Source organism: Candoia aspera, chromosome 1 (genome assembly GCF_035149785.1).
Source record: "Candoia aspera isolate rCanAsp1 chromosome 1, rCanAsp1.hap2, whole genome shotgun sequence".
NCBI lineage: Eukaryota > Metazoa > Chordata > Lepidosauria > Squamata > Boidae > Candoia > Candoia aspera.
This window is the reverse complement of record NC_086153.1, coordinates 277,854,005-278,116,319: the sequence shown is the minus strand read 5'-3', so window position 1 is coordinate 278,116,319 and position 262,315 is coordinate 277,854,005. Positions and strand designations below refer to the sequence as shown.

Genomic DNA, 262,315 nt, shown 5'->3' with positions numbered 1-262,315 from the left:
TGTAATCATACGTTAAAAACAATAAAATATTCATTTTTTCAGGATAGGAAATTACTATTTTTGCTGAAATTGATTAGGACAGTCAGAATGAACCAATCGGTGGGATATTATTTCTTTCCGTCTTACGTAAACTTAGTTGCAACAGCTGTTCATGCAATGAACTGTAGTTACTTATCCTGGTTTGGGGCTAGTAGGCTACAGTGCCGTTTCACCTTCTCCATTCCAACTTTGGTGGCGCTGTCATTACATGCAGGCCATTTACAATTGTGCAGTACTGAAAGTCCGCTCTGCCCCATGTGCTCTCCATGGCCTATTTCTGGATGCTGCCAGTCATACGAACTGGACTTCTTGGCCACTCGTTGTCAGTGCTGCCTTTTCTGCTTGTTTTCAGTCACTCCCATTTAAACCTGTGCCACCCTCCATGCCTTTATCTGTCAACTGGGTTATTTTTGGTGCTTTTTCAAAAGAGCTCTTGACCCATGTTCAGAAATACCCTGACTGGCAGGCTGAAAATACAAAGGAAGAGTCATGCTGAGTAGGAGCATTGGAAGAGCTCCCTCTGATGACTTATTTATTTATTTGTTTTTCAAATTTCTATCACCGCCCATCTCTCCCAAAAAGGGGACTTCTTCTACGCCTGTTACCTGTTAAGTCTGAGCTGGCTTGGAATTGATTAAATAGGCACACAAGAATCCAAGAACTTCTGATAATGAATTTTACTGCAGACAAGATAAGAAGCCAGGACAAAGGAATTCCACTGAGTGCTGTGTATCAAAAGTGACTCTATCTATATATAATAAAATCAATGTTAAGTTTTTTGTACTTTTTTCCCACCCACATTGTGTAATGGAGTGGACAGCCCACTCTTTTGGGTGGGAGGCCTGGTTCCCATCTGCCTCTTGTCTTGGTAATGGCTAGTTCTGATATTGGGTTATTTTTCTCTGGTAGTATGAAAGCTAACTCAGTCAGGCCAACTTTGAATACAGGTTTGGCTAGACCTGTGCTCAGAAATAGACCAAGTAATAGGTAATGGGTGCTGAGGAGAGGTTCTGAGGGGTAACAGGAGAGCTAACCACTGCTTCACCCTGCCCACCCCCCAAGTCCCCACCACCTGTTACTCAGACAATTGACAGGCGATTAAGCTTGTTGTTTGTAGCCTCCATCTAAATTCATCCACCCTGCCCACTGTGCATTAAGGGGAGAGACTGATGGCTGTTTTTTCTGACAGCAGGTAATACTTGGTGGGAGGTAGTGGCACCAACATTGTGGAAGTCCCTCCCTTTGGATGCTTGGCATCTGTCCTCTGGCTGCTTATAAAAGACATTTGAAAACTTGCTTTTGCCAACTAGCCTTTCTTTCTTGATTGGCACCTTATGTGGTTTTATTGTAATTTATTATTTTGCTTTGGGGGTATGTTGAGAAACGCTGCTCCGATGTTTAGATAACTTACACCTTTAAAGACAGAAAACCAGAGAAGGTATTATATCAGTGTTAATTATGATTTGAAATGTTGATGTTAATAAATATGTTTGTTTAGATTTTACATCCAAAGCTGAATATAACATTAATAAACAACTGCAAATTATATCAAAATATTTGCTGTACAATAAAGATTTCTGTCTTAAGCTGAATACTTATTACTAAGATCTCCACTGTATTGTTACTTATTATTGCTTGTGCATTTTGAGAAAAAGAGAAAATAGACAAAGCAAAATAGGCAACAACAACAAAAAAGAAAAAGAAAAAAAGTCTATTTGGTTTCTAATTTCCCTCTTTTTGTGCTTCTGCTAATTTGCGATGTTTATAAAGATTTAGGTCCCCTTAGAAGCCGAACTCTAAATGTTTATACTGTATTTGCCATGCTGCATGAATATTTAATACATAATATTTAATACATCTGCTTGATGTATGCAGCTTCAAATAGTATGGAAATACTACCTAAGTTGAATTCTGGAGGCTGTAATGGTGACTTCCATCCCCAAGAGATTTGCTTCAAGATCATTCTGTAGAGTACATGGAAGAAAGAGGTTCAAGACATTTGAAAACTATTTTAAATACAGAATGAAATTATGATTTGATGATTAATAATATTGACAATAGAAAAATGGATGTTATGTTGTAACCTCAGAGTAAGAGTTTAATGTAATTTTTACTTATATCTCTTGTAAAAAGAGTTGGGAGTTGTTCCTTTTTCTATTTCTGTTCTTTTTCCTTTTTACTGCACTTCTGTTCTCTTTCTCTTCCTTTATTAGTTTCTGTTAGATTTTATCTCTTTGTTTGAAAATTTAATAAAATTATTATAAAAAAGAAAACTGTTTTAAATACAGCTCACATTTGAAACACAGCAGTGACTGGAATGTTATCTAACAGCTTCATAGCTTTGCTATAATAGATCTGCTTAACTGAGACTTTATGTCCTCAGAAATATATTCTCCAGGGTTTTCCCTTGTCAGCCAAGAGAGGCCTGTCAGGTTTTTGCTTGCTTTAGCTCTTTTAAATCCAAGGATAGAGAAATTGCCTAATGAAAGATTTGATACCAAATGGCCATTGCTAGAGAGAACTACATTTAAAATCAACAAATCAAAATGGTCAGAATGCAAATGCATCATCTGTAACTAGGCAACCACTGTAAACAGCCAGAACCAAAGTCTTTTGAGAAGCTGAGATGCCCCGGCAAGCTGGATTTTTGAAATAATTAATTCGTAAGGTAAATACAAAGCTTTGCTTCCTTCATAACTACCTATAAAACATTTAACTGGAATTATCCAAATGATTATTTTAAAAGACTAGAAATTCTAAATTTGTTGAACTTGGAGTAGCTCCTAGAAAATGGAAGAGTCTATAACATTTCTTTTCCGATTTATCAAAATAGATGACTGGTCACAGTGGCCTATATAATTCAATGTAGGGACTTGCAAGTACTCATAGTGGAAATGAATATAGTATCCTATTAAAAAATATCATTGTGTAAATTCTTCTAAATAGGAAATGAGAGAGGGAAAAAGTATAAATGAAGAACATATTGTGTTGTTTGACTCTATGAAGATAATATTAAATGCAACTGAAGGATCCTAAGCAGCACTTTATCAGCACAAGCATGGTGCTCTTTCAAAACCAGTTTCAGGACTTGAAGTTGGCTCTTCCAGACTAAGCATTGTTGGAAAAATGTACTACAACCACTGAGCTTATCCTCAAGTCCTGCTTGCCACACCTTGAAAACACCTTACTAACCACTGGGGGGCCTCTTTTTCAAGGCCATGTTAATGTGTGGAGTATCCTGAGGATATGGTCAAAGAAGTCAAGAAAGTGACTGCAATGATGCCATCAAAGTGCCATACCCATAAAAAACAATCAGAGCTTTGATTGCCCCACGAAAGGTTTGATTGCATCATTGTGACTGTGCCAGCCCCACTACATAGACCAGACCAAGAAATCAACTGCACAGAAAGCTAAAACTATTTTTATTAAGATTGGCTATCATAACAGAATCTTGCAAGTCTGACTGTGCTTTACTTACCTGCTCCCCCCCCCCCACTACTCATGTGAATTAGGGAGGTGTCTGCCTGACTCTTTTCTACATACCCTTTTGTTTTGGACTTAAGCCATGTTTTCCCCCTTGTTGCTTTGGCCTATCTCTGCTAAGATCATCTTCCTTACTCTCTACAGACTGCCTTCTTGACTTTCTTGACCATACCTTGGAGACACACCAGTTAATGTGCTTGCCTTCTGAATTTAAATCAGCAGGAGAATATAGCTGCATGAACTATGCACCTCCCCACAGCCTACTTGTGCTGAGCCTCAGCAACGAGCCTGGGCAGTGTTGCTACTTTCACACAATTTAATACCTGGTAATTTCAGGGTAGCAACTGATGGGTTCCCTGCTGTCCTTTTCCCTCTCACCCAGCATTACCTACCAGCAGGAAATCCAGTTACCAACTACTTTCCTGAATCTGTGGCAGGGCAAGGCTGAAGGTTCAAGCCTTGATTCATACTATTTATTTATTTAACTCTATTAGTTATTACTTCATGCCTATTGTAGTTAATGCTGTTCTGTCATTGGTGGAGAAACATCTGGTCAGATGGGCATAAGTGGAATGAGAAAGCAATCTTTTTAACCTTGTCTCAGGCAGCAAACAATATTAATACATTTAGTTTATTGTATTGTATTAATACATTTAGTTTATTGTAAGCGATTTAGTCACTAACCTATTTAATTTTACTTGGGGAAAAAATCAACAGGACTTTCTTCTTGGTAAGCATGTGTCAGAAATTAGGATCACAAGCCAAAAAGGGCTCTCTGGCCAACACAAGGGCCGATCTACAATTCTGTAGGGTATCCTCTGCCAGTACCCTCTTCATCTTTTGGTTGAACTGCAAGGTCATTTGGCAGGACATGTCGCTAGACCTGCTGGAGAAACTGAAGGGATGAAATGAGCCTCCAGGTAGTACACTGAAATCCTCCACATGGGTTAGCAGGTTCATAGTAATTAACATGTAGTCAACGGTCTAATTCCTGCCTTAAATGTGAATTCACCTGGATAATCTCCTGTGAGAGAACCATTTAGTACAGTGATGGTGAACCTTTTGGGCTCAGTGTGTCAAAAATTCAGAAAACCTGACTCTGCTGGTGTGTCACCCCCCCAAACAAACAAGCTTTGCGCAAAGCCAAACAGATAACTATTATTATTATTATTATTATTATTATTATTATTATTATTATTATTCCTTCATGCAAAGCTGGCTTCTCCAGGAAGCTGCCCCAGTCCAGCCCAGCCCAGCCCCAGCCAAGTTGCCCTCGGCACCTCCAAGCCTCCAGCTGCCCTGCTCTCCGCCGCCCCAGCCTACCCGGCCATCTTCTTGCTCCCTCTTGGGCAAAGCCAGTTCCTGCAGAAGATGCTGGCAATTTGCAAGAGGGAGCAAGAAGATGGCTGGGTGAGCTGGGGCGGCGGAGGGCAGGGCAGCTGGGGGTTCGGAGCCAGCTTCTGCAGGAACCAGCTTTGTGTGAAGGGGCAATGACAATAATAACTGCGGCTGGGACGGCTTCCTGGAGAAGCCGGCTTTGTATGAAGGGGCAATAATAATAATTGTTGTTGTTGACATCCCTTCATGCAAAACCGGTTCCTGGAGAAGCCGCTTGCAACTTTGGAGAGACGCAAAAAGGGGGGTGCAAGCTGAGTTGAAGCCCTGAGTGGGTGGTTACTGGTGAAATTTAGTGCAGAGTGTATAATCATCAGGGCCCAACCTAGCATTAAAGTCACCCCCCAGTAGCACTGTAGCATTTGGGTGCTCCAAAAGAAAGTTGCCAACATACTGTTCTAGTCCATCCATGCAACACTGATTTCAGCTTTTCCTCCTAATGGTGAAAGGTAAAGGTTGATTATTAACAATGAGTCAGTACCCAAACTGAGAAGTAGAGCTGTGGCCATTTGTTTTAATGGAAGGACAGGTGTGGATGCTATTCTCAGAGAGGTGGAGGAGACCCAAACCTCTTTCAGCCACTCTGGCCCTCTGCCTGGGTTGCTTCCATTTTGTATGAGTGGTAACCACTGAGCAAGAGATCATCAACTGTGTATGTTTTTTGCACCAGAATTATATCCTTGCTATGCAGGAGGCTGGAGAAATTGGAGCCTCTGTTGCCATACCATGTTAGGATTTTTAAAATGTTTGCCATGTACTGGCCTGCATGCTATCGGTACCCATTTTATGGTCCTGATGAGCCCCACCAGCAGGCATAGCTTGTGGAGATTCAGACTCAAAGTTATCAGAAGTCTGCTCATAAAACTGAACAACTGTAGAAGTTCTGAATTTGGGGGATTCTGGTCATTTCAAAGGGCTGTTAGAACACAAATTAGAAATGGAGAAGTCCTCCACATCAAGCTCTGCACTGGAGTTTTGAGGGTCTGCATTCTTCATGGCAGCTGTGATGATGCAGGTAGGTTGTTCCTCCTCAGCAGCACAATCCAGTTGTTTCTTAAGGTAGTACTTTTTGTCCTTGGTGGTTAATAAAGCTAAATTTATTAGTGGCTTGGCTTTACAAGTTGTCAGTAAAGATTCTCTCAAGTCATCTAGCCTTTTAATGATGTCAGCCTGGTGCGAGTCCAGCAGAGCACCAAAAGAGTCAATCAAGCATCCTTCTAGAGCTTCATTAGAGGGCTGTATTGCTGTGGATTGTGCAAGTTGTTTGCTTAAATTTCTCCCTTGCACAGACTCTGTTGATAAGGTGTCCTTCAAGTAGTCTGAGTGGGGAATATTTCATTTGTATGTTAAAGTGCCAGGACCTTCTTGGCCAAACCGAGTTAGAAGTGGGCTGACTTCCTCAGAGTGGAAAACACAAATTGGGAAGATTGAAAAGGTGCTCAGGAAGGGTTTAATTTTAAAGAGCATGCTGGGGAGTATAGGTTGCCCAAATGCCAGCAGGATTTGACTGCAATTGCCTCTAGGTGGGAGCCATTCTACCCTTTGTAAGTCTATCAGTCGTCTTTCACAGCATAACAGCTGGCCTAAGGACTGGATTGTGGCTTTTTTAGATCTCCATCTGCCTCTGTTTACTCTGTTATTTAAGATTTGCAGAGGTAACTTATTGGTTTGCAGGAGACATTTGCCTTTTACAAGCTTTTCCCCCTTCTCGCCCTTCTCTGCAGTATTGCTTAACCTTCTCTTTTCTTCCCTGTCATTTCCCCTTATTAGGCTGAGTTCAGGGGTGAGGTCTTCCTTTCCTCTGCCAGCTATTTGTAGGGCCAATTTAGAGACAGATCGTTTGCTTTGGCAGGGTGTGCAGTTTTGTTTGATTGACTCTCAGTAAATTTTACAAAAGATTCTTTTAGAGAATTTACTTTGTTTTTAACTGTACTGAGCAAGTTGAAGACTGAAAGAACAGCCTGTGCTGTCAGGAGACTATGTCTAGTTATAAAATCTAATGTATTTACTCCTTTCAAGGATTTAAAGTTAGAGTCCTCTTCTCTATGTTACTTACAGTAGAACAGTGTTTCTCAACCTTAGCAACTTTAAGCTATGTGGACTTCAACTCCCAGAATTCCCCAGCCAGCACTGGCTGGGGAATTCTGGGAGTTGAAATCCACATAGCTTAAAGTTGCTAAGGTTGAGAAACACTGCAGTAGAGGCTTGCTTGTTTGTGACGTATCTGTCAACTTTCTGTTGTTTCAGAGGCTTAGATGATGTCTGTGTTGCAGAAGATGTCTGCTACCTCTTCTTCCTTTTCCCTATGACAGCGGTGCAAGTGTTCTTTCTATAAAAAGAACTGACCCAATAATAGCAATAATAAAAAGATAGTAAAATAGTAAAAGATGAGGTTAAGGGAGAATACAATGAACTGAAAATAAATAGTAAACTAAAATGCAGGTAGAATGAAAAGGCTTTTAGGAGGAGCTCATTATAAGGATTGTAACCACATTGCCATCTTTCTTCCTCTCTGCCCCCCGTAAGCATTTGGTAAAATTGCAGACTCACAAGAGTAATGGTTCTAACACAGGCTAAACAGCTTTCACAGTAGAGAAATATTGTTTAAGAAAGCAATGCTAATGCTTCTAGGATCTCAAGACCTGCCAAACTGAGTTTACTTTCAGCTGGAAAAGGGAGCACCCTTTCAGAGCAAGCATTACACTGACAAAGAAACAGGATGCCCTCATACATTATGGTTTCTCAATGCTGTTTTTCTTTAATGAAGATCCAGGGGCAAAATACAATAGTTAAGTGGTAGTAATATTTATTCGGTCAATGACCAGCAACATAACATTAATAAAAATAACAAATAAAATGAACTACATCAAATGAGTACAATTATATATAGGCAACTGTAAATTAAAACAATTATAATATAATCTATAGATGTGCTGGCTGGATTTAAGTCCTGAAGAAGATGGTTCTCGTAAAAACTATCCAGTCTCCCTGGAAATCTTTCTATTAGGGGGTAAATATATATTGATGTAATATCCCTGTAATATTTACAGTGTAATAAAACATGAGAGATGTTTTCAACCTCCTTAGTGCCACATGTACAAATTCTCTCTGCTAAGGGGGAAATACAATAGTTAAGCACCATCCATATATCTTGGCATTTTATTTGGCCTTGTAATATTTCATATATATTGACCATAGATGAATGGATCATCATGTGGATCTCAGGCTTTTACTATCAGATAATATAAATATTCTGTGGCAGTAGCAGCCAGTTTGGGGTGACCCCAAGATTTGTCTGGGTTTTGCTTACTTTGTTTAAACCTCAAATTTGTTGTCTTTAATGTTACATTTTTATCTTCCTTTTGTGGAACAGGAAAACCTGAGTGTCTCAGTAGAGGTGTGGAATAAGGCAATCTGATATTTTTTAATGTTTGATTTTTAAAAAAGCCCAATAACTAGCTGCTAGCCAGAAGTCTCATCATTCTTGAAAGGATGGAGGTTCCTCATTTTTTTAAGGCCAAAAATCCCTTTCCTTTTGAGTCCACTCTGAAAGTCAAAGTTGACAGAAAGAACTTGCCATCTCGCAAAGTTATATTGTCTGCAATGAGGGCAAAGATGCCTTTTATGTATCAGAGAGATGTTTGCCATGCTGAGTGGCATTACGCCCACTACCAGAAACAGTGTCTTAAGAATGTAACCAAGAGCATTCATTTTTCCAAAGAAACTATTCAGCACAGACAGCCATCAGCTTTGTCTTATACAGAATATGACCCTAGAGGTCTATATGATTTTTCCAATGTCATTTGTGAATATAAAGATAAACCCATTATTCCTAAGAAGCAAAGGCAACCAAACAAGCTGAAACCATTGAGAAGACTACCTCAGTCCAGGCAATCAGAGATTCCTCTTGTCCAAGAAACCACTGGGAATATCCCTCTGTTCTTAGAAGACTGTATTTGGAAAGCCAAAGTAGAGAGTACCAATGCAGAGCCCACATTGCTGGTACCTATTCCTCCTCCTCCTCCTCTTTCTCCTCCTTCTTCTGACCTTCCAAATGTTGAGGCATTCTTTAAGAAGTTAGAAGACCCAATTAGTGAAAAATGGTCCAAATCCACAATCTGGGATGAACCAGAGCAACAAAAACTGGGATGGGAAGAAAGGCTGTTGACAAAGATAAGCAAAGCAACAGCTCAATGGATTGTGAACAATCAACCCTCCTGGGGAGGCTGGGTCCAGGGTAAACTAAAGCAGTTCAAGAAGCAAAAGTACGACTGGAACAGCATCAGATATGTACTCCCTTGTGAAAATGATGTGAAATTGCTGGATGAAATTCTGGCAGAGGAAACAGTGGAGGGAAGTCCTATTCACAGAGATGAACAAAAGAAACTGGGGACGCCTCTCTCTGCTTACTATAGGTAAGATACAATGATTGTTATGACAATAGAAGAGAATATACGTAGCTCAGGATTGAACTGGGAAGTCCTTGGTGCTCTCTGAGTTTGGTTGTTCACTTGCAGATGTTTCATTACCCAACTAGGTAACAACATTATTGCTAGTGGGTGTGCGGTTTGCTCCCTGTTTATATACAGTAGTTTACCCTGCCAGTGTTGGTGAGGTGTGTGGTTTTCTCCTTGGTAGTTTCTTGATCAGCCATCAGTAGAAACATAGAGATAAACCACATTTACACACCATTTACATGCTGTTTTTCCTTCTCCAACTCTCTTCACTGCTGGTCCTCCCACCTCCTTTCCTGTTGTTATGACAGCATCTGCCAGAACATCTCTGCAGTGAACTGAGATTCTGGTCTAGGTTAGGTGGCTTTTTTTTTGAGTAGCATGCAAAGAGGTAATCTGGGTAGATGGCACCAACAAAACTGCTGGCTCTCTTCTCCAACTTTGCAAAGCTTTTGGAGTTCACTTTCAAACTGCTCCATATCTTCTTTCTCACCCTGAATCTTCAAGCTCTCAAAACATTCCTCCTTTTCTTCAATAGCCTGATGGCAAGCAAAGATACACTGATAGTCTTTTCTTGAACTGTATAAATCAACCGTAACAAACTGTTTGAGCAGAAGTTGGACAACCACCTATCATAGAGGCTTTAGTTTAAATTCCTGCACAGAGCAGGGAGTTGGACTCCGCGGTCTGTGGCTTCAGTCCTAGTTCTAACCTGAGCAATTCCCTAAGAGCTATTCATATATTATTATTTATTCCTTTATTTGATTGATAAGTCTGCTTAATCATGAGTGACTCAAGGCAGTGTACGAAGAGGATTAAAAAGACATAATAGAGTATTTCATGAGAACAAAACCCTACTAAATAAACTCCATTTGTGATTGATGGGTCCCATTTGTTTGGATAAATCACAACTTGCATAATTTTCTCCAACTTGCCAATCTCTGGATGTATATTATACACTATCATTTCTATCCAGTTAGACAACATGGCCAATTGGTTAACCTTATTGATTTATTTCCATAGAAATCATGTTAACTTTCCTTTCATACAAATCATGTTCACTGAAAACTTCCAGGCTGCCATCTTTTCATAAAAGAGTGCTGTGCACAGATGATCCAACCTTTCACAATCAAACAGCAGAAAAAATATCAAGGAAATGTCTCAGACCAGTGACTCCTGTTAAACGTCGTGAAGGACTGCACTCCAAGGTTGGGAAATATTCATATACCACTCAGAATGTCTTTGAACAAGAACTTTATTTTGGTAAGTTTAAGGGGAATGACTAAACAGCCTTCATTTTATATAGAGAAAGGCTGATTCAAAATTTGGTTCCATTATTAGCTTGCAGAAAACTCTTCTATGCCAAATCAAATCTTGTGTACTGAAAGACATGACAAATATTATAAGAACAGCAAACATTAAAACAATATCTTCATTTATTTCAAGAATTGCATGACAGTCTGTCCTATCTGGAACTCTTTAACATTGTAGATGGCAATGGTGAAAGAAGACTATTTTCCTTTCCATGTTTGTGAGCTTCCCAAATGCATCTGGTTGGCCACTGAATAACATAGAATGCTGGACCAGATGAACCTTTGGCCTCATTCATTTTGCAGATTGCCAGATTCTCCTCTTTCTCAAAGGACTCAGGAAATGTTATAGGCTGAGAGATGCTCAACCAGTAAACTTTCTGTCTAAACACTGATTTGCACATAGGATATCCTCTAAACATTATAAACGACTATATGCCATGCTTATGTGATATAGAAAAGTGTTCAGTATCTGGAAATAATCAGTGTTGCAAAGTTCCATGTGGTTTCTTTCCTCCTGTATACTTTTAGGGTCAGCCAAGATTATCCATCAAGAAACCAAGAAGGATCGTATCATTCTGGATAATCATGATGAGTATAACAAACATCTAGAACAGTGCTACCCAAGACCTCCAGAACTCTGGAGTTTCAGATCACCAAAAAGGAAAAGTAAGAGAGGACTGCTGTGCTAATTTTCCCTGTCTTGTTTTCTTCACCCTTCTCATTCTCATTTGAGAGAGAAAACACTGCTTTCAAAAATGTGTTCATAGACCAAAATAATTCAGTGAAAGTCTTTTTCGAAGAATTTTTAAAAATTGTGAAATTAGAGATTTTGGGATTTCACACCAACTAGTGTCTATGAAAGACCATTCTCATTTTCAACCTGATTTCTAACAGAAATGAAGAAAGTGAACAGAGGACTAGAAATTCAAAACAACAAATTCAATGTAGGTAAACACTGAATCCTTCAAATTCAGTACAAAAATAATAACAGAGGCAATTATTTATGCTCAGTTCTCCTTAGTCTTTAAATGGGAACCAAGCCAAAACTTAAAAAGATTTCAAAAATTTAATCCAGAAATAATGATAAGCACCAAGACAGTCTGCTTCTTCTTACTGTAGAAAGTCTCTCTTAAGGTACAAAAACTTTTTTTTAAAAAGTAAATTGGGTGCTTTAGAAATGGGGTGGCTGGACTTAATGTCCCTTTAAGGGCTGCAGAATGGCTCGGAAATGGTGACATCCCAGCCTCCCGGTGAAATCTTACCTGTCGATCTCGCATGCTGTCCACAATCTCCTGGCTGCAGTTCGCAAGCCAGAGGACAAATGGGTCAATTCCAAGTGTTTTTCTTAATCTGGAAAGACACTCTGGGCTACAGGAGAGACCACCCTGAGCCCAAAAAAACCCTGCCATGATGCCAGTTCTGCCCGCGGAACTCATGGGCACAGCTACTCAGTCGCCATATTCCCACCGGAAGTCCAAGATTTTGCCATAAATCATTCACTATATAAAGAAAGCTAAGAGAGGTCAGATTTGTTCTTTAGGTGTTAATCTCTGTTTTTGTTCATGACTTTTTCAAACAAGAACTAATATGGATGGGTTACTAACTAATTTTCATTAAATTTTTTCTGGATCAGCTAAAAAAGTACAGAAAGGAATGATCCACTGGAAAGCACTTCCCACTCTTATTGAAGACTTTTCCAAAATGGGTGAAGCACAATCATCTGTCCCAACTGGAAGAGAAAGAGATCTGTATGCTAAACATGAAGAAAACGCATCTGAGACTGTTCGTATCCGTAGGACAATGTTGGAACAGTGGAAAGCTGCCTGGAAATTTGGTAAGTACTCTTACTTTAGATCTGGCTTTAATTTGTCATAGTCCATTCAACGGCATTTTTTCTGCTTTTACTGCTGGTATTTATTTATGAAATTTATATGGCCTCCCAACTCACTCACGGTGACTCCAAGCAGCTTACAGAAATAAAACCCCAAATACAAAACCCACTACACCCCCACCCCCTGGCGACAACAATACATTCAAACAAACCACTTGATGGACTCCATAAGAACCTGGGATCCTCAGGCCCGCTGGCAAAATCATGTCTTCAGGGCCTTTCAAAAGAGTATTAAAGTAGGGGCCAGTCTTACCTCTATGGGGATGATATTTCACAGGGAGGGAGACATTACAAAGAAGGCCCTTCTTCTTGGTCCCACTAGATAGACCTCCTTAACTGGGGGGACCCATAACACACCCCGCCTCCCTGATCTGGTGGGTCGGACAGATGTAACTGAGAAAAGGCAGTCCTTCAAAGAACCTGTCCCCAAGCCATGTAGGGCTTTAAAGGTGATAACCAGCACCTTGAATTTATTTTATTTATTTGTCAAATTTTATCACCATCTATCTCCCCCCTAAGGAGGGACTCTGGGTGGTTGAATTGGATCTGGAAGCAAATCAGCAACCTGTGCAGCTCCTGCAAGAGAGGTGACACACATGCAAATCTAGACTTGCACAAAACCATGCAGGCAGCCACATTTTGAACTAGCTGAAGCTTCTGGATGTTTTTCAAGGGCAGCCCCATGTAGAGTGCATTTATTATGAACTTATGAACTATTATTAATTGCTGAATCCCCTCTAACTTGTTTTGAATGGGTCACTTGAAAAGAGTTAGCTGTCTCATATCCTTGCTATAAATAATATTCTCCCCAACATTCTTCTTGTGGTACATTTGTACTTTCAGATCCTCGGTGGCAGTCAGCAACTATAGAAGGAATACTTAAAGACCTTACAGATCTGCATGTTCAGAATCGGATCAATGCTCTACTTGTCTGTGCATCTGCTGTGCTTGACCGCCCCCGTAAAGTCCAAAGTGCAAGTCAGGAGTCAGGTAGATGCCTTGGGTGGAAATTCCTATCATTTCACTTATATTTCTTGAGTATTACTAGCAACTACTGCTGCTGGTATGTAAACAGTACGTAATTCAACAGTAATCAATTCAGTTCAAGTACTGTGATTTCTTCTTAGAACAGTTAAGGTGCAATTCCATTTTTACATAAGAGAAGGCTTAACTGAACCCATTGGGTGATACTACTGACTTGTAATTCAAGCAGTCATATAGAATACATATGGAAACAATTAGGCCTCTGTGTGCATTTGATATTACTTTTATATCAGGACAATGAAAGGAAATGCCTTTTATTGACCTAGTTGATACATAATGTTAACCCAGAGAATCAGTGAAGTAACCTATGATTCGACCCAAATTAAATCAAAATTAATTTGTTAAAAAATGGCTGAAATCTTACAAAACTACCAAACTTTGCAAAATTTCAGCAAGTTCATGTGAGATTTCCCAAATGATATTATGAGATTCTGCATAAGAATGGCAACATTTTACAAGACGTCATGCAAGAATGCTGAAACATTTGGCAAGTTCTTATAAAAAATTATTTTCTTGCATTAGATTTCATGAGATGTTAGGATGAGATTTCCAGAATCTTGCAAAATTTAGTAATCTCATAGAATTTTAGGAGTCCAGAGCTTTAAAAAATGCTGAATCTTGTATTAAACTATAATGTGCTTAATTTGTTTTTGGCATACTGTGAATGTGAACCAGCCTATTATACCTTGCTCAGCAAGGTACAGTTTAACAATCTTGGCTTATTGTTATACACAAGTGTAGTCATTAAGTCATATCAATGGGCTGTCTGGCTCCAGAAGTTCTGGGTAATATATAAAATTTAGGATTTAAAACAAATATGCTGGTAACTGACTGTGGGATTTCTGACATGTTAAACGTATATTTTATTACTGAACTCAGTATGCTATCCTGTTGCCCCAATGGAAGAATGCTGTATTTGGGATACACATTCCAAAACTTAGCTACAAAATAAATTAATTGTCCTCCATGCACAGTGACTTCATTCATTTTATTTTGTAGTTCTCTCCATTATCTCTGAAGAAATACTGTACATATGAGTCAAGGCTAAAGTGTATGCTGGACAATATGGACATTTGTATTTCTGTTTGTATCATAATGGCTTATTTTCTTCCATTAGCAGTGAAAAGCTCGACCTTGCTCCTGCTGCATCCTTTGCAAGGCACATTTCAAAACCTTTCTGAAACCATTAGGAGACAAAATCTTTAACATGCTATAAACCTTTCACAGTAATTTATTTTTAAAACTAATTATTAATTTTTAACATAAGCACATTTTTAGAATCTGGCATTGTTTCATCATGAACATGTGCTGATTTCCTCAGGAATAGGACTAGATGCTGGTATGAGGGGTACAGAAATTGAGGATATACCGAAACCAGTACAGCCTTTGTTGGAAAAAACTCTGTTTGACATGGATGCACATGTACGAATGGCAGCTGCAGTATGCTTTTATGCCATGTGGAAACCAAATCAAGAGGCACGATCTATCATGAAGAATGCTCTGATAAACGGTTAGTATACATCTTTTTCTTTTTGGTGAATATCACTAGTCCACAAAGCCACGATAATGCTTTTGTTTTCTCTAGCAAACAGTATTTGGATATATGCTAGGCTACGCAGAGTGTCAAGAAGATGACCCTGACAGAGACATGCAGGAAACGTTACACACTTTTTAAGTCCAGAACAAAGATATCATTCAGAAGCGGTTCAGGCATACACCTCACTGAACTGTAAGAAAGAGGAGGAGGTACAGCTCAGTCAGACTGGCAAGACTGATGTCAGCCCCGCTAGGCAGACAAGACCAGGAAATCAACCCCACAGGAAGGCTAATGCTAGGTTTATTGAGATTGGCTATAATAACTGAATCTTGCAAGTCTGAATGTGCTGTACCTCCTCCTCCCCTTTCTTATACTCCAGTAAATCAGGGAGGGTCTGCCTGAGCCACTTCTGAATGTTGTCTCATTGTTCTGGACTTAAAAAATGCTTCAGCTCCTTTTGCCTAGGTAATGGTTCCTGCATATCTCCGTCAAGGTTATCTACCTTACTCCCTATAGGCTAGGACCCCAATCCAGCTAAAGGGGGAATGGGAACATGAATCACCTGCAAACACCCTGTGCCTTTTCATTATTAATCATCATTAAGCCCCATTGAAAGCAACACGATTAATTACATTGCCACCTGGATTGAGGAGGAGATCAAATGATGATGACATTTTTATCCAAAAATTGTATTTTTATGCTGTCCCTGAATAATCATTTTAGCAGTCCTCTGGGGACTCTAAACCCTGACATACATTTAGTCTCATTTTCTTGTTAGGTAATTCTGCAGACAGCTGGGCAGCAGCCCAGGCTCTAGCACTGGAAGGTATTACCAGTCTCCAGGTAGTGAAAAGGATTCTGTCTCAGATTTTTGATCAAAAGGATGATGCCACAGAAGACCAGGCATGTCTTCTGTTAGGTCTGCTCAGCAAACACACAGTAAGTATCAAAGCTCAGGAAGAAGAACATGGTGGAAGCACATAATAGGTATGGCTGCTGAGGATTTCTGAAGCAGGTTTGCCCATCAATACTGGATACAGACATTGTGTAATAGTGTCTCAGCAGTGGCAGCAGCTCACCTTCCCTGTCTGGGCTCACAGGCAAAGTAGAGTTGGCTTGCTTAACATTTGGATGGGGTCCACCAGGGAATATCAGGTTTCAAGGAGATCTTACAATCTTTTAGGCTTTTGTCACATGCATGTTGCAGAAAAGAGTACGATGGCCAGTTGCTTCAAAAGATGAAAAAGAAATAAATTGGTTGCTATTTAAACGGGAAGCATTCCTTTGGGACCTCACTAATCAGTTAGCTCCAAAAACTAGTGGGATGGCATCGTACTGTTGTTGTGTTATATTTCCTTTTTATGATATGGGGACTGGCATGCTCTTTTTAAAACACCACCCTTTGCTTCCAATTCTGAGCCAGGCAGACAGCAATACTGCAATTCCTATTTTCATTTATCAGTGGGTCTTACGTGCCTTCCTTTTGCTTTCTTCTTCTGTTTCTGGGGACAACAAGCCTACTAACGAAGATGGTTTTTTTCCTACTGGCTGTGTTCATCGTTTTTCTTTTCCTCCCATCAGCTTTGTAACTCACATCCTGCCCTAATTCATAATGATCCAATTTTGCTGGAATAAACCACTGGAATAAATGTTAATTTCAGTGTTATCAGTGCTAGAACGCAAAAGGTTTGCTTTTTATCTTCTATTAAGTTACCTTAGTTCAGCCATTTAATTAATAGGAAGGGATCAGAGTCTAACACATAACATCCCACCTTTCTTACTTTCCAGGGTTTCCTCTCTCTTTGTGTATGTGCATTTGTGTATGTGTGTGTGTATGCATATAATGGATTGGCAAAATTACGACTTCTGTACTTTGATTTTTCATTTATGACTCTTGAATAATGCTAATCAATTTCACATACACTGGATGTGAATTAAAAACTAACCGTAAAACTCCTTTCAAATTCTTCTCAGTTAACAGATTACAATCTGTTGAAATCCTTATTATCTTACAATAATCCTATCATTTTGGGAAAGCATAAATCTTAAGTATAACAAAAAAGTAATGTTTTTGTTATTATATTATGTGTATGTGTGTGTGTGTATATTCAATTTACTAAATGCTTTACTTTTTTATTTTGCCTGATTTTCCCACCAATGTGAAGAGTCTGCAAAAATAATTCTGTTGCATTATATACATTATAGGCAAGTTAAATCTTCTACATTAAAACTCAACCTGCACACATGCATATAATAAATATGCTGTTTGATACCAATATAAAAATCATGAAAGTAATTATTTATTAAAGGCGTTTTAATAAACATGAGAAATGAAAAGTACCCAGTACCCTTTTGAGTAATGTCTCCTCAGCTCCAAATATTTATAAATCCTGTTTTCTTCCTGTCTATATATAGAATTTCCTATGGTCATCACAGAGTGATTTTTAGGTTCCTTCTTATTAATTTAATGCTTTCAGGGTTTGGTTCATTGTTTACTGGCATCGGAACTGAACAGCTATCAATGGATACATCGGGTTTTGGCATGTAAAACATTGTCTCGTATTCCAGGGAGCGTCACCCAGGTACGTTTTGTCTCATGAACTGGGAATGCTAAATACTGGTAGTGCTATCTTTCTGATGTGATTGAAGCTTACTGGAGATTCCATTTTATATGAATGAGAGAAAAAATCTAAAAAAGAAATTAATTTACACAATGCTTTAAAACTATTATTGTTGGTAGATATCGGCAAGAGACTTATCAAAAATATTCCTTCCATCATCCCTTACATGAGGACCGAATGAGCGGTCTCTTTGGCCTTTCTTACATTGTTTTGTTTATGGGAGGCACTCAGCTTTTCTATATGGTTATGTCTGAGAGCTTTTCCCATAGTGATACTGGAATCAAAAACAACTCATTATTCTAAAAAAAAAAGTGGGTCTGAAAATCAAGGCTGTTATTTTATATGTGTTATCTGAAGTCACATTATGACTTATATAAGACCTTCTAAATAGGATCTCAAGAACAAAATTGTCCAATTGATGTGGACAGATTGGAAAACTGAGGTACGCCAGGCAGCTGCCAAGGCTTTGGGACATTTGAAACTTGGAAAAGAAGTCCATGACCAGCTCAGGTGAGGATTAAACATCACCACATTTACCTGCATTTCTACCTAGAAAGATAGATGAGATATTCTATCTGCGCTGGACACAGACTGCCTCAGTAATATCTTAACACAAGAAATAATGCAACACATTGATATCTTTATATGCAAGCAGCTATCATGATACAGCCTGTTCATTGTGATGATAAAAGAAGGAGAAAGATAATAGCTGTAATGATTTTTCATGCACAGAGAAGTTAATTTCTGTTACTTGCCAGGAAAGACAGCTTTCTTGCATTCCTTTTCCCTTGTAGCTCAGGAAAATATTTTCCCCAAATAGATGGCAGAGAGGAATTGTGGCACCAAAAAAGAATTGTCATGTTTGTCAGGTGGCTCCTACTCCTGTGCTTGTACAGATGTCTTCTACAGTTCTTTAAAAGGGTCCCTAAAACATTTTGTTGATGTGTAACTAGACGTACTGTATAATTATTTATGCTAAACATACCAACTAATAGCACGGGGACAAATACATTTGCTGATTCAACTGCACTGAACCAGTTATGATTTATTACTTGGCTTTGCCCTCAAAGCCAAGTAATACATTTTATTTATTTATTTATTTGTGATCAAGCTCACTTATCATTTATTAATGGCATACTTATCCTCTCAGAGAGAAGCTAAAAAGAGGAGATTGCCGGAGGAAAGTGGAAGCTCTTTCATTGATTGGTTGGCTGAAATTCATGACAGCCAGGCTGCTCCCTGGCTTTCTTCAGTGTTTCTCTGATGACTTTGTAGCTGTCCGAAAAGAAGCCTGCTGGGCAGCTGGAGCACTTCAGATTAAAGAAGAGACAGTGAGTGTTCACTAAAATGATTGATAAAGGGTTTGAATACAAAGGTATGGATAAATTCCATTCTTGAATGGAAGATTCTCAGAGCTACACTGTTGTAGTCCAGAGTTTCTCAACCTTAGCAACTCTTAAAGTTGCTAAGGTTAAGAAACACTGCTCTATTGAAGACTGGAACAATCCAACTTGCTCATGAATCAAGAAACATCCTAATTTAGTAAGGAAGATCTGTATGCAGAACCAGCCTTCTGCATACATAACTGGTTGGGATACAAAATTCAGGCATATAACAGGATATGCAACTCTATATCTATACTGGAAGTTCATTTAGACTGAATGTGCCTTTTGATGTATCCCCATCTGGTCAGCATTAATTATGTACATCATGAGCTGTATCAGTGCCAAGATCTGAATCAAGTTGGAATCACCTAGCAGATGGGTCTTCATTTATACTTAAGAGAAGGGCCAATTGCTAAGTGAGGGCACTTTATCTTTTAAACTATATTATTTATTCGCTGAAGGCCTAAATGCATTACCTAACATCTTCTGTCAGGTGGAGGGAAAATCATGACTCCAATCAACTTAGAGCTAGGGTGAGCAACCTGTGATCTGCCAGATGTTCCTAAAGTATAACTCTCAACATCCCTCAATATTGTGTCTACACCAAGTTTCATAGTTCAGCAATGCCTGGATGCCACAGATTGCTCACTCCAGTTAGATGCAATGCCTGGATAAACAGTGATTTCATGCTATTCCCAAGCATCCCACTATGTTCATAAGGGTGTCAGAAAATAGAAGGCAGGAAGGGAGCAGCAGAGAAAGAAAGATGTGTCTTGAAAACCTCCCTTGAGACAAATTGGTAATTATTCCTACCTTTTGAAGATACAAATGACAAAATAGCAAGCAAAATTGTAACTAAAGGATTCCCCCCAAAGGCGCATAATTAGGGAGAAAATGGTAGAGCCAACAGGATGAAGTGCTTTGAGAACTGAATCTGGTTTGTGGACTGCCAATAGCTACCCCTTAAAGCCTGTTCCTTGTGTAGAAGCAGATTTTTTTTTCTGCAAGAAGGATGAGGCAGGGCGTTAAGCAGTATCTGGCAAGTCACAATACGTGATTATTTATCTGTGTTTACCTTCATACATCTTTTATTGTATGGATATGCCTGTAGCTTGCATATTGTGGTCTTGGTTCTCTAGTTGCTATTTTTAATTTGGGATAAATTATGTATGTTATTTAATATAAATAACCCTATTTAAAAGGATGTATGAATAAGGTGCTGTATCCATCAACAGATTTTTTGTTGTTGCTGAACAGGTACTTAAATGCCTTTTTAAGATCATGCAGACTGATCCCTTGTGGAAAATCAAAGCTCTTGCCATCAGAGGTATTGTACAATTCAAAACTTGAGAGTTCTTACTAGGGTTTAAACCCTATCTATAAGTAGTTTTTGTAACTGTAATTTTGGATGTTCTCTTATTTGTGGAGATTTTTTATCTAGTCTGCTGTCACTAAAAGAACAGGAAGCTGGACTTCTTTCACCCTGAATAGGGCTTCCCCTTTAAGAAGTATGTATTGCATTGCATCCATGGATTTTTTTTGGCGGGGGTTAGATGGACCCAGGTTAATCATGCTCAGCCTAGGCTCATTGAAATCAGTTGGATTTAAATGTGTTGTGACTATCAAGTCCCACTGATTTCAATGGCTGTATTCCAATGGCTCCCAACTCATGATTCACAGAAATACAGCAAGTGATCCATACAGGGCAGTGAATTTAATTCTCATGAGATAATTAAAATGGGTCACCTGCATGTAGATATGAACTGTACCATGTACAGTTTATTTGAAATGGCTGGCTTGGAAGGTAATTTACAAAAGCTTTTGATGACAATGGAGTAGTCCACAAAGAACAAAAGATCTGCACTAAATATAACAAAGTTTGGATCCAACCCTATATTTTAACACCCCTGTCAATAATCCTCTCCAAATTCTGGTAACTTGCTGGAGCTGGAGGGAAGAAGAGCTTTGTAAGTTTAAGAAATTTTTTTGTGCGTACCTTCAAGTCACTGCTGAGCTTGCTGATCGGAAGGTCAGCAGTTCAAATCTGCATGACAGGGTGAGCTCCCGTTGCTAGTCCCAGCTCCTGCCAACCTAGCAGTTCGAAAACATGCAAATGTGAGTAGATTAATAGGTACCGCTTCGGCAGGCAGGTAACGGCGTTCTGTGTAGTCATGCCAGCCTCATGACCACGGAAGTGTCTACGGACAAACGCCGGCTCTTCAGCCTTGAAACGGAGATGAGCACCGCCCCCTAGAGTCGGACATGACTGGACTTAATGTCAAGGGAAATCTTTACCTTTACCTACCTTCAAGTCACTCTTGACTTCTGGCAACTGCATGATTAGTTGTTGCAGTTTTCTTGGCAAGTTTCTTCCAAGTTTTTTTGGAAGTGGTTTGCCCTTGCCTGCTTCCTAGGGCTGAAAGAGAGTGTCTGGCTCAAGGTTATCCAGCTGGCTTTGTGCCCAAGGTGGGACTAGAACTCCCAGTCTCCCGGTTTCTAGCCTGGTGCCTTGACCGCTACAGAATAATTTGGATGTAGGTATGTATGTGCTTGGGAATTTCTTTACATGAGAGTAGTTTGTATGTGGTAGAGAATGGCTGGTAAATGTAGAGAGAGATCAATTAATTTAGCAAATGGGGATACTTTGTTTTACAGGGAATTAAGTCAAATTAGTTTTGAATCCAAATGTTGTTTTGTCCTAGCCCTTCCCTCTGTTTGGACTGTGGCTTCTGGCAGGTATGTGTATGTGTATACACACATGTGTATTACATAAGATTGTTACATAAACATTTCTGAGAGGATTTCTGGGATTTAATTCTGATGGAGTTGGCAATTCTAGATCAACTACAGAGGGAAGCTGGGCATTGCACAGATAGTTGTCTTTTATACTTTTTTTCCCTTTCTACTCTTTGTTTTAGAGAGTATCATCCAAAGGTGTCACCTTCCTTTCAGATAAATCGAGTATTTAGCCCTTCATAAATAGATATATTGCCTCAGAGAGATTCAGAACAATCCTATGATGGAGACGTATAGATGTTCCTCATCTAGCAGGTGGCTGCCTAATGCCTGAAGTTTTTATTTTTTTTATTGATCATATTTGTATAGCCACCCATCTCACAAGAAAGTGACTCTGGGTAGTGTACAACACTCAACCCCCCCCCAATAAATACATATAAAACAATTATTAAAACTATAAAAACCACACAAAACAGGAGAGGATAATGTTAGCCGTAGTAAGGGAGCCATCACAAAATCTTCCCCATCCCCTGGGAGCCCCAGGCCCGATCACATAGCCAGGTCTTGAGGGACTTGCGGAATATTAAAAGTTAAATACATACAGACAGTCCTCAGTCAACAGTGGCAATTGGGACCAGAATTGCCGTTGCTAAGCAACGAGGTTGTAAAGCAGAACATCACATTGCTATTGTTAAGCAAATCACCATGGGTCGTTAAGCAAGGATGTCATATGGTCACCATTTGAGACCTCCTGCTGGCTTCTCCAATGACTTTGTTTGTGGGAAGCCAGCAAAGGAGGTTGCAAATGGCAACGATGGGACACTGCGACAACCGGAACTCCGAGGACCAGTCATAAGTATCACTCGTTCAGTGCTGTTGCAAGTTTGAATGGTTGCTGAATGAGTGGTTGTTAATTGAGGACCACCTGTACTTGCAATTAATATGCAAGCTTTTAAGAATGTACTGTAAACCAGTGTTTCCCAACCTTGGCAACTTTAAGATGTGTGGAGTTTAATTCCCAGAATTGTCCAGCATGCTTACATGCTCACAGTGTTTACATTGTATCCTGCCCATCTCCAAAAACTATGAGTGGATATAACAAACCCCAATAATAAGAATAATGTAAATGAAATATACAAGGCAAAAATAACTCTTTAAGATTGTGCACATAGAATTTAGAAATTAATATTGATATCAAATCTAATTTGGCCATTAGTTGTTAATCCTGCACCATTCTGCTAACAGCACACTTACCTCTTTTAAATGCTTTACTTGTAGCTCCTTTCTGTGAAATGCCATATGAAATGTATGTTTTGGATTCTGGCATTCTGTTAAAGTAAACCTGCTTTTTAATGCATTACTACATCAGTTATTAAATTCAGGAGTACGGTATTATCCCATAGCTGCATAAAAGAATCAATTATGACTTATTTGCAAAAAGACTAATACTATTAAAATGAACAATACGATATAGGTGCAGTCACTTCTGTGCTTCAAGAGAGAAGGGACTGACAATTACTCTTCCTTCAGTAGGTATGTTTGCTTCTGTTAAGGGTAGTATTTCATTTCCGAACATAAGATATATGATGGTCTGTTCAGATACCTGGTGAATACTGGATCACAGCATCCAAAAAGCTCATCTTCCTGACATAAAATGTCAAAGCAAACACCATTTTCTTTTCTGACAGCTTTGGGTCAGATTGGTGAGGCAAGTCCCTGCCTAAAAGACCTTCTTCTCTGGGCCCTTCATTATGAAGAAGATCCTGGTGTACGGAGGGAAGCCTGCCGGAGTATCATCACTCTCAAAATGCAGGATGAAACTGTTCGGGCTACTTTATTGGAAAGAATGATACTGGAACCAAATGAGACAGTAAGAGAGTAAGTTGCTGTTTTCATAAAAGAAAACTCACGTGTTTAGAAAGAAAGTTCCTTCTCTGGGGCATCCTATAGGATGCTTACCCTAAATGTCTGCTTAGCACATTTACATCTTTGAAAAAAATATTCCTCTAGCATAAACACTGCTGGCCACTGCACTGATTCACTCCTACAGTAGTGTGATGTGAGGATGTGACAATGACTTGTATTGCTAATTGAGATTTTTAAACCATGGTTTATGGCTTATGAATCCTACTAATTATAGTTAATGAAGCAAGCCAAGGCTTGATGCAGTCTTGGAAGCCTGTCCATAACATTTTATTAATGATTTGAGAGCAGTCTTATCAGTTATAGGCTCCTTTCCAACAGTAACAGATCATCAACCACAAGCACTAATTCAGGTTATGTGAAGATTCCAGATGTATGCCCTTGCAAGTAGCAAGATAATTTCATCTAGGTTTACACAGATATCTAAAAAAGAAAATAATTGGAATTTTTTAATGTTTGAAGTTTTTCAGTGACCACAGACTGTACTAGCTGGGAACGATGGAAACTTGGCCAACACATTTGAAAGAGGTCAAGTTGGAATAGTTTTCTTTGGGATGAAGCTTTTTCTAATTGGGAAAGAATTAAACTCTTAACTGAAAATGGTATAAGGCAATTTTTGTAATATTGTGTTAGCCTTGGATTTACAGAAAAAGTGTATCAGATGCCATGTATTCAGCAAAGATAAAAATAAATGCTCTTAAGGGAGGGGGTGGTGTATAAATAATCTAAATCAATAAAATGAAAATGTAGATTTGACTTTTGAGATCTCTGCAAATGCCTTTTTCTTTGAATAGAGAAGTGAGTCGTGCTGTGACATATTTCAGTTTTGAACAAGAGGAAGATCAAGAAATGATCCAAAAAATCAAGGATGAGGTAAAAATATTACAATCTAAAATGTTCTGGTGCCTTACTTTTTATAGAAGCCAAACATACATATATCTTTCCAGACTTCAAGAGCACTTCTCCGTTCCCTACTCACATTTTTGAAGTGTAGTAACTTCTGAAAATTTGAAGCAATAAGAAATTGTAATGCCTAAAAATGTGCTAATTACTACATAGTGGACCTCAGGATTATATAGGAGTAATCAGATAGTCAGCATGAGTTTTATATGACCATGTTCCAATGTGTCAGAGCAACTGTTGGCTTATATGCAGAGAGAGACTGTAGGAGATTACAAGACTGGGTAGGTACGGATGAGCAAGAGAGATTTCTGTACAACTTGTTGCATTCTTACAGAAGTTCAAGCTTCATTCAGACTCTCCAAAGGGATACTGCACCACAAGGGGGAAAATCCCTGTTGCATGCATCACCTCATTAATATCCCCTGGATGTAGAAAGCTAATCAGGGAAATTACTATCATCATTTCAAACAAGGTGTTTCAAGTACATTTTGTGTTCATAAAGCTTTTACTATAAGAGATGCATGTGCATTCTGAAAGTGACAAGGTCTATGAGATATACTGTAGACTGCAGATCATCCAACATTGAGATCTGTAGCTAGTGGAATAAGAACTACTAGTTGCTACTATTCTGTATGTCACTCTGTCCTTGGAGGACTAACTTGCTAGTTTCTCCTCTAGTTTCCCACCTCTATAACACAGAAAACAGAAATCTTAGTGAAGAACTAGGATCTGGTTTGCTGTCTGCAGAGCTCTATAGTGGTTAAAAACCATGATGGAATTGTCCATGCTATTTGAACTCATATAGCCCCCGATTTTTCACCTTATCATTGTCTTCTGGCAAACCTTCATTATAGATGTCATGTTTTTAACGAGTATCTGAAAAGGTTAGAAGCATTATGTTACACTTACTTTCTCATATAAATTAAAAGCTATTAATTGTTTAGTTTAGCAGCTAACTCGTCGAATATATTTCCTCCATTCCACTTCCATGTTCACAGAAACAGGGCAACCTCTTTTTAGTGTGATGACACAAAAACTGCTAATGGGGTATAGTTCTATTGATAAATGGTGTCATAAAATGCACAATTTCTGTTGCAGATTTCCACATTAAGCCAAACACCCATAGTGATTAAGAAAGTACTAAAACTTCAGGAAGTAACAGACAAGATGTGGCATGAAGCCCACCGTATCTATCGGGAAAAGGGAGACATCTTTGCATATAAAGATATTCGTGACATCTTCCTTGATGTTGTTAAAACTGCTTTCACTGGTAATGTGGGATGGAATGAAAAATGGTTTGATGGAATGCTAGTTAATTTTTCCCATTTTTCCTTTTTCTCTCTCTCCATAGCATCCTTTCTAGGTAGCTTGAAAGCTATTACTCTGTTTTATATAATACAGAGAATAGTTACAGAAAGAGAGCTTCTGAAATAAAACATATATTTAAAATATGAGCTTTAAAAATTGTGAGCAGAAATGAATTCTGTCAAATATATTTTGCTCAGCTTATAAAGCCTGTAGGATCTGTAGGATCAATATCAAGAGTTGCACAAGGCATTAGTAGATCCACTGCATACCTGAACTAGTGTCTGATCACCTTTCTCTGCTCTATGCTAACCAACTATATTAGATGTAGATCTGGTGTTTTAATTTTGTTTTAATTTTTAATCAAACAATCCAGTGGGCTTAAACAATTCTTACATTTTTTTCCAAGTAAAAAGGCTTTAAGTCTACCATTTATGTTTGTTGCAAGCTTTCCTGGAATGAATTTTTTCAATACTTTAATCCTGCTCACAATTTAAAAGACAAAAACTGATTTTCAAAGTAAGAGTAAATACTATATTATAAACATCTTAAAATGCAGATCAAGTTACATTACTTATTCCTTTTATAGCTTATCTAAAATATATCTGTTTATCTGTGCAGATCAAACACAAACTCCAAGCAGGAAGTTCTCAAACCTTTGGATGGCTATCTTAAATTTACTAGTAAGTACAAGAAAAGTGTCTTCTTACATTCATTTGTATGTTACACAGATAAAAGAGGATTGTTAGTAATCACTAACCCCTTCTCAAATAAGAAAGTTGCCAAAGCAATCTTATCATTCAAAGAACCACAAGGAAGTGCATCCACACTGATGTATTTTGGGTAAGAGGAGAGCAAAAATTCAATTCCATCTATGTATTCAGGCTCTATTTCACAATATTTAGGCTCCTCCTTGTGGTACACTCTTGAGTTTTCTGTGGTATAATACAGCAACATAGCATCTCCTTCACTGCACAACCTGACAATTCCATATCGAAGTAGTCGTACTTGTGTAGTTTTCTTGAGCTGGACATCAACATTTTGTACACTTCCATTCTCCCACCGTGCTGGATGTCTGAAAACACTCAATGCCTTTTCAGACTCAGTCAGCACTGGAGGAAGACAGTCGTGAAGAAAAGACTTGGCTTTCTGATCAACTGCAGCATCAACTGGTGCATAATCCATTAGTTTAGTGACTAAAGTCCTGATCTTTTCCAAAAAAAGAGTTCGGCGTGGATCAACAGCATCAGTGTTTATGACACCCATGTATTCCAGGTAGTCTACAGGGAGGCCTTGGCGATATTCAATATCCTCTTCAATGGCCATCTGCAATGCTACAGGGAGAAGCTTTTCCAACAGGTCTCCCCAGGAGTTTCGCTGATAGGAGGAAACTGTTATGTGGAGTGAATGTGCCTCTGGGAGGCAATCCCCTTGATGTATAAACCCACGGGGGAAGTACAGCAGGTCCCCAGCTTCCAAGACGGTCTCCAGGATTGGATTGCCAATCTCCATCTGGCTAAAATTGCTGCTTGAAAACCGAGGCAACATCTCACCCTGCTTCCTGGGGCTGTAAACGCGCCAGTGCTTCTTTCCTTCCAGCTGGACCACGAAAGCTTCAATATCATCATAATGAGGGGCAAAGCCCTGAGTACCAGCGGGCGTCAGATAAGTGTTGGCACCAACCATACTGCTGAACTGCTCCTGTAGGACGGACAGGAAATGCCAGAGGGTAACTGAAAAGGTCTGAGGGTTCAGCATCCTGAGGGAACAGCCCTTCTTGTAGAAATCCCAGACCACAGCTGGCACTGCCCTGCCCACAGGATTATGGGTCTCCCTCTTCCCATCTTCATAACTGGTCACATCCAAGTTGACACCAAACTGGACATCGTGGCTGCGTAGGATGTTATCAAACTCAGCGGTAGAGAAGAGGTCCTGATAATAACTTGGGCTGCGCCTGTGGATCAGAAGCGGCCTCTTCTCCCAGTACTGATCGAAGAATTCCTGCGAGGAAACAGGAGCTATGAGCCACTGGAACAGTTTGGCAGCTCGCTCCCGGCTATGCTGGACGTTTTCCAGCTCTTGGAGGAGGCACCGGAGAGAACAGCCCGAAGAAAATTCCCGAGAGTAGAAGGGTTCCTCTTCTCCATGGGGCGGAGCAGGAGCTGGCGCCGGTTCTGGGGCTTTCTGGTATGCCCGTCCGCGCTCCGGCTTCCTCCGCGATGCTTCCTGCCGGCTCTGCAAGGGAGCCACGTATCTGCAATTCAAGCTATTCCTCGGTTTCGCTCTTCGTTTCGCCTTCGCACCCGAAAGCAGAAACGCGTCTCTAGGCTGCTTCCCGTCCGCCGCCTCGAATGCCACAGAGGAATCCCTGGCCGCTTTCCCCTTCAGCTGCCGCTTCTTGACTCCCCGGCGCCTCAGGGAAAGCGAGAGACCGCGAGGGGGGCTGGGGGGTGGTTTCGGCTGCGCCCGCTCGCCAAGCGATAAGAAAGAACTATACGCCGAACGAGCAGATACACGTGGGCTCAGCAACTCCATGCCGGCGCTCGGAACGAGGACAGCCCGCCTCCCGGGCGTAACGCGACGAAGGGCTTCCGGGCACGGCGCGCTCTTTCCTTTCTGGTCTTCCTGTGCATGTCTTAGCTCTGCCCTTCCGTTCTGGCGTCAAAGAGAAAGCGGGCGAGTGGCGCGTGTGGAATGCTGCGAAGGTAAACTCTCTTCATTCTCACCGGCGTCCTTAGTTTAATACAAAGTTCCGTCCCTGCCCTCCCCACGTAACTGTGGGATAGAACTGTGCCACGGTGCCGCTGAGTTTGCAGTCATACGAGATTGTGGTTTGCGGCTCTCTCGTAGCCTACATAATTTACCACAGTAGAATGGCCACTTTATTCCCTGAGGTTTATTTCCAGCGAAGTGAGTGCCACATTGGTTTCTGTACTTCCAACTCCAGCGATTTATGGAGTCTCTGCCTGGCTCCACAGGACACTCTTTAATTATAGATTATGCGGTTAACACATTTTGGGGGTGGGGTATGGCGGGTAAGATCCTGAAAATTAAATTGGACAGGCTGTCCATGCAGTCACTAGGAGACGACTCTTATTAGATGGCACCGAAATTATCTAATCCAATTCCGTTTAATGCAACAATCCTAATTAAAGGATCCCGGACAGATGCCTGTCCAACATTTACTTGAACCCATGGAGTGAAAGCGAAACCACATCTCTGGATAATCAGCACTACTGTCAACTGTTCTTGCGGTTATGAAGTTTTTCCTAGTAATCAGAATTTTCCTTCCAATAATTCTGGGAGGATAGAAAACAGGACATTACCGTCTGTGTGATGCCTTTTTAAAAAAAAAAAGTTTTTATTAAAAGATTTTACATATATAATAAATACATTCAAAGAAAAAATAGTAAATGTGAAAAAGAGAAAAAGGAAAAGAAAGGAAGAGACAAAGAAAAAAGGAGATAGAAAAAATAAAAAATAGAAGAACAGAAAACATGAAAAAAAATAAATGGCTTCCGATCTTCCTCTCGGCAGTTATACGTACAATTCTAATCAAACCTCTCTCTTTAAGATTACATCATAATTCCCTTCTTTCTATAACCTATTGTTTCTAATCATCAAAAACCATAAGTCTTCAGGTAATTGAGTTTAATTTAGGTTATTATGCAATTTAGACCAGATCAACTTAAAGATAATAGTAATAATTGCATTAATTCCTCTGTCAACAATACTGAACAAGTCAGGCCATGGTCATCAAACATCAAAAACATCTGCCAGGGTATTCCACCTCCTTTACATGGACGATCTGAAGTTGTATGGAAAAACATCTGAATTAGAATTGCTGCTAAACACTGTCCAAATATACAACCAAGGGATTGCAATGGATTTGGACTGGACAAATGTGCTACCCTTACTATCAACAGGGGAAAAATAGTGAAAACCGAAGGAATCAAGATGCCCTATGGAAATAACATCAGGAGTCTGGATGAAGAAGATCACTACAAATACCTGGGCATTCTTCAGGCTGACAACATTAAGACACTGAATCAAGAAGGTTAGTAGCGCATACGTCAGAAGAGTGAAGATGATCTTAAAGTCCAAACTCGGTGGCGGAAATACCATCAAGGTGAGTAACACCTGGGCATTTCCAGTCATTAGATATACAGCTGGAATAGTGGACTGGATTCAAGCTGAACTAGAAGCCCTGAATAGGAAGACTAGAAAATAATGACGATGAATCATGCCCTTCATCCATGCAGCAATGTTGACAGACTCTATTTACCAAGGAGCATAGGTGGGTGTGGAATGTTGTAAGTACATCAGACAGTTGAAGAAAAAAGGGCATTGGAAGAATATCTGAAGGACAGTGAAGAAGATGCACTGAAGCTAGTACACCATGAAGGCTTACTGAACACCAAAGAGACCAAACTGGCCAATAAGAAAGACCAAATGAAAAATAGGCATGGCAAGGCAAAGTATTACATGGCCAGTACATAAAAAACTAGCAGGCAGAGCAGATAACAAGAAGACCTGGCAACGGCTAAGAGCAGGAAAGTTGAAGAAAGAGACAGAGCAGCTGATTCTGGCTGCACAAGACCAAGCCTTAAGAACAAAGGCATATAAAGCCAGAGTTGAGAAGGCAGCAACAGGCAGCAAATGCTGTCTCTGCAAAGGAGCTGAAGAAACAGTCAACCACCTAGTTAGCTGCTGCAGGAAGATCACACGGACTGATTACTAACAATGGCATGACAAAGTAGCAACAAGGGTGCACTGGAATATCTGCAAGAGATACTATTTGCCTGCAACAAGAACTGGTGGGATCACAAAATAGACAATAACAGAAAATGAAGAAGCTAAAGTGCTCTGGCATTTTAGAATTCCAACAGACAAGCATCTGCCACACAACATTCCAGACTTAACAACTGTTGATAAGAAAGACAAAAAAGTCTGGATAGTGGACATTGCAATACCTGGAGACAGCAGAATAGAAGAGAAAACTGGAGAAGATCACAAAACATAAAGACCTGCAATTGGAAGTAAAACGACTGTGGCAAAAGAAAGCAACGATAGTACCAATCGTAATAGGCGCCTTGGGTGCAATTCCAAAACATCTGGAGCACCACTTGAACACCATCGGCATTGACAGAATCACCATCACTCAATTGCAAAAGGCAGGTTCACTTGGGACACCTTACATGATACCTTTAATATTATTAAACAACAACATCTGCCTTTCCCAGTTCCCAAGGACTCAATAGGTGGACAAAAATGCCAAATGAAATCTAAACATCTGGCTGACTGTGCAACAACAACAACAGTAATAATAATAGATCAAAATGAAAACATAATATAACTGAAATAATATACCAAAGCACATATAAAATTAAATTAACACAAGACAATGCTCAGACTGACCCTACATGAAGCAATGGTTTACATTTTATCATAGCCAGTATACAGAGCCTAGCTACACTACCTGATATTTCCAACTTCTGAATCAGGTAATAGTAGATTAATAGTATATTAAAGTAGTCATCCTCAGTCCTATCTAGATATTGTATTATAAATGAAGAAATGTCTATAGCCTGAAAATCTCTATAAAAGAGGCAGCACAACACACTGAACTTTAATTTTTCCTGTAGTTAATTTTTAGGATAGTGACCACTCCTAGCTTGTTACTAAAGCAGAGTAGAAACCAGCTATGTAGAGAAAGCAGATTATGTTGTGCTGCTTCAAGGACCAGGGGAAAGCCCAACAAACTAGCTGTCTGGATATGCCCTCAGCTGGTGTTTCCATGACACACTGAATAACAAATGAACCAATCACATAGTAATCTACTGTAGCTTGTTAGGCTACATATTTGTATTTTACAAGCAGATTTTCCCAAATCTTCTGGACCAGTGTTTCTCAGCCTTGACAACTTTTAAGACTGGCTGGGGAATTCTGGGAGTTGAAATCCACACATCTTCAAGTTGCCAAGATTGAGAAACACTGCTTTGGACTATTGCACCTGTAACTGTTAGCCAGGCAACATGCTTTTTGAAAATGATGCCAGTTGTACTCCAATCCACCTGAAAGGTTCCACGCAGGAGAGGTTGCTGTAGGCAAGGCTTCCAATATGATTTCAGTTGGATGATCACTATCAAGTCTGATGCAGCTTGATTATAATAATTGGACAATAGTGAATAGCCACAGTTCACAAAAGGATGCCAGCTTAAATCATTTGTAGGTTGCAGTGTTCATGTGAAGCCAATACATATATATGTTGCTAATAATGGCCAGCACTCAAATGTTATTCATACAGTCAATACAGTAACTGACAGCAAATACTAAAAAAAACTATATTTGCAAAAAGAAAAGGATGGGTCTGTGTGTTTTCATTTCTGTCTGCTGATATTGTGCTTTATTACTTGTGTTTCAGCCTTGGTTAGGAATCCCTCCAAATCCATGGACACGAAGAGCCTTTTATGAGGCACTGGCAACACACAAGGTGGAAATGGAGGAACGTATCAAAAAACCAAAAACATCCACAGAAAAGCATAAAGAATTCCGGGATATCAAAAAGGGCAAAGAAGCCATGCCTAGTGTCCATTTTGAGTCATAACTGGTCACTTGGGTGACCCTTTCACAGTGGTACAAATGAAGGTACAAATCTTCTGGCCAGGCTTCTGTGGTTGTATACACAGAATATAGATTATAGCTTCTCAGATTGTACAGATTATAGCTTCTCAGAGGTTTGGAGAAAGGATGGTAGCTAAATGCAGTTGCCCATTGCACTTATGCTAATTTTTAGATGCTCCATTATGTTGTGCAGGAATATGACTTGCTGAGCTTCAAAATCCTGGGAGCATTGGAACTATATCTAATATCTTGCACACTATATGCAAAGTATTACAGCACAACAGTTATTGCAACATTGCTAGGGAAATTTTGCCATCTTTATCCATACTATATTATTGGATAGGGTGTAGGCAGAGTAATGTATATTTCATTTTGTCAGAAGTAATTCATGATTCCATACAAGCAAAGTTTCCTACTGAATCAAAGTTACTGAGCCTGTGACTAGGTTCATATGTCATGCTTAGTCATAATTTTTTAACAATGGGTTGTTGAATAAGCCCCAGTTAAACCATAGATAGGTTTACATACCATAGTGACTGGATTTATAGAACGTTCTAAGCGAACACCAACCAAACCACATTCTGGTTTAATACAGTGTATGAATCCAGGCTTTAATTGTAAATACTAGGAAAGAAATTTCATTGAACCTACTCAGGCTTCCATTGTAAACATGCTTAGGATTATGTTATGCTGTAAGTTATTTTCTGTAGTTCATAAAATGTTATCTGTGTATAAAGTTCCATAGCAATTATTTAACAGCATTTGTCAACCTTGGCAACTTTAAGCTGTGTGGACTTGCTGGCTGGGGAATTCTGGGAGTTGAAGTCCATACAGCTTAAAGTTGCCAAGGTTGACAAATGCTGTCTTAAAATATACTTTCAGTTTGATGTTTTAAAACTAGTATGGACCAAGGTCACCCATACATGGAAGAGTTCATAGGGTTCACAATATGCTAAATGAATATTTTGTCTGTATAGCCAGTGATTCATTGTGGCATGACCTGGAGATAACAACCTGGTTCACAAATGATACTACTCCATACTGTGTTTTCTTTGTTTGGGTTTACTTGATACAGAAAACTATCCCTTCTTACTTAGGTTATATATAAATTGGGTCAGTAAGTATTGCATATTTTCTGTTTGTATTGATTGTGTTGCTACCCTCAGAGGAGTCCTACATGAACATACTTAGTTTCTTTTTCTCCTCCATTCACATACATGCGCAGTTGCTATTAACAATACTTCCCAACTGCTGTATAGTTACAAACATGCTATCAGTTTTAATTTAAAAGATTCGACTTTTTTGTAGTGAGATCCTTATATATGTTATGGGTAAAAAAATATGTTTATTTCTGTATGGCTGTCCACTAATACAATCTTCCTATTAGTCTTCCTGGAGTCACAGTTTCACAAACTTACAGTGATGCCATTAGAATCACATTTTCTTAAGTAGGTATGTGTCACTGCTGTCACCTGGTAGTTCAATAGTCAGTTGTGCAAGCTTGTTTTTCTAAATTATTTTAGCTTGAAAATATGTAAGATTTTGAATAATTAGACATGCAGTCAGAATAATATTTTATGGGTATCCTCTCATTTCTAAAACAGACATCTCTTGAGGGAGCTTATAGGCCAGGCCTGTGTAGAATTAATTTGTTCCAGATCTATTGATTTAATAGGCTTTAGGCATGCCTAATTTAATTCTATTTTTAATTTTCCTGTTTGAACCCTCTTGTCACAGTGCAATTTTTGTCTATCCAGTCTTTCCATCTGGACCCTTCTCAGATTAGTTATGGGGTAACACCTGCTCCCCTCCCTCTTTTTGTCGTCCCATAGAAAAATTAGATGGTAAGTAGAATTTGGGCTAACAGGGTAGCCAAAATGCTATCAACACTACTGAGGAAGAAAGATGAATTCTGAAGAGAAGGAAAGCCTTGTGGTGAAGCTGGTTTATTTTTTTTATTACTTGCCTTTTATGGTTTCATCCCTCTAGACCAACAGTACATAACCATGAATATCGTTTAGAAAGATGGCACAGAAATCTGAAAAGCTAATGTGGCTAGATCCATGTAACTATTTTTCCTTGCAATGAACTGTTTTTGGTTTGGTTATTTTTTGCTTGCTTTGCAATGATTGCCCAATGAAATAAACATGGGAATTAACTAGCATAAAAACCTTTAGCATGGATCCAGTATTGATATCATCAGACACATTTCTAAATAATAGTAAACTGAAGATAAGGGAGCATCAGGAATGATCTGCCATTGGCATTGCTTAAGAGGTGCAGCTGTTACTGCTGACTTAGACTAAGAGCCTGTGATGTCCATTGACTGTTGGTTTGCATTTATTTAGTGCCATCAATTATCTTTGGCCCAAGTATTGTAAGTCTCCTGAAAATGTCTACAACTTTGTTATGGCATTCTAAAATTGTCACTGTTTTTATTTTGTCTGCAGATGCAGCAGAATACAGTGGTATAACTCTGCTAAGCTGAAAAACTCAATCTGATTGATTGCTACAAGTTCAGTTTGTTAACTTGTACTTGTAAACGCAAATTTCCTCTTAATTTTGTATTTGTACTCATTCACTAGCATTACTTTCCTATATTTGTACAAAATTAGTTTTCAGTAAAATTAAGAGGAAAATATTGAAACCAAAGCAAAGAAACTTGTATTACTGTCATGATGTGTCTTGGTAACTCCTTCACTTCCTTTTAAAATATTTAATGAGTGTGTTTTTCAATGGTTTGGATAGAACCTTAGGTGTACAGAGCAGTCCAGTTTAGCGATTTTTTAAAATCAACATTTTATATGAAAAATATAATTCATTATTATATGTAAATATGCTGCACACATTAATCAGAAGGTTCAGAAATAATTCCATAGGAATCTAGAGTCTGTAGAATATAGTAATTTGACTAAAGAGAATAATGTGAAATGTTTAATCCCAAACAGATAGAAGCAAAACTATAATACGTTTTGCCAAACTGTAATTTCTTCATGTCAAGAAGCTTCCATACTATAATTTCTCTTCACAAATTATAGAGGGAAAGAAGTTCGGATTTAAATCAATTCGAGACACACAATTCAATCTCATGCAGAATTAGAAGTGCCTGAACCCCTTTATTTTGATCAGCTTCCGTTCATCTAACTCTTACAGGCTGTAAAATAATGGTATGATCTCCTTGTAGTTGAAATCAGCTTTTGGTTATTTCACTGAAATATCATGTAGTTTTCTTAACAATAATATAGAAGTGCTTCTACTTTTTAAACTTTCTCATCTAGCCTACAGCCCTGGAATTTCCTGGTGGCTTATATGTGTATTTATATTGATCTTTATTTAGATACTCCAGCTTACATTACTTTCCTGGAATCATTATTATTGTCAAACTACTAGCTGGAGTTAACTAAAATAATCCAGGAATTCTATGCACAGCGTGAGGTATAAGAGAGTTGTAAAACATAAGCAGTGGGGGACTAAGGCTTTTCATTGCCCAATATAACACTACAAAAGATGTCACTCTGTAGAAACAGCTCTCCACTAGGTGGTAGTATGATACACAAAAATGTTACGTTGCTTTAATTTCTCAGATGCAATAATTATATGGAGAGTTAAATATTTTGCCTGCACCATGAAATGGAAAACATTGGGTTATGAAAAAATACAATTCATCTGATAAATACAAGCACTCTTATCAGCAGAAGCATGGTGGTTTAAAAAAGCTGATGAATCCCATACATGTCTTACAGAGGCAAATAGCTTGGGACACATTGGAAAGTTACTGCAAATGTTTATTAAGAAACATATTTTTAAAAATGCATCCACACAATATATGATTCAGCTTCTGAAGTACGTGTGTCACTCCCAGCTAGAGGAAGAATTTTCAGTAAGTTAATGTAAGTTTGATAGCCAAGTAGGAAAAAAGCAAAACCACAGAAAAATACAGAGAAGATGTAAGTTCTATGAAATCATCAATGCATTGGGAATTCAAAATTATCTTATTAACAAAAAAGGAATTAGACATTCTGTAGCACCATACTTTTTCTTTTATATGACACAAAAGTATGCCAGTCTCCTAATGCCAGCAATAGTTTGGACGTAGATCCTATTTTTGATTGTTCTCTGCAAGATAGCCTCTCAAAGTAGTTTTCCCCATTGAAAGCACATGCATTTACCCATCTGCCTTGTAACTTTCAGCTGTTCTGTGCTGGAGACCACTGCAGTAACAGTAGTCTCCAGCACTAAATTATAATTTATATACCTAAATTATGGTGGAGAGCTCTAAATTTGGAGGAGTGAGGGGTTTTGAGTCAGTCTTGACTCCTGATGACTATGTGGACAGTAACTTTTATACACTGTGAAACTTTTCATACTGTTTTAAGTGTACAATAATATGGTTCACATATTACACTGTCATCATGTAATTTGTTAATACCCATAAACTATTTTCACATAATAATCTTCTGCGTTAGGATAGAGCAAATAAGTTCTTTGAAAACTCACGTTTAAATGGGTGCAGAAGACTTGGATCTAGATTCTACTTCTCTTTTTGTATAATGGTGTCAGTGACTAACTACAAAACCAGCTGCATTCTTCAGCACTGATTATGGCTTCTATGTATACCTGCTTCTTTATTTCAGTGCAGGGACCAGTTATTCATTTGGGTGCAGCTTTTGGGATTAGTCCTGTTATTCTTGCCCCATCTGTCTTTGGCAGCATACTTATGTACTCTGGCAGCCATTCTCAGCATTGCAGGGGTAAATCTCTGTAGGCAGAATTATTGTTTTTTACTTCCTTGTAGAGCTCTCCTTGTCAAACAGCCTCTCAGTTTGATGTGAGAAGAGCATCATTACTCTTACAAACTTCAACCAGACACGGAGAGAATTAAACTCAGCAGGACTGTGTTTCAGGGCTGAAAAAAATTGTCCTGCACTGGGTTTATGACATACCCAGCAGTAAGAGACAGGAGGAGTTTTCTGTTTCTGGGGATATTATCTTTAGCTTGTTAATAGGACAAGAAAATATAAAGGAGCTTTTCATCTAGTTTCAGTACACTGTGGTAGCTTGGTGCTATTCCAAATGACTTCCTTGTCCAGGGGAAGGGTTTTTTCCCCACTGCTGAGTTGAAGTGGTTTCCACCCATCCTTGAGTCAGCAGGAAACTACATCAGCATGAACTTTGCCATCTCTGTTATAAAACTATTGGTTTTCTCTGTGCTTTTTTTTTTAATCACTGCCAGTCACCTGACTCCCCCCCCCCCCCAAGGCAATGGGTTCAATGGCTTGAGACTGCCTTTGGACAGTGTCGGGAGGGGAAACACTACTTTAATACCAGCTGCTCATGGCTTAAAGCTGACTCACTCATGGGGATGAGGTGAAGGTAACTTCATGAGGACTTGAAAAGATGTTGCCAGGTCATATTTACTTCAAATGGGCAGTGGCCCAAAGACTCTTCATCTGAAGAATAAAGGCTCCTGCTTCTTTGTTTGCCATCAAGGTGTTCATGTTTGTGGAAGTAACTGTCATAAAGTTAGAGAGTCTTCTCTTTTTATTTTTCAAGGAATCCAGCTATCAGAAAAGACAAGTGAGGATTTCTGCAGCCTGGGGGGTCTCTGACCTTGGCCTAGCTAAGAGATCTCCAGGAGAACAAATACCAGTGCTCAAAATATGATAGGAGCAGCAATGTAAGTCTTTAGTAAAATCCACAAGCACTCTTTGCTGCCTGATCCATCCCATAAGATGTTTTAAGGCACCCCTAGCTCTTTTCAAACATTTATTCAAACTGTCCAAATTATTCATAGGGACTACATTCTGTGGTGGAATAGTTAACAGTAAAGAAATCAATGTTATTTTTACAAGGCAATATTTTAAATAAATCTACATTTCCATCACTGACATGTAATCATATTAATAAAAATACTGAGTTTATGTTTTCCTGAGCATTATCTCCTGACGCCTGTTACAGAACAAACAAGAACCCACAAACAAAATTAAAAGTTGTAATAATAGTCCTCCTTCGTCTCAACAATGCTTGTTGAGGTTGAGTTCCAGAAACACTCAGTTTGGGCTAACACCCGGATGAAAAGTGTCAGTTAAGATACAGATGGTGTCCAAATTGTGGTTTGTTGTCGCTTAGAATGCTATGTGCCTCCAGCCTGGGGTGATATGAAAATCATGGTTTATGCATTAGTATAAACCCAAATACTGTGGTTTATTTAGTAAATCAAGATTAAATAAACATTGCTTGGAGTGTTTTGTGCATACAGCCATAGATTAGATGGCCAAGAGAAACAGAAGACATAATTTCAACGAACAGGATTAGCACAACACATTTGCTAAATCAGGTGAAGCTGGAAATTATTGTGGCATATAAAGCGGAAAGTCCACAAGCATCTTGCTGAAGCCATTAGTGGACAGCTAGGACCACTGAATGGAGCAGAGCTTAACACAGTGAAAGTTGTGCACAGAAAAAGAATAATATCTAAAATAGCATTAATGAGCATGTTAGAGAAACATATGTTATTGATCTTACACACTTAGCCCACCCAAGCATAAAGAATTACACTCTTAGACAAAAGGTTCAAAAGTAAGCAAAAAGAATATTTTACTTATTTGGTCCAGTTACATCATTCAGGAAACAATTCTTGTTCTTCTGTCCCTAAACTGAATTAACCCTTAGCCCTCATTGCTGCTAAAGGCTGCATGGAGAAAGGGGGAACCTCCTCAATTCTAGGCCCACTGCGTGGCCCAAGATGGAAAGAGCTGCAGCCACATGCTCCCTTCCAGGATGGTGAAGCAGGAGGAAGGGAGGAATGTGGGAGGGGCAACAAACAGCTTTCTCCAGAAGCACATAGAGAATTTGCATCCTAGAGCAAACTCATCCACACGCTAATGAGGCATACTGATTTGCTGGGACCTCCAACACTTGCCCTATTCTTGGCAATAAAAATATAACAAAAAGTTAAATATTTGCTGCCCTCTTATTATGTCAGCAGTTCTACTGTTTTGTGCTCAACCTATAACTATTCAAATTAAGTTTGAGGAAATCTGTGAAGAAGCTAAGCCTTGTTACAGAATCTGCAAGAATTAAAATACCTTACTGGGTTTTTTTAAAAAATCCCACTAGGTACTCAAGAAGAGACTCTGCTTAGAAATCCAAATACTTACACAGAACTTTGGTGGAAGGATGGGAGATTGCTGTGTAAATACTGAAAGGAAGGCTCAGTTATTCAACTAGAAACTTACTAGATATTTTTATTAATCCATCAGTTCATAAATAAAGTAAGCTAATAAGCAGGAAAAGAGATTTTCAACTGTTTTATTTATAAAAGAACAATGAGTTTCTGCAATTTTATGACACTACCCTGATAGCCGAAAATGCAAAGGATCTGCACACTCTACTAATAAAAGTAAAGGAGCACATTGAAAAAATGGGACTAAAATTAAATATAAAGAAGACCAAACTAATGCCAACAGGTACAACCAGCCTTAGAATTGACAATGAAAATATTAAAGTAGTGGATAGCTTCTGCCTTTTAGGATCAACCATCAACACTAAAGGAACAAGCAGTCAAGAAATTTGTCACAGACTAGCACTTTGTAGAGCAGCCATGAAGGCCTTAGGAAAGATACTCAAATGCCATGATGTGTCTGTACCTACAAAGATCAGTACTGTGCAAGCCATGGTATTCCCTGTAATACTCTATGGAAGTGGAAGATGGACTTTGAAAAAGCAGGATAGGAATTGTATTGATTCCTTTGCATTTGGTATTGGAGAAGACTCCTCAGAATACCATGGGCAGCCAAGAAAACACACAGATGGATCACTGAAAAAATCAACCCAGAGTTCTCACTCAAAGCACAAACAACCAGGCTCAAACTATCCTACTTTGGACACATTATGTGAACACCTAGCTCTCTGGATAAGGTTCTAATGCTGGGAAAGGTGGAAGGAAAGAGAACAAGAGGATGACCAGCAGTAAGGTGGATGGACTCTGTTACAGTGGCTATGACTGCACCATTGGAAGATCTGAAAGACCAGGTTGGGGATAGATCATCATGGAGAAAATCTATTTAAGTGGTCACCAAGAATTGACAACGACCGATGGCACATAATCTATCAATCAAATATTTAATTAAAGTTGAAGACAATGTTATTTGGGTCTTACCAGCCTGTAAGACACATTTTGGGAAAGAAGGAAATAATTTGTCAAACGTGGTAGATGTCCTGGCTTAAGCAAAGACCATGCCGAGATGAGGAGAAAGTCTCTAGTGTTTTATTTAACTGCTATTGTAGACAGAAAATCCTACCAAACTGAAGGAGCGTGGGAAAGCCCAGACAGATTAACCCCAAAACTCAAGGCGAGTCTGTTCTGGGTTTCTTTGAATGACAGCTTAAAGCCTCTAAACTACGCATGTGTTTCCCCCCATGGATAGGGGCCTCCTCCTGTTCACCATCCGTACTCATGACAGTAGAAGGAAAACAATATGTATTACTTGGACTAGAAACCATCTTATTTCAAAACTGGTGTATCTTCCACCAGGGCCACAACTGGGGGGGGGGCAAGTGGGGCATGTGCCCTGGGTGCCACGCTGGAGGGGGTACCAAAATGAGTTCTGGGGGGGCACCAAAATGGGCATGGAATCCATGTTTGCCCCGGGTGACACAGACCCTAGTTGCAGCCCTGTCTTCCACCATCTCTCAGAGTAAGTTTGGGACCTATATTTTACATCTGGTAAAACAGGCCCCCCTAACAAGCTAGAAACTAAGAGGAAAATTATAATGGCTTCCATACATACCTTACTGCACTCTATCGCTTATTGCAGAACAAAGTGTGAGCTGTTCTTAAGAAGAAACAGCTCACAGTGTAAGATACATCACATTTGTACAATGCAAATATAATCATAAAATCAGTCAAAAACAAAACAAAACCCTCCCACAGAGGAGAAAACAGGTAATCAGTAATGATGAAAATCCAAGATTAAACTGGCAGCAGAAACAGTCTCAAAGATAAAAAAGCAGAACACAACCCAAGTGTACACAAGATCCTATCTGAAACACAAAGTCTGAGCATTTAAAAGGATTTAGCATTGGAGCTTAGTGAACTTCCCCATGATATTTTTGAGAGCTAGTTCCATAACAGAAAAGCTGTTGTTATTAATGTGGTCATATCTTACTATACTGAAGAATGCCCTCTGTTTGAAAGGTTGTGAGAGAATATTCCTTTGTTTGAAGAGCTGTCCAGCCAAAGTCCATCTTAAAGATAAAAGTCAAAAGTAGGAGGAAGAACAGAGGCCATGAAATTGTTCATCTACAGCATCTGGTCAAAACAATGAACAGGCAAAAAGTTCACATGATCACAATCTTCTTAACAGTGGGGTGAGGTATTATATTTCTACTTGAAGTGTGTCAATTATTCCTATAATTATAATAATTATAATTATCCTTAATTTTGGTTCATTTTCCTTCCTTGGGGTGATTCTTAAGTGGCCACTGACTGCCATACTTCAGATAACAAAGGATTCTGGAAGACCTTCAAATACTGAAGAGGAAGATAATTTTTCAGGTGAGTGTAGTTTTAGTGATTTAGAGCTCTAAAAGCAAGAACCAATTCAAAATGGGAACCAGCGTGTTTGTGAAGGGAGGAAGTCTTCTTAATGTAGATTTCTCTATCAGCTAGAAATTGCTTGTATGTGGATTTTTTGTCAGCAAAATATGGCTTTTGCTTTTGAAATCTTTCAGGTACTCTCAAAACCTGTCTCAGAAAGTTAGACTTTCCAGACTAGTACGGGAGAGAAGTTGAATGGAAAGTCCCTTTGCAATGTTCCTATAGATCTTTTAATATCACAATGAATAAAGCATCCATTGATATATCTGCTTCTTGCCCTTTATTTTGATACGTGTTATGAACAACTACATTTATGTACATACTGTATGGGACAAACACTCCAGCTTGTTTAGAGCTGATGCGATCTAATCCTGATTTATTACTTCTATTAAGCTTTCCCCCCCCCCCCCCACTTTATTAGCAGCTTGGGTCCTGTCTTGTCACTTTTGCTGAGCTGCCAAAAGCAACAGCCTATTATGGGAGGAGAACATTTCCAAGCATGTTCTTGTACATTTCCAAAAAAAGAAGGCTTTGACAAACCCCTCCATTCAGCCCAGTGGCATCCAGTAGATCAACACAATAAAGACACTGGACAGAATTGTAAAATCTGTGCTCCATTGTGATGACTGTGACATCCATGGCTAGATAGCAAGACTAAGTGCTTGTTCAAAAGACTGTTTCTCAAGAGCATGTTGCTACCCTTCACCCTCCCTTCCTCTTAACACTCTGAATGCACTAGTTCACTTAATGAAGCATCTCTTATCTAAGACTTTGGCTTACCTCCAATGGCAGCTCATGCTCCCTCTCACTCCAGGATTCTCCCATTCTGTTTCTTTGTGATCCTTAATCCTAATTATCTTGCACACAGAGTTCCACTGAGAAAATGAGCTTCATCTAAATTTGGCTAGTCCAACTTCATAACAAAAGTACATTAAAAAAAAAACCCGAGTCACTATGAGATACATTTAAATGGAAAGATAAAGATGTGTGGAAAAGTCTCTCTTGTTTTCTTGCTAAGATACATACAGCTATGATAACATCCAAATTATATTTAAATGGATAATACATATATACGTACACACCCATGTGCAAAGAGTGCATAAACTCTCTAACCGTGACCCATTTTATTTACAGTGAACCTCGTGTCTTTTTCTTCTTCCTCCTCCTCCTTTGGAAGACTTAGATTTATTAAGGCTCACTTGATATTCACAAAACATGACATCTAAGGATTGCTCACTTGGTGATAATGAAAAGATCCTGTCTGTGGTTTCTCAACAACCAATGACTAAACACAAAGCGTTAGACTTCAGGACTCCAAGCTTCTTACTTTTAAAGGGAGAGGAGGGGAGAGCCAGTGATGTGAAGGGAAGTAACAGAATGAACAAGGAGAGAAACTGAAACATCACTGTGCCAAGAAATGCTATGTGCAAGCAGAACAGAGACAGTGTGCACAATTAACCTGCTTGCTTGCACTCATCCTATATTGAGGGCAAAGGTCATGATGACAGAATGTACCAAGGAATTTTACTGGCAAGAGGAAATGGGATGTTCCTGTGTCTCTAATAACTTCATTATACCAAAAGAATGTTGGCAGATATATCTCTACTCCTTATATAACCTCTCCTTCCAATATGCTTTGATCCTAAAGAATACAGGCTACTTGCGATCTGTCCATATTGAGATTCCTAATAAGGAATCGGAGCAGTAGCCCAGCTTGTTCAGTACTGGGTTCTTATAGCAGCTCCCAAGGCAGAATGCCTTTTCAAACTTAGTAACTTTAACTGGACATACCAAGAATGTCACCCAAACAGATTTTAGGAGTATATACTCATTCAAAGCTATCAACAATACCTAGTGGAAAATATTTCTGAGTAGACAGCTATTGGGTTTCATATTAACACAAACCAGCTCAACCAGTGTTTCTCAACCTTGGGAGCTTTAAGAAGTGTGGACTTCGACTCCGAGAATTCCCCAGCGAGCACAGCTGGCTGGGGAATTCTGGGAGTCGAAGTCCACACATCTTAAAGCTCCCAAGGTTGAGAAACACTAGGCTAGATTATTACAATATTTTTAAAAAGTATTTTAAAAAGCATACTGGGAGAAATAAACATCAAATGACATTACATCAATGTAAATAGGAAAAATGAAAATGTGTTCGTTTGAAGTGACAGCTAGATAGGAACAGGCCAGTAGGGATCTTATGCAAGGCAAGTGAAGCTGAGTGAAGATCTTTGTTTACAGAAAAGCACAGATGGAAACAAGTGGCAATCTTTCAGAAATACTAGCCTTAAGAGTTTTAAAGATGAAAACTACTGCTTTAAACTGAAATAATTTGAAATCCAATAATTTTGGAAAAAGGGATGTGACCAAATTTTGCTCAGTTCCAGTTAACAGTGTCACAGGTCTATTTACAGATTTCAAATATTTTCAGAGGCAAACCCTAATTTTCATAGTTTGATATACAGTAGTAATCACAGGAATATGACCACTGAAGCCAGACAATTTCTGCTTTTCTCAACATAGTGCCTTTCAGATAACATTTTGCTCCTAACTCCCAGGATTCCTAGGCAGTATGTCTATGCTGATTGGGAAATCTGGGAATTACAGCTTGGGAAGGGATGAGTTAGACCCTCAGCAAACCCTTCTAAGTCAGTAGAAGACTTCCATACTGCAGAGTTAAACTGATACGTTCTTGAAGACTAGAAGTGCAGGAAAACCAGTAACCTGTACCAACGAACCATCCTTTAACATACTAGTCATAGAGGCATTATTTCCTTGCTACCCTCAATATAATCAAGTAGCTTCAAAACTGAATGCTCACTTGGACTGCCTAATTCAAATTAGGACAAATGAGAGGGCAGGACACACAGGACAGCCCACACTACAAGAGACAGGTGATTGCTTAGATAGCTAGGTCCTATGCCATGTAGGTTTTATAACCAGCATATTAAATTGTACTTGGCAGCTAACTGATAATCAGGCACTCACATGGCAGGAGTACTATATTGGCATAGCAGGGCTTGCCTATCACTGCTTGTGCTGCTGTATTCTGGGCCAGATGTAGCTTCTGAGTGATCTTCAAGGGTAGCCCCATGTACAGCATATTGCAATACCCCATCCATGAGGAGATCAAGGCATGAACAACCATGAGAGGGCCTCCTGCTCCAGGAATGGGTGCACCTGGTACACAAGCTACATATGTGCAAAGGTCTTCCTGGCCACAGCTGCCAGCTGCTCTTTGAATAAGAGATGAAAGTCCAGGAAGACCCCCAGATTATGCACTGGTACTGACTGGGAAATTGCCACCCTGTTCAGGGTCAAAAATGGAGGGTTCTCAGCACCACAGGGACCAAGTACCCAAAGCCACTCAGTCTTGCAAGGGCTGACCCTAAGCTATTCCTCCCCTTCCAGCCCCCATTTGCTTCCAGGTACTGGGTAGTTCTTGATAGCATTGCTTGGTTGGCCAAGGGTCAAGGTGTACAATTGAGTCTCATAATGGTAAGTGGGAATGACCTTGGGGAACAGGTGGAAGAGCCACAGGCTAGACAACAGTCAGACAAGTGGCAGCTGAGCCCACAGAAGGAATGTGGGCATGGTAAATGTCTCAGAAGGGACTCTCCCTAGTTTCTTGAACTGTAAAGGTGAGTTGGGGGGGTAGGTTTTCTGGTCCTTCTCTTTGTTCACCTTGATAACTGCTCTTTCTACATTTCCTTTCCCCATTTTTTCACAGTTAGAACAATATTGTTTTCAACACTATTTTTTTAACCCTATAATATGTCTCTGTCACTATGGAAAGCAAGGGTTAACATTATATTCAGACACTGCAACATGTGCACAAAACCTTTAGATGAAAAGCTCAAAACATAAATAGCTAAAAATTAAACACTGTGCAGCAGAATCATTTTGAAGATTTGAGGCTTATCTATATTAAACATTCCACCAAGAGGTTTTCAACAAGTAATGCTGAAACTGGTTACAATTAGCTACAATGTCAGAAGTGATTGTTACCTTTAAGCCACTGTAAATCTAATGAAAGTGTAATCTTTTAACCCCATTCTTCAGCAAGTCTTTCAGAGTGATTTCCAATGTAAGTGGGAAATAACTAACTAACTAAGGGATACTATTACCATTATGTGAACGAACAAAGACGTTGCACATGAAGTATAACCAAATCCCCTTCTAAAATGCTCTGGAATACTTGTATTTTAAGCCACAATTTTAGATACACTTATTCGATGTAGACATACTGTATATAGTAGAAAATTGCACATAATTTTTAGCACTAAAGCTTATGGGTCCATAGAAGCATTGTAGTTTGCTTCTAAATAAACAGAATTAGGGGGATATTGATAAAATAATTGATTATGTTAAATAAACATTATTTTCATATTTTACTGAAGAAGTAGAACCTTTTTCTACTTCTTCAAACAAGTTCACATTACCAAATTGTCAAAATCTTTCCAGTCATGGAGGGGAAAAAAAAAAAGCAAAATCACTAATACAGCAAAAGCTTAATTCCATCATCCCTGTTTTGTGAATTTTAATAAATTAATTCTGCTTTAATGGCCTGATCCTTTAAACACATTGTAGTTTCCACGAATTGAAAGTACCTGTGAGTAAAATGTAAGAATGACAGCATAAAATTATTTTGTGTCTTTTTGCTCTCAGTTCAACCATCTGAGAAAAATGTGTAAGATGGTGACTCAGGTAGGTTTATGTGAATGGAGAAGCAGGATGGAGGAAGACAAATTTTTGATAGGTTCGAACCACTTTTAAGGAAAATAAGAGGGGTCTACAGCAACTAACAACAACAGGGGAAGAAGTGGGTATGATTTTGGCTAGGAAGGCAGTTCTTTCTGCCTACCAATGCCAAAGCGTCAACTGGCTATTGGAAATGCTTTGGACGCATTGTTTTCTTCTCCAATACGTGGTTGATGCTTATAGATAATTGGGAATTTCTCCTAGATCTGATTCCATGAATACACCCACACTGCAGCAGCAGTTTATCAAAGGACAATAAGGACCACTAGGTGAAAGAAATAACGGCATCGTTTCCTCCCTTGGGTACGGTGGTGGGGTACGCTTAAGAGCAGGTACGCGAGGCACACTACACTGACCACTTCCCTCCATACTGTGCAACCAAACAACCAGAGCGAGGCACTTATAGCGGTTCCGGAATCGGGAGGCGGAGATATCCCCAATGATGGCACCTTCTCTGACCTATTGTAGCCGCCACTTCCAGCAGTATGAACCAATAAAACAAAGGTAGGCGAAGAAGGGGGGCAGCAAAACCATAGTGGAAACCAAAATGCTTAGGGAACGAAAAGGTGGAGCGAGATTTTGACAGGCGTAAATGTTCACCAATTATTTTCAGCAGTTCCTGCCGAAGTCAGCGAACGCGTCGGGAAGCTCGAACTGGGGAAGAAGAGAGTAGTTCAGGAGGTGGGAGCTGTTGTTAGGGAGAGGGAGACAGCGCGGCTTGGCGGCTTAGCAGAAGCTGAAGGGAGGCGGCGGCGGCGGCGGCGGCGGCGGCGGCGGGTAGCAGGTGAGACTGAGCGGCCGGCCCGGGAAACTGGCTGGGTGGGGCTCGGCGGAGGGAAGGGGCTCCCGAAGACCGGGTGCGAGGTTCGTCCTCGGCGGAGAGAGCGGGCGACTTGCGCCGAAAGGCCCGGGGTGTGGAGCGGAGCAGAGGGGCGGGCTGGGGCTTGGGCTTTTCGCCCCCGAACCGCCGCGGTGAGTCTCCGGAGGGAAGGAGCGGCCGGGGAGAGCGAGAGCCGGGCGGGCAGGGAAGGAGGAAGGGGCGAGCGAGCCTGCCCATCGCGAGCAAGGAACGTCTTGCCGGGAGGCGGCGGGCGGCTAGGGCCCCCTTGAGCCGGGCTGGAGCTCCGGAGGGACCGGGGCGCGGGCGCAGAGGCTTCCGGGCCCCGTTCCCCCGCCGTGGGAGGAGCGCGGGGGCGACGGGGTTAAACGGCGGGCTGGACGCTGGGCGCGGCGGCGGGCGAGCAGTCCGGGAAAGCGGGCGGTGAGGCGTCCCGGGGAAGGCAGGGGCGCGCGAAGCCGGAGAGGGAGAGGGGTCGCGCCGAGGGGAGAGCACCGCAGCATCCCGCGGAGCCGGGCGGCGAGGCCGACCTCGGGGGCAGGAGTTGCCACCCCGCGGCGGTTCTGGGAGCGCCCGTGACTGTCCTGCCTTCCCGGCTTAGGCCTCGGCTCGGGCTGGTCGGGTTTCCGACGGAATGCTGCCAGTTGGCTTCCTTTCCTCGGAGCTGCGCTGCCTTTCTTGTTTGTGGGGATCCTTTTGCTGAACCCTCGCTTGGCAGTCCAAAGGAGGGTTGGGGTTAGAGTGCAGGCAGGAAAGCGCTGATAGGCTAATTGTCCCTTATTTCTTGTTCTTATTCCTGGGCTTCCTAAGAAACAGATTTGATATGCTGTGGGGTGAAATCAGTGAGGTTAAAGTTTAAAACATCTGTGAAACAGGTGTTGATTTCAGTCATGGGGTCAGTTTGGCCTTTAAGGAAAAAATGGCACATTTTCTAGATAAAAGACTAAAGTTTTTTTTTTAAAACTATAAAAATAATGCAAACTCACAAATAGCTATGGGATTTTATATGTGATGTTGCCCATTTTCTCACATAGCATCAACAAGGAATCCATGTCTCTTTGGTTAGCTACAAGAATAAAGTGGATGTTAATTTTTTTTCTCAAATGGGTTGAATGAATTTACATCTTAAAATTTCTGAGAGTGCTCACTTTGTGAAAAGCCATTATTTCCTTCTCTTACAGCAGCTCTCATCCAGACCTCCTTAATCCACAAGATTTATGTAACCTATACATTAATGTGTTATAAATCTGTATAAAAGCTTCTGGTAGAGTATGTTATGTTTAGTGTGTGGGTTGTCATGCCTTCCGAGCCTCTCTTCCTTGCCCCTCCATTCAGTCTTTCAGTGTAATGCATTTACAGTGATTTGCTGCCTGGTTTCAGTGTGTTGGAAAATGTTTGTCTTAAACATTTTGAAGTTCCCACAATGTGTATATGTAGTCTTCAGCACAGGAGACTGTTAGGAAGCAGACTGTTGTACAGCAGTGGCATTTGTTTCTAGTTACTATTTGCCACAAAAGAGAATAAGGAAGCATAATTTTGGCTTCCCTAATCCTGTCAAAAGCCTTACAAAATCTATCATATCTATTTTATGCCTGACACAAAACAACAGCAATGATCATTACCATTTTTCCACTGGATTGTTGAACTGTTACTCGGTTCTTTCACTTGGCCAGTCCTTATGGAAACACTGAATGACATCATAATCAACAAAATGCAAATATAAAATTGTTCATTCTTTCAGTTTGTAATCTTTGTTTCTTACTAAACTTTCTTAATCTTCAACTGTATACATTTAGGGGGAGAGTTAAACCACTGCTCAGTATACAGAAAATTATTCTACAGTGTAGTTTTAACATTTTACACCAAAAGAGCTGTCTTGGATCAAATATTTATTATACTCTTTGGTGGAAAATATACAATAAGGAAAATAAATCCTATTGTGATGATTTGCATCTTCCTACATGTTTATTTACTGAATTAACTCACCCTGATTAGATGATGTATGTTATGCTCATACACTGTTGTCTGGAACATTACTGCCCAAATCCAGATACACCATTAAATAAGGTAACATTTTAAATGAATTTTGAAACATTACAAAGCAACATTCTCTCCTAGCTTGTGGAGATTAAGCCATCACAGATTATCAGACAAGTGATTAGCCTAGATAGATGAATTATGGTACACCACTTAATACATCTAAGTACTTGAGAGGTGTTGGATGGTATGACTTACTTCACAGTCCTGTGTTCCATTTAAAGAAATATGGTTGAAGAAGCTAAACATTTTGCCAGATTGCTAGTAGGTATAGCAGTCAGTCAAAAGTGTTATGTCTAAAGTTTTACATGGAATTGCTCAACTTTGTACTTATGAGCTCTAAGATTGGAAGTACTGAAAATATTTTAATTGAATCCAGAGCTACTTGGAAAATGTTCTTGGCTCTAGATTAGTTTAGAATAGGCAGTTGTCAATTCCAGACTTGTAAAACTATTTCTGAGCAATCCAAATGTTTATTGGTAAAAATAATATTGGTTAAGAGATTAAATTCATCTGCTCCTTTCTACACATTCCTCTGGGTGCTGTATCCTGTATAGAAGGCTGTATTTGCCTCCATTATTACCTTTGCTTGCCTTTGCTTTAAAATCTTTTATTTTTTCTTGACTGCTATAAAGAAAAGCACTGAATAAGTGACTATAATGAACACTGGTCTCTTTCTCATCCTCAGCACCTCTGGATGCAATCCCCAGTATGTAGATTAGAAATGGGGGTCAAAAGTACTGGAAATAAGGAAAAGAATGGTGGCAAGAACCACTGTATGTTCCTCACTCAGCTCTGTTTCCTTCTCCTTTAAACACTTTTCTTTAACTGCTTACAGTAAAACTGTAGTATATAGCTATACTGCTAATGTCTTTTTTTCTCATTTCCAATGGTTTGGGCTTGTATGCCAAGGAAACTGGTTATCTGAAATGCCGATGGCAGCAAGAGCAGGTCATCATACTGCCTCTGTCGTGATGAGAAAAGATTTTTGTTATCTTATTTCAGGTGAGAGGAAAAAGTGCAAAGAACACTGGCAGATGGGAGAATGGGTCCATTTGTAACCTTGCATACCACATGCAGGGGTAGGCAGGTTGATTGATTATGTGCCACCAAGTTGTTGTTGACTCTTAGCTGTTGTTGACCACGTAGATAGATTTTCTCCATGATGATCTGTCCCTAACTTGGTCCTTCATGTCTTACAACATGCACCCGTTGCCTCTGTAACTGAGTCCATCCATCTTGCTGCTGTTCATCCTCTTTCCTTCCACTTTCCCCAGCATTATGTATTTTTCAAGAGAGCTAAATCTTCACATAATGTGTCCAAAATATTATAATCTGAGCCTGGTTGTTTGTGCCTCAAATAAGAACTGTGGATTGATTCGTTCTATGATTCATTTAATTTATTGGCTGTCCATGGTATTCTCAAGAGCCTTTTCAAACACCGAAGTTCGAAAGTGTCAATGCTCTTCCCATCCTGCTTCTTCAGAGTCCAACTTTCACTTCCATCACAGGGAAAATAATTACTTGCGCGATTCTGAACTTTGTAGATATAGACACATCACACAGCATCCAAATAACTTTTCCAATCATTTCATGGCTGCTCTACTAAGTGCTAGTCTGTGGCATATTTCTTGACTGCTTATTTCTGTACTGTTGATGGTTGATCCTAAAAAGGGAGAAGCTATCTACCACTTCAATATCTTCATTATCAAGTGGCAGGCAGATGTAAAGTAATGTAGTGCATCTTCCTGGGTTGTTATAGAAAGAGTCTTCAGAGATGTCCAGTAAATCCTCTCCTCCACCACTCTTTATTGAGGGCCTTCCCAGATTGGCTATGGACACAGGACAGTAGTCTCTGCTCAGCTGAGAAGCATGTTTTGGGAGCAGCAAACTGTAAGGGCTAGAGTGGGAGAGATTTAAATTGAACTGATGGCCAAGCAGGATAGAAGTAAAAGAAGAGGAGGGTACACTGACTGATGCAGTGTGAAGAAAATATATATAGTAGTTGTTTTTCTCATGAGAACTATAAATATTTGTCAAAATCACGGATCTGGTCTGTTTGAAAATGCGATAGCATAAAAACATGGATCTGAGGGAATGACTCTCAGCCCCCATCACTGTCAAATCACAGATCATTTGTATTTCTATAGACTAAACCAAAAAAACTAACCATTTTAAATGCTGTCACTGTGCAGAAGTATGGATCTGAGGCATACATCTGATATTCCCTCTTTAACACAGAATATTACAACAATATATTATGCAGTGAAAAAAACGCATATCCAAAAAACAGCAAATAGAATACAATAGAGAACTATTAGTACAATGGTTAATGTATTGGACTGGAATTGGAGTAGCTCAGGTTCAAGTCTCTACTTGACCATGGGCCTAATGGATGGCTTGGACAAGTCATTATATCTCAGTTCAACTTACTTTAGAGAGAGGTTATGGGATAAAATAAAGGAAGGCTGTGTGAGCTGCCTTGAGGCAATAGGAAAAGGTGAGATATAAATTTGGTTATAATACAGTATGATATAGTCCTGGCAACATCAAACTCTTAAATATTTTGTTAAACAAGAATCTGAGTTGTTTAGAAATAGTGTTATATGCATTGGCCATAGTCAGGACACTATTAGAAAGACTGTTGCTTTGTGGACACTAATATGTTGAAAAATTTCTCAATGCTAAACTATTCCATCTTGTTTCATTTCCCCCAACTAAGAAGAGATGACATAAAGCCTGAGAGAGGCCAAAGTGTTGCAAGGGTAAGTGTCAGAGGTGGTTGTAATTTTGATGTAATTGTGAAACCAGGTGGCTACAATAACTCAGTAACAGTATTGAATGAAGTGTGTGGTGCTGGAGTAGAGTTTTATTCAAGGCTACTTAGATAACATATCAGTAGTATTAAAGCAGAAAAAGTTTTAGTGAGAGCTGACCTTTTGCCTGTAAACTTTCTCTTTAAGGAGTCCATTTAGCAATTGAGAGAATCACTGAAATAATACTGCTTTGTGGCCTTTTGTCAAAAAGCAAGGTATGAATTGTGTGAATAATAGTCTCAGAGATACGATGCTAGTATCCAGGCATGTGTTTGTGTTTAGCTGTAATCCAAGGAAGAGAAAATGGAGTGGAAAGCTGGGCTTTTCCCAAATATGTTTGTATTCTGCTTCCTATTGGTTTCAGTCACCATGGCCAGCAGACCAACATCATCTGAGGAGTTCGAGTTTTGCTTTCAGTAGTGTTGTTGCCTGTGGATATTTTATGATGGAGATTTTGGTCTTGTGATTCATTTCTTATGGAGGGTAAAATGAAAGGCAGTGTTAGTGGTCATGCACCTTAAAAGCATAAAGAAACTCCATTTATAATTGCCATCAGAAAGATCAGAAGCTGCTTCTTTATTTTTTTTTTCTTTTTCTTTTCTACTTCTTTCTTGCTTATTCACTATTCTGTCTTAGTTTCTTTTCTGTTATTTATATTGTTTTTATCTTGTTAAAAATTTCTTCAATAAAATTAAAAAACATAAATTCATTTCAGAATAAAGATTCTTGGTGTGAAAAGTGCTGGCATGTGTACTGCAGCACTTTTAGGCACCACTGTACTCATGAGGTCACGTTCGATCATTTATACAACTGCTATTGCTTTTTTTTTTTGCTTTAAAAATTAGTGGAAAGCAGTTTTGTTTGGCTCCTGTGGGAGAGCACACCATTTAAAGGAAATTGTCTCTTGGACATGGGCTTCCCCTAATCTTTTTTTTGGGGGGGCAATGTAGCTTTTTTTGTCTGCAGGATGCAAGTCAGTGGAGACATTACTTGCATACACTTCTTGCTGGGTGTGCATGTATTAGTAAAAGCACAAAAGATACTACTTGGAATGGGAACAGAAGACACTCCCAAAATTTTGTGCAAACCACAAAACATTAACAATCATTTCATAGTTACACCCGTGACACTTTAAAGTTTGGGGATGCTCAAAGACCTTGCTGAATCTGGACTTGCTGAATGACAAAGCCAGAAAGCATGCCTAAAATATAAAATGTTGCTGCTGTTCCAGGCAGGGCTGGAGCTAGGGTCTGTGTCACCCGGGGCAAACATGGATTCTGTGCCCATTTTGGCACCCCCCCAGCACTCATTTTGGCGCCCCCCCCAGCGCGGCACCTGAGGCACATGCCCACTCCCCCCCCCCCAGTTGCGGCCCTGGTTCCAGGAACATAAATCCTATTTCAGCTCAAGGACTGAATTGACTTTAGGCAAATACATATCCAGGTGAGGTGAGGAATACAGAGAGCTTGGCCAGATCCCAGACTTGATGGGGACATGATAGTGGACATGCATCTTATAACACACGTTTCTCTTTTTCGTCTCTGTGCACTTACTTCCCATTTGGTGTCACCCCACATACAAACATATTCTGTCTCTCTACAGGAAGACGTTTTTTCTCCTCAGTAATGCTGCCTTCCCCCTCCTAGTGAAAAAGTCTTACTGTACAGCAGTGTGTCTCTAAAATAGTTGGTGGAAGTGATTTTAAATCCTTGAGTATGGGAATATCTTTTTATTAGCTGCTGACTGGAGAGAAGAGCTGCTCACTTTTCTTAGAAATTATGGTGAGCCTGTGGGGACTCAGTCAAAGCTAGGAAAGGGGAGAAGGACTGGATCTTGGGGGAAGAAGATCTTGCTAACTGGATGACTAGTCCCTGTGGGCCATATTCAGCAGAAAGAAAAAGCATCTTTTAAGTTTCTAGTAATGTCCTTTTAATTCCCATTTAGGTAAGACTGCAGATAAGTGAAATTGGTACTCTAACAAAAAGTCCTGGACAGGGTCTCTGCTTTCCTTCTGGGACACAGATTTTTATTGCTTGGGGCATATCAAACTTTTTCTGTTCATAGTTGTAGAGGAATAAATAGATCTTTATACTTCTAAATATATCTTAAGTTATGGCTTCAGCAAATATATTTAAATGTTGAACCTTTTCCTGAAATACTTTGCATCTCAGGAAAGAGTAATATAATGGGAATTTTAATATGCATTGGCTCTTAAGTTGGCAAGGTCATATAATTCATGGTTCTACATAGTGCTAAACTATAATTATGTATGAAGGATAAAGAGGGGTCATCATTTTTTTTTTTTTTGCATAACAAAACTTCACCTAATTTTTTTCCCAAGCCCGGTACCTTGCCAGCCAGTTACTTATTGAGACATCCCTGTAGTTCTTCTTGTGTGTGTTTTGTTGGAAAAAGCTGAACAAAGTTCTGTGGAAAATCATTTGGTCATTTTCTTTCTGCAAACATGTTTGGTATGCTTTGGACTTGTACTGTCTTTCTGGTAATTCTGTCTTTGCAGACTGCCACATTCCCAGAAACAATTAGTTCTGTCCCCTATCTTCCAATAGTTTAGCCTTAATTTGTTGGACTGAGCCTTTAGTTTTGTGAATTCTGTGTGGAGAGCTTTTCCTGATGGGACAATTACATGTTTACTATTTTGTATCTTTGATAGGACATTTGCCGGACAGTATGTTTCTAGATGCTTCATACTGCCAACTGATGCATGTGCCTTTTGAAGAGCAGATAGGCTCATAAACTGATCCTGTGCATATTTGTTCAGACGTAAGTTCTTCTGAGTTTAGTAAGGCTTAACTACCAAAGAAGTGTGTGTAGGAATGCAGCCTTAGTTTATGTAGTGTTAAAGAGCTGCTTAATGAAAGACAATAAAATAATTTCTCATGTGTATGTAACTTTGATATTTAATCTGTCTAGCTGTATTTTTTTGTTTTGTCCCTGAAAAAATAAAATGCTTGATGGGATAGGAAGGAACAATAGTGTGGGTTTTTTTCTGCCTTACTTTTTTATTTGGTATGCATTAACATAATATAGTTCATGTTTTTTAGTTTTGTGTGTTGTATAAATATTCACAAATTTCTGAGAACCAAAAGAAGCTGAGATGAATATTTAGGAAGAATCAGTCATGTGGAATTAATGTATCTTATTTGTTACATTCATATATATTAAAATTTCTACTTGGAAATTATTGTGGTAACTTGGTAACTCAATAGCATGCACTTCCATTGCACTATTAGAAATTTAGGAAAAAAATTTGGCACTGAAAATTTTAATAAGCTAATAAATCAATTCTGTTATATCTTAAGAAGTAATATACATATATAAATACATTCATGCATATGCCCCCATCATGCTATTTCTTTCAGGGTAAACAGCATTATCAAAAGTATAGAAAGGGAGTAAGAAACAGCAAGCCAAAGAAATTAAGACATAAAATAAAAGGAAATACTGCTGAATCTGGTTTATAGCAACACCTGTATCTGAAAACTTTTCTATCCTCCTTGCTTCCACCATGTCTATAAACAGCTTCATGTGTTACCTCTCTGTTTTTTAGGATTCATTGACTCCATCCAATCACAACTTTGTCTTCCCCGTCCTCTTGATCCACTGACTCTTCCTTCATATATTTGTTATGAGATCCAGTCCTTATTCCTTCTGTGAGAAGCCACATCAGTATTCTTTTGTGCTGCTCACACACGTCCATATTCAATCCATATGCATTCATTACCCATTCACTTTTACCTATATTTTATGCTTTGCCACACATTTAAGTGCCCCATTCCTAATGCATTCAACTTTTATGTTTTTCCTTATGCACACAGTTCACAGTTCCCTATTAGAAAGTGACAAAAGCATGCTGTTGTTTACAGCCTTTTGCATTTTGTTTGACAAACATTAATTTCTTGCAACATGCTGTGTGTGTGTGTGTGTGTGTGCTATAGCTTTGTGCCTTCAAGTCAGTCTTGACTCCTGGTGACTGCCTGGACAAGTCCCTGCAGTTTTCTTGGCAATATTTTCAGAAGTGGTTTGCCCTTGCCTGTTTCCTAAGGCTGTGAGAGAATGACTTGCCCAAGGTCACCCAGCTGGCTTTGTGCCTAAGATGGGACTAGAACTCAGAGTCTCCTGGTTTCTATACTGGTGCCCTAATCACTGTACCAAACTGGCTCTCCATACTGTATATTACCTATTACCTTTCTACCAGCATTAGCACTTCTTAAGATTTCATCATCCCTCATCCATTTTACTAAACATTTTACTGAGGTGCACTAATTCATCTACTTGCTCTAAATTTTTGTCATTTATTTATAACTTCAAATTATTTGCTACATCTTCTCTGTCAAACAACTCTCTTGGTCTTTAATACATTAATTTTCAGAGCCATACTTTTTGTATCTTACAATTTATCATTCATTGCAAATCATTTGGATTTTCACAGAAGTGTCTGCATATAAAAGTACATACACATTTACAGCCTCAGTCAATATATTTGTGATGTCATCATAAGCATTCCTTATACATGTATCCGTAAATACATCAAACAACCAAAGGGACATCATTCATCCTTGTCTTGCTTTCTTCTCAGTGTTGAATCACTGGTAACTATTCCATTTATTCTCATGCGTGCTTTACACCACGCATATACTCACCACGCATATACTTCTCACATTTAGCAACCAGCCCTCAACTCCATATCTGTGTAGAACATTTCATAATTTAAGTCCATTGACTCTATCATACATTTTCTAAGAATCAGTGTTTTTCAACCTTAGCAACTTTATGATGTCTGGACCTCAACTCCCAGAATTCCCCAGCCATGCTTAAAGTTGCCAAGGTTGAGAAACACTGCTCTAAATCAACAAACATACCAGTGATCCCCTGAACAGCAAAACTCCGGTATGCATACCCTTTATCGGGCATAAAGCCACACTTCATTCCCAAACTTTGCTCATTGTTACCTCTCGTATCCTGTCAGTCAAAATTCTGCCAAACACTTTCTCAGGTATGCTTAGCAGATGAATTCCACAATGGGTTTTGTTTATAGTCTTGCTACCTTTCCCTTTGTTTAAGGGAATAGTAATGGCATTGTTCCAGTCAGCAGGCGCAAATGCATTTTTCACATGTACACTGAAGAAGTTACACAGCTACTCCATAAGCTAACTGCATCCAAATTTTAACATTTCTCCAATGATACCATCTATTCCTGTAGCCTTTCCATTTTTCAGTATTCTTACATGTATGATTTTTTTTCATTTGTTTTAATCGAACACTAACATTTAGAGCATGTTTTAACTTGATTGTTTGACATATTTTCATTCCTATACAATCTCTAAAATAATCCAAACATTCTTTCATTTCAGTTTTATCTCAAAGCATTTCATTACTTTTATTTTTAATTCCATTTCTCTGTTGGAGACTACTTGTTTAGCCCTTTTCACCCATTTCCAAACTAGCTTTTATTCTATCAAAATCACTTTGGATTTGCTGTGCCATTTTTAATTCTTCCATGCTCCATGTTCCATCAATTAGGGATTGTCATCAAGTGGGACCCAAGAAGTGTGCCTTTTCCATAGCTGTTCCTATCCTCTAAAATACCATACCACTCAAGGTTAGGTTGGCTTCAACTCTGCTCACCTTGTTGAAAGCCTTGAAGACTTGGTTGTTTTCCTGGATGTAGGATTGGGAGAGCAATTGAGCCCAAATTGCTGGTGTATGGTGTCTTCAACAGCCATTTTGTGTTTTAGTTGGTCTTGATATATATTTTTTATATTGTACTTACATTGTATCTTAAATTTTTTGTTAGCTACTCAGAGTCGCATTAGTGACATGGATGGCCATATAAATCAATTTAACTAAATAAATTCCTATTAGTGTAACCACACATTTCTATGGCACACTCTCTCTTTCTCTCTCTGTACACGCATGTAAGTGCACATTCTGCACTTATCTTGTTCTCTCTTTTTATGTCACTTAACAGAATATTTTTCCCCAGGTCACAGTCATTTAGAGTGTTGTACAATTTCTCTTAACACTCATATCTGGTTCTTCCATGTACCATTTACTGAAGTATAACATACAACCTTCACCAACTGATGGATTCCTGCTCTCATATATACTCACAGCAATCTAGGCGGTATCAGTTATACTTTGATATACATTTTAGCCTTTTCATTCATAATGAATCTCCATTTTCACTTCCCTGCATGTATTTATGAAATTCAGGCCATAGGTTCAGGCTGCCTTCATTCAGATCCAGTACATCCTTTCCATTTCTCTTAGTTTCAGAGCATATAGCATATCTATTTATTTCATTTCATTTATAAATCATCCTGTTTATCATTTACTTCTCTCATTCCAAGTCTTCCATATGTTATTGTCATCACCAGGAAGGCCCAAAATGTTGACCTCTATCATCCATCATGGCTTTGAGCAACTTTCTTATAATGCTTTTAATAAGTTAGAGAAAATTTATTGTAGCCATATGCAGCATCCTCTACCAAAGATAAGGACAATGCCAATCAGTTTGGGCACATTTTGGCCAGTATGCCACAAGTACAACCAAAGCCCAGCTTTATCCAAGCTTGTTTACAGGATTTTATGCAAGCTAGGATCTCTCTTCCCTTGCAAGCCAACACACCGTTTGAAATACCTTTACACCTTAGCAAAAGACATAACTTACCTGTCATGTCAAATAGTCCAAGAATAGTATACTGTAAGTAAATGTAGACTTCATATTCTTATGATAGAATATACAAAACTCATACATGAATGCTTCCTAGAACTATTCCATTTTTAAAAAAATGTCCATTAGCTGTTAGTGATTATAATTCTAGTAAAACAAAATGTCTTATTGGGAAACATATAATAGAAAATTCTTTTTAAAAGACCTACTTATGAAGCACACCACCTTCAAACTCTCAAAATGGAAAGTTACATGGCTGCTGCACTATTTATGAGGGAAAACTTGGTGCTAGTGCAAAACTCAGTGAAAAACACAAATTTGGGTTCTGTTTGTAAAAGAAACAAACAAAACCCCCAGGGGAATTCAGTGTTGGAATCCCATAAGAAAAAAGTTGGCAATAAAGTTATGCTATTAAGTCTTAGCTCTGTAATTCCTGCCTATTGGATTCCTTTCCTTCCTTCCTGTATTTTTCCTTCCCTCCATTCTTTTTTCGAGTAGCCTAGTGAACTGTTTGTTATCCATTGCCAGGTTTCCTGACTCCTTTTTAAAATTTATTTAAACATATTTACATCCCACTGTGAAAAATTAAGTAAAACATCTATAGTACATTAAACATAAAACATCTTATACATACTTTTTTATGCTTTCTGTTGAAGTAAACCTTCCCTTGAGCCTTGTAACTGTTCTAGCCCATCGCCCCGTGTCCCTCCTTCCTTTTTTCCTAAGTTGTTATCTCTCAACTAGTGACCTGTCTTGCTCGTCATGACCTCTGTGATCTCTATCAATTAGGATTTTCATCTGTTGTTCCACTGAGACAGCATAACATTCTAGTGGCCAAGGCACAGCACGTGTTATTTGTGCTGGTGCTCTTAGACTTATCACCCAGGTTGATACTCTTAACCATCAGATATTTTTGTCCTAGTTGTAGTCTATGAGTGTCACTGGTGCAGCTTTCTCCTTGTTTGGGTCACTTTTGTCTTGTTGTTTTTCTGTTGCTTTTAACAACTCTACTTCATGCAGGTTCCCTTTCACTGTTGGTATTCCCCAAGGTTCAATCCTGGGCCCTGTTTTCTTTATACTCCTTTGAATGACTTGATCACTAGCCTCAATTTTCTGAGCCAGTGCCAATGATACCCTAGTGTATTGATCTTTTTCCAAGCTTATGTGAGACATGGGATTTCACAGTGGGCTTTTTACAAGAAATTTCATAATGATTACTCTCCATTATCTTAAACTCAACGTGGACAAAACAAATTTTAGTGTTTCACTCTGATCACCATTCCCCCACTTTCTGATTTTTCTTTCTGTCTCAAGGGTTATGAGATTGCCCCCATGCCAGTTGCCAGGAATTTGGGTGTGTAGATAGACAATAGGTTGACCCTGCAACTAATATGAGGGCCTGCCATTTTCATCCATGTAACATTCAGTTCTTGATGCCCGATACCACAAAACTTCTTATTCATGCTGTGGTTGTATCACATCTACATTACTGCAACAGCCTACTGACAGGACTCCCCTCTCCTACTTTTGCTCACGTTCCCTGGCTTTTATGTTGTGTATCTGATTATTTGATTTAATTAGTTAAATATTGTTAGTACATTTTATATGGCCTAGTTTATCTCCTTTTTAAATTATAAATACCTTTTTGGTATCCTAGTATTTTTTAGAATTAGAATTGCCTATGTTTGTACTATGTCCACGTAATTTTTTTATTTTAATTAATTAACTGATAGTCCTTTATTTCTGCTCTGCAATTAGTTTTTAAGTATGATATAAATAAATCCCATTACACTATTATAATGGATTGTTTGTTTTTATTGTTAACTGTCCAGAGTCACTTGACTCCAGTGATAAGTAAATGCTTATATGCTTCTATATATTATAAACTGTGCTAAATGCTTCTTTATATTATAAACCATGTTAATTTATAACCATAAATGGGAGAACAGCTTGCTACACTATTTCTTAATTAAGCCTCTTTCATCTGTCTGCTGCATTGTATATGCTCTACGTGCTTTCCTATGTCTGTACAAAGAATGTTCACTGCAGGATATAATAATAGACGTAGGATTTAGCATCATGAAACTTTAGGCTTGAAAAGATGTGATTAGAACCTGGTGAAACCTTAGAGGCTTTTGGGTGAGATGCATATATTAGGAGAAATTTTATTTGTATTCTATCATTTGTCAAATCCAACCTTTTTGGCCCAGATGTTTTGCAATAAGAATGAACACATCTGTGAGACTTGCCTAAGTATGCATTCAGCTCATATTTTATTGGGAAGTCTGATGCTACTATTGATAAAATGAAAAGATGATCTCTCTAAGGAGAAAACTGTTTTGTAGAAAGTTATCTAAATTTATTTAACTTCTGTCAGTGATAATTTTGGTCTTCACTTTGTTTTTCATTTTGCAACTTTTGTAATTCTTTACCTTAGTTATCATGTAGATTCTCCTATTTTTGTTTGTCTGGAAAGTAGAATTTTTTTAAAGAGTTGGAAAAATAATTTCATTTTCCCTCATCAATATAAAGAATAAAATACTGTCCAAAATCTAATCTCTTTAAAGAAAATGTGCTTTTATCTCTAATCTCTATCACTGTATGAAGGAGTGGAAGGACATGTGTGGAAAATAACAGGCCATCTTCCTTGCCAGTTTGTACAATATTTGTAAATTATGGATCCCCAAATTATTACAATAGTATGGTATTTGAACTAATGTAGGAGTTAGTTTTTTCCTGGTAGAGATTAGTCGTAGAATTGTGTTGATAGCACTTCACTAGAAAATCTGGGACTTTGTCCTTCGGACCTTTTATCTTTTACATAGTTAATTCTTGTTTGGCTTATTCTTAGCTTCCAAAGTTCATTTAACCTGAAAGGTTTGCGTGGTGGAAGAGAAGAATGATATATCACATTCAAATTTATGTAATAGCAAATTACTAAAACATGCTTCTAATAGGGAATGAGTGCAACATATCTCAAACCAAATGTTTTCCAAAAAAAACCAAAAACATTTTAATTAGAAGCAAACACCCTTGTGAATTTGTTACCTCAGATTCACTTCTTGGTGCAATACAAAGCAATATTGCAGTCTGTTGAAACTCCTTGTCAAAAGGTTACTTTTTTAGCTTCCTATTCCCTAACTCAAGAACAATTTTCTGGTTCATCCAAATAATATGCTGTACATATTTTCCTTTCCCCACAATAGTATAGGCATATTTCCCATGTCTGAATAAGAATCATATACAACTTGATGGTGTGTGCAGAACTAGAAATATTTTTGAATTGGCATTGACTGATAATACAAGGGTTAGCATTTTGAGTCCGCAATGGATTATTCAGTGGGTACTCAGAAATATAAGTGTAGGAAAAAATACAATTAGTTGAAGAAAAAGAGAGGCATGACCTTCAGATAAAAGCAAAATAATAATCAGTTTCCCCATGTTTATGGTTCCTCATGACTATACAAGGTATAAGACCTTATTCTTTATTTTTTATTAGTAAAAAATGGGGATAGGATAGAATAAAGGCTGGATACAGACAGGATTCTTCTTAAGGGCGGAGGTTGTCATTAAACCCTTCTAATATCTTCTCTGAATTTCAGAAAGGACCTGCTTAATGACAGTGACTTAAAAGAAGAAAAAAAAAGAGTCAACCTCGTAATAAGGGGGGCAGCCTGGCTCTTTAGATCAGCCAGAAGAACAGCTGCAAGGAACTTTCTTTGTCCTTTTCTGCCTGATACGGCACTCAGCTCCTGATAATTTCTATGAGATGGGAGAGTTTAAGGGTGGAATATTCTGACCTCTTCCATCAGCAGTGGATTGAAAATTTTGCTATCTAAGGTTTTACTTCTACTGACTAATGCTGCTCTTAAAACCAAAATTTCTGGAATAAAAGAACAGAAAAGCTTGTTTGGGAAAATACAGCCTTTAAATATCATTAAGGATATATTTACTGTAGAAATCTATCCAAATTCTAGCAAGTAAATTTAATAATTCAATACCAAGAAAGTACCAAGTTTACAGGCTAACCGGGAGTTCAAAAGAACTCTGGAAGAAAGCAGTGACAAACTGCTTGCGTATTGCTGCCAAGAAAGTTACATGTGTCCATGAAAAGGCACTAGGAGTGGAGCTGAACTTGAGGGAAACTATCGTTTTTTTTTTTTTTGGCTGAATATAATTTGGGCCAAAATGTAGCTGCATGAACACATTAAAATATACCACCTTTTAAAAGATATCAACATATCAGAATTAGAATAAGTATTTTTTTCATGTATGAACGTTATTTCTGTTTTAGAGCAAACTACACAATTGATAATGGGTCTTCAACCAATATCTAATAATTTAATATATGGACATCATGATATTTAGAGCCAGTTTGGTGTAGTGGTTAAGGCATCAGGCTAGAAACCAGGAGATGGTGAGTTCTAGTCCCGCCTTAGGCACAAAGCCACCTTTGAAAAACCTTGCTAAGAAAAACTGCAGGGGACTTGTCCAGGCAGTCTCCGAAAATTGGACATGATTGAATGGATTTTAAAAAATCATGATATTAATGTATCCTATAAGTCAGAGATGATTGACGTATGGGTCACCAGATGTTGAGTGATGGCAGCCCTATCCGGCACGACCAGGGGTGAGGGCTGCTGAGAATTGCACTTCAGTAATATCTGGAAGTTCATCCCTGGTACATACAAAGTCACTCTTCAGAATAAGAATTTATAGTAATCTTGCAAATAATAAAGTAGAACTTTTGCTTTCTGAGTTCCACTGAACAGCAATTTTGTGCTGCTCCTCTTTCAAAAGGCAGCTTAGAAGAGGGAAGGTGGGTTTTTTTTAGAGATTCTTCAGGAGAGCTCTGTTTCTTGTCCATGCTTACAGCTACATTCTTTGGGACTGCAATGAAGCAATGCATTATGGTAGCCTGAGGCAAGGCATTATTCAAATACAGGCTTGTCTATAGTTACTGACAGCAACCCCTCTTATCTTCTACAAATGTGGATGTAATAGGAACGGCAGAAGAGGTTAGGTCCATAAACTGGGTGATTTGTATAGGAGATTGTGTGCTACTCAGTTTTATTTGCAAGGATGAGTTATACTCATGAAGGAATACATTGACGTAGTCATTATGGAGAGTGTCATAAAGAATGCAGATCTCATAATTTCTGGTACAATATTAAAAGGTATTTCTTGAGGGGAGCATATGTTAGATTTTGATGACTCCCATTTTGAAGTCTAGGAGTAAGTACTGAGTTACTCTTTACTGCTAAATATGTTAGTGTGTGCTTGTGTGTGTTTGTGCGTGAAATATATAGAATGTGGAAATGAAATGCTTCATGTCCAGAAAGCTTTTAGCTCATTCATGAATCCAAATTATTTAGAAAGAATATCGGCATCTAACTATATATTCTCAAGGTACAACTTGCTAGATGCTACTAAGTATTATAGATACCTTTGTCCTGTTTTTTCTTGACTTCCTTGTTATATATCACCAATTACTAATTTGTGCAAAGACCCCACCCCATCATATTGTCCCATGGCAATAAAATATGTATATAATACTAGTGCATTCTGAATTTTTAAAAAATAGTCAAGGAGGAAATTGGTGCTAGATTTTTTTTTAAAGTAGGACTGAAGTACTCTCTTTTTGGGCCATGAAAGGGTTTCATTATGTTCTGTGATGGTAATTACCATCCTAGGTCTACTTAAGTTGCATATATTATATCAGTCATTTATTTATTTATTTATCAAATTTTATCACCGCCCATCTCCTCCCAAAGGAGGGACTCTGGGCAGTTTACAGTAAAGCTAAAAAGATTAAAATACAATAAAGACAAGATATCTTAAATAAAAATATAATTATAGTACACTTATGAATTTAAATCAGAACTTTTAATATTGCCTTATTATTTTTATAACATAAAAAGTTACTTATGACCTGTCCTTGAAGTTACAACCGTCGCACCATCTCCGTGGTCATGTGATTGCAATTTGGGCGCTTGGCAACCGGCTTGCATTTACGACCATTTGCAGTGTCCCGTGGTCACGATTTGCGACCTTCCCAAAAAATCAATTGGAAACAATTCATTCGGTTTACGACTGTTATGATACACTTTACAACTACCACAAAAATGGTAATAAAATCAGATCTGGTCATGTGCCTCGCTTAATGACTGCATCACTTACTACTGAAATTCCAGTCCCTATTGTGGCTGTTAAGCGAGGACTGTCTATAAGGCAATTTGAACATGGAATGAGTTAAGCTGTTAGTAGTTTATATTTTTATTTTTTTAGTTCTAGGGCAGCAATCTAAAATAATCTAAAATAAGGAATATTGTCCCTTTCAGATCAATGCATGTTAAAGATTTCAATACTGATCAGGACATAATTATACACATTGTTGGGTGTTTTCAATATAGACTTGGAAAATCAAGTGCCTTTCTGAATAGAACAGTGACTGATGCCATGACAAATACAATGCCATTGGTATTGCTTTAATATTGCTATCATTAAGTATGGCATTGCTAACAAAAACATCTCTGGAAATCCTAGTGTAGATACAACCTTCTCAATTATTTATATCCTTTTACCCTTTACCTGCTTGTTAATCAACCCTCTTATATTGTGCTTCAAATGCCCTGCCCTGCCTTTGATATAACTTGTAATAAATTTGGGTGGGGGTGGGCCTTTGCACCAAGATACATATTTTTGGTAGTAAGTTACTATTCATAGTAAATCAATTTTGGAATGTTTTTAAAGATCCATCTTGTTTGGCTTTAAGAACCAGAAATATATATGTAAATCATTCATTATATTTAAATAGCAGAAAGTTTTGTATACATATCTAGTAAGAGATGTTGGATTGGTTTTGACATAACAAAGAATCTCAAACTTTTGTACGTTGTGCTTTCTTCTTCCTTCTGTGTACCCTATATAACATCAGATTTTGTGGCAAATTTAATATTTCATCCAGTAAGGGCTGCTTGCAAGCTAGAATTGAAGACTCTGTACTATAATTCACTTAAAGTGCAGTTTGTCCATTTCAGTTTGCCCATTTCAAAAGAAAATAGTAGTGGTCATGAAATTAAATGTTTGAGACAGAAATGAACATATTGTGAGAAAAAGAGGCTACTTAACCCCAAGGTGGTTTGTTTTGTTCAGTTTTTGGATTTTTAAATTACCCAACACTAGAGTTATCTGGGTGGTATATAGAGAAATTAAAAACATAACAAACATAATGATATCCAGTAATGAAGTTGCCCAATACAATCAGTTATTTCTTAATGATTGAAATTCAGGCTCCACCAGAGTCATAAAAAAGGTTAATAATCGTCCAGCTTTAGATGTCAAAAGAATGAGCTTAAAAAGATGTAACATGTGTGAAGACTTTGGTGTTTAGTTATTATGTATAAATCATTTAAGCATAATTTTCTGTATTCAGTTTAGGTCCATTCTCCGCATTACTATTATTTGCTGTTAGAGAGCCTGACACTAAAGGCAGTGTTGGGTGGAGAACAGAAATGGTCCTGCTCCTAGCACACCTGAAAGAAAAACAGTCCTTATGGATTCTCCTTTTCCGTACTCACATGGACCCCTCCACAAATCCTTTCCTTTTAATTCTCCCACACAAAGATCCTTGCCTCATGTAGATATTTTTTTTCATTTTTCCAGTAGTAAAACTTTATTGGGGAATAGGCAGAATAAAATGTTGCTGGTAATAGTCATGGGGTTTGGAACATAAAAGAGAGCACTATTATAGAAGCAGAGTTTAGCAAGAAATGTGTAGGAGATGTTTGTAGGAGACTTTTAGGTCACAGTGCATCTGTTGGATTGTTGGTATTGCTTGCTGAAATAAAAGGTGTGCTTTTAATGAGTCACTGGTTTGATATGGGTGTAGATGCCTGTAGTCCATTTAATTTTTCTACTCTTCCAAAGTTGCTGAAGGGCTAAAAAGTTGATCTGAAGAAAGAATGCTTGTCAGTGAGACATCAGACTAGGAAAGTAGCCCTCAGTTGATCTAAAGCAGTGTGCTTGATGGGTTATTTTAACACTGATGTTTGTATATCCAAGCTCAATGATGGGTTACTATTACATCTCAATTAAGTTTAAGAAGTCATCTTAGAAGAATTTTTGGAGGTGACCTTGAGACAATAGTAGATAAATGGATAGTCAATAATTCAGAAAAAGTTGAATTTGCCTGTTACGTGAAAAAATTATTTAAATTCTCTGAGCAGTAGGAATGTACCTATGGGAGAAAATTATCCAGATTACACTGTAGAAATTAATACAACTCTAGGTAAGGTGTGGGTTACTCTGATTAGAATAGTAACTTGCTTTATCTTACATAAGTAAACAGATTTTAAAACAGAGATCATATTGATAATAATAATAATAAACCCTTTTATTTCATTCACTGTATATGGTGTTCATTGTTATTTTGTCTTAATTGTAGAAAATAAGTGATCATGGCAGTCAGGAAGAGTACTGTTTTACAAACAGATTGTTTTAATAAAGTCAGGACTATTAAAATACTAAAAGATACATTTGAACTCTTCATCATGATTCATATAGGCAAATTGTGTAAGTGAGCAGATTTTTTTTCAAAGTTGAGGCCTTAAATTATTTTGAATTACTGTTCCCATCATATTTAGTTAGCAAGACCAATGATCAGAAATTATTGATAAAACCATTTGGAGGAATCAAATTGGAGAAAGTTGACTAGCTTAATAATCATACACCTGCTGATTAGAAATTGATGCTATAATTTATATTCACATTAAATTGGCAGCTAGTTTGGCTTTGTAAGATATTAACATATTTAGGGTTTGTTGAAAGGCTGAAAATCAGTCCAGAAATAATTTTATAAGTGATTAACTTAAGCTGGAATAAAATGCAGTGATGAGAATGCTGTGGAAATTTGCAGCAGGATGCATGTAAATTTATTGTTTAAATTTGTGTTTTGGGGACAAACTTTCAGATATATGGCTAAAGCTGGCTGGCTTAGAAGTAAAGCAAAATTCCTGCCAGTACTGTATTGTACTATCCTCAATGACACATTGTTACAACTTATTTCATCATCATGTAGCCTACAAATTCTAGCATTTAACACTAAAATTGACAAAATATACATTTAGAGCCAATTGGAAGGCAGTATCTTTTACTTTTACTTTTACTTTGGCCACATAATGAGAAGACAGGACACCCTGGAGAAGATGCTGATGCTAGGGAGAGTGGAGGGCAAAAGGAAGAGGGGCCAACCAAGGGCAAGATGGATAGATGATATTCTAGAGGTGACGGACTCGTCCCTGGAGGAGCTGGGGGTGTTGACGACCGACAGGAAGCTCTGGCGTGGGCTGGTCCATGAAGTCACGAAGAGTCGGAAGCGACTGAACGAATAAACAACAACAAAATCTTTTACTAGATTCAGCAAACCATTTTTAAGGATTAGAGATGGGAGCGTACAAAATGTTTCAGTGCCAAGTACCTCCTGTTCAGGATACCAATCAGCCATTTCTCTCCCAAATTATAAGTTCTCTTTTTCTTTTCTCCTCCATTTTCCTCTTTCTTCAGTAGTTGGCATTCTGTGGCAACTGAACATACCTGGCCCTCATTGGACTATAGTGTTATTGGAACCATTTAGAGCAGCATTTCTCAACCTCAGCAACTTTAAGAAGTGTAGACTTCAACTCCCAGAATTCCCCAGTCAGCATGCTGGCTGGAGAATTCTGGGAAGTAAAAGTCCAAGCGTCTTAAAGTGGCTGATGTTGAGAAATACTGATTTAGAGGGATATTATGGGAAGTGATCAAAGTATTGGTGTGAAGCTGCTGCCCAGTGATAGGTTCATTGAAAGTAGAGGGGCCTTGAAGTATGTTAGACAATGCGTAGAGGACCCTGAAGTGGTGCCTCAATGCTTCAAGTAATGAAGTGCCTCTCTAAATGATTCGTATAGCCCCACTGGATTTGTAAGATAGGCACTTAGAAATAATAAGTCTACTATTAATATTAGAGTAAGTATTGTAATAAGATTGTGCCTTTTTATTAGCACAATAAAATGTTTAGAATAATACCTAAATACCAGTGTACTTTAGTTGAAAAAAAATCACACGTTTGTAGAACTGACAACAGTAGAAAATATTAATTTATTATTCTACAACATTTATATACTCCCCCTATCATAGATTTTTAAAGCAGTATATGTTCTGGCAAAAAGTTACTGATGTTGTAAACCACAGGAGAAAAAGCCCTTTGCCTGCTGCTGACAAAACATGGTTCCTGATAAAGGTTGAGGTATGAGTCAGTTCTGGTCTTACAACCTCTCTTGAAATGGCTGCTGCAAGCAAATAGGCCTCTGGCAGCTACATATTTTTATTACATGGCAACACATTGCACAGCTTTTCTGCATTTTATTTGCTATGCTTGATTATTAAACACAAATCATACTTGCCTTGTTCGTCAATCTTTTTCCATATTAAAATGTTGAATCATAAGAATGTAATGAATCTTAAACTATTTGTTGTGAGCCATGAAACCCCACAAAATAATCAAGGTTTTGAAATATTTACCTTCTGGACGGTCATCAGTGAACACTGAAATAAAATTAGTCTTCATTTCATCATCTTGTGCATTCAGTATAGCTGTAGAGTGCAGTAGGAGAAACTGCTAGATAATGAGTAAACATTGGTATTTATATTCTTACCTTATGGTAATTCTGAATTAAAGCTGTACCACTGAACTCCTGGAAGATACCATGTGCTGTGTGAAAGGTCCCCTGTGCAATGTCTGACCCTTTGGGGGGACACTGCTTTCGCATCGTTTTCTTGGCAGACTATAGAGCGGGGTGGTTTGCTATTGCCTTCCCCAGTCATCACCTTCCCCAGCAAGCTGGGTCCTCATTTTACCGACCTCGGAAGGATGGAAGGCTGAGTCGACCTGAGCTGGCTACCTGAGAATCCAACTTCTGCTGGGATCGAATTTGGGTTGTGGGGAGAGTTTCAGTTGCAATGCGGCTGCCTACCACTCTGCACCACACGAGGCTCTCTAAGTCCCTGCAGTTTTCTGGACAAGGTTTTTCGGAAGTGGTTTGCCATTGCCTCCTTCCTAGCTCTGAGAGAAAGTGACTGACCCAAGGTTTGTGCCTTGGCAGGACTTGTGCTTTGTGCCTAAGGCAGGACTAGAACTCACAGTCTCCTGGTTTCTAGCCTGATGCCTTAACCACTGCACCAAACTGGCTCTCACCATGTGCTACACCTGCACTATTTCTTTTGAGCACACTACACAGATACATACATGTCTGTATTGCATTGTGAATACTGATGTTTGAATGCTGCGAAGTTTGAAAGGGTGGATACATATACATCTTCAAGAAGCAGTAATTTGCTTTGGCTCCTGGATGCATGCCCATTACCTACATGAGAATCCTGTCTTCAGATAAAACTGTTGGGACACACTAAAAGTTGGCTGTGTTGTATTTTGGGAAGTAGCTCTGTTATAGTTCAGCATAGGGGTGGTACAAGGCAAAAGTTTGCTGTGTGCATTTGAAATGTTTCATTTCTTTTAGTATTAAATTCCTTCCAACTTCATGTGGAATGATGTTATGCTCCTTTTAGGAAAGTCTTCACTATATAATTCTGTTGCTCTTTCTGTCAGATTGCTGTTTTATCATCTTAAATACTTTGTATTGCTGCTGTAGTGGTTCTATATTATTTGGTTGGTTTATATTCCCATCTTTTAATTGATGATGTGGGTTGCCTACAATTAAATGGAGGATGGTGTGAGATATACGATATAAATAAATAAATAAATAATTGCATGTCTTAGGTAACAACTCACTGAAAACTTCTTTAAGCATATTTGCATAATTTTTCTCCCTCTCTCTACCCTATCTCTGTGGTAACCTCTAATTGTGGTGAATTTCTGGGTGGTTATATTGAAGCCTAAATAACTTTGCTGAGTAGCCTGATTCTCTGAAGTAATTAGTAGTCTGTTACTATATAAAGGAGAGTAGCATAATTTTGAATGCTAAACTACTGTTTGCTGGGAAATTTGGTTTGGACTGCCATGATGAAATTAAAAGGCTTACACCACTGTGCTGTAATTTGTTAATTGCTTGACTAGTTCTTCCTGTGGGTGGAAAAGGCTTTGTTTCTTGAAATGTGAAAGATTAGGAATGGTAATTGTGCTGAATCTGAGAAATATGTTGGCAGTGTGCTTTTCAGAACCACAGCTCAGCATTCTTATGAGTTTATATTAGACTGATATGGGGAAGTTTTTATCAGGACTTTGGGTTCTCTTTCCAGTTATGCCTTGATTATGTCTCCCTTAATTCTAAATATCTAGAGGAGAACCTCCAGTGGTGCCTTTAGAGTTTGAACAGAGAGAATTGGACAAAGATGGTCACGATAAAGCCACCTATGCCTTTTTATCAAGATTTTCCTAATTGCAAGGATAACTGAAAGTGTTCAGCCTATTCCTGTTTTTTGCATTTTAGTGGTTTACATTTTATGAATTAGTCATTCTCTAGTGGAAATTTAATTGCATCTTGAGGTATTATAATAATTAAAATAGTCCTCAAACTGCATAAAGAGGGAGGAATGTGTAGGATTGTTTTTGAAGACAGGCAAGCTCAAAGTTTGATTTATAAATGTGTTTCCTAGAATTAGCTGATAAATGTCACATCTGAAAATAACTGATTTGACTTTGGAAACTTGCTCCATCTAATTTTCAGATGGAGGTATAGCTATGAAGCATTCTAAAACTAGCATTCTGGTAAGAATGCCCCTGTGGCATTTATTATTGGATCGATTGTAACGTAGAACTATCCCAATAGAAGAGGAAGAGAAAGAGACTGTTGCTATTTATCTGCATCTAACCTAGGGTTCGTTCTCTTGAACCTCTAATCATGGCACAAAGTTGCTTCGCTAACTATTTTTAAGGGATATCTCATGACATCACCTCCGTCTCATCCCCAGCCTAATGTAGAGGCCGTCCAAAGTCATATTCTGTTATTCTCCTGTTCAAGTGGTGTTTTCCCCCTTCCCCTGACACAGTCTTACCATATGAACAATCTAGATGTCTTGATGATGATGAGGCTAGTGATTATACTGTCAGGGGAGGGATCTGCCCAAGTTCTATGGGTGCTTAAGTTTCTGAGGACATGGCCCTTCCCTGTCCGGCCATAAGACACTGCCCTTTATAACTATTTTGCCTTGGGCTATGTTAGAAATCAAACACCTGGATTGCATAGCCTTTTTGGAGAAGGGTTTGATTTTTTTTGTATATGGGAACACCAATCTCCTAGAAGTCTATTTGATTTTTTTTTTTAAATAGGAATATCAATTTCCTGTCCTCTTGCCAAGTACTGCCCCCCCCCTTTTTTTTTTGCTGTAGGGCTCTTGGTCTCCCAGGAGATCAATAAATCTATAGCAAATACATATATACATAGATAATTCCTGGCTGACTTGATGGTGGGATGAAGCAGGTGAGTCCCTCAACTCTACCGAGGCATACGTTATGAGGAATGATTGGTGGTGATTTTCATTCCAGTGGCTGATGTTGGATGGGAGGGGAAAGGAAGCTGAGGAACCTACCAGTTATTGTCCTGAAATTCTCCTGTATTAAATCTCAAAGGATAGCACCACTCCCTGACTTTATTGCTGAAGCACAGTAAAGCTCAGTTGTGTGGATAGCACAGATTATGTTGATATACATTTCTGCCTATTCAAGGATGAAAGGATGCACATTAGCCCAGCTACAAGGAAGTAGGGGTAGAGGTGATTACTCTCACTTCAGGGAATTCAGGCAATATGGAGAAAAATCTCCAGTTATTGTAGTCCCCTCTGTAGCTTGCTCAACTTCAGGAGGATGATCATGGCAAATGAAGTTTTCAGAAATGTTTTTTTTTTACGTATATCTTTGCTGTAGAAAGTCGGAAGTCACTCTTTATGTATTCTTTTCTATTTATTTCTACACCTTTTTAGTTTTTCTTTCTTTTAGCTTTCTTTTTCAGTCTTTTTATCTTTTATCTATATTTTGAAAATATAATTAAGTTTTTTTTAAAAAAAAGAAACACTGGCCTAGAGCTATGGAGCTGTCGTAGTATAGAAACACTGGAAATACAGTAAGTAATGTACATGTGGTGTCATCCTCTTCAAAATCATAATGATAATGTCATATTTATTTTATAAAAAATCATTTCCAGTGAAATGAAAGCAAGTGTTATTTTACAGGGGCAAATGAAAATAGTGAAGGCGATTCCTTGATTTTTGTCTGTCAAATATATTACAGTGAAGACCTTTGTGTCAATTCCTTGACAATTTAATTGCAAACTTTCCTTTGGCAATTTAAGGGAAAACAGAAGTGAATCTTCAGAGATCTAAAATTAAAAATTGGGCAAATGGCATAGGTAGGAAGAGACAAGGAGGGTTTTGGGTTGACAGTGATCCAGAACAATAGAAACTAGAAAGATAGAAAGTGAAATAGAAAGCCAAAGATAGGGCAACAAATTGCTGATACTGCTAGGCACTACAGAGCTTCAGTAGAGAAGAAACCTGAGTGGGTCAGGCTGAGAGGTGACTGCCTTGAGGTGCTGTCACAGCAAAGGCTGTGGCCTGTTGAGACAGGGCTGGTAGTCAGGAGCAGTGGCAGCAGGCCCCTGCTGTAGCTGCAGTGGGACTCCAAAGGCTAGGCCCCTTGGCCTGCCCTCCCTGAGGGTCTCAGGGAGGAGAGTCTCAGTGTAGGAGGGAATCTGTGGCACGTGGCTGTGATTGCTAAGTTGTTGCCCTTCTTCCAGTGTTGCTTTCCTTCTTTGTGTGAGTGATGCAGAGGCACATAAACTGCATGGAGCAACAAGTTTGAAATCCCTACCCTACTTTATATTAATTTCCTTGAAATTTAGTAGGAGGAAAGTGAACTAAATATGCAATGTGGAATTTCAGGTTACCATAGTTCAGTGATGGCCACCTGTGGGCCTTTATGAATTGAGAGTAGCTCCCATTATTTTTCACTTTTGGCAATCTGAATTCAACAGTATCTGCTGAGTTTTATTTTTGTTTTACTCCTGTTATAACTGAGTTTTCACGAATTCCCAAGATTGATCAGACAATATACAGCATATAAGCCCTTTCTTGTAAGCCTTTCAGGGTTTTTTTCCTTTATTCTTAGCATAACAAGGGTAAAAGGATACCATTTTCTCTGAATGGTTTTTTTTCCAGTCAGTTAACTAAGCAAGCATGATTTAGTTAATGCTTACAAACAGACTTCCTGTTTAGTCCCTCTTATATATGTCTTTAAAGGTTAGAAAGGAGTAAATTACTTATCTAACTGGTCCACAGTTAAGAGATTAACTATCTCTCTGCTGCCGAAGTACTGCTTCTGCTAAAACAATGGTATGCCATTTCTAGAATGTGACTGCTAATAAATTTCCCCGAAGAAGTAATCAAGGACTTCAGTTAAAATTCAGGTGGCAACCTCTCATGGCTAACAAAACTTGGGCCTTCTTTGTTATGTCTTCCTTCTTCCTCTGGACATCTGGGCTGGACAGATAGATGCCACACTAGATCTTCCTTCTTCAGTAATGACCCCTATGTTGATTATTCTTCAGTGGTCTTGAATACCCCAGAATTTGCATCTCTTCAGCCACCTGATTTTTGCTGGTAATCATTTTTTCTTCTCTCTCTCTAACATTCATTCAACCCCCCCTTGCCAATTTTGTAACTCCCCGCACTTATTTCAGGGAGAGGCGTTCTCTGTGTGAAACTCCCTATCTGTTATCTTTGCAACTTCGAAGATTCAGGTTATCAGTCACAAGTCCATTTTGCAAGTCTGGGTGATTACATGACAGGATGGTAGATGGTGTTTAACTTTTCCGTTCTGTCACACAACATACAATGATAAAATGGCAATATGCAACTTATTTCCTTTAAAACTAAACATTTCTCTAGAGTGGGGGTCTTAAAAAAAGGTATTACAAGGTCTGCTTCCATAAATTTAGACTTCATACAACTTTTATCTACTCCTTGTTTCGAATATTGTATAGCTTCTATTCCAATTATTTACAAAGACCTTTAGGCCACTTCATTCGCATCAGCACTAGGCAGAATACAGTCAGTAATATACTCAATAAAAATAAAATAATATAACCATAAATATAACTTATTATAATTGATAAAATAGTGTATCACCCTAAGCCTTCACATATGAAAAATAACCACAGCTTCAATGCAATAATTTTAATTAAAGGATAACTGGGGAATATCAGTGCTCATCTCAAGTTTGCTAAAAAGCAACCTACAGATTTCTGGAAGAATGTTTTATGGACAGATGAGTCAAAAGTACTTTTGGGGCTACTTGGGTGTCACTACGTCTCATAGAAACCAAGCATTGCATTCCACAATCAATCTCATGCCATCTGTCAAGCAAAAATCGATAGTGTCGTGGTATGGGGATATTGTGCTGCCTTAGGATTGGGAAGATTTTCCATAATCGAAGGAAGCATGCATTCTGCTTTGTATCAGAGAATTCTGTAGGAGGACATCAAGCCATTTGTCTGTCAGCTGAAGCTCAAGTGGATTATGTAGTCAATCAGTAATCCCCAATATTATTGAGTATATTGAGTATATTACTGACTGTATTCTGCTTATGAGACAATAGATGAAGAAGAACAAATTAAGTGTTTTAGAATGGTCAAATCAAAATTTAGACCATAGGAATGTTGTGGCAGGATATGAAATGAGCAATTTATGCTGAAAACTCTAAAATGTTACTGAGTTGAATGTGCCAAAATTCCTACATGGTTATGTGAGAGATTGATTACCAATTACAAAAAGTATTTGGCTGCAGTTATTACAACTAAAGGTGGTGCAAACTGTTACTGAATCTAAGGGTACAATTACCTTTTCACACTGGCATAATAATAATACTTTATTAAATTTAAATGCCACCTGACTCCCAGCAACTCTGGGCAGTTATCTAGGCATATCACATGTTGGATGACTTGATTATGAAATAAATGAAACAAGCATCAAACACTGGTATTATTTGTCCACACAGACTTTTTTTTTTAATTTTATAAGCAGAACCCATGCGTAGTTCTGATAATGTTTACTGACAAAGATCTGCAAACATTTTAAAAATCTGAAAAATTGGCAAATACTGTTTTCAGAGAACTGTAATAGATGCATAATAAGGGATGGAATAACTTCCTCCACAACTACCACCAATGTGACTCAGAATAAAATTGTACTGTCATACTATTTTTTACAAACAGTTCTTTAATCAATTCAGAAACAACTTCAGTTCCTGTTGTGTCTTCAATGATTATACTATGGGACAGTGACTGAATGCAGTTGCATTCAGTGTGAATGCAACTGCATTCAGTCACTGTCCCATAGTATAATCTTCTGCAAAAGCAAGAAGTGCTAAGAATGGAAACTGAGATTTTGAGAAGCATGGCAGCCATTTGAGAGGAAAAATAAGGGGGGATTGTGCTCTTTTGCTATATAAGCAGAATGAAAATGTAGGCGTGGGGGTTGGAAAATGGATAAGTGAAAAACCCTAGATTCCTCTCGACTTTGGATTTTAATTCCAAGAATTCTAGAACTGTGTATTTATATCACATTAAGGCGAACTAAATTGAACCTTCTTGGATTCGTATTTCAAGCTGTGTTTGCAGGAGTACTAGTCTCATCCTTAAAAATTGCTTTGGGTTGAGATTAATGCCAATTAATCCTGCCTGAAGAAAACCAAGGATAAATTAACTTTGTAGTCACAGTAAAGCAGCTTTTTGTAATCAGAATTAATTCCTTCTTTTCATATTTTTCTTTAACCTTCTGCTTTGTTAGATCTGTTACCCTTCCAAGAATGAAGCATTTTTGTTTTGAAAAGCATTTAGATTACATGTTTATTTAATTTGCTTATCTAAATAGTCATTTGACTTTTGGGGACACACCCTATTCAGAATAAATCTTCTCCCAAATGTTTCTTTTTGTCTCTGAAGCAAAAATTTAAGAACCTTCCATTGCATTATTTAAGTATATTAGAAAGAGTATGCTTTAATGGTTTGTGGGCAGTTTATGGCTGCTAATAAATCTTTCTCTAGAAAGTGTATTAAATGCTTCTTTGGACCTCATATGTTGCAGTTCAATGAACCTTTTAGAAGCGCAAGATTTCAAGGAGTAGAAGAACATACTGTATTTGCACAATTATTAGGCAAGTTGTATTTTTGAGGATGAATTTAATTATTGAACAACTACAGTGCTCTCGGTCAATCCAAAATGCTCATAAATCTCAAACCTGAATATTTAAGAAGGTAAAAGTGAGGTTTTGGCTTTCTTAGGAGCATATCTATGTGTGCACAATTACTGGGCAACTATTAGTGTGCAGAATTATTATGCAACTAAATGAAAAATGAAAATTCCCCCATCTCACTCATTTATTTTTATCTGTTAAAGTGAGAATAACTCAAAATTTACAAATAAACATTTCTGACATTTCAAACAAAAAATCAGTGACCAATATAGCCACCGTTCTTTGCAATAACAATCATAAGCCTTCCATTCATGGAGTCTGTCAGTTTCTTGATCTGTTGATGATTAACTTTTTGTGCAGCAGCAACCATAGCCTCCCAGACACTGTTCAGAGAGGTGTACTGTTTTCCTTCACTGTAAATCTCCGGTTTGAGAAGGGCCCACAAGTTCTCAATAGGGTTTAGGTCAGGTGAGGAAGGGGGCCATGTCATTGTTCTTTCATCTTTGAGACATTTACTGGCTAGCCACGCAGTGGAGTACTTTGATGCATGCGATGGAGCATTGTCCTGCATAAACCTCACGGTCTTCTTGAAAGATGCAGACTTTTTCCTGTACCGCTGCTTGAAGAAAGTGTCTTCTAAAAACTGGCAGTAGGTTTGGGAGTTGATTTTGAGTCCCATCTTCAACCCGAAAAGGTCCAACTAGCTCATCTTTAATCATACCAGCCCATACCAGTACCCCACCTCCACCTTGCTGGTGTCTGAGTCGAAGTGGAGCTCTGTGCCTGTTACTGATCCAGCCATGGGCCCATCCATCTGGTCCATCAAGAGTCACTCTCATCGCATCAGTCCTACAACCTTTGAAAAATCTGTCTTCAGATATTTCTTGGCCCAGTCTTGGCCCTTCCTTACCTTGGCCATATCTCTGAGCACTGAACACCTTGTACTTCTGGGCATTCCAGGTAGGTTGCAGTACTGGAATATGACAGCACTGGAGGATAATGGGTTCCTGGTAGCTTCACATTTGATTCTTCTCAAATCTTTGGCAGTTAATTTGCGTCTTTTTTTCTCAACACGTTTCTTGCAACCCTGTTGACTATTTGCAACAAAACGTTTGATGGTTCTGTGGTCACGCCCCAATATCTTAGCAATTGCAAGAGTGCTGCATCCTTCTGAAAGACTTTGTACAATTTTTGACTTTTCAGAGTCAGTTAAATCTCTTTTTTGGCCCATTTTGCCTGAGGAAAAGAAGCTGCCTAATAATTATGCACACCTTGATATAGGGTGTTGATCTCCTTAGGCCACACCCTCCCTCATTACACAAATACACATCACCTGATATGCTTATATCCAATAAACATTCAGGTTTATACAGCTTGGAGGTGGAAAATATGCATAAAAATGATGATACGGTCAAAATACTCACTTGCCTAATAATTGTGCACACAGTGTAGTTGAAAGAAAAACTAGTCTCCTCCCAACAATTTATCTTTAAAATGAGAGGTCATCATAGGTTTGCTGAAAATGTAGGAGGGAAGAAATATTTTCCCATCTAATCTTGTCATTTCAGGTGAATATGATAAACAAAATAGTGTATTCTGAAGTGAAAGTGGTTTTAAAAGTCAAAGCCAAAGTCAGTATTTGGAATGATATGAAATAAAATGGGCAATAGTATAATCACCATAATATTCTTAGGTGGTCTTGCTGTCCATATCAGGCATTTTATGATAGCCAAGAGTTCAAAATCCATAATTCTTGCTGAAATATAAGAATGTTTCTTATCTAGATTTAATTTTAATTGGCCACAACTATCAGTAATAGCTTATAAGCTGAAATCACTGTTACCAAATCTAATTTTTTAAAAATAGAATTATCTCTGAGGCACTGCACCCAATAACAGAACTATGCCCAATTCATCTAGCAGGGCCTGTATACATTTAATGAAATGCTCCCTCAATAGTTTTATGGAGCAGCTTAATAATCTGCTCCAGGGTGGTTGATGTCTTTGTCAATTTCCATTTCAGAAATGTCCAATCAAACAAATATCAGAAATTTAAGCTGAGGAACCAGTTGTACCTACTAATCCTTGTATATGTTTCAGCAATATTTGAATATTCATAGTATCTAAGACAGTTGCAGAGAGGTCTAAAATCAGCAGAATATTCTTATAATCTTTATATATAAATTTGTCAAGTTGGTGCAAATCAATATATGACCTTTTGTGTGAAACATGAAGATAGCTGAAGGCTTGCCTAATGTAAGCAGACTGTGAAGAACAAAGCCACGTCCCAGGAATAACACACTGATAAGTATATTGATATATGCATTGAATCTCTCAAATTCAATCTGGCTGACTTAAATATCAGGTCAAAGATCACTTATTTATTTGATTTTTATCCCTCCTTTATTATTTTTATAAATAACTCAAGGCGTGGAACATGCCTAATACTCCTTCCTCCTCCTGTTTTCCCTACAACAACAATCCTGTGAGGTGAGTTGGGCTGAGAGAGAGGGACTGGCCCAAGGTCACCCAGCCGGCTTTCATGCCTAAGGCGGGACTAGAACTCACAGTCTCCTGGTTTCTAGTCCAGCACCTTAACCACTAGACCAAACTGGCTCGTATCAGTCAAATCAACAAATCTGTTTGGCACTGAGTGAAGTAGCAGAAACAAACCTGTGATTCCTAACATCAAATAGGTAAATGCTCATTGCATTCTGCAATGCCTGTCTTACTCTTCCTCACACTTAGAACTATTCTGTTGCTACATGATGTGTGTGGCTGGAACCATCTAAGGAGCACTGCTTTGCTGCTCTGAGGTACTGGAGACTTATTAAGTGGTGCCCCTCCACCAGCACCAGGCCATAAAATACTGCTAGTTTGTTAACTCTAGATTCAGCATGAACAAATAAAAAATCTTGGTTCTAGACTCCTGATAGACAAATACTTTGAGAAGTTCTTAACTTACTTGGATCTGTCCTGTACCAAAAGAAATCAAACAACACAGTGGTGCTCCCAATTCATCTGGTACTTCAGCAGAGGTAAGACAATTTAAGACCTGAATTTCAAAACCACAATGCAGCAAGTCAGTTCAGGTATCCAGTAAGAATCTGTCTTCACCTGCAATCTGCTGGAAGAGAGAGAAGAGGGTTCACAAAGAGAAAAAATGATAGAATTGGAGAGAGAATGATGGTTCCCCTCATGCAGTTTCAAACATTGCACTAGAGGGAATAGGGCCTTTGACAGGGAAAAAAAAAACTCTACCACACCATCCAAAGACATGCTTCTACCTATACCAAAACTAGGGACTCAGAATGGGTATGTTCTTTTAGCTGAACTATTAGCTTTGGCAGTCAAAGTATTTAGATAAAGGTAAGTTTTTATAACTGTGAATGGGGAACTTACCTGGATTTAGATCTGTACATCTAAACATGGAGTTTAGAATTTTCTGTTACTTCGGGAGAAAATAGCAATGATTCCAGGCATACATTATATATATATGTGAAAAATAAGTATTTGTGGATTCATGGGTTGGTTGACTGCCAACTTTTAATAGCCCAGAAAAGAATTTTGTACTTTTCTGCCAATTTACCTGCTCCTATCAGGTGATAACATGAATTAAAAGAGCAGATCAAACTTCTTACCAACCACAGTGCTCTAATCTCTTTTTTCCAGAACAAGCATGATCATTCCTTATACTTTGAATATATCAAGATAAAACCTCCATGAAGATGTTTGCTTGATAATTACATAAAATATCTGATCTTATAATTTCTATTGAAGTAAGACAAATGGAATTTTTTATGTTCCAATTTTCCTTTTGGATTTTTTTTCTTTGAAGACTCAGTAATCAAACTTTGAGGATCCTTAGTTCTCAAACTTTGCTAAATAATACTCTTGCTTCCAATGGAAGTTATGCTCATTTGTGAAATCCTGAAACATTTGTGACAGTGAGATGACTGCAGGGTCTCTCTTGTAAATAAAGCTATGATTTAAGCTGAGGAGACTACCTTTTTGTAGCTACACTTCTTTCTGCTTTCCTGGCCAGGGTCAGACTTCTGGTCAGGTTCAGCAATAAACTTTGACTTGCCAAATACTTAACCCGGTTTTCAGGAACTTCCTTAATGCAAAAGACACAGATATGATGTAACTAGATTAGTTCCTTTATTGCAGACAAGAATGAAGCATGCGTGCGGTCTCTCTCCTGTATACTGTATACACCCATTGATGCATACAGAAGATCTGCCTACTGCAGAAATCCATACTGCTCCAGAATTTAAATTCTAGATTTTTTTTCCTCCTGTCTTTTTGAGTTAGTGGAAATTTGGTTGTTCTCTTCACAGTCTTGAAATTAGAAGACATTTGCTCATTGTTTATGTAACAGTTCTGGAAGCTGCCAGTTCCAGTATCATCAGCTTCATAGTCAGGCCCTCAGACTGTCTGGCCCAGTTACTTCCAGACAGTTTTGGGTGGGAAAAGGTCAGGAATTTTTGGGCCTAATAAAGATGTAGTAAGTGTGTTTTGGAATATATTCAGTCCTGCTTATGGTACTTGTATGTTACTATGAATTACTGACTTCCTGCCAAGACAAAGCTTTTGAGAAACTAGGTGTCTAAACCTCAGTAGATATTGAGCTGAAGCATATTAAGTTCATACTTAGCATCATAGAATCATAGGGTTGAAAGGTCTTGGAGGTCTTCTGCTCTTCAGAAGTTTCAAGATTAAAGGTTGAGTCTGATCACAGTGAAATTTATGTAACAGAGCTATCTTTAATTCCATAAAAAATGTTGGAGAATAATTATTTCTACTTGGCACTTTTCCATTTAGCTATCTTGATGGTTTGATGAGATTTCTATAGGAAGAATTGGAGTGTAGCAGATAGAAAATGGTTTTGTTTATAGAATGGAATAATATTCCTTGAATATTATTTGAATTACACTCTTTATTAGGAAATAATTCAGAATAAGTGCATTACGGCTGTTTATCCTTGGTAAGTACTTAAATTCAGGATGTGATTCTAAAACAGTTGTAAGTTCTAACACCACTATACTCTTCCTTTAGAAATCTACTTAAATTTGAATATGGACTTAAACTGGTAAAACTATTGCCTTTTGATTTAATTTAGTATATTTTGATAGGATGGGGAAAACGTTTGGAAGGGAAACAGTACAGAGTGAAAATGTTGCTAGAAATGTAGAAATTGATCCATTTGATTTGGGAGATCAGTAGCTCATCTTGTATTAAGGTCAAAATCAATTTAAATACAACTTTTAAAAAGTTTTAAAAATATAAAACCTTGACTTTGTGGCAAGCCTATTGCTCTATAACTGCTTAAATTATTTTAATCATTTAAAATCTGAACATCATCAAAATTAATCAGAAGTTTCAATACTTGTTTCTGAAACTGGGGAGGAAGATGCAGCCCTGGCCAGCTTTAGTTGCCGTCTTTCCTTTTAACATGCTGAAAGCTATTGCTTTAGGTTAAAAGGCACTGAATCCACATTGGCTACTCTTATGTATGACCTCTGACAGGACCAGGGTAGGGGAAGTTCAACCCTTCTGGTCCTGTTTGATCTTTCAGCAGCGTATGATACCATCAACCTTGGTATCTTACCAGACTGCAAGGGTTAAGGGTTGGATGCACTGTTCTTAAGTGGTTTTCTTCCTGAACGGGCAGTTTCAGTTTGGGTGGGGAGAGAGGATGAATCCTAGAGTTCTCCACTGTGGAGTTTGTCATTGTTCAGTGCTCTCCTTTTTAGTAACTACATCAAGCTGCCGGGTGAGGTCATTCATCACCATTGAAGGAGGTATCATCAGTGTGTTGATACTCAGCTCTATATCTTGACTAGGGGATGTACAGGAGATGCAATAAAGGCCCTGTCCTGGTGCCTGGAGGCTATTGGGGTGTGGATGGAAATGAACAGGCTTAGGCCCAATGTTAGCAAGACAGAATGGTTGAGAGAGCAGAAGACTTCTCTTTCCAAAGAAATGCCATATTTAATTTTGGGTGTGGTCATGTTTCCTTGGGCAGAATCAGTTTGTAATCTGGGGCTTCTCCTAATCTGAGAGCTCATCATAGATCATGCCTTGGTCATCTATTGTGTGGATTACTGCTGTGTGCTTTACATGGGTTTGCCCTTGAAGGCCACTCAGATGTTATGGGTGTTACTGATTTGCCCATGTAAACACCACAACTGAGAGCTGGACTGGTGATCATCTGCTTCTGGGTGCAATTCAGGGTGCTGGTTGTCACCTTTAAAGGTCTCCATGGATCTGAGTATCTTTAAAGTGTCTTTCTCCAAGTGGGTTCTGGCTATCAGGAAGAGATGGCTCTAGTTAGGTTCCTTCTCTTAGGGAGTGTTATCTGCAGTGTCCAGGAAGTAGAGCCTTCTCAGTTGTTTCCCCCCATCTCTGGAACAACATTCCCTCAGAGACTATGTTAGCTCCTACATGAGCTTTCAAAAAGCTATACAAGAGATCTGGCTCTTTCGGTGTGCCTTTGGGACTTGATATGTTATCTTGTTCTGTGTAGAAGAAAGTCTGTATGTGAAATGTGGCTAAAAGTGCCTGGATAATTTGGATCATATCTTTGTTTTTAATCTGATTGCTGTATTGGATATGTATACTGGTTAGACTCTACTATGACTGGGGTGATCTAGAAGCCCAACAAATAAGAATAAATAAGAATATAAATAAAATTTTAAAATGGCTCTTGTTGTTTCATCATGTTTTATGATTATTTGCCACATCACACCAAATTATTTAGTGAAAAAAGGACAAAATTAATATTGGTTTGAAATCTTTGTGAAGCTGGTTTGCTTAGAAGAACAGTATATTATGAAAAGATGAAAAGTTGGCTGAAATCCACAGTATTTGGTTTCTGTTGCAATGCATAGTTCTGCTGTTTAGGAAGTAGTTTTAACATAATTTGTTTTCCTTTTTAATTAATTTATTTATCAAATTTGTCACCGCCCATCTCCTCTCACTATATTTACTTAAAGCATTGAATAATAAAATAAATGACTGCATAAAGGAAAAAATAAAATGAGAAAAAATCTAATGTCTGGAAAATAAAATATCAGTGAATAATTAGAATTTACAATTTTCATAAAACTTAGAATACATTATTTCATTGATTAGATAATTGAATATATAAAACTAAAACTAAAATAATTGTATCATCTTGAGAAATGTTTGTGATTCGTTACAAAACTCTGTAATATTTATATTGATGTCATCACTGTTTATCATTATCTAAAATAAATGCATATGATCTTATTAATTTTTTTTAAAAAATTACTAAAAAATGTCAGTAAAAGCATTATTAAGTTCTAAATTCCCTCCTATTGTACCTGACTAGTAAATGAATCAAATAATTATAAACATTGAAATTGCTTCTGGGTACTATCTTTACATCAAATAATTTATCTTGTAGCACAGTGCATATTATTGATGTTTCTTCCTCCAATTTTAAAACCACACACATCATCTTCTAATCCAGCTTCCCTCAATATATATTCTGCATATAATGGAGAGTATACAGCCTTGGCGCTGCAGGTTAAACCGCTGAGCTGCCGATCGGAAGGTCGGCGGTTTGAAACCGCGCGGCGGGGTGAGCTCCCGTTGCTCGTCCCAGCTCCTGCTCACCTAGCAGTTCGAAAACATGCAAATGTGAGTAGATTAATTGGTACCGCTTCGGCGGGAAGGTAACGGCGTTCCGAGTCGTCATGCTGGCCACATGACCCGGAAGTGTCTATGACAACGCCGGCTCCAAGGCTTAGAAATGGAGATGAGCACCGCCCCCTAGAGTTGGACACGACTGGACTTTACGTCAAGGGAAACCTTTACCTTTACCTATACAGCCTTTAAGTTTTTAAAATGTATTTCATGTAAAAATGTTATGGAAAAATGGCTGGGGAATCAGTGCTCTTGAACTTGAGGTATTGGGAGACCTGTAGCCATATGTTCCTATATTATTCTAAGATTCTGATTCTTAGAAGGTCCTGTGCACATTGGTCCTCTCCATGGTGTTTAGACTACCTTATTATGCCCCAAATATACGTTAAGGGGCTTCTTTCACCTTGAAATAAATATGTAGGTGGACCACCAAAGCAAAGGTGAGTAATTCAGAAGCAACACACTGCCTGTACATGGTCTCCTCTGCCTTTTAGTGTCTCCCATTTCTTCCTGGATTCCAGCAAGGAAGAGGTTGAACATAGACATTTATACTTCTGCATCTGTCATTCTTTAATAAAGAAACTATAGGTCATCCCAGAATATGACTTCCCTATGCAAGATTCTTAAACAAAGAATAAAGTAATTTGGATGAGGAAAAACCACTCTCTCTCTTTTTTGGCTTTATCCAAGGAAGACAGCAGAAGATTACTATAACCTCCTTTACTTGGGTATGACAGAAGAGCCCTCTCCCTATGCCACCTGATCAGGAAGATGGAAGTATTCTGACAGCAAAGGGTTTTAAATGTGCCATTTAAAACTGGGATATTGTAGGACACAGTGGGGAATCATATACACCTGCACATTATGCATAATTCTACACATCAAGTTGGAGAAAGCTTGGTTGTCCAGATGTTGGCAATTCACAACTCCCAGAAGCCCCAGATATCATGGAAAATAGCAAGAGAAGTTGAGAGTTGTAGATCAGCAGCATCTTGAGGGCCAGTGGTTGCCAGTCTTTGGTGTGAAGAAACTGTAATAGATATCAGCTAACCAGGTAGTGTTTGCATTCCCTCTTTCCCTCATTATATATTACCAGTTCATCCTCTGAAAGCTAAATGTTAAAATGTTTAACAGATCAAGTAATAGTTTTCAGTGAAGCAGTTTGGTCTCTGAGCAGCAGTGTTTGACAGCTTTCATCCTATATGGTGTGATAAATCTGTTCACTCTGAACATATACCTGATTGCAACAGATGAATTGTTTATTTGTTTCAACATGTTAAACATCTGCAAAAATGTGAGATTTGGGGAGAGTTTCTCTTTATGTTATGATTATATTATCACTTTTCGGGTATAGGCAGCTTCCAATGTGAGGATTGTGATACAAATATTTACCAATATTGCATCCTTCCTGTGGCATAAACTTCCTGTTACCAGTTCATGTAAGATTTTCCAGATGAGAATTATTTACAAATGAGTTGAAATGTCTGCTTTAGCAAGCGATGTTGATACTAATGGTATACTGTATTGCAGAATGTTGTTAGTTTATTTTGAACACTTGAGATTGTTTGGATGCTGAAGAATAACTTACTGATTTGCTAGAAAATATGTCTTCAACTCATGTTGGTCCTTTTCAGTAACATGTAAGTAATTGTTTTCTCAGTTGTAATCATATTTTTCTGTTCTTCTAAAGAGGTGACGTAGTGCATTGACTATCTTGTTTGATATTAGGGTACATTTATAGTTAAAACATCAGATTAGATGAAATAAAACAAGTTGCCTAACATGAATGGCATTGGTGGCTGTAGTTGCCTGAGAGTAGCATTACCTTGTCAAAATGTATTAATTGAACTGTACAGGGGTGTGAAAATTGTGGTCCTCCTGATGTTGCTGTACAACTCCCAGGACCCTACTGCATGTCCATGTGCCGTGAGAATGGTCATATGGAATTACTGTAGATTTGATTTTGACTAATAAACTTTGGTATAATGGTGCTTGGAATCTGAAGTTTAAATATCAATGAGCTATATTCCAGTACATACAGAGCAGAACTTAATAAACAGAAGTATATAGAATGAGGATTGTTGTTTGTCAAGTTCACATGTTACAATGAATTCTTGATTTATGCTAGAATGTTTATTTTAGAAAAGAAGTAGAGCTATGTATACTTCATTTCAATATAAACAACTAGATTTCTGTCCGATATTTTTTCAAAAGGTAGTTTGGAAAGATGACACAGACTAGATTCAGCATATTAATCTATGAATAATTTAATTATGGTTTATTAAACCACTGTTGGTTGAGTTTGCTTTACAAAATGATCTAGTGCTTAAGAGTTGTTAGATTGGGGACTGTATAGAAATGTTGTTAATAAGTAAATTAAAAAGGCAGAAGATGTGGTTTAGGAACTACATTAACTGGCTTCACACAAAATGCTAAACAAAATAAACCATATTGTGGCTTACTACAGTGTGTAAGAAACTGAGAATAGACAATTCCTTATTTTTATATTCTGGTTTGGCAAAGTAAGTAGTAGTAATATATCTTTGAAGATGGGCCTTGTTTCCATTTCTAGCTAGTGATGAAATTTTTTTTGGTTGCTTCCTGGTGCCTTATTATGAGAAGAATTCTGGGCTTCTGAAGGGGACACCATAGACCAACTTAGATCATGAAGTTACAGGTAGTCCTTGCTTAACAACCACAATTGGGCCTGAAATTTTGGTTGCTAAGCAAAGCAGTCATTAAGCAAATCTGATCTGATTTTACAACCTTTTTTATGGCAGTTGTTAAGCGAATCACTGCAGGAGTTAAACAAACTATGTTGTCATTAAGCGAATCAGGTGGTTTCCCCATTGATTTTGCTTGCCAGAAGCTGGCCAGGAAGGTTGAAAATGGCGATCACGTGACCACAGGATGCTGTGATGGTCATAAATGTGAACTGGTTACCAAGCGCCTAAATTGTAATCACGTGACCAAGGAACGCCATGATGGTTGTAAGTGTGGGGACCAGCTGTAAGTTGGTTTTTTCAGCACCATCGTAACTCCAAACCATCACTATATGAATGGTTGTTAAGAGAGTACTAGCTGTATATGGCTCCCTGCCTGCCCCCCCAAACTTAGATCTTCAGTAGTCACACTGTGAGAAACGCTTCAGGTAAAACAAGCGAAATTGCCGATAATGTTTTGCTGATAATGTTTTCCAGAACAGTTGGCAAACACTGCACTTTTAGCATGACCTGTACAGTTAGCATGAAAATGATCAGGACTGTTGCAGTCTTGATAGGGATTACATTCTCTGAAGTGCTGTGCTGACTGGTTTCACAAAAGTAGATCACTTTAAAACTTGTTCTGTAAGCTGAATTGTATTTTATTTTAATTTGGAGAATAAAAAGTTGCTAGATTGAACAGATGTATCTGGACACCTTTTAAACTACTATCCAAGTATTAGTATAGTGTCTCATGCTAGATATAAATGCTGTAAATTGCAAGTAGATATAAATATTTTATTTGCTTTTCCTGTTGGCACTTCCTGTTAAATGAGGTATTCGTATGCCCCATATTTACCACTAAACAGCAGATGTGGAAATGAACTGTAGAGAAGTAATGAAATGTCTGATCGTCCTTAGTAGTAGTAGTTTGATTTCATCACAGATTTTAAATTGAATATTTTCTTGGCAAAGTCTAAGAAAAGTAAAATAATTCCATGCACACTTATTGTGTAGGCCCTTTTTAGTTTAACAGATAAGCATGTGAAAAGATGGCAGGGTTTGGCTCTTAGTCATGCCAAGCAAGCAAACTATACAGATGCAGAACTATTTGTAATAAATGTTACTGAGTATTTGAATAGTACAAAAATTAAAATTCTGGAATCAAGGTGAGCCAATCTTCTAAAATTATTTTAAAAATTGTTTCCATTTGACTGGTCACGTTTTGTTCATAATTCAAGTTATACACTTTTTGAATATATCTGTCAAAATATGTATAGATCTTGGGTTGTAACTGATGAAGGCTCTTTGGTATATGGAAGTGGATAACTTTAAATCATGTGTCAAGCTGTTGAACCATTTTAGCTATATCCCTAAATTGATGACAATCTAAGCAAAGGTAGAAGAGAGTTTTCATGATGAAACCAACGTATTATTATACTTCTAAACCTAGACTCCTGACCTTTTGGGGACTGAAGGCACATTAGGAATGTCAAGAGCATGTTACAGCACTCCTATAAAAACGTCTACCATGGTGTGTCCCACCACCCACTCCAGCTTCCTAGGATACTTTCTGTACAACTTCTGCTTAACTTTATCTTTTTAAATTATATTTCTAAAAAAAGCAGTGGAGTGTAGCTACTCCGTGTGTGTGTGTGTGCACTCCAGCCACTTTAGTACTGATCTTCTGAACCTGTTGTCAAGTTTTTCCTCTTCCTCTGAAGAACAGATAGGAGCCCAGCAGGCTTGGATTGAGTACTGTAGAGAGCTCACAATCTCCAGCAGCTGCCCCAAGTGGCTTACCTCCTCCCTCTTACTTAAAGCGGGTTTATTAATTCTATAAATCAGCAAACCCAGAGGCTTGTAGTTACATGGATGAGTTCAACAAACTTATTTTTTAAAATCTTTGTCTAACAGATCTATCAGGTTCACACGTTTGCAAATAAACCCTAGCAAGAAGACTTATCAGTAAAAATATGAATGTGTGAAACAGTTGGATGCCTATAAAAGCTCCAGTTACTTGAATAAAAAGGGATTTGATCTTTCACATAAATTCCTGAAATAATGCAGCATTTTCCTCTTTTTCTTTTGTTGTTATTTAGTTGCTTGATTGCTTCCAACTTTTTATGGACAACTTTTACCAAGTCTGTCTTCTCAATTCTTCTAATTGCTTTTTTGAGGTCTTATAAGCTTGTACTTGTGCTACCAGTGATAATATCTGACCATGTCTTCTGTTGTCTGCTTTTTGGTTGCTTTTAATTTTTGTAAGCATCATGATCTTCTTCATTGACTCTTGCCTTCATATTTGTCCAAAATATGTAAGCCTGTTACTTCATCTCATATGGAGTGATGTGTTCTTGTAGTCTAAGGTATATCAACCATTTTCTCCAGCACCACAGCTGAAAGACATCCATTTTTCTTCATCCAGAGTTCCTTATGATACAGCTTTTACAGCCAGATATAACAACTGGGAAAACAGTGGCCTTGACAATATGTCCCTTTGCTGTCAGTGTGATATCTCTGCACTTTAATATTTGTTTTAGATTTGTTATAGTCTTTCGAGCGGCCATCTCTAGTTCATGGCTATAGTTACCATCCCTGCAAATGTTTGAGCTTAGAAGGTGAAATCTGCCGTTACTTCAACTTCCCTGCCTACGTGCATTGGGTTGGCATTACCTTTTGACACCTTAGGTTTTTTTTAAAAAAAAATATTGAGCAGCAGACTGGCTTTTGCATTCTCTTCTTTCACCTTCAACAAGGGATTACTTAAGTCTTCCTCACTTCCATCCTTCCAAGTGGTATCTGCATATCTGCAGCAGTTGATTTTTCTCCTAGCAATTTTAATTCCAAATTTTGTTTCTCCTAGGCCAGCATTTCTCATGATATATGATTTATTTAGCATATAGGCTAAATAAATAAGGTGACAGTTTACAATCTGGGCACACTCCTTTCCCAGTTTTGAACCACTTCATTGCTCTATATTTCATTCTGTTGATTCTTGGCCATCAAAAATTATTTCAGCAGGCAGATCAAGTGGCTTGGTACATATGTTTTTAAATGTCTGTCCATTTGCCTTCTTTGCAGCCATACCATGTTGCTGGGTCATATCAGTTTGCAGTAGTCTAAGATTCTAAGATCTTTCTCACAAGTACTAGTACCAAGCCCCTTGTCCCTCATCTGGTACTTGTGCATTTAATTTTTATTTCCAAAGTGAAGAACTCTGCAGTGGTTGCTGTAAAATTTTTGTTCTGTTACTTTCAACTCATTTCTTCAATCTCCAGCCAAGTTCATTCGTTTTGATTTCTGAGCTGGAGTATGTATTTTTAATATATAGTGCAATTTTGTGTTCTTTCCTATTGCTTCTGTCCTTTGGGACAGATGTTATCCTTTAATTGCTGTATTCCTTTCATGGGAGTCATCCCACCAGGTTTCCGTTATACAGGTTAAAACATATTTGCCCTTCTGTACTAAGAGGTGAAGCTCAGCTTGTCTTCATGTTTCCCATATTTTGAGCATTACTGTTTGGACGGAGAAGCTTATATATTTTATTAGCCAGTGTTCTTTCTGATTTTTCTTGAGTGGCTCTATGTAGCAATATTTCCATTTTCTACAGTGCATAACTCTGAGGTCCTTAATTCAGAGTTTGTGTTCTACCACAACAGGATTCAGTTTAAATCCCTCCTCATTAATTTTGCTTTGTCTAAATACAGTTTTGCTAATCCATGTGAGGCGTAACCTATCATATAGGAGCAGCCTACCATTTTGGTTCCTCGGGTGATGGTTCTAGAAATCTTTCCAGCTGCCTCATTTTGCATAGTCAGTCATTAATTTGCATTATTACTCTTTTTCTTTCTAGTTTTCTTCCATGGACTGGGAGAATGGATGATAATACCATCTAAGCCCCCAGAGTTTGAGCTTCCTTCCAAGATTTTACAAATCTGTGGTAATATGGTTATAGTTGTTCTTTACAATATTATTTGTCCCAAAGTGTATCAATAGGAAGGAATAATTTAGTGAATTTGATAAGTCTTCAAAATTCCATCTCAGTCTTGATCCCGACACTACAATTTACTTAAGGAGGCAATGGGTCCTGTCACTATATGTTTGTTTCAGATCCTTATAATGGTGCATCAGACTCTTCTCTTCGTGTAATTATAGGACACAGTTGTGGTCTTTCTGTCCTTTATGGATTCATTATCGTGTCTCCCATTCCATGGTGTCTCTTTTTCTTCCTCTGAATATGCAGAGCCTGTTTCATCTGTATGGCTCTGAAAACTTCTTGAATTCTTGTTGTACAGAATATCTTCTATGTTTCTAGCTTTTAGTCCTTACTCTTACCCATCACATTTGCTCCTCTGTGTCTTCCTTGTAGACAATTGCTTTCACTGTCCATTTCTCTCGTTGGGCCTTTTTTCTTTGAATTGACAAATCCTTTCCTTTCTCATCAACTGTGGTTGCTCTCTGCTCCAGTGCTTTGACTTTTTCTTCAAAGACAGTTAAAAGCTCACGTTTGCTGAAAGTATATCTGTGGTTGTTTTTAGGAAGGAAGAAAAACATGCCACAAGCACTGCAGGTCATAACTGTGTGCTGTGTTAATTGATTCTCATTTTATCTTTTTAGAGTACTACCAATAGAAAGGTTTTTATTTCTTCTTTTTGTTAATTTCTCAGGCTCTTACATTAGCCAGCTACACTCTTGACTTAGAAGGAAAAATTGTTAGGGACTCCTAATTCCTGTCAGGTTTCCCTCTTCTCTTGTGTGGTAAGCTTATTCATTGGACCAGTTTGTCTAAGATTTTTATTTGAAAATTGTGATATCTTGATTAATTTTTTGTTTAAAATAATCGAGGAACACACTATGTGCTTAAGCATTATTCTTTTTTTCTTGTAGGGCACAAAAATTGAGCAATGAATAAATTACGGCAGAGCTTCAGGAGAAAGAAAGATGTCTACGTGCCTGAAGCCAGTAGACCGCATCAATGGCAGACAGATGAAGAAGGGGTTCGAACTGGGAAATGCAGCTTCCCAGTTAAGGTAAATCAGGGTCCTCCATTCTTTTTAGGCTAGTAAGCACATTTGGATTTTTGAGAAAATGTCCACATAGAAATACATAAAAGCATTCTGTTTTGCCTACACAATCCCAAAACTCCCTCCCACTTACTTGCTTTCCTCTTTGCTCTTCCATCTTCAGTTTTATCTCTGCTGCCTCTCCCAGTTTCCTAGAGCAGTTGTTGCTTTTTCTTCTTCTTTTCCTTGAACTGAAAAACAGCAGAGAGTAAACTTAAGGGGGGAAGAGCAAAGAGAAGAGGCAAGTGAGGAACAAATTTGTGAAGGAGTCTGTGTTTATGCATGCATGTGTGCATGCAAGAATAACTGTGAATATATAAGAATAAGTGGGTGGGTGTGAGAGAACAATAGAGTGATCTAGAAGGAGAATTTTGTGTTTGTGTTTGTGTGGGTGTGTGTAAATATGTATCTCTGTCTTATTCTTTCATTTCTAAAAACATTTTGGATTCATGTTTAGCTCTAGAGGCTGTGCTGCTTTCCAAAATTTGTTAATGTTGTTATTTTTTTAAAAATAAAGAATGGAAGGACTGGGGACTTGGCAGGCACTAGGAGTTTTCTGGCTCTGAGTACTGCATTGCTGATCTCAAGGTGAATACACACACACACACACACAGTATATATATACACACACACAAGGTTTACACATGGTGTTAAGCCCCAATTTAATTAACCATAGTTTATTGGGTATAAAGCACAGCTGGCTAGGCTTGCACAACACTATGCTATAAACCATGATTTAGAAATCATGATGGCTGTTCGCACAACGTGGTCAAGCAAAATGTAATAAGTCAAATTATGGCTTAAAGCAGGAGTTCTTAGACTATAGGTCATGACCCTCCTCCCCAGCAAATATAGAGGAGATCACAAATTCCTGGGTACCTAGAAAGGTTGAAAGGTGGATGGAGAGGGGGTGCAGCACCTGCAGACCTGTGACTCCTGGTCATGGCAGGAAGAAAAGAGCCCATGCCTCATGTGGTATGTAGCTGAGGAAGAGGAGAGGCACAGTCTGGTTGCCATTTGCCCTGGAGGATGGGAAATAAACAGTGCAGTTGGAATCATCCAACGTGCTAGGTCCAAAGGAAACCATCTGGATGAGGGTTGGCATGTTTTTGTGAATGCAGCCAAGGTGCAAAATTGGTGGCTCCAGCTTTCAGTAGCCAGAAAGGTTGAAAAACAGGCAGGGAGGCAGGGAGGCAGGGAGCACAACATCTGGAGGAAAATAGGAGTTTGTGTCAGCAGCCAATGGCAAGGACCGGCTTAGGCCAGGGATCATCTTCAGTGCTGGGAAGAAAGTGGAGCACTGTGAGCTGCTGGTAAAAACAGAGCACCCAGGTTGCTGCTTCTGCCATTGCTGGGCAGTGCAATGCTAGTGCAAGAGGTCAGAAATCTGGCTGCCTGCCTACCCACCCCTTGCAAGCGTTTGCTCACAGTGTTGTGTGGGCAGGTAAAGCAGTCCATTTCGTGGGAGCAGCCGCTTTGTCCCACTTTAGGAAGCAGGGAAGTGATGGGAGTTGGGGTGATAGGATTGGCTCTTGATCTTATTATGCAATTCAAACAGCCCCATAACAGAGGGAAGAAGCTTAATTCTTTCAGTAGCTATTGGTATCCGTGTAAATATATGTTGTTATTGTTGTTATTATACATGGGGTGTCACACAAATTCATTTATTTAGGGGGATCATGGCACCACAAAGTTTGAAAACTGACTTAGAGTGATGGGTGAATTGTCATTTTCTTTTTCAGTGAACTTCTAAATGCCATATATTGGCTTGGTTCATGTCAGCACTTTACCAAATAACTTCTGATAATCTATTTCTATACAAAATAAGAATTACTCTCTAAACTATACCTAAGGTTCACAAATATTTTAAGGCTATGGGCTGTACGTAGCTTTTGTGTAGGATGGCACAGGGAAAATACTAGGGTAGGTGGCACCAGGGAAAAAACACTAAATTTCAGTAATTTAAAAGTGCATAATATAGTTTGATTATTGCTCTTCTCATTAGAAATACTACTATTTCTTTCTGTTCTTTCCAAATTGGAGGCAACTTTTGGAGTAGTTCTGGGAAGTCTGACCATAAAATTTTCAGATGCTGTATGCAACTCCAGCCCTCAGGTTTTGGAATTCCTGATCTTCCAGTTTTAATTGACGGATTAAATCTGCATGTGCTTGTGGTATTACATGGGTACACCAAGGTGAGTCCACTGGTACTTGGGCTGCTGCATTCTGGACCAGCTTCAGCTTCTAAATGTGCTTCAAGGGCAGCTCCATGTAGAACACATTGCAGTAGTCCGATTGGAAGGTGACTAAGGCAGGAGTGACCACAAGCAATGTACCCCAATACAGGAAAGGGCTCAGCTGGTGCACAAGATGAATTTGTGCAAAAGCTTTCCTGGCCACAGTTGCTACCTGCTCTTCAAGCTGAGCCATGAATCCAGGAGGACCTCCATATTGTGTACCAGCTCTGACTCGGGGAATGTTACCCCAGCCAGAGTTAAAGATGGCAAATCACTAGATATGGAGGACCCTAAAACCCACAGCCACTCAGGTTTGAGCTGAAGCCAATTTACCTTATCCAGGCCCATACAGCCTTCAGACACCGGGAAAGAATCTCAGTGACATCACTTGGGTACCCTAGGGCAGAGATGTACAGCTGAGTATCAACAGTATACAGATGGTGCTTTGTCCTGTGCCAATGGATGATCTTATCCAGCAGTTTCATGTAGATACTAAGTAGGAATGGGGAGAGAGTTGAGCCCTGCAGCAGCCCACAAAGCAGGGGCCTAGGGCTAGATCTCTACCCTCCCTCCCAACACCGACTGGAACTGGCCTTGGAGGAAGGAGGAGAACCACTGAAGAACTGCCTCCCATTCCCAACCTCCTCAGCTGACTCAGAAGGATATCATGTTCAATGGTATTGAAAGCTGCTGAGAGATCAAGTAGGGCCAGGATAGAGATACATGACCTCCATCCTGTGTCTGCAAGAAATTGTCCACAAGCATGATCAATGCCATCTTGGTACTGTGTCCTGGTTGGAAACCTGACTAATGGGTCCAGATTATCTGCTTGAAGCTGTAGGCTTACCAGCTTCATAACAACCTTCTGCAAGGAGAGAAGGGGGACACTGGATGAAAATTGTCCAGCACTGCTGGGTCCAGTGATGATCTCTTGAGAAGGGGACAGACCACTGCCTCCCTCAAAGCAGGTGGAACTGTTTCCTCCCGCAAAGAAGCATTCTGGATCCAGAATGAATTACCATACTGGAAAGCTTATTTAAACATTGCATTGGTAGAATGTTGCAAGCCTATTAATTGAAATACTGTTAACCTTTTGCTCTGTTCAGAGGGTGTTTTAATCAAAATGTCCCTATCTATTATATAAATGTTCTCCAGATTGCTAGGATTATAAAAGCTTCTGCATGTCTTTCATGTTAGTCAGAGATACATAGTTTTATATAAAAAGTTAATTATAGAAAATTGCTAGCAAAGGCAAGAAGTGTGATTCACACTAAAAAGTGGTAAAAATATATATCCTTGTTCTATTTCCCACAGAGTCCATCTTCTCTGTGGGTAAATTCTTCATATGCTTAGTGTCTTGAAATCATTTCTGATGAACAGAAATATGTTTTTAAATGATGTTCCTAACCCTGTTTTTTTTTTTTGTCTTTTGATTGGTTGAGCTAAAGGAAGCAGTTTTAAATGGATGTAAAGGGAGAGTACAGTTCATAACAACCTAAGACTAACTGGAGTATAACAATCAGCAGATTTCTTTAACACCAAGGTTTTACAGTGGTGCTATACGATATCTTAGTAACACTCTGGTCCTAAACTAAGCAAAAACTCTGCATTTTAAAAAATATTTCATATCCTTTTCTGGATTTAGGAAATGTGCATACTTTGTATTTGCACATAATGCCAAAGCAGGATTTGTTGTAACTGGTTTCTTGAAAAGGCAAGAGTCAGTCTTGCAGACAAAACAGACATGGCTTGTTTCCCAATTCCTGGTCATTCCCCACTTTGTTGCTTCTACTGTAATCCAGGTATTACCCTTGTTGTGCGAGCTGCACTGCTCCCAGTTTCCTTCTGAGTGCAATTCAAGATGCTGGTTATTACCTTTAAAGCCCTACATGTCGTGGGACCAGGTTATTTGTGGCATCGCCTCTCCCTAAGGACATCTGCCTGTCCTACCAGATTGGATAGGGTGGGCACGCTCCTGGTCCCCTCTCTTAAATGTTGCCATCTTATGGGACCCAGGAAGTGGGCCTTTTCCATGGCAGCCCCCACTCCAGCCCCATGGAACACACATCCAGCACTCAAGACCTGGTTTTTCCCCCAAGCCCTGGGTTAGGGTGAGCTTTGTGAGATGAACCTGTTGTGGGCTGCATGGGAAAGTTGAGCTATGATGACTTTTGGTTTTAATATTTTTATTGTACATAGATGTGGTTTTATTTCTTGGTTGGGAGCCGCCTGGAGTTTGGTACAAGATGGTGGTCCTGTTTGTTTGGAGATGACCTCCTAGTATTTGTGTTTCTGGGTTTCTTTTAATGGCAGATACATACTTTACCTATATGCTTGTGCATGTTCTTTTGTAAGCTTATTTAGGGCTTTTTATGCATCTTGTATTTATCTGTATTTTCCTAAATAACTTCCTTTTCATTTCTGTAAAATGGATAAGGCCAAATATGGACTTCAACATTTGGAGATCAGAAAGTGCAGCTTAAGAAGATTTTCCTTTTGGCTGCTATTGGATTACATGGCTATGGCCAGGCAAACATGGAGACAATCATAGTTCAGGATCCTACATTTAAACATAGCCATGCATGGTTAAAACTAGGATGTATAAGCTGTGGTTTAAAATTGGGGTTTGTTTCCCAAAGAAACTATGATGGTTTATCTGAGACAGATCACATTAAACACAATAAATTACTGGCTTAGTATTTTATAGTAATCAGGTCATACTGTGCTTGCAGCTTAAGGTATAAACTAAATGTTGTAAACAAACATGTATATTCTCCCAATTTTCAGAATTGCTTCTTTTGTGAAAGGAATTTTATGAAGGCTGGTTTGGATTATTTGTAGGATTTGATGAGGCACGGGGAAAGAAGAGCTGTTGTAAAGGAGAGACATAGCTGAACAAAGTACTGTGATTATGTTCCTTTGCAAGAAGAAATGCTTTCACTTTTGAATCTATAGATCAGTGTTTCTCAACCTTGGCCATTTTAAGATGTGTGGACTTCAACTCCCAGAATTCCCTAGCCAGCATGGCTGGGTGGGGAATTCTGGGAGTTGAAGTCCACACATCTTAAAATGGCTAAGGTTGAGAAACACTGATCTATAGATTTTGCGCTGCTGCATTTATATTTCTGTGTACAACAGTGTTAGAAAATAGCTTTGAGGTTCAAAATTCTAAAATGTCTAATTGTAATTTTAATCCACATAGACAAGTATATCTGGAGATTAATTCTGTAGGCCTAATTGGGATGCTTCTGTTAATCACCTGCTTATTCATTGCTTGGCTTCACACTAGGGATATATAGCACTTCAGATATGATGCCAAATGGGTGCTTTGGGGTCAGCATAGAGGCTTATGCCCCACATGTCAGTGCTTCTTTAAAGAAGTGGTGTCTTTTCCCAGCCTTCCAAAGTGACAGTATGATGCAATGAAAATACACGTTTGAGTTAAGGAGATGCTGACAGCATGCCCTTGCCCATTTCTATGTTGGCTCCTTCAAACGCATATTTTCCTGGGATTGTGTTGCTACTGTGGGAACCAGAAAAAGATGCAGTTTCTTTAAGGAGGGATCAAGAGATGCACAATCAAGTCCACTCAAAAGCACCTCTTCTGTTTTGAATGTAAAGTGCAGCAGATCCTTAGTTCATACGTTGTATTAAAACCATAATATAAGTCATTGGTTTTGGCCTGTCACTGTGGTTTGTAAATCATGGTTTATGGCATAGCATCAGATAGATACCTGCATGTTACATTGATTCAGCAAGAATACCTAAAACAAATTTGAATTAATGAATATGTGAACCCAAATGTCTTGAATGCATAAGAAATGAATATTCAATTTAAAAAGCTAGTTTTGTCAGCTTTCTGAATAATCACTAGTACTCCTTATTTTCCCCAAGTGATGTTTATCTTCACTTTCCTTGTAATAGCTTTATTTCATGCAACCCTCGTTATTTCACTGAAGGGGCACTTAATCTATTGAATAGAAGCTCCTTTGTTTCTCTCTACTTAGAGTATTCACTTTGTTTCTTTATGTTTTATACCTGACTTCACATAACTTAAGAGTTTGATTTTTGTAGCACTGTTAGGAGAATGTGATAAAAAGATTAAGACCTGATACATGATCCTGGGCTTTTCATTTGTGGCAGACTTGTCACTTGTCATTTTTTTCTTTTTTCTCTTCTACACTACTATTCTACCATTGTGTTTGATTGTCCAGAAGCCTCATTAAATCATAAAAAAGATAGATTTGTATAAACTCCACAAGGAGTGTTAACAATGAACTCTGTAATAGGGACTTTAAAATGTATCAGTAATTTAGAATCACATACACAGATGCCCTCAAATAAAAGTGTAAAAGTTTGCAGTGTTTAAATAGCAGGAAAATGTCTTTAAAATAAACAAAGGAGTCTTGCTAAATTGAAGAAAATAGAAACTAGCACAAATCACAAGGCTGGCCAAGAAGGATTTTAAGAAAGATATTAAAATGGAAAGACGAATAATAATATTGCTTTTAAAACATATCAAAACAGAACATTAGTTTAAGGCAGCAGTTCTATTAGTAAGATGCAAATGGAGCATTTGAATTTCTGGAAAGAAAAATGTTTAATTTCCTTTCTGTGAAATTGTGGAGGAGAATATTGTCTGCTACAAAATTCAGTATTCAGCTCAATTCAGCTGATTTTTCAGGGCACCTTTTTAAAGTGAGTGATAGATAGATCCAGCCACTAAAGTTGTGTGTTTCTTCTTGTATTCCTAGACTGGCTTGCTGACCTTTAGTTCTGAAGTATTATGCCTGCCAATTGCCATTCAGGCAGACTGGTGAAATTTAAACACTGTTTGTGATTGACTGGATTGGGAAATACTCATCTCCCTGAATTGATTGGGTTAGGAGTTAAAATTATTTACAAGACCTGTATGTCCAACTTCCTTTTCCATTTTTCTTGGGTCAAGAGTGTGCAGAAGGAGTACTGTTTGCTCAAGTTTAAAAAGTATATGCCTCTGTGAGATCCTATAATGTTCTGACATTGCTTTCAATGTCTTGCAGTGCTGTAATCCCTTGGTAATAACCTTTATTCTGAAGTCTCTATTTGGTTCTTCTTGTAACTACTGAATATTGACTACTAAACCAAGTAAAGAGAACCCTGACTTAGCATTTCTCTGCCTCTTGGTAGAAACTCCTAGTATTTGTGTACTACCTTTCTTTTTCTCAGTTGAGAATTGTCTGTTCAAGATTTCATCAAAACAAAAACAGGCAAGGAGTATTTGCAGCGAGACTGAGAAACAGCCTGTCAGAAGGTGGTAGCCAAGAAAGATCAAAAGTCAGAGAAGATCTTGAAAAGTTCTTAAACCTTGCATTCTGTTTGACTTCCCTTTCTTAGTAAATACTGATTGCTAGTCAGGAAGCTGTTCAAAAATGTTAAATGCTCACTGTACACAGAGACCTCTTAATTTTGCAACTATTTCTGGATGAGTAGCATTTTTCTGGAAGGACTGAATATGCATAAAGGTTATTTTAGCTCTTGTTAAAGTGCAACAATCTTTTAGCTGCCTTTGATCTAAACGAAATAGCTGGAGTTTTATCTCTGTTTAAAGTAATGGTTTTCTATAATCATTCTGATCATCATGGGGTTCTCTAGCATCACTATCCACTGCAGGAAGGCTTGACGCATTAGATTAGTCTGCCCCCAGCAATTGGTGGACCAGGATAGGTTTCAGATGGAGCTGGGGGCTATTCCTTCTGGTTTGCTGCATGGTCCCTCTGAGGCTTTGGTTGCTGCTTGGAATAAGGGGTTGGCTGAAGCTTTGGATCGTATCATGGCCATGCAGCCTTTCCACTCTCGTGGATCCTGTCACTCCCATTGGTTCATGGAGGAGTTGAGGGAGATGAAACAAGGGAGACGTCTAGATATCTGGCGAGGGTGGGATGGAGGGAGTGCATCCATCCTTGCCCTGCTTGACCTCTCAGTGGCTTTCAGTACCATTGACCATGGTATCCTTCTGGATTGGCTCAGAGGATTGGGGATGGGTGGCACTGTGTTGTGCTGGTTCGCCTCCTTTCTCTGGGGTCGATTCCAGTCGGTGATGATTGGGGAGAAATCCCGCCTTTGGCCCCTACTGTGTGGGATGCTGCAGGGTTTGGTGCTCTCTCCGCTCCTATTCAACATCTATGTAAGGCCGCTGAGCGGGCTCATCCATCACCATGGGGTAAGGAGTCATCAGTATGCTGATTATATCCAACTATATTATCTCTGCCCTGGTGAATTAAGCAATGCCATGAATGTCTTATCTCGGTGCCTGGAGGCTGTGAGGGTCTGGATGGGGAAGCTTCAGCTGAACCCTGGCAAGACTGAGTGGCTTTGGGTTTTGCGGCCTGCCAGTTCTAGGATTATGCTATCTTTGGTGATGGATGGGGTTGCACTGCCCCCAACAGACCCAGTGCACAATCTGGGGGCCTCCTAGACTAACAATTCCTGCTTGAGAACCAGGTGGCAGTCGTGGCTAGGAGGGCCTTTGCGTAACTTTGTGTTGTGCGCCAGTTGTGCGCCAGTTCCTAAATCAGGGGGTTCCGCTCACAGTCACTCATACCCTAGTCACCTACTGATTGGATTACTGTAATGTGCTCTACATGGGGCTGCCCTTGGAAGAGTATCTGGAAGCTTCAGCAGGTGCAAAATGCAGGAGCCCGGGCAGTTATGTGTGCTTCTAGAACAGCACATGTTATACTTCTGCTCCGCAAGCTGCACTGGTTGCTAGTCTGCTTCTGGGTCCAATTTGAGGTGCTGATTTTGACCTTTAAAGCCCTTCATGGTATGGGGCTGGGTTATCTGGGGGACCACCTCTCCCTGATTACATCTGTCCATCCCATCAGATTCAGCAGAAGAGGCATGCTGCGGGTCTTGTCTGCTAGGGAACTACACTTGGCAGGTCCCAGGAGGCGGGCCCTCTCTGCCATAGTGCCCACCTTATGGAACATTCTGCCCCCCAAAGTGAGGTTAGCACCATCCCTACTTATTTTCTGGAAGTCGCTCAAGACCTGGCTATGTCATCAGGCTGGGGGGGTCCCAGGGGACCAGGCAGATCTCCTTTATTGCTGTTAACATCTACTCTCCTGTATGCCTTGTGACTTTTATACTTCTTAATAATGACTGTTTTTTATTTTTTTATGTATTGTTTTATATCTTGCTGTAAGATGCCCAGAGTAACTTTTTGTGGGATGGGAAGCCATATACATTTGATATATAAATAAATAAAATAAAAATAAATAAGAGCACTGCAGGTTCAACCAAGTGACACAGCTGTAGCCAATGACAAAATGATGTCAGTTCATGGTGCATAGTGATTTTGGTGTGCTGGGCAATGATAGTTGTCACATTGACAACTTTAAAATATTTATGTACTGTGACTGATTGATTGATTATGTGCCATAAAATCAGTGTTGATTCTTAGTGACTCCATAAATTAAACTCTCCAGGATGATGTGTCCTGGGCCTTCAGAATGTCCAACAGTGAACTACTCTGAGGATTGCTTTATTTCAGTCATATAATAGGGCACAATTTTGTAAGTCTGCATTGGTATTGGATAACATGTCAGACAATAAGCATGTCTGAGGCTATGGTACTAAGTTGCATTGAAAGTAACTTTTCCAACTGAAGTGCATATTAAGAATGTGCAATTGAAATTGGAAAGGCTTGCATAGACTATTGACTCCAACCTCTTGTTCTCTGCAGGAATTTAAATGAAAGCATCTCTGAGAGATAGCTGACTGAACACATCCAGTGAAGATGATTCTGTTGCCAATCTGCTATTATGGCTAGAATATTTTTCTTCTAACATTCACTCAAAATCTGTCTTTAAGTTATATCTATCTTACATTTCAATCTTGAAAGATGGAAAACATGTTGATTATTTGTTTGGCATTCTTTCAACTATTTGAAGTGTGCTATCAATATCTTCTCTCTGTCTTCTCTTCTGAAAACTGAAGATCCCCAGTTCCTTCAGTATAATTTAGTAGAGTCATCTGATCATCCTCAAAGCCCTTCTTGGAACCTGTTTCACTTCTCTGAATGCTTCTTAAAGCAGTGTTTCTCAACCTTGGCCACTTGAAGATGTGTGGACACCCATTCTGGCTGGGGAATTCTGGGAGTTGAAGTCCACACATCTTCAAGTGGCCAAGGTTGAGAAACACTGTCTTAAAGTGTCATTTATTTATTTTTACTTACTTATATTTCAAATTTAGTCACTGCCCATCTCACTGAAAGAGCGACTGGGCAGTTTACAATAAAATGAGAATAAATACTAATTAAAATACAATAAAACAATGTTCTTAAATAAGTAATATATTCCAAGACATAGATGATAAATAAGTTCTTGATCTATGGGAGCATCTTCAGGGTGCTAGCCACCCCCAGGGTTGGTTACCCCTCCCTCATGTCCCACCCAAGTTGGCAGAGCCAGGTCTTCACCCCTTTCTGGAAGGCCAGGAGAGTGGGGTCCCCGCCTCATCTATGGGGAAAGAGTGTTCCATAGGGTGGTGGTCATGCCCCAGAATAGGCAGTGTTCAAGGTGGAGTCTGACCAGCACACAATAAAATGAAATATTTACAAAACCCTTTTGAATTTTCAATACTTCTGCATAAATATGATCTAAAATATGATCTGTTCTCCACATAAGCCCTAAAACTAGATAAAAAGAACCCAGTTAAACGAATGAGTCAAAAACATACTTTTTCACTGATATATTGAAGAAAATGATCCAAAAGTACATATTGGTATGTTGGTAAAGGGATGTGAACCTCTAGGATTATCAGTTCCTTTGAAAGGGAAATTAGAGTCAGGTGTTTCAATCAATCGGATGATAATCAGGTGTGAGTGTGGGAGGTCCTGCCTTATTTAAAGAATAGACTTCTGGGTCTGATCTTCACAACACGGGTATGTGGATGTATGTCATGGCTCAAACAAAGGAGATTTCTGAGGACCTCTGAATAATCATTGTTGATCCTCACCTGGCTGGAAAAAGGTTCTAAAACCATTTCCAAAGAGTTTGGACTCCACCAGTCCACTCTCAGGCAGGTTGTGTACAAATGGAGGCAATTCAGCATCATTGTTACCCTCCCCAGGAGTGGTTGACCAACCAAGATCACACCAAGAGCAAGGTGTGTAATACTCCGGGAGGTCTCAAAGAACCCGAGGGTAACATCTAAGGAACTAAAGGCCTCGCTTGCATTGGTGAATGTAAGTGTTCATGAGATCACCATCAGGAGAACACTGAACAACAATGGTGTGTATGGCAGGGTTGCAAGGAGAAAGCCACCACTCTCCAGAAAGAACATTGCTGCACGTCTACAGTTTTCAGAAGACCACATGGATAAGCCAGAAGGCTATTGGAAGAATATTCTGTGGATGGATGAGACCAAAATAAAACTTTTTGGCTTGAGTGAAAAGCGTTCTGTCCGGCAAGAAGCAAACGCTGTATTCTAGCATAAGACCCTTATCCCATCTGTGAAACATGGTGGTAGTATCGTGGTTTGTGCCTGCTTTGCTGCCTCTGGACCAGGATGGCTTGCTATCATTGATGGAACTATGAATTCTGAGTTGTACCAGCAAATTCTACAGGAAAATGCAGGGTATCTGTCCATGAACTGAAGCTCAGAAGAAACTGGGTCATGCAGCATGACAATGACCCAAAGCACGCAAGTTGTATGACCAAAGAATGGTTAAAGCAGAAGAAAGTTAATGTTTTGGAATGGCCAGGTCAAAATCCTGACCTTAATCCTATAGAAATGTTGTGGAAGAACCTGAAGTGGACACTTCATGTGAGGAAGTCCACCAACATCCCTGAGTTCAAGCTGCTCTGTAAGGAGGAATGGGCTAAAATTCCTCCAGGCCGATGTGCAGGAATGATCAACAGTTTTCAGAAAGGTTTAGTTGCAGTTATTGCTGCTCAAAGGGGGCACACTAGTTACTTGAAAGCAAAGGTTCACAAAGTTTTGCCACCCACAAATATGTAGCTTTGGATCATTTTATTTATTTATTTATTGCATTTCTTCACTGCCCATCTTGACAATGACTTTGGGCGGTTTACAAGTGAATTTAAAACAGTAAAAATTAAATATTGATTAAAAGAGATACATTATAAAATATACATATAGAAATATACTAAAAACTCTAAAATATGAGATCTAAAACCCAAGATGGTGAGATCACAGTCTTGATAAAATTCCCCAGGCTGCATCAAGGTGCCAGCCATCCCCATGACAAACTATCCCCCCTTCCAGCCCAAGTGAGGTGGCACAGCCACATCTTGAGCCCCTTTCGAAAGGCCAGGAGAGTGGGGGCTTGCCTCACCTCTGGGGGTGGCTTATTCCAGAGGGTGGGGGCTATGGCAGAGAAGGCCCTCTTCCTGACCCTGCCAGTCAACAATCTCTCATGGACAGGGTTTGTAACATGCTCTCTCTGCCTGACTGCGTGGGATGGGTCGACATGATAGGGGTGAGGCGGTCTCTCAGGTATTTATTTTCATCAATCAATAAATGAACAAGTATAATGTTTTTGACTCATTTTCTCTTTATCTAGTTTTAGGACTTGCTTGGAAAACAAATCACATTTTAGGTGATATTTATGCAGAAATATTGAAAATTCAAAAGGGCTCACAAACTTTTAAGCACCACTGTATTTCTGTGATTTGAGAACTATTCCTCTGTTGATGAATAAAAAGTTAGTTTTTATAAACAAATAGTTCATTTGCCTTTTTTTGCAGATACATCACACTGCTAACTCATGTTCAGTTTGCAGTCAACTGTCATTCCAAGATCTTTTTCACAAGTTCCTGTGTACATCCTAACTTTGTATTTAGTCTCTGTTAAATTTTGCTAACAGTAGTTTCTCTAATAGAGAAGCTTGTTGATGTTACTCTTTTAGATTACTTGGCCCAGTAAAGGACTGTCTCAACTTTAATGGATTCTTTTCTGTGATCTTTTTGATGAGTTCTGTTGGATCATACCAAGTTTTGAATTGTCTGATTTTGGTCACAGGCCTCACTGTTGCGTGATGTTTTGCAGTCATTATGTGAGACTACTTGGAAATTTTGAATTGTTGAATCGGGCTGACTAAATACTGTACATGTGGGGATTCAGAAGAATTGATCTAAATAAGTTCTTTTAATATGACCTTTTTTCCTTCTCTTTCCTTCTCAGTATCTGGGACATGTGGAAGTAGATGAATCCAGAGGAATGCATATATGTGAAGATGCTGTGAAAAGACTAAAAGCTGTATGTATTAATATGTATTAATTTAAATTAATGTTTCCAGCTTCAGATTATACGTGTCTTTTCCCAAAGCAGTGCATTATTTAAAAGTATAGCATATTATTACTGAGGAATGGCAGTATAGCTTAGAAAAATTGTTGAAACAGTGGCTCCTGTTTGTGGTAGCTATCTCATACCTTAAATAATACTGAGAAACTTTATCAATGTTACGTTTGAAAAGTCTCTGAAGTATGAATTATCTTTATCCTTGAGCTTATTACCTTTTTATTAAGCATCCTAGCTGTTTGGGATAATTATCCTTATTCTAAGCAATATAGACCAAAATAACTATGTTTTCTCTCTCTACTGTATATGTCTGTTCAGAAGTTTTCAGTTAAACAGCTGACATTTGGTTCATAGAGCAGTTTTCATTCTCAACATCTGTTTTCACTTGTGAATGAAGAAAATGAGGGGGAAAGAATGGGATGAAGACTGAAGTCCAGATTCCTCACTAATAAAAACAGCACATGCCATAATGATCTTCTAACTGGTGCTGTTGACTTTTGAGACTTGCTGTTTACTATTACATTCTTCAGGAACAGCAGCCTAGACTCTAAAACTAAACAGCACAGAAAAATTGTTTATGGAAACTACATGCAGGACAATTTAAAATAAAATAATTAAAAAAAACACACATTTGTTGTGTGGCTTCTAATTCAGACTCTTTTGGAATAAATCCCAGTAATAGGATTTAATGTCATCTCAATTTCTTCCTGGTTTGGCTTGTAAGTTAGTCAAGATGCCATTACTACTCTTACTTGTTTTTACCTAATGTTTGTAATATCTCAGAGTAGAAAGAAATTTGAAAAGAGCTCCCAAATATTTTCTAAGTACTTATACAATGTTGAGCCCATTCAACTTTTTAAAAATATTGATCTGTAATGCTAATTTTAAAGATTTTTTTTTTCCTTGCTGAAGTTCTCTTTTTTCAAACCATATTTATCGAAAGAGACTTCTAATGTCACTGGAGCATCCAGTAGTAAATTGCTTTTGTCATATAGATTCTTTGTTAATAAAATATCTGAAATGCAGTTTTTTATAGAGTGAACTCCCATTTTCCCAAGAGGTATGTCCTCATGCATTCCAAAGCTCTGAAATGTTCCATGTTGGGGAAGGCTGCAGTAGAACGTGTTTTTCTCAAAACAGTCCTTAAGTGATTTAGAGGTGGTTGGGTCTAGATTTTCTTTTCAAATGTAACAGTATTATGTTGACACAACAGACTGACTTGTGAATGGCTGCACCCGTTTTTCTGTACTAGTCTAGACATTTTAATACCTGTTTCTTGCTTCAGTAAGTGTGGTCACTGGATTTGGATAACTACTGTATACCAAAAAAATATTATGTGAAACATTTCCCCTACTCAGAAAGATATAAAAGTATTCTTTCTCCCTTGTTTTTCATTTTCTTTTCCCAGGACTACTATGCCTTTTCCTTTTAGATAGGGAACAAAACATATCCAAGCTCGGTGGAGCAAGGGTAGATGGGAACCTTTTGTTATTACTTATTCCCTTATGGGGCACTTCATTGATTTTATTTCCAATTGTATTTTGAATTGCATGCATTGATGCAGCATTACAAAGTTCTAATTAAATGGAATGCTTGCTTGGAAATACAATTAAATCAACCTTAACACTCTGTATTGTGCTAACTATTTAAACTTTGGTCTATATTGGATTCTGTTGGAATGAAAAACATGTCAGAAGTTTTGTCGGAACAGCGGATCAATTCTGGAAGAACATGATGGCATGGTCTTACAAACAATATCCATTGTTAATAAAGAATCTGATGTATAGGAAAGAGACCATTTGTGGAATTGTTGATTCTGAAATTCTGACAGCAGGACAGAGCTGTGATATTGGAGCTGTAGAGCTGTTGAGTGGGAATCCTTCCTAACTTGGCCTCTCCAGATCTGTTGGGACTGCAGCTCCCAGAATTCCCAACAAATCTTTATATTACCCTCATACTCTCTAATTTAGTTAAAAGTTGTCTTTGGTGTTGATGTTCTAACATGTCAGACTTTTGTTTGCAAGTATGATACATTTGTTAATATATGTTCTTGTTTTAGCAGGTACAAGAAACATAGTTTTATTATATTTAAAATATTAGTGGTGTTTCTGAATATTAACTTCCATAGCTATTCTAAATCCATTTTGCATGCTCCCTGCCAATAATACTTTCTCTGGATCATCTCAATTTTTCCATGTTAACATTTTCTAAAAATGAAACTAATTATAGTCTCCCAAACAAGATAGCTTCTGGCGTATTCTCTGAAAGATGATTATATTGATATTTAACGCTTAACTTGGCAGTGTGACATTTTTTTTTAAATATGTAGCCTTATGTTCTTCGGCAATTATTTGGGAATTCTGTAAGATTGTACTGTAATAAGTTATTTGGAGGACAAGTTTGATCACCAGAAGCATAGTATCTGTTACATATTTTTCATTATATATATATATATATAGAGAGAGAGAGAGAGAGAATGTGTCAGCAAGAAAGTAACTATGATTTTTGAAAGATATCCATTGTTGTTTGTACAAGGGCCAAAACTATAAACATCAGAGAAATCCATAGGCATGTGACAGATATGGGAAAATATATAGGAAAAAGCAACAACTTGGAGACTTCTGTAAGTACTGCCTCTAAGTGGGGAAATATTCACTTGCAGTAGCACACCATATTGATGGAGTGGTTTTCTCCAAACCATAACGAACCTTTGATTTTGGAAGGCAATGATGGTGTGAATAAAAATACTTCATATGCCAAACCAATGATTATTACATGAGCAAACTACTCTTGTTTCTTCCATACCTTAGTATTAAGTAGTTTAGAGAAAAATACACTGAGGCTTTATTTGTGTTTGAAACAGGTAAATAGCTCTAAAATAAGCTTCATGTAAAATGTATACTAATTCTGCTACATTTAACTGCATATCAAATTGTAACACCTCATTTGTTTAACTGGGCATGTTAAATATACATTATACGTTACCTCTGCAAACTGGAATTTAGATAATATTGGATAATAAATATTTTGTAGTAGAAGAGAGGAGATGAATTGTGCTGTCTAGAGATGTTGGATTCCAGCTTCCTAGCCAGTACTGGCAAAAAGTTATGAAAGTTGTCATCTGGAACATCGGGATCAGTGTTTTTCAACCTTTGCAAGCTGTGTGGACTTCAACTCCCAGAATTCCCCACCTAGCAATTCTGGATGGAGAATTCTGGGAGTTCAAATTCACACAACTTAGTTGCCAAGGTTGCCTGTTCCAGTTTTAAGTGGTTTACTCATTTTCCTTGATAGTTTCTGAAAGCTTTTTACAGGGACTGTAAAAAGGAATATATAGAAAGAATAACCTTTGTGATGTTAACAAGAATTTAGTATGAAGCCTTTTAGTCAAAAAACCTAGATTCTACTGAACAAGCCTTGGCATAACCTACATTTTTGCCAGCTCAGCTTTAGAAATACAATTTGACACTTCTTAAAGGCAATTCCCCCCTGATATTCATGCTATTTGAGCTCTGTTAATTATATTTCCAGTTTTCAAAATGCCATAAATTAATGTGTGAGTTCCAAGTCATCATCACCCAGTTTGGAATGAGTCTGTCTGCTGCCAAGTTTGGCTTGTAACCCTACTAAAAGCTAAGGGAACAAACAAAATGAAGCAAACATTTTGCATGAAATTGGGTCTGATTATTCTTTTTTTCTCTTTCTACTGATTTCAGAGCTATAGCCTGTCCTAATAAAAGTCCATGTAAAGCCTTTTATTTGCATTTTCATGGGACTTTTCACATCTGCCTGTCACATCCTCTATGGATAACTCTAAGCATTCCCTATTTTCCTTCAATCCCCATTTTTATATGTATATGTTGGTTTGAAACCTTGGGACACTTTAGCTACCTACAGTAATAGCATTCGACTTGTCCCCCCTGTTCCTCCAGGAAAGGAAGTTCTTCAAAGGCTTCTTTGGAAAAGTAAGTTTAATGCTTCATTGTGTTTGTGCTGTAAGGAGTTACATCCCTAGTATAGCACTGTGATACGTCAGAAAGTTATACAAAACTGACAACAAAACCTGTCTCTGGGAGCTTGTGAAAAGGTTCTCACCTCACCCCTCCCTCAAGGGTTTCATGTTATCATAGATTCTGGTCGAGCTGTGATTAAGGGGCTACGTAATTTAGTACATTCAGTAAAAATTAATCACAGAATTAATGAATGAGCCACTTACTGTTCAAGAGTGCTGATGTTTCCAGCTCTTCAAAGTATATGCATTTAAAATTTCTATCCTGTCTTTTCATAAGGTGACCATCAGTGTGATTTACATGCATGTGTTCATTTAGAAAAAATAAATCTTGAAACAAAGCAAACAAAAAAAAGTAAAAGGCACAGTGCAGCAAAATTAACAGTAACTAAGAATGGTGGTATTAGTTCCACATTATATCCCATTTAGGCTGCAGGGATATAATGTCACAAATGTCATAATGAGATATAAAGTCACAAAATTGCTTGATTCAGTGGCTGAAACGCACAAAACCATAGAAAGACTTTAAAGATGAACTCTTTGATGCTCAATCAGTAAGCAGATAGATTCAGAAAATAAGGCTGAAACCAGTAGATTTAAATTACAAGGACAAAGAATTCAGCCAAACATTAGAAAGAATTTTGCACTGATGTGAGTTGTTTTAACAGAAGAGCAAACTCTTTGCTTTTGAAAAGAATAAGGAATCCAAGTAACTTGTCTGATAGTTCAGCTTTGCTTTTGCCTACATAAATTCAAGTAGATGTTCTCTCTGAAATAAAACTGAGTGATGCCCTTCTGTGGCTAAAAGCAGCTCCTTCATTTCATTGTATCTTATCTGTGGTTAAATACCTTTTCTCATCTATTGTGACTACCATACTCTAATTATAAAGTTGTAATCCTTTCTTGGAACAGAATATTTTACCTTAGCAATAATACAAGACTTTCAGATATTCAACTCACTTCACACAATCATTTTGTAATTCTTAATAACCCTCCCTACACAAAAGTCCAATTTTATCATCATTTTGCAAGTAGGAGCTGTGAGACAATTGCTTGCCTAATGCTACTTTAATTAATTCATGGCAGAGGTGAAGTTACAAGGGAAGATAGCATGATTCCTAGTTTAGCGTTTTCATAACTACAACAAAAATCAAAGCCATTGAATATTTGAAGCTTACGCTTTGGCATGATTCATGATGAAGGCGTCAATAGACAATTACTACAGTTAGATGAAAGATCATAGTACAATTATGGCCAAAAAGGCAGAATATAAATGGTAAAGCTAAGTCTTTTTGATAAATCTGTATGTTATACTGCAGATATATATATTTTTATAGTACATAGTTAGTCTTAAGCTGCATTATTTAAACTGTAAAGAGCTTCACAGTGAGCTGTAACGATGTACAGTAGGTGAAAAAGCAATCTAAATAACTATTGAATATTCCTCTTTTCTACCAACATTCTGAAGTACTAAATTAACAGTACTTTAGTCACAGACCTGCCAAGTTATATAAGCTAAGAACTTAGCAAAGCATACCATATAAAAACACAGCTGAAATAACCTTAGCAGTATTTAATATAACATTATGGAAGCAAATTAGACTATACTGTACAGGATAGAGGGTGAATGCAGACAATCAAACTGCCTTTCTTTTGTGCTTCCCACTATCATTTATGGTATGTTCCTTATAATAATTTGGGGAAATAGATGGGAAGTATTTGTACTGGATGGATAGATTTATGTATTTCAGTTTCGATAGCTGCCCATCTCACGTATATGTCTCTGGGCAGCTTGCAACAATGAAGACAATAGAAGGCAGCAAAAACAATACACCGATATGCTATATTACTCACAGTAAGCTTCCAGTCAGTAACTCACATCTCCTCTGCAGAGTTATGACGTGGAGGCACTACATGTACTTCCTTGTGCACTTTAAGGAAAGGCAGGATAAAAATGTCCTAAACCTGGAAAGACCATTGGTATTACTTGAAAGGCCATTTAGATAGTGTTTCTCAACCTCGGCAACTTTAAGATGTGTGGACTTCAACTCCCAGAATTCCCCAGCCAGCAAGGTTTAGCTGTTTTGAGGAAGTAAGTTCAGAAATGTTGGGGTGGGAAAGGCAGCGTTTTAGGGGTTTCTTGTTTGTTTTCTTTGCATGGCAATTGTGAAGGTGATCTGTCAGTTTCCATATTTATAGAAATATCCATATATCTGCAAGGATACTTTCTTACCAGTTAGGTTAAATTAAAAATAAGACAGTAGAAGTGCTTATACCTAACACGAGCTCTTGGGGAAGGAGTAGGCCAAATTATTAAATCGTTGAACGTAATGGCGGTGTTACGATTCTTCTGAGAGGTACTAGGGTGGAATTTTGGGATAATGGAAAAACAAGGACGTTGGCTGCTAAATGTTGGAAGGGGGAAAGCTACTTGTGATGTAACTCCTTAAGCATCAGAGTTAACTGATGGTTTATTTGGTTTTAAATAGGTAAAGAATTTAAGTTTGAATTCTTTGCCTTGATATGAATTTTTTTAACCCACTTGACTCATCCTGTTCTTTCCCCTTCCTTTTGCATTGTGTTTTTAAAACTGGCTTCAGCTTGATTCTCTAGAGCTCATGCTGTTTGATCTGAATATCTGGCTTTGGGCACTCCTGCTGGAGTGGATATCATCTCTTTACGACTTTTGTTCTTCTTGGAAAGAGGAAGTCAGCATTCAGCTTGTTTAACAGCCTAGCAATAATCTTTTTTTTCTCTTTTTTTCCTTCCCTGCAAGAGTGGAAAGAAGGCAGTTAAAGCAGTCCTGTGGGTTTCAGCAGATGGACTCAGAGTTGTGGATGAGAAAACAAAGGTTAGCTGCTGCTGGGTTTTGAGTCAACACTGATGAAAAAAAATGTGGTCTGATCCTTTCATATAAGTCAGCTCAAAATTTTATTTTGTCTTTTGATGCCTTCAGTGACCAAGTGTATGCCTGAACTCCTGTTTGCCTCACTAATAAAAGCAATAAGAAAAACAAAATCCTGGTATTAAAGAGTGATAAGCATTCATATCAACTTTTCTTCAGATTATTAGTAGGAAAGTTGAAGAGTAGAGGGTCTAAGAGCTTGAGGTACATCACTTGATACTTGGTTTACTGGATATGATAGGAAAAAAATTCCTTTGGATATCACTATTTAACAGATAAATGTTTATCCATGGAATCAAGATTTTACTGCAAATATATCACTTGCCTCAGTTATGTTAACTATTCAAGTGACAGAAATTTGGATTTAACACATATTTGGATTTAATAGATGCTCCCTCCTGCCAAATGGTCCATTACAATGATATTTTTGGTATTTCATGTAGAATTTTTGTTATTGATCTAAAATTCTGTTCACTGCATCTTTCTAGGATGCCATAAAAGTGATTACAATCTAATGGAGTTAAGATTGTAACAGTGCTGAACATGAATATAACATAAAAATGAACATTTCCACCTTAGTTAGAAATATTAACATAGGTTTACTGAAGTCAAACATGATAATTTGATACCTTCATGACCCGGAAGTGTCCTATGGACAACGCCGGCTCCAAGGCTTTGAAACGGAGATGAGCACCGCCCCCTAGAGTCGGACACGACTGGACTTTACGTCAAGGGAAACCTTTACCTTTTTATATATTCATTATTATTCCAATGGTATTAAAGTAGCATAAGTCCTTTTAGTTTAAACTTATTTTTGAAGCTATGATTTTAACCCTATTTTTAAATTAAAAGAGTGACATCTACTTTTTAATATGTGGCTTTTTAGGACAAAAACTTGTTTTTGCTTTGGGTATTGCTTGATATCAAAACCAAGGAGGTTCTGTACTGTGTTGCTCCCTGTAATGAAGAATGTTGTTTATATTATACGACAAGTATATGGAGCTTTACAGATAACAAACTTTGTTCTGTTAATGCTGCATGGCAATTTGACAAGACAACTTGCCACTTGCCAAAGATTATCTTATAATATGCATAGCTAATGTCTATTGCAAAGCTTCAGACAAAAGTACGATTTAAGAAAGAACAAAAGTAATCTGAAAAGTTCCACATTGAAATGTTGACTATCAGCTTGCTAATCAAACAGACAACCTACACTTTTACTACTTTATGGCCTGGTTTCATCCTTTACACTAAACTATGTTTTGTTGAGGTACGATTTATTGAGCAAGCCAGAATTGGCTGAATTAACAATGTACTAACACATAAACCATGATGCAGAAACTACAGTGGCTGGGCTGGGTTTGTGTAGCATTCAAAGCCAAAACCAAACATTTTGTATTATATTAGGACTTAGCACAATATTTGAACATAACCCATGCTAGCTATCTCTTCCATTTGTGTTGTTTGCAAATTTGATAAGCATTCCTTTCATCTTCTCTTTAAATTATTAGTAAGAAAGTTGAAGTGTAGAAGGTCTAAGATCTTGATACTTCACTCTAGTTTCTGGAAGACTTGTTGATGAGCACACTTTGTATACAATATTCAAACTAAATATATATCCAGTTAATTGTGTCACCATCTAGCCCATACTTCATTAGCTTGTTAATCAGAGTGTCATGAGACACTCTGCTAAAAGCAAGATACTTATATCTCTAGTATCCTCTTAAGATACCCAGTCAAGAAATCAGAAGGTGAGATTAGTAAGACTTACTCGTGACAAATCTGTGCTGACTTTCAGTAATTCTTACATTGTTTTCAGGCTGCTTACATACTGATCTCCCTATAATCTGCTCTAGAATCTTCCTGAGTGTTGATGTTAAAATGGCTAATCTGTTATTTCCTAGGTTTTCCTTTTTTTTTTTTTTATTTGAAGATAGGGACATTTGCCCCCTCTAGTCATCTAGCTCTTCTCTTCCATAATTTCTCAAACACAATACAGAAAGGTTTGGCCAGATCATAAACAAATTACTTCAGGATGTTTGGAGGCAATGGAGATTTAAACATTCAAAGTAAATAGGTATTCCCTGACCATTTTGTATCAGTCCCAAGATGAAATGATTCTTTTCACAATTGTCTGGTAGAACACATACTTTCCTGTTGGAGAAGACTGAGACAGAATAGGATTTGAGTAGTTCTGCCTTTTCTTTATTACCTTATTCACATTTTGCTGTCTTCAGTGAGCAGATGGTAGGCCGATCTTTTTCTTTTGAATATCTGAAGAATCTCTTTTTGTTTTTCTTGGCATCACCAATCTCAGCTGATAACTGTGTCCCCCATTATTACTATTTCATGCCTCTACATACTGCTTCCCAGTAGTAGACATCAACAACACTGTAACTTTTATTTGTTCCTCCATTTATTTTAAACTAATTCATGTTTACACTGTTGCCAACTTCATTCATATACAGTAGATTTCTTAGCAAGTGTGATACTTCTAACACACAGTACAACTCCTTTCTTTCTAGTAGTGCTTCTGCTCATTTTGAACCAATTGCATCCTTCAGTTGCTGTATTCCAATAATTGAAGTCATCCCTCCTCGTCCCCATGATTTCTATGAAAATGTATTTTTCTTCCTGTACTGGAAGATAAATTTGACCTCAATTATTTCTTCTATGCTGAGCATTAGTACAGAGCCAATGAAGGTTGTAAGCCAATGTTCTTTCTGATTGTTCATTAAGTTGCTTAATAGGCTACTTTCAAGCAACACAGTTAGCTTCTTCTACAACACATCTGTAGATCTGTAGAACTACAACACATCTGAAGATCTTATTACCTCCAACTCCCACAGGATTCATTTCAAAACCATCCTGATCAAGTCTGCAATATTTCAGCTAAATAAAATGTTACTGGTCCTTGAGAGATGCAATGTGTTCTATGTCAGAAATCTGTATTGATAAAAACCTGTGGTAACAGAAACCAAATCCCTCCAGTCAACGCCATCTGTATAGTCATTCATTCATCTGCAGTATTCTTTCCCTTTCTGATCCTTTTTCACTGACTGGAAGAGAATACTACCTTAACTGTTAGGGTTTTGAATATCTTTGTTAGATCTTTAAAGTCCATGGTGATATGGTAGTTGCTATTCTTTGCATTTGTCTCTGTGTGCCCCAGTAGAAAGAGACGGTGGTCACTGAACTTGATAAGTCTTGCAAGCTTTTCTGTCACATCTTTGCTCTTTGCTTCTGGTAGTATACTTTACAAGCTGGTGGATCTGGTCAGTACATTTTTATTTCAGTTTCTCATAGTAGTAAATCACCACCTAGCATGACTTTAATACCAGTGTCTTCATAGTGTATTGACTCTGTAAGTTGTCTCATTTAACTGCATACATTTTTTTAAAATATCCCCTCTGATATAAGAAATCAATTGCAATATTTCCCTTGGTGGTTAGTACTATAGTGGTATAGTAAGATTTCAAATACTGGATGCTAGCTGTTTTTGGGGATACATTCTAAACTTTCTTGGAAAAACATTTTTTATTTTGAAAGATAAAATATAAAAACTTAAATAGATTAAATAAGTGTGCAGTTTTAAAAATGAGATCTAGGTATTCAATTCCACCTGGAGGAAAGAGTGGTCAAGATAATAATCCTTTTACTCTCCCACATGGATATCCACTGTTCCAAGTGGATAATGAATTTGTGTGGAGAGAAAAGACATAATTTCTATATTAACTTGATAAAAAAGGCAAGGGAAGTTGAAATATTTATTGCTATGATATTCCAAATTCCTGGAATGACTTGAAATCTCTCTCTTTTTTAAAGGATCTTATAGTTGATCAGACAATAGAGAAGGTCTCCTTCTGTGCTCCAGATAGGAATTTTGACCGAGCATTTTCTTACATCTGTCGAGATGGTACTACAAGACGTTGGATATGCCATTGCTTTATGGCTGTAAAGGACACGGTATGTCCCATTTTGGTTCATAAAAAGTAGTATATTACGTACAAATCAATACTGGATGGGGGAGTGCTTCCTGGATTTCAGTTCAACTTTAATATTGAAATTATATGAACTGAAAAATGTATAACTTTTGTTTGTTGGAAGATTGTATTATGTCTTTAATTGTGTATACCAACTGCATTCGCCACCCAAAGTCCTAGTTGATTGTTAAAATGTATAACTTAACAGATTTTTATAACAATATTTTAGTAGGAGGTCTTTGGCCAACATACTTTAATATCATAAATAGATAAAAAGACTCAGTCTCCTTGACTCCAAATGGTTAAAATTGAGTGATTTAAGACTGGTTGCATTTGTTGCTCTGAACCTTCTTGGTCAGATTTTACATAGAAAGGTTGTTTATATGGAGTGCCAACTATCATTTGGCAGTAGCTGGATGGTTTCTGGTTTCGTTTCTGATTAATGTGAGATCTTTTTCAGGGAGAGAGGTTGAGTCATGCAGTTGGCTGTGCATTTGCAGCATGTTTGGAGCGAAAGCAAAAGAGAGAGAAGGAGTGTGGGGTGACAGCTACCTTTGATGCCAGTAGAACGACTTTCACAAGAGAGGGATCTTTCAGGGTTACTACAGCAACTGAACAAGCAGAAAGAGAGGAAGTCATGAGACAAATACAAGACATCAAAGGTAACAGAATACAAATCTGACTACTTGAAGTACAGGTTGTATTGCTGAATTATTCTTCCAAATGCTGTTGTAGATATTTACAGGCCACATAAATATCAGTGAGATGGTCAACTGTAGTGCCAGATACCCGTATAAGGAGCTAGCTGATTCCTCTTTCATGGTATGTGATATTTCCACTGCATGCTCATGCAGGAAAGGCAGAGTTAGTGTTGGCATCATGATGTAAGTCCCTTGTATTCAAGAAGTATTTTTTCACGTCCTTGAAGCTGTAGAAAACTTCATTGTTTTTATATTGTTAAAACAATGGTTGATGTTCTCTTCACTTCTGCTCTTTATCTTTCTAGAAACTCATGTCTTTCACCCAGATCTGGAGATAGATCTATATCTGGTCACACATGGGTGTTACATTTGCCAAAATGGAAATCAGCTATTATTATTTTACTCAAGAACCCTAGATGATGATCTGATATCTACAGCATCTAACAGTGTCTAATTCAGTCAGTCTTTAATCTCCATATGAAAATAAGACCCAGGATAGATTTTCAATCTCATTCGTCATAAATCACTTTTTATTATACCATGTAGTCTGATAAAGGATTCTGTAGAACTCAAAAGCTTGCCTATGCAGGAAAGGCAGAGTTAGTGTTGGCATCATGGTGTCAACATTCCTCTTTCATAGTACGTGATATTTCCACTGCATGCCCATCAGGAAAGGCAGAGTTAGTGTTGGCATTTGATCTTGGTTATTTCCAATCCTCACTTAACATTCTGATATCTACCTCTAACTGGAAGCTTTATAGATTAAGTTGAAGAACAAGACAGGTCACAGATGTTATATAACTTTTGAGGATCTCCACCATATACTATAGTACATATACTATATGATGCTATTTTAGAATATTTAATTAATATATATGGTTGCAAAGCAGTATGAAAAATATAGCTTCATTGAGGGGAAGAAAACAGACATTGTTTCCCCCTGAAAATACTTAAGGCTGAGGGCAGCATTTTCATACTTCCTGTTCACATGCAAACATCTCAGTGACTCCTGAATGTGATGCATGGCTCATCATGGCTCATAATATAATAACTGTATGAAGTGTCTAAATAGAGGTCTAATTCTAGAGGGCCAGATGTAGCATGCATCTCAAGATGAAGGAATTTGCTGCTTTCTGATCTTGAAATGAGTACCAGCAGCAGATTAAAAGAGAAATTTTATTTTATTTTTATTTTATTTATTTTCTATCCTGTCTTTATTATTTTTATAAATAACTCAAGGTGGTGAACATACCAAATATTCCTTATTCCTCCTATTTTCCCCACAGCAACAACCCTGTGAGGTGAGTTGGGCTGAGAGAGAGTGACTGGCCCAAGGTCACCCAGTTGGCTCTTATGCCTAAGGTGTGACTAGAACTCTCAGTCTCCTGGTTTCTAGCCCATTGCCTTAATATATTTCAGTTGCCTTAATATATTACAGGCCTGAAGTTATAGATGAAAACACAATTAACAGGCTTCAGTGTAGTAGCTCAGGCATTAGCCTATCAGATGGGAAAGGTCTGTTTGAAACCCAATTCTCTAAATGTTTAGGCCTGGAAATCATTGTTGTTGATTGTGATGAACTCTTCAAACTGAGGTTTAATGAGAAAGGTCTGGTCATCAGTTTCTAGAACTGATAGGTACCCAAATCGGATTTTTAACTCAGTTTTGCAAATGAAAGACTGACTCATTTTAATTTGGGGGCTGCAAACTTAAACATTTAGTAACACATGATAACTCTTCAGTAAATAAATCCTATTTAAGCTTTCCCCCCTTGAGATAAGTATTAATGTTTAATTGATAGTTGAAATGTTAATTAGGTAACAAATTAAATCATTGAACAGTATATGTATTATGTTAGAGATGTAAGGACTAAATAAACCAGATGCTGTATTTTGCATTAAGAATGTATATTTCCATAAACGAAAATAAAAGTTTAAATTAAAAAAAAAAAAGACCCTCAAGTATTCTTGCTCTCCATTTTTAAAAATCTTTTTTTACAGTTGAAACAGATGTGAAAACAGTTGCTTCAAGTGTTGTACCTGGCAATACAGCTCCATCTCCAGGTTCGCCAACTTCTCCTACTGCTGAGGTTGCAACTTCTGCTGAAAAAGAATCCAGCAATCCTCACGCCATCCCCCGACGGCACGCTCCTATTGAGCAACTTGCCAGGCAAGGGTCTTTCCGAGGTTTCCCTGCTCTTAGCCAGAAGATGTCTCCATTTAAACGCCAGCTTTCTCTACGAATCAATGAGTTGCCCTCAACAGTGCAAAGAAAGACTGACTTCCCTATAAAAAACTCAGGTAGGACAAAATTTCTCCCCAATTCTGTTTTGAGTTTGTCTGCATTTGAGGGAGAACTAATGTTGGTATGATTCTCTTCAGATCTTCCGTGTTTCTCTTTTGATATATCACTACAAGGCTCCATTATGTGGCTGGCTTTATAACCTCATAGTTGTAATCTTAAATTCTATCCATTTTCCTCTGTATGATGTTTCTAAGTATGATCAGAGTTTCTAGATAAGGTCGCATGTTACCAGGTATGGATTTTATATCTGTATTACAAGTTTATTGACTGCTGTTAACTACCTTTGAACTGTAAGGAGTCCATTCAATGATAAGGAAGATGTGATCTGAACACCTAGCCACAAGCATTTTAGCTTCGGTCAGCATATCTTGAGTTATATGTATGTGGTGATTAATGAGTCAAGCGCTTAGTTTTTGCATGTGAAAGTTGTACAGCTTTGATAATTATTCTTACATTAATATGGATGTAAGTGCTTTGAGGAACTGACATAAAACCAAAGTGATTGTAGCCTTCATTCTCATTCCCTAGATTTTTCTTAGCCTTAACTTTTCCTCTTAGGCTTTTTTAAGGGCGTATGTAGTTTTTCCTAGTCATGGGAGAAAAAAAATCAAAGGACACTGTGAAAAAGCAGGAAGGTGCCTTTGTATTATGCTGGGTCATATCTGTGCAAACTGTGTTTTTTCTTTCAGTTCCTGAGTCTGAAGGAGAAGTCGATAGCATTAGTTCATTGTGCTCCCAGATTACAAATGCCTTTAGCATGCCAGCTGAGGATCCTTTCTCCTCTGCCCCAATGACGAAGCCAGTAACGGTGGTTGCACCACAGTCACCAGCTTTTCAGGGTGTGTGGCCTCTAAACTTGGATGTGATGCATGTGATGCTTTTTATATGTGCAAATACTGTTTTGTGTGCTGGCAATTTAAAGTTTTGAATCATCTTGCAGCTGTTTTGTTTGCATCTGGAATCATTCTGTTTTAACTAAGTTATATGTTTGTAAGCTATTTCTGTGTGAACTTCCTAGAAAGTCAAGGACATATTGAGAACGCTCAGTTATATGCTAATAACAGAAAAGGTTTTAAAACAGAAGGCCACATCTTTCAGATGTTAACAGATAAAATGTTACTATGTAAGAAGTTATGCAATTAGCCATTTCCAGTCTCCCAGGTCTTAAAAAAAACCCCAACTGGATAAATATGTAGTAAATATAAAGCCAGTTGCTTATTTTAAAGAATATGGTGGCTCTAAAATTGAAGAGATGTTCCCAGTCTTGATTGTAGGTAACAATCATTATATGTTGCTTTGATACCTTATAAATGAGATGCAACTTGCAGCCTTGCAACATCTGACAGTTGAAATAATTTTCTTTAGCCAGAATACTGATAGGGCAGGATATCTAACCCATGACTGTTTCATCCTTCTAAACCTGCGCTGAGAGCACAGAATAAAGTCAGAACTTAGAAAAGTCCACAAGAAACCTTCCTTTAAAATACTAGCAAATGCCCCAGTAATCTTCCAAGTGAATTAACAAAATGAAACGTATTGAATAAAAAATGCCTGTAGAATAATAGTTGAGAAGACAGGACACCCTGGAGAAGGTGCTGATGCTAGGGAGAGTGGAGGGCAAAAGGAAGAGGGGCCGACCAAGGACAAGGTGGATGGATGATATTCTAGAGGTGACGGACTCGTCCCTGGGGGAGCTGGGGGTGTTGACGACCGACAGGAAGCTCTGGCGTGGGCTGGTCCATGAAGTCACGAAGAGTCAGAAGTGACTAAACGAATAAACAAGAACAAGAATAATAGTGGACGCGCATGACTAAGTGCTCGATGTATGTTGCATGCTGGCAGAAACGTGTTATTTTCTACATTCGAGTCACCTGCATGCCCTGCATGAATTAACAGCATTGATGTTGTCTGCTCCCATTTTAGTTAATGGCATTGCCTCTGCCTTCCATGTGTTTGCTGATAAGCCAGCTCAAAGCACTATAGCACCCACAGCAATACCGCTTCGTGAGACCAATCCTTGGGCTCAGGCCCCCGCTGCTCCGGCTGTTGCTAAAACTGGGGCTGTAGCTTCTCCGTCTGGTAAGACTGGGCACTGATCTTGGCATATTGCTTTTAGAAGCTTAAAGTACGTGATGCTGGATTTGGAAGACCTTGATCTGCTCTAACAAAATGGTTCTTAAGGATTTTTGTTAATATCCAGAAGCACAGTTACGGGAAAGCAGAAGAATTAGTTGGACATTTAGAGGCAGTATTTTCTTTATTTCAATGTGGAAGTTAAATAAGTAGGCAGGTAAGTAAGCAAGCAAGCAAGCAAGCAATCAAATAAATAACATATGCTTACTAGAAGAAAAGGCTGTTTCAATAACCAGTAACTTTAATGTTAAAAAATTAAATATGACATATTTAATTATTTACAAAGTAATTGACATTCTAATATAAATCTGATTTATAACATTTCTAGTGATTTAGAAAATTATTGCGGATCCAGCTGTAAGCCGTAGTAGTTTTGTTACATGTTTTTGTAGTTTTAAAACCAAGGCGATGCATGTTTCTAAAAGCCATACGTTTTTCTGCCATGGAAGACTACTATTTTTCCTGTTCATTTAATTTAAGTAAAGGGTGCAAGGGCTGTTTCACATGCCATACAACCAAGCTGATTCTAGATATTTATCAACATTTCCAAGAATTTAATTAACCATCCAGTTCCTGCTTATTGGTCTCATACCCCTTTTATAATTTGATGTGGTTTTTTGTTTTAATTAGTCCTTGAATCCAAACTGGAATGCACACATTTCTCAGTGCCTGAAATTTCTGGCCTAGAGATTAAGAGTGTAGTTTATTCATTATTGTAAATCAGTTGACTTGGCTGACATTCACCTTTTTGGGCGTTAGAACGAGGAGCTATTGCTTGAGAAGCTGGACAGAAATAGAAGAGATGGAAACAAACTCCTAAGTAACTTGTTTATTTCAGTGCCCAGTTACAGTCTCACTTTTAATATCTTTGTCAACATAACTGGAACTTCATATATACACTAATTCAAGTGTATTCATCATTGTTATGGATTGTTTACTGCTGACTGGTAATAGCAAACTAGCTGACCTGGTTATGGTTAAAAGCTAAAGCTATTTCACAGTAGCCCTTCAGGTCCTTATCAACCTGTTCTAAAAAAGGGAAGACAAGATCTTGCTGAGGTTATATCCTGTTCTTAATTCCTTTTTGCAGGGGCTGAATGGAGTGCTAACTCGGGAGCTGCCTCACCGAACCTGTTTCAGGCAAGCCATAAGCGCACTCCTTCAGAGGCAGACCGTTGGCTGGAAGAAGTGTCGAAAACCGTCCGGTCCCAGCAGCCTCAGGGGCAGCCCCAGCCTCCCACCCCCCAGCCCCTCCTCCAGCCTCCTCCAGCGGTTTCTCAGGCAGCACCGGCTTTTCCAGGCGGCACCTTCATTGCCCCTCCACCAGTGCCTATTGGGGTGGTGCAGCCCATGCAGCCTACGTTTATCCAGGCTCAGCCATATGCTGTAGCAAATGGAATGCCCTACTCAGCTCCCAGTGTAACCATGCTTGGAATCACCCCTTCCCAGATGGTAGCCAATGTCTTTGGCACTGCAGGTCATAGTCAAGTGTCCCACACTCATCAGTCGCCCAGTCTTATAAAGCAGCAGACATTTCCTCAATATGAAACTAACAGTGCTACGACCAGCCCTTTCTTTAAACCCCCTGCCCAGCAACTCAATGGCTCTGCTGCTTTCAATGGAGCGGACCCTGCCAAGTGGCCCACCGAGGACAAGCATGTGCTTCCACCTGTAGCTGTCCAGCAAGTGGATCCGTTTGAAGCACAGTGGGCAGCCCTGGAAAGTAAATCGAAACAACGTACTAATCCGTCTCCAACTAATCCTTTCTCCAGTGAATTACAGAAGACATTTGAGATAGAACTTTAAGCAATCCAGTGGCTCGTGCTTCATCTCTGTGTATGTGTGTGTTGGCATTGGATGTAAGAGTGTACAGGGGGCAGCATTCTTTAATTGCTCATGTCCCTCTTTTTGGAATTAGGTTGGGGATATAGAGAGGGGACAGTCATGGGAAGAGGCTCCTAAACCCAGCCTTTTGGGGTATAATCCAGGAAACATACCCTTGCCACCTTTTGGGAACTTGAATGGCAAAAGGAATCTGAAAAGGGCTGAAGAAGGGAGCTGAACCTGAAGCCCTTTTCCACAAAAAACTTCAGGAAACCTCATAAGCTGAAAAGCAAATGACTCACCACTATCTTAAGAATGTGTCTACCTTCCCGTGAATGGCCCATTCCCTTGTGAAGAAAACGGGGGTTAGGGGATGGAGGCAGAGTAATGAATGGGCTGGTGGAGAAAACAGGAGAGCTGCTCAGAATATGTATCAGTGGAAAAGGATGAGCTTCCATTTCAAGTAATTATATATAGAATAAAGCCAAAATCTTTATTTTTATGCATTTTAGATTATTTTAAATAGTTCTAGTTATTAAAAACTGAATGAGTTGTAAGTAATCTTGCCAAAGTTATAAAAGGGGGTGGGTGTAAAATTGTACATAAGATTGATTTATCACTGATTCTTACAGTCAGTAATATGGGAATAGGGTAGGGAGCAGAGTTCCTAGCTTGTCCCTGTCTGTATCGTTGTAAGTAGCATATTGCAACTACAATCATGAATCATGACCAATTTTAAAAAATCATTGTAGAGTAGTGTAAGAACAGTATTGTCTTGGTTTGAAAACAGTTGGTAAATTTTACCTTTTTTAAAGCAGTCAGACTAGATATTAAATTCCTATAGGTTCTTTCATGTACTGCTGCAGTTTATTTGTCTTACATCTCTTTTAACACTACTGTGACAACTGTAATTATATCTACAATCAGGTCTACTTATGAACCCATTTTAGGTGCATTAAATAGATGTTAGATTTTTTAAAATGCTTTTCCCATTGTTTTATGTGAAAGCTTGTAGCTAGACTGCAGCTATTCCATGTCTTTCCTCTGGCAAATCATGAAGTCCATCTCATTTTTAATTTTACACTTAAAACTTGGCCTTACAAGCAAATGTAAGTTATATATTTGTACTGATGATTTATAATCTGCTTTAACAGAAATAAATGTTGGTAGTAGATTATGTGTCCTTCTCAGCAGGTTTCCTTGTTGTTTTCCTGCAGCCAGCTTGATCTCCAATTCATTTGGTATATGTTTCATCTACTAATAACAGGGCAAGATATATACTCCTATTTGTATTGATTGCTTAAAGCAGGAATCACAACTTCTGGAATTTCAGTTTGCTCTGAAATTTTGAATCTTGTGAGTACTATGTTTTTTAGTGTCCCCAGAGGAATATGGTTCCTACATGTTGCTCACATTTCCCATCAAGTGATTATCACCATATTATTCAGAAATGGCCCTAAAGAACTTCCTGTGTTTGTTCTAGAGCATTATTTATGTTTATTGTCTAGAGACATACCTGATTTTGCTCAGTTTTAGAGTGTCTTAGTACATAATGGAACTTAATGGTATTGCTGTTTAAAATTACAGTACTTAAGTGATTTGTTTCAGTAAGAAGCATGCTTACCCTAAAACGTAGCTACCTCAAATGTAAGTGCATGTATGGTGAGGTATGAATTTGGACTATGCCATACTGCACTTGAGTAAAAATCCCTCTCTCTCTTTTTGTCCTTGGTCTATTCATGCCTTTTGATAATGTAAATGCATGCAATTCTCATAAAGCTGCCACATAGACAATAATTGAATATTGTCAATGAAACGTTTGTGTAGAGCCTAAATAAATTCCTATTGGGATCAGAGGCAAGAATTTCCATAATCCAGTAATTTTGTACAGTGAATGGACAGTTACTAATTTACTGCATACAGTACAAGTCCCAATACTTTAAGGCCTTTCTTCTGTTGTAGAAATACATTTATAAAACCAGACTTGCTTTGTTTTGGATCTAGGGGAAATGTGCCTCTTCTCTCAGAACATGTATTCTTATGGGGATTGTTATGTGGAATGAATGAATAAGTCACGATCAATGGTTGATTATTTGTTATGTTATTAATGAAGGCACAATTCTATCTATACCCTTTTATCAACACAAATTATTAAAAGTGCTTCTCTCATATAGGCATTCAACATTAATCTAGAAACAATAACAACAAATATAGCAAAAGCTGCTTTGCTATCTATTTACCACTTCTCTTTAGCATTATTAAATATTATTTCCCAGTCATGGGAACAGATGCCAGTGTGACCCAGATTTTGAAAAAGAGGTTGGGAGGTGATAAGCTAACTGGTCTATAATTTCCTTTAACATCTGCTCCAAGAATAATAATTGAAAATACCATTTAAACACATCGAAGAATGAGCCTTGCTGAAAACTAATCAGTGTGGCTTCTGCAAAAGTAATCTTGTCTCACCGAAAGTTTTGATGAAGTCACCCACCCAGCTGCCATGGAGTAAGAGGAACAGGTGTTTTAGTTGGATTTGCAACTGGTGAAAGAATGAAGGAGAAATAAGCCAGCAATTCTCACATTGTTGAGGTGTGTATAGTGGGGCCTTAGGAATCATGTTGGGACTGATGCCTTTTAACTGATACATAAACTATATGGAGTTAGGTCTGAACAGTGAGGTGGCTATGTTAGCTGGCAGTACTGTTCAAGGTGGTGAAAGCAATGGTGAAGAGCTCTGAAGGGATCTCTCCAAACTGGGTAAATGGCAGTACAGTTCAGTACAAGCAAGTATATATTGGAAAGGGAAAGTGTGTATTAGGGCGTTAGAAAGAGAACTACTGGTTTAACAATGTGTCTACATGTATTTGTTGTGTACTGTTCTGGTTGCTATGCTTGAAGTATGATAATATAGAATTTTAAAAGGTACAACAAAGCACAACCAAAATGATCCAGGGGATGGTGCAGCTCTGCTTCAAAGAAAGACTACAATACTTGGGGCTCTTTTGCTTGGAATGAAGGAGAGATTTAATAAAGATATATAAAGTAATCCACGTCATGGATAATATGGAGAAATATTTTTCTCCCATGCTTCAGGTCATCCATTGATATAAAATGTAGGGAGATTCAGGACTGACATCAAACTCTTTTACACAGCACATAGTTAAACTGGAATTTATTGTCAGCAGCTGGGGTAAAAGTAGCCAGTTAGAATGGTTTTAAAAGGGGGTTGGCAGGTTCATGGAAGATCAGACTTTTATCTGATATCTGATTAACTGATATCTGTTGACTACCTGAATCAGAGATAGTATGCCTTAAAGCCTGATTTCTCAGAAGCAACAGCGGAATAAGACTGTTGTACTCCAGTTCAGATTTTATATCCCACCTTTCTTTCAAGAGCTCAATGCATCTTAAAAGGGAAAATCTCTTCATTTTATTCTCCCCACTCTGGCATGGTAGAGGCTGGATTGAGAAAAAGTAACTGGCCCAATTTATCCGGTGAATTTCCAAGGCTAAGGGTGAACTTGGACCCATATCTTCTTGGTTTTAGTCAAACACCCTAACCACACCACCACACTGGCTAAGTTCTACCATTAAAACTTCTAAGATACCATCATTTAAAAAGCATTAAAACGTACTGCTTTGACTGTCAACTTTTCTATTCTGAAAAATTGACCTTCAGGGTGGTCAAGTGCCTTTTTAAAATGGTTGTGTGCCTGTTGCAGGGTTACCTTCTCAATCAATTAAAGGGGAAATAGAGTTAATGGATTAATGTTTTTGATGAATGGCACTCCCTAAGGAAAACTTGTGCTTTTGATTTTAAATGATAGTTGTGGGAATGATTTGCATGTGTAAAAGAATATCACATGCCTTAGCTCTGGTTTTTATAAGATAATCTTTGTACCTTCCGGGGAAAATCAATTCTGAATGCAAGAAAATACAAACATGTTTTGTTCTCTTAGTTTGTCTATATGTTTATGCTACAGTTAAATTATACTAACACTGAATTAATTTGCACCTTTATTGAACAAGCTGAAAAACTTGTTACCTAGTTCATCTGGCACCCAACAGTTCTAAGTTGCAGGTAATATGCAGAAGATTGCATTGTTCCTGTTACTAAACATTCTGCATAATGTGCTGTAAATACTGGTTTGTTCATTTTTTACAGGAGCAATTGATAAATGTTTCACATTTTCAGTAAAGATAGTCCCATTGTATAGTCAAGTGATTAAAAAAACCATAGATATGTTCTTGGAATTTTCTTTTTCATTATTTGGTGATATATATTCATGTGTCTGCAACTTGTAATGGAGGAACCCAACTGTCAGAATATTTGCCCCCAGATGTCTGAAAATTCATGTAGTATGATTGTCTTATTAGTATAAACCTGGCAGATTCTCATATCTGTTTTTCCTGGAAGCAAATCCAAAAGTAGCATTGTATTATAGATCTACTTCGTTTCTGAAGGAAATTAGATTTTGAGCTACCTAAAATCTGGGAAGTTTCATGTTAATTGAGTCCATAATAGTGGGCTGAAAGCTATAGCAGGAATCTTGTGTGAGGAAAAAAAGCTGTAGATTTTCCAATAAAGTTGGCATTTCCTGTCTTTTGCATTTAAAGGAAATTATACTAGCTTATCCACAACCTTTGAGACACAATAAATTTTCTTCTAGTCCTTAAAGGTTGCGGATAAGCTAGTATAATTGACAAAATTGTAGTTAACACGTACAGGTTTCCCTTATGAATTTGGTTTGGAATGTTTCCTGTCTTGCTCCACAGAATGTGTTTATAGTCAACCATTGAGACTGCAGAGATATTGCAGTTTGAACTCCAACTTGAACTTCCATAGTGCCAAGGGCCATCCTTATATTAAACAATCTGGCACATGGGATGGGATAATCAAAAAGGCAAGACACGGCCTTCCAGGATTCTGAGGCATCAACAACGAATTAGCTCTCTCTTGTGATGCCTTGTACTCTGGTGGGGCTGAACAGTGCTTTGGAACATGCAAGAGTGCAAATTCAGTACTTGTCCGTGACTCATTAAAGCAGTGACATCTCTTTTGGGGATTGCGTGGCTGCAGTAGTTGTGAGATTCTGGAAACACCACTGCTCTCACATTGCACAGTCCTCTGGTGTTTACGTTTATGTAGAAGAGGTACAACAGACTCTGTTTTCTTCTTCAAAGGCCTTAATGCAATTGTACACATGTTTAATTGGAAGAAAGGATCACTGTTTAATGGACTTACTCCAAGAAATACAGCCTTGCTGTTTTAAGAGTATCTGAAGTACAAAACCCTGCCATGTTTCTTTGCATTTTCCTCTTCGGTTACTTCTGAGTTCTATATAGTTCCAACAGATATTAAATGTTATTTGCTGCTGCTAGTAACTCAGGATTAATAGTTTCCTGTATCTGCTGAAAAAACAATCATTGTCTGCTTATAGCTGTTTAAAGCTAAACTGTAGGGACATTTGAAATAACTGCAGGAAACAAGTTTCTAGGTCAGTATGCTAAATTTCCACAAAAAATGTGGTCAGCAGATTTTCTTCTGAGTGGTTTCTGGCATTAATTTAGCTTTTATGTTTGATTTAAAATGCATCTGCTATCCTTGATTTATCTTGAAGCAACTTTCCTACTTACTTTTGATTCTTGTCTGTATTGTTTAAGCTTTGCTAGTGAAACAATTCCTTGTTTCCTTAAATGAAAAGGTCAGCCAGCTGTTAGAGAATTTGGTGCTTCTCTTGCAAAACAACATACAGCTTAGGAAGGTGGAGATACCATTTCTGCCAACAGCTCTATCTGTTCTCACATTAGCCATATCGACTACCCGTGTATATGCTTGATAAACAAATTGGAAATGGCTGCTTTTCTTCTGGAGCAGGATTGCAAGGGGGAGGGGGCGAGCCTGTGGCTCAGCCATAGCGGCGAGAACAGCTGGCACAGCAGAAGCTGGAATAATATTCATTGTTGCAGAGCTGAGCCTGTAGAATCAGATCACAGTTAGCAAGGTGTGGCTGATCAACACATTCCCTGCTTATGTCCACAGGGAGGGATGCTGGCACTAGAAGAGTGAGGAAGAAGAGGAAGTCAGATAGTAGAACCAAATTTGCAAACAAAATCTTTTTCATAATCGGAAGTGATTACAGGAGTTCACTTTTTGAAATTTATATCATGACTGATTAAGAAGTGCATGCAATGGAAAATATTCTATCTGCTGCAGCTCAAACAAAAATATTGTGAATGGAATCTACATCTTGGCAAACACTCAGAAGTAGCAATAGCAAATGGCAACATCAGCATTAACTTATTTTGAGATAAAATTGATTGGTTTCTGCTGAGAGATCCTCTAAATGGCAAACAGCTGTTTCAGGCTGAAAATAAATGCTCTCTGCTGTAACAGCAATTACAGCTTAGTAATTCCTGAAGTCAAACTGGCATAGTTTAAAAGCCTTGGCCTTAAAATTGTCTTTCAAGTAATATTAGTGAAACCTTACTGAACTTAATAGAATTTATTTGTAAATAACACAGTTTGGATTGTACTATTAATGATCTCTTATTTCTGATTGTATACAAAAATATTACTTTATAGAAAAGCATGCAGAACCTGGCTGCTGGAATTCTTTCCAGCCCCTTTACCAGCAGTGACCTTAGGAGTGTCAAATTCTAGGCACCAATTAATAATTATAATGATTTATTAAATTTATATGCTGCCCAACTCCCAGCAACTCTCAGTTCTCCCACAGCATCCCTTGGCTGTGTTTGCTATATATAACTCAATCCCCAAATTGATGGATAGTCTGAGAGATTTCATACAGATAACATGGGAAGAGGACCAAACCCTGCAACACCACCATATTGGGGCAATTACAGGTCCAACTGCTTTCCCCCATAATTACTAGCTGGTACTAATGACTCAGGTAGAAATGGGGCCACTGCAGAACTATGCCCACAACCCTTGCAGGCAATCCCAAAGAATGCCATGATCGATGGTATTGATGCCACCAAGAAATCTAATAGCACCTGGAAGCATTCAAGTCATGCAAAGGACACCCACCACAGCAACCAGTGCTTTTTCGTTCACATGACCAGGCCTGGATTATGACTGGAAGAGATCTAGAAAATCTGTTTCTTTGGGTCTGTAGCTGATTCCCCATCAGCTACAGACATTAACCACTTCTAGATTCCAGATGCAAACACCTCTCTTTCAACTCTGCCTTCCATACACATAAGCTTTCAGTAAATAGTAGCAGATAAAATACAAGGGTTCTAAAATATATAAGAAGCTCAGAAGTATACTTCACAAACAGGATAACTCAGGTATGTTTCTCCAGAGGATCTACAACAGTAAAACCTTTCCCAGTTCTGGAAGGAAATGCATGTGCCATACCTCTAAGGTTGCAGCTGCTGTGAATTCCTAAAACTCCAAGAAAGAAATCCCAAGACTAGAGATATGAAGAAACATAGAAGAATGACTATGCACACCCACCTTCTGGCCGCTTTTTGATAACTTTCAGATCTGTACTGGCACTGACCGAATGACTGCCACTGTAGGCATTACAAGTATAGGAGCCCTCATCACCAATCTGAACCTTGTTTAGAAACAAGCTTCCATCTTGAGACACATGGACACGATGACCATCTGATCTTACAGGAACCCCATTCCTATACAGAAATAAGTAATTAGTCGTCTTGCAGTTGCTATATACTGTCCCTTAACCCCCAGTTACAAGGAAACAAAGGGAAGGTTTGTATTAAGAGAGCCTTCCAAGGAACTGATAAATAAATGGAGTTATTTCAAATGAGTTTGAAAAACAAAATCTGGATTCATCATCTTCTAAGAAGGTAGTTTGATAATTCCTTGCATGTTTCAGTAGTACTAAAAGGATAAGTAAATATAGCTGATTTTTTTTTCCTACTTACCTTGACCATCTTATGTTTACATTGTTGCCTGTCACAACACAATGAAGACGAGCATTCTCCCCTTCAGACACAGAAAGTCTGGGCAGCAGGTCAATAATTCTCAAGTCTCCTAAGGAGGAAAAGAGTGTCATCAATTCCAGGACGATTTTGCCCAAGGACATCAAATGATGCTGTGAAAACACAGCTCTAATTGAGCAGCTCGCTGAAATACTGTCTATGTGGGAGATGAATCTCAACACTATGTCCACAATAGAACCCAACACACACAAACATTGTGTAACCAGTCACCTAAAGTTAAGTACTTCTCTATGGCTGTCCTATAGTGATAAAAGTAGGAACTGTTCTCATAGCAGTATTCATACCTCCCTACCTCCCCCATTCATTCTCTCTCACACACAGGTTACTGCAATAGCTATTTCCAGAGCCCTACTCTTGTTCCTAGAAGAATATTTCCATTAGGAGCCTAAACCTATTTGAATTAGCTTAACCATCACCACCAAACATATTAAAGTATTTATTGTTTTTCTACACCTCTTGGGCCAGGGAGAATTTATGAGATACTGTACTCAGGTTATTTGATGGTAGGTAAAGGTAAAGGTTTCCCTTGACATTAAGTCCAGTTGTGTCCGACTAGGGGGTGGTGCTCATCTCCGTTTCAAAGCCGAAGAGCCGGCATTTGTCCATAGACACTTCCGTGGTCATGTGGCCAGCATGACAGTCACAGAATGCTGTTACCTGCCCGCCGAAGCGGTACCTATTAATCTACTCACATTGGCATGTTTTCGAACTGCTAGGTTGGCAGGAGCTGGGACTAGCAACGGGAGCTCACCCCGTCATGCGGATTTGAACCGCCGACCTTCCGATCGGCAAGCTCAGCAGCTCAGTGGTTTAACCCGCAGCGCCACCGCATCCCTATTTATTTGATGGTACCATTGATGAAATTAAGCTGATCTCATACGTAATGGGAGTCATGAAGCAACCATGTAGAGATTGTTCTGTTTGGATAAGCAACTCAGTCTTAAGCACAACCTTCAAACTCATTTTCTTCTTGCCACCAGGTTTCAGTTGCTGGAAATACTTAGTTCACTCTCAGAGTGGATGTGTTAATCTCAGCAACTGAAACTTAGATGAACAACAGAGGCAAAAGAGCATATTTTTCCCCAGCAGCACAAATTCATTACTTATATTCCCATAATATTGAATTAAGGCTCCCCCGCCCGCTACTACCTCTAGGTCTAATCTGAACTTTTCTCTGATCTTGGTCTCGACCATTGGAAGCAACACATGTAAAGAAGCCGGCATCTTCAGCTGTCAGACGACTGATCAGCAGGGCACCATCAGGTTGCTGCCTATGCCTGGAATTTAAAATTGCATTGAATTTTAGAAGAAGAGGAAAAACATTTATTTGCAGAGTTCAGACTCTTGAGAAGCTAATGGCTCAAAATGTATTTTGGATATGATTTATGAGCCCCCAAGTTTCAAATGTGTTAATAGCCTCTCCAGGATCAGGTGTCATCAGTCCTGCCTGATTGCCACAAACTTAACTAAAAGCTGGGTTGTTACATTGCACTAAGCCACGGTTTTTTGAGTAAGCCACAGTTGGCTGGCTTCTTTGGGAACGTATAAGCTGTAATGTTATTTGGTTTTAGCTTTGCATCATGTGTGAATCTGTCCAGTCTTAAAACTAATCCTTTTGAGCGGCTAGTTTGGTTGTTTCACCTAAAATATGCAGAAGTCAAAAATACAAAAATCATTGAGCTGAGTACAGTTACAATGCTTTAGGCAGGGTACCTGGCCATGCAGACTACTGCAAGCAGTTTAAGAACAGTCAGTATTCAGGCTGTGAGACAACAGTTTTTGTCAGATCACTTCAGTGCACAAAAATTGAGTAAGCCATTAAAATGAATGAGTTGCTACTTGGATGGATGAAGCAGGACTGTATAATACAGGGATAGCCTCTGGGAAATTGTGATCATGACCTGGTTGTTCTAAATGATGTACATGAGAGGGGTCCCTGTATTTTATCCCCACAGTAAGACCCTAGTGAGATAGGATGAACAAAGCAACTGGCCCAGTCACTCTGAACACTATGACTGAAAGGATTTGAAGCTGCACAGTCCTAGTCACTGTCCACCACATTACAGTGTTCTCTACCCTGGCCATGTTTAAGATATACTGAAGCTCATTTAAAATAGGGAAAGGCTGACTGTTCAGCTTTTCCCAAAATTAATGTGCTATGTGAATACAGTCAGACTTTAAATGATTTGGTTAAGCATGTTACATGAGCCCAGCTGGTATACAACTAACAGTTACAGAGACTTCTAGCTCGAGAAAAAACAGCAGGTTACCACAAAAGGTTGTACAGGGATTTATGTGGGAATAGTGACCAGAAAAAATGTAAGGAAGTGGGAGTAGGAAGGAATGTAGGAAGATGTGGATTGGAAATGCTAAAAGGGGCTACTGAAATATGAAGGTATAGTTGTAGAGGACAGTAATGCAAATAGTGAAGAAAGCGTGCTAAGGGACAAAAGCAGAAAGGAAAGAATATGGTTTACAGACTTTTAATTTGACCTTATTTCTAGAGTGATTTGAGTTTTGCACCCTTAGTACAACAAAATGAGAGAGTAATATTGTCAAAGTTATAACTTACCTCGGAGATGAAATAGGACGGCCATCCTTCTGCCATTCAATGGTTAAAGAGGGTGAAGCCTCTACGCGGCAAGGCAATCGGACTTGCTCACCAATGCTGGCATCAAGTACTGAAGGCTCATTCTTATACATTTTTAACCTGCAAAGCAGATGCGTTGGGTAATTTAAGAAAGGATCAGAATTCCATCTTTGATTTTAATCACTGTTTTCCAGCAAGTGCTGGGGGATTTCCCTGTCAATCTGGTGGCCTAGTTGGCAGAGAGCCTGGTTTGCCATCGGCAAGAGATGGTGTCTCAGGCCCAAGGCAAAATCATTCCAGAGCAGCTTCTCTCTGCCTCTGGGTGGCTTCTTGGCTTTTGGGAAGATATCTGGGGGATAAAGTGGTAGAAGTGACACCTGGAACACAAGTGGAGAACAACGAAGAGTGAATCTGCTGAGCATGAGTACGTGCCCAAGCATGTGTTTACTCTGTGGTGACAAGGGAGGCAAAGCGATCTTCTTCTCTCTCACTGGGTTGGCAGGTTATCCAGCAGCCCCTTTTTGTGTGGCTTTTGGGTAAGAGCTGCCCTGTAGAATTGCCACCTGACTGCTATAAGCAGTTAGTACAACATTTTGCTGGTAAAGTCACTTGGATTTTCTCAAGTCTGGACTCCACTTGGATAGGTATTGTGCGGTGACTGTGGCATCATCTTGCTGTGTTGCCTGAGATTCTTTTTGGCCTGTAACTTCTGTAGATGTGGATAGGGTGGTCTCTATGAAGTCCTCAACTACCTGCAAGCTGGATCTTTGCCCCTCCTGGCTCCTTTGGGCAGCTGGAGAGAGGTAGTTCCCTGGATCCAAGAGGTGGTAAATGCTTTGTTGTGGGAGGAGATGATGCCAGCAACTCTTAAAGAGGAGGTGGCGTATCCCTTCCTCAAGGGAAGTCCTCTTGGGATCCAGAGTTATTAGAAAATTATTCCCCAGTCTCCAGTTGAGACAGTGGTTTGGGGCCAATTACATAGCATCCTAGAGGAACTGGATTATCTGGATCTTTGTCAGGCAGGGTTTAAGAATTGGTTTGGGGCACAGCAGCATTAGTCACTCTACTGGATGACCTTTGTTGAGACCTGGATGGGGGTAGTGAACCTGTCCTGGTCCTTTTAGACTCTCAGCAGCCTTTAATACCATTAATCATAGTATCCTTCTGGACTGTCTGCAAGGGTCATGGTTGGGTGTGTGTGTTGTTTTGCAGTGGTTCTGCTCCTTCCTTAACAAGTGGTTCCAGTTGGTGGTAGGAGAGGAGGGATTGACATGGTGGTTGCTCTTTTGTCGGGTACTGTCAGCCCCACTAATACACCAGACCAGGAAATCAGCTCCATAGGAAGGCTAAAACTTCTTTTAATGAGATTGGCTATAGTAACAGAACCTTGCAAGTCTGCTTGTGCTATACCTCCACCTCTTTCTATGGTCCAGTGATTTAGGGAGCTGTCTGCCTAAGCTGCTTCTGAATGTTTTTTTGTTCTTGATTTTTAAAAAAAGTTTCATCCTTTTTTATCTAGGTAATGGTTCCTGCATAGTTCCATCAAGGTTATGTTCCTTACTCTTTTTTTTATAATAATAATATTAAAGATTTTAAACAGAACAATAAGAGAATACAAACGAAAAAAGGAAAAAAGAAAGGAAAAAAGTGCAAGAAGGCAAATAAAATAAAATAATAGAATAAGAAGAAAAACCCCTCCCCCACAAGAAAGTGATTTTCCACCCTCATCAGGACAAGTATGAATAATTTCATGATCTCTTCACCTCCTCTTAATTAACAAATATAAAACTCTTCATCCCATAGCCCATCTCTTTACATCAGTCAAATCAAACAAGTAACGTCCTCTCCAGTCCAATTATCAGCAAAAAGTTCAGAGCTCTAAAATATTAACATTAATTAACATATATAAAACTCAACATTCCACATCTCAATCTTAATTGGAAGCAAAATCCCAATTAAAAGGCATAAAATGGTCCCAATATCCTAATGTAAACAAAATAAAAACCAAATTTAACATGACAAAAAGAGACCATCACTCCTTTAGGAAAAAAACAAGCTCCCGTATACAACATTTTTCCCATTCCAAAGCCAACAATTCCAAAGAAAATCACCCCAAATAGCAATTTATCCCATTCAAATAAACATTCCATGTCATAACTCTACAGTGAGATACAAAGACAGTTTAAGTACTAAAATTAGGATACATAAAGTAGCTATAGGGGAAAGAACTTAAACACCTTATTAAATGTAAACAAATGCAGTATACCACATCATATATCATCATATATCATATATTTGCTGAGATACCAACAAATCCAAAAAGAATCACCCAAAATAACAATGTATCCCATTTTATCCCTGGTCAAATAAACCAACTTCGTATTCCTTTTTTTCCTATGCAAAACAATTTTTCTCTGTAATCCATTCAGACGGTTATTGATCCTTATTACAGATTTCTTCAGTGCTTTAAGTGATCTCTTTTGTGAATCCAACAAAAAGAAATAATTCCAATTGTTGTCTGGGATTGTCATTTTTATTTCCTTCTTAATTTTTAAAGCCTTATCCAGTTTTCTCTTTATATCTGATGACAAGTTCTTATTCAAACTCTCATTCATGTTTTTTCTGGGGTAAATTTTGCTGCATATCTTGTTCTGTAATATCTTCTTCTGGAAACAGACTGTTCCCAAAAAACACAACATAGCTGACGTAATTGATTCGAAGTCCCAACATGGCTCCTGGTGCAGATCCTCAAAGATATCTCTGAATGCCATTATAAGTTGCTTGTCTTATTATGTCTCCAATATGAAAAACAGTTTTTCTTTCCCACAAGGATGCATTTATTCTTTAAAAATAATTTCAAAGTCTTAATATTCAAAATCCAATATTCCAACGTTTTCTGAGCCCTTAATTCATTTAAAACTTTCTGCAGCCAAAACCTTGTCTTGCTTTTTGTTTATTTTAAATTATTAAAGATTATAAAAATAAATCTTTGTATTTTTGTATTAAGGATTGAAGGCACACTCTGGGTGTTTCTAGCCTTGTCACTTTGAAGATGTCTAACTTCTTTGAAGCAGTTAATAGGCAATTTCTGAAAGTAGTTAGCAAGGGAAGGGTGCGAACTTAGTGTCCTTCGAGAAAGCTCCGTTTGTGGCTGGAACAATTATGGTGAATTCGCTCATCTCCCGCTTTTCCCACCTTCCAGAGATCACTGTCTTGCGATCTATTCGTGAGGAGCAACCTAAGGAGAAACAGCTTGGGCAATCTCGCATCCTCTTTTTGTCTTTGTCTACTCGTTTGTTTCCTTATTCTTGCCCACAAACATCGGCTCTGCTTTCTGTGGAGCTCTCTTCAGTCTGCCATCTTCCCCTGGAAGCCCTAATCTTCCCTACTTTCTACAGGTACTGCAGGGTCAGTTCTCTTCCTGTTATTTAAGAACTACATGAAGCCACATGGAGGGGGCCATCCAGTGGATTGAGGTCTGTTATTACCTTATGTTTCTGATATCTAGTTTTACATTGCAAGTCCAGATCACACTGGAAATGTTGTCAAAGTCTTGGCCCAGTGCTTGGCGGCTTTGAGGGTCTGCATGGGAGAGAACAGGCTAAAACTGAATGCTAGCAAGATGGAACTACTGTTCGTACATCAGGGCTCTTCTTCACTCTTGGTGATGACTCTCAGTGGGCTTGCACTACCCTTGAAAGAGCAGGTTTGCGACTTGAGGGTGCTTCTGGACTTGTGACTCCTACTGGACCAGCAGGTAGAAACCTTGGCCAGATAAGCCTTTGCCCAGCTGGTGCACTAGTTGCAGCCTTATCTGAGACATGAGGACTTTGCTAAGGTGATTCATGCCCTCATCACCATCCATGTAGATTACTGCAACAGGTTTTATATGGGGCTTTAAAAACTAACCAGAATTTTCAATTATACAAAATGCAGCAGCAAGTGCTCACCAACAGTTGTAGGTGGGAATACATTGCATCTGACTTCGGGCTCTGCATTGGCTCCATATTAGCTTCAAGTGCAATTTAAAGTGCTGATTTTAACCTAGAGAGTCATTTATGATTTGGCTCCAAGTTACTTGCAGGACTGCACTCTCCACTGGAGTCGCCCTGACCAATTCAACTGGGTAGGAGAAGGAACTGGTGGTTCCCCATTTTCAGGAAGTCAGGGGGGCCAAAGCTGGAAGTGTTGTTTTTCCTCCTAGTGGAGGTTAGATTAACCCTGACATTATCTGCCTTTCAGAAGAAGCTGAAAATGGGGTATACATTTGGTAAAATAAATGCATCTGTATAACATAATTGAACTCCTTCCCTTCTCTCCTGGGATGTGCTGCTGCATATGCCTTTCGTCTTGATTTGAGCATAAATGGACTATTGCAGAGATTCCTCTTCAGCCAGTATGCAGCTCTCTCTTAGCACTTTACAAAATGCAGGCTCATATAAACACATCCCCCTTTACTGTTCCCTTGGCTACAGGCCCGGAGAATGCCGCTAGCCACAAGAATCCCATGTAACGGAATGTTCTCTTTATAACTTATCTGGCTGTAAGTGATGCTTTCTGTAAGAATGTTAACAAAATGGTTCTGTTTTATCGTGCAGCTATCTGGGGACCTCCACCAGCCAGTTAATCCAGACACAGTAGGTTAGGAGGTTCATTCATATACTGTAAGCCAAGAATAAAAAAAGTGAATGCTTATGACACATGACTGCAAAACCAAATGACTCCCACTCCCTTTGATAATGTCCGGTGTATGCGCTCTAGTTTTTGACAGGAGGATTATTTCCAACTGGTGAGGCTAGTAGCAATAGCTAGAGGTGGATGGAACCGAGGTACATGACTAGAACTGGGAATGAGAGATTACCTATTCTAGTTTTACATTTTATTCTGGGCAGGTTTCTTTGCAGAAGATGGAGTGATAGTTACTGCTATCACTGAAACTATGTACTAATGTTCAACCCTACTGCCATAAGGTAAAGGTAAAGGTTTCCCTTGACATTAAGTCCAGTCGTGTCCGACTCCAGGGGGCGGTGCTCATCTCCATTTCAAAGCCAAAGAGCCGGCGTTTGTCCGTAGACACTTCCGTGGTCATGTGGCCAGCATGACTACACAGAACGCCGTTACCTGCCCGCCGAAGCGGTACCTATTAATCTACTCACATTGGCATGTTTTCGAACTGCTAGGTTGGCAGGAGCTGGGACTAGCAACGGGAGCTCACCCCATCACACGGATTCGAACCGCCAACCTTCCGATCGGCAAGCTCAGCAGCTCGACAGTTTAACCCGCAGCACCACCGCGTCCCTGCCATACTGAGCCATTAAAAAAAAAGACTTGAGTTGCTAAAGATTCAAAGTCTTCTATTTCATCCCCTATCCCACCACAACATTTCTCACTTCCTTATTAGTGTAGCAACATCCTAGAACGTGACTCACAGTTATTATAATGAGATGGTACCCACCTACACAAAACAAGCAATTTTGAGCTGATGCTTGTGAACCTGGATTGCAAACAGGCCACTGAGTTTTATTACAAAATTGTCCAGGGATCAGTGAAAATAAGCTATTTAAATAATCACTTGTCTGTATGAGAAACCTTGTTTTGCTAGGACCTGTTTCCTAGCAGATATTATTTTATTTTTATAGTGAATATTTATGTAAGACAATAATTACTTAATTATTGTTTCCTTCTAACTGTAAGATACTTGAGGGGCCAAGCAAAATGCAGAAAACTGCCTAAGGCATAAAATGATTTCATTAAAACACTTTGATATCAATAGTTACTTAAATTAAGTCCCACAGATTCTTTCACAGTTGCCCGATCAGGCCCAACCAGTCAGAAGAAAGAAAGAACCTCTAAGTAAAACTAGGTTAGGGTTGCTCCAGATTCTGTGTGGTACGGTAGGTGCGAAGAAAATGCAGAACTGATTTCTAAGCATTAAAATTAGATACAATAGCTCTATGATTAAATAGCCCGCTCTTATCTGATCAGCTTCCAAATGCATCTCTAAAAAGCACACAGTACTGAGGGGCCAGCACAATGTGCGGAACATGAGCTGGTTTGGGAAACTGAAAGATGTACCTGTAAGTTATTTGAGGATGCAGAGAAGAAGCACGTGACCACCCATCATTAGCCCTCATGCCAAAGAGACTGTGCTGGTGATTTTGATCATGAGTAAGTTGATGCCTTCTTCCCTGGGTGAGAGTAGATTGAGGCATTTCTGTACAAAGAGACAGAACAAAGAAGCCTTCAAGACTTGACTGTTTCAGTGAGCTTTTGGAGCTGACGGGAGGGATGGTTCCTTCCAGTGTTCGTTTGGCTATGGGATTTTCCTGGTGCTAAGATAGAGAAGAGCTTTCCAAGGATTGGAACCACAGAGCAAGAAAATGATTCCCTGGCTAAAGATAGCTTATGTTCTGCAGTCTGAGGCAATTTGGAATGATATCCCACAAAAGGATATTATTTTCCATTGGTGAAAAAAGAATCGTAGAATGACCTGCTGGCTACATCAAGACAGTTTCTTGCTTTATGGCCATTTTGACTAACAAAGAACAAGTAACCTTTGATCCGCAACTCAATCTGTCTGTGTTCCATCCTCCCATTTGAAATTATGCACATGTAGGTCCCGGCATCCTCGGTCTTGAGCTGGCTAATCACCAAGGAGTTGTCAGACTGGTAGGTATGCCTACAGGGGAAGAAAATGAAAGGACCGTCAAACAGTACGATAGGCTGAAAATCGCACCAACTATGCAGTCAGTGTCAAATACATATTAATAGTAATTACTCTGATCAGTTATTGGAATAAGAGCAAGTGGGCAATGCTAATGATGAATGGCTGGCCAAGATTTTTACTGGTTAGGAACTTTGTGAGAACAGTGAAGTAACGCAGCAATGGAAACTTGCATGTAAACCTCACTGAAGTTCATAACGTGAACAGAGACCATAGATTTAGAAACGGACAAATTTCAAATGCAAAAATTATGACCTCAGACTTCCGTTCATATAGTGTGTGGGGTGGATCCAGGGGTTAGACCTACCTATCAGATGAGACCGGCTGTCCATCTTTCTGCCATTCAACTCTAGACAAGTGGGAATTGCCTGTCTTACAGAGAAGACGAATGCTTTGTCCTAAGCCTGCCTCCACTGCAGAAGACTCTGATCCATCCAAGAGGATCCTGAAAGATAGGCAGCAGTTTTCCCCAAAATGGGTATGCATAGAGATGGTAAAAACAGAAAATTCTAACAATTGTCAAAACTTTTCTGCAAGCCCAACTAATCATTTACAATGCCATTTACCTAAATTTATTTAGAAGTGTGTCTAAATCAAACTGCCATATTCAAATACTTAGAATGTAGAGCAGTTGTAGCTTCCTAGTTAACTTGATATTGCTCAAAACTGTCCAAGAAAAAAATGCGATTCTCCATAGGTTTAGAACAAAGATTGAGACAAGATTTTGCATCATAGATTAATTCACAGGACTCAAGAAAGATCACCTTGTTTCTGTATTTGCATGTCACATTAAGCCCTAATTTTGCCCAGTAGCAAATGAGTGGCATGCTACTGCGTGCTGCTTAGATCAGGCCCACCGGTGTTCTCTGCAAGCAGGGTCAGATAAAAAATGATAGATGGCTCCACTTGTGGTATGTTTAGTGCATTTTGCAAACCAGGGACATTGATCTATTCTTCCTGGAATGTGCAAAAGTTCCCATAACATATAGCCCCTCCGGTTTCTTAGTTGCACCTTTTTTCAGGGAAACCCAGCAGGCAAGATCTACTAGTGCATGCACCTGCACTCTGTTCCTTTGCTCCTAAGCACAATGATGGCTTAACCTTACATCAATCACTATATGCTCTTACATGTTGCTTATTCACATTATGTGTCATGTATCCTTGTGTCAGGATCCTCCAGAACAAAGCTAAGGAATGCAGAGAGTGGTGCAAAGGGAAGAAGAGGAAAGGAGAAGTCCTTTTGTAACTTGGGTGTCATCCATAAACATGAACACTATTAAGGGGAAATCATCATGGTAATAGACAACATTTTGGCATGAAGGAATTCTGGTAGCAGGGTTAGATAGGAACTTGTATGAAGCATGGTTCTAAAAAGTTAGCAAGATATGCTCAACATTTGTCTGGGAAACCATGCTAACACAAATATGTACCTGTTCAGAGAATATTGAAAAGTAGAATCTGGTGGAGTTTGATACCCAAATCTTTTCTCTGTTAATCCATCTACTCCAGATTCCCTCCTCCACTCTTCACGCTCATGTTGAATGGTCTGACCATTCACAGTCAGCTGCTTTTCAGAGTGTCCAGAAATCAAAGTCTCTCTCAAACCATGCAAATGATCTGCTGGGTCCCTTCTTTCCTCAAGAGTTCTTGCGTGATGAGAATTTTCTGGCTGGCTCTCTAGTATGCTAGTTCCTTGCTCAGACTCAGATAAGCCATCTTTGGTCATGGTCCTCATCCAGCCTCTCTCACTATGATGTAATGCTGCTGAGTGAGTGTCTGAGCCAGCTTGACTGGGGAAAGTCCTACCACCGTCACCTTCATTTCCTGTTCTGTGACTGATGGTTCTTCCAGATTGTTGTGGCTTTTTGTCTATGTTCCCTTCTTGCAGTTGAGAACTAGAATGAATGTTAGGAATTGCAACATGGTGGTGAAGACTCACATGGCTTCTTCCCGTTGATCCATGGCATGTTTTCATGCAGTCTTCTTCAGAAGCAAAGTTGTTTTTATTCCCATGGCAGCTTCCATACCAAAAGCGATTGCATTTTCCAACATCACTTACAAAATACCAACGGGTTGTCCAATCTGTGCAGGGACCATGGGCGCTGGGTAACAGGCACTGGACAGGATAAGCTAGCAGGAAAGGTCAGAAGAGAAGTGGTCTTTATATATAAGTTGATACATATGTATTGTGCTGATCACATCCCTTGCTCCCAATCACTATTTATAGTAACAAGCTTGTAGATCAAACACTATAGCGAGTAGTCAGACTTAAAGCTATTTCATACTGTCAATTTCTTTGGCTTCCTATATTACATTTTTTTCCTGTACTCTGCATGAAGCTGCTTCCCCTAAAGCAGTATTTCCTGACCTTGGCGATTCCCAGGTGTGTGGACTTCAAATCCCAGAATTCCACAGCTAGCATTTCCATTTATGAGAATTCCAGGCGTTGAAGTTCACACACCCGGAAGTTGCCAAGGCTGGGAAACACTACCCTAAAGGGAATTGTTGCCCAGACTGAAGAAGCTGCTTGGAGAAGCAGCAAAATGTTTCTACCAAAAAGAAAGAAATCCAGTTGCCATGACTCAACCTACAGACAATTCCACTTGGATGACTGAGAATCTTCACTGACAAAAGCACAAAAGGTTTTTCTATGCAAGAAATATAGTCAACAGAATTCAGACATAAGGATACATCTATTTCAGATCTATATTGAATTCTGACAGATTTTTTTTTAATTAAAAATTTAAAAATCAGATTTTGGATTACATTGTATATAGGTAGTCCGCATTCAGCAACCACTTGTTCGGCGACCATTTGAAGTTACAACAGCACTGAACGAGGGGACTTATGACTGTTCCTCATAGTTGTGGCTGTTGCAGTTCCTTGTGGTCATGTGATCGCCATTTGCGACCTTCACTGCCAGTTTCCAACAAGCAAAGTCAATGGGGAAGCCAGCAGGACGTCGCAAATGGTGGTCACATGACCGTGGGATGCTGTGACTGTGCAGGATTCGCCTAATGATGGCAACTGAAACTTCTGCAACTGCGTCATAAGTTGATGCAGTCATGTGATGTGCTTTATGACCATGTTGCTTAATGATAGAGTTGCCGGTCCCAATTACCATAGTTAAGTGAGGACTATCTGTATATATAAAACCACCAAAATGGTTCCATTGGTTGCTGCCATTTTGCTAGAAAGTACTAGGTGAACCCGGTTTTCAAAATCCAAGTGTCACTTACATTGGGTGAGTCTTGTGGGACATCCTTCCCCTTGAGGCCCTAAAGCAGAGGCAATGTTGTCATAGCAACAACCATACGTAGAACCTCGGCATTCCTCTGTTGGCACCTGCTGGGCCAAAACTTGGCTTGCCTTAGATAAAACCAGATGTTACTCAGATTATACCATTCAATAGTGTTTATGAAGTAGCGCATTCAACTGAATCAATCCCAGAAACAATAATTTAGTTACATTTTTCCTTATAGAATAAAATGTCAACAAGAGAAGATACACTGCTAATTTTAATGTGAGGGATGGAAATAGCCCTTTAGACACTGTGAATGAGAGCAAAACACTTCATGATATTTTCCTCTATCTTGGAGAGAACCTGGAGGAATTGTGTGTAGAAATTGAAAAATCATAGAATTCTGGAGTTGGAAGGAACCATGAGGATCATCTAGTCCAACGCTCTGCAATGTGCAGGAATACCAATTAAATCGTTCTTGAGAGGTAGCTGTCCAGCCTCTTCTGGAAATCTCCAGATATGGCAAACCTGCAATCTCTGATTTAAGCAATAACTAAGTAGCTGCAACCTGTATCCATTACTTCTGGTCCTAGTTTCTGTAGCAGTGGAAAACAGTTCCTGGCCATCTTCCCTATGACTAAATTTAATGTACCTGAATGTTGATATTCTGCCTCTCCCAGCCTTTTTTTTCTCCAGCCTGGATATCCCACGTCACTTCAACCTATCCTCATAGCACACTCACCCAGGCATTTGTTCATTTTTAATTTACCGATAAGGCATATGACTTCAGCTCTTAATGCTTCTATTTGCCTCACTTTTTAAATCAACAACTCTACAGTCACAAAATAATTTCACAGGCTACCCTAATGACATGCCAAAGCCACCCCGCAAAACAAAACAGCGTTACCATTTTTGTCCCAAGCGAGTAGGCTTTAACAGTCTGATTGTTTTGATGAGGATGCTGATATGTAGAACTAAATAGAGATATCCACTCACTCCATACCCTATTAACTCAATATTCCTCAAAAGAGCAAGATTTCTGGGTCTGAGCCTGCAGCTGCTGAGGAAAGCTTCAGTCTGCTTCTCAGAACACCCTGTCAGTATATCCATGGGCTCTGAGCCCATCCACTTTGTCAAGTCAAAAGAAGTATGTTACACTAGATAATTAGGTGTTGCAAACCCAATCCTCAGACACTAGAGAGATATGTACTCCTTTTAATACTTAACAAAACAGCTGGGAAGGGATTTGAACGTGGCCACCAGGGAATGGCCCAGCATTTTTGGTAGCAAGGGCTGAGGGAAGGTGACATGAAAGAAAATAGTAGCTCCAGGGTCCCATATACACATAGAGGTAGGCTTCATGGCTGCGATGCCCAAAGGCACAGTGAGGCACACTCATGAGTCCTGAGTCCAACAGATGCTACCATTTAGTGGCTATTTATCTGGCCAAGACTCTGACTGATAGGAAAATGATTCTTATTACTTTTGTTGGTGCTTTGGGGACCATAGAGCTCCCGGGGGGGTTAAATGTTTGCCATCAATTTTAGGGAAATATTTATGAAACTATTCAAATATTCTCATGACCTGTGGGTGGCACAGACCTTCTAGAGACATCAGAGTTTGTTTGCTTATCTGTTAGGTTTATATCCCATCTTTCGTACAGACCCTCAAGGCAGTGAACATAGCACTCCCTCCTCCTATTTTTCCCCAAACAAAATCCCTGAGAGGTAGATTGGGCTCAGTGAGAGTAATCCAATGAACTCCCATGAGTGAGGGTTGACTAGAGTCTGAGCATACCAGTCCAACACCTTAACCACAAGACCACAGTGATGCTCAACTTGAGTCTAGATTGGACAGGGGAATTTGCAGTTCAATGCTTGATAATGCCATGTTTTCACTTAACAGCTTTCTGGTAAGCTTCCTTTCTTCCAACCTTCTGTGTAATAAAGGGCTGTAACTGATGTCCCCAAATCAACAGCTGTGATGATAACCAATCCATAATATGTAAAGTGTTCTGGATGCAATAGTGTATATAGGTTAAGTGTTATGATTCCTTCTGCTCCTTATGTGAGCCAACTTCATTGAAACGGTAATGTCTCAAAGCCACCACTTAGAGCAAAGAACATCTCTAGATCACAGGTAGACAACTCAGTGACTTCAAGATACTTTGAATCAACTCCCATCAGCCCCCAACCACATTGCAAATGGCAAGGGATTGTGGAAGCTGTATTCCAAAACGTATAGAGGATAACAAATTGCTTGCTCTAGATTACAGGAAGGATATCATTTGATACTTCCACACAGCCTCCAAACTATCACAATGGTACTAATTCTACCCCATGAGTGACCTCATAGCCTAGCTGCTGAGGATCTTCTGAAATTGGCCAATGTCCTCACTTTCTCTTCCCCAACTGGCCAGTGGCAGAGTACAAAACCGGCATTCCATCCTGTACTCTGCTCTTCACCTTTATTGCCCTCTCCTGTTTGGTAAGGAAAAAAAAAACCACATATGGCCACTATGCAGGACAGCAACAGAGCTGCACCTTGGATCGATTGGAAAGGATGCAAAGAGGAGAAAGACACAAAGGCACCTTGACACTTTGGTTTCAAGGGGGAGGGAAGGGGAAACCTGAATGCTCAGCACGAGGGCAAATGGAGGTTCTTGCCTTGGGTAATCACCCTCCTTAGCTTTTCTTCTGGAGTAGCAGATGAGCTGGTGAACTTTTGAGCTTAATTCAGTTTGCAAATATCTATGGAAGCCCCAGAGTTATCAAGAAGTCACAGGGTTGCAGCACTGATCATGGCTGAATGCAGCCCTTCTATATGGAATAGCCAAGATAACTCTATTCCAGCGTGTCACCTAGAACTTCTAGTTCTTAAATTTCCATCACTTACAGTTGGAGTGGGAGCAACAGGATTTCTGTTCACGTAAACATCACTGTGATATTGTGTGCACCCTTCTTGGTTAGGTCCATGGGAAAGTGATATTCCATCAGGGCAGCACCCATACCTAGGCAATGGGAAAAAACAACAACATGTTCAAAGCAACCCAATATATCAGCTGTGGCTGCAACTTAGTCCTTTAATGAGCTAGTCCTACCTGCTCAGATGGCAAGAGTCAAGTGGGCAACCTTGGCCAAAGGGACCTGCTGCGGCAGTATGACCATCTGAACAACAGCCATGAGGAGTGTGGTTGCAGTCCTGAACATCACCACCACCATTTTGATAAGAACTGGAGTGACGGGACACAGAGGGGCCTGAGTAAGATTCCCATCGAAGAGGTAAGAAGTTGGAGCTATGACTCTCATTTGGCTGGAACTGGCGACGAGTAGAGCTAGCCTGAGTTATTCTTTCATGTCTAGAAACTGAAAAACATAGAAGAAGGATGCAAAGTCCTTTGCACTTTTCACTCTTTCTTTTTATTCTTTTTTTTTAGTTTGGATTAGATTTTGCTATTGTAATTTCAATTATATATCTATATCTATCTGCATATATGTGTGTGTGTGTGTGTACTGAAAAACATAATGTAATGTTATATAGTCTGTAATCATGTTTAATTAGGGCAAACTCTTGCTAGGGGTGTTGTATCATAAGGTAGTGGTAAGATCTACACACAGGTTACACAGACGTTTCACTATGTTCTTTTACCCCAATATCCCCACATTACATTAACCTACCCTCCACCCACCACATTCTTGCTTACCTGACATAGATCACCTGTACTTACAAGTCTGGCCACTTGGTGTAGCACTCAATCATAATATATTAAATAAATTACTTAAATAAGTAATCTACTACAATAATAATGCAAACTCTGGGAACCATGCATTCCCAAATCAGAATAATTACCTCTACTATAAAAAAGGCATAAATTTTGGTGACCACTCCATGCATCTGATAAAGTGAGCTGTAACTCATGAAAACCTATGCCTTTTCACAAAATTGTTTAGTCTGATAAGGTGCTACCAGACTCCTCCTGATTTTTGGCTACCATAGACTAACATAGCTCTTCTCCTACAGTATCAATTTCTGAAGAAACCTGGGTCTTTCAATTTGGCAGTGAAATAAAACTACCCTACTTAAAATAGCTTCAGCAAAGGATCGTTACCTTGTCGTGGTGCTGGAGCTTGAGCACCTCAATGATGCCATGAGCTAAACCGTGAAGGGCCACCCAAGACGGGAAGGTCATGACAGAGAGGTCAGACTAAATGCGATCCCTGGGGAAGGTAATGGCAACCCACCTCAGTATTCTTGCCGTGAAAACTAAATGGATCAGTACAACCAGAGATATGTCGGTATACCATCGGAAGATGAGACCCCCAGGTCGGAAGATGGTCAAAATGCTACTGGGGAGGAACAGAGGATGAGCTCAACTAGCCCCAGACGTGATGACGCAGCTAGCTCAAAGCCGAAAGGACGGCTAGCGGCCGACGGTGCTGGTGGTGAACGGCGAATCCGATGTTCTAAGGATCAACACACCATCGGAACCTGGAATGTAAGATCTATGAGCCAGGGCAAATTGGATGTGGTTATTGGTGAGATGTCAAGATTAAAGATAGACATTCTGGGTGTCAGTGAACTGAAATGGACTGGAATGGGCCACTTCACATCAAATGACCACCAGATCTACTACTGCGGACAAGAGGACCACAGAAGAAATGGAGTAGCCTTCATAATTAATAGTAAAGTGGCTAAAGCAGTGCTTGGATACAACCCAAAAAATGATAGAATGATCTCAATTCGAATTCAGGGCAAGCCATCTAACATCACAGTGATCCAAATATACGCCCCAACCACAAATGCTGAAGAAGCTGAAGTAGAGCAGTTCTATGAGGATCTGCAGCACCTACTGGACAACACGCCTAAAAGAGATGTTATTTTCATCACAGGAGACTGGAATGCTAAGGTGGGCAGTCAAATGACACCTCGAATTACAGGTAAGTATGGCCTGGGAGAACAAAACGAAGCAGGACACAGGCTGATAGAATTTTGCCAAGACAATTCACTCTGCATAACAAACACTCTCTTCCAACAACCTAAGAGACGGCTTTATACATGGACTTCACCAGATGGACAACACCGAAATCAGATTGATTACATCCTTTGCAGCCAAAGGTGGCGGACATCTGTACAGTCGGTAAAAACAAGGCCTGGAGCTGACTGTAGTTCAGATCACGAACTTCTTCTTGCACAATTTAGGATCAGACTCAAGAGATTAGGGAAGACCCACAGATCAGCTAGATATGAGCTCACTAATATTCCTAAGGAATATGCAGTGGAGGTGAAGAATAGATTTAAGGGACTGGACTTAGTAGATAGGGTCCCGGAAGAACTCTGGACAGAAGTTGGCAGCATTGTTCAGGAGGCGGCAACAAAATACATCCCAAAGAAAGAGAAAACCAAGAAGGCAAAATGGCTGTCTGCTGAGACACTAGAAGTAGCCCAAGAAAGAAGGAAAGCAAAAGGCAACAGTGATAGGGGGAGATATGCCCAATTAAATGCAAAATTCCAGAGGTTAGCCAGAAGAGATAAGGAATTATTTTTAAACAAGCAATGCGCGGAAGTGGAAGAAGACAATAGAATAGGAAGGACAAGAGACCTCTTCCAGAAAATTAGAAACATTGGAGGTAAATTCCAGGCAAAAATGGGTATGATCAAAAACAAAGATGGCAAGGACCTAACAGAAGAAGAAGAGATCAAGAAAAGGTGGCAAGAATATACAGAAAACCTGTATAGGAAGGATAACAATATCGGGGATAGCTTTGACAGTGTGGTCGGTGAGCTAGAGCCAGACATCCTGAAGAGTGAGGTTGAGTGGGCCTTAAGAAGCATTGCTAATAACAAGGCAATAGGAGACGACGGCATCCCAGCTGAACTGTTCAAAATCTTGCAAGATGATGCTGTCAAGGTAATGCATGCTATATGCCAGCAAATTTGGAAAACACAAGAATGGCCATCAGACTGGAAAAAAATCAACTTATATCCCCATACCAAAAAAGGGAAACACTAAAGAATGTTCAAACTATCGAACAGTGGCACTCATTTCACATGCCAGTAAGGTAATGCTCAAGATCCTGCAAGGTAGACTTCAGCAGTTCATGGAGCGAGAATTGCCAGACGTACAAGCTGGGTTTAGAAAAGGCAGAGGAACTAGAGACCAAATTGCCAATATCCGCTGGATAATGGAAAAAGCCAGGGAGTTTCAGAAAAACATCTATTTCTGTTTTATTGACTATTCTAAAGCCTTTGACTGTGTGGACCATAACAAATTGTGGCAAGTTCTTAGTGGTATGGGGATACCAAGTCATCTTGTATGCCTCCTGAAGAATCTGTATAACGACCAAGTAGCAACAGTAAGAACAGACCACGGAACAACAGACTGGTTTAAGATTGGGAAAGGAGTACGGCAGGGCTGTATACTCTCACCCTACCTATTCAACTTGTATGCAGAACACATTATGCGACAAGCTGGCCTTGAGGAATCCAAGGCTGGAGTTAAAATCTCTGGAAGAAACATTAACAATCTCAGATATGCAGATGATACCACTTTGATGGCTGAAAGCGAAGAGGAACTGAGGAGCCTTATGATGAAGGTGAAAGAAGAAAGTGCAAAAGCTGGTTTGCAGCTAAACCTCAAAAAAACCAAGATTATGGCAACCAGCTTGATTGATAACTGGCAAATAGAGGGAGAAAATGTAGAAGCAGTGAAAGACTTTGTATTCCTAGGTGCAAAGATTACTGCAGATGCTGACTGCAGTCAGGAAATCAGAAGACGCTTAATCCTTGGAAGAAGAGCAATGACAAATCTCGATAAAATAGTTAAGAGCAGAGACATCACACTGACAACAAAGGCCCGCATAGTTAAAGCAATGGTGTTCCCTGTAGTAACATATGGCTGCGAGAGCTGGACCATAAGGAAGGCTGAGCGAAGGAAGATCGATGCTTTTGAACTGTGGTGTTGGAGGAAAATTCTGAGAGTGCCTTGGACTGCAAGAAGATCCAACCAGTCCATCCTCCAGGAAATAAAGCCAGACTGCTCACTTGAGGGAATGATATTAAAGGCAAAACTGAAATACTTTGGCCACATCATGAGACAGGACACCCTGGAGAAGATGCTGATGCTAGGGAGAGTGGAAGGCAAAAGGAAGAGGGGCCGACCAAGGGCAAGATGGATGGATGATATTCTAGAGGTGATGGACTCGTCCCTGGGGGAGCTGGGGGTGTTGACGACCGACAGGAAGCTCTGGCGTGGGCTGGTCCATGAAGTCACGAAGAGTCGGAAGCGACTAAACGAATAAACAACAAAACTTAAAATAGTGATTTTTTGTTTACAAATTCATAAGGATGCATAGCTGAGGATCTTTAGTTGTCCATACATTTAACCTGAAAAGAAACTGAAGGAAATGGAAATGGTCTGGACACTTAGCTAGCAGCCTCCAAGGCAAGATTTCTATTGAGCAAACTCTCTGCTTCATTCACAGAACTTAGGGAGGGGACAGAAAATAATGCCTTTCAATTGTAACCTCTTACATTTTCTCATCATTTCCCCCCTTCACACAGATAAAATCTTCTAAGAGCAAAAATGAGAATAAGCACACAAAGTGTTTGATGGAGGAACTGGTTGCCTGGAAGCATCCAGTCTCTCACTACTTTCTAGGAGCCACGGAAGATTACTTTGCAGCTGTCCAGTGCTACAGCTATCAGACAGACGGAAAATGATAAAGGGAGAGCAGAAGGAATCAGTATCTTGGAGAGAGGATTAGAATCAAGAGAAACGAAGATGCATGCTATTAATTTTTCATACTTACATACTTTCCTGCCCATAATATGGATGGAAAAGTTAACAGGCATGGGAAAAGGAAAGAGAGGGTTAGTTCCACTTTACATTACTGTACAGTAAGTTCCAGCGTATGGATTCCAAACCTGAACACATTAGGGAATATTGTGAGAGAAGGAGAAAGAACAGGTTTATTTCTTCTTCTTCTTTTTCATCTGAAACTCATCCTTCTCCCTTTTCTGGAAATCAGAAAGAGTATTTCAAGCTGGCTGGACCTCTTATCCTAGGGCTAAGTGGCATACAACAACATATTGTGGACAGTCTTCATTTGAATTATGCCCAGTACATACCAGATGTGGAATGAATACAGATTCTTTTCTTATTGTATACTCATTTAAAGCTAAAGAAGATTGAACATGATCAGTTTTCAGAATGTTGTATTCCCTTTGCCTCTTATTTATAGTTTCTTGTTGAATATCACTAGGAGGACACATGAAGCATGGAACTGAAGCAAGAAGTGTAAGCTTGGGTGAAAGTCACAGCAGGGAAAAGCACCTTGGCCATCTTGGCTGATCCTCCCACTCCAAAGCTAAACGGAGGTTGCACTTGATTAGTACTTGGATAGCCAACCACCAGGAAATCCAGAACTGTAGTCTAGCCCAAGAAATACTAATACTATCCCAGAAGAAGACAGTGGCAATTCACTGCCAAATTGTTGCCAAACAAACCAGGTAAGCCAAGAACCGACAAGTGTCTACTGCTTTAGGAGTCAAGGTTGGCTCAATCAAGTCTTTAGGTAAAATTGACATGTTCAGTCAAAGGACAGCAGGATTTCCTGCTTTTCAGGAAACTTGTAAAGTACCAGAAGTTAAAGACCAGGTATGGGTAGGGTAGAATTGCCTGAGAAAGTTCTGGTATCTTTAAGTTAGAAATTGGAAACACTGACAGGCAAGGCTTACCCCATGCCTTCCGTTACACTCTTAAAGGTTTCTTAGGATCTGCTCTGGAAACACTAGCTGTGACATGCAGTTAACAAAGCATTTTAAATTGATCATTCAAGTTCATTGAAGTCTTGAGGCAAGTCCTAAGCTGGATCTCCAGTGAGGTATTAGAACTGGGATCACCAGTGTGTTATCCATAAGCAGCAATCTCTCCCTGAGTGTACTCTAGGCTCCAGCTGATTTGTTGGGTGTCTGTGTGATTGGCATGTCACTGAGACCACCATTTTGTCAATAGGGAGCTCCTTTCTCCCACACAGCCATAAAATGCTCTACAAGTTCCAAGTGTACCCACTGGCCAAAGAGACTGGGTCCCCCTGCCTTAGTGACTAGGGGTGGAAGTTTATCTCGCCATCTTCATAGTCATGCCACCTTTGCTTTCTGACACTGTCACTGAGAAAAGCAGGAAAAAGAAGACAGTGGCAAGTGGGTCAAAAGCTCTTTTCCCACAGAACTAGAGTGTGAGCTGTAAGACTCTCTTTATAAAAAGGAAAGGGGAAAATGCTGAAAAGTTACTCAGAGAAAAACAAAATAACACTGGATGAAGGAAGTCCAGCTTGGCGTTTCCAAACCTTCAGTGCCTTGGTCAGGGTGGTAGCGAGTCAGTAATGTCTGGCGACTGATATTGTATCCTGTGATGTCTTGCATACTGGGAACCTCTGCAAGAATAGAAATACACTATATTATTCTATGTAAAAAATTATCTCTGCTCCCACAAAAAATCAGTTAAAGGAAGCCTTAGGGACATACTTTGTTGTGTAGTGATAAAATTGCACTTCAAAACAGATGGAAATAAAGCTCCATTATAAAACACAAGGGAAAAAGTTCTACAGACTTTAATATCCCAGGTATACAGTGTAAAATATTATTCCTCAAGAAAGGGGCAAAAATTCCAGAAAAGGAAAGTAGGTTGAAACTTAATAGGAAAGTGCAGGAAATTCCCATTTGGTCCTCCAGTACCCCATTAATATCCCCTCCAAAACTCCCAAAGTGTGTGGGGCCAAAATTTGGGATCCCTTCTCCCCCTCGCTTTTTTAGATTGGGGTAAATTTAAGGGATGAAATGAGTTCCTTAATTTTTCTAGATTTTCCTGATCTTACTTGATTTCAATGGCCTTTGATACTATTGATTGTGGTATCTTTCTGGACCACTTCCAAGGGCTGGGAATAGGAGGCAGTATTACTGTGGTGGTTCTTTCCCTTGAGTAGATTCCAAACAGTACTGGTGGGGTAGGGAACTAAGCCCAAGACCGCTGCTTTGCGTAGTTCCCCAGGGTTCAACACTCTGTGCTCTCCTGCAGTATCTACATGAGATACTAGGTGAGGTCATCCAATACATGGGGGTCAGATATCATCAATATGTGGATGTTACTCAGTTGAATATCTCTATCCCTGGCCAATCAGGTGATTTGCTGAGGATCTTCCCTGGTTATTAGGATCTGGATGGGGAGGAACAGGTTTAGGCCCAACCCTAGCAAGATCCATTAGCTATGGATTGAAGGACGCTTTGTTTTCAGGGACTTTCCATTTCTAATTCTTGATGAGAAAGCCAGTTTGGTGTAGTGGTTAAGGCACTAGGCTATAAACTGGGAGACCATGAGTGTTACTCCTACCTTAGACACAAAGCCAGCTGGGTGACCTTGGGCCAGTCCCTCTTTCTCAACCTCTCAATTTGGTTTTAAAGCACCAAATTTTCCAATTTTGCAATATTACCCATTTTATTACTGGACATAATTTGTACAGCCATAATATTTCAGCATTGCTATCTGATTTTGACCTCCAGAATCTGTCAGATAGCCTAGCTTTTGAGAATGATGGTAATGAAAATCTATCCCATCTGGAGGGCACTTGACTGGAGAGGACTGTTTTGTATTTTCTTGCACTCCTGAAAACAATTTAGCGATTCCAATATTTGGCCGGCAAGATCCAACCTACAAAGGCAAAAGCTTGCCAGTTTTTGCTCCAGTTGTACCTCTGCTAACTTCAATTATTCCCTCATGCGTCACCTTATCCCATTTTTTACAAATCAATAATCAAACATAGACATGAAGAATATTTGTCACCAACTCAACATTTCTGTAAAGGACAGATATTTCATAGCAGTAGAATTTAACATGGATATAATGGAAAAGCCTGCTAGTTAAACTATATGTGACAGTGGCATTCCCATCCATTCTAATATCTCAGATGGCTTGGAAGTAGATGCTGAGAATTTGACCATCACCAGTTTGCACTTACGCTGAGGCAGGTAACAAGGCTGTGTGTTGCAGCTCCCAAGCATGGTTGGTATCTGTGGCTGGATGTCTTGGCACATCTCATGGCTGTAGAATTTGGAATCACCATCAGCACAGATGACTTGGCGGGTTCGGATGCCAGAACCGCAGCTTTTTGAGCACTTGATCAAAAAATGGTAAATATTAAAACAATGGGTAATCAGACAGGGAGCAAAGAACCTCCAAAGAGTCAGAGGCCTTGTGGGTCAAGGAACACGTTTGCAAATACTGTTTGGAGGTTTCCCAATCTGGCACCCTCCAGTTTTCCTGCAGCCATTCTGGCTTGGAATCCTGAGAGTTGCCACTCCAACACATCAGAAGTGTGGCGAATCAGGGAAGACTGGTAAAGAAGAAAGACTTAGCAGGAATAGTTATTTCCAGGTCAATTAGTAGAACTGATAAATAGGGCCCAGAGACAGTCCAAAGATTCTGGCAGCAATTGTTCTTAGAGGCAGTTACAACTAAGTCACTTGATAGTTACGTTTCCAGAAGATAAGATAATGTAAGCATCACCATCATATCCCAGAAAGCAACTGTTTAAAATATCTATGCTGCACTTATGGCCTAACTTTGTCCTACTGGCTATTCAGAGTGGTGGCCTCGTTCTTGTGGTTATTTTCATCATCCCAGGAGATCAACAAAAATTGTATGGATGCACATGGGTCTTCGTAAGAATCTGAAAGGATGCAGGGAAGGGACAAAGAGCAATGAACAAAAACGGGTCTAGTCCTCTAGGCAAATAGTGTCATACTCACCAATCCCCAGTCTCCAATGTGCCAGCCAATCTCCTGTATACAATTCTCCCCAATACAGGGCTGAGCGTGCTGAGGTTTTGGTTCTCTCAAGCAAGCAACATCTAGAATCTGAGGGCCCTGCTCAACCCGGCAGCTTACGGTCCGGGTTTGAATACCTGCACCACAGCTTACTGAACACTGTAAAAAAAGAATCTGGTCACTGTATGACATACTTCTCTATCACAAATATTGATCTGTTTTGCTCTGCACTCTCTACAGTCTAAATAAAGGCCAATTTTCAGTGTTCAGGTTTTCAACATTTCATTGAGATGCTATGGCATCAGGAGGAACATTCCAGCATGTGAGACGTTCCAGAGATTTTGCCCTGGAGTTTGATTTCCTCCGGAGGAGAAGTGCAATGGTAGCTTCTTATTTTATTTTATAAATTTTAAGTTATATCCATTTTTTAGAATTTGTTTGAGTTTCTCTTTTTTTTGGTTTTTATCATTTTATCATTTATCAATTTTTATCATTTTTTTTAAGTTTAAGGATTGTTCCATTTAATTTTGGTTTTTTAAAAAATATATTTGGTCTTTTGTGTATATTTTGTATTTTTTCTAAATTTAAATACATGTTTTTAAAAAGTTATGTCCAGTTAAATGATATTTGAACATTTCTGTACTTTATTTCTGTACTTTTATTTATTTGTTAGATTTATAGGCTATTTTTCCTCCAGGAAGCATATTTAGTGATCCTTCCTCTGCTTTCCCACAAAAACAATGTGAGGTAAGTTGGACTAAGAGGAAGTGACTGGACTAAGATCACACTGAGCTTCCGTATCTGTGGTAGATTTGAACTTGGGCCCCATGGTCCTAGAGTAACACCTTAACTACTACTACACTCTCATCCTGTATTTAATTTCTTTCTGTACTTGTAGGATAGGCACACACAGAGTTATGATGAGCCCCAATATTATGGAATTCTGTCCTGTTACAGGTAGTCCTCATTTAGCAACCGTTCACAGTTACACTGGTGATGACAAAGTAACTTTACAACCAATCCTCACATTTATGACCTTCGGAAGTCTGTAAAGCAAAGGAAAGCTGAAGTAAAATCATAAGCAAAATCATGGTTTCACTTAGTGACTGCTTTGCTAAATGACTGGGTTGCCAGTCCCAATTGCGGTTGCTAAACTAAGACTATCTGTACTTCCAACTGTTTACTGAGTGCTAAAATCGTGCAGGGCAAATCAGGGTGTCCCAAGGGTGCTGGATTATCTTCTTGTCCCCAAGATGCAGAGGAAACTGGGTCAGTCCTGCATCAATACAGATATTGCATGTAGAGGAAAGAACTTACCTCAGACCAAGGACCCGTGACCCATGTTGCACACCGCTGCAGGCCACAAGGCTGTGTGCTGTGTGGCTTCTCTGTTAAGGATGCACATTCAGTATCATCCACAGCATCCTGAAAATGATGTCCATCGTAGGAGGTACAGTAAACGGAACGGCTTTGAATGCCCCCTCCGCAGGTGGCAGAGCAAGCTCCCCAGTCCCCAGTTTTCCAGCTAAAAATAAATTATTTTAAAATAACTCTCAAGGAACCAAGAAACCACTGGTGTCACAAGAGAGCTTCCAGGAACAAAAGTCTCTCACTATTAGTTCCTGGGATAAGCTTTCTTGATCCCAGCTTTTATCCAGCTAGTAAGCAAGGGTTAGGAAAAAGACACCTGAAATGCAGGAATTAATGCAGTCATATTAAAAGCCAGGAATTCAAAACAAGGGCATAATGGAAGTTCCTAGCAGCATTAAAAATAACAGAGGTGCCAACCTAAGGAAAGGAAGGGGATGAAAGGAATAAAAAAGACAATTTAAGATGAAGCATTAATGGATGCCTCAGTGATGGAAATGTTTAGAAAGGGAGGAAGTCTTTCTCAGGGAGAGAGTAGTACAGGTAGTCCTTGCTTAACAATCACAATTGAGACTGGAATTTTGGTTGCTAAGCGAAGTGGTCATTAAGCGAATCCAACCCAATTTTATGAACATTTCTGTGGCGGTCATTAAGCAAATCACCACAGTCATTAAGCAAATCATGTGGTTCTTCATTGATTTTGCTTGCCAGAAGCTGGCTGGGAAGGTCGAAAATGGCAATCATATGACCATGGGATGCTGTGATGGTCATAAATATGAACTGGTTGCCAAATGCCCAAATCGTGATCACGTGAGCTTGGGGATGCTGCAACAGTCACGTGAGCACTGGTTGTAAGTTGTCTTTTTTCAGCACCATCATAAGTCTGAACTGTCACTAAACGAATGGTCATTAAGTGAGGGCTACCTGTAGAATGTCACTATTTTTAATGGGTTGCAACACCAACAACTATATTAAGACAATCCCCAGATTCTGAATGAGGAATACCATTATTGTGTGATCTATATTATGCAGATGCTAAGCACATTTAAAAATATATTAGATGGCTTTTGCACCTGCAGGGTCCCAATGTCTTTCCTCCTATGTCTAAAAGTAGCTGGATATTTTTTTTTTCATTTAAAAGTTGCCTGTAAAAAATCTTGTGCATTTACACCTTCCACTACTCCCATCAATGTGGTCCACGGGGCATTTGGGATGGATGGGTGATCTTTGGGAGTTCTCCAGTGTCTAACCTGGGTCAACATTTTAATAAAACATGAATTAATCAATACTTCTGAAACATGCTTCGCTCTCTCCCTCTCTCTATGCACTGGGAGAAAACTCCTCTTTTAACTTGACTCCCCTAAATTTGGGTGAAGCTTCACCAAACCACAGAGACCAAGGCTGCAAATGAGAGAAGCCAGGACCACAGGCAGACGCAAAGGCTGGGCTTTAATCAAAATTCCAGGCAGTCAAGCAGCCAAGTGAAGCTGTTGTTTCCCACAGAAACCGCCCGAATAACCTCAGCTATCTTGGCACAGCGGACAGACCAATAAGATGCTGTGTGAAGAGTGGCTGTAAGTTTGGAGCATGGCATCTCAGAGGAAGTCCTTTTCTAAAAATAACTTAGCTGGCAGGAGGCTAATCTAGGCAGCTCCTTCGTTATGGACAGAGAAGGAAACAGACTGCAAATAAGGAACGGGCTGAAAAATTTTCTCTGCCCTATATTCCAGGAGGAATTTTACCACTTACTGCCTTTATAGTTATGCATTATTTTATGTTGCCATGGAACAATATTCAGTGTAATGAGATACTGTCTATCTCCCTCCACTCCCTGCAAATGAAACTGTCTTTCTCATGCCTGTGAATATATAGCTCTTTTCAGCATTTTGTGGCCCCTTCCACAAAGCCATACCTTCACTTCCCCAAACAGTACTTGTGGTTATTTTCACTTCTCCTCACCCCCTTGAGCTGGCCAGCCTCTCTTCAGTTGGCTCCAGCTGCTCAAAAAAGACAGGTAGCCAACTTCCTGTTTTCTTCCTTGTTCTTCCCTTTCCTCATCTTTTTGGGGAAAACAATTAAGCCCCAACTGATCATTGCTCAGGGGAAGTGCCAACCATACTTCAGGGTAACTCTGGAGAAGCGGGGATGGTGGCAAGCTGTGATGGGATCTTACCGATTACAGGATGAGAAAAATCAGGGTGGGACTGGGACAGGATGGAAGTTCCCACCAATGAGAAACTGATGGCCCAATGTTTACAGGATTTCCTTTGGAGGAGGAGCTAAGCTGATGGATAATTGTTAATTGGCTCAGCTTCCAAGTCCTACCGGAACCTCATGACATCATAGGGATACAGATGGGCAGTAACAATCTCATGTGTGAGGAGCCCAAAGAAAGTTGAAATGAAAAATTTTACATTTGCTTAACAAGGACTTGCTCTTAGTAGTAACAGCAGAAAAAACTACTCAGAGCAAGTCTTAAGGGTTGGCATAGTTAGGACCTTGCAGAGGACCGCTCTTGAGAGGAAACCCTTGCAATCAGCCCATGGGCTTTGCCGCCCTTACTCATTCTGTTTTCTCTTAAGTCATCCATTCCCAGAATGTGAGATGCTGAGCAAGTGAGCAGCCCTGGTGGCAAGAATAAAGGAAGCCCCTCTCTCTCTGTCATAGACCACAAGCCAGGGCTGCATTTGCTGGGATCGGCAGATGGGACAATAGGGTTCATTTCACACTACTGGAAGAAAGCCATGGAAGTCAGTATCAGAAGCAAAATGACCTCGCCTTGCCATGGAAGCCCAGAGAGATAGCATAGTCAGCTTTCTCTTTAGCAAGTAAACAGCCAGGAGCAATGGTGATGAGGAAGATGAAGATCCATTAAAGGGCCAGATACCCAGGAATTCCGGAAATCTGGAGTTGTCATGTACAAATTAAACCTACTTTTCTCAACCAAACTTGCTTCTGGTCTATGAGTCTTGTTGGAAGAACACAGCTGGAGTGGCTTACACGTCAAAAGCACTAAGACAGCAAAGGGTTCACAATTCTTTCCCTACATTGTCCTGCCTTAAATTACCAGTCACTTTCCCATCCAATCATGCAACCACGTGGCAGATTCACGTTCTAATGACCTGCTACCAACATGTCTAGTAATTACCTCCTAACATTTTTAGAGTAATTGATCCAAAATAATTAGAAAATTTAAGAAATTTCCTTTTTTTTTTTTTACTCCCTCAAGAGTTTTAGCATAAGGTTTTAAAGTTTATGAATCTTGAGACTTCACTAAGTTGAAACCATCCTAAGCTTCCTTTTAAATATTCTAAAAATCTGGCACTGGGTTATCTTTTTCGTTTCACTCGATAAGAAATAAGTTTCAAATGGCAGTGTGACCTTTGTCTCTATCCTATAGACACACTGGCTGGGTTCATATAATGTGCAAAGTCAAAATGTGGCCTGCTAGTTTGTGGTTTACCTTGTTTTAGCCCAGCTAATTTAAATCATGGTTTAGGCATTAATGCATTATGTGAACCCACACAATTGTGGTTTAATCAATGCACCATGGTTAAGCGCACCCTGGCTTAGCCAGTTGTGGGAACAATTATAGTTAAAGAACATAGTATTTTTTTGTTTGTTTCAGGAGTGGTGATTGCAAGCTATATAGCATTGTAGCAACCTTTACTTCTCCGCTGATTCTTTCACATACATTTCACATTCTCTCATGTGACTAGTGCGTGGGGTTATAAGACCTTACATGGAAGATTCTCTTTTTGTCTGATTTGAACTATAAACCATAATAAAGACTAGGAAACTGTAAACAGTCATATAGGTATTCCACTTGAAAGCTAAAAAAATCTTTTTGGTACTTGCTTCTGTAGGACTTAGGAGCTCCACTGGATCAGACTGGGTACCCTATTGGGCTAAGCTTAGTGTTGGGCATGAGCCAGATTATGTCATCTTCAACAAACCATGATGAAAACAAACTATGGTTCGGAATGTTATGAGAACCCAGCTCAAAGGTCCTTCACTATAACATCCTGCTTATCAATCAACTAGTTGCCACCAAGAAACCGACAAGCTATGCTTGAAAGAAAGAGCCCTCCATTCGCTTATATGAAAGGCACACCATTCCTGAAACCGCATATCCATCACAGTAAATAACCACTGAAAGACGATTTTGTTTTCATATCCAGCCCCTTGCTGAAGTTATCAAAGTGAATGGCATCATCAAGCTTGTAGCAGTGAATTTCATTACGTGAAATACGACTTTTAATACAGCTGTAATAATGGTTGGTAATTCATCATTATGGAGTGACCTCTGGGAAATCCAGAGGATATATAACTGAATCTGTAAAATTACCATTCACACTACTGGGCATGGGAAAAAGATAGAAAAACAGAAATGAAGGCTAGATAAGACAATCCAGCAATTGCCAGCTGCATTTATTTTTAATTTCCTAAACTCCTGAACAGAAGCTGCTGGGGATGTAACATCTAAACTCTTGGGCTGGAAAGAAAAATAAGAACCTATCTTCCTTCTCCCTGCTCCACACAGGATCTGGCCACCCAACACAGTTATTTAGGGAGAAAAGCCAAAGCTTTCAGAACAAAGCCCATCACCCAGGAGAAAAGCATTCAAGGTGTTCAACTTCTGGAAGGCTAAGAGCCTCACTTAGCCTTTGAGTAGCATGCTGGGAGCCACACTCCAACCAGGAAGTAGAGCCAGGACAAAAATCTATTTGTATTTAAATTAAATTTAAACTTAATTGAAGTTAAATTAAAAAGATTGACCATATTAAAGTTGCCATGCACTTAATCATTCCTTCTTCTGTTGACCTGCAAATTACAATTTTTCAGCAGCAATTTGGGGAGAGGCTATCTAGCCACACTACTTGGGTGAACAGGTTGTGTTCCTGTGCCTTAAAGTGCTAGGGTAGCATGTTCGTGCACTGGACACAGGGTGGAACTAGACAATCTCCAAGATCTCTTCCAACCTTTCTATTTTGTATGATTCTGTGAATCTAGGTCTGTGGCTTTCAACAAGCGTTTCCCAGGGATTTTCTAGCAAATTCCTCCTGAGCGAACAGCTAAGAATGCAAGGGGTGGGGGGTGGGGATACAAGCTGTTTACTAAGGTTAGGAGGTTTGAAGACCACTACTGGAGGTGAGGAGAAGGAAGAAAAGAGCTGAATAGGAACTCTAGAACCACTTTCTCCTAGTTACCTCTTTGTTTGCAAGTTCCATGCTCTGTTGCGGCTCCATGCTCCCGGCAGATAGAGGTAAGATACCCTTTGTATATAGAACAAAGATTTTTAAGCCCATAATAAATATATAGACATCTGGGTCTGTCTTTCACAGTATGATTTCTATTCTTTTAGGGCTAAACTGAATGGGATTTTGAAGATGGATTGAAAATCTCCACTGCCATTTTTTTTTAAAGCCTTAGCATGTTAGGAGAGGGTCCAATTTGGATCAGGGTCATGGGCAGGCAACAGCCATTTCCCCTCTTTGCAGCTGCACCAATTTCCTGCATCGAAGTAGATCACCCTCCATAGCTGCTATTACGCAGAAAACATATACTGTGGGTACCTTATTACCCACAATAGGAAGAGGAAATTCAGATCAAGGCCAAATATGTGGGTGGTGGGAAGGGTACAGTTTCTCCTGGCCTTCATCATGTCTCCAAACTGCCCTTCCAAAAGTTGCATACAACAAAAGACATAGATGATGCTTTCATACTTTGATCTCTTCATCTGAATTGCACAGATTTTATTGCTCACTATAGCCTTAAGAACCCACTCAGTACCCGGAAATTAGCAGTAGGTCCTAGTAAATTGGGGGTGGGGGGGAGAGGAATTGTGGTCCAACTCTCTGTGTAAAAGTTTGAATGTGACACAACCTTTGGAGATCTGAAGGGTGAATGCTTGCTTTGAATTCTATGCATATTACAAGCAGAAACCTAATCATGCTCAGAAAAGTTCTAATGCTAAAACAGAGGAAGCCATTTCATATCTGTAAAACTATCCAAAGGATAATGTCCTACTGATAAAATTAAAATGAATCCTTGCCACTCATCACTTGCATTTCACACAAGGGGGCTCTCTCCAGTACAGTCTCCCATTAGCCAGGAAGTATTCAATGATCTTCTGACAGAAAGCTTTCACCTACCCTTCCTAGTATGCTCAGTAATATTGAGACCTTCTCCTAACAGAGGAGTCAGGTGCTTTTAATTACATTAATTAAATGGGGAGATGGCAAATGGGAAAGCAATGCACCAGCATCTAGCATTATTTTCATTTCCAGAATGTCCCTGGGCCCCATTCAGACTTTATTGACTTGCTTAGAAAAGAAAAACAGTAGATGTTGTAGCTACTTTGTTCATGGGCTTATGTGTCTAGAAAGAGAGAGTACATCCTGGAGGGCCTTCTGATAAATACGTATTTTATAGTTATCTGCACCCAACCTGGAAGACATTCTGGAATAGGCAAGCCTCAAAGAAAAGGCTGCCTACTCCCACCCAATTAACTTGCCAATTGTAAGATTTTTTCCCCCTCAAATAACATTTTGTTCTACCTTGTATTACTTTTGCAGGCCTCAGATTTCTCTGCATGCATTCCATATGAGAGCACCAAGGGCCCAGAACAGAGACTACCAAGTTATTTCTGATTTGACTGATTCTTGGATTATAAGGTACTTCAGAGAACAGAGAAACCAAATCCAAGCTCACCGTTTTGTTTGTGGGCAGGGCTGGAGGCCACAGGTTCGATTATTTCCTGGCCATGGTTTATCTCTGCACATATAATCTGGATATGCTTCATTATCAAAGGTGCAAAACACCAGGCGAGACTGATAACCTGCAGAGGAGAGAAAAACAACAACAACAACCAAAGATGGTACATATTAACAGATAATTGGCAAGGAGATTAGTAGCATAATATTTCTAAAGCAATCAGGTCTTATCATCTAACAAATAAACATTAGATAGAGGCCAGCATCCAATGAGTTCTGCTTTCATATTCCCACATAAGTGATGCGATTGACATCAAGGTAAGAGGCTTAGCACTTGTGTAAGAATCTGACACTTCTGTTCCCAGTAATGATCCAACTCATGCACAAGTGAAATATGCAGAATTCAGATTTATTGAGGATGAGTTGGATCATTATTGGGAACAGAAGTGTCAGATTCTTACATAAAGTTGAGAGTGAAAATTCCCACCTAAAGTTTCTAATTAAAAGCAAGCAATCACCCCACTCCCCCCTTTCTACTCTTCCCGCCTAGTTCCAATGGCCAGGCATGCCAAGTCCAGATGCCTTCTGCTGGTACAACCTTGACTCTTCCTATTAGTCCAAACAGCATACTTCCACGCTCCTTGATGTTTCCCCCTCTCAACTGGTTCTGGACACGTGTTGACTCATCATGGCAGATGAACATGGTCAAACGATTCCTCAATCATTTGATTGGGGATTCTGACAACTAGCCTGAAAGGGGGAAATCCTTAAATCAAATAATTAATTGAATGAAATAACGGTTTCAATATGCCCATCCTGGGAAAAAATGCTGAAAATCCCTCAGTTCAATCAATTTCCGGGGGTGGGAGGTAATGTTTTCCCACCATGGCCCTATGCTATGGACGGGCTTTCCCTTATAGGTCAGACTTTTTTTAGATTTTTTTATCCCACCTTTATTATTTTTTATAAATAACTCAAGGTAGGGAACATACCTAATACTCCTTCCTCCTCCTATTTTCCCCACAACAACAACCCTGTGAGGTGAATTGGGCTGAGAGAGAGTGGCTGGCCCAAGGGCACCCAGCCAGCTTTCATGCCTAAGGCGGGACTAGAACTCACAATCTCCTGGTTTCTAGCTTGCTGCCTTAACCACTAGACCAAACTGGCTCTGAAACTTGCCCTGACATCGATTGACTTTCAGAAGCTGGTTTAGATGGAGAACTTTTTCACTTTAGCTTAACTAAATGTGAATAAATAGCTGTACATGGCTCTGGTTCTTTTGCAGAATGGGTGTTGCTTTCATTTTGCTGATTATTTACTCCTCTTTACTACAGATGCTTTGTTTGTTCCACTGTGGATGTTTTCTGTTTGTAGATTATCTTGTCTACTGCTGGACTCATTTGCAACAGTTTAGAACAGTGTTTCTCAACCTTAGCAACTTTAAGATATGTGGACTTCAATGGCTGGGTGACCTTGGGCCAGTCGCTCTCTCTCAGCCCAACTCACCTCACAGGGTTGTTGCTGTGGGGAAAATGGAAGGAGGAAAGAGTAATAGGTATGTTCCCTGCCTTGAGTTATTTATAAAAATGATAAAGGCGGGATAGAAAATAAATGAAGAATAAAAAAATACACACACAAACCACAAACTATCTAGAATATCCTCGCAGATCAACATGGGATCTGTACACACAGACTGGGAACCATTACTTAAGCAAATCAGTAACGTTAAATGTATAGTGCTAGCCTTGTACATGATTTACCTCCACCGCATTCAGCGCTACAGTCACTCCAGGAGCCGTAGCCCCAGCTGTAGCCTGACGTTTGCCTTTGGAATGGCAAATAGTATTCATAATGTGCCCCTTGGTTTGGTTCCTGGCTGATAAGCTGAAAAGGAAAGAGGACAGGCAGGTTTAATGAAATGTACTGTTTTTGTTATTCTTGCAGCAGGGTATTATCCACTGGCTCAGTTCATGCAGTGGCAAAGCCTGGACTCATAAGAGTCTGTATGTAAAGAATATTTCCCTTTCAAACAAGAACCTCTGGCCTACCTTCGGAAAACTAGGGTCAGCTTAGTTTCTTTTCCCTGATGCATTAATTTAGACATTTACACAATGTCTGTCTGTTATAGTCCATGAGGTTTTCCAGCCTTGTCTGCTATTTGTGAAAACTGTCCATCACTCAGAGCCAGCCTGGTCTAGTGGTTAGGGCACCAGGCGAGAGACTGGGAGACTGTGAGTTCTAGTCCCGCCTTAGGCACAAAGCCAGCTGGGGGGCCTTGGACCAGTCACTCTCTCTCAGCCCAAGGAAGGAGGCAATGGCAAGCCACTTCTGAAAACCCTTGCCAAGAAAAATGCAGGGACTTGTCCAGGCAGTCGCTAGGTGTCAAAAACTGACTTGAAGTCACACACACACATGTCCATCACTCAGATCCTTGCCAAAGTTTATTCCCTTATTGTCTGCTGCTCATCTCCAGCATGAATAGTTTGTTTCTTGAATCTGCTGTATGCCTTTCCTGACTCTCATAGATCAATATTAGAATACTTAATTAAATTTGAATAATAAAATAAATAAACAAACATTAGACTACTTCGCCTACAATACAAAGGATGAAGAGGTGTCTTGTTGGAATGAAGAAATATTATACTTCTCCTTTATTCAACAATTACTAAGCTAGTCTTACCAACCTTGTGCCCTCCAAATGTGTCAAAACTCTTATGTCATCTATGAGTACTGTTGAGGGCTGAAGTTTAAGAGACATTAAGGAATGAGGAACTAAAGTGATCTTAATGCAACAACAAGGTACCCATGTACTGTTTGACCTCTGCACAAAATAGAGATAGCCTTAAAACCAGTTCTTCTCCACTCTCTATCTAATGGATGTTCAACCAAGAAATGAAGGTTCTCCTTTTAATCTATTTCATTTATTTATGACCCTGTGGAATCCCTCTGTTTGGAGAATTATCTAGAATTATCTAGAATCCTATGCACAGCTCAGGGATTAAGACCTGTAAGAAAACAGGAAAGTATTTGCAGCTACTTGCCTCAATAATCAAAGGCTCAGTGATGGGGCCCCGGGCATGTAGAAGCTCTGGAGCCAGATCCCCCTCTGAACCTCTGTCATAATGCACCACTGTGCTAGCAATAGGCAAGGCCCGGCTAAACTCAATTGTCCAGTGCCCATTCAGATAGTATGTTCCTTGTACGTTCTTGATGGCTGAGATTAGAAAAAGAGAATGGAAAGAAATATAAAGACAGTGACTACAGTTCTGAGACTCAGATGTTGCAAAAGATCCTCAGATATGATATGGCTGTTATGTACTAAACAAAATGGGATGTCAATAGATTTTTTTTTGGTGGGGGGATAATGCTTTTGCAGAGAATCTACAACTGCTAGCTGGTAGCTGTGGGCTGCCCTGGGAAATGCAAAAAAAATATCAGGGAAGAAGGCATGGGTAAACCATTTCCATGTTACTGCCACAAAAACCACACAGATGTGTAAACATAGTCACCAGGATGCTAGTTTGACATGAGAGAACCTTGAACATTTTTATACAGAGAGCAGTGAGCAACATTCAACCCATACCATGAAATCAAATCATTATAAGGAACCAGTATCCTGAGATAATTTATGTTGCTTGCTCTCTTGTTGAAGGATGCAATTCATTTTTATGTTTTTGCTAATCAAATGGTTGGGAACAATTCCCTTTGCCTTCCCCTTCATGGTCCCCATGCAGTTTCATCATTTATTCCAGAAGATCCCCCAAGTGTCTGAAATAAAGGTGGATGGCATGCATGGGGCTTTGATGGAGAAGTCATGAAGACTCTTGCTTCTGCAAAATACACTTATTATTGAAAGTATTTTGTTGCAAACAGAACCTTGTTTCATAGCATATTCCAACTGCATCCTGTTATTAAGCAATCTCCCACCTGTATTACTAATGGCGCAAGTCCAGGATGATGGTACTATGTGATATTTCTGAACATGCAGATCCATAGTATGCCTTATTAAGTTATAACTAAATGATGTGATGGAAGTCATATATGAAGAGCAGTAACAAATACTTACCCAGGAAGTTCCTGGTAGGTGCTGCTTCCTTGATCCAGATACTTGTAGCTCCCATCGGAATGACAAAGATTTGATTGTAGCCTATAGGGACAGAATAAATCAGCCAGAATAAATTCATTTTAGAAAATACAGATTGTAATAGAGAAGGAAGACAGGGTAAAGTCACTCTTTCATGCAGAGAAGCTACATGGGAAAAGATATAAATTTTGCTGTAACTACTCCACTGATTTTGAACTGGCTCCATCTATACTCATATTACCCATAAAGCTACCCATGCATGTAATTGATGTAATATGGCACAAGGTAGTGACAGCAATACATCATACTCCCAGCATGGTACAGTTAAAGCCTTCCTGAGTTTCACTGACTGACTTTAGCTTTAAAGATATCAAGAGGTTAATAAGAACCATCAATAAGCATCTCTACCCCAGCCCTAGTCTAAAGCCTGCTCTGCTTCTTCATTAAAGGTACTAAAACAACCCCAATGTACCTTTAGGGAGGTTGGGCACATCAAAGAGCCCCTTAACTTCAAAACAAGCTCTTCCATCCCCACCGCACTGCAGGCACTTGTCTTCCTTTTTGGAAGAATCCAGCATTTTATCACAGCCAACAGTCTGTAAAATAGCAAAGTTCAAACCATGCACAGGTAAGACAGATGTCAAGCTATCAAAAAATAGAAAGACAAGACACAGTAAGGTCAAGAACTTATTCTTTAAAGCAGTGTTTCTCAAAGCTGGCAACCTTAAGATGTGTGGACTTCAACTCATGCTGGCTGGGGAATTCTGGGAGTTGAAGTCCACACAACTTAGCATTGCCAAGTTTGAAAAAGACTGCTTTAAAGGCTTTTAAAAATTGGAAAAGGTATTGCTTGCTATTGTGAGCATCCATCTTTTCTCTGAATCACTACTATCTGGATCAGATGTTACAGATTTTTTTTAAACAATAGTAATAATAAACCCTTATAAAATTTATTCAAACAAACAGATGAGTCCATACATAAATGGTAATTTTTCTTTCAAATCCCTTTTCCCCTGAAGCAAGTATTGTTTTTCCCACTCAGAAGATCTCTGGGGATATCAAGGCCAGGACAACAGCAGCCATATGTTTCATAACTTTTCTCAGAACATCTTTCTAAAACATTGTGGTGCCTACCAGGCCTGTGGGATTTCAGCATTCATGCTTTCTAGACATCAGGCAGTGAATGTGTATATTTAAAATTTTAAGCAAGTTTGCCCGAAGTCCACACAAATGCCAGAGAGATTTCCAGCAATGATATTTCATAGGAGTTTGCTTTCAAACATACTGTGATATAATAATTGCAGGAAAGTCAACCCTGTGGAGATACAACATTAGAGGTTAAACTCAGCTAATATTTGTGCAGCCACTATTGACTGGCCAACAAAAATTAAAACAGTGTCTGTTTTTAGCTAACTATTGATGTGGCTGCTTTAATGAAACTGCCTATTACTCTCTGTAATTTGGTATTTCCAGAGCTGTCCTCCCACAACAGTTGCCCAAGCAAATAACTTCTTCCTACATAAAACATGTTCCTAGCAGAGAAACCAACAGCTGCCCGTTGAGCAGAAAAGAGGGAGGGGAATACAAAGGGACCAATAGTTGGTTTCTCTTCTAAGAGACATGGGAGAGGAATAGTGCTGGGCTGCAGAGGGATATTTAATGTCCAATGAAGCACCAAATGTGGCTGATTTTGAAAAAGCTAAGCAGGACCAGACTGGTCAATTATTTTGACAGGAGGAAATCCGGAAATTGCAGGGTCATAGGCTAGCTAGTTAAAAAAAATATTGGAAAGAGGTAATGGTAAACTACTTCTGTAAACTACTTCTGTTACCCCCCCCAACCCCCCACACACTATGAACATGTCCATGAGAAGCACCTTTCTTAAAGAGCGGGCTTCCCTGTTTTGTAGAGAAAATGAGCATAAAGCATGGAGAAGAATAGTTTTCAAGCTGGAAAATAAGTCACTCCCTAGCTCCCCCACCCCACTCCAATCCACCTAGTTAAAGAGGGACAGCTGGCAGGGTTCCCACATTGGACCAAACTAATGTTTTTCTTAGTTTTGGCTTAATGCAATGTGTGAATCCAGCCATTGTGATTTTAACTGATGCATTATGCGTATCCCCAGCCTTTGTGGCTGCTCAACAGCTTAGGCTCTATCTCCACTTGTACCTAGCCATGGCAGAAACATGTCTGGCAGCATCATTTTTTATCACATCTCATGATGCTGCCTTGATCTCAACTCCAGTCCCTGAATGTGATAGGCTTAAGTCATCCTTCTGTGTGCTAGTATTAAAGCCCTCTTTTCTTCCTTAAACCAAGAGCTGCAAGATATGTAAAAGACATTATGCTTTGCCAGCCATGGAGGGGAAGTCAGGAGATGAGGAATAGGTGGGATCAGAGAGATATTTATTCAAGCAGATGTGGGCACACCCCTTTCCCTCCAGCCTTGTCTGCTGTTGCCTTCCTAAACAGCTGGATGGGAACAGTGCTGGGCTAGAGGTCCTTTAAACTTGCACAAGAGCAATAGAGCTTTTACATATTAAGCACTGGTTTCCTTTTGCATTTCTCCAGCAATCCTGTTCTAGCTACCTGCAGTGTTTCCCTGCCACAACCAGCACCCACCTCCACAACGTGTGGATGCTGCCATTTTACTTGCTTGATGGGATAGTGGAAAAAATAGGTGGCTGGTGAACTCAAACTGTGGTCGATCAGGATGGTGCAACAGGGCCAGACTGCTCTGCCAGTGCTGAAAATGCTATACCTTGGTGTTTTTACTGGTTTAGGGCAAGGTTGAAATAGCATTTCAGGGGACTAATGGGAAAACTCTTTCCAACTGCTTCCCAAACAAAACAGGAAGTTGGCATTTGTTACCCATAAAAAGGAAAGGAAGAGAGAGAGAAGTCCTAAAAAAACTCCCTTTGTGACATCAATCTCTTAAAAAACAACACCACCTTTACTCAGTGCTGGTTACAACCAAACGGGGGGTGGGATGGGGGAGAGGAAGAAGCTGAGCAATAGTGTGGTCCTGTAGTTACACCCTTCCTGCCGCAGTGCTTTGATTAGGAAATGCTTTTCCTTTTGGTTGGTGACATGCTTAAATGGGAAGGAAGCATTACTGGAGGGCTCTACCAATAGCTTTGCTATCAAGCCTGCACACAAATAAGTGGGACACCATTTGGCAGAGGCAGGAGAGGCAAGACAGGGATCAGCAATGAGGCAGCAAAATTCATGCTGTTAAAATATTGGCTAACTCAGGGATGGGTAGAAAACACTTTCCCTCAGCAGTGAAGACAGGGCCCAAGTGAAGCTAGCCATTAGTTGGTTGGTTGGTTTTTGGTCCTTGCAACCCCTCTGGTGGCCAAGGGTGGAAGTGCAGGAGCTAAAAGAGTTTCCAAGGCCAAGGTGCATCCTGGTTCTTCTCCCAGAAGAATAAGTGAATTCTTCATTTCATTTCTCCTTGGCTCTTTTGTTATAAGCTGGGAATAGCTGACATGAGTTGCTTCCAGAATGGGCTTTTACACTATTACACTCAAGGACTCTTTTCACCATGTAGATTTTATTACTTTTACGGTATTTTGTAATGTAATGGTTTTATATTTTAATCCTGTTTTCTTGTAAGCCACCCAGAGTCCCCCTGTAGGGGTGAGATGGTCGGTGAATAAATTTGTAAAATAAATAAATAAATAAATAAAGGGCCCAGACAATCTTCTCTGCCCATCCAACTCTGTGTGCCATAAGAATCCATCTCCTACAGCAGTGTTTTTCAAACTTGGCAACTTGAACGTATGTGGATTTCAACTCCCAGAATTCCCCATGCTGGCTGGGAATTCTGGAAGTTGAAGTCCACATGTCTTAAAGTTGCCAAGTTTGAAAAACAGTCCTACAGCACCTGAACTGTAGCCCCCTCTTTTCCCCTCTCTGCTGTCACCCAGTTTCATTATGTGGACATCAGATGAATACAACTCAGCGAACACGAATACATAGTAATCCTTGGCCTCCTGGATCCTCTGATCTAATCTGTAAGGTCTGAGTTTCACTCAGAAGGCTACTTCTTTTCAATCTCACCATGTATTCTGATTATCTTTTGATTCCAAGAGGTCAGGCCTTCACCCTGAATAGTACAGTGACTGGAGAAAACACTCTGGATAGCCTAAGGGTACAGTATGCCTGCTCATAACCAACGAAGTGCTGGAAGAGATGGGCAGGGGAATGAGGAGAGACTGAGATGGGCAGAATAAATATGGACTTCCCAGGCCCGCAACTAGGGTCTCTGTCACCTGGGGCGAACATGGATTCCGCGCCCATTTTGGCTCCCCACCAGCGCTCATTTTGGCGCCTCCCCAGTGCGGCGCCCAGGACACATGCCCCGCTTGCCCCCCCAGTTGCAGCCCTGGGACTTCCTGCCACTAATAATCATCTGTTGTACAGATATGATAGCCATCTTTGCAATGAAACACAAAAAAGAAATGAAACTGCATGGACAATATGCTGACATTTAGCAAGCAACAAAAAGGGGAAAAAATACAAAAGAAGGCTCGGTAGTACATAGCTTTATCTCCAGGGAGGGCAAATGTTGAAGGTTGCCAAAGCTCGTAACTTCTCCTTGAATGTGTGATGCCCCACCCACTTAAAGGCAGCTCCCCCAACAATTAAAGGCAGTTCTTGGCCAGCAAACCCCTCCCCACCCCTGGTTTGGTTTGGCCTGAGATATTATGTACTCAGACAACAGGATTTCTAGAATGTATTTTAATGCTAAGCATGTGGTGTGAATGCTGTCAGTTAGGGCTTAGTCAACAAACTATTGTTCAGACAAATCTGTGGGCTAGTCATGGTGTGTGAATTTGGTGTCTCATCTTAGTTCACCTAACAAATCTACGGTAGGATAAAATGAGATAATCTCATAAATGGCCTGAGGAAGTTCAGAGTTCAAGCATGAGAAAAGAAGCCGGGAAACTTGGTGCTCTTTCTGAAAGTGAGATGAGGAAAAATACGTACGTGGCAGGTCCCCTCCACACAAACATCGCGTTTCCCTGGCTCACAGGGAGTTCCATCAGTGACCGCTTCTTTCTGCCGAAAGTAGAAATTTTCTCCCTTTGGGATGCAGTTTAGTTCACATTTATTGGGAGCTGTGAGGAAAATTAAAAACCAACATGTTGCTTAGCGGTTTGGGTTCTATGTATTGTTTCACTTGCAACAAAGGGAGAAAAGCAGAACTTTATTAATATTCTCACACTGGGCTTTAACAGGCAAGGGTTTAAGGATTGTAATCCACTCTCTGGAATATGGATTTATGTTATTCCAGGCTTGAATCAGACCTATCTTTAATTGGGACATGGACTGAAACAAGAGTTGCTCGAAACATTAGCTGGTTTCACTGAATTCACACTCATTTAAGCTGTAATGTTTTTGGTTTGATTTTGGCATGGCGTATTGTGTGAATGCGGCCAATTGTGTTTTGTTCAATACCCAGGATTCAGCTAACAGTGACAAGATGGACATAGTTCATTTAGTAATTCAATTTATGGTTAATCAAACCACAGGCATACCCATCATACTATTTCCTTCTGGACTAAGCAACGTTAAGCAAAGGTGAGGAAAGGCGTAAGATATAGCAAGCCAAAGAAATTAAAGAAATAAAATAAGAAAAAGAAATGTAAATACAGCTAAATTAGGATACACCAACCCCATTCGCTACACTTCTCCAAAGCTATCTGTGAGAACCACTCTTGCTTCCACCAAGTCTACGCATCAATTCATTCACTGCCTTCTGTTTTTTAAGCTCAGCTCTCTTTTTCTGAGGTTCTAATTTCAGCACTTTTCCACTGTCCCCCTTCCTCCTGACACACTCATTCTTCATTCATATATTTATTTTTCAGTTCATTCATTCTCTCCATATGATCAAACTTCCTCAGTGCACTCTGTATTCAGTACATTTGTATTCCTTCCGCACACACTCAGCACCGACTCATTTTTGACTCTATTGCTTTTTGTTTTCACACATTTAATACTGCACTCCTACTATCCTTCTACTTACTACTTAGATTCTCCTAAACTCTAACATCCATAAAACAAAGTGGGTAGAAGCAAACTCTTATACATCCATTTTTACTTGCTTGACAAACATTCATTTCTCTTAGCTGCATACTATATATGCTCTACATACCTCATGCTATCTCCTACCCACCATTTGTACTTCTTAAAATTTCTCCATCAATTTTCTCACTTTTAGCAAACATTTATCAAGGTACTGTCATGCTCCCCAATCAAATGTTCCCAGAACATCTGATCGAACTCGCATGCATGAATGGAATTGTGTCAAACCTTGCACATCGCTGGAAGTGGCAGGGGGGTGAGCCAGGAGTGTGAAACCATCTTGTTTGGACTATCTCTGGCATTCAAGGTCAGGCTGCTGAGAGCCATTGGAGACATCTGCACGGAGCTGAACAAACTGGCACGGGAAAGAGGGGCTGCATACGAAAGGGGGAGGGGTTGGTTTCATTGGACAGTTTAACCTGGGGAAAGTGTGGGAATTTCTATTCACAACTTTTTCACTGTACTGCATACTACACTCCATTAAAGAGATTTCTACTTTAACCACATATGAATCAAATTTAATGGGAAGCTGAGTAGGCAGTCATCACAAGTACTGAAATTCATCTATTTGCTTTAATTATTCACCATTTATGAATAACTTGCAAACATTTGCTCCATTTTCCCTGTCAAACACAGCTACTTTGGTCTTTGATGCATCAGGTTTCAGTCCATTCTCTTCATTGCCTCTATCATGCGATCTATTTAACATTCACTGAAAATAATTCAGGTTCTCAGCCAATAATACAGCATTTCAGTTCCACTGCTCAACATATCACTGTAATTCCCACACAATTTTCTCTATTATTTACCATGGATCTTTTAATTATTATTGTATGATTCCTATGTTACTGTTGTTCATTGCCAGAAGTCCTTGGAAATTAGGGCAGGATACAAATCAAAGAAACAAGCAAATAAATAAAATACTCCTTCCAATATTCCCTTTCTTCAATTTCATCTCAAATAATTTCATCACTTTTATTTTAATTCCATTTGCTGTGCTGGAAGGTCATTGTTTACCCTCTCTTTCCATTTCTAAATCAATTTTTTATTTCCATGAAAATCACTCTGCTTTTTGTCTGCCCCTTTTAGACTTGATTGCTCCTTGCTTCCTTTGATTATATTCCTTGAAACAATCTTCTCTATTTATATAGTTATACAATTTTTTCTCTCATATTTATTTGTGTAACATCATTCTCTTAAATGCATGTTTTCTCATCAACAGCTTTTTTCATTTCATCATTCCACTCAGCATCCTTTCTCATAATTTGCATAAACAAGCTCAACAAGCTTCTGTAGCATCATTCATACACCCTTCATTTCACTCTATTCCAAGTGGCTTCCCCATCTCCTTTTCTTTTGGTCACTTTTATTAATTCTATTGGGAGATTAATCTGTCTTCATATTGTTTCATACAGTACAGGACTTGAACTTTCTTTTCATGCAGCCATTATTCTTTCATTTTTTTCCTTTCTTCTGTGCCTATTTTTCCCAAGATCCACTCTTGACACTATCAGTGGCCTATCCCACAGTCAAAACCTTTCATCATTGTATCCTTCACTGTTCTCTCTATCTTCATCATAAACAACAGGGCTGCCGCAAGCAGGTATGCAAGTTGTGCACTGCACAAAGATGCCATGATATGGGGGGCGCCAAATTAAGTTTTAAAAATAAATTCTCCATTCCAAACACCAAATGCATGTGCTTGCTTGTATCAGATTTCACTTCTTCCGAAACAAGTGCTCCATATCAATTCAGAGAAACCGTAAGTATCGCACAATCGGAAACTATGAGTGCCACTAACATCTTCTGGTGCACATATTGTTACAGCTCTGGGAAGCTCAGCCTAACAAATATGAGCTGGGCCAAGTTTTCTTCTACACAGTGACAAAACCACACCCTTCCGTCTTTCCATTGGTTCTCTAAGTTAAAGCTTATTACAAACTTCCTACCTACTCTTATCCACTGTCCTGATTCTCAATAAAAAAAATTAGCAAATAAAATGATTAAGTAGAGGGGCGGCAAAAAACTTTCTGCACAAAGGCACCTTACACGTCAGTGGCAGCCCTGATAAATGGTCAAATCAATCATCCTTTTGAATGCATTCCTTTTCCATGAATAGACATATCATTAAACTGCATACTCAAACAAACTTTTTTCTAAGCAGAAATTAACCAATCAGTCATCATTCCCATTCATTCTTGGGTCTTTGAAAATCCCAATCACTTTTTCTGTACTCACATGTCTTGTTCCACCCAGCCATTTATGTCAGTCAGCAGAATAAATCTTTCTCCTGGACTGCATTAATTTCAAGCATAGCACATTTTTTCTCCAAATGCATCTCTGGTTGTTCCATTATCACCATTTACTGGAGTGTAATATGCAATTATCACCAAAGTATCACCTTGCTGTATAGACATCCACAAGAATCAAAATGACACCAATTCATACTTTCTGACATACATTTAGCCCTTTCATTCATAATTAAATCTACCTGTTTACTTCCCTGCATATATTAATGAACTCTACTCCACAAGCTCAGACCACTTCTATTTAAATCTTTTATATCCTTCCCCTTTCTCTTATTTCACAAACACACGATGAATCTATTTTCCTTTCTTTCCATTTATTAATACATGCTCTTTATCATTTATTCCTCTTTCATTCCAGGTTGCAAACTTCCATATATTATAGTTAACACCATATGGGCCCATGGATATTGATCTCTGCCCCCCATCATGACTTTGGTTAGCTGAGGCTTTAATGTAGCACTTTTTACATAGGACTTTTCATATTGTTTTTTATTTGGCTATAACAGCATTATTAATTATTCTTCCACAGAATGCCTTTTAAATGAGATAGGGAAGGTATAGACCAGTTTGCCAGTCTATGCAATTTGCATCAGGCCTTGGTAACGGTAAGGACAGAGCCAGTCAGTTTTGAGATATTGTGATCTGTATGCTGGAAGTACAACCAAAGTCCAGTTCTATCCCAAACAGGCTCATGATATTCTGTGCAAGGTAGGATCTTGATTATAGAGACTCCCTTGCAGGTTTAGTAGTCTGGAATGTGCAAGGTAGATATACAACCAATGAGATGACATATAGTGATATATAGTGAACAGTAATATACTGTGTAGTGCTTAGTGGCAGATAAGGATGGCCATGAAGATTTTCTGGCCAACCCCCAACTTTAACCTATTTTTCTGCAACATGAGAATGAAGTAGGAGTACAGAAGGACTGTGAATTCTGCCTTGATTGCCATGGGGGAAGGTCAGTTTATTAAAAAAAAAATACATTATTTACATTCAGCATTTTTTTCCAACTATCATGTATTATTAGACCAGCCATAAAGAGAACCTTATCTTCCAATTCATAATTGGTCTGCTGTCCATCATAATTACAGAGCTAAATATTCTTGGCCATGGCAAGTGGAAAAATGTCCACTATGAAGTTTGTAGGAGAGGAACATAATTTTCTTGCAAAGGGAACCAGCCAAACAAGTGGCAATCAGATGCAAGAAAAGTTAGACTTCAAATTATAGTCAGGCTGCCATATCAACAATTCCGAAAGCATGATGAAATGTAGAGGAAAACCTGCTGTAAACAGTTCAGTGTCTTAATTGTCTTTTGACCCCTGATTTAGTGAATATACAGCTAGGTTGCAATTAATGCGAGTTCGAATAATGCAATATTCAATTTAGTGCGATTGTAAATTGATACCAAGTAGGCTGACCATATTTCCTTGAGACAAAAACGGGACATTGGGATGGCAAAAATGGGACCGAGTTAAACTTATGTAATATTCCGTATTCATGAAAAAGTAAGATGATAAAAAATGTTTTAAAGAGTTTTTAAGATCCATTTGCTGGTCCTTAAACAGATTACTGTAAATATAAAAAGATTTTTGTTTTCATTAAAATGAAAAAGTTTTATTACATGAACAATCTGAACCTGTCCAATCACCAGTGACACTGTCCTGTTCCAGCTAAAGGCTCAACACAGAAGTGGTGCTTTTAGACAATCTTTATTTACAATCCCAAGTAGAGTCAGGAAAACAGACCAGTGCCTGTTTGCATGTGGATCAGTCCCTGTGGCGCTGTTTCCCAATGCGAGGGGCAGTCAGGTGTGGAAGGCAGGCACGTGATTGCAAGACAGGGCGAGGCAAGTCCATGGGCATGACAGGCAGACAAGGCTCAGACTCAGAGTCTCACGTGGCGGCAAGGCAAGGCCAGGAGGCAAGATCAGGCGCAGAGACAAGGCAAGGCTTGGTGACTAACTCTGGCTCCAAAGCAATGCTCCATGTGGTGGCAGGCCAAGGCCAGGAGGCGAGATTGGGTGCTGTGACAAGGCAAGGCTCAGCAGCGAGTTCGGGTGCAGCAGCAAGGCAGGGTAAGTGGCTGGTGTCTGGTGCTGCAACAAGGCAAGGCCCAGCGGCAAGTTTGGGCACAGCAGCGAGCAAGCGGCTGGCATCTGGCGCGACGAGTTTCCATGGTCCACGATTGGGGTCCGGTGCAGCAGTTGGGCAGGGCTCTGGAGCGGGCTCTGTCATGGCAGCAGGGAAGGGCTCCAAGAAAGGTTCCAGCGTGGAGTCTCAGGTTGTCAGTGTGGGCTCGCTAGAATGGTTGTTTCTGGTAACCTGTTCCAGCGTTGGCTTCCTTTTATTGGTGGGATTCTCCCGCCATTTTCTCACAGGAGCCAATCACACCTCCCGTTGTTTGGCCCGCCTCTCAGCTCGCCTAAAGCGCACGCTGATAAGCGGTAGAGGTTCCGGCCCCTGACTTTCTCCAGTCGGAGGCTCTGACTCCAATTTGAATTTTGCGCCTTCACCGTCCGTCATCAGCAGCTCTTCCTCTTCTGACTCGGCCTCCATCCTGACAGACAGGTTCACGGGAACTTTCAAATTTTTAAGTAATGGTTTTTTTTAAAAAACGGGACAAAATTGACATTTATATTAAAACGACGGGATGGTCAGGAAATGTGAAAAAAATGGTACTGTCCCATTCAAAACGGTACGTATGGTCAGCCTATACCAAATCACATCTAACATGAACCAGCATTCGGTTAATGCAAGGCTAGTGTGTGCACAGTTGAGGTTACCGGGTTACCATTGGGGTTTTACACACCGCTACTTGCTTGTGTGTGCAAAATGGACAAAAGGAAGATTCCTTCTGATGAAAACATTACAAGCTCAAAAAACAAGAGGCTCATTATTACATTAGAGCAAAAACTGGATGTAATTGAGTGGCATGAATGTGGGTGGACATAGCAACTCTAAAATAGGATAAGAGGTCAGAATGCCTGAATCTATGGTGTGCAATATTATAAAACATGCAGGGGAAATAAAAAGGTAAAGTTGCATCAGTTTTTTGTGGTTTTCAAACATCTACAAGGAATATGATAGAAACAGACATCTGTATGGATTGAGGATTGCAATCAAAAACTCATTCCCCTTAGCAGAGCAGCCATTGAGACAAAAGCTTTAAATTTGCTTAAGAGAGTGAAAGAAAGTAGAAGAAACATTTAATGCAAGCATTGGTTTGTTTGATCAATTTAAAAATTGAGTAAGCTTACCTTTAAGAATGATATGTAGAATTTTTTGTTTTTATTTTGCTTTCTATAGCTACTCTGTGACTTTGTTAACCATAAATTTAAATTATAAGTATATTCTTTTTATCCTTTACTGTAATATTTCATTAATAAACATATAAAAAGTAATGACTGAACATTTTAATTGCCTATTCCTGTTGAGCTGGAACCAATTACCATATTTGCCATAGAAATATCACTTGGAATAGTGCGAATCTGAATAATGCAACCACTTTGTGGGATTCATTACCCACCCTAATTGAGACCTAGCTGTATTCCAAAAGAGAGAAATGAAGCAGGGTGATTACTTTACTTCTCCAAACATCTTCACCCATCAGTTGATGGACAAACTGGCTGTTTTTATCCCAGGAATTTTAAGAATTGGATCATGCTTTTCCTGTCTCCTTTATACTCCTATGAGAGCCAGTTTGGTGTAGTGGTTAAGGCACAAGGCTAGAAACCAGGGGACAGTGAGTTCTAGTCCCATCTTAGACACAAGGCTAGCTGGGTGACCCTGGGCCAGTCACTCTCTCTCAGCCCTAGGAAGGAGGCAATGGCAAACCACTTTTGAAAAACCTTGCCAAGAAAACTGCAGGGACTTGTCCAGGCAGTCTCTGAAAATTGGACATGATTGAACGGAATATGTATATGTATATAAAAGTCTGTTGCTTGCTGCTTTTTAAACTGAAGGACAGGTTAAAATGGTTTAAATAGATATTCCCGGCAGGGAATCTCAGCAGATATTTTCCTCCATAAAAAGCCATGTCATTTTCACCCAGATTCTCTGTGTCACCCACTGCGAAGCATCAGGCAACAGGAATCAATAGACTACCTCCATAGTAAGGGAGCCACTTGTATTTTTTCCCCTGAAATTCTGTCCCATCAAACTCAGCACATTGTTCTGCTCGAAAATCTCTGGAGCCCTCAGGGCAGTCCTAGGGAAAATAAGAGAAAAATCTATTATCCAAAATAGGGGACACAGGAGCAACTGATTTGGAAGAATACTCCAGAGTTCAGTTTCTATAGGATCTGCTGCTTATATGCTGCCTACTTTTATCTTTATGTGTTATTGATTTTATTGTAATTTAGCCCTGACCCTACTGGCCTTCTGGAAATCTCTTAAAACATGACTTTTTCAGCAGATCCCATGGAAACAGGGAATCCCATGGAAATATGGAGCCTGCAAGATGGTTACACTGTGTGTAGGTTGTTGGTCCATTCTCCCATGGTGTTTTTTATATTTATGCTTAATTGTTTTTTATGCTTGTTTTAGACTTGTTTTTAACTGTCTAAAGTTAAAAGTCATGTTTAAGTGAGACGGGCACATGAATGAACTAACAAATGAATGAATGAATGAATGAATTTCTTTGGTTGTTGTGCGCCGCCCAGAGTTACAGCTCACAAAAGCTTATGCCTTTTAAATAAAATGTGTTAGTCTGATAAGGGGCTACTGGATTCCTTCTGATTTTTGGCTAATATAGACAAACATGGCTCTCCTCCTGTAATGGTTCTGTCTTGAAGACAAATTGAAAGTGCAGAAAGGGATACTGGAGTAAGGTTGCGATCTGGAACATTTCTTAGAGACCATGTCACACTGCTCTTAAAGGAACTGAGCTTCCTGACTATAGGCAATTAGTTGGAGTTCAAGATCTTAATAATAACACTTAAGTGATTTAGGATTCCAATATTGAAAATAGCAACTCTTTCAGGATGCATCTACTAGAACACTAAGATTGGGGGTGGGAGACTTCCTCAGGGACCCCTGGGTGAGAGACAGAGATGGTTTTCTCTGACGTGGCACTTGGCTTTAGGGTGACTTTCTTCTGAAGCCAAAATAATTTCATTCTTGGCATCAGGAAAGACTTGGCATTCAAACTTGGCATTTGGAACTTAAGTACCAAACCCTGGCCTTGCCCTACCATTCCTTTAAAAACCTTTGATACTTTTTTATGATCGTTACACCTTTATGTTTTCTCAGTATGGCTTATTGTTTTATCTGACAGTATGTGTTTCATGGATTACATGCTTATGATAAGGGGAAAGTTATGAATATTTTAAGAAACAAATAAATAAATTACCTGAATGTTGCATGAGCGATAACTTTGGGTTGATCCTATGCAATTGGACCCACCATCTGTCCTGAAATACACAGTAACAATCAGCAATAGCTTGGAAATGATTAGTGATGCCGGATCATTTTTAATATTTCTAACAAGGCAGTGGTTGCCAAGGAAATGTCTTGTGCTCCCTATTTCTCCAACTGGTAGGAGTTTAGGTTAGCTTTTTAAAAGTTCAGTAATCCTGTAAAATGAAGGAATGAAGCCTGGTTCAAAGATAATGTTCCCAGGCTTCAACATTCTATGGTTTGTTACAGCTGAAAGAAGTAATGAATTCACATCCTTCTTTCTTCTCTCAAATAATCACTTGAAAAATTCAAGTGAATTCAAATTCTTCCGTACTTAAAATAATTGTCTATGTTTTCTGAACTGAAAATTGTAGCTTAAGCACTGTTTGCAAATTAGGATTGCAGATTTGTAACGCAGGATTGAACCAGAAGGACCGTGAGACTCTTGGATAGTCAATGCTGTCTTGAAGTCAGACAAGTTCTCTGAAAGCGCCAACAGCCCCTCTCCCTTAAGATAGATCTTATGAATTAATTTCAACATTCAGGCTTCTTTCTCTTCTTGGGGAAGAGTACCAACTCCTTCTCAGAGCACCAAACTGGCAGGTAAGGGATAATTTAACTATCAAATTTTCTTAAATGTGATCTTAGCCTCACAAGAAATCTATTCTGGAAGCCTTGTGTACCGTTTAAATAACCCAGGGGTGTGGTAAAGTGATCTCACTAATACGTTAACCACAAAGAAATATTGCATCATTCATCCCCACCCATATGGTTTGAGCAATTTAATCTCCAGCCCACCCATATGGGAATTGCTTGTGAAACAGCACTCCTATTCAGAAGATGCTGCCAAGTAAGGCTTTTAATCTGCAACTACCTTGACTCATGACAAAATCATAAAAGTATCGGGACTGTAAATCTCTGTAGGTAGCAGGCTGGGGTAGAGTTCCTATTTTTTCCCCTGACAAAATTCATTCGTGAACAAACCACTAGGCACAACAGGTATGGACCATAATAGAATCTTGCTGCATATAAGCACATTGTGCAAAGTAAGCAATTTCTAAACATGGTTGTTCGCCATCATGTGAATTCACTGCAGTGGAAAGTACACAGTTTGCTTCAGGGAAGGGATGGTATAATTTCTTCTGACGTCAATTTTGACTGAAAAGGCAGGTGAACAATTTGGGGAGAATTTAGTATCTGTAGGGTATTCCTGCGTGTATGATCCTATTGTATTCAATGACACTTATGGCAAGAAAAGTGAATTTAGAGTTGCACCTTTGGAAAATAATCTCTCACATCTATGGATTTTTTCAGATTACATGAGCCTTTCTCTCTTTGGCTATATAGCTGGGAATTCTGGATTTGCAATCCCAACACATTGGCAATCCTTTCCCCAGTTTGGGGAAGGTAGTCTAAGTTTTACCATAATAAGGTCATAGTAGTTATTTACTGGACAGGATCCAAAGGTCTTTCCTGCAGGCATCACTTCTGTTACATGGAAATGGATTTTTGCAGTTCACAAATTGCCTACAGTATTGTGGGAGTTGTAATAGCATCATTCAAATACTGATCAATATTGGACTCTTACAATTTGAGTCATATAAGAGTATTATTTTTCTGATCTGAGATGATCAGAAAAATAATACTCTTATATGGATTAAACAAAGAATATAAGCTTCTGAGTTGTAAAGAATACTTTTCTGAGTTGGAGGGTCAGCGTTATGCAAGTATCTGACATATCTTGCTTGCTGCAAGACTGGGAAAAAATGACCCAACATTCCTCTCTATTTTCTGAAAAGTTCATTTTTATGGTTATTTTTAAAATTATTTTTCTAAATGCATTTAGGAATTTACTGTTCAATTTTCAGAATGGGAAAATGCTCATAATCTCTTTACCATTTCTTGCAATATCCTCTTCTAATTGCAATATCCCATTGCTTGAGAGAGAGAGAGAGAGACAGACAGACAGACAGACAGCGTGCGTGCTCTTCGCAGGCCTGACCAAACCAAAGTTATTACTCTGACTGCAATGGAAGCAATTTAAGCTCCAGATTATATATTTTTCAATAGTTATAGGTAAGCAACATTCTTCTCCATGATTTAAAAAAGAAAAGAAAAGAAAAGAACAGGACACTCCCTGGTTTAAAAAAAATAGCAAAAACCAGATCTTTCCAGTAATGTTTAGTAAAATATAGCAATGAGATCTTCAGACATGTTATTATTGAGTGTCTTGGCTTTAAGTTCTGTGTGTGTGCAAATTTAAAGATTAAAAAAAAAAGGGAGTTGATGGAAGAGATCTTCATCTAGAATGCATATCTAGTAATTTGGCAATACCCTAGGACAAACTGATTTTTAAAAACACTGTTATGGTAGCATTCAACACTTTTAATGTCTGGCCTTGTTTATACAAGACTAGTACGTATCCTCCAGAACATTGCATCTTATGGGTGCAGCTCTGCCTGCCCTGGCATGCAAGGCTCAGGCATTTTTATTACTACATACATGTAACATCTAGTCTTTGTTCGTGTCTGCAAAATGATGGCATACTTACAATGTCTCTGCTATGTCTACTACATCTGCAAACAAAGCAGCACGCACATAGAATTTCAGCTTGGTAGTGGTGGGGAGACCCCATCACATTTTAGATCTGGTTATTGTAAAGATATTTATACATAGAAGAGCCATAAGCAATTTCCAAGTTAATTTCCACCGTGAGACTAGAGGGCTGGTTAAAAATATTCTGGAATTGTACAATTACAATTTAAAAATAAAAATTAATAAATTAAATGTAAAGCATCTAGAATGCTGAGGCAATGGTCACAGTGACACCCATTCTTGGAAGTTTTGGAGTGGAGTAAAGCAGAGCAGGAAAACATGAAAACTCTAGCATCACAATGAGTGGGGAGTTATTCTGAACCTTAGACTGGCATTGGCCTGGGAGCCACCAAATCCAAACTGCTGGGAAAATAAATGTTTTTGTGCTATCTTCCCAAATAATCAGTTTTTTTTCCTCTATCTCTACCTGTCCTCTTTTAACAGAAAGGTAACATCGGCAGAAAACTTTTGATCCTTCCTGGATTTTGCTGCTGATCTCAAAATTGCCGATCTTGAACAAACTTCAGAGGTTTGTTCCAATCTAGAACTTCAGAGGGACTTTCCAATCTAGAACTGTGGAAATATGGCTTATCAGAAGTCCACTTCTATCCCTTGTGGTCAGAATCAAAAGAACAGCTGCATCCCACTGTAGTTTTGCTGTTATCATTACCTTCGTGGTTTTTGTGTAGTGCTAACTGTTCAGAGCACATTGTAAACCTTTCAACAAATCTGCAAGGAAAACCAATATTGATGCTAATACCTTCTTCCCTTTCAAACTGTTGATGACAGCAGCTTACCTAAAGGTGTCTAGTTGCTTAGGGTAGAGGCTAAATTCAAGCCAGAAATTGATTAATTTATTTTAAAAGGTTATTAATCAAGCAGTTACTTAACTGCTATGCCATGTGACAGTTCTTTAATGACCTTATTAATACCAGGATATTTACTTTCAATACTAAGTTGGGATATGATACTTACATCCTCTACTCCAAGGTTTCTCAACCAGGGTTCTGTGGAACCCTAGGGTTCCGTGAGAGGTCACTAGGGGTTCCCTGGGAGATCATGAGTTATTTAAAAAATTATTTCTAATTCAGTCAACTTCACATTAAAGAGGTAAGTTTCATTCTTTATTTTTCATTTAAGAATACTGTTAATGCATGTTTACAGGCCTACACATGAAACGAATAAAATAATTTTGTAACCTAAATTTGAGCCAGAATGTGCAGGGGTTCCCTAAGGCCTGAAAAATATTTCAAGGGTTCCTCCAGGGTCAAAAGGTTGAGAAAGTTGCTCTGCTCCATGTATTTCATTCTCTTATGTTATCACTCCTTGCAGTCACCCAGATCCCCACTATATTTAAATGTGTCTTTATCTGCTAATTGAGGCAAGCATCATGCAGGAACAAAGTAAGGCAAAAACATCTTCCATCAATTGGATGGGCAACTTATGGCCCAAGAAATCTGCATAATGTTTCATGAGGCTCCTCTTAATTTTCCATACAAGATCTGTTCTATCCTTTCTTGTAGATGATAGAACTTAAGGAGTAGGAAACTGACTTGGAAAGAAACAATTATTACCTCCGTGAGTAGCAGTGCCGTTGCCGAAGACTGATACCCCCACCGCAGCTCCGGCTGCATTCGCCCCATTCTCCCCAACTTCCCCAGAAGTCATTTTGCCTCTTTGCTTTTCGAGCCTGTAAGAACAATTTAGTTGCACTTAGACAGCGAGAGGGTCAACATTTTGGAATCTTAAAGATACTTTCCAACAATACAGTATGGTTAAGAGCCAATGACAACACTATACTTCTCACCCCTACTTTTGCCTCTCAGTGGTATGGCAAAGAGCAAACTTCTTGTGATACTAGCATATGGGCACTCTAGAGATGGTTCATCTAAGCCAGGCTGGCTGGGGAATTCTGGGAGTTGAAGTCCACACATCTTAAAGTTGACAAGGTTGAGAAACACTGAGCTAAACATTTCTATCCATGTTCAGGAAATGGTGTGCTGCAACTCACAATCTATCATTCTCCCAAGTGAGAGTAATTTCATGTTGTCCTGTAGACTTTCCACACACACACACACACACACACACAGGATAGGGAGAAGGGAAAAGCTTTATCATGTTTTAGTTCAGAAAAGAGTCATCTCTCTACCAATGGATAGTTGAAGAAAGGCAGAGAAGGCAGAGAATCATCCTTTCTTCTCTCCTTTTGATTACAGTTGTAGTATGTGTGAGCCTGTCTGGGAATCCAAAAGTCAATTAAAACAGTGAACTGTAGTGTCTATACCAGATTTTCTCTAAATTTCATCATACTTTATTGTCAGCCGTCCAAGGTAAACTAAATTTGGAAACCAAAGACACACAAGCTAATACTATTTTTATTATAAAGTTATAGTAACAGAATCTTGCAAGTCTGAATGCGCTTCCCCCCTTCCTCCTTTTTTCTTCATGAGAACTAGGGAGAGTCATGTCTGGGATGCTTTCTCAAATTACATTTCTGGCCTGGACTCAGGTTTCTTTTATCTGATCATTGTTTTGGTTATGGCTCTTCCTCCCAACGCCCGGGAGCCCTCTCCTTGATGGAACATCTGATAGTCTAGGGCTTTTGACATGTGCTGCATCATTTCTTCCATTGCTGACATTCTAGCTTCCCAGACTTGAATGTTTTGCGGTGTGGATGATGTTCCATTCATGGACCCTTGGGACCTGGGGCTTAAAACCCTCGCTTGGATTTCGATGGGTTGGGGGCTCGCGGTTACGCCTCCACCTTCAGCCCCTGCAGTTGCTCCTGGATCCGTGCATAGCACCCCTGAGTCAGGAGTCTGGTTCACGGATCAGGTCCAGAACAATGAGGGCGCTATCCAACTTGGTGATTTCTCCCGGTGCAGCCTTGGGGTTCTCTTCAAGTGCTTCCTCCCCACTCTCTTCCATTGCCTCCCCCAGCTCCTCAGTTTCCTTCACATAAAGGACGGTTTGGCCCGTGTCCTCTGAAGGTGAGGACTCCTTTATCCTTGGTCTCAACATTTTGGACATTTCCTCAACTCTCAACTGGGGGGTTACCACCAGGTAGAGCTTCTAGGTTAATGATTTGCAACTTTATGTAATGCACAGACCACTTGAGCATTCACTCAATGACAGCTCACAAGCCTTTAGCTAGATAAACTGTTTAATGAAGTGAAGTGTCTGATACAAAGCCAAAGTTGCAAATAAAATTTCCCATGCGTTCTACAGTTTAAAATCACAAGCCGTTATTCCCCCCCTTTAGCTCCCCACAGAGGTATGTCCCCTGCCTGGTGCTAGCAGCTGGCTCGAACGGTTTCTGCCCGGTGACCTTGGGCAAAGATCACCTAACCCAAACAATATAATTCACACAGCAGTCTCGCTCCCCCTTCCTGCTGGCAACTCGCAGTCTGCTGACACGGGTTGCTGGGTTTCTTCAAGATGGACACGAGGTCGATCAATTGTTGTGTTAATGTTTAAGTGAGGAGTGAGACAAGATGGAAAATAGGTATAAGAAGTGGAAAGAGGAGAGTGCTTGGAAGAGCATGAAAAGTATTAAATTACAGAGCATCACAGGAAGATTTTGGAATCACACTAATGGGAAGTATGAAAAAAAATGTTTGGAGGAATGATGAACTGAAAGAGGCTGTACATGAGAAAAAAATGCAGGTATGGGAGTGACTATTGCAAGAAATGAGGATGAGAGAAATACATTGTATAATGTGTATAAATAGAGAAAATATTTGCAAAAATATGGTCAAAGAGCAAGGACTGGTTAAGATTGAAAGAAGCAGAGAAAATGCAGAACAATTTTAACAATAGTAAAAAGTTGGCCTGGAATCAGGCGATAAGGAATGATTGGCTTAAAAATAAAAATAACAAAATGAATTGTGATGAAGCTGAAGTGAAGGGATGATGGCGGGCTAGTGTCCGAGAAATAATGGATGAAGGAAAGCCAGAAGTGCTGTGAGCATAATGAAAAATGGTAAAGCTACAGGTGTGGATTATGTAACTGGAGAAACAATAAAACTGGGTTATTGGATTTTTATGGAGTGACTGTGCAACTTGTTTAATGCGTGGGTGAAGACTGTATTTGTGCCTGACAATTGGAAGAAGGTTGCTGTGGTATCCTTAAACTAAGGGAATGCAAAACAACCCCAGTGGGATTAATTTCTTAAGTGTGCCTGGGAAGATGTTTGGCGGAATTCTCATTGCAGAGAAGGGCTATGAGAGGTAACAATGAATAACTTGTGGAAAATCCAGTGAGGCTTTTATATAACTTGTGGAATAAGTTATATAAAATAATTTATGGGTATAAAATAAAATATATTATAAAATATAAAATATAAAATAACTTATAATTTATATAGAATAATTTATGGAAAATCCAAGGATGGCTGGTGCACAACAGATTTTCACTCTTCAAGAGATCATTGAGGTATGAATGAAGGTGGAAGCAGGAATAGTTTGCAAGGATAGGGAAGTATAGTGAAAGATGTTGTTATAAACTAAATGTGGCCATGTTTCCTTTTCCCCCTTACCTCTTTAATTCCTTTAGCTTATTATTCCTTTCCTGAGCCTCGCATAACGTATCTTACCCTGGAAAGGGATATTGTGATGATGGGTATATGTGCATGCTGTCTTTTAATCCTTTTAAGAAAAGGGTATTTCTATTTACTTATAAACTGGTTGTTTTTTGTTCTCACTATAAAACTGTACTAGATAAAATTTTATGAAGGTGATCTTGTATGTTGTATAGGAAAGGTGACATTTAAAAGACCATTAACCATGATTTCACTCAAGGGTTTTGAAACAATTCTCAGAAGAATGAGCAGTTCTACAGTGATCAAAGAAGTCCTATTTTGTTCTGGTACAAGCTGGACAGCTGGTAAAAGATTATGAAGCCTGGTGTGAATCAAGAAAGCCCTCGCTGCAGACTCTTAAAACTGCCAAGCAGCTGAATATTTCAATATAATGTAATTCCCTTTGGCATGATTGGTGTGTATTCTAATCCTACAAACAGCTTATCTGCTGCATTTGCTTTAGTCCAACTCACAAGTAGGAGCCAAACTTAACATGATGTAATTATATGAATGCAAGTAAAGAGCCATACATATTTTTTACCAAACATGTAGTAACTACAAGGAAAATTGTGGAAGATGCAGTTGGAAGTTTTTCTTTCCCCATCACTATTTTGATAAAAAAACTTTTCTAAAACTGCCATTTCTTTATTTATATAAAAGATTTATAGGGTTGACCTCACATAGTCATGACTCTGGACAGTGTACATCAATAAAACCAAAGGAAAACCCACATTACAATTAAAACCAACAATAGCAACAAAACAAAGCAAAATTAGCACACTGGTAGCATACAACACACACTCCCCAACCCAAAGGTGGGCTCATCTATCGTCCTGACCCAATGCAGGGTGAGGGGAGTGGAGGGGGGGGACCAAGCTTTTAAAGCTTTCCTAAAGGCTCAGGGCCAACTGAATTTTGGGATTTGGGGGAAGATAGTTCCAAACAGCAGGTACCACAACAGAAAAGGCTTTAAAAGTTCAAAGAAATCCCTCACTGGCTCCAATGTGACCTTCCCTTGAAATACAAATAACATCTTTCAAGAGGCTTTTTTTTTGCTTGAAACTTTGGCAGAGAAAGAAAGAGCTAAACTTTCTCATGGCCCTGTGTCTGCTCACACTTCATCATGGCTCCTATACAGAAAATAAAAGAAGTATGTGCTAATGGCCAACACCTAGTTTGGAGATTATTTTTAGGAGGTCAAAACTGGATAAAAAGATAATAAATAATATCGTTTCTACTTCAGCCTTGAGTATGTTTAAACTCACAGGAAAATATTCATTCTTGAGAACATAAGAAGTTAACACCGGAAGGGCTACAAATCTTTTTATCCAAAATCCCATTACCAACAGTGGCTGAGAGGATGCCTGTAAAACTCCTACAAATAGGATGCAAATGCCATAGCCTGCCCTTCACTATCTGAATAGAGGTAGTGATTTCTGAGTGTAAACAGGGCTTCTATTTAGCAAATATGGCTAATGGAGTAATATTCTAATCTATCTCTTTTTAAAGCCATTTTAAGATGTGGCTACCATTATTGTACTGCCAATCTAGCAGTTCGAAAACATGCCAATGTGAGTAGATTAATAGGTACCGCTTCGGTGGGCAGGTAATGGCGTTCCGTGTAGTCATGCCGGCCACATGATGTAATGATTGCCCTAGCCCCAAATACTCAGACTCACAAGAGGATGCTGAATGAAATCTGATTTATTAAAGTACTGGAGACAAATACAGAGAAAGCTGAGAATGAGCAAAAGCGCGCCAAATACAAACTTAAACCCTTGCTTCAAACGTATCCCGCCTCCCTCGTAACAGCCCCGCCCGGCACAGGTGCTAGCAATCGGCAGAGTTGCTAGCCTGGGAAAGTAACCTTGAGCGCAGTAGATAATACAAATACATTCCAAAGCAAAGCCAAAAGATAATGGTTCCCATCCTCCCTAGACAACTGAAACACGCATCCAATTAATGACATGCGAAACGTTACGATGCATCAAAGACATTGAAACGGCGCACATGACATACCGCCTCCCTAAAAATACCCCTAGGGACCAGGTTTCGAGGGATAAGCGGAGTGGAAACGGGCCACCAGAACCGGGGAAGCCACATCAGATGCAGCGACCCACTCAGGATGAGGGAAATGTTTCCAACGAACTAAATATTGCAAAGTATTGCGAAGGCGTCTAGAGTCGAGGATTTCTTTAACTTCGAAGTGTTGCTGACCATCAATCATGATGGGGGTGGGGGGTGGAGGTTGCCGATGCCAGCGATCAGAAGGAATAGTCGGTTTGAGTAAGCTGCAATGAAAAACAGGGTGTAAGCGTTTCAGGTTATGAGGCAAGTCAAGTTTAAAAGTCACAGGGTTAATCTGAGCAACGATTGGGAAAGGACCCACAAATTTAGGTGCCAGTTTCTTTGAAGGTTGTGCAGATTTGATAAACTTGGTAGAAAGGTAGACTGAGTCCCCAATTTGGAATGCAGGGTGTGGGGCACGCTTCCGATCAGCATACAGTTTATAATCTGCTTGTGCATCAGCCAATGCCTGTTGAATCATTGGCCAAGAGTCAGCCAGTTGTGTCGACCAATCATCTGTAGTGACTGCACTGGCAGGAGGTTGTGGGAGATCAGTGATAGGTACAAAGTCTTTACCCAGAGCCACTCGAAACGGGGTTTGTCCAGTGCTTTGATGCACTGCATTGTTGTAAGCCACTTCAGCAAATGGTAAGAGGTCCACCCAATTGTCCTGCTGATAATTCACAAAAGCGCGAAGGTATTGCTCCAGAGTAGAGTTAACAGCCTCAGTGGCCCCGTCCGTTTGAGGATGCCAAGCCGTGGAGAGGGCTTGCTTCGTGCCTAACAGCTTGAGAAAAGCCCGCCAAAACTGTGAGGTGAATTGTGTACCCCTGTCCGAAATCAAGCGGGAGGGACATCCGTGTAGCCTGTACACGTGTACAAGGAACAGGCGGGCCAATTGACGTGCCGACGGAATGGACACGCAAGGAATAAAGTGAGCCTGTTTGGAAAAATAGTCTTTGACCACCCAAATGACCGTTTTGCGTTGGCTGGGTGGGAGCTCTACAATAAAGTCCATGGATATTTCTTCCCAAGGGGAAGAGGGGGTTGCTACCGGCTGCAGCAATCCCTGGGGTTTGCCCACCTTGCGCTTGGACATTGCACAGACAGTGCAGGAAGCAATGTAGTCTTTGACATCTTTGCGTAATGTGGGCCACCAGAATTGCCTCCGAACGAGGTGCAGGGTTTTCACAAACCCAAAGTGACCTGCGAGTTTGTCATCGTGGGAACGTGTTAACACATCTTTCCTGAGGGTTTCAGGAACGTAGAGGCGGTCGGATTTCCAAGCGAAGCCTCTGTCAAAAGTAACAGTATCTTTATTCGCAAGCAACCAAGTATCAGTTTTTAGCTCTTTTAGAAACTTTTGTTGCAATTGGGAGGGAATTGACAAAGTGCTTGGCTGAGCAGCGCTTGTGGTAGGCGGTTGCTGCGCGCGCGTTTGGCTTCGCGTCACAGCCTGCATGCCCAATTGGGGCGCCGTCCAGAGGGTGCTCACCACATCTGGCGCCGCCCCAGAGTCCTGAGGTTGCCTGGACAAGGCATCAGCCAAGAAGTTCTTTTTCCCTGGAATAAATTTGAACTGAAAGTTGAAGCGATTGAAAAATTGAGCCCAACGAACCTGTTTAGGGCTCAGTTTTCGAGGGGTACTAAGAGCCTCCAAGTTTTTATGATCAGTCCAGACCTCAAAGGGATGATTTGCCCCTTCCAATAGATGCCGCCAAGCTTCTAAGGCAGCTTTCACTGCAAATGCCTCCTTTTCCCAAACATGCCAACGTCTCTCAGTCTCGGAGAATTTGCGGGATAGATAGGCACAGGGTTTGAGGCATCCTGCCTCATCTTTTTGCATCAATAATGCCCCAATAGAATAATCGGAGGCATCTGCCTGTACCACGAAAGGCTTGGAGGGATCAGGATGTTGTAAAATGGGCTCTTTGACGAACGCTGCTTTCAGCCGCTCAAACGCCGTTTGACAAGCGGGCGTCCACCTCAACAGCGCTCCGGGATTTTTGACTCTCCTAGTATCTCCCACCCCTTTTGTTCGAAGCAGCTCCGTTAGGGGCAAGGCAATCTCAGCGAACCCCCTGATGAACAATCTGTAGTAGTTGCTGAACCCCAAGAAACTTTGAAGTTGCCTGCGGGTGCGGGGACTCTCCCAGTCCATGATAGCCTGCACCTTGGCAGGGTCCATTTCTATACCTTTATCAGAAATCCTATACCCCAAGTAGTCAATTTGGGTCTGATGAAAGGCACATTTTGATAGCTTTGCATACAATTCAGCAGATCTGAGTTTACACAAGACTTTCTTTACCAGAGCTACATGCTCTTTCATGGTTTCCGTATAAATCAATACATCATCTAAATACACCAATACACCTTTAAACAGATGTTCATGCAAAACTTCATTGATTAATTGCATAAATACCCCAGGGGCCCCAGCCAACCCAAACGGCAACACCTTATACTGGAAGGCTCCCAACGGGCAATTAAATGCAGTTTTCCACTCATCACCCTCCTTGATTCGTACACGATAGTAGGCTTCTCTTAAATCCAGTTTAGAGAAGATCTTGCCCTTGGCCAGATGTGACAACATGTCCTTTATCAATGGCAAGGGATATTTGTTGGAAATTGAGACGGCATTTAATCCGCGGAAATCCGTACAAAGTCTCAATGTGCCGTCCTTTTTTGGGCGAAAAAGAACCGGCGCCCCCACGGGTGAATTCGCCGGCTCAATAAATCCGCGCTCCAAATTTTTGTCTACAAATTCCCTCAACAGAGTCAGTTCCTTTTGCGTCATGGAATAAATTTTTGGTTTAGGCAATTGAGTGTTGGGTAGCAGTTCTATGGCACAGTCCGTTTTTCGATGGGGAGGCAACTGGTCAGCTTCCTTTTCACCAAATACATCAGCAAACATCCTGTACTCAGCCGGCAAGCCTTCCAGAGGAGAGGCCGGGTAAGGCGGAGTCGCAGCTGCCGCAACCCCCACCATCTCCTCTGGGGCACCCTTCCCCTCTGCCGCTTGATAAAATCCATCCCTAAACGTGATAGTTCGGTAGACCCAGTTTATTTGGGGATTTTGCTGCACCAACCAGGGTACCCCCAACACCACCAATGGTCCCCCAACCGGAGCCACTACAAAAGATAACCCTTCCTGGTGACTGCCCAGTTGCAAGGCTACACGCCCTGTAAAATGGGTGACCGGTTTGCCCCCTGCCACGGACCCATCCAATTGAGTAAAAGCGATGGGTCGCTGTAAAGGGAACGTGGAGAGCTCCAAAGCTGCCACCACGTCGGGGTGCATAAGACATCGGGAACACCCCGAATCAATCATGGCCCATACTTCCACAGTCTTGGATTGGGAGCCCAATTTCAATTTCACCATGAGTATGCGGTAAGTGCCACTCACCGATGGAGGCTCGCGCCCGTCCTCTACCACCTGCCCAGCGGCGCCCTTTAGAGCAGGTGGCTGGCGTTTCCCCCCGGCTGCGGGATTTCGGTCTCCCCCTCAATTTCGAAGAACATCACATCGTCTCCCTCGGTTTCAGCCACCGCAGCTTTCTGTTTCCTCGGCAATGCAGGGGACTTTGCTGGCGGTTTTCCGGGCCGTTCCTCTACCTTCGCTTTTGGGCATGCTGCCACTCGATGCCCCTCCTTACCACATCTCAGACACAAGCCTTTTGCGTATCGCTTCTCCCGCTCCTCGTCCCAGGGTCGTTGTCCCGGTTTCCCCCCGGTGGTCGATGGGCGGCTGGGCTTCACCTCCCGCCCCGACTTGGCGGTCTTCCGCTGGGCAAAGATCTCCTGGGCATGTTCAGCCCTCCCCGCCAGCAGGATCCACTCATACAGCGTGTATGGGTCGTCCCTCCCCAGGGACCAGCGTAGCACTTCTGTATTCAAGCCATCCTTGAAGAGCTCGATAATGGTTGCTTGGGACCAGTCATCCACCTTCCCAGCTAGCGCTTTAAACTCCAAAGCATAATCGGCCACTGATCTGAACCCCTGCTTGAGTTCCTTCAGGGCTCGCTTTGCTCTCTCCTTTGCTAAGGGGTCCTCGAAGTGTTGCTTCAACGCCCCGAGGAACTCCTCGAGACTTTCCAGTTCAGGCGCCTCCGACTGGCACATCTGGACATACCAGTCTGCCGCCCTCCCCTTCAGTTTGGTGGCAATGGTGATGATCCTTGCCTTTTCCGATTGGAAAAACGCCCCCCATTCTTCCATGTAGGCTTTCGCGTTCGTCAGGAAGAACGAGAGTTTGGTCGGATCCCCATCAAACTTAACAGGGAAGTCTCGCATGCCGCCTCCCACCGCGCTGCGCCCCACCACCGGTGCTGCCGCGGCTCGTGTTTCCCTGGCTCGGGGCGGCACGGGGCCCCGGGGCGATCGCCCTGGCGATGCTGCGATTTCCATCTGGACCGACTGGTCCCCTTCGCGCCTCCGCACCACCCGTCGCCGTTCCGGGGACAGCCCCTGGGACGAGGGGGTTGAATGCCTTTGGCTTGATTCTTCCCGGACCTCTCGCAACGAGGTCACATCCAAGCTCAGCTGTTTCAATATAGCTTCCAACGAATCCATTTTGGACTCCAACACTCGGATCCGATCCGGAGTGGGTGAGCCCTCCGTTGGCTGCACCTGCACCACGTTGGGGGATAATGGGTATCTCTGCCTCCAGGAGGGACCCCCCGTTGCCGTGGCATCTCCTTGGGTCTCATCCCAGGTGAGCAGCTCGCCCGGCGAAGTTACGGTGGTCTCCGGGGCCGTTTTCAGCCCCCCGGCTTCACTCTCCGACTCGGAGCTCGCCTCCTCTCGGATGGCTGACAGCTCCCCACCCTGGGACGGTCGGCCGGACTGCCTCACGGTCGAGTCCGGTTCCCCTTCCTCCATCATCATGATGTCGGGTTCAGTCATCGCGGGCTCTCTCCCTCACAGGGTTAGACGCTTGTCTTTCCTGGACAGGGGCCAGCGGAGTTAGGAACTTAGATTCTCAGCTTTATGTAATGATTGCCCTAGCCCCAAATACTCAGACTCACAAGAGGATGCTGAATGAAATCTGATTTATTAAAGTACTGGAGACAAATACAGAGAAAGCTGAGAATGAGCAAAAGCGCGCCAAATACAAACTTAAACCCTTGCTTCAAACGTATCCCGCCTCCCTCGTAACAGCCCCGCCCGGCACAGGTGCTAGCAATCGGCAGAGTTGCTAGCCTGGGAAAGTAACCTTGAGCGCAGTAGATAATACAAATACATTCCAAAGCAAAGCCAAAAGATAATGGTTCCCATCCTCCCTAGACAACTGAAACACGCATCCAATTAATGACATGCGAAACGTTACGATGCATCAAAGACATTGAAACGGCGCACATGACACATGACCACGGAAGTGTCTATGGACAAATGCCGGCTCTTCGGCTTTGAAATGGAGATGAGCACTGCCCCCTAGAGTCGGACATGACTGGACTTAATGTCAAGGGAAACCTTTACCTTTACCTTTACCTTTACTACCATTGTTGTAGGCAGCACTGAAAAGAACTTCAGAATCTTTTCCAGACATGGACATCCATAGTAGAATTTCTGGGGTGTAAAATGTCAAGTGTATTTCAGTAGGTGGGAAGAAACAGAAATTTGGGTTTAGCAGAAAGTCTCTTCTCCAGGTACCAGCCAGGCCTAGATTGCATTTTGACTGCAAGTTGGGCTAAGGGCATAAAAGCCTTGCCACAAAGAAATATGTGAGTCTGTGAAAAAAGGTTGATTAGATACCCAGTAAAGCACCAAATCCAATCTTTATATAAAGATATATACAGATGTGAAACTCACTCATTTGCCATGAGCTTAAAATAGAGTCAATAAATGTGTAAAGACAATGATCAAAGCATTTCAGCTATAAAGAAGCCCATCATTTCTTGTAGTCATTTCTGTAACTACTGATTCACTTCCAACAGCTTGTTTGTTAAAAGCTTTCAAGATATCTAAAGTGCATAATAATTCCACAAGTTAACAAGGAAATGCATTTGCACAAAACAGGAACCTGCTGGGCAAGGGAAGGTCAATAAAATGATGACAGCGAAGGATGAAACAGAAGATGGTGCTGGAAAAGAGCAGCATACTAAAGAGCAGTACATTAATCTTCATAGATCAAGCGTAGAATAGCCAGTGCCGAGTCCTAGTAAGTTACAATAATCCAAGCAGTCAATCAGTCCCAGGGCTACAATGCAGCAAGTTCTCTATCAGGTTCTGCCTTGGCCCCCAGAGAGAAGCCAGAAAGTCCAGGTTCAGATCAGTGGTTGTCTTCAAGGACAATCTGCTGCCCACCCATTCTTCTTATTCAATTTTCTCTTAGCTGATACCAAGTCAGCTATTTATTCTGGTTGAATAAAGGAAAAGGCAGTTGAAATTGGGAAGAAACTCTTTTAAAGAAACATTTTCTTCAGTGGAGGAACATTAAAATCATGTGACCCTACTCCCACCAGCATTAATCTATCATCACTGTTTCTACTTTCCATTATGCCAAAGTATCAGGAAGCTGATCTGCAATTGTCTTAACTTCTGCTAACCTCAAAACACAGAGAACACAGAGAGATCAGCACGTACCGATCAATACTTCTTCCAGTGCTGTGTGCAAAACACATCCAATCTGCTGGGAAGGAAGGAAGGAAGGAAGGAAGGAAGGAAGGAAGGAAGGAAGGAAGGAAGGAAGGAAGGAAGGAAGGATCCAATCTCTGTTACATGTAAATTCCTCCTGTGAACTGTGATGAGCAAATGACAGGATACTATCTGTTTTGCACATGGGTGTTGCATTGGAAAGGAAGCAACACAAACAGGAACTTCTAAGGCAGTGGGAGTGAGAGGAAACTCAGGACCTGGAGGTGAGGTGAGGGTTTCACTTATGGAGAGACAGACGGACTACCCACAGACTCTATAGAGCCACAATATTATCAACAAAATAAAACAGCCCTGCCCCCCAAACAATAAGCTTTGGTTCTGTAGAGAGTAAGGAAGATGACCTTGACAGAGATAGGCTAGATCTGTTACCAAAGTGATGAGGAGAAAAACATGGCTTAAGTCCAAAATAAGCAGAAAATATGCCGAAGCAGCTCAGATGGCTGTTGTTGTTTATTCGTTCAGTCGCTTCCGACTCTTCGTGACTTCATGGACCAGCCCACGCCAGAGCTTCCTGTCGGTTGTCAACACCCCCAGCTCCCCCAGGGACGAGTCCGTCACCTCTAGAATGTCATCCATCCATCTTGCCCTTGGTCGGCCCCTCTTCCTTTTGCCCTCCACTCTCCCTAGCATCAGCATCTTCTCCAGGGTGTCCTGTCTTCTCATTATGTGGCCAAAGTATTTCAGTTTTGCCTTTAATATCATTCCCTCAAGTGAGCAGTCTGGCTTTATTTTCTGGAGTATGGACTGGTTGGATCTTCTTGCAGTCCAAGGCACTCTCAGAATATTCCTCCAACACCACAGTTCAAAAGCATCTATCTTCCTTCTCTCAGCCGTCCTTATGGTCCAGCTCTCGCAGCCATATGTTACTACTGGGAATACCATTGCTTTAACTATGCGGAGCTCAGATGGACAGCTCCCTAATTCACATGGGTATAATAAGAAAAGGAGGAGGCACAGCACAGTCAGACTTGCAAGATTCTTTATCTCAATAAAAGCAGTCGTAGCCTTCCTGTGAAGTTGATTCTTGGTCTGGTCTCTCTGGTGGGCCTGACAGGTCCAGTCAGTTTCAAATCAACTACAGCAGAGCCAGACTGCCAAACCAGCCAGCATCGTGTGGATTATGCTGGTCTGGAGTGGTTTTGGACCAGTGCAAAGCCCTTGTATGGAGTTGCCCTGAAATTGTTCAGGATTTTCCACTTCAGCTCCATGTAGAACTATCACTTAATTGAGGTTAACATGGTAGGTAAACACATACCAAGGAGCAATTACTCAGTTATTCAATATTTGGCTTAACTGAGTACTTTCAAGGATGCGGCAAAGCATGGTTTCCTGCAGAAAGAGGTCTTATGTCATTTTGTTAACGCTTGCTTTTTTTTTTAAGCCAGTTAAGCACAACTGAACACACAATTCCTAACCGTTCCAAACATATTCAAAGCTATAGTCTCACATGAAATCTTAAGAAGAAAGAGCCAGGCTGGATTCATAAGCATGCTAAATCATGGCTTGTTTTATCTATAAAGTGTTGAACAAGACAAAATGAGCTGGTTCAGACATAATACTAAGCCATAGACAATAGTTTGTAAATCACAGTGGTTGGATTCATACACTGTGCTAAGCCAAAACCAAACCAAGCACTATGACATATTGGGGTGGGGGGTCCTAGTTTTGTCTTACTAGAAAACAGTGGTCTGCTTCCTACAGAAGCACTTCTATTGTTTTTCATTGATATTTACCTTGTCTTCTCCCTCTGGCTGGAGGATAAAATCAGGATTAGTCATCTAATCCCAACCTTCTTAATTTACCTGTAGTTTCACAAGAGATGTGCCTGCTAAGTATGCCACTTTCACCGAGGCTGCATTCTTGCTTGCAGATAGCCACAGCACAATCTTTTCTTGAAAACAACAAATTCTCCCCTTCTTCACACAATATTGCCTCCGTCTCCAGGCCTGCAACTAGGTTCTGTGTCACCTGGGGCAAATATGGATTCCGCACCCATTTTGGTGCCCCCCCAGCACTCATTTTGGTGCCCCCAGTGTGGCGCCTGGGGCACATGCCCCACTTGCCCCCCCCCCCCCCCCAGTTGTGGCCCTGTCCATCTCATTCCTAGCACATTAACAGGATAGGCTCCAGGGCTTATCCTTATGCCCCTCCAACTCTGATGGTACAAACATGCCCCACATACTGTTTATAAATGACATGTCCTTGTGATTTTGCCTTCATAGTTTACAAAGCTCACTGGGGAGGTGGCTTAAAGTCAGCCTCAACTACTGAAGATTTTCTCTCTTCTCCCCACACAGATTTTGCCATGGGCATGATTAAGATGCTTCCTCGATGATGTGCCTGATGACACGGCCAGGGATTGGACTGGCCCAGGTCATTTCGGCTACATTAGGCTGTTGTGAGCATGTCCCTCCTGCCTGGTTACTGAGCGCTGCCTTCCATGGCCGTTTTGACTTGGGCTGCAGGAGAAACCAGATGCCTGACTTCCACAGAGGAATCCGTCCAAGTTCTTGTCAGATCTTACATGATGTGCACATGTACAGTGTTCTTCTGAAAGAGCACAAGACCTGTTTTTTAAACACAGATTTAGCACTCCTTTGAAAGAGTAGTAGATCCATATCTAAACAACAGGACTAATGTTTGCTTCAGAGAGCACTAGTCCTGTGCTTCATGGAAGAGTGGTTTCATTTGGGAAAGGTACAGCCGGCTGTGCATTACTGGCTCTGTCACTGAAGAAGGCATTACAGGGTTTCTGCTGCTCCCGTCAGGAAGTGATTTTGCATGGCCATACTTTTTAATGTTCTTATTCTGTGAGGGAGGGGGCAGTGCATCATTTTGCTGTTCAGATCATGGGCTACTTCTGGGTGCTGCTAGCCATGACCCCTCGCTACCAGCACTGCCAGTCTTTTGCAGCCTATGTTCATTATTACACATTCCTTCCCACATCTCCTTGTGTTGTTTTCCATGTAATTTGGCCATTGGGACAGTGCTGTACCAGCATACTTTCCTGCCAGTTCAAGGACTGGAAGATAGCAAGTTAATACAACTATGAGGGAGAGCCTTAAGTTGCCCTTAGCTTATGTGTGTTAAAACAGTGTTTTGCCTTTATTTTTACACCTTGTAGTGGTCAGTGAGAATCTCGAGAGACAGGAGGAAGAGCAGCAGTCTAGGCAATGGTTAGACAAGAGGCAGCTAAGCCCACAGAAGGAATGGGGTGTGGCAAATGTCTCAGAAGGGACCTTCCCTAGTTTTTGGGCCTGTAAGGGTGAAGGGGGAGAGATGTACTTTCAGACTTGCAAGATTTTGTTACTGTAATCTTACAGTAAAGGTAGTGTTAATACTCATGGTTGGAGCTTCTTGTCTGGACTACCTCTACAGGCTGACACATCTTCTAGCAGCAGCTATGGAAATCTGCTATGTGTTACCACTCCCCTTGTTGGAAGCAGGGACAGCTGGACAGAATGGTTTTAACCACTGCCTTACTTCTGTGCTACTTTTACCAAAAAAATGCTACCAGAAAATACGCTTGTGGTCACCAATGGTCAAATGAGAGCTAAGGGGACTTCACATTACTTTTTAGCATATGCCTGGGGCAAGCTTCTGAGTTGGCGATTGAGTAGATTTCTGCTATACTACTACAACGTCCAGCTAGCATTGTGAATCCCTTCTGTATTGCCCTTGTCAGTTTTGTGCAAGGCTCCCAAAAAGAAGTGATGGGGCCAGGAACTGTTCTTCAGAATTGCAAGTGGCTCTCAGTTCCCTTTGTGATTCCTACTTGGTTTTTCAAACTTTTAAAAACATATTTTAGAACAGAACATGGTATAGAGTAGGGCATACAAAGCCACTTCAGCAGGCCCGCAACTAGGGTCTGCGTCACCCGGGGCAAACATGAATTCCACACCCATTTTGGTGCCCCCCCCCAGTGCTCATTTTGGGAAGCCCAACTTGCCCACCCCCTAGTTGCAGCCCTGCATTTCAGATGCTGACAGAGTCCTGGTGTCAGACTCCCGGCCCCACATTCTTGATGTGGTACTTTAATTAACAGATTTCTTTTTGTATTTGCTGGTCACATGCTGAAGAGGGAGGGCAGAAAAGCTGGACAACTCAGCCAGTCACTTTGCCTGTCATGCACTGCACACATAGGACTGTGCAGGCAGCTGCATAATCACAGGAAAAGGCTCAGCTGCTTTAAGGGGCTGCAGACAGGTGTCATATTTGTGTTCCAAAGCACCTGTTTGCCTTATCAGAAGCTTTGCACTACTATAATAATTAGGATGGTATCATTCAGCAATGACTTAAAATAGAGACATGAAAAGAGTCAGCAATGTGAGCAGCAAATTTCATGGCAATGTTACTTTATGCCAACTTTATGAGAATGGCATTTTAACTCAATAGTGGGGAAAACACTGAGATAGGCTCCACCAGATTTCTGGTTCATCAGCCCCCTCTGTCTAAAACTCCAAACTTCTATCACTATTATAAAATCCAAGGAATGGTCAGAATCATCTTCCCCAACTTGATGTCCTCTAGAATCGTTGGACTATAACACCAAATAATCCCTGGAATGGACAGGGATTAAACCCATATAGAAGGCACTTTGTTGGAGAGGACCACATTTAATAAATGGTCACATTCTAGGCCAAACTAAATACTTCAGCATTTAAATGGGGAATTTAAACTACCCTGTTGAGCTTTGGCAAGATTATGTCTCTCGCTTCTTAAAAAATTGAAAAGAATATTATGGAATATGTGTACGTTATAGAACTGAATAAAAGATAAGAGCACTCTACTTCTTGCTTATAATTTTAAAATGTATACAAGAAATACTGCCACTGCCAAAGCTAACTCAGTTTAGCATTTGCTGATTTAGAAAACTGCCTGGAAGCACAACAGGGAGACCTCTACAAACCTATTGAAGGATGGGTAGATACAAACATCAACTAAATACATATACTTTTGATGAAGACGCAAGCACGTGTAAACATGCTGATGCATAAGGCACAGCCATTTTTATTTCTACTTTTACATTACAATTTCCATGCTTTATAATTGTTGAGTTAGCCTGCTCCTAACCTGAAAATGAAAGTGCCATCATAAATACATCAACTCAAGCAGCATAGGCAAATAGCAAATATACTTCAGTCACCATTACCAGTGCTTCTCCTGGCATATGGGATTCCATTTTGCATGATTCTGCTTTGGCTGGCACATGCTCTCCCTAATAGTGAAAGATGCCAGGCAGTCTAAGGGGGTACTCCCTGACTTAACAGAAACACCACATGAAATGCAGGGTAGTTGAAGCCAATCCATGTAGGGCAAAGTGGGAGGTGAGGACTCCCTGCTTTTCCCTACATAAATTGCCTTCATCTACTCAGGACCAGGTGGGCAGCCAGTGCTCCTTGCTTTGTCCCATATAATCAAGCTGATGTTGGGGGACAGACTTTTGCAGAAGAACCTCAAGTCCCATATTTTACCATAATCCAGGGTAGATGGATTATGTACAGAGTGTTTCGTACGATCACCATGATGAATAAGCAATGTTGTCGTTATCTGTGAATGATCAAGGAACATGGTACAAACAGCATTAGCATGCTCTGTGTAGTTATATTTTAGTACTCCACATCTTTTGCAAACAAGCTGGCTTATGTATTTACTCCTTTGTTTGGCTCTAGTTCTGAAAGCTGGACCTCAATACTTACTGCCAGTGTAGATGGAGTCATCACTGCCATCGTAAGCAGTAGGATTAAGAATACCATTGTGTCCTGCAGATGATAAGGAGAAGAAGAAATTAATCAATCTCAAAGACTCAGATTCTGATAGCTAAAATATATATTTTATTTAAAACGTTTTACCAGTTATTTGGGATTCGGGTGAGGTCCATCTCATTGTTTTCCCTACAGCTACTTTTCACACTTATTTCTCCTCAGCTACGTAGGGCTACCAGAAAGGATAAAAGGAGTCTGTTATTCCTTCTACTTGCTCCTTTTGCTATCAGTTGCTTTAAAGTATCCTTCTGGTTTGCCTGCAGTATTGGAGGCACCATTTTGCAGTGAGCGGTTCTAGTGTGTATGTATGAAGAAGGAAAGGTTGAATCTTCAGGCATTCCAATACTCAGTTGAGAGCTAGTTAGGTACAGTGGTTTAGGCATGAGGTTAGAAACCGGGAGACTGTGAGTTCTAGTCCCGCCTTAGTCACAAAGCCAACTGGGTGACCTTGGGCCAGTCACTCTCTCTTAGCCCTAGGAAGCAGGCAATGGCGAACCACTTCTGAAATCTTGCCAAGAAAACTGCAGGGACTAGTCCAGGCAGTCTCCAGGAGTCCAGACTGATTGGAAGGCACACAGACACACACACACACACACACACACAAAGAAGGGTGTGCTCCAGGGGGTAACACTCTTTCCCTTCTTATGTACCATCTGTATGAAGCCATTGGGAGAGGTGTGCTGATGTTGAGAGCTGGCTGGGGAATTCTGGGACTTGAAGTCCATCCATCTTCAACTGCCCTGGAGGGTGTAGGGGTTTGGATGAGAAGAAATGTGTTGCATCTCAGCCCCAACAAGATGGAGCAGCTGTTTATTGAGAAGGCAACTGCTCTGTGATCTCTTTTTTTCTAGTAATTTTATCAGTAGTCGTGTTTTGCTAAGAAGTAACATGCAGGTAGCTCTGCTCAATTTTTCATTTCGTGCAATCTTTCTGAAACATATTTTTACGGAACGAGAATGCTTTTTATAATCATGCTGACTTTGCTCCAGTACTTGTGACAGTCCAATCAACCTCTCCAGAACCTCGTTTCGCCCCAGTGGGTTTGTCTACATATACGAGAGTTGTAGTCCACTCTATTAACATCTATTATTAACATCTCTGGCATAAACAAGGGATGACCACCACAGAATCTGCATGTGTTCGGTGAGTAACTATGTCTTGCAGATTGTGATTGTGAGCAAGGAGCAAGACGTTTTGGGGGCACATAGACGTGGTATGATTTACTTCCTAATCCCACTCCAATGTACAAGATATTGGGACTCATCTGAAGACTCCATAGCAGACTCAATTGCCCTGGAGCATCTCCCATCATAAAATATTGGTTCCTCCCTTGCCAATGAGAAAGATAACATCAATAAAAATGACCTCTTTGCTTCTCATTTAAGTGGGACTGTAATCTTGGAATCTCTCTCACTAGGTGGGAATCTTCTTGTGCAGCACAAAGCATCCTAAACTCTTTCCTCTTTGTTAAGTGTGAAGCAAAGAGAGAGCCATTTATGGCACATTCTATGCATTCTATTTAAATTTTTTCTTCATTAGCTTGAATTCATGGACAATTGCAGGTTTGAAGGATGAAGACATATATTGGGAGCCTGATACCTGCTCTAGAGAGGGAAATCTTCACAGCTACTGTGATACTAGAACAAAATACAAAGAGAAATCTTTGCTAATCAGATTTCTTACATCAAATACTGTTTCTGGACCTCTTGTTATTAAATGAGACTCTGTGTTTAAAAAACAAAGGGAACTTCCCTCTCCTATTTCTTTGTCATGGGTTGGTTGATCAGTGGTCTGCTTCTCTCTCCCTCCCTCCCTCCCTCTTGTGCTTTCCTGTCTTCAGGATGTAGTTTAGTTAGTAGTGATCTTCAGTAATGATCTTCTTTAGTAGTAGAAATCTTCATATATTACTTAGTCTAGCTTTAATTCAGATAAAATGAATGTCTGCTAACATTCATTGTATCTGGACTAAGTCAATACTCTGTATCCTAGACAAGTATATTATGGATAATTGCTATGAATGCATGTCCTTTGTAAGGGGACATTCTGCAAATTATTCAGTATTCTTCTGGCACTCTGCTTATGTTCAGGAGCATATCCTCTGACAAGTGCTCCTTTTGAATTCAATGTTGTGACCGCAGCAACCAAAGGATTATTTACAAACACACCAACTTTTATTTTTTATTTTTTTTAGATATTTCAAATACACACACACACACACACACAGAGTATATATATATACAGTATATAAATGGGTAAAGAAAAAGAACACAAAAGGGATAAAAGAGTAAAATAGAAATGAATAAGCAATGGTTTTACAAATGTCATAGAGGTTATAATTTTCCAGTATGTCATTACTTGACTGTGAATAACTGAATATATTATATCACTTTAAAAACCTGAAAATCACTATTAAGCTCTATACAAAACATAAATATCAGGAACTATGGTCAGCACAATATAAATCACAGAATGAAATTATGAACTACAATAAATTCTACCAAATTAAATTACAATATCACTTTTTCTTAAGTGAATTGCGGTAGAAAAATGGCTGCTGGCCTGAAGTTAAATACTCCTTTACCCTGTAGTATTCTTCAACCCTGATCAATCTTCCTCCCCAAAGTAATTTTTCATTTGAAAACTGCTCTTTCCACACTAGTGATTGCAATATCTTATAGTGCTGCTCAGCCATCTCTATGTCAATAGATCAGTAACAAAGACAAGCTATATATTGCCACAATAATAGCTAGATGACAATGTAAGATGCTATAAATCACTAGCATGGAAATGGCCTCTGTGTCATTTCCATCTACATATACTGTATATGATGCTTGCTTAGCCCCTCAGGAGAGGATGTTTTGTTACATTTATTTTACATTCTTGCCTGGTTCCACCATTCTTGGTTCTTCAGTAACTATCTTCTGTTCCTTTGAAAGAGATGTCAAGTGTTATGTAGCCACAGGTTGAGAAACAAAGGGAATTTTCATTCAGCACAGGTAGTCCTTGACTTATGACCACAATTGGGACAGGAATTTCCATTGTAAGTTGTGGTCGTTAGTTGAGTCTTCAACATGACCAGACCTGATTTTACGACCATTTTTACGGGGGTCATTAAGCAAATCACTGTGGTTGTTAAGTGAATCCAGCTTCCCCAATGGGTGTTTTTTGCTGGAAAATGGCAAAAAAGTCACAAAATGCGATCATGTGGCCGCAGGATGCTGCAACTGGTTATAAATGTGAGCTGGTTGCCAAGCACCCAAAATGCTATCATGTGACCACGGGGGGCTGGTACAACATTTTGTGATGCTCAGAAGTTCTTTAAGGCCATAAAGCACCCATTCCGAGGCTGTTGTAACTTTGGACTGTTGTTAAACAAATGGTTGTAAGTCGAGGACTACCTGTAATTTAGATCTGATGATTTCCATGTTTCTGTCATTCAGGGAATAGCCTTCAATTACTTGGCTTCCCTTTGTTGCACTAAATGGGGCATCTGTGCTTTCATTGGAGGAGCTCCAGCAAACAAGCTTTCCTGCCTTGGAAGTATCTTGGTTTGATTGGGCAAAAGAGCCCAGGTGCAGCCATCTTGGCATGGTAGCATTAATAGTTTTGAAAGGGACAGGTGCAACCACAGGGAATGGCGCTAGCTTACTTATTTTCCTTTTTATTTCTTCAAAGCAAGGAAAAGAATATTTCTGGTGCAAATCTGGGGTGGCTGGGACCAGGGTCACATTATGACTTTTGTGGGTCCTAGCCAATTTTGCCTTCAGGGGCCCCGCCCTCTATAAAAATAATAGTTTTAAAAATTATACCTCATATCATTTTCAATATTTTCTTTGTATTTTTACAGAGAGATAGGAAATAGTAGATCATATATTATATCTATTATTTTGTAATAATAATAAGTTGTTGCTGATTAATTATGTCATAATTACTTATCATCAAAGTTACTAAATTTCAGTAGCCATGATACGTCTATAGGTTACAGATAAGATTATTGGTTAGATGTTCAAATTTTGTGGCATTTCTTATGTTTTTTATTAAAAGGAGTGAAAATAAACACACATTTATTAAATGGCATAAAATAAATAACTTCTACTTCATTTTATTCTTTCTGATTAAAAAAAAAACATTTTCGTGGGCCCTACGTGCTCTATCTATCATGCCTAATGGATAAGTCAGCCCTGAGTGGGAAAGTGCTATTAATAAATAGCAGCTAAGCACTGATTGGCTGGCAGTTCTTTGTGCTTGGTTATTGGGTAAAAAGGAGTGGTGTTGATTGGTTGATTTCCAGCATCTACACATGCTTTTCCCTTGTAGGGAAAATACTGAGGTAACTCTGGAAGGAATTCTCTAATTCATTCATCAGTATCCATATTTAGTAGAGTGTATCTGTATGAATAGAGCCAAGCCCATCAAAAGTATCTCAAGACAGATGTTTACATTCCAAAAGGACAAATAACAACCCTGTTCTGACAGAAAGCCTGCACCTCTTAGTTGTCTCTCCTCATGATAGGGAAAGGAGAAGGAGACTATGCCTACTGTCTCTGTACCTGAAGCCCCTAGTGAAGAATTGGATAAAAGACACAAAAAGTTACTTCCTTCCCTAGCAGTCCTCATAACATCTTTATCTACAAGGCCAGAACTATCTAGAATAATACAGAATGAGCTTTCTATTAGAATCAGAAAGGTTTGGGTATGGGACAATGGGTCATCTGGACAATCCCAGAACCCAGAACACCTCTTCAGAACCATTGATATTTGTTTGGAAGGTAATATAAAAAGTCTTTTTGAATATTAAACACTTCAGGGAACCAATGAAGTTTGGTTGTAATAGCCTTGCTGTCGAAGATAAAAATCAGGAATTTGGAATATTAATTCAAGTACTGTTACTGCCACATTTGGAGGGGAAGAACAATAGGATTATCACTCTATACTGCGCATTAAAATGCATGTTTTGTTTTTGGCCAGTATTTGAAAATCCAAGTATTTAAAATTTAACAAGAGATCAAGAATTGAGGACTTTTCAGGTTCAGTGGCTGGCTGTAGTAGTTATTATACTATACTGTATTTGCCTTAATAGTGTGTAATAATTCCTGGCATTCAATAAGCCAAATATCAGATATCACCTCCAGGGGCAAGACAATGATGAAGCCAGGAATTAAACTGAAGGGTGAGCTGCAAACTAGGATTCCCTGGTCCAGCATCTGCCTTTGGGATGGTGCCAGAGTCTATCCAAGCCAGGATTCTACAGCTGTTGTGATATGTCCTTGGTTATTTGGTGTTTAGCCATTGCTTGCATCTGGGGAGGGATTTATGCAGAACAGGGAAGGGGATGGTTAAGGAAATATACTCTGATTTCTCCTTGTGTACTGATGCACAATAGATCACAACTTGCATAAGATTTTATAATCTGCAAAGGCCTATGTGATGCTTTAGGTCTGTGGATTAGTGCAGAAATATCACTAGCTGACATTTATTTTCACATGTTTAGAACTACTTTAAACCACTTTCTGCCAAATTTTTAGTCTGAAAGTTCACAGGGAAGATTCACTTTTCATTCCTTCACAGGGAGCTTTTACCCCAGCCAAAAGTAATTAATTCTACCTCCTCTCTAAACTTCATCCTTTAACATCCAGTCTGTCCTGTTCAGGGACAGGTTCTCAAAGAATATTCTTTATTAAATAACTACAATAATTATTGTAAATAATTAAAAAAATATAAGTCCTTGATATGCGAAGACTTGGTTAAGCAAGCCCAACTGGGCCGACGGGAATCAACTGGAACATGAGGGCTGGAGGCAACAGTTCTTGAACTGGAACAGTACTGGAATGGCACTGATGCTGAATCTCTGATTCATTGGGCCTGGAAACAAGACTATGAACAGCAGACAGGGATGAACTGAAGATTGGAGCAGGACTTGAACTCAGAGCAAGGTTAGACTCAGCTGGGGGTTCTGGACTAGGCTGGGTACTCTAAACTGAAGACCTGAAGACAAGGCTTGGAACTTGGAGCTAGGCTGGATTCGGCTGGAAGCCCTGGACTAGGCTGGATTCTCTGGACTGGAGGCTTGGAGCAAGGCTTGGTACCTGGAACTAGGCGAGACTGGGCTGGAAGCCCCGGACTAAGCTGGCACCCAGATGCTGAACATGATAGGTGTGAGATTTGTGGGCACAATGGAGCATACGAAGCACGGGTGCACAGGACTGAAGGCAAATGGTGGTGCTGGAACGTCAAGGCTTGCCCATGCTGCTGAGGAAATCGCGAAGTTTCACAGCTGGAAGCAAGGCAAAAGCTGCTGGGCACAGCTGATGCTGATTCCTCATTGGCAGCAGATGCAGGATTCAATTTGTCTTCGGAGTGGAGCTTGAATGCTGGTTCCTCTTCAGCCACAGACACTGACTCCGATGCTGCTAAGGACTCTTCTCCTGAAGCTGCAGGCTTAGAGGAGCTGATGTCTCTGGCAGCACGCTGTCTGCGCAGCTGCCTTTTATCCCATTCCTTGGCGAGTTTGGAGTCTCCTGCAGCCAATCGGGCCGCCTTCTCCTTCGCGCACTTTTCAGCCCATCTCTGGCATGTGCTGATTGGCGTATTCAAATCCTTCTCCAGATCTTGCCCAATCAGCATTGTGGATTCTTCCCGCTCTGCTAAGTCATGCTGGAGTTTTGTTTCTCCGATTCCAGCCTGGTAAGTTTCCAATTCCTCCTCTGACTCAGAAATAGTTTCACTTTCTGAGTCAGAGGCCAGTCTTCGTTCTGACACAGTCCAGCACAAGAGACGAATGTCACATCTACCCAAAAGAAGAACCTAGCTAACTTTCAACCATTTTGAAATATCAAAACTTAGAATAGAACAAAGAAAGTGTTATAAGAGTATCTCAGTTCTCTCTTCACCAAGGGAATGATAATCCTAAAGCAAATTAGGACTGGTTCAGCATTATATATTAGAATCTCTTACATCAATTTTAAACCTTAACTCAATATTAAACTTTAATTACTATGCAATAACTAATGACTATCATCAGTATAATATAAAGGGTTCATGTTGTGCACCAGTTATGCCCTTTCCTGAATTGGAAAGCCCTTCAAATGGTCACTCATGCCCTTGTTATCTCCCGTATAGACTATTGCAATGCACTCTACATGGGGCTATCCTTGAAGAGTATCCGGAAGCTACAGCTGGTCCAAAATGTAGCCGCATGGGCTATCTTTGGTGTCCCTAGAAGGGCATATGTAACACCTTTGTTGCGTGAGCTGCATTGGGTACCAGTTTGCTTCTGGGTCCAATTCAAGGTGTTGGTTATTACCTTTAAAGCACTACATGGCATGGGGCCAGGCTACCTGCAGGACCGCCTCATCCCCATTACATCAACCCATCCCACCCGATCATGCAGAAAAGGCATGTTGCTGACCCCATAGGTAAGAGAATTCCATCTGGTGGGGTCCAGGAGGCAGGCCTTCTCTGCAGTAGCACCCACCCTTAGGAACATCTTGCCACTGGAGGTGAGGCTATCCCCATCACTCCTGACCTTCTGGAGGAATTTGAAGACCTGGCTCTGCCACCTGGCTTGCAGCGGGGAGGAGAATCATCATGTTTGGGAATGGCTAGTGCCCTAGAGTGCTCGTCGCATACAAGGTCTGAGTTATTATCTGCCATTTGGATTTTATTTTTATCTATATTGCTTACTTGTAACTGTTTTTAGATATTGTATTTTAGATATTGTAATTTTATTGTAATTTTATTGTAATTTTATTGTAATTTTATTGTTTTATTGTTTATTGTTGTAAACTGCCGAGAGTCCCTTTGGTGGGAGGAGATGGGCAGTGACAAATTTGATAAATAAATAAATAATAAGCCAAGATAAAAGAATGCCATAGTTTTTGTCTAATCTGAAAATTCTATCTTTATTTAACAAATCACAGCAAACTTAAAATGTAATACGTTATATTAGGGGAAACCCAAAGAATCTGCAAGTTAAGACATTACTCCCTAGATGTTAATGCATACAATTTGGAGAGTGTGTATTTGCATAGTTCTTGGCCCTGGAGTCTGGTACAAACACAGAAACATGTGAGAGACAGACTGACTGTAATGGTTGCCTATTCTAAAACACTATCAGACTCATGAGCAGGAATTCAAAGATATCTGTTTTATTAAAGAATAGTATGCAGGATCACAGAGAAAGCTGAGAATGATTAAAGCGCGCCAAATTCAAACTAAAAACCCTCGGTGCAAATGAAACCACTCCCCCCATAGAATCTTCTCAAGTTCACAATCCCAGGTGCTCCTAATGGTTTCTGATGGTCTGCGGGAAAAGTCCTTGAACAGAGAACATAATCCAAACACATTCCATTGTAGTGATTCCATATACAGAGCTTGGTACAAGGTCTCACAGCAGCTCCCTCCCAAACAGAAACAGGCATCAGCGCCATGGCATGTGAAACGTTACGATGTATAAACTACATTGAATCAGTGAACATGACATACTGCCCCCCCCCCAATAAAGAATACATCAAGCAGCAGGCTTTAAAGGATAAGCAAGGTGGAAACGGTTAACTAAATCAGGAGCGTTAACATGGTGAGCAGACACCCATTCAGGATGAGGAAAATGTTTCCAGCAAACGAGATACTGCAGGGTGCCTTGAAGTTTGCAGGAATCAACGATGTCCTTGACTTCAAAGTGTTGTTGGCTGTCAATCACAATTGGAGCAGGAGGAGGAGGTTGAGGGTGCCAATGCAGTGAGTGGTGCACAGGCTTAAGCAAGCTACAATGGAAAACAGGGTGCAAGCGTTTCAAATTGTGAGGCAGGTCCAATTTAACAGTAACTGGATTGATAAGCTGAACAATAGGAAATGGACCAATGAATTTGGGAGCAAGTTTTTTAGAGGGTTGAGGTGATTTGATAAATTTAGTGGAGAGATACACTTGATCCCCAACTTTGAGGTCGTGTTGTAAAGAGCGATGCTTATCAGCTTGGAATTTGTAAGCAGCCTGGGTGTCAGCCAGAGCCTGTTGAATTACTGGCCAGGAATCAGACAGTTTAACAGCCCAGTCAGACGCAGAACATGTTTGGGAAGGGGGCAGTGGCAGTTCAGGGATGGGAACAAAGTCGTGACCAGAAACCACATGAAAAGGGGTTTGTCCAGTACTTTGATGCACAGCATTGTTGTAAGCAACTTCAGCAAAAGGTAATAACTCAACCCAATCATCCTGATGGTAGTTAATGTATGCTTTAAGAAACTGTTCAAGAGTGGAATTTAAAATCTCAGTGGAACCGTCAGTCTGAGGATGGGACGATGTGGACAGCGCTGTTTAGTGCCAATCAATTTTAAAAATGATTTTCAAAACTGGGAAATAAACTGTGTCCCGCGGTCAGAGACCAAATTGGAGGGGCTACCGTGGAGGCAGTAGATGTGGAGGAGAAATAGGTGCACCAATTGTGGGGCTGACGGGATGGATGCACATGGAATGAAATGTGCTTGCTTGGAGAAAAAATCTTTTACAACCCAAATTACAGTTTTCTTCTGACTGGGAGGTAGGTCCACAATAAAATCCATAGAAATCTCGTCCCAGGGATGGAAAGGACTGGCCACTGCCTGTAGAAGCTCCTGTGGTTTCCCTCCTTTTCATTTTGACATGGCACAAACAGGACAGGAAGCAACATAGTCTTTTACGTCACATCATAAGGTTGGCCACCAAAATTGATGGTGAACCAAATGCAAGGTTTTGACAAAACCAAAGTGTCCAGCAAGTTTATCATCATGGGAATGCTGCAAAACAGCAGCCCTTAAAGTTTCAGGCACATAAAGGCGGTGTTCCACCCACGCCAGACCGTTTTCAAAAGAAACATTGTCTCTATTAGCTAGCAACCAAGTGTCAGATTTCAGTGCCTGGAGAAAGTCCTTCTGTAACTGACAAGGAACTTGCACTTTTCGCTTCCCAGACTGGGCTGGGGGCGGGGTTGCCTGCGCACGGGTCTGGCTCTGAGTGACAGCAACCAAGCCCAGCTGTGGTTCAGTGAGAACAGTTCCAACCACATCTGCCACCTGGACAAGGTCCTGAGGTAAATGTGACAAAGCATTGGCCAGAAAGTTTTTCTTTCCCGGAATAAATTTTAACTGGAAGTTAAAGCGACTGAAAAACTGAGCCCAGCAAATTTGTTTAGGGCTGAGATGCTGTGGGGTGTGGAGGGCTTCCAAATTCCTGTGATCGGTCCAAACCTTGAAAGGGCATTTAGCGCTTTCAAGGAGGTGGCACCAGGTTTCCAAAGCTGCTTTTACAGCAAATGCCTCCTTTTCCCAAACATGCCAATGGCGTTCGGTTTCAGAAAATTTCCTGGACAGATAAGCGCAGGGTTTTAAGTGATTTTCAGGATCCCTCTGTAACAAAATAGCCCCAACGGAGGAGTCAGAAGCATCAACTTGGACCACAAAGGGGCATTCAGGATCAGGGTGCTGTAGAATAGGCTCAGCAGTGAAAAAAGTTTTCAACTTCTCAAATGTTGCCTGGCATTGAGGCATCCAATTCAGCACTGCCCCAGGGTGTTTTACTTTGCGTGTCTCCCCCAAGCCCTTGGTACGGAGTAAATCAGTGAGGGGCAAGGCAATCTCAGCGAACCCCTGGATAAATTGGCGATAATAATTACTGAACCCTAGGAAACTTTGTAATTGCCTCTGGGTAACTTTTTTTTTTTTTTTTCTGGGTAACTTAGAATCACCTGAATTTTTGCAGGGTGCATTTCTATACCTTTGTCAAACACTCAATAGCCCAGATAGTCAAGTTGGGTTTTGTGAAATGCACATTTGGAAAGTTTGGCATAGAGTTTGGCATCTCTAAGTTTGTGTAACACCTGTCTGAGGAAGCGTTTGTGTTCCTCCTCGGTTTCAGTGTAAATGAGAACATCATCTAAATAAACCAGGACACCTTTAAACAAATGATCATGTAAAACTTCATTAATCAACTGCATGAAGACTCCGGGTGCCCCTGCTAACCCAAAAGGGAGGACTTTGTACTGAAATGATCCTAGTGGGCAATTAAAAGCAGTTTTCCACTCATCTCCAGCTTTTATGTGAATGCGGAAATAGGTTTCACGAAGATCGAGCTTGGAGAAAATCTTGCCCTTTGACAAATGAGCTAACATGTCCTTCATGAGAGGTAGAGGGTACTTGTCGACAATAGAGAAGGAATTTAACCCTCAATAGTCTGTACAGAGTTGAAGCGTGCCATCTTTCTTTTCCCGGAATAACACAGGGGCCCCAGCTGGGGAATTAGCAGGTTCAATAAACCCCCTTGACAGATTTTTTTCAATGAAGTCCCGTAACACCTCGAGCTCCTTCTGAGTCATTGGATAAATTTTTGGCTTGGGCAATTGAGCATTAGGGACCAACTCTATTGCACAGTCAGTTTTCCGGTGGGGGGGGGGGAACTGATCTGCTTCCATCTCCCCAAAAGCATCAGCAAATTCTTGGTATTGAGCAGGCAAGCCTTCTAAATATGGTAAGTCAGGGCGCGGTGTGGCGATTGCTGCCCTTCCAACCCCTGCATGTGCAATCATCTCTGCTGTAGGAGCCTGGTAAAATCCATCTGTAAAAGTCACAGTTCTGTGTTCCCAGTTTATATATGGGCTTCGATAGGTCAACCATGGGATCCCTAGGATTACCAAGGGATTGCCAACGGGTGCTACCACGAATTTCAAAGTCTCACAGTGACTGCCCATTTGCATTGCCACAGTTCCAGTGAAATGGGTTGCCGCTGCCCCCTCCACTGTTGAACCATCCAACTGTGTGAAGATCAAAGGATGCTGGAGGGGGAAATGAGGCAGCTCCAGAGCCGCAACCAGATCAGGGTGGATTAAACACCTGGAACACCCAGAGTCAACTAAAGCCCATACCTCTGTAGTTTTTGTGCGGGAACCCAATTTCACCTTTACTGCTAAAGTGGGACAGTCAGCACTCACCATAGCATCTTCGTGCCCATCCTCTTCCACCTGCCCAGCAGCGCCCTTCATGGCAGGTGGCTGGTGTTTCCTGCCGGCTCCTTGGAGTCGTCTTCAGCCTCCCCCCAGAAGTATAGTACTTCTTCAGCATTGGCTGTCCCTTTGGCCGCTGTCATCCGCCGTGGGGGGGGGCAATTTGGCCGGCGGCTTCCCAGCTCGATCTCCAGCCTTGGCTTTTGGGCAATCAGCTGCCCAACGACCCTCTTTTCTGCATCAAAGACACTGACCCCTCACATAGCGCTGCTCTCCCTCATCATCTCAGGCTCTATAGCTTGGCCGGGCAGCAGTCGCAGCACTTCGGGGTCCCCTTATGGTGGCGGGAGGTTTTTCAGATTTTCTGGTTTGCATGAAGGTATGCTGAGCATGCTCAGCCTTTCCGGCCAGGCAGATCCAGTTGTACAATGACTCTGGGTCGTCTCTACACAACACCCACCGTAGGACGTCCCGGTTGAGTCCCTCTTTAAAACGTTCTATTAGGGTTGACTGAGACCAGTCAGTGATTTTCCCAGCTAGAGCCTTAAACTCTAGGGCATAATCAGCTATGGACATTTGGCCCTGGGTAAGATCCTTCAGCGCCTTCTTAGCTCTTGCCTTGGCCAGAGGATCTTCAAAATGCAGCTTTAGCACCCACATGAAATCATCAAAATAATCAAATGCGGGGGAGTCAGCATCACTTAATTGAACATACCAGTCAGCCACTTGACCCTTCAACTTGGTGGCAATGGCAGTTATCTTAGCCTCTTCGGAAGGGAAGCATGCTCCAATATAACTTTTAGCATTAGTTAAAAAGAAAGGTAACTTTGTTGGATCCCCATCAAATTTGACAGAAAAGTCTCTCACCCCCACTCCGGTTGGAGAGGAATCGGCAGCCACTTGAGTGGTTGAGCCCCAGGTTACAGTAGCTTTCCCTTTTCGGGGTGGGGACACTGGTGATCGAGCCCTGTGGGGTGGAGATTCATCCTGGAGCTGTCTCCAGCCCCGCTCCACCGGCGGTCTGGATGGGAGGATGGGGGATGGTTGCGGGAAGCTGGGATCTCCTCCGTGCCTCCCCTGCCCCTCCAGTGACAAAGACAGATTTCTTAGCATGTACTCTATTGATTCTATTTTGGCTTCCATCACTCTTAGTCTCTCAGGGGTTTGAGAGTCCTCCCTCCCTTGCGTGACCAGTTTTCTCTCTGTTGACACAGTAGATGATTCTTTGTCTGGGGTTAGCGGGAACCAATACTTCCAGGACACGCCTGATGTCCCTGGTTGTGGTTCCCCTACTTCATCCAAGGTGATCAACTCTGTGAGCGATTCGCTGGGTGCCAGTTGCTTTGGCTCTTCCCCATCGTCAGATTCCTCCGCATCAGAATTGGAACTCGATTCATCCCGGGAGTCTGAAGGTTCTGGGGTGAGGTTCAGTTCTCCGCTCTTGACCGTCGACTTGGGCATCAAGCTAGCCATCTCCTCAAGTCCCCCGGTCGTGAGCTTGGACTCAGCCATCGTTAACTATTTTCCCTCGCAAGAAACTGATCTTGGTAGGAGCTAACGGTACAACTTTGGGAATTCTCAGCTTTATGTAATGATTGCCTATTCTAAAACACTATCAGACTCATGAGCAGGAATTCAAAGATATCTGATTTATTAAAGAATAGTATGCAGGATCACAGAGAAAGCTGAGAATGATTAAAGCGCGCCAAATTCAAACTAAAAACCCTCAGTGCAAATGAAACCACTCCCCCCATAGAATCTTCTCAAGTCCACAACCTTAGGTGCTCCTAACGGTTTCTGGTGGTCTGCAGGAAAAGTCCTTGAACAGAGAACATAATCCAAACACATTCCATTGTACTGATTTCATATACAGAGCTTGGTACAAGGTCTCACAGCAGCTCCTTCCCAAACAGAAACCCACGTCAGCACCATGGCATGTGAAATGTTACGATGTATAAACTACATTGAATCAGTGAACATGACACTGACTGACAAAATATAATTCTGCTATAGGAAACAAAGCCTGTTTGTTCTATGAAGAATCATCATAAAACATTCAAAACGGGATTAAACTATTTTAAGGAGACAGGCAGAAATAAACAATCAGTAGTAAGGCAACATTTTTCCATGCAGAATAACTTAAAGTTGAATGGTAGTTAAATGATCCTGCACAGGATTGCCAAACATGTGTTATGTTGGTGTTGTTTATAAAAAAGAATAGCTGCTAAATGAAAACGTTTTACATAAAAAAATTATACAATACAAATTTTTACATAAAAATGTGTGAATAAACAGAACTGGCTTAGCACAGAACTAATTTTGCAGTATTTGTGGTCTGCTTGATCGTTTGGTACTCTGGAGTTTCTTTCTTGCAAAGATCCTGATTCTATAATATAGCATGGCTTAAGTCCATTTCTGACTTTTAGAGTCATTATTTAATTTATTTTGTATATATATGCATCCATTCTCAAGTACTTTTTCCACTTCAAAACTGAAGCTCTGCTCATCCCTTACAGTTAACTCATTAAAAAAACAGGAACTACAGGGTAGAATTAAGCAATTAAATACTATATAACATTCCCAACCTGAAGCCCTAGAGGTACATTGGAATACTATTCCCATTATTGATTGCCAGCCACACATTGGCTGGGAATAATGAAATCTGTCATCCAACAGATCTGGAGGGCAACACCGAAATCAGATTGATTACATCCTTTGCAGCCAAAGGTGGCGGACATCTGTACAGTCAGTAAAAACAAGGCCTGGAGCTGACTGTAGTTCAGATCACGAACTTCTTCTTGCACAATTTAGGATCAGACTAAAGAGATTAGGGAAGACCCACAGATCAGCTAGATATGAGCTCACTAATATTCCTAAGGAATATGCAGTGGAGGTGAAGAATAGATTTAAGGGACTGGACTTAGTAGATAGGGTCCCGGAAGAACTCTGGACAGAAGTTGGCAGCATTGTTCAGGAGGCGGCAACAAAATACATCCCAAAGAAAGAGAAAACCAAGAAGGCAAAATGGCTGTCTGCTGAGACACTAGAAGTAGCCCAAGAAAGAAGGAAAGCAAAAGGCAACAGTGATAGGGGGAGATATGCCCAATTAAATGCAAAATTCCAGAGGTTAGCCAGAAGAGATAAGGAATTATTTTTAAACAAGCAATGCGCGGAAGTGGAAGAAGACAATAGAATAGGAAGGACAAGAGACCTCTTCCAGAAAATTAGAAACATTGGAGGTAAATTCCAGGCAAAAATGGGTATGATCAAAAACAAAGATGGCAAGGACCTAACAGAAGAAGAAGAGATCAAGAAAAGGTGGCAAGAATATACAGAAAACCTGTATAGGAAGGATAACAATATCGGGGATAGCTTTGACAGTGTGGTCGGTGAGCTAGAGCCAGACATCCTGAAGAGTGAGGTTGAGTGGGCCTTAAGAAGCATTGCTAATAACAAGGCAACAGGAGACGACGGCATCCCAGCTGAACTGTTCAAAATCTTGCAAGATGATGCTGTCAAGGTAATGCATGCTATATGCCAGCAAATTTGGAAAACACAAGAATGGCCATCAGACTGGAAAAAATCTACTTATATCCCCATACCAAAAAAGGGAAACACTAAAGAATGTTCAAACTATCGAACAGTGGCACTCATTTCACATGCCAGTAAGGAAATGCTCAAAATCCTGCAAGGTAGAATTCAGCAGTTCATGGAGCGAGAATTGCCAGATGTACAAGCTGGGTTTAGAAAAGGCAGAGGAACTAGAGACCAAATTGCCAATATCCGCTGGATAATGGAAAAAGCCAGGGAGTTTCAGAAAAACATCTATTTCTGTTTTATTGACTATTCTAAAGCCTTTGACTGTGTGGACCATAACAAATTGTGGCAAGTTCTTAGTGGTATGGGGATACCAAGTCATCTTGTATGCCTCCTGAAGAATCTGTATAACGACCAAGTAGCAACAGTAAGAACAGACCACGGAACAACGGACTGGTTTAAGATTGGGAAAGGAGTACGGCAGGGCTGTATCCTCTCACCCTACCTATTCAACTTGTATGCAGAACACATCATGCGACAAGCTGGCCTTGAGGAATCCAAGGCTGGAGTTAAAATCTCTGGAAGAAACATTAACAATCTCAGATATGCAGATGATACCACTCTGATGGCTGAAAGCGAAGAGGAACTGAGGAGCCTTATGATGAAGGTGAAAGAAGAAAGTGCAAAAGCTGGTTTGCAGCTAAACCTCAAAAAAACCAAGATTATGGCAACCAGCTTGATTGATAACTGGCAAATAGAGGGAGAAAATGTAGAAGCAGTGAAAGACTTTGTATTCCTAGGTGCAAAGATTACTGCAGATGCTGACTGCAGTCAGGAAATCAGAAGACGCTTAATCCTTGGGAGAAGAGCAATGACAAATCTCAATAAAATAGTCAAGAGCAGAGACATCACACTGACAACAAAGGCCCGCATAGTTAAAGCAATGGTGTTCCCTGTAGTAACATATGGCTGTGAGAGCTGGACCATAAGGAAGGCTGAGCGAAGGAAGATCGATGCTTTTGAACTGTGGTGTTGGAGGAAAATTCTGAGAGTGCCTTGGACTGCAAGAAGATCAAACCAGTCCATCCTCCAGGAAATAAAGCCAGACTGCTCACTGGAGGGAATGATATTAAAGGCAAAACTGAAATACTTTGGCCACATAATGAGAAGACAGGACACCCTGGAGAAGATGCTGATGCTAGGGAGAGTGGAAGGCAAAAGGAAGAGGGGCCGACCAAGGGCAAGATGGATGGATGATATTCTAGATGTGACGGACTCGTCCCTGGGGGAGCTGGGGGTGTTGACGACCGACAGGAAGCTCTGGCGTGGGCTGGTCCATGAAGTCACGAAGAGTCGGAAGCGACTAAACGAATAAACAACAACAAGTCCTTGGGAACCTTCACACGGAATGAGGTATTATGCATTGTGGATATTCTGCCTCAGTTCTTCTGGAATGCATACCTGGCCTGGCCAGCTAAACTGAGTTGTATAAGTATGAATGGGTATGTGAATGTGTGAGTGAATGGAGCTTTTAGTTCAGAAAGTGAACTAAAATAAAAGAAACATACATTTCTTTCTACATGTCTGAGTCTCTGAATAAAAGAAACAAGAGGCACTGAAGGTGCTTTGTAGCCTGCAGTGGACAATTGGTGCAGTCAGCAGAATTCAAGTCTAGGTATTAGGGTTTGTTAACTTAAAAAGTGAGAATGGAGATATCTGGTGCAAGCCCTCAGAAATTATATAATGTTACTTTCACATCTGGCACTGAGCAAAACAACACCCTTTCTTTTTTATCATTGATCTACTGTATTTCTATTCAGGTAGCTTCATCTGCTTCTAAAACTAGAACTTGACCAGAGGAATCCCTGTCTAAACAAGAAATGCCAAAACATGGGAAACACAAATGGATTGAGAGGATCTCTTTAGTCACCAAGTGACAGATACCATACAAAGTAGGATTTACATTTTGTTAATTGTTGTTGTTGTTTATTCGTTTAGTCGCTTCCGACTCTTCGTGACTTCATGGACCAGCCCACGCCAGAGCTTCCTGTCGGTCGTCAACACCCCCAGCTCCCCCAGGGACGAGTCCGTCACCTCTAGAATATCATCCATCCATCTTGCCCTTGGTCGGCCCCTCTTCCTTTTGCCTTCCACTCTCCCTAGCATCAGCATCTTCTCCAGGGTGTCCTGTCTTCTCATTATGTGGCCGAAGTATTTCAGTTTTGCCTTTAATATCATTCCCTCAAGTGAGCAGTCTGGCTTGATTTCCTGGAGGATGGACTGGTTGGATCTTCTTGCAGTCCAAGGCACTCTCAGAATTTTCCTCCAACACCACAGTTCAAAAGCATCGATCTTCCTTCGCTCAGCCTTCCTTATGGTCCAGCTCTCGCAGCCATATGTTACTACAGGGAACACCATTGCTTTAACTATGCGGGCCTTTGTTGTCAGTGTGATGTCTCTGCTCTTAACTATTTTATCGAGATTTGTCATTGCTCTTCTTCCAAGGATTAAGCGTCTTCTGATTTCCTGACTGCAGTCAGCATCTGCAGTAATCTTTGCGCCTAGGAATACAAAGTCTTTCACTGCTTCTACATTTTCTCCCTCTATTTGCCAGTTATCAATCAAGCTGGTTGCCATAATCTTGGTTTTTTTGAGGTTTAGCTGCAAACCAGCTTTTGCACTTTCTTCTTTCACCTTCATCATAAGGCTCCTCAGTTCCTCTTCACTTTCAGCCATCAAAGTGGTATCATCTGCATATCTGAGATTGTTAATGTTTCTTCCAGAGATTTTAACTCCAGCCTTGGATTCCTCAAGGCCAGCTTGTCGCATGATGTGTTCTGCATACAAGTTGAATAGGTAGGGTGAGAGTATACAGCCCTGCCGTACTCCTTTCCCAATCTTAAACCAGTCTGTTGTTCCGTGGTCTGTTCTTACTGTTGCTACTTGGTCGTTATACAGATTCTTCAGGAGGCATACAAGATGACTTGGTATCCCCATACCACTAAGGACTTGCCACAATTTGTTATGGTCCACACAGTCAAAGGCTTTAGAATAGTCAATAAAACAGAAATAGATGTTTTTCTGAAACTCCCTGGCTTTTTCCATTATCCAGCGGATATTGGCAATTTGGTCCCTAGTTCCTCTGCCTTTTCTAAACCCAGCTTGTACATCTGGCAATTCTCGCTCCATGAACTGATGAAGTCTACCTTGCAGGATCTTGAGCATTACCTTACTGGCATGTGAAATGAGTGCCACTGTTCGATAGTTTGAACATTCTTTAGTGTTTCCCTTTTTTGGTATGGGGATATAAGTTGATTTTTTCCAGTCTGATGGCCATTCTTGTGTTTTCCAAATTTGCTGGCATATAGCATGCATTACCTTGACAGCATCATCTTGCAAGATTTTGAACAGTTCAGCTGGGATGCCGTCGTTTCCTGTTGCCTTGTTATTAGCAATGCTTCTTAAGGCCCACTCAACCTCACTCTTCAGGATGTCTGGCTCTAGCTCACCGACCACACTGTCAAAGCTATCCCCGATATTGTTATCCTTCCTATACAGGTCTTCCGTATATTCTTGCCACCTTTTCTTGATCTCTTCTTCTTCTGTTAGGTCCTTGCCATCTTTGTTTTTGATCATACCCATTTTTGCCTGGAATTTACCTCCAATGTTTCTAATTTTCTGGAAGAGGTCTCTTGTCCTTCCTATTCTATTGTCTTCTTCCACTTCTGCGCATTGCTTGTTTAAAAATAATTCCTTATCTCTTCTGGCTAACCTCTGGAATTTTGCATTTAATTGGGCATATCTCCCCCTATCACTGTTGCCTTTTGCTTTCCTTCTTTCTTGGGCTACTTCTAGTGTCTCAGCAGACAGCCATTTTGCCTTCTTGGTTTTCTCTTTCTTTGGGATGTAGCCTCCTGAACAATGCTGCCAACTTCTGTCCAGAGTTCTTCCGGGACCCTATCTACTAAGTCCAGTCCCTTAAATCTATTCTTCACCTCCACTGCATATTCCTTAGGAATATTAGTGAGCTCATATCTAGCTGATCTGTGGGTCTTCCCTAATCTCTTTAGTCTGATCCTAAATTGTGCAAGAAGAAGTTCGTGATCTGAACTACAGTCAGCTCCAGGCCTTGTTTTTACCGACTGTACAGATGTCCGCCACCTTTGGCTGCAAAGGATGTAATCAATCTGATTTCGGTGTTGTCCATCTGGTGAAGTCCATGTATAAAGCCGTCTCTTAGGTTGTTGGAAGAGAGTGTTTGTTATGCAGAGTGAATTGTCTTGGCAAAATTCTATCAGCCTGCGTCCTGCTTCGTTTTGTTCTCCCAGGCCATACTTACCTGTAATTCGAGGTGTCATTTGACTGCCCACCTTAGCATTCCAGTCTCCTGTGATGAAAATAACATCTCTTTTAGGCGTGTTGTCCAGTAGGTGCTGCAGATCCTCATAGAACTGCTCTACTTCAGCTTCTTCAGCATTTGTGGTTGGGGCGTATATTTGGATCACTGTGATGTTAGATGGCTTGCCCTGAATTCGAATTGAGATCATTCTGTCGTTTTTTGGGTTGTATCCGAGCACTGCTTTAGCCACTTTACTATTAATTATGAAGGCTACTCCATTTCTTCTGTGGTCCTCTTGTCCGCAGTAGTAGATCTGGTGGTCATTTGATGTGAAGTGGCCCATTCCAGTCCATTTCAGTTCACTGACGCCCAAAATGTCTATCTTTAATCTTGACATCTCACCAATAACCACATCCAACTTGCCCTGGCTCATAGATCTTACATTCCAGGTTCCGATGGTGTGTTGATCCTTAGAACATCGGATTCGCCGTTCACCACCAGCACCGTCGGCCGCTAGCCGTCCTTTCGGCTTTGAGCTAGCTGCGTCATCACGTCTGGGGCTAGTTGAGCTCATCCTCTGTTCCTCCCCAGTAGCATTTTGACCATCTTCCGACCTGGGGGTCTCATCTTCCGATGGTATACCGACATATCTCTGGTTGTACTGATCCATTTAGTTTTCACGGCAAGAATACTGAGGTGGGTTGCCATTACCTTCCCCAGGGATCGCATTTAGTCTGACCTCTCTGTCATGACCTTCCCGTCTTGGGTGGCCCTTCACGGTTTAGCTCATGGCATCATTGAGGTGCTCAAGCTCCAGCACCACGACAAGGTAACGATCCTTTGCTGAAGACATTTTGTTAATACTATCATGTAAATCAGATATAAATCTACTGAAGTGCTAAGACCTTCTGCCCCACTGAAAAGTTCTGGAAACACAAGTACCAAAAATAATTTTCTACATGATCATAAAATTCAATTCATAGGATACCATGAATGATGAAACAGCATATAGTAGCCTGCGTTTATCTCTGGAGTCTGCTTAACTATAGTTTGTGGAAAGTCACAACTGGTTGGCTTTACATATTATACCAGACCATGCCATAATGACTGATTTCATGAAACCCACCAAAACCAAACAAGCTATATAATGGCTTATCACAATGTACGAACCCAATATATACCTTGTTCTACTGTGGTAAAATAAACCATGGATTTGCATATGTGAATTCAACCAGTGAATGCAGGAAAAGCATTCCCAAAGAGCTAATTTGTTAAGTGAAAAAGATGTTCACATTTTTAGAAGTGTGGGGCCACTTTGAAGTTCTTTGTTGTCCTAAATGGATTAAAGTTTTGTCATCATGTTGTGCCTTTTCATGTGCTAAGTGTAACCAGAGTATACTGAATAATTAAAAAAATGACCAAGGGTCATTTTCAGGGTGTTCCATAAGTTAATGATGACTTATTGGTAGACCTCTGTTCCTATGGACCATCATTAAGGACCACATCCTAAGGAGTGTGGAGTCATGTGTTGGTTTCCCCCAGGGCATTTGTTTGATTGCCCAATCTGAATTAAAAGACCAGCCCAGAGGAGAATGTTTATCCTTTGCTCCATTTACTGTTTTTCTATAGAAGTTGGACGTATTGCCAATGTATTGGTATGAATGCATTGCATCCCATGCACAACAACAGAAACATATCCCTACACTCTTATAAAAATTCTAGATTAGCAATCAATTTAACTATAATATCTGTGTTGTTGTTGTCATTAGTTGCCATCGAGTCATTTACAACACATGGTGACACTATGTATAACAGGACGAAATGCTGTTTGGTCTTGTGCCATATGTCTGACTTCCACATGTAGGCATCACTGTCACAATGTTTGTCTGCTTGTGTGTGCATGCACTCATACACACATTTGTGCATGTTGTAGTGTAATGATTGCACTGAGTTGGGGCCTGCATATGTTCAGAGAAACTTTTAGGTGACCATGATTTTCAGCACAGCATACAGACAACATGGATGAGGTGGCTGATACTATCGTGATCCCAACTGGATTCATGAGATCAGGTTGTGTTATTAAGTCACTCTAATAAGTAACAACCATATCAGATATGAGTTCCACTTCCCACTTACATGAAAATTTTCATAGAAGTTGGGGATCTGATAGTAGATCAGAGTCCAACTGCAAGAGGAAGTATTGGCTGAGTTCACACATTGTACTGCATTCATATCTATTTGGTTTTAACCTAGCATAATGTGTGAAACTATCCATTGTTGTCTATAAATCACAGTTTATAGTTTAGCATTCACTATGACCCAACTCACTATAGTTTGTTCAACAACCCATGGGTAAAGGAAACCATAGTTTAGTGTGATGTATTAACCACCTAGTGATTATCTGATAAAATTTCTTAGCGCATCCTGTTTGGTAAAATGTCTTTAAAAGCAGATTAGGATTTGCCTAGGATGATCATGTGTGATCAAATATGTCTCACTGAGTCGCAGATGACAAGAAGAAGATCGTAGGCTTGAGCATGAAGAGAGCTCCTGAACTTCCTAAGAAAGCTGACTCTCCTCCTGGTAGCTAGCTAAGATAGCTTTACCTATCCCTATCATGTACATCCTCTTTTCTGCTATAGATATAAAACCTGCTTAAATAATCATTACTCAGATTAGATTCTCACTCTCAGGAACATTCATATATACAAATGCTTTTCCTCCAACACCTTTAGAGTTTATCCATACATCCTTTTACCAATTGAAAACTATTCTTGCAGAAAATTTGCTACCACCACAACCAGTCCCTGTCCTGCCACAGAGATGCTTCTGCCAAATGGTGGCATTCTTACTAAGTCTGTGGAGGGCACGCTAAGGAAATCTATCAGTGGATTCCCTGAGCTGTGAGCCTTCTCCCATTTACACCTAACCTGGCATGAGCATGCCCTGGCATGAGCATGCCCTGACAAACTCTTTTTTTTGCCCAACCCAACCTGATCCAGTTAGTTTCTTGTCCCTTAGACAAGTAACAAGCATGGCAACTTAACATGCTTCACCAACCATACTTCGGTGGTGCAGTCAAGCATACTCTAAGGGGTGGGATCAGCCCAGCACCTATGCCTGCTTTATGCTATTGTGGTCATTGTCCTCCAGGAATGTTCCAGTTTGGACAGCAGAATAATCCAGTGCCTGCTAGGTCTTTGCGCTTGAAAATCTGCATCTGTTCAAGCAGCAGCCCAACCCTTCCCACATCTGTCAGTAGTTGCTCAGTCTGTTTTAAATATGGGTTTAATGCTTTTCTTGAATAGTTCTAAAACTGTGTCAAAAATTACTCCAACTATCAGCTGATACCAGTTGGTAGTCAGGCTCCATTTGAATGCACCTGTGCCAAACAAAAGCAAGTTTTGACAGATGGCTAATCCCAACAGTCTAGCCATCTGCCCAAATTCACTTCCTTCCCATCCCTTGGTGGATTGGTGGATGTTTTCTGATGGCTGGAGATGCTTGGTGGAAGGAGAGGGAAATGAAGACAGGGGAGTCTACCAACCTCTGTCCTTAATATACCAAGAATGACAGCACCATTTGCTGACCTGCCTGGTAGGACAGGAATTACAGGGGAGGGGGGGAGCATCAAATTCTATGCTGGCATAGTTATGCTGATTTAAGGACTGGTGGATAGCATCTTCACAAAGTCATGAGACAGACCCTTTGTTTCCCTTCCCTCCCACCAAATAATATCAACCAGTGGCGAAACTGTCACTCTCCTTAACATGGAATAAAGGCAGGGAGGAATTTTGACAGATACCCAGTCCAAGGCTTTTAGCCATCTGTCAAAATTTGCTCCAGGTTTTGCTTGACTTCCAAATGACAGGTGTGGGGGGTGGGGGGGGAGCTGCCAATCATTAGGTCAGACTATTTTGAAACATGGGCTTGACATAGTGCTTTTGACAGAGCATTAACCCCCTGTTTAAAAGCAACCCAACAACAGGTGACAGGCATGGGTTGCCCAATGCAGGACAGTGCCTTCCATTTCTCCTCTTGTCTCCCATAATACCTGTCAGCTGGCAGGCAGCCTAGTTTTAAACCCCAGTTTAGCACTCTTTCCAGCAGAGCTAAATCTCTGTTTAAAAACTGCCCAAATAATAGCTGATAAGTGCTATGAGGATGGACATTGTGCAGTGATGTAGGAGAGGGACCCAGTTTATATACCTCCCCTGCACTTGTGAGCGATTATTAAGCACTAAACGAGTGTTCAAACGTCCCATATACAACTCCTGGGCAGGGGAGATTCCACAGCGAAAATCAGCTCTCCTCCTGTTTCATAGCACAGCCCTACCACGCCCTCCTTTGATCTGCTTCTATTAAAGTTATATTGTATGTTGCCTTTTCAGCCAAAGGCTTCCATGGTTATGATGATAAGCTAGACCAAAGATTGCAAAAATAATATAAACAGAGCAATATAGTGAAGAAAAGAAGCTTGATATTTAAAAGCTGCAGGAACATAATGCAACAATCTGTAGCCTGTGGGTGATGGATAGACCAGGAAGTCACAGAAAATCTCTTCCACTCTCCTTAGCAATTGGCAAAGTAGCAACCTACAATGGATTGCTCAGCGAAATAAGGTCACCTTGTTGCTTTACCCTTCCTCCCTGAACCGAAGATTGTGAAAAATAAGGGGAACAAGGGAGGCATCTAGCTTATCAACATAACCATGGAAAAGGCAACTTACAATATAACTTTAATTAACATAACAGGAATGCTTGGCATTTCATGGAAATGTTAGAAGCAGGCTTGTGCCCGGTCAGGTTATCATCCCTTTAGCTCAGTGTTATTGAAGCAGCTTTTAGTGCTCTCTAGATGCCAGATTTGAATGCCTATTATTACCTGTTAGCATGGAACTTGTGAAAACTAAGGTCCAATATATTTGGAGAATACCAGATTAGAGAAGGCTGTTCTTTATTGACCAGCAGTTTCTCTCCAGATCCTTGAGACAGGAAATAGCATATCCCTCTCTCCCTGCTTTGCTATACCAGGATGCCAGAACCTAAACTAACACTTTGCCTGCAGTGCATATGCTTTGACCGCTGAACCCTCCCTGAAAATGTAGCTTCTTCAGCATTCCAGATACAGCTGTTGGATTGCCACATCTCACAAGTAACTTTCAAGACAGGGAATTTCTTTGTGGCCATTTTCTTATTTCTGGTTTACTTTGGCTACCAGACTGAACTGGCAACCCCAGTGTCCTGTCCTAATCAGACTATACTGGCCTTAACTTGTCTACAGACCAGCATTCAAACTGTCTTTAGCTGATCCTTCCTGTTTTAATCTGGTATAGCCAACAGGTCCCATCAGAGCATAGAATGCTTCACCACCCATTCTGGGGAGATAAAGCCAGAGGACATGTTGTAAGGAGTGACCAGAGAAGATGTAAAAAGGTGAAAATATTTTCTGTTCCATCAGGTCATTGGATAGTAGCATGTATTAGTCACCCATTGACCAGATATTGACTGAATTTTGACACCCAACCCATGAAGGCAATATGTTTGGTCAACAAGATGCTTCAAGCACAGGTGGGAAGCCTCAAGCCACACAACTGTATTTATGGCAGAGGTTCTCTTTTCCAACAGGGCAAGGTCCGGGTACCACTTGAAAAGGCAGATGAAGAAAACCTTCATAATTGTGACATTGCAATTGAATGCATTCTGTGTGTTGGCCCTGAATAGACTTTGGATACATGGATAAATATATAAATAAAGATCCCAAGTATGCAAATCATGATCCTGCAAAGCCTGCCAAACACTTAATTTTTTTCCCATCCAAAAGAGAGAAAGAGAGAGAGAGAGAGAGAGAGAGAGAGAGAGAGAGAAACCAAATCCCCAAAACTGTTTACAGGATCAAGCACGCACGTACACTGCTCCAAATAATTTGTGGAATTGTTCCCACAACTACGTGAGCCTGTAGCAACATGATTCTTTCAGCAGCCAATGGCAACCACCACGATTTGTGTCATCCACAGCTGCTTGCCTTGTGCTGAACAAAGCTTGTTTGGCTTCTGGCGTTCACGGGAATGTCTGGTTATTCCTGTGGCTGCTGTATGAACGTCCCTTTTCCAAAGCACACAGAATGGAGAGAAAGCAGGTGCAGAGAGAAAGCCAAGTAATCCACTTGTAAACAAGCACTCTCAATCCCAACCCGTGTATGTAAACTCTACTGAATGTATAAACTGAACGTATATGCAGCCTTTTCTGTTCAAGGGTGGAAGGATGATATCTGATATGAAAGAAGCAAGTCTACCTGCTCCCCATTGAAAAATCACAGCTTTAGGCTATGTTAGAAGAAATGGGGCTCCAATGAGTTAACTGTGAGTTAATTTCACATGTAAACATCCCTGCTTCTCCGCTTGCCAAAAACCATGACATTTATCACTAAATGTTCTCCCTTTGCATGACACACTTTCGCTTCTAATTTTTGAAACTTTGCTCAAACTGATTAAACAAGGAGTGGACAGTGAGAGGCGCCAAAATGTAGTCTGTAATCCAAAGCTCACCCTTACCTGATGCTGGGGTCTGCTTGTCGATGAGGGCCAAGTGCAGAGATGCCACTTCTGGAGTGTGACAGGACCAAGAACCCAGAGCTTCCCAGACTTGGAGCTCCGTCAGTGGCTCTGACACTCTGCCTTGCCTCGAGCTTCTGTTTGGTTACTAATCCTTTACAGCACAGGAAAAGGAGAGTTGGATTTCATTTAACCCTTTCTGCCTCAAAAGCTCCTCCACAGTTTTCCTGTTTTTAAAAGCTGGCGCTGAGACCCTACAGACATGAAAGAACTCAGTTGGGAAAGTTTTGCTTCTCTTTCAGATAAACACTTTTTCAAAAAGCAAATAGACTGTTGCTACAGAAGTTACTGCCAGGGTGGGGCCTCTCTGAATTAAATTTTATTTTAGCCAAAGGCTAAGAAGTCATCAAAAGATAAGGCAGAGGTGCAAAAGGAAGAATCTCTAACTGGAGCCATAGTTTCTTCTATTAAAGCTCCGTGTGTAAGCACTGAGAAATTTAAACAATATTGCAGCTAGAAAACAGGCATACTCTAGAGTTTATATCTGACTGTAAAGAATGCCAACCCTTGTCCAGGACTGTCTCCATCTCTGCAATGTGGTGAGTCACATCTTGGGACAGAAATCTGGAGAGTATACTGTATGGAAACAAATTTGAACAGTAAGATATCAAAGTGTACTTGATCCCACTTTTTGCATTAAGAGTCTCTGTAAAAATCACAAGAAATATAAGGGAAGTGATCTGGGATGAAGACATCCAAAACAGCACTATATCCATATTAAACCAAAATCACATTATTTCTATAATAAAAATCACTAAATACAGTTACTCCCTCCCCTTATATTAAAAGAATATATATATATATATATATATATAAACCTCCTAATCAACTCCCCCACCCAAAGATAACATTTATTTAATTATTTCCTTCCTACTACTATTCTATACATTTCTGTCTACTATAATAAAGATCAAACTAAAAAACATATAAATTGTCTGCCATTGTACTTGATAATACAATAATTGTAATAATCTTAATCATATTAAACCCCAAACCACCCAAATAGATATTTATTTATTTTTAATTATACCTTAAAAATCTTAATCCAAATCGTTAAATAAATGAAATCAGCCAAACCCTAAAAGCAATCCAGATAAATATTCTTAAACCCTTATTCCACTTCAAAATAAACCAAAGCATTTACACATCCCCACAATGGGCACAGAGCTTTTCTCTTAAAAAAATCAAACAGCCCGACTGCCCCGCTCAAAAACTCTGACTTCTCTTCAAGAGACCTCCCATACATAATAACCCCATTTCCATGGCGTTCCACCAGAAGATCAATTTCACTTGTGGCTTCCAACTCGCTCTCTCTCTTAAATTTCTCCAACTTGACTATCCAATCTTCAGCCGGCATTTCAACAGAAATCCCAATCTCACTCTTAGAAGAAACATTTCTCTCACTATTAAATTCGACAGTTTCATTCACAACATCGCCAACCAGATGACACATTTTAGGCCTCATATTTTCCACAATGTCCTGAATGCCTTGCATAAAAACTTGGTAGGTGTCCTGTTCAGACCATGCACCAGATCAATTCTCAATAAAACTCTTTATTAAGAACTATTTACAATCAATAAGTCCTTAAATAAGACTTACTGGAGACTGGAGTAATCAAGGCTAGACAATATAGCAAGGCAGCACTAGGTATTATCTGGGAGGAAACTGGAATCCCACTGGAACATGAGGACTGGAGACAGCAGATCTCGAACTGGAGTAATTCTGGAACTACACGGCACAGAATGGCAAACTCGATGGACCAGGATGCAAGGCTACGATCAACAAACTGAAGAACATGGAATCTCGGGCACAGAACTCGAACACAGAGCAAGATTGGACGGCTGGAATCACCCGACTGAACCGGATCTCTGGAGAAGATGGGTAGGAGCTAGACTTGGAACCTAGCACTGGGCTAGACTCAGCTGGGAGCCCCAGACTGGGCTGGATTCTCTTGGCAAAAGACTCAAAGCAAGGGTTGGAACTCAGAACTCAACTCGGCTGGAAATCCTGGACTGGAGTGGAATCACTGGACAGGAGACCTGGAACTTGGGATTAGGCTTGACTCAGCTGGAAGCCTCAGACTAGGCTGGATTCGCTGGGCAGGAGACTTGGAGCAAGGCTTGAAACTCAGAATTAAGCTGAACTTGGCTGGAATCACCGGACTGGACTGAATTCGCTGGGCAGGAGACCTGAAGCAAGGCTTGGAACTCGGAACTAGGCTGGGTTTGGCTGGAAGCACCGTGTGTGCTATGAACTCAGATCCTGAGCAAGGTGAGCAACTCACCCCGAAATTCGCAGGAGTTTGCGAAGAGCAGCTATAGTAAACTGCTGATGGGCGGCAGTGTGAAAAACCCTCGGCTTGGTTGCTCTGCTGAAGGCAACATGAGCTCTCGAAGCTGGAGGCAAGGTGCTGGCTGCTGGACTTGGGCGATGTTTGTTCCTCAAATGCAGTGGGTGTGAAGCTCCCTTCTTCAGAATTCCAGTCTGGCTCTGCTTCTTCATCGATCGCAGAAGCCGCTTCTGATGTTGGTAGGGAATCTTCTTCTGAAGCTGCAGGTCTAGAGGATCGGTTGTCTCCAGCAGCACGCTGTCTGCGCTGCTGCCTTTTATCCCATTCCTTGGCACACTTGGAGTCTCCTGCAGCCAATCGGGCTGCCTTCTTCATGAACTTTTCAGCGCATCTATGGCGTGCGCTGATTGGCGTATTCAAATCCCCCTCCAGATCTTGCCCAATCAGTGTCATGGATTCTTCCCACTCTGCTGAGTCATGCTGGAGTTTTGTTTCTCCAACTCCAGCACATTAAGTTTCTAATTCCTCCTCTGATTCAGAAAGTGAAACTGAATCCGAGTCAGAGGCAGGCCTGGTCCTGACAGTAGGAGTCAGAAAAAATCTGTTTAAAATTTTGGTGGAAGTCTGAGAAAGTCTATTTAAAATCCTCCATGTCTCATGCAGTAGATTATGGCACCCCCTAGGAGCTTAACCAGCGAAAGTCAAAGATATGAAAGAATTCTGGAATGTGTTTACACAAGTGAAAGTGAGATAGCAGACAGTTCCCCAGGGAAAGTAGAGGCAGAAAACTGAAAGTTCAAAACAGCCAATTGAATGTGTAGGAAAATGCTAATATCTTCAATTTAGTACAAAAATAATAAAAGGGAGGCAATTATTTACTCTCAATCCTCCTTAATATTTGAAGGGAAAACAAAATCCAAAACTTAAAAAGAATTTTTTTTAAAATTAATCCCAAAAATAATGATAAGCAGCAAGACAGCCCACTTCTCCTTGCTGCAGAAAGCCTCTTATGGTATGCATACTTAAAAGAAATATAAATTGGGTGATTTAGAAATGGGGTGGCCGGTCTTAGTGTCCTTTTAAGGCTACAACGTGGCTTGGAAAATGATGATGTCTGGGGATTCTGGTGGGAATATGGTGGACTGAGCAGCTTTGCCTGCAAGCTCCATAGGCAGAACTGGCATTGTGGCAGTTTTTCCGAGCACAGGCTGGTTTCTTCTGTAGCCCAGAGTGTTTTCCCAGATCAAGGAAAATGCTTGGAATTGACCCATTCGTTCTCCAGACGGCAAGTTGCAGCTAGGAGATCATGAATGGTGTGCGCAATCAACCAGTAAGACTTTGCCAGGAGGCTGGGACATCACCATTTCCGAGCCTCACTACAGCCCTTAAAGGGACAATAAGTCCAGGTACCCCATTTCTTAAACATCCAATTTATTGCCTTTTAAAAAGTTTTTGTACCCTGAGAGAGGCTTTCTACAGAAAGAAGAAACAGACTTTCTTGGTGCTTATCATTATTTCTGGATTTAATTTTTTAATTTTTAATTTTTGGCTTGTTTTCCCATCTAAAGATTAAGGAGGATTGAGAATAAAGAATTGCCTTCCTGCTATTATTTTTGTATTGAATTTGAAGGATTGAATATTTCCCTACATGTTGGATTTCTTGTTTTAAATCTTCAGTCTTCTGTTCACTTTCCCTGGGATTGCTTATTAATGTACTTTCCTTTGTGCCAATTTCACTTGGAACTTTTCTATTAACCTATTAACTCCTATATGTGTTAGTCAAGTATCTAGGGGGTGCCATAATTTACTACTGAAACATGGATTTCAAGGAGGCTTTTTCAGAGTGATGTTATAAGCCTGAGCAGACCTTCAAAGAGATTTTTTTAGAGTGTTGTCAACCTATTCTGCAGACTGTTTGGGACATTGGGGAAGAAATTATTTCCAAGCTGTGTCATCTGGCTAAAGATGTTACGAAGAAAGATGAAGATTTTGACAAGGAGAGAGATTTTTCTACTGATAGCAAGACTGACGTAATGCCAGGTGAAGACTACATTTTGGTATTGAAGGGGTTAAAACGACAGTCTGGATTGCAGATTATATGGAGAGCTGTTTCTCTGTGGGATTGTTATGGATTTCTGGGAGACTATTATGGGAGAGAAGAGAATCTGCTTTGTGGGAGTTTTTTTTTTGTTGAGAAGCTGGAGTTTTTAAGGGGGGCAGTTGGGCTGTTTGATTTTTGCAAAAAAAATGCCTTGGGTGTAATAGGGAGATATGTAAATGCTTTGGTATACATCGAGGTGGAGTAAAATTAAGCATGTGTAATTGGATTGATAATGAGACTATTATGACTTCATTTCTCTTTAATGATTTGGATTAAGATTTATTTGATTTTTCTTAAGGTTTGTTTGATTCGTAAGACTTACAAGGTATTCATAAGGTATAATAATAATTGCTTGGTTTTTAGGTTTAATAGGATTATTAGTTATAAAAGTAGACAATTTATATGTTTTTACAATTTGATTTTTATTATAGTGGACAGAAATATATAGAATAGTGGTAGGAAGGAAATAACTAAATAAATGTTTTATGGGGGAGGGAAGTTGATTTAGAAATTTATATATATATATTTCTTTTTTTATATAAGGGAAAGGAGCAATTGCATTAGTGATTTATGCATGTGCTAATGGAAGAATTTATAGAAATAATGTGATATTGGTTTGATATAGAATAAGGGATTGATTATGGAAATTGACATATATTCTTCATGTTGAAAGTTGGAAGTCACTTCTCTATGTAATCTTTAAAAATTCTTCTTGTGTTTCACACTTTTTTAGTTTTTCTTTTTGTGGTTTTTTTCTTTTTTGTAGTTTTTATCTTTGTTTTAAACTCAATAACATTCTTTTTTAAAAACGGGAAATGGTGATGTCCCAGCCTCCCAGCTAACTCTTACCAGTTGAATGCAGACGCTGTTTGTGATCTTCTGGCTGCAAGTAGCTGGCCAGAGGACAGATGGGGTGATTCCAGGTGTTTTCCTTTTTCTGGAAAAACACTCCTGGGCTTCAGGAAAACCTGCCTGAGCCCAAAAAAACTGCCGCACTGTCAGTTCTGCCTGCTGAGCCCGCGGGCACAGTTGTTCAGTCCGCCATGTCCCCACCAGAAGTGTTGAGTCTGCAGCCATTCAGAAAACACAGTGCATGAGCGTGTTGGGTAAGCATAGCCACAATGTAATTTGTTTGCTTTAGGTCAGTGTTTTTCAAACTTGGCAACTTGAAGATGTGTGCATGTCACCTCAGAATTCCCCAGCTGGCATCTATGTGAACTTGTGGATTGGGGATCATGGTTTATGGCTTAACGTATGGTATGAATTTAGCCAGTTCTGGTTTATTAAATGCATTCTGTGAACTGTGCCAGGATATTTTGCAGATTCTAGCCTATTTGCCTTGCCCAAGAAAGACAAAGTTACCCTATGTAGCAGCAGCAACCCACATGTTATAAATAGAGGTATTTGAGGGCTTTCCTGCACAACCCATAAGCAATCAGTTTAGGGACTATGTCAGTCATTTCTTTCTGAGGTCAGTTAATAGTGGTTTATACAGACCTACCCATGAAACGAATATAATAATTTTGTAACTTCTGGCCTATATTTGAGCCTGAATGTGCAGGGGTTCCCTGAGGCCTGAAAAGTATTTCAAGGGTTCCTCCAGGGCCAAAAGGTTGAGAAAGGCTGGTGTAGAGTGTACTTAACTGTTGGATTTGTGCAACATGCTAGCCATGATTAGCTTAACTGTTCTCTGTAACTGACTTCTGAGGCAGTCAGTTACAGCATAGTGGTAGATTAATGTAACCATGGAGATGCTGTTCAGATTTTCGCTTTGGTAGCTATGAACTTACGGGCCTATTATATAAGAGAAATACATTGCACCTCTGTTCTCCTATTGATTACAAGTGTGCACATCCATGATTAGGATCAACATGTGCAAACAGAGATTTGAACTTTCATCTTGCTGGCTTTCATCCCTTAATATTTGCAAATGCCAAGTAGGAGTGGGGGTGAAAAAAATGGTAGAGTGTGCACTTTTTTTTCCTTTTAAAAAAGCTTGTGCTGGGGAAGGCAAAAAATAGATGCTGTTAAAAAAGCAGATGGAAAGGAAGATTTAAACATTATTTCCTTTTTTTAAAATCCATTCAATTGTGTCTGATTCTTGGAGACTGCCTGGACAAGTCCCTGCAGTTCCCTTGGCAAGGTTTTCAGAAGTGGTTTGCCATTGCCTCCTTGCTAGGGCTGAGAGAGAGTGACTGGCCCAAGGTCACCCAGCTGGCTTTGTGCCTAAGGTGGGACTAGAACTCACGGTCTCCCAGTTTCTAGCCCAGTGCCTTAACAGCTACACCAGACTGGCTCTCTGTTTGCTATGTGGTTCAGATCCAAATTAGGATTCTGCATGCTATTTGTAATTAAAAAGTAGATATGCTCAGACTTTAAGTCTTCAATATACTCTTTTAATATATATTTGGTCCTAGGTGACATTGCACTAGCCTAATCTACCTCCTAAGTGTTTGTGGGGATCATATGAGGAAAAGTATAGATGAATTAGGACAATATGCTAGACAAACATTATCTGCTCAATATCCTTACCCATGATTATCTTTACTACTGCTTACTTAATTCATTTTGGTTTGCAGAACACACTAAATAAACTAATTAGTTGGGCCAAGTTGCACAATATGCTAGGCCAAAATGTGGCTGGCTAAGTTTGTGGTTCAGTGTGTTGTAGAAACCTGCCTTCAGTTTATAAATACAGCTTAGCACTGTCTTAGGGAATCAAAAGCTCCTATTTGGACTTAAAGAAGTGTCTCTGTCTAGTTGATGTCACCTGAAAAATATTCTTTAAGAGGATGGGTTGGGAGAAGGGGAAGTCCCAGAGCTAAAGAAGAGAATGTGTGTGTCTTGAAGTCCTTTCTGGATATTTTTCATTCTCTGGCTAAATTTGGGGCAGCAGTGACAGCTATCTGATGTGTGCTAGGTGCCTTATAAAGATCTGTGAATTATAAGATTCCAAGCAATAACAAACAACACACAAAGGATTCTTAAAGAAAGTATTTAATATGCCTTCAATCAGTAATTAACTTTTCAAAGTCTATTGTCTAATGTAGAAATACTGCAGAAGAACAATTTATAGCAGAGACTGTCTCTAGGGATGGGAGGTTGTAATTCCTTAATATACATATGTTTATGTTTTATTTTAATTGCATACTGCATTGCAGAATTCAGAAAGTCATTTTGTTTCATTTAGTTTAAAAGTGTGAATTAAGTAAGTTCATGTTTAAACCCACATCGAAGCTATTTCTCCATCATTGCTAATCTTGACCATACCTGTTCAGGAACACTGCATTCTTCCCTACGTTTTGTTTTGATGGTATCTTCAGCAATACTAGGTGATTAAGCTACTCAGGAAGTTTGAAGAATGAGAAATATGAACATCAAGGCTGAAATCTAGCTAGCACATAGCCAAGTAATATTTGTGCTCCTTCTATATTAGGCATTGCTTAAAGCCATCATGGGGACTTGAGATACCTTCCTTTGGAAATCAATAATAAGAAGTGACAGGAAAGAATAGGCCAGATTTGAAGCTTTGAACTTCTATATATTTTAGCAAAGTTTTATAATTATGTTTCCAGATGGTATGCCCTGATACGAAAACTGATATCTTCTCGGATTTTGGTCCAGCTTTGGCTCAGTGTCAAGAACAAGTTCTGTAGGGCTCTAAAAGATAAACTACCAAGATTAAAAAGAGATAAAACAACCAGAATTTTATTCTCTTCAAAATTTAATCATAAGATTTAAAAATAAATAACAATAAAAAAAAACTCCATTTCTTAGATTTTAAAATACCTCAGGATCCTTTTTTCCCCTAAGCCACAATTCTAGAATTGTACTAAAACTATTTGTTCTTAAATTCCCAGGTTTAAATTAAGTTGTGAATATGGTGCTCATTATTAATGATATAGAATATCTTTAATGTCTTACAGAATGCTTTGTATTAGTACACAGCCCTGAAAAGCTGACCAATTCATGGGGTTGGGGGTTGGGGGAGAGGATGAGATAGCGGAGGCATTCTTAGTTCAACAAACTCACAACAGAAGTGAAATTCAAAGAATTCAAATCAAGGAGTTCCTTGGTCTTGAAACAGCTTTTCACTTAATATTCTATAGCCGGCAGTGTTGAGATAAAGAGACCATGATGTGTAATAAAGAGTGGTGCTACTCTGTATATATCATGGCAGGCAACTTGGATTTGTCATTGATGTACATTTTGGACATCAGAAACTGGCAGAGTTATACAGCTGCTGGAATTCACCTCTGATGACAGTCTTCTAAAGTCCCATCTTATTTCATGATAAGTATTGGTTGAAATTATGGTGGGTTATATATAAAGAAACGGGGGGAAATTTGCACCACAGATTTTGTCTTCGCTAGGATGGAATAGACAACGTTTTTTTTTTTGAAGGTGGCCCTTCATCTTAGGTGTCAGGCTGGTGGGTGCTCAAAAACTGGTGGGTCCAAATGGATGTAGGTGTGGTTAAGGCAAAAATAATTGACAGAGACAGAGAACAGCACAGGATATAAATATCCACTGTCAGAGACTTGCTTATCTGGTATGAAGGAGACAGCTTTCCCAGGCTATGAAATGTGCTCCCTCAGGAGTTGTGTTTGGCTTCTACTCCCTCTTGCTAGAAATCTTAAAATTTCTCCAGGCTTTTAACTGTTCATTCATTTTAGTTTTTAGTTTAATGTATAGTTTAAATAAGTTAGAAACCATATGGGGTTATCTACTTTATTTATTATTATTGATAGCTGTCTTGTGTTTGCATTTGAATGGAAAGATGGCTTATAAGTTGGATAAAATAGAATAAAAGTAAAATCAGCAATGCATTAAACCCATGAATAGCAGTGACTATCCTCATAAAACCTTGTTTAGAGACCCAGATGTAGGGCACCATTGCCCATTTTTCCCTCTTTCAATTGATTACAAACTGTTCTAAACCAGCTATGTTAAACACCCAAATTTGTCCCAAGTTCCTCATATCTGAGGCCTTGGAAAATGGAAAACAAAAATTTCCCTTTATTCCTCCATCCATCATCTCCAGTGAGGCCCTTAATTTAACACCATGCTGTACAATGCTTATCCTGTAGAAGTCTGACAATGAAAGGGGATATCTAGGGGTCAAATCATGTCTTCTGTCTTCTTGTAGTTGGAATCTCCTTTCTGGACATTGTAGAACAGTTAAGAAACTAGACAAGAACATTAGGAAATTCAATGAATTTACACCAAACATGATACAAGACAGGATCTCCTGAAAAAAGCATAACACCTCATTTACAACACCTTCAGGGTAGGTCCTTTTACTTGCAGAAGTATGATCTTGGTGTGATGGATGCAGTTTGAAATACAGCATGTTGTCAGCAATCTTAGAAAATGAATGTTATGAATATTGGAGGCAATTGTCTGTACACAATTTGCTGCCATGGCATGGCAAATTAAAAAGTAGTAGAAAGCACATTAAAGTTGTTTCATGCCCATCCCCTTAACCACCCCAGATGTCTCCTACCACATCTCGGTGCCTTCTCTGTCAGTCTGCCCTTTGGAACACCATCTCCCATGAGATTTGTCTGCCCACTCACCTTGGATGTGTTTAAAAGAGCTTTGAAAACTTGGCTCTTCCCCTAAGCCTTGGGGAAGAGGTGGATCCTTTGTACTTTTTTGGGGTGGTGGTGGTGGTTGCGTTTCTGGACATTGGAGGTTTCCCATTTGTATTTTGTTGGTGTTTTTATTGTGGGCCACCCAGAGTCATTGTAAAGTTGGGTGGCCTTATAAATTGAATAGAAGAAAAACTAAAATCCTGACATTGTCCTTTTTCTGGCTAGGTGGGCACAACTCATTTAAGGTGGTGGGCTGTAGCCATCTACCACTGTTATTTTGTACAGGTATTCTTGTCAATAAAGATGATGCTAGAAGCTGGTATCTTGCTTTGAAGCACACCAGCTCCTATTTTTTTTAGCTTAAAAATAAAAATAATGTCAGTTTTTACAAGGAATCTTGCAGGTATCAAGAGAGGTGTCCATGGGCTTATTACCTCCCACAAGTACTATGTTGCCTTTTTCTGCTTTATGACCAACCTTCCTTAGTTTCCATTGAGGGTGTCTTATCTACATTACCGCTCCATAGCTGGAGCCATGTATATGTAAAATAAGAATGCTGTATATCTTTTTTTTAAAAATAATTTTATTGGAGTTTACAAATACAAAGATAAAAAAACTAGTACAAACTAAGAAAATATAAAAAAGGAAGGAAAAAAAGGAAGAAATAGGAAGAAAAGAAAAGAAAAGAAAAAAGAGACAAAAAAGGAGGATATGTAAACGATGCCCCCCTCCAGACAAGTATAAACAATTTCAGTAACTTAACACCTTCACTAGTAAAGAAAAAATTGATCTCTTCTCTTCATCCTGTATCTCCTTTCTCAATAATCAAAGTATAAAAAATCATACCATCCTAATTAGCAATGGTCTATTAAGAGCTACCAGAGATAACATATATAAAAAAATCCATTTTATAATCCGAGTCCCCCCGTGAGGGGGAGATGGGCAGTGAATAAATTTATAAAATAAATAAATAATCCAATGTATTACTCTCTCTAAGAAATAAAGCAAAAGAAATCTCTCCCCACTTATAAACAGATCCTTACAGCCTCGTCATACAGTCCTAGTCAAGAAAAAAAACAATCCATTAATAATTACCAGAAACCACAACATATTATTTTAATCCTGATCAAGTAAATTCACAAGAATGCCATATACCAAGTACAAATGGTGCTGCCTCTTCATCAAAGAAACTGATTATGATGTCATATTATTGTTGTATAGTTCTTCAGTACTCAGTCACCTTGATTAGAAGAGAATGATACTCTTAATTTCAGGTCTAATCTGATAAAAGGCAAGTTTCTCTAAGTGGGATTGAGAAAGTCATGCATGCGCTTTCTTATATATAAAGATACATTTATAAAGTTAAATCTGATGCTTACTTGCTCCGTTTGTAGGCTAAAGTGGCCCCAACATCTTGAAAGGTGAGCTTCAAAACCTGTGCTTACCTTTGGAAAGCGGAGTGTGAAAGTAAGTAGTGATTTGAGCCACCTTGCAATGTTATCTGAACCTTGCTGATGATAAATTTCCACTGGAAGAATGCCACCAAATTTAAGATACTCCTAATGGCTATTTTACAGCGGAGGTAGTTCTTCTGGGGGAGAAATTTTGTGGGAGAATTTTCCATAGCGTGGTGTTACAGCTCAAGCCACCTAGACGGCATCGAAACTGCAGAACGATAACCTAGAAAGAATGAATCCCAGACTGACAGATACGGAGAATCCACATACCTACTATTGCAACCACTAGTTGCCGGGTGCCCGCATGTTCCAATAATGGGACCAGTTACCTGGAGAGGGGTTGAACACCCTTTCACATGAATGTATTCCAGCAGTGGCTAACTAGTGGCTTCTATCAGGCATGTTTTTGTCTGGATTCCTGCCCTGAGCATGGATAGTATTCAAAGGCACTTCCAGCTTTGTGATTGTATGAGAAAGGAGGACCAATCTAACATAACCATTACTAGAGAAATCATTGCTAGATTGCTGTGCCTCTTTTTGGACCTATGAAGGAATAACTTAAGTACAGTTCTTCTCGATGCTAAATATCCATTCCTCTAACCAAAACATATATTTTATACAGTTTAATCCCCTGTCCTCCATATCATACCACAATCCTTGTGTATGTGAGGAATCAACATTACATTAACTTTCTTGTGTCTATGCTACTTACTATGTGAACTTTATTGTAGAATTGAAGGTGAATTGTAACAGGAATATTATTGTGAGTAAGGAAAGGGCAGTAAGAAACAGTCTAAAGTCAGTTGAGCAGAAATAAAAGCAAGACACGGATAACAACAGGAAACAGATGGAGCAAGGTATACATTGCTGTGTAGATAAGGACATATCTGCACTGCCAGACTGCCCATCATGAATACCAGCCAGCCACCATTTCTGGAAGGTAGGAACAGATGATGTTGTCCTCAACTCACTCCAATCCACCTGCAAATACAACCTTTTGCTTGTGTTTTCCTGCTCCACATGAAAAATAGTGTCTGGCCTGTACCAATTCAGTTGTTGCTTTCTGGTTTGCCTTCTGTGCTGTACTTTCTTCTAGGGAAGTCCCTACACGTCAACTGAGTCCTATGTGCAGTGACAGGAATGCCCCCTCACTTGGGTCAATGATCATTGCCCTCTACAACCATTTTTTCTTGGACTGCTAAACTGAATGCCCCACTCTGTAAGAACTTTTCCAGGGTTGAATACATTGAACTACTGAACCATTAACTTCCCCAAAGGGGACAAATTCACATAATTCACTAGATCTCCAACTGACCAGTTGCTTATGTGGCATAAGTACAGCTTCTTATCTATACTGGTGGTAACATGTTGCCCTTCCCTTTTGTTTATTACTTATATATAATGTACTTTCTTGAAAATGTAATACAGTTCGCAGACTTAAAAGATGAAAATGCATACATATGCACACACAGGAACCAGGTTTAAAATACAAGTTCTGTTCTTTCAATGCCCCAACTTTAGCTCCATAATCTTGGCTGAAGCTACTGCTATGGTAATGCTGTAGTAGCACTGTGGTTATCATGTTTGCCTCATATGCTAGAGGTCTCTGGTCTGAATCTGGGAAAAAAACACTTTTCTTTCCCTGAACTACCTACTTTACTACTGGGCTTTTTAAAAAAAAAAAATTAAGTTAATCCATCGTTTTATAGTTGAAATGTTGGGCCTTTCTTCATTTTTAGCAGCCCCCAGGTAAAGGCAGTGATAAATCTGCTTGGTTCAAATGATTTGCATGTTTTTTCCAGCTGGGTTAGGTTAGGGTTAGCAATCAATAGTTGACAGATTTCTCTGTGAATGTATGTACCCATGCCATAAACACAACAAGGATATCTCACCAGTCAGTTACATCTGTGGCAGGCAAAACTTTTTGGAGATGAGATTTTAACACTAGTAGCAGACAAAAAAGGAACAAGAGCTGTCAACTCTTAGCAACCACATAGATAGACTTTGTCTAAGATGATCCGTCTTTAATCTGGCTTGGGAGTACTCTCAGTGGTGCATTCATTGCTGTTGTAATAAAGTCCATTCATCTTGATGCTTACTGTCCTCTTTTTCTCTTTCTTTCCACTTTACCCAGCTTTATGGACTTCTTAACAGAGATGGGAGCTGTATCACATGTCCAAAATACGATTGTTCGAGCCTGGTTATAATTCTGTTTTCATTTGTTCTATGATCCATTTGTTTGTTTTCTTGGTCATGGGTCTTCTCCAACAACAAAATGTAAAAGCATCAATATTCTCTCTATCCGGATTTTCAAAGTCCAACTTTCAGGCCCATAGAGTGTCATGGGGAAAACCATTGTCTACATGATTGTATTTTTTTGTAGGTATAGACATCTGAATATCTTTCCAAGAGCTTCATAGCTGAGCTACTGCATATTTCTTGATGGCTGGTTCCTTTACTGTTGATAGTGATCCTAAAAGGCAGAAACTATCCACTACTTCAATGTCTTCCTTGTCAATTCTAAGGCTGGTTGCTATACCTGTTGTCATTATTTTGGGTTTTTTTATGTTTAAACTCAGTCCCATTTTCTCACTGTGGTGCTTGACTTTCATTACTAGAGCAGATTGTTTGCATTTTCAGCAAAGTACTATCATCAACATGGCAAAGATTCTTGATGTTTTGTCCTCCAGTTTTAAAACCATGCTCATCCCCTTCCAATCCAGCTTTCCTAAGTATATATTCAGCATATAGGTTGAGTAAATAAGGAGACAGTATACAACCTTGTCTTACTCTCTTGCCAGTCTGTTTCATCATGTTCTGTCTGGCCTGTGGCTTCCCATCCAGTGTATATATTACACATTAGGACAATGGGATATTCTTGGATTCCCATTTTCTTAAGGAGATTCCACAGCTTGACATGCATGACACAATCAAAGCCCTTTCTGTAGTTGATGAAGCATATTTTGACTTCTTTTTGACTTTCTTTAACTTTCTCAATTATCCAATGTGCAACAGCAGTTTACGTCTCTTGTTCCTTGGTCTTTTCTAAAACCAGCTTGAACATCTGGCATCTCTTTTCCATGTAGTTGGATGATCTTAAGTATTATTTTGCTAGCATGTGAAAACAACAATATTGTGTGATAGTTTGCATACTCTCTTAAGTCTCCTTTCTTTAGCATGAGTGTGTAGATGGACTAAACTCTTCCAATCTGCTAGTCACTGTTCTCCAGATTTGCTGGCATAGTTTGATTAGAACTTTACTGATGATTGTCTCTTTCTTGCCATATTTCTGTAACTATTTAATCAATTCCTGTAGTTTTCTAACTTGATAATGACCAGAATGCTGATCTAACTTCATCTTCTAGTACTAGTTCTTGTAAATAGAGAATATCTTCTAAGGTATCATGGATATTGACATCCCTACTGTAGAGAATTTTAGTATACTCCACCCATCTTCTTTGAACCAGTTATTATTTGTCCATCGGCATCCTTTAGCAAATGAATTTGGAGTTGGAATCTCCTTCTGAGTTCAGAGATATATTGGAAGACTCCTTGATTTTCTGTCTTGGTTTCCATCTTCATTGTCTTTACAGATGTTGTAAAACTGTTCCTTGTCTCTTTTAACAGCTCTCTGAAATTCTTTATTAAGTTTCTTCCTGAGATTTTTCTATTTCTTGGCTTTGGCTTCTCTTCTTGGCAATTTCCACCATCTGTTCTGATATCCACTTTGCTTTCTTCTCTTTCTTTTTCTTTGTCAATCTCTTTTCATATTCATCCTTAACAACTCTTTGATTTCATTTCATGGTTCCTCTAGTTTCCTGTCAATGAGGTTCAGGATTTCAAAGTGATTCCTGATGTTCTCCTTAAAAATGGTGGTTTATGCTCAAAATCATGTTGTAGAAACAGGTTGGCTTTGTTCTTCTACTTTAGCTTGGCTTGGAACTTGTACATGAGTAGTTCATTATTTATTCTCATATATTTCTGCTATGACACCTTCTCTGCGATGTCCCCCTCCTCTCAAATTATTTATTGGCTTAGTCCTTGCACAAATGGGTGCATGACTAATGTTATTGTTCTCCCTGGCTTAGCGTGAACTTAGCAGTGGATGAACTAAGTGGATAGGATATTGGGCTGATAAGATGCTCTTTCTGAATGCCATTTTCAGCTCAACAATAAACACATTAAAACATTGCAAGTTGAGTTTTGATGATAAAGGTATATATGGCCTTGAATTGAGCTTGACTCCTAGTGGTTTCACGGGCAAATGCACACAGTTTTTTTGGCAGCAATATAGAAGTGGTTTGCCATGGCTTCTATCAGGATGTTTTTCAGCTTTCCAGTCTAGCTTATAATCCTCTCTTGGTTTCCCATCAAAGTACTAACCAGACCTAACTCCATTTAGCTTCCAGGCAAGGTTGACAAGATGCTGCCACCTGCTGAAATAGTCTTGATGGTACCACAGCCTGAAAGAGAGAAAGAATCTTTATGGTAGAAACAATTGTAGATTGTGAGGTTGTGGTGTATGTATACACACACAGACACTGAAAAGGACATAATTGCACTATGCTGATCTTTTTCAAGTAGAACTGGGTCAGTTCCCTCCATATTCTGTCTTTTCTCAAAAATGCTTTGGTTTCTGTGAAGGCTAGAACAGACCTGAGACCAAACCAGTTTGTTAAAATAACAATGCACACCGCTTCTCCTGTTGAGAAATGAATGGCTTTCAGTTCATTATGTGGTACAGCTGGGTGAAAAAGATGTAAGAACTGAACTTTGGGTTAAATAGAATGTGAGTCTTACAATTTACACCAACTGTTTTTCTCCATTATGAAGGACTTTTTAAATTAGAGCTGTGTCCCTGAATCTTTGCTCAGTTTCAAGTATAATTCAAACTGAAGTCTGACAGCTTCTTTTCACGAGGTTTTGATCTCCATCAGAAACCCCCCCCCCCATCCAATATCCAAAAGGAAACTTCTCCAGCATTGCTCACAGTGAACCATTCCAATGTGACACTTTGTAGCACCTTCACTATTAAAAAAAAAGTCCAGATATGCAAAAGACAAAACAAAACATGATGTCTTGTGTAACAGTCAAAATAGAGCTTGGCTGTTTAGTGGCTTCCACATGGCCTAGTAGTTCTTGTTCATAAGGTCTGTGTCTCTGCCCTCCCCGGAGAGCTATTGAATTGGACATTTCAGAAGTTTAAATAGCATAATTTATATGTAATACATATATATTCTATATATTCTATTTTTAATTTTGTGAAGCTGCCCAGAGTCAGTTTTGGAGTTGGGTGGCCTAAAAATGGGACAAATAAACAAATAAATAATTCTCCACCTAGTGATTGGCCTTCCTAAGCCCTAAGGAGGCCTCCTGTTACAAGGAAGCATCTTTGAAGAACAAGGCCTTTCAGGCTGCTGGCATATTCTGTATTTCTCAGTTGTCCTTAGGCCCTGAATTTTGGCTTACTCCTCAATGCTGCCTCCTGATCTGTGCTTTGATCATGACAAGTAGTTTAACTCTACACAGCAGCTGCTTCCAGGCAAGCTTCAGACTACTTTTGCCCAGCCCTGACACAAAGGAACTGCAGGTTGCCATAAATAAACCAGCTGCCCCCTTGCTTTCTAGTAGTTGAGAAATGAATGGCTTTCAGTTCATTATGTGGTACAGCTGGGTGAAAAAGATGTAAGAACTGAACTTTGGGTTAAATAGAATGTGAGTCTTACAATTTACACCAACTGTTTTTAGAACCATACCACAGATGTCAAGGTTACCTGTATGAAAGCACTTTTGTCAAAAACACCCAGCTATAATAGAGGGGCAAGAAGTTGGTTGGCCAGCCTTTGCTACGCAATGGAGATTCAGTGACAAAAAAGTGAACCATGCTATTAAGCTTGACTTCAAGCAGGAGAGGATGGATAAACAGAGACAAACAACCACCATTCAAACAGCACTGCAGAAATGTTATCCACCTAAATTAATAAAAAAGAAGACCTGCATCACCAATCAAGATGTTTTCAGACTTAGCTAATTGGTAGCACTCATCCTCTGCCTCTCTGTCCTAATATGCCTTTTTTTCCTGTGTCTAGGTTCACACATTGCCGAGTCATGGTTTATTCAGCATCTCTTCTTTTTCCTGATGACAGCAGTGCAAATGTACTTTCTGTAAAAAGACTGTCCCAATAGTAGCAATAATAAAAAAAGAGTAAAATAGTAAAAGATGATAGTTAAGAAAAGATCAAATGATCTAAAAATAAACAGTGAACTAAAATATGGGTAGGATTAGGCATTACTATCAGGTTCAAGTCTTCTGATTTGTTGTTGTTTGATATATATTTCTCCAAGAAGCTTAAATCAACATACCTGGTTACCCCCCCGCACCCTGCCCCACATATTTTTATTCTTCATGCTGAGAAAGAGGAAGTGCCCCAAAGTCACCCAGTGATCTTTATCACTAAGTGGGGAATTTGTTCTTCATCAGCTCCACACTTAATCTGACATTGCTCTACTCACTCACTCATACTGGCTCTGATTTGGTCATCTTTGGTTCCTGGTGGGCTTCAAGTTCTTGTAATAAAAAGAGTCTAAGTTTCCTCCATCTCTTACCATATATTTCCTTTTCACCCCATTGAGGATTAAAGGCAAGGATTAACACAGCAGCACTAACATTACTACTGTTAGATGACCCAATCCTGCACAAAGAAGCAGCTGTAGAATTAGACTGGGTATGTGGCAAATGAAGTGCAACATTGCCATTTAGTTTGGAATCCACTGTTTTCATGGGATAGTATGCTGTTTACACTAATTATAGCTAAAATACATCAAATATGGACAAAAGACAGTGGTTCTTTGAGTGGTAATGTATGCATTCACATGTGCAGGTATGACTGTGCCTGTACAGCCATCTTAGAAATATTCTGTACAGGTGGTCCTTGCTTAACGACCACACATTCAGTGACCGTTCTAACTTACGATAGTGCTGAACGAGTGGTACTTATGACTGATCATCAGACTTAAGATGGTCGCAGCTCCCCTGCAGTTATATAATTACAATCCAGGCGCTTGCTGACCGGCTCACGATTATGACGTTGCAGAGCCCACAGTCATGTGATCACCATTTGCGACCTTCACTGACAGCTTCCTACAAGCAAAGTCAACAGGGAAGCCGGCAGGAGGTTGCAAATGGCAACCACATGACATCACACTTAACAACGTGGGATTCATTTAAGGGCAACTGGAAGTGCCAGAACTGCTGTTGCTAAGCAGTGCATTCATGTGACATTGTACTTTACAACCACATCACCGAGCAACAGAAATTCCAGTCCCAATTATCATGATTAAGTGAGGACTACCTGTAATTGAGCTGACTTTTGGTGGGCTCAGAAGCAGTTCCTGAGTTCCTGAAGATGGGCATCTGTCTCTCTCAAATTTCATCCCCGATGTCATCAAGTTTCACTGGGTAGTCTGGATTGGGTCCTTTGGCCTGAAGCAGTTTTCCACTTCTGCTCTAGGGTAAAGCCAGGGGACTTGACTCAGATTATGCCTCTGCACTTACTCCAGACTATAAAAAGGCAAATAATATGAATGTGTATTTGGTGTTAGGTACCTTTTTCACATACTGTAACTTTGGATGTTTGGGTTGTATACTTTCAAAAAGGATAGATTTTAGAAGTGACGTCTATCCATGACTGACTAGTTTAGCAGCAGGTCTAGACAGAAGGATTTCTAACAAGAATTAAGTGATTGCCCAGTTGAAATGAAATCAGGTCATGCAACAAAAGTGCTTAGTAACTGTCATGAGTAAGGATGGCGAGCAGGGGGCTCCCATCTAGACTGTTAAGCGCATGCGTAGCACTGAGGAATTGGGCAGCCATTCAAAGAGACACAGATCGGGACCGCCTTAACCTGCGGGGTTTATATGGCTGGGTTTTTCCCACGCTTCTTCAGTTTGTTAGGATTCCTGTTATGTACAAGCAATAAAACATTAGAGACCAGTTCCTTGTCTCAGCATGGTTCCTGGCTGTTAGGACAGTAACTGAATTGATTATCAGTGTGACCAAGCATTTCAATTCCCCAGGATATTCTATTACTGGCCATCCTTAAGCAACAGGATCACAATGATTAATTTAATCAAGAAATGGTTGATTCATTAGGAGATTTCGTACTATAGCTCATGGATTAAACAGACTGGTTTCATATCACATTCCACATGAAAACCTAAGAGCAGTTTTGTGAATAGCCACTATCTGTACATCCTCCACATTTCTTTTTCCTAAGACTGCTGCTTTATGTTTTCCTCTTCCTTCTCCCCACCTCCAACCATAGGAATATCCTCTCAAGATAATTCTCTGTGCCCCTGACAGTGTATAAAAAAGCTTTTCCTTATGTAAGGTTGTTAGGCAGCAAGATGCTATAAGTCTTTGTAATTTAAATACATTTCTCACTCCATTTGCAACATCCGAGCAAATAACCCTGATAAACCTAGACTTTATAACCATTCCCATCCTAGAAGTTAAGTGAGCCTTTTGCTTTGCTAGCAGCAGCTGCATGAAGAAAGTTTGGTGATGTCTCTAGAAGATGCTTTGGCCAGCCTCCAGTCAGGAATTAATTTGCATAATCCTTGAGCTTCACACATCCTGTGTTTAATATAATCACTTGCAGCTTCATAGCAGCCACATCTCAATACATTTTTTACTAAAGCTGTGCCAGATCCATTTTAAATACTAATAATTGGGGTGGTTGGCATTACAAGTGTGTTGTTCAGCACAAAGAGCCCTCTTCAGGGGCTGGGTATGCGTGCCACATTGAACCATAAATTAGCCAATCATATCTTAGCCCAGCATGTTGTGGGTAAGTTTATGATCTGGTGGCTTGTGCCAGCCTAGAAAGTTGGGTTAAGGAAATTGTGGTTCACATAACAGCGGATAAACATGTTGCATGGATACAGCGCGACAATAAAGATATAAAACAGTTTTGTTATGGTGCAAAAAGAGAAATAATGAAATGAAATATTGCACTTGGTTGGCCTTCATATTGTGCTACAAGCAGTCTCCATATGCTGGCTGCTGCACACCTCAGTCATAAATGTGCAGGGAGGCTGATCACGTAGCACAGCTCCTAGACGTGGCCTGAGAACTCTGAGATCAGGATCTCTCTTGTTAAACTTGCCCTGCTCCTCCAAGCAGTAAGAGGTTGGAGAGTTGGAGCAGTCATCCAGGTTTGGTTTCCTTTATTGTATTTGAGTTAATCTACAAATTCAGAGGTCGCCCATAGCAAGACACCCGTTGAAACATTTGGCCAAATTAAACAAGCCAAATCCAGGGTCCCAGAGCAGATGTAAGGGTTGATTTTGAGGCTGATAAGGATATAGGAGCTGGTTTTGTGAGCGGGTGCCTGTAAGCTCATACATTACCTGTGAAAAGACTAACCTCCTGGTCAGTTCACAAAAAAGCCAGTCTTGAAGGTAGAGAATTGGGGGATTTTTACTGAATTTCTCCAGGGACAGGAAACATTTTACAACTATTTCTGGGGGAGGAGCTTCTTCTTTACTAATGGCAATAGAGAAGCTTTCTTTCCTTTTTCATAAAAGTTGGTTTTCTGCTACTGCAAGTAGTAGGTACTGGGTTGGCAACCTGGCAGCCATTTTATTTTTTGTGTGTATAACAAGAGATAGAATGGGATCTAACTGTCCTGCTTTCAGGGCTGAGGGAAACAAACATTTCCTGTATCCCTGAACCTGATACCACCTCCTCCTCCAATGGACTCTGCATTCAATCCATTAATTCTGAGATTAATTTTGAAGATCTCATAATTTACATAACTGGCCTAATTTGAGTATTTTAAAAAATGCTTCCAAATCCCATTTTATATAATACCATGCCTGATAAGAGTCCTGGAGAACTTGAATGCTTACGGACCTTATGTGCCATTTTGGTTGATCCTAATTAAAATATCACTCAGACAGACATTTCCCCCATGGACTAATATGGCTATAATTGCCTTTTATTTTTCTAGGACAGTGAGAAAATAAACATTTCAGCAATGTTCTGAGAAAAATAATTTTAGTTCCACTCTGGTGTTGTTTTGCTGGGACCCAGGGACTTTTCCTAAGCAGAGCTGGGGGTAAAGCAGTAGCTTGCAGAGAATGATGGAGCCAGAAGTAAAATTATGGCTCCAGGGACAGAGCCAATTATGTACAACACCCTGTGAGTCATATGCCAGAATGATTAAACTTACACTCCTCCAAGTACACATAAAGAATATAAATTCCCTGCTGGTTTTCCCCCAATCTCTCTCCATTTTAGCTGTCAGGGAGAGACGAAGGAAGCCTTTTAGATATTTCTAAGGTTAAACCACCGGAAGTGAAAATTCCTTCCTGGCCTCCTGCAATTCATGCATCTCTACATCAGGAGCTCCTGATCTTTCTGCCCACTTCTGCAATTCTGCCACGCTGTAATATATTACTATTAATGTTCTTCTATCTAAAGGTATAAGCGGGATGTGGTGGTGCTGCGGGTTAAACCGCTGAGCTGTCGATCGGAAGGTCGGCGGTTCGAAACCGCGCGGTGGGGTGAGCTCCCGTTGTTAATCCCAGCTCCTGCTCACCTAGCAGTTCGAAAACATGCAAATGTGAGTAGATCAATAGGTACCGCTTCGGCAGGAAGGTAACGGCGTTCCGTGTCGTCATGCTGGCCACATGACCCAGAAGTGTCCTATGGACAACGCCGGCTCTAACGGCTTAGAAACGGAGATGAGCACCGCCCCCTAGAGTCGGACACGACTGGACTTTACGTCAAGGGAAACCTTTACCTTTACCTATCTAAAGGTATAAGGCCTCTCATCAAATCCTCTGGAGCCTTGACATTTCACACAGCTGACTTCCTGCCTTTCACCCAGCCTACCAATGCTGACATGACTCCAAAGTGCATTATCCAAGACGGCACTGCAGGAAGTGAGATGAAAAGGATTGGCTGTTGCTTTGACAACTGTCCACTTCTACTCTTAAAATAGTTTAGATAGTTGGTGACTATAAGCTTATATGGCTCATAGGACCTGGGAATTCAGGACCTGAGGATTACAGTTTTGTAGCTCTTGTCAAACAAGGCATCATATACTCTCCACTAGTTTTTCTTTGATGTTGTTTGTGAAGTTTTTATTTCATAATTATTTTAGGATTGGAAAAAAATGCTGAGAAGAGCAGAAATAAAAATACCAGGGCAGTGGAACTTATGTTTTAATGCTTCCTGAGACTTTTTAACTGGTGTCGCCGTCTCTTTATACTTCATCATGACTGGTTGATTTGATCACTGAACAGTGTTTTTAAGGAGAATGTTAGCTCCATGAACGTTCCCTTGTAGGATCAGACAGAATTTAAATTACCTTAATCAACATTAAAAAAAAATAGATATGTTGAATATGCAATCCTTAGCAGACAGTACAACAGTAGAACCAGTTAACCAAAGCAGGTGTGGGCTCCCTTTCAATAAGGTGTCCTGGCAGAGGCTGTCGGGGTTGCTTTAACTGGGATTCCAGAACTAAGCAAGAGTTTAACTTGATGGCCTAATGGCCCCTTCCAACTCTATGATTCTGTCAGAGAGAGATTCCTCATTTGCTCACTTCATGCATTTTACTTAGTAAGCAACCATTTCCAGCTGCTTCTTAAGTAGAATGTGAAAACTAGCTAAAAGTGTGCTCCAGCCTTCTTCCTGGAGAATGTACTTATCTGGAGGAAGATAAACTTATTTACAACTAAACATGGTTAATTACTACACAGTAAGCAGATGTATTTATGGAGTCAAAGTATTAATTTTGTACTTAAATCAGAAAATGCACCTTGTTCTTTCTATAGCACTCCAGCAAATTAGAATACTTTTCAACCTTTCATTTATTTATTAAATGTGTAAATTGTATTCTCTACCTATCAGGCACCTGGAGTAATGTACAGAAAAATATCAATACAAACTTATATTTAAAAAGAAACATTAAATACAATGTAATTTGAAAATGGTAAACTTACAGAGTAACAAAACATCCTACTATATAAGAAAAAAATGATGCTAAATAATTGATTTTATGCTTTTGTGAAGAAAATAAATAAGAAATTAGTCTTATATATCTCAGCAGGGAATTCTTGCTGCTATTGAAAAGCCCTGTTTCAAGAACCCAACAGTCTGGACTCTCTACCTGGTGGGATAAATAGCAAGGTTTTTATGTTAATAATTTGCTGATCTCAAAAACTAAGCAAAACTGGACCTAGTTAGCATTTTGATGCAGGACCTACCAGAAACCTTGGGGCTGTACTAGGCAGGGAGGTAAAAAAAAATATCCTAGAAGAATGCAATGGCTAATCATTGCCAAGAAAACTACATGTATGTTATCAAAAAGTCATCACCATTTAAGCTTGACATATAGATTTGCCTTCCTTCCTTCAGCATGGAAGAAAGTTAGAAGTTCAAACATCCCATGTGCAAAAGGGAACTTTGGAAGTCAACACCAATACCTTGAAACAAACTAGAAGCAACTGTTCAAAGGTTGGAACAATGTGGTCTACAAAGCACATTCCTAGAGAAATACTAGTTGTTGCATTTTGCATGGTTTTAATTTCCAAATACTTCACAGTCTTGTGCATTATATGTAACAATAATGTACATACAAGATGATTAATGTATTAATGCACTACCTAGATTTTTCTTTTCTGAGTTGGTAGTAGTAGCCCTGACACATGCCTTCTTGACCTAGGAATAATATTGGATGTAAGAACATCCTAGTTTGTCATTTTTTATCATATGCCTGAGTTTTCAGAGGAAATGTCACTTCTCAGGAAAGATGTACCAAGGAATCTGAACATATTGTCTACTGATCACCCTGATCTTCATCTTGTCAAGACTGAATTTCTAAAAAAGCATCTAGACACTGGTTTAGGCATTCATTTTAAAAAAATAGAGGTAAGTCTTGGTATCATGGACACAGTAATGCAACCCAACCTTAACATTCTGAAGAATCTTTCCCAGTGACTCAAGCAGCTGTTAAAGAAGATACAAAAATAGAGCCTTGAGGAATTTCACAGGCCAAAGGCAAACAGACCAATTAAAGGCTCTCCATCATTAGAAAACAGCCAGCTAGACCCAGAACCAACATAAAATAGTGCCAGGAGATGCCAGATCTTCAGGAGGATTCCCCAAGAGATGCTGTCAAATACTATCGAAAAGAGCCATTGAGGTACATTTCTTTTGCCAAGATTCTCCTTTAATTATCTACCATGACCAAGATTCCTTTGGCACTAAAACTAGCCTGAGTTTAGGCCAAAAAGGATTTAAGATAATGTTTAATTCAAGAAAACATGGAGCTGAAACACTTGTCTCTTGTTCTATTATCATACACCCCCTCGCCACAAACACTGTAAGACAAGTCAATTTGTTAATAAACTTTCGCCACTACTGTTTTTAGAGGGACTAGATCAAACCTCCTTTAAACTATTTTCAACTTCCTGTCTAGATTTGCCCTCTTCTAATGACATTTATAAACAAAAGATACACAATTTCAATCAATTTATGTACATTCTTTGGTAACACAAACTGAAACATCAAACCAGGAAAGTTATTTTAGTCATTCAGTCAATCTGTGTTTCCAACAAGGTATCTAATTCTGTGGATATTAAGAAACCAGATTAGCAAAAAAAACCTTCCAAATCTATAATGTAAAGTTTTGGACAGTACCTCCTCACTATCCAGAAAAATAAAGTATAGTATAGCCCCAAAAGAGCTTGACTGGATGTTCAAACTCACTAATGGCAGAGAAGGCAAGCTTCTGTGCCATCCTAATATCATAGAATAGTCCTAACATTTTGTCCTAGAGGATCAGTTCCAATTTCATACAGAAGGAATTTGTTGTTGTTGTTTATTCGTTTAGTCACTTCCGACTCTTCATGACTTCATGGACCAGCCCAGGCCAGAGCTTCCTGTCGGTCGTCAACACCCCCAGCTCCCCCAGGGATGAGTCCGTCACCTCTAGAATGTCATCCATCCACCTTGCCCTTGGTCAGCCCCTCTTCCTTTTGCCCTCCACTCTCCCTAGCATCAGCACCTTCTCCAGGGTGTCCTGTTTTCTCATTATGTGGCCAAAGTATTTCAGTTTTGCCTTTAATATTGTTCCCTCAAGTGAGCAGTCTGGCTTGATTTCCTGGAGGATGGACTGGTTTCATCTTCTTGCAGTCCAGGGCACTCTCAGAATTTTCCTCCAACACCACAGTTCAAAAGCATCTATCTTCCTTCTCTCAGCCTTCCTTATGGTCCAGCTCTCGCAGCCATATGTTACTATGGGGAACACCATTGCTTTAACTATGCGGACCTTTGTTGTCAGTGTGATGTCTCTGCTCTTAACTATTTTATCGAGATTTGTCATTGCTCTTCTCCCAAGGATTAAGCGCCTTCTGATTTCCTGACTGCAGTCAGCATCTGCAGTAATCTTCGCACCTAGAAATACAAAGTCTTTCACTGCTTCTACATTTTCTCCCTCTATTTGCCAGTTCTCAATCAAGCTGGTTGCCATAATCTTGGTTTTTTTGAGGTTTCGCTGCAAACCAGCTTTTGCACTTTCTTCTTTCACCTTCATCATAAGGCTCCTCAGTTCCTCTTCGCTTTCAGCCATCAAAGTGGTATCATCTGCATATCTGAGATTGTTAATGTTCTTCCAGCAATTTTAACTCCAGCCTTGGATTCCTCAAGCCCAGCTTGTCGCATGATGTGTTCTGCGTACAAATTGAATAGGTAGGGTGAGAGTATACAGCCCTGCCGTACTCCTTTCCCAATGTTAAACCAATCTGTTGTTCCGTGGTCTGTTCTTACTGTTGCTACTTGGTCGTTATACAGAATCTTCAGGAGGCAGACAAGATGACTTGGTATCCCCATACCACTAAGAACTTGCCACAATTTGTTATGGTCCACACAGTCAAAGGCTTTAGAATAGTCAATAAAACAGAAATAGATGTTTTTCTGAAACTCCCTGGCTTTTTCCATTATCCATCGGATATTGGCAATTTTGTCCCTAGTTCCTCTGCCTTTTCTAAACCCAGCTTGTACATCTGGCAATTCTCGCTCCATGAACTGATGAAGTCTACCTTGCAGGATCTTGAGCATTACCTTACTGGCATGTGAAATGAGTACCACTGTTCAATAGTTTGAACATTCTTTAGTGTTTCCTTTTTTTGGTATGGGGATATAAATTGATTTTTTCCAGTCTGATGGCCATTCTTGTGTTTTCCAAATTTGCTGGCATATAGCATGCATTATCTTGACAGCATCATCTTGCAAGATTTTGAACAGTTCAGCTGGGATGCCGTCGTCTCCTGCTGCCTTGTTATTAGCAATGCTTCTTAAGGCCCATTCAACCTCACTCTTCAGGATGTCTGGCTCTAGCTCCCTGACCACACCGTCAAAGCGATCCCCGATATTGTTATCCTTCCTATACAGGTCTTCTGTATATTCCTGCCACCTTTTCTTGATCTCTTCTTCTTCTGTTAGGCCCTTGCCATCTTTGTTTATGATCATACCCATTTTTGCCTGGAATTTACCTCCGATGTTTCTAATTTTCTGGAAGAGGTCTCTTGTCCCTCCTATTCTATTGTCTTCTTCCACTTCTGCGCATTGCTTGTTTAAAAATAATTCCTTATCTCTTCTGGCTAACCTCTGGAATTTTGCATTTAATTGGGCATTAATAGAAGGAATAGTATTTATTGTGTACTTGTCCAGGTCATAAACAATTTTGTGGGAATCAATATAGTACATACAATTCCCCCTACAACAAAAAGTTTGCTCAGCTCTCTTACACATATAATTAAGTCCCACTAAACTCCAAAAGGTCTATTTTTGAGTCAACATGGATAGGGTTGCACTGTTGAACAATGTTAATTCCATTGTTTCATTAGAAGCAATTTCCTTTGGCTCAAAGGGGATTATGTCCTAAAGTTGTTTTGATTCTATCCTCTGTGGTATTGAATATAGAGAGGGTAAGTTTGCCTCAATCTGAAACCATTCAATATTATATAAATAACAAAACTAGTTTTATTAGGACCATTATTTTACTTATATTTTATTGGGGGGGAAATATAAGCATCATTTTTTATATTTATAGAATCTGTATGTAAAGCATTTCTTCTTATCATGACCTATATATGTTTTGTCCTAATAAAACTATTTTTGTTGTTCAATGCAAATAGCTTTTCTATCTTAATTATGTCTCCTGTGGCTTCAGAATAAATGGATTAAATCAGGTCTCTAAATCAGCAGCTTTTATAAATGGATTTTGTAAAAGGAGTTTGAAAATGATTCGAGAGATGGTATAATAAACACTTCTATAATCTGATTCTTAACTGCAAATTTTAAAGTCTGATTCTACTTATGTGCTGTCTTAAAGCTCTATAGTGGTTGATGCTACACTTAGAATTTCAAACTTTCAATTGATTTTTATGCTTGTTTACTTGGAAATTCAAGTAAATCCAAGATTTCAGTGGAATCCTGTAAATGTGCATACAATGATAGCTTAATCCATATTCACTTGTAAGTGCCACTGAATAAGATAAACTCTTCATCAGTAGTAATTTGGACTGCATTATAAAAATTCTCAATATTTAAGACTATTTTTTGTGTAACTCATTTTAAAGGAGGCAGCTTTAGAAAAAGGAACAAGTACTACACCTTACCCGCTAATAGCAGGCAATCAGAACAACTGTAGGAGTGGAATGCCTATAGAAATAAATGCAAAATGTTTCAATAGAAGCTTAGCATAAAAGGACGAAGCTTGTGTATATAAACCACATCAGATTTAAAATTAAGCTGTATATCATCTTTAATGTAGAATTAGTGAGAAGACTATTTTTACACCTGACTATAGGATTCTAGGATGCTTTCCCTAAATTAATATTTTCTGGGGAAAAAAAATAAACATAATCACAATAATTACACTGAACTCTGCAGGTGATGCTAACAGGCCAAACAGTTTATTAAGGAACCTCAAGGTTTGGCATTGGGCCATAAAATGCTCAGTGCTGGCAATATCCCAAAGATTGTCTACGTTTTATTACTTTAATCTACTTGAACTAAAGCAAATATTTCAGCATACATACATGCACAGAATACCGTTTCAAAAAAAGTTTATTCCGTACCATGAAGAGATCTGCAGAGAAATGGAGCATGGTTTTTTATATATGAGTTGTGGTATTTTTATATGGATAATAAGATGTTTTAGAATTTATATCAGCTCTCTGGACAGCAATTTTTCTACTAGTGTTCAGCACAACGAATAGAAGAGCCATTGGGTCCATGCATTATTTATTGTTAATAATTTGATAAATACAAGGAAAATAGCAATGACCTATCAAAATTGTATCTTAATTGAAAAGGTCTTTTTACAAGGCTTATTCACATTCATTTCAGATAATGCACAAACCAATGTCTGAAAAACAAAACAAAATAAAATGGACTAAAAAAATTCTATTGCATTTCCAGTATTCTTACTTGCAAACCAGTAATCAAAGACAAAATCACTCCTCTGTACAGACCCATGTGCTACAGATTTCTCATAAATGATCTTTATGCAAAAATAAAATGGATCTGTCTTCCTTTATCCCTCCTAAAAGTCTTCCCCTAATGTACTCTAACATTTGTTTCTCTTGCTGCATCAGCAACATGTACAATAGAATCCCAGCTGCAACATCCCTTATGAACACAAAACATCCAAATTGTGCTTTATATTAAAAGAAGATTCAGCTTTTTCAGCTTATTACAGCCCTTAGAAGTTTGGTAATTACTAGGGTCTGAATACACCTCACTGATCGTATATCAAGTATTAGTGAAAATTAGGATGTTTCAAATTCTGCTACAGATAGTAACTTAGCTTTCGTTTGCAATCTCTCTAAAGTCTAATAAAAAAAGTACAAGAAATTCACTTTCATATTGTAACTTTTTAAACTTTTTGACTTGCAAACTTATGTTAAACAGTGCCAGAGCAATCAGAATAAATTTGAAGATCAGAATAAATTTGAAGATAAGAAAAGGTACCAAACCATTGTATTAAGGGATTCTTAAGGCAACTCTCATGGGCCTATCAACACGGTATCTGCATACTGAGCCATATACTGTGTGTATGCTGTGTGTGGCTGCTTTTCAGAAGGTACTGATGTCTAATGCATTCAATCTACTGCTACCTAGAGTTAAACTGACATCCAGGAAGCTTAAAATTGATTCGCAACCAAGTTGATGCTTGCTATTTCCCCAAATTACTTTACAGGATGCTTTTGAGTAAATGAGCAATACTGCAAACAGTCTAGTCTAACATATTGTAACAAACATGTTCTCTTTTTCAGACCTGTTTGCATTTCCTAGATGCATGCTCAAAACCCACAGGGAATACTAATTAATACTTTAATATTAAAGTTGATTGTGATAATTAAAACACTGTCCCTTTCTGTCCTTGTAACTTTGGATAAAGCTCACACATGTTCATGTTAGGTTCTGTAGAATCATTACAAGCCTTATGACAATGGTTACGTTCTCAAAGAGATAGTAAATGTACATCTGCAAGACCTGAGATGACAAGTGTGGGCTTGTATGACAGAATACTCCATTCTATCACTTAAATGAATACGCCCAAGAGAGGCAATCCTGCCCTAAATCACTACTTTTTTAGGTACAAAGAACTGTTTGCACAAAGGAATAGCCCGTGTTTGCAGTCTATGCTGCTGCAATCTTCAGATTCCTACCAACCTGATGCCTTCCAGAAGTGTTGGAAATACAATTATTGAAATTCCCAAGCAATATTCTAGAAATCCCAAGGCATAGAGGCAGCTTTGAGTTGGGGAAAAGGCCAGTTTACCACCTTATAAGAAATTAGGTCCTAAAAATGGCTCAATAAGTCAGTGAAGACTCCTACTGTTATTTATTGTTAACATGTCTCTAAGAGCTCTTTGAAATTCACGGAAAGCTTTTATTGGCTTCTGTAAGGGCTGACTGAAGTGCTTAGTTTGGTGGCTAACCAAGTGATCTGTGTGATGATCTCTGAAATAAAACTATCAGCAGTGGCACCAAACACTTGTACTGCTGATAACAGTGCTTGGATGAACTCAGCAGGAGTATCAGATTTTGGCAGTCTCCTTTGGTAGTCTTATATTTACAGTCCCAGCTTCACAAACCAAAGAAAGATGCTCGAGTATCAGTGCAAACAAAATAGCAACATACCTGGTGTGTGTGTGTGTGTGTGTGTGTGTACACAGAATGTTTTCATTTTACTGACTGAATGCAACAGGCAGTTGGATGTCATTCAGCGCTTTAGAATGAGCTAGACAGGCACATAGAGATGCTCCAATTTCCTCTGCAGTCTAATAGAAGACATTTGCAACATGCGTTGAACAAGAAAAGGCAATCTAGGCAATGGGGTTTCATGGGAAGCACCCCACTTTTGACAAGTAGTTGTTTTTTGGTGTGTGAGCAAAGGAGGACATTAACAGAAATCCCCACTAGGGGATTTACATGTACAGTAAAATTAAGTTACCCCTCCGGTCCGCCACCCCCTGCAATTTTTCTGAATGAGCTTATGAGTAGGGCCAAGCAAGATTCTAATAATTAATTATAGACCTCATTTGACAAGTCCACATGGGAGTTTAATTGAGATGTATTTTTCATTCCCACAAGATGGCTTTAATGCAGTTTGGGAGGGTGACAGTTAATAGTATGTATCATTCTTTTTAATTTCATATTGCAACATGCATGCATATATACACTTTTTTTATAAAATGGTCCCAAGGAATTATAAAAAAGAAATGTTTCAGAACAAAAAATGAGGTGTTTAAAAAAAAAAAAAAAAAAGATTTCATTGCAAAGTTCTGTTACTGTTTTATAGTTTTAGTTTCTCACCTCTTCATTGGAATAAATTATAAAAC

The 262,315-nt window shown here is 39.9% G+C and overlaps 4 protein-coding genes across 12 annotated transcripts; 2 read left to right on the top strand and 2 right to left on the bottom strand.

Moving 5' to 3' along the window:
- The first annotated feature begins 8,376 nt into the window (after nt 1–8,376).
- Nucleotides 8,377–35,295, top strand: HEATR4 (HEAT repeat containing 4). Its single transcript, XM_063289855.1, has 17 exons — nt 8,377–9,332; nt 10,447–10,634; nt 11,213–11,350; nt 12,318–12,518; nt 13,419–13,565; nt 14,941–15,129; nt 15,935–16,095; nt 17,634–17,738; nt 18,169–18,287; nt 18,928–19,108; nt 20,420–20,489; nt 23,587–23,776; nt 24,616–24,694; nt 25,823–25,994; nt 26,651–26,712; nt 32,454–32,677; nt 35,104–35,295. Exons 1-16 carry the CDS (start codon nt 8,410–8,412, stop codon nt 32,634–32,636), a joined length of 3,108 nt encoding a protein of 1,035 aa, XP_063145925.1. The 5' UTR covers nt 8,377–8,409; the 3' UTR covers nt 32,637–32,677; nt 35,104–35,295.
- Nucleotides 26,605–28,672, bottom strand: RIOX1 (ribosomal oxygenase 1). Its single transcript, XM_063289854.1, has one exon. The coding sequence runs from the start codon at nt 28,562–28,564 to the stop codon at nt 26,753–26,755; it is 1,812 nt and encodes a 603-aa protein (XP_063145924.1). The 5' UTR covers nt 28,565–28,672; the 3' UTR covers nt 26,605–26,752.
- A 12,471-nt stretch (nt 35,296–47,766) lies between the features above and the next one.
- NUMB (NUMB endocytic adaptor protein) lies at nt 47,767–125,659 on the top strand. Of its 8 annotated transcripts, XM_063289863.1 has the most exons (12): nt 47,849–47,987; nt 91,870–91,956; nt 92,904–93,046; nt 106,507–106,581; nt 110,556–110,588; nt 113,409–113,483; nt 117,363–117,503; nt 117,981–118,182; nt 120,222–120,521; nt 121,215–121,364; nt 122,449–122,604; nt 123,749–125,659. In XM_063289863.1, exons 3-12 carry the CDS (start codon nt 92,921–92,923, stop codon nt 124,462–124,464), a joined length of 1,974 nt encoding a protein of 657 aa, XP_063145933.1. In that variant the 5' UTR covers nt 47,849–47,987; nt 91,870–91,956; nt 92,904–92,920; the 3' UTR covers nt 124,465–125,659. The 8 variants fall into 8 exon arrangements, with proteins under 8 accessions (XP_063145936.1, XP_063145933.1, XP_063145935.1 ...); XM_063289866.1 differs by lacking the exons at nt 47,849–47,987; nt 91,870–91,956 and adding an exon at nt 47,767–47,799; XM_063289865.1 differs by lacking the exon at nt 91,870–91,956.
- Nucleotides 125,660–128,486: 2,827 nt separating this feature from the next.
- Nucleotides 128,487–231,005, bottom strand: PAPLN (papilin, proteoglycan like sulfated glycoprotein). 2 transcript variants are annotated; one of them, XM_063289861.1, is made up of 28 exons: nt 230,880–231,005; nt 204,419–204,481; nt 186,993–187,108; nt 182,777–182,837; nt 181,531–181,633; nt 174,016–174,146; nt 169,493–169,616; nt 169,003–169,083; nt 167,978–168,150; nt 166,697–166,820; nt 164,935–165,061; nt 163,431–163,496; nt 158,170–158,377; nt 156,835–157,011; nt 156,045–156,201; nt 154,380–154,466; nt 148,133–148,397; nt 147,928–148,042; nt 145,031–145,160; nt 143,222–143,921; nt 142,099–142,236; nt 141,622–141,746; nt 141,143–141,281; nt 135,050–135,187; nt 133,627–133,754; nt 132,400–132,508; nt 131,966–132,141; nt 128,487–130,540 (listed from the first exon to the last, which is right to left on the bottom strand). In XM_063289861.1, the coding sequence occupies exons 2-28, from the start codon at nt 204,473–204,475 to the stop codon at nt 130,392–130,394; spliced, it is 4,104 nt and encodes a 1,367-aa protein (XP_063145931.1). In that variant the 5' UTR covers nt 204,476–204,481; nt 230,880–231,005; the 3' UTR covers nt 128,487–130,391. The 2 variants fall into 2 exon arrangements, with proteins under 2 accessions (XP_063145931.1, XP_063145932.1); XM_063289862.1 differs by lacking the exon at nt 163,431–163,496.
- Between the last annotated feature and the right edge of the window lie 31,310 nt (nt 231,006–262,315).

What these genes read in the sequence shown, in the direction of transcription:
- RIOX1 (XM_063289854.1), bottom strand. Translation starts at nt 28,564, where the DNA reads ATGGAGTTGCTGAGCCCACGTGTATCTGCTCGTTCGGCGTATAGTTCT.
- NUMB (XM_063289866.1), top strand. Translation starts at nt 92,921, where the DNA reads ATGAATAAATTACGGCAGAGCTTCAGGAGAAAGAAAGATGTCTACGTG. An exon ending in TCAAAGGCTTCTTTGGAAAA is followed by an intron (nt 110,589 to 113,408) that starts GTAAGTTTAATG and finishes CTTCCCTGCAAG; the next exon opens with AGTGGAAAGAAGGCAGTTAA. An exon ending in TTGTGGATGAGAAAACAAAG is followed by an intron (nt 113,484 to 117,362) that starts GTTAGCTGCTGC and finishes TCTTTTTTAAAG; the next exon opens with GATCTTATAGTTGATCAGAC.
- PAPLN (XM_063289861.1), bottom strand. Translation starts at nt 204,475, where the DNA reads ATGGTATTCTTAATCCTACTGCTTACGATGGCAGTGATGACTCCATCT. An exon ending in CGGCACTGCTACTCACGGAG is followed by an intron (nt 182,838 to 186,992) that starts GTAATAATTGTT and finishes TGTGTATTTCAG; the next exon opens with GACAGATGGTGGGTCCAATT. An exon ending in GCCTTGTTACCTGCCTCAGC is followed by an intron (nt 154,467 to 156,044) that starts GTAAGTGCAAAC and finishes CTATTCTTGCAG; the next exon opens with AGGTTCCCAGTATGCAAGAC.
- HEATR4 (XM_063289855.1), top strand. Translation starts at nt 8,410, where the DNA reads ATGGAGGTTCCTCATTTTTTTAAGGCCAAAAATCCCTTTCCTTTTGAG. An exon ending in TGAACAAGAACTTTATTTTG is followed by an intron (nt 10,635 to 11,212) that starts GTAAGTTTAAGG and finishes GTATACTTTTAG; the next exon opens with GGTCAGCCAAGATTATCCAT. An exon ending in AAGTGCAAGTCAGGAGTCAG is followed by an intron (nt 13,566 to 14,940) that starts GTAGATGCCTTG and finishes TGATTTCCTCAG; the next exon opens with GAATAGGACTAGATGCTGGT.